The 238,314-nt window shown below is 36.6% G+C and overlaps 15 protein-coding genes, 2 long non-coding RNA genes and 1 other non-coding gene across 24 annotated transcripts; 6 read left to right on the top strand and 12 right to left on the bottom strand.

Annotated features, from left to right (window-relative positions):
- Nucleotides 1–5,749: 5,749 nt before the first annotated feature.
- On the bottom strand, nucleotides 5,750–24,635 carry LOC146139485 (uncharacterized). Its single transcript, XM_083391453.1, has 22 exons — nucleotides 24,402–24,635; nucleotides 23,874–23,981; nucleotides 22,068–22,184; nucleotides 21,640–21,705; nucleotides 21,208–21,410; nucleotides 20,841–20,972; nucleotides 19,782–19,937; nucleotides 19,573–19,644; nucleotides 18,723–18,957; nucleotides 16,669–16,853; nucleotides 15,666–15,737; nucleotides 14,952–15,152; nucleotides 14,447–14,518; nucleotides 13,845–14,042; nucleotides 12,850–12,921; nucleotides 10,637–10,834; nucleotides 9,240–9,311; nucleotides 8,610–8,804; nucleotides 8,273–8,344; nucleotides 7,569–7,760; nucleotides 7,119–7,190; nucleotides 5,750–6,493 (listed from the first exon to the last, which is right to left on the bottom strand). Exons 1-22 carry the CDS (start codon nucleotides 24,496–24,498, stop codon nucleotides 6,167–6,169), a joined length of 3,114 nt encoding a protein of 1,037 aa, XP_083247579.1. The 5' UTR covers nucleotides 24,499–24,635; the 3' UTR covers nucleotides 5,750–6,166.
- Nucleotides 24,636–30,624: 5,989 nt separating this feature from the next.
- Nucleotides 30,625–86,854, top strand: LOC146139483 (inactive tyrosine-protein kinase 7-like). 2 transcript variants are annotated; one of them, XM_083391465.1, is made up of 23 exons: nucleotides 30,625–30,767; nucleotides 31,258–31,413; nucleotides 31,723–31,859; nucleotides 38,155–38,257; nucleotides 40,115–40,308; nucleotides 66,469–66,622; nucleotides 71,552–71,697; nucleotides 72,397–72,525; nucleotides 72,617–72,760; nucleotides 74,685–74,830; nucleotides 75,867–75,990; nucleotides 77,004–77,135; nucleotides 77,755–77,987; nucleotides 78,867–79,065; nucleotides 79,644–79,797; nucleotides 80,494–80,558; nucleotides 81,203–81,346; nucleotides 81,867–81,969; nucleotides 82,103–82,262; nucleotides 82,839–82,907; nucleotides 83,489–83,640; nucleotides 85,004–85,182; nucleotides 86,126–86,854. In XM_083391465.1, exons 1-23 carry the CDS (start codon nucleotides 30,748–30,750, stop codon nucleotides 86,401–86,403), a joined length of 3,321 nt encoding a protein of 1,106 aa, XP_083247591.1. In that variant the 5' UTR covers nucleotides 30,625–30,747; the 3' UTR covers nucleotides 86,404–86,854. The 2 variants fall into 2 exon arrangements, with proteins under 2 accessions (XP_083247591.1, XP_083247590.1); XM_083391464.1 differs by having other exon boundaries at nucleotides 30,634–30,767; nucleotides 31,242–31,413.
- On the bottom strand, nucleotides 39,171–39,242 carry Trnaq-cug (transfer RNA glutamine (anticodon CUG)). Its single transcript has one exon. It is a non-coding gene; the product is annotated as a tRNA-Gln (tRNA).
- Nucleotides 86,855–90,409: 3,555 nt separating the features above from the next.
- Nucleotides 90,410–94,463, bottom strand: LOC146139482 (carbohydrate sulfotransferase 10-like). The gene is made up of 5 exons (XM_083392463.1): nucleotides 94,257–94,463; nucleotides 93,231–93,440; nucleotides 92,238–92,447; nucleotides 92,019–92,087; nucleotides 90,410–91,286 (listed from the first exon to the last, which is right to left on the bottom strand). The coding sequence occupies exons 1-5, from the start codon at nucleotides 94,386–94,388 to the stop codon at nucleotides 90,750–90,752; spliced, it is 1,158 nt and encodes a 385-aa protein (XP_083248589.1). The 5' UTR covers nucleotides 94,389–94,463; the 3' UTR covers nucleotides 90,410–90,749.
- Nucleotides 94,464–96,788: 2,325 nt separating this feature from the next.
- Nucleotides 96,789–105,104, bottom strand: LOC146139481 (uncharacterized). Its single transcript, XM_083392268.1, has 14 exons — nucleotides 104,968–105,104; nucleotides 104,564–104,743; nucleotides 103,816–103,975; nucleotides 103,277–103,398; nucleotides 102,169–102,333; nucleotides 101,028–101,216; nucleotides 100,016–100,125; nucleotides 99,696–99,803; nucleotides 99,467–99,637; nucleotides 98,864–98,974; nucleotides 98,600–98,802; nucleotides 98,453–98,520; nucleotides 98,312–98,341; nucleotides 96,789–97,761 (listed from the first exon to the last, which is right to left on the bottom strand). Exons 1-14 carry the CDS (start codon nucleotides 105,029–105,031, stop codon nucleotides 97,700–97,702), a joined length of 1,743 nt encoding a protein of 580 aa, XP_083248394.1. The 5' UTR covers nucleotides 105,032–105,104; the 3' UTR covers nucleotides 96,789–97,699.
- Nucleotides 105,105–105,937: 833 nt separating this feature from the next.
- Nucleotides 105,938–149,375, bottom strand: LOC146139476 (uncharacterized). Its single transcript, XM_083392462.1, has 15 exons — nucleotides 149,102–149,375; nucleotides 148,539–148,718; nucleotides 137,251–137,410; nucleotides 136,042–136,163; nucleotides 134,195–134,359; nucleotides 133,711–133,908; nucleotides 133,244–133,353; nucleotides 132,834–132,941; nucleotides 132,604–132,774; nucleotides 132,347–132,457; nucleotides 132,112–132,250; nucleotides 131,714–131,794; nucleotides 110,214–110,279; nucleotides 109,566–109,616; nucleotides 105,938–107,390 (listed from the first exon to the last, which is right to left on the bottom strand). The coding sequence occupies exons 1-15, from the start codon at nucleotides 149,160–149,162 to the stop codon at nucleotides 107,332–107,334; spliced, it is 1,782 nt and encodes a 593-aa protein (XP_083248588.1). The 5' UTR covers nucleotides 149,163–149,375; the 3' UTR covers nucleotides 105,938–107,331.
- On the bottom strand, nucleotides 111,144–114,267 carry LOC146139480 (uncharacterized). The gene is made up of 7 exons (XM_083391522.1): nucleotides 114,229–114,267; nucleotides 113,740–113,848; nucleotides 113,029–113,193; nucleotides 112,702–112,896; nucleotides 111,979–112,088; nucleotides 111,466–111,573; nucleotides 111,144–111,155 (listed from the first exon to the last, which is right to left on the bottom strand). The coding sequence occupies exons 1-7, from the start codon at nucleotides 114,265–114,267 to the stop codon at nucleotides 111,144–111,146; spliced, it is 738 nt and encodes a 245-aa protein (XP_083247648.1).
- LOC146139479 (uncharacterized) lies at nucleotides 121,879–126,998 on the top strand. Its single transcript, XM_083391521.1, has 5 exons — nucleotides 121,879–121,939; nucleotides 122,321–122,500; nucleotides 123,345–123,504; nucleotides 124,568–124,689; nucleotides 126,418–126,998. The coding sequence occupies exons 1-5, from the start codon at nucleotides 121,879–121,881 to the stop codon at nucleotides 126,516–126,518; spliced, it is 624 nt and encodes a 207-aa protein (XP_083247647.1). The 3' UTR covers nucleotides 126,519–126,998.
- Nucleotides 140,243–141,169, top strand: LOC146139478 (uncharacterized). Its single transcript, XR_014501346.1, has 2 exons — nucleotides 140,243–140,456; nucleotides 140,703–141,169. It is a non-coding gene; the product is annotated as an uncharacterized LOC146139478 (long non-coding RNA).
- Nucleotides 144,874–145,796, bottom strand: LOC146139477 (uncharacterized). Its single transcript, XR_014501347.1, has 2 exons — nucleotides 145,583–145,796; nucleotides 144,874–145,337 (listed from the first exon to the last, which is right to left on the bottom strand). It is a non-coding gene; the product is annotated as an uncharacterized LOC146139477 (long non-coding RNA).
- A 5,838-nt stretch (nucleotides 149,376–155,213) lies between the features above and the next one.
- Nucleotides 155,214–160,689, top strand: LOC146139475 (uncharacterized). The gene is made up of 9 exons (XM_083392461.1): nucleotides 155,214–155,379; nucleotides 156,085–156,244; nucleotides 157,387–157,508; nucleotides 158,012–158,176; nucleotides 158,325–158,519; nucleotides 159,125–159,234; nucleotides 159,643–159,750; nucleotides 159,810–159,980; nucleotides 160,564–160,689. Exons 1-9 carry the CDS (start codon nucleotides 155,214–155,216, stop codon nucleotides 160,687–160,689), a joined length of 1,323 nt encoding a protein of 440 aa, XP_083248587.1.
- On the top strand, nucleotides 160,642–166,894 carry LOC146139474 (receptor-type tyrosine-protein phosphatase alpha-like). Its single transcript, XM_083391961.1, has 21 exons — nucleotides 160,642–160,674; nucleotides 160,740–160,848; nucleotides 161,014–161,080; nucleotides 161,172–161,203; nucleotides 161,290–161,369; nucleotides 161,510–161,573; nucleotides 161,644–161,768; nucleotides 161,908–162,004; nucleotides 162,443–162,510; nucleotides 162,681–162,815; nucleotides 163,191–163,319; nucleotides 163,438–163,577; nucleotides 163,649–163,784; nucleotides 163,860–163,960; nucleotides 164,025–164,089; nucleotides 164,171–164,244; nucleotides 164,477–164,590; nucleotides 164,666–164,809; nucleotides 165,561–165,709; nucleotides 165,975–166,110; nucleotides 166,182–166,894. The coding sequence occupies exons 5-21, from the start codon at nucleotides 161,352–161,354 to the stop codon at nucleotides 166,254–166,256; spliced, it is 1,770 nt and encodes a 589-aa protein (XP_083248087.1). The 5' UTR covers nucleotides 160,642–160,674; nucleotides 160,740–160,848; nucleotides 161,014–161,080; nucleotides 161,172–161,203; nucleotides 161,290–161,351; the 3' UTR covers nucleotides 166,257–166,894.
- A 1,629-nt stretch (nucleotides 166,895–168,523) lies between these two features.
- LOC146139473 (cytochrome P450 4F4-like) lies at nucleotides 168,524–175,476 on the top strand. Its single transcript, XM_083392460.1, has 11 exons — nucleotides 168,524–168,697; nucleotides 169,232–169,376; nucleotides 170,550–170,682; nucleotides 171,168–171,326; nucleotides 171,758–171,917; nucleotides 172,042–172,161; nucleotides 172,845–172,932; nucleotides 173,214–173,316; nucleotides 173,820–174,030; nucleotides 174,454–174,536; nucleotides 175,302–175,476. The coding sequence occupies exons 1-11, from the start codon at nucleotides 168,611–168,613 to the stop codon at nucleotides 175,474–175,476; spliced, it is 1,464 nt and encodes a 487-aa protein (XP_083248586.1). The 5' UTR covers nucleotides 168,524–168,610.
- Nucleotides 175,477–178,304: 2,828 nt separating this feature from the next.
- Nucleotides 178,305–194,493, bottom strand: LOC146139472 (NFX1-type zinc finger-containing protein 1-like). Its single transcript, XM_083392459.1, has 21 exons — nucleotides 194,399–194,493; nucleotides 193,982–194,174; nucleotides 193,042–193,221; nucleotides 190,233–190,439; nucleotides 189,634–189,733; nucleotides 189,330–189,496; nucleotides 189,176–189,265; nucleotides 188,931–189,081; nucleotides 188,066–188,262; nucleotides 187,549–187,705; nucleotides 187,171–187,310; nucleotides 186,075–186,244; nucleotides 185,611–185,704; nucleotides 185,018–185,142; nucleotides 184,468–184,647; nucleotides 183,753–183,831; nucleotides 183,411–183,516; nucleotides 181,905–182,073; nucleotides 180,472–180,601; nucleotides 180,201–180,378; nucleotides 178,305–178,459 (listed from the first exon to the last, which is right to left on the bottom strand). The coding sequence occupies exons 1-21, from the start codon at nucleotides 194,491–194,493 to the stop codon at nucleotides 178,344–178,346; spliced, it is 3,024 nt and encodes a 1,007-aa protein (XP_083248585.1). The 3' UTR covers nucleotides 178,305–178,343.
- A 1,647-nt stretch (nucleotides 194,494–196,140) lies between these two features.
- On the bottom strand, nucleotides 196,141–201,749 carry LOC146139471 (NFX1-type zinc finger-containing protein 1-like). The gene is made up of 12 exons (XM_083392458.1): nucleotides 201,676–201,749; nucleotides 200,955–201,086; nucleotides 200,638–200,729; nucleotides 200,424–200,492; nucleotides 198,860–198,966; nucleotides 198,702–198,783; nucleotides 198,453–198,554; nucleotides 198,038–198,151; nucleotides 197,249–197,459; nucleotides 196,806–196,996; nucleotides 196,436–196,570; nucleotides 196,141–196,217 (listed from the first exon to the last, which is right to left on the bottom strand). Exons 2-12 carry the CDS (start codon nucleotides 201,038–201,040, stop codon nucleotides 196,141–196,143), a joined length of 1,266 nt encoding a protein of 421 aa, XP_083248584.1. The 5' UTR covers nucleotides 201,041–201,086; nucleotides 201,676–201,749.
- A 2,347-nt stretch (nucleotides 201,750–204,096) lies between these two features.
- LOC146139470 (uncharacterized) lies at nucleotides 204,097–209,105 on the bottom strand. 5 transcript variants are annotated; one of them, XM_083393115.1, is made up of 7 exons: nucleotides 208,990–209,105; nucleotides 208,704–208,760; nucleotides 208,361–208,498; nucleotides 207,830–207,945; nucleotides 207,478–207,648; nucleotides 204,946–205,116; nucleotides 204,097–204,534 (listed from the first exon to the last, which is right to left on the bottom strand). In XM_083393115.1, the coding sequence occupies exons 4-7, from the start codon at nucleotides 207,904–207,906 to the stop codon at nucleotides 204,099–204,101; spliced, it is 855 nt and encodes a 284-aa protein (XP_083249241.1). In that variant the 5' UTR covers nucleotides 207,907–207,945; nucleotides 208,361–208,498; nucleotides 208,704–208,760; nucleotides 208,990–209,105; the 3' UTR covers nucleotides 204,097–204,098. The 5 variants fall into 5 exon arrangements, with proteins under 5 accessions (XP_083249241.1, XP_083249240.1, XP_083249244.1 ...); XM_083393114.1 differs by having other exon boundaries at nucleotides 208,361–208,760; XM_083393118.1 differs by having other exon boundaries at nucleotides 207,478–207,550; nucleotides 208,361–208,760.
- A 1,871-nt stretch (nucleotides 209,106–210,976) lies between these two features.
- On the bottom strand, nucleotides 210,977–221,719 carry LOC146139469 (NFX1-type zinc finger-containing protein 1-like). 2 transcript variants are annotated; one of them, XM_083391383.1, is made up of 18 exons: nucleotides 221,543–221,719; nucleotides 220,981–221,080; nucleotides 220,677–220,843; nucleotides 220,523–220,612; nucleotides 220,281–220,431; nucleotides 219,428–219,624; nucleotides 219,101–219,257; nucleotides 218,734–218,873; nucleotides 218,373–218,542; nucleotides 217,962–218,058; nucleotides 216,716–216,840; nucleotides 215,957–216,136; nucleotides 215,692–215,758; nucleotides 215,316–215,421; nucleotides 214,761–214,929; nucleotides 214,264–214,393; nucleotides 213,223–213,400; nucleotides 210,978–212,036 (listed from the first exon to the last, which is right to left on the bottom strand). In XM_083391383.1, the coding sequence occupies exons 1-18, from the start codon at nucleotides 221,588–221,590 to the stop codon at nucleotides 211,921–211,923; spliced, it is 2,388 nt and encodes a 795-aa protein (XP_083247509.1). In that variant the 5' UTR covers nucleotides 221,591–221,719; the 3' UTR covers nucleotides 210,978–211,920. The 2 variants fall into 2 exon arrangements, with proteins under 2 accessions (XP_083247508.1, XP_083247509.1); XM_083391382.1 differs by lacking the exon at nucleotides 220,523–220,612 and having other exon boundaries at nucleotides 210,977–212,036; nucleotides 221,543–221,687.
- Nucleotides 221,611–235,987, bottom strand: LOC146139468 (NFX1-type zinc finger-containing protein 1-like). The gene is made up of 16 exons (XM_083392457.1): nucleotides 235,920–235,987; nucleotides 234,032–234,211; nucleotides 231,924–232,055; nucleotides 231,607–231,698; nucleotides 229,974–230,080; nucleotides 229,816–229,897; nucleotides 229,567–229,668; nucleotides 229,139–229,240; nucleotides 227,683–227,893; nucleotides 227,228–227,418; nucleotides 226,860–226,994; nucleotides 226,576–226,641; nucleotides 224,764–224,926; nucleotides 224,347–224,539; nucleotides 223,528–223,707; nucleotides 221,611–221,749 (listed from the first exon to the last, which is right to left on the bottom strand). The coding sequence occupies exons 1-16, from the start codon at nucleotides 235,985–235,987 to the stop codon at nucleotides 221,672–221,674; spliced, it is 2,082 nt and encodes a 693-aa protein (XP_083248583.1). The 3' UTR covers nucleotides 221,611–221,671.
- Between the last annotated feature and the right edge of the window lie 2,327 nt (nucleotides 235,988–238,314).

Below are 238,314 nucleotides of genomic sequence, written 5' to 3'. Positions count from 1 at the left end.
AAGCTTACGAAACTTAAAGCAAATTTAATTCAGCATAAGCAACCTGGAAAAAAATACCTTTGAATATTATAAGCAGGGCTGCCGAGTCGGTTAAAAATAATCCGAGTCCGACTCCGGCCAAAAAACTAAACCCGAGTCCGATTCCCGAGTCCCGAGTCCGACTCTGGTCAAATGTGTGATTTTGTCGAGTCCCGAGTCCGGCCCTGACTCTACAGCCTGTATTCCGCCAATTTACGTAACCAAAATAATGTGGATATCCAGCAATCCACTTAGTCGTATAACTCATTCACTCACAATACATGGTTGGAAAAAATTCCGCCATATAATATTCCACCTTTACAATTTCTATTTTGTGGCCATATCAGTTTTAAAATTCGGTACTGCGCATGCGCATGTCGGACTCTGGACTCGGGTAGTTTTACAAGGTCTTACTCGAGTCCCGAGTCCCGAGTCCGACTCCAGCAAAAACAAACCGACTTCTCGAGTCCCAAGTCCCGAGTCCGACTACGCAGCCCTGGTTATAAGCTAATGCTAATCTATATTCTTGCTTGTCTAAACACATGAATGACGTCATTTGTTATCGGTTCGGATCCCGTTACTTTTTGTCTAAAATATTAATTAACGGCATCAGGATAAAATTCCCAAGGGCTCTTTTTTCTTTTTTTTTCTGTCTATCACGACTTTTTTGTTTTGTTTATACCAACGCATCTCAGAGTAATCGAATTCCTGTAAAGTACGAGAAAATACAAGAAGAGGTTGAAAAGTACTTTGACACTTTTAAGGAGGTAAGAAACAAAATCTACCGAAATATACATTTTCAACTGTTTGGAACAAATTTAAAGCTAAATATACAAAGCAGATGGCTTTATGTGCAACAATTTATTTATTTTATAACCATAGCTAATGTTGGAAAATATTGATTTTTGGATTTACGTAATAATAAAATTGTTGTAGTTTTGTCGCTCTTTAGACATGTTGTTTTTGAAGGCCGTTCTACTCCAACGTATGTTCTACGTTTCACGAGACAAATTCATTTAATTATTGACAATAATCATGTAGGTTATCGACCAATCTGGTGACAGCGCCTCTCAAATGAAACAACACCACGAAACTGTAAAAGCCAAAGTCTTATCGGAATTTTCGGCTCACAACCCAAAGGCTGCAGTGATGGAGGACCTGAGCAAGGCGATGGACCAAAGATATGATTTTTTTACTCGCCAAAGATCAGTTAAACGGGTAAGCTTTTTTTATTTGAACAGGTAAGTTAACGAAGGGTTATTAGCGTGCGCTAACAGTGGTAGCTGCGCTATACCAACGTAATAAAGAAAAAGCATGTCTTCTCCTTAATATATTAAAAAAATACTTTCTAAAATAGGCAACATGATTTTAAGTAACCTATAGTAAATTCTACTAAGACTATGCAAATTGTTATTTTTAGGTTAAGTGTAAACAAATGTGCTACCCCTGATATGTTTGTGGGTGGCTCCTGGCGTCTTTAAACAGTCTATGGTGGACAGTGCTCGTATTAGGCATTAACTAGCGTATGCTGCCTAACATTTTGGGCGTACCTTTTGGAATGCAAAACCATTGGCAGACTCAGCCGGTTTCTGCTTGTCGATCACTGTTCCACTGACACATATATAAACAAGAAAATCCAAAGTTCGAATGATTTCATTCGAATTAGGAAACTGACGATGCCAGTATAGGTTATGTATATATTAGATTAAAAATGTTTGATCCTGGTTTTCACTGGGATTTTAAACTTTGAGTTTCGTTGTTTACTGCCTAAGATTATGTATTTTCATTAAACAATCGGATCAATCAATTTGAGCCTTGGTATAGTTGCAAAAAAATCGTGCACGCATGCTGTGGTCAAGCTTCCATCTAAACTATAAAGATTCTGTTTGTTAAACGAATTTACAACACACTCCCACTTACACACCACTCCGATATATAAAAATATACCATTTCTCAATTACAGATACAGTTAAAAGTACAATGTGACAAAATTATATCAGAAGTAACAGCAGGCGTGAAACGGGATTTCAAAAAGGTAAAGAAGCATATTGCGTACGTATATTAGTCGACAGTCGCTTAAAATAACGGCATTTATAGTTCATTTTTACCATAATTAGGACTATACATAGTATGGTTTACACGGCGCAGCATGTCATCGTATATGCATACTTTTGTGAAGCGCCTTTGTATAGTGTTAATTTTAGGCTGAATAGATTTTCGTGTAACAAATTGATGTTTACATAGTAATATAGCAATGATACTATTTTAATATTTACTTTGGCAAAAAGTTTAGTTAGCTTGAAAAGCATTGCCCGTTGGCCTTGTGATGCAACATTTGTTAAAAACGGTTTTCACACCAACTTTAAAAATATTGTAGAATGAATTTTTCAAAGTAGACATTTTCATGACAAAGTAAATAATTTTTAAAAATAGGTATGTTTTAAATACAATATGGAGGGACCAGACATTTACGACACATATATCTTAATAATTCCCGATTAAGCAAGTCAATGCGAGAAGAAACGGCACTTTTATTGTGCCGTAAAATTTCCTGACATTTTTACAGATTCTCAACAACACGTACATCGACGAGGTTGAATTCGTAGCGACAACGGAAAAGTGTCGTTTATCAGCCTTATCGGACTATGAGGAACGGTGTTTGGCGCAAAACATCCCCAAAGACGTTTTTTGCCAAAGAGCCGACGATCTAGCGAAGAATTTAAAGATTTTTTTCAAAAAACAGGAGAATTTAAATCAACAAAACAATTTTTGATTAGGATAAACGCAAAACACCTAACTCTGATTGTAAAGACATGACCTATACAATCGTATCTCCAAAAAAGTTTTTTTGTGTAAAAAAACATTAGAAAAGGCGAAGCGGTCATTTTTAATTTTTTCATTGCGCACCACCAGTGCTTTAAATCGTCGCCTCTTATGTAAAGTTTCTCTTTGGGTAATGCGTCTATTTAAGGGATGGCGATCCACTGACCGCGGGTCTTGAATTGACCCACCACAAATATTTAATGCCCACATGTCTTCCTAGAAATACAAAATGTTATCAATGATTTTCTTGGTTAGATAGCACTATACTGTTTAAATCAGGGCGGACTATATTGGGTTGTGCAAAAGTGTCTTAGGGGTAGTATCGGTTTAACCATAAGGCTACTAAGGCTATAGCCTTAGGCCCGAAAAATAAAACCGGCCCTCAATTTTTTTAAGGATAATTTTTTGTAGTGATACAGATCCAGTACAGTACAATATTTGCTTAAAAATGAATGATTGAGTCGAGTCAATATGTACTTTGTAAGTAGATAAATAAATCGTTTAAATTATGCAAAATTAGGCCCTTCTCTAGTTGACAGCCTTCTGCCTACTGTAACCTTAATCCGGCCCTGCTTAGGGGTGATGAGTAGGCCTATGTTAACTGCACTTCAAGAAATGCGTGCAGAAAAGCAGACAACTAAAAGCATTTGGTTTATCGCTGTAAAACGTAAAGGGTGGAGATCCTTTAAGGAAATTAAGAGCTCACAGACTAAAAATTCTGAAAACCCTGGTTTAACCAATAAACCATGCTGAAAAGCTTTCTGCTCAACTCCTCCAATCCCATAAAAAATACCGAAGAATTTGTTAACTATTTAGGTTCTTACTATTCGTGGGAATTCGGAAATCGTCCACAAACCTTGATTTGGCGTTATTTGCCAACACTGGCAATAACACTTAAAACGACGCAGCAGCAAAGTTTCGCATAAAATAAGCATATATATAGGCCTATATATATATGAGCCATTTGGGCATTTTGTAAGGATTAAGGTTGTGTTTGTGACCCGCGCGATAAAAAGGTTCGCCATCCCTGGTCTATTTCCTAACCTGATGACTTGTAAAACTTTTGGTTATATAAGATATCTAACTTGGCAATATAAATCTTATTTTATTAGAATATAGTTTTGAATAATGATTTATTACACGGAGGTCTAGGGAAGTGGTTCTAAAAGGAAGCCCTCTTGCGTACTTAGAGATGAATTGGTACATGAGGATAAAACCTACAAAAACAAGAATATCTAGAGCAGAATGATCTATAATAACGTAGTATTAAGACCACAACGCCTTAATATAGTCAAATACGGAACGCAGTAATATCCACCAAAGAATGGTTTCTAATCGTCTGAATAAGACCGTAACCCGTCAGAATACGTCATAAATTAATCGAAATAAGGCCTAAATGGCCAAAACTAGTTTGCTGTTTTGGGTTAGTGGTTGGCAACAGGCGGGGTGAAAAATTGGTTTAGGGTTGAAATTACTAGGGAAGTCAGTGATGTATTTAGGAGTGGGGTTCGGTTAAAGCTTGTATAAGCCTGATATTTAACCATTTAGGACTTGATGGGTCTTATTCCGGTGGGTTTGGAACTTAACATATAGACGTCATTGCGACTATTCGTATTAGTCCGTTTTTTTTCTTTGTTATATTGAAATGTTTTAATCCGACGTCGATGTGTTTTCTTATTTGGGCCTCATAACTGGAGTCGCAATAAAAAGCTTTTTTAACTGTTATGACAGTATTTAGGGTTTTAAAAAGAACTTAAAAAAAATATTATTCCTGCAATTTCTATTGCCTGCAATTTCTTTGCACCTCGAACACCGCACGAATATATTTTTTATTATTCTTTTTGTGACATCTAATAGATGCAAAAACTTCAAATATAATATACTGCGGGTAATATCTGCTTTTGCAATTAAATCCACATTTACGTCAAACTGTAAAGTATTTTGATTGTATCGTATGTGACATTACAATAAAAACAAAAGAACGACTTAACATGCAATAGTGCCTGAAATTTTAATCGACAGAATGACATCCATGCATTTACAGCAAAATTCGTTTGTGGCCTAAAATATATTTATGTACGGGAGTTTAAGTGAGGTGACAACATTAATTATTATTTATATCAGTGGTCATAACTTATTTGACATTCTAAATGTAGTTCTTGTGCTTTGAATAAGGATCATAAGAAAAGCAATTATGTCTAAGATACAATTAAAAATGCTTTAGAAGCTAATTTTTTAATTGTATTTCAAAGTTTGGTTTATAGAGTGAGTGCACAGCCAGGTGGAATATTTGTTTGGAGAGGGCTGTGATATATTTATAGATAACGGTAAAACTTATTGGCATAACGTGCTTTATAAAACAAAAAATAATTATAGCAATGTGCTTCTGTCGAGCAAATCAAATACGCAACTCGAAGTTGTGTCATCGTGGATTGTAATTTATTTTACAATTTACATTGGCAAAGATTACGAAAAATTGTTGTATTTAGGAGGTGGTTAATAGCAGACTTCCTTAAAGGTAATTTAATAAGAGGGGCAAGCGCCTGTCGGTGGCAATAATGCACTTAAAATATATACAAATATATACATGGACTATTCTCCTGAATCAAGAATTTTAATAAACTTAATTTAACAGCATTCTTTTGTATATAATTCCAAGCCGCCTAATTTTCCATTTTGCCATGGTATTTAAACGAATGGCGAAAATCACAACATCGCACAACAAAAAACATAATTTAGGTCAGGAATCGGGAACCTTTTCAGCTTAGGAAGCCATGAAAGCCCAATGTTTTTGGTTGTATTTCCATGTGAGCCATATTATATATTTTTCAGCATCTATAGTTTAGGTTGACAAAAATAATCATTTAAATTTAGCCCTAAAAAAAAAAACAAAAAAAAAAAGAAAAGCAGTACAGTAAGCGCTAAAAATGCACTGGCTAAGTTTGCTAAACTTTGATTACGGAGCGCCATGGTTCGAACAGGGTCTTATGTATACAAAAAGGCTTTCGTCAAATCAGCTAACAGTCACGAAACGTCAAACGAGCAAGATTACATCATGAAAATAGACATACATGGCTCGCAAGCCATAGGTTCCCGAACCCTGATTTAGGCCATGGTTTCTCCAAAATCACGTTAGTTACTTTTTATTTTATAATACAAACTCTATTGCGTGCCTTGCTGTTGTGGCTCATGGATACCTTCAGCAAAGGTTATACAGGCCTGTTTAGACCACTTCAAAAGTGAACCCCAAAAGAGGTTTATCAACCCAAAGCCCGGTATTTAAGTGTCTTGGCGCTCCAGAAATCAAGAAACCGTTTTCTAAGGTTTAGCCTTCGGGGCGGTCCCAGGTGGTTCCCCCGATGACGGAGAGCGACGCGAAGACTTGCGAGAACTCGGACTCCTCCAGTGGCGGCTTTCCTCCGGAGCCGAAAATGCTCTCCACCATCCGACGCAAGAAGTACTTGCGGTTTCTCCGGTTGTTCTCCAGCACGCCGGCGTAGAGGTCACGAAGGTCATCCAAGCACGTGTCCTGAAATTCGGCTAGGAGCTTTTTGTTCTCCAGAGCCCTCCGCACCACGCTGGCCAGCTCCTGCACGATGGCGTCGTGATGCTTGGCCAGGATTCGCTCCTTGACGAACTTGCCGCTGCACAGCTGCGCAAAAAGCACATGCCAAGCTTTAGTCTTTTTAAGCTTTTTAGTCTTTCTAGCTGAGCGAAAATGAGAAGGGAAAATCGATGCCTTGCTAGAGGGATCTCAGAAAAACTATGGTTTGAGGGGTATGCGTTCACTAACAAATACTTTCACCAGTAAGTCACATGGCCAAAGCTATTTAAGTGTTTACCAAAAAGTAAGGCCCAAAACGGTTCGTGAAATACCCACTATTTTTTATACTTTTAATAATTGTTTCTCAATTATGTAAATCCATACGTTATACGTATCCGGTAATAACGTTAAAAAAGCAACGTAAAATCACAAGCAAATGCCACCACTTTCCATCCTATTAGGAAAAGTTTGAATTTTATATAAAAAAATGTATGACTTACTTGCAATGTGTAAAATAAAATTAAAAAAGAGGGCGGCTCTATATTCTTATTGCAAAATAGCCTATATCTATATCAACGCCGGCACTAACATTTTTAAGTATTTTTAACTTTCTATTTTTTGAAAACTGTGATATTTGCCCTCATCGAAGTACATTTACATCGGTATTAACTGCAGTTACTATAACAAAATGGTAAAACTATTATTAACAAAACTATTATTTACACTAATTTACCTTTTCCATGTGATCCACATAATAGGACTTTAGCTTTTCGTTTTCCATATCCAAGTAATCCTTCAAACGTTTCTGTGAGAAAAAACATTTACTACAAAGCAATAATCAGAACAAAAACAACACGAGTAAAAATTTTACACTTGATTAGATAAAAAAAGAACCTTTTGATTTGTATAAGATACATTGTAGAACATATATAAATAATTTGTTATCTGAGATCTTATAGGCATTTTGGTGTCGCAGACAAATATCTCCAAAAGTTCAGCAATTTATTTCGGGTCTCCCAAGTCAAAGTTTGATGTCCACTGAACAAGTATTAAAAAATGTTTCAATGCGTCCGGTTTTCAAAAGAATGTGACTTTCGAAAACAAAATGCTAAACTGGGCACTTTTTTCATCCACAACCCAAGAAGCCAGAATTCGAAATAGAACACTTGCATTACCTCCTCACCTTGTTCTGTTCATTTTCCTCTCTGAAGAGCTGAAACTGTCCGTTAATTTCCTGCGTCAGCTGCTTGAGTATCTTGTCGTACTGGAAGATAGGTTCACGGTCTTCGATTAATCCGTAGCAGTTGAATGCCTTCTGCACGTTGGCGTCGTGTTCTCTCGCTAACTCGTCCTCTCCGATGTACTTGGTGGTGATCTGGGTCAGGATCGATTAGATTATTGCGCCATTTTGTGTCAGATCACAAGGTCGTTCATAAAAGATAGAGGTCAACTATTATAACTGTTCTCATATTGTTAATCTTTCGTCAATTAATTACAGCGGTAGAATCTGAATTATATTTTTGATTGTTTGCTTCTCTGTGGTTTCACTGGTCGTGATCTGCGTCAGGAACGATTCGATTTGAGCGTATTTTTGTTTCGGGCAACATAATCGCTTTAAAAATCTACGCTGAAGGTATATGTCTTATAACTGTGCCCTGTCACACTGTAACCATATTGCTAATGACGGTTGGCCTTTGGAATCAATGTTTAAAAATCTGCTAAAAAAATCACCAGAAAAAAATCAATAGATAGAAATCGCAGTTCATGGCCTATAACCGACCTTGTCGTACCAGGCTATGTAAAAACATTGTTCTTTTATTTCAAATACAGATTATGGCTGTAAAGACATTAAAACTTAAATATCCAAAGGGTAAGTGTTGTATATACCTTCTCCATCTCTTCGTCGTACAAGGCAAACGCCACTTGTTTTAGCTGATGAAATTCAACGATGTTTTCTCGCTGCAAACAAAAATGGCTGAATTTAGAACTACAATTTATTATTGGTGTTTAAATGTATGAAATATTTCGAGCCCAAACGTATATTTGATTACCATTAATTTAAGTTGTACAAGGAAAATCATAAATAAATATGTTTGTTTATCGACATAAAACTTTGTTGACTACCGTTATATATAATTCATGATTTGTTCATCGAATATTGGCCAAAAAAATTTCCTTTGTAAAAATATTAAAAAATGTCTACCCTACATTCAAACATTGGTACCTTGGTGTCTTCGTTTTCACACATGAAGGTGTTTAGGGTATCCTTTAGGCAGACTTCGATCTGTTCCTGATAATGCTCACAGAAGATTGGACCCTGCTCCTTAATCATACTCTCCATCAGGGCGTCTGTGGCTCTCTTGCACAGATTGTGGGCTTTCATAATTTCGTCTTGCTTCCGGCAGTTGTCGCCAAGGAGCTGCATGCAAAAATCAATCCCCGGTTAAAACAACCGATTAAGTCAGGGGTTCTTAACCTCTTTTGTATGTTTTACCCGTTTAACAAAGATAAATATCATATTTACCCCCAATTTATAAAGTGGTGCTCATTTATTAAAAAGACGAAAGTACAAATTACATCAGTTATATTCAGCGCGACGGCTTCCCTTGCTTTTTGGCAACGGATTGTTCAATGTCTGGTAAAGTAGTAGCACAACGAATATGAGATTCAGGGTCCGCTTTGCATACGTTAGTTGAATAAGTGAGGTGCATTTGTCCCAATTTTAGAAGGGCTGAATTAAGTCAAGCACAAAAACAGATTCCATGGCTTGTTTACAACAGTGTGTTAAAGGTTTTATTTTATTCGACGAACAATACAAAAGCAAAACCGGCTCATGTGGAGATTTCAAATATACCTTTAGCATTTCCTTTCTGTACAACGTTCTAGCTTCGAATACCGTTTCAGCAGTTCTCTTTGAGATCATTTCCTGCAAAAGCATATCACGCATGGCTTTTGAAAATTGTCCCCATTCGATAGACTATAGTTTTATTCGACAAGTCGTATGTTCTATTTTGTTGAATGTTCTGAAAGAGGCCAAGCTTAATAAATAATTAGTCGACTCTAAATGGCCCATAGGCTTGGGTAATATTTTAGTTTTTGAGCATTCTCGGCAAAACGTGGTCTTCTAGCAAAACTATCATGTTGCATTTGTCTAAAATTACAAAAAGTCTACAAATTAGCTACAATAGTACCTTTACTCGAGTTTTAAACTTTTAAGCATATTTTTTAACGTGTCAGAAAAACCTAACCGGTAAACTACGATTTTCTGAAAAGGACAAATTACACAGCACGGATAAATAAACCTAGTTTATTGGCAACATTTCGGGTGGCATTTTAACCTGGTCAGAAAGATATATGTTTAGCAAGTATGAATGCCAAAAACTCTGGTGGCGATTCTCAAAATTTACCCTTGGCTAAGTCAAGCAGTATGTGCAACCATACGGTACTTTGCCAAACGCTTAGCTATATCTGCCCTCGAGGTGCCAATATGTCGTTTGTTACTTTCGTTTTTGGCCAAAAGAAAGTGTTTGTTACATCGATTGGTAGTCCGAAATTACATCCGGTTGAACGATTAAATCATATTTCAGCCAACAAAATATGTATTCTCATGTAATTGAAACACGTGATATGAGCATCATGCGACAAGTTTAGAATATAAATGATAAAAAACAAATTTTTTTAAGCGTGTGTGATTGCATGGCATTTTTACGCGTCGACTATTTGCCAAATTTCTTCCTTTACGTGCATTTGGGTAGATATTTATATTTGTATTAGTGTTTAGAAACTTAGGGTGGAAATATTTGGCCTAATTTGAATAAAAGGATTAACCAAGTTTCAAAAGCATTCGTATTTGGTAAGATTGCATGTTAGAGGTGACTAACTAACATTGTCAGGCTAGAAAAACAACTACAGTATGCGGCGAGGTTCGAACTCACGACTGGCGACCTAGCGGGAACGGCTATCCTTCAACTAAATTACGAAGGCTAAATTAACCTTTCAATGTAGCATCGTTGTATGGGATCACTAATTATCGCAAAAGTCCCCATATTAATTTGGTATCGGATGGGCAACAATGCCACCCTAGCATCAGTCGAATACCAATACCACTATACTTGGGATCGGGTAACTCCGATCAAGTATTTTATCGGACATCCCTAACCACAGGTATAAGATGACTAAAGGCGTTTGGCAAGAAAGTAAAAAATAAAAAATTAAAGCTCGTTTACTTGCACACTCTGGTGTCCTTCTTACCTTGTTCAGCTTGTTGCGTTTGATGTACCTATCGTACTCTGTTGTGATGAGACGCTGCAGCTTGACAATGTACATTTGGAGGACGGCGTCTGGGTCGTGGCCACCCTCGGGAATCCCGAACTTGTTCCAGGCCACTGCACTGGCTTTCTGGTGGATCTTTTCCAACTTTAACGGCTCGACGTATTTTTTGTGACAGGCCTGTAACAAGTATGCCACATATCGGTGTCTGTATATATACGTATTACAAGGAGTCGGTAGCCTATACGGCCATTTTCTATACGGCCATTTTCTATACGGCCAATAAAAAATGTCCGTTCCGCAAACCGACATATTGAAATCACGCATTAAGCATTTAAACGTTACGGTCCTAATGCTTTAAAATCGATCTATGAAGCATAATAACTGGGGTTTGCAGGTAGATGTATAGAAGGACTATCAAAGCGCATACTGAATTAGTTAGCATATTTCGAATAATTTTAGAGTAGTTGAAAAATAAACATAAAACTATTCGAAACGTTATGGTTTTGAAAATGCATCAAGAATTATATTATTACGAATAATTTCAAAAATATACTACCTCTTTCTGTATGGGCGTCTAACAGTATATATATACATCATTTGTGTGTTATGACTATTTATAAGACTTTGCAGGGCAACTAGACTCATGCTCTTCAGTTATTGAGAAAATTTTTAAAATCAATGTGGTAAAACTAGACGAAATTATTAGTTAAAATTATTACGGCAACCGAGACCTAGCCTAGTTTTGTTTTGGTCAGTCACTAGGAAATGGGTATTGATCTCTGGTCCATACAGTTGGCTCGCAGACAAATATGCCCGATTGATGAAGGGCGCATTATATTGGTCTATTTTAGGGGTCGGCAACCCCTGGCACGCGTGCCAAAAGTAGCACGCAAGATGATTTTTCAGGGCACGCCAAATGATTAAACGCTCACGTTATATCACTTAAAAAAGCATATTACGAAAACTGATGAACATCTTGAAAGTGATAGGCCTAAATTGTTAAGGTTGAATAAAATATGGTGGCATATTTGCCATGACCCATATGAGTGGATTGCTGATTATCCATTCTAATTACGTAAATCGGTGAAATACTGGTTGTACAGTCTGAGTCGATCTCGGGACTCGATAAGATTGCACATTTTTACAGGAGTCGGTGTTGTTTTTAACCGAATCCATGGCATGCCAGTGCAAAACCAAACATAGAAACATGTTTGTCACGCGAGTTGTTGAAATTTTGACATTATTCATAAACTGGCACATTGCATACGAAAGGTTGCCGACCCCTGGTCTATCTACTATCGACTCGTGAGAAAACTATAACACGCAGGCCCAATTCACCCCGGTATAGATCTTTTAACCGCTCCAGCCAGGTATTTGGACAAACTTAAGGCATTGTGTTGTGTTTGTTTATCTTTTTGATGTGTTTGTTTTTGGCGACGAGCCTTCATGGAGAGCGGCAGATTTGAATGTCTGATCCATTTTATTGAGAGTGGAATACGAACTCTCACGGTTACATCTTTAGAGCCACGCAGATAAGTCGCATAATAATTAAACACGCTATTTCATTAATGCTGCTTTCACACACGCTGTGTTACTCTGATAGTGGGGATGCAGTAGGTTAACTTTGTTTTAGACACACGATATGACATGATTTGAAACACATCAAATGATTTGAAACTTTTACTTAGTGACACGCAGTGCAAACGTTTAGGCGTAAGAAATTTTTTTATGACATTACAAAAAAATGTTTGCATTATTTATGCCACGAAGTTCTTACGCTATACGTTACATTACTTTTTGGGAATATTCTGATTACCACGTTTATCTTCCATAATCATGGGCTATGACATTAGGCCAGCAGTTAAACATGTAACAACGTAATGCCCAAAAGTTAAGAGCCCACAGTATGTTGGATAGCTTTATTTTGTATAACCAGAAAAAAATCAGGTAGACTTCGTCTATTATGGTGATTATTGTAGTGTAATTAATTTTTAATCAGTTAAAATAACTGATAAATGTTCTATTAAACCTGGGCAACGCCGGGTATTTCGTCTAGCCCTCTTATCTAAAATAACACATTCAATGGAACCGCATACTGATCTGAAACAAATACCTATACCTGTTTGTTTTATATTTATACTTTAGTCAGTTTTACAAAAGTAATAACTGTAGCCTAATTTTTTTTATCTCACCCGTTCCATTTCTAGCACATAACGCTTCTTGGAATTACTAACGCGTGCCGACAAGTCGTTTTCGATCTTGCTCTGCATAAAAAACAAGTTGCCATTACACTAACGTCAAATTGTACTCAAGGAGCGATGCACAAGATTGTATACTGAGAAGTACAACAGAAACTGTTCTCAACAGTTAGTTTTCTAGTATTCACAAAAAATTATATATCTCTTATTTTTCAGCTGATTTATTCTTGCTATAGCGGAGAATTTTTACCGTTTTATGTGACCGTGTAATCATAATGATCTTATATCAAGAGGTACACCGTTTTGGTGGCTTTGTCGTTATTTACAGCAGTGCTTCCTACCAGTGGGTCGCGACCCATTTGTGGGTCGCGAAGTATTTCTAAATGTTAGAGTTTTTCATATTTATGCAACATGGTAACAAATACGTAACAATTAGAAGCGTTTTATCACATTAACTATTTCAGTACGTACGCCAGTAGTAAAGATGCATGCTTATGTAACTGTTAAACTATATATTTCCAATAGTTTCATTTTAAAGTAATGCTAAACAATTTTGTCATATCTCATTGTGGGTCGCAGAACAACACTTGCATTAACAGTGGGTCGTGAACTGAAAGATTTGGAAGCACTGTCTTATACGACAAGGTGGTGTGTAATTTTTCATGATCTGCGAAGCAACTAAGATATTTTCCACCGCAGAATATTTAACGGATTGGTACGACAGTTCTAATAGGCATACCGAGGTGACGCTATAGGCTTTAGTTTGATATTAATGGTATATTGTTTTTGTTGTTCTTAAATTAAAGTATATAGTTTTTTTTCATATATTTTATTAAAACGTCTGATATATCAAGTAGATAACTTCGTAAAACCTTAAGTTTACCTTAATCACAAAAATGACTGAAACGCAATTAACTTAATAAACGATTTCGGTGCTTTTGCGAAAGAGGTTCGCCACCGCTAGTGTAGGCCTCGAGAGTGAAATTCACCTTGTTCTGAAGGTTGAAATTGGCCATGCGCTGTAAGACTGTTTCGATCTTGTCCACAAGATATTCCTCATATTCTTTCGACGACTTGTCGTACTTCCGTAGCGGGTTGAACTTCTTGTATTGGTCCTTGGCTTGCGACTTCAGTTTGTCGCCGTAAGCTTGTAGTTCTGCCTCGGGAACGTACTTGTTGTTCAGGAACTGTGAAGATATAACAGTTACAGACAAACTGCAATGGGCAACTGGCCTTATACAAACGCTTGACTAGAATTAAGGAACCAACTTCGTCTCGATAAAATACCATGGCTTTATCCACGTTAAATTGCTACAGTCGAACACATTATAAAGTTGTCGCAACTGGAGTTTTAAAATAGCAAGATCGACTAACCCCCAAAGAATATTTTAAAAGTGATGGATAGTCTTTTAACTTATCGGATAGCGCAAGGTATTATCCTGTTCTACTTTTATCATTGAAGTTTTTCAGAAAAAATATATATTTTTTAAGGTTATATATAAAAAAAGGGTCATCCAAAGTCAATGTCCCGATCCCACTGATAAAATAGCATAGAATAGGTAGTTTTATAACTCAATATAGCATATCTCACCTTGAGAATATCGGTCTTAATTTCCTCGCACAGCTCAAATGCCATATCGCCGCATTCGTTGGTTAAGGTGGTCTAAAAAAAGCACTATAGCTTAAATTGTCTTAAATATAAAGGCAAATTATTTTTATAGTTTTTACTTTTGCATAAGAATACTTTTTAAGTCGAACAAATATACTCTTAGCAAACGTTACTTGTTTGTCTACAAAAATATGTCCACATGAAACATCAGTTCATTACCTATAGTATCATTGTCTCTATACAGATATTAATAGACATCCCTAATACCGTTCGGATATATTCCTGTTGGTTTGCGATACTGTAACTGTGGTTCTCCAACATTTTTAGTTCGTGATACAGTAAAAAATAAAAACTTTACGTAAAAAAACAAAACTTAACAGTCTTGGCACACAGTTGAGAAATTCTGCTGTATACCGTCGCTATAATAATTTGCCACAAAAAAGCGAGGACCTTTTCATCAAAAAGGCGCTATAAGTTGATAACCAACCCATTTATTGTTATTCTGCTTCTCGAACGTTTCGAATTTTTGATTGATCTGGTTCAGCAGTCCTTCCCTGTAGTGCTTGATTTGATCATCGCTGGCCATATGACGGGTGTTGTCAAAACGTTCCATAGCCATGTTCATCCGTTGACGGCTAACCTCCATTAATATCTCACGCTGAATGAAGCCGGCTTGTTCGTTGACAAACTGCACACAAGTAAGGTTTTTACATTCTATTGGGATAAAAATGAATCGAATTGCGAGCCAGTTCTATATGATGGCACTACACGGATATTCAGTACATGCAGTAACAAGTTGCTATCCAAATCCTATACTTGGCGAGAATGTATCTGACGATTCTATATTTTTCTCGCCAACATGGAACAAAAATAGTTTATTAAATAAATCAGCCAAACAATGATAGAAACTGTATATTTCGCCTTGAATCCTAGGACATAAGGCTATACGCTTTTAATCCAACTATTCCAAAAAAAGTATAATTTTAAATGGCAACAGCTATCACGAATTTAGGTGTTGTTTTGTCGTTTATATCGTTGAATAACTCTCTGCTGCAGAAATTTGTCCAATTACAATTATTTTCAACACGTGTTGTTGAATGGTTTTAAAAGCGTTTACAGCCGATTTGATTGCTTGGTTCTGTAAAAATAGCCATGCTAAATACGTAAAACTATAGTAAAATATGCATAATAGGAAAAATACCTCTATCATTCCGCTGTAATAATCATCCGAACACTTTTGCATGCACTTCCGTATGTGCGCGGTTGCAGTCATCTGTAAATAGATCATTAACAATGTTAAGGATCTAAACAATTTCATAACAGAAAGCCGTTTGACCCAATTAAGAGAGAATCAACCAAGAGGGAATTCGGGCCTGCTTTATTCACAACCACAAAACTTCGACACTGAAACATTTTTGTCTAATTCGATAAACCTATTTGGTACTCAGCCTGTGATATACCACTATGTTTACACGCGAGAGATTTCAGGTGGGTAACTAAGTCTTAAGCGCAAGTAACAGTTAGGTCTTGTAAAGTTTAGCAAGATAACGCAAGTATAATATGATACCTAATATATGGAGCCACACTCTAAAACAGTGTTTCTTAACCTTTTTAGCGCTTGTACCCTTTTAACTTTCATGAAATTTTTTCTTACCATCTGTCTACAATGGTCGACGGAAATAAATAAAATTGTCGCAAAAGGAATTAACATCAGTGTAGTTATACTTACGTGTTGAATGCATGCATTAAAAACAGTCTTGAAAGTTTAACAATATTTACAACACACAAACAATCGGTTAATTTACTAATGGCATCTTTGTTGTTGCTCTTCGTAATTTACGCATTCTTCACAAATGTGCCCAAATAGCGCATAACTGCACACTGCATCTCGTACCTCCTGCTTTGGTGCTTCTTACTACCAAGGGGCACACGTAACCCTGGTTACAAACCCCTGCTCTAAAACCTGCGGCTAGCGCTGTGTGTAAGTTGTGTGTAAGATGATTTCAGCAAAATGTTGTTTTCGAAACCAGGTTGTATACACAAACGGGAGGAGAAAGGCCGAGAATCACAGATCTATAGGTTGTCCGCGGTCCAATATAAAATATCGATCTTCGATAAAAGGAGTTAATTTTTTTGCGGATTGCTGTTTAAATGAAAAAAAAGCCCACTAAACGATGACGACTCGAAACTCTGACGTGGCTCACCTCGAGGGCAGTCTGGGGCTTCGGCATGTTTCCGTCTTTGAGCATTTCGCCGTAAGCAGTGACGTAGTTGACGAAATCACCTCCGAGTATTTCGTGGCCGTCGATTCGCTTGACGGCGATGTTGGCGGGCGTGAAAAGGTACTTTACCATCTCGTCGACGTTGTCAAGAAATTCAGTTCCAATGTCTAGATGGGGTCGTAGTTTAAATGACTGACTGGTTTTGCTTGAAAATTAAGTACACCTTAAAATCTTAGCAACATACAACATGAAATGCATGCATACAGTGTTATGCTGACTAGCAGTGTTGTAAACAAGCCATTTTCAAATGACTTTAATCCCTGTCAAGTCTTTTGCAAAAATAACAAGTCAAGTCCCAGTCCAAGTCATAGGTTGCTTAAATTAAGTCTCAGTCGAGTCATTTTGAGAACAAGTCATCTTCAAGTCATGTCACTGACACAAAAGTAAACTGTTAAACCATTTAAGTTGAACTCGGCCGATTATAAGCAACAGTTTACCTAAAAAATAACACAAACGCAATATACAGCAACAAAATAGATAAATGTGCAAAATTTGACTCAAGTGCACTTAAGTCAAGTCAATGACTTGAGTCATTACAACACTGCTGACTAGTTTTAAACCAGGGCTGCGGAGTCAGAGTAGGACTCGAGTAGGATTACCTACCTAAGTTCAATTTTACGTGCGCTTGCGCAGTGGCAGATTCGGAACTATTAGGGCGCAAATGGTAGACTGTGAAGGTTAGATAGCATATATGGTGGAATATCTTCCATCTATACAAGGTGGATGAGTTGTATGACACCCCCATGAGAAGATTGTTGTACACCCAACCTATTGAAGGTAGGTGGATGAATGAATTCCACTGATACTATGCACCAACGGATTATTACCAATACTCGTCCGATACTTAGGCTTGCCATACGTCCCGGTTTAGCCGGTACAGTCCCGGTTTTAAGTCCTTGTCCCGGTGTCCCGCCCAGTTAACCAATTTGTCCCGGATTTTTCAATTTGAGATTTACAAAATAAAACTCAAAAATGTAAAAACTCTTAAGTCAGCCAATTAGCAATTCTTTCTCAAAACTAAGTAATACATTTTACTTTTCATTTGTGGTTGGTATGGTTGTCAAGAAAATTTTCTTAATTTTAATTATTTTCACATAATTTAATTATTTTCAAAGAAATATTTTTTTGGGCGTGAGGTTGCTGGGGCTAGTTCCTTTTTTGTGTGTGTTGAGTAAAAACCTTCTACTTTAATTGTAGAAAGTATTTACCCGATTTATTTTATTCACAATACACACATTACTTTTGGTTACAATTTAAATTACTTAGACAAACCACCCTTAAAAACAGGGCCCTGAAAAATACCCCCGGACAAAATATTAAACAACCGCAACCCCGTTAAGTTCAGTATTTGCATTAAATTATTTTGTATTAGGTCTACATTAAGTTTATTTGCAGTTTTCAATATTCGTCCCGGATTTACGTTTCTGAAAAATGGCAAGCCTACCGATACTATATACTCGGGCGGTATTGCAGCCAATCCTATATCAAATTAACAATGGCGCTCTGCCATGGTTTGCGATCCAACGTAACTTCTGACTGTAGTAAGGACATACTGCAAATCCATATCGGATTGTGCGGCAGTAATTTTGCTCAAATTGACCGGTATGGCTATTGGAACACACATCTAGTTGGCTCCTTTTTCAATCTGCGGGATTAGATTATTACAGAATTAAATTGTATAAATTGAAAAGCATGTTAAGTGAACTTAAGTCACTGTTTTCAATAACTTGACTTGACTTAAGTCTTCTGGACAAAATGACTTGACTTGACTTGACCGCACGTTTTATTTTAAGAAGGACATGACTTAAAGTTGACTTGCTCTAATTATGACTTGACTTGGACTTAATTTGGGTAATCGATGACTTGGGAATGACTTGACTGGGAAGTCATTTCAAAATAACTCGTTATTAACACTGGAAATACCCGTGTTTTTCCACATAGAAATACTTTATTTACGACTTACAAAGCAGACTTACCATCGATTGAGCAAGGCCCAGCTTTTCTGCTTCGTGTTACAATTTTCAATTTGGGATAGGGAGTTAGCCAACAGCGGACTTTCGAAAAAGAGGCGTCCAGGTTTTTTCGGACACTTACAAGATCAGAAATATCAGTAGGGACATTGTTTTGAAACTGTAGGTATTGTTGACCTCCTTCATAACCATAACTAAAACCATCGGGATCTTGCCAGTCGCGAATTAGAAAAAGAAGTGTCTGTATGGAAATAAAAGTTCTGTAAAAAGTTATTTCAAAATGACTTAGACCTGGTCAAGTCATATTTAATAAATAAAAAGTGAGGTCACAGTCCACGTCTTTAGATACCAAAATCAAAGCCAATCCATTGCCATCGAAAGTCGATTCAAGTCAAGTCATTGACATAAAAAATATGTTAAACTACTAAACTGAGTAAATGTATTCCATTCTACGCAATATTGCGCATCGCATACGCCAAATACCAAACAAATGATAAGAAATTATTACTTTGTCTATATACTTGAATAAAAAACTCATATTTTACGAAAGAAGTTTTTAACTAAATCAATTAACATAAATGTAAGTCATGTTCCCAAATGACTTAAGTCAAAGTTAAGTTATCTTTCCAAAAGACTGTAAGTTCGAGTCAAGTAATTTTAAAACAAGTCTTAAGTCATTACAACACTGGAAAACAAACCATTAAACACGAAATCAATAATTTTTAAGAGTAAGGAAAGCTTTAGAAATGCATAAAAGTAGCTAATTTAAAAAATAAAATATATTTTTTAATTATTCGTTGCCGTTTGTAAAATAGGAAAGGTGTGTGTTTGTTTCAAATGATTAAAATCGAATTACCTGAAACGGTTTGGTATCTGGAGATAAAGATCCTGTTCTGTTTTGCATGTATCTTCCATATTGAGTGAAGAACTGAAATAATGGAATTAATTTCCTTGGGGGATTAAGAAAATAGCTATAGTGATATTTAAGATGCATGTATGTATTGATGTATAAACACATCAAGAAACAAAGTTTATGGTTACAAAATGTTTATTTTACATTAATACCTGTAATTCCTGTAGATGTATTTCCTCTATTTGTTGCGAAAGGTTGAAAATCTGAACTGAGCTTATGAGGGTGCTGAGTGCAAAAACTGCCACACACGCCATCCTGTCCATCTGATTATCGTAAGTTCCTTGTGTATCCATCAAAAATACAGCAACCTATAAAGTAAAATAATATTATAAACTTGACTTTAACAATCAAAGGAAAAATTTAAATAGACTTAACTTGAAGTCTATATTGCTTAGATCTGTTCTATGAATAATAAATTTGAACTCAAATTAGTATAACATTATTATTTTGTTATATTCAGCAAAAGTTTATGACTGTGTGATTCTGTAATAGTTTTTGTCAATATTTTAGAAGGTTAATCTAAACGTATCGGACATAAAATTTGGTGCACTAAACCAGTGTTGTAAACAAGTCATTTTGAAATGACATAAGTTCCAGTCAGGTCATTCGTAAAATAACTCAAGGCCAAGTCAAGTGTTTTTGAATAAATTACAAGTCAAATCCCAGTCCAAGTCATCGGTTGCCCAAGTCAATTCCCGGTCGAGTCACAGTTAGAGCAAGTCAACTTCAAGTCAGTCCTTTTTCAGAAAAATTTAACTTTAAAATATGAAAACTTTCAAACTCCTTCGATTATTATGAGCAATAACTCAAGTAAAAAATAACATAAACGCAACATAGCAAGCACATTGTTTTATGTGCAACGTTTAGGATAAATAACGCAATTTTATAAATAATCGCTTAATGGAAACAATTTATTTTAACCTCATTTGTCCAAAAAAACTCAATTCAAGTCATTTTGCCCAAAAGACTTAAGTCAAGTCATTTGAAAACAGTAACTTAAGTGCACTCAAGTCAAGTCATGGCTTAAGTCATTATAACACTGCCCTAAACCTGTATTTGCTGTATAATTTGGCTACTGGCAAACGTTTAAACTTATTTCGTTTAAAGAAATTTGAATACGTTTAAAGAATTTGAATACGTTTCGTTACAACAAAAGTATATACAGTATGTGATACTGATAAGCCTTTGTGAAATCAAAACAAATAGACAACCTCTCCTTGTTCTGTTTCCACAAAAAAAGGTTCATTCCAGATGAGAATGCCTTGTGTGTCCCTTTCGGCGCCACCTCGCCAACCAAATCCTCGGCTCAAAGTTTTTTGTTTATCATTTAGCCATTTTGGAGACTTGAAGAGAATAAAAAATAGGTTTTTCATATAGAAACACAAAAATAAATTCAAATAACCTGAACACTAGCAACTTTGTAACTAATTTAAAAAAAAATAAAACGAACTATGAATAGTTTTTAACTAATAGGATAAACGAATTTGATTACAAAATACTGTTAAAATCTTAAAGACATTCTGTTTCTCAGCCCACCAACTTTTATTTTAAAAAACAATATAAGCGCTGTACGCTTACCCTGCCAGACCACAAGTAGAGCAAAAACAAGTTGAGCATGAAGGATTTGCCTTTCCTGTAAGGCCCGGCAAGAGAGTAAATGGCAATTTTTTTGTCGACAACTCTTGGGTGTTCAAAAATTGTCGCCAAGGCTTCGTGGTCAATTTTGAATTTTTTTCCATTCCTATCTTGCCTCATAATTTGTATAATGTGCGGTTCAGGATCTAGAAACGTTGCAGTTTAATTTATTATAAAATGTGGAGAAAATAAATATATTTACTACTGTATAAAGTTTAATTATTCTTTAATTGTTTTAAATTAGCCTGTTGTGGAAACAAGTAGAAACAGGTAAATGCCCAGAGGAAAGTGGAACTAATAAGTCTAAAATTTTAAGGAATACGGTACTTTATCACCTTATGTTTATACATTTGACAAGCTAACTTGCAGACTTACTTGACGGTTTGCTTATTATCATTTGTGCAAAGGCTTTGGTGACTTGGGTAGCCTCCTTTAAAAAATCTAAACAAAAAGCAATATTAACAGTTTGTTTTCACATATTAGCACCTTGTTTACTTTTAAACGTAATATGCAAATTAGACTTCTTTTTACTCAAAAAACAACGCTCTGGGGTGTAGACATGTAAAGTGAAATGTGACGTGAAAAACAATCCTAAGTAGGCATATTAGGTTACATGACAAATAATATTTAACAAGTAGGCTATTGTTTATTATGGAAAGTTTCTAAAACAAATGGGTATCTCCCTTTAAAGAAACATGTTTCTTCACAGAAAAAATATCCTACATAGCAGAAATAATTAAAAAAGTAAGAATTATGATTTTTGCTTTGATTTTATTAGATTTTATCAAAGTTTGTTATAGTACGTGCGACATAATTGGTCCTTCGTCCAACCCCAGGCTTTTTTGGTACAGCTGGAGGAGATTTGACCGGGGGCAAAACTGGTCCATCTTTGTTCGAAGTAGAGGGCTTTTCCTCCTCAACTTGAAAATGCAACACATATTGTTTTATTTATGTCAAACAGCTATAAGAGCGTTGTTAAAGTTGAGTGACAGTCGAAAGTAATGTCTACAAAATACTGTTCATTAAAATTAAAGCAAAACATACAAATTGTACAAAAAAGTGTCAACACGAACTTGCCCAAACACTAGTCATTACTAAAGTTCCGCGAAACTTGCATTCGACATCACATTTAGGTTTCGCTAAACCGTAGATTGTAGGTAAATTCTGACAGCATTGTAGCGTACATATGTTTTAGGAGTGCACCCTAAATGTAGATAATTAAATTTACTGCTAGCTTTGCTGATCCTAACAGACGTTAACCAGGATCCGTTTTCATCCCGCACCCCAAAACAGTACGCAAGTGCTTCTGAAATACATAGGATCGCACATAGCAAGGAACGCTTGGATTAATTGCAAGCATCAATCGCAAAAATCGTTAAGATCAAACGCCCGGTTTGCATAAATCTCTAGGATCAAGCAGTTACAAAACACCTTTACCATCATTTCGAGTTCTAGAGAGGGACACATTTCGAGGTGAAGAGTTGTTTAACAAGTCATTTGCAAAATAAACTGAGTCTAAGTCAAGTCATTTCCAACAAATGCAAGTCAAGTCACAGTAATGGAATAAAAAATCTATATTGAGCTTGTGTTCCATTCGTAACATAACAAAACGAAAAAAATAACAAGTTAATCTTTCAGTATATTTCTTAGTTGGCCTAAATAGCCCAATTATACTAAAATCTAAAATCTATTTAAAGCACCTTAAATTATATAAATCAAGTGTTTGCGTAAATGACAAAAGTTTAATTTAAGTCGTCGTCTAAGGACTTCACTTAAGTCAAATCATTTTACCCTAAATACTTAAGTGAAGTCAAGGCATTTGAAAACAGTGTCTGAGGTCATTACATAACGAATTGATTTATCGGTTTAACTTTTTCACAGTTTTGCGAACAGGGTTCCGGTAATCGTTTGCAACAAATAGCATGTAAATTTTAATTCAAAAAAAGGCTGGCCTCATTTCAAATAATCGCCTTTGCAAGTTAGGTTAAGTCAAGTTAGTTAATAGCAAAAAAATTAATTTACAAGGATTGTATTCCCCAAAGTTTGTCCAATCCGTGTAAAGCGAAACATCTAACCAAAACCACCTGATCCAAAAAAAAACTGGTAAACGCAGCCTGGCAACCGTCACGCTTAGTCGCTTACGGAACCTTCTCTATCGTGCCTGTATTAGTTGTTTATTTCGTTTTTTGACTGTTGTATCGTCCCCGCTCCGTTCCGTTGCATTGTTATATTTTTTTTCTGTTTGTTATACCTTTGTTCGTTTTTTATTGGATTGGTATCATTGTATTGTATCTAGTTATCATTGTAATTATTTGTATTGTATGGCAGGTGTCATTCACAACTTGTGCCCCTTCTGTCGCTTGTGTTGCACCGTTGCCCTTTTGTTTTTTGCTGTTTGTTTGTACCTTGGCTCAAGGCCTTTGAAATGGAACCAGGTCATTGAAAAGCAGCCACTGAAATTCGTGATGGCTTAAAATCAAATACGGATATACATAACATCCTGCCTAAAAAGGCAAAAAGGATAAAACTAAAACTCAACTATTAACCAACTAATGTTAGAGGTCATGTGAACTTTCATAACTCTTACAACACTAAATGACCTTTCTTACCATTTAATGTCGGGTATATGTTCTCAATCGCCTTCTCTTTTGGTTTTCCACAGAGTTTCTGCCGTAGTTTTGCTTTGTCAACCTCGCTGACATCATCTTTATTGATTCCTAAAATTGGGAAACAAGTAGTGTCAGTACAACAAAGTGTACGGTAAAGATTGGACGTTCTTATTTAATGGAAACTAATAGAAAATAAAGATTGTGGGCTAAATAATTATATTCTATTTTTCATTGGGTCTAGAACAAATTCTTATTGACAACCATGTTTTTTAATCTGAGTTTGTTGCCTACAAGCGTTAACTACATTAGGTGTAGTTTAAAGCGTAAAACAACTAGCAGCAATTAGTGAGTATTGGAGTTTTACGCAGCTGATTGACTAATAAAACTAGAGAAACGGTTAATAAATTTAGAAAATTACTTTGAATTGGTTATTCTAATAATGCACAAAAGTAAACGTTAACCGACTTTAATTTCAGCTAGATTTTTTTGGCCAACAAATACCGTCAATTTGAAGAAGTTCAACGTTACCTAGCTCAATGATAGCCCTGTTAATGTGGACTCTGTTGAATCCATCGTCCTGAAATTCCTTGAGAGGATTATTATAGCTCCTCTGATTTTCAGACATATTCTGTAGTAGGTTACAACCAACAGTAGCGGTCTTCTATAGTTTTGAATTCTGTTACAAACGGTTCCGCTTTTCATAAAGACTGTTTGAGACTAACACAGGCGGGGCTTTACGCAACGCCCCAGTAACGCTTTATGTACTGTTCGACGCAAAGTTTAGGCTTGAGTGATTTCGACGGATAAAGGCGTACCTGACTGCTGCTCTGACTTCTATAGCTGTCACTGTCAGCAAACAACAGCGCTCAAATTCTTTAGCAGGGAAATACAAGAAGCGACAAACCAAGCAATGTTATTATACTGGGCATAATTTATATATTTCACTGTTTACATAGCTTTCGGGAACAAGTCTTGCAATCAACAGTGTAAAATATATTTCTGGTAACTTTAAAATATCTCAAATTTATTGATATTATTGCTTACATTCCGCTACGTTTCGCACAATTGCTTTTAGTAAAACGTAGAACGTGCGTCGTGTGATTTGACCTATACGCCGTTCTTACAAATTTAGATAGGAAGATTCTTGATATGGCAATTCGCATGTGTTAAATGGCGTTAATTTTCAATAACAGATTATGAATATGGCTCGGTAAATAGCCTAAAGCCCTAAACATTGAAATGTTAGGATCCCCGTCTCACGGGTGTAAACACGCTTTAAACTTTGTTTTGCCAAAATCAGGAAAGCTATATAGGCTATAAGGGCCTACATATCCGGTAGGCCTAGGCTATATAAATTGTTGTATTTCCGATGTATTCTTTTAATTTTCTAGCAAACCTTTTTAATCTCCACTTTTAGATTATAGCTCAATGGCGACTCAACCATCTATAAAATACTAATAATTCAAACTCCAACTAAATAATTTTTTTAATCAACTTGCTTAATAAAAAGAATATTGCTTTTCACCTAAAAGGTAATGCTTTCAACCTAAAAGTTGACAACGTGCCTTTGGGACCCCGATTTTATATCAGGAAATCTAACCGTACCCGAAACCTAACTTTATAAACCGGTTTTGGGCCAGTTTTTTTCCAACCTTAACCAAACCTGAACCGTTTTTTGTAGGATTTTAAGGAGCCGAACCGGAATTGAACCGAATATTTTGAATAAACCGGAAACACGCACAAAAGCGGTTTATTCCAGCATGACTTCTCAAATCGTGTTTTAGATTGGCAAGCTATGCCAGACTCGAAATTTTATGAAAAAAATTAATATTTTTTTTATTTTTTAGATGCTTTAATAATAGCTGCTATTTTTTATTTTTTTAGATAGCCTAATTTAATAATGAGCAGCTTGTTTGAAATGCGTCACGAAACTTAGATTTTATTACGAGTTACAATTTTATAATTATTCTCTACATTTAATGACCCACATTTTTAGGTTGAACGGAACTAATTGTATTCGAACCGGAACTTTATAAACCGGTTTTGAAAATGAATATATTTGAACCGGAACTTTTAAATTACTCCGAACCTAAACCGAAACTGAACCGGATTCCGAAAAAATCCTTGAACCCGAACCGAACCTCAACCGGAAAAGTCAAACGGTTCAATTCTCTTTTATATTGACTGTTTTACATAGCCTAGGCCTACAGGCAGGGTTACCATCTGCTCAGACCAAAAAAATAAGCACGCTGCCCCCCCAAAATAAGCACGCTACTAAAGACTAGGGGCAGATCCGGGATTCCGGGGGTGAAATCCAAGCTTTCATGAATAACGTTATAAAATAAGATAAAAACTTGAAAACAGCTATTTTTGTATGCGCAAAACGTAGCTTAATCCACCGAAGCCCCCAAAAATGCGTTTACTTGGTTGAAATTGGCAAGTTAACAACCTCTATTTAATGCAAGCTTTGTATTTTTTTTTACTTTTTTACGCCAGAACACACCTCTACGCCTTTCAAACCAGGAGTCGGCAACCTTTTTCTAGTCGCGGGCCAAACCAAACTCAGCAAGTTTTCGATGGGCCTTAATATATTTCCATTTTGATATAGCTACCAAGCGCACGTCGCCGCGAAATTTTTTGCATTTTTCTATTTAACATAGATGAAGACATGAGGCATGGCCGATTGGCCGTGTTCACTGTCCAGCTTGTGAAACAGGTCGCGGGCCGGATGAAATTTACTGGCGGACCGGATCCGGCCCGCGGGCCATAGGTTGCCGACCCCTGTTTTAAACCGTGTTGCATGGCAGCATGAAACGCCTGAAGCTGACCCTGCCTGGAAGTTAAGTTCAGTTCACTTGGCGGAGTTTGGCTTGTGATAAAACTATTTATTGAATGATTTACTGTAATGCTTTTAACAATTTTTTTTTGTAATATCATATCGTGTTTTCATAGCCTCTGGGCTGGTTTTACAGTCACAATAACAGCAATGATCGCAGCTCTTTTCCTTTCCACTTCGTTTGACATTAAAAATTCATTTTTATGTTTATCACAAAAAACCTGCTTATGCTGACTCATTCTCTCAGTAACATTTTGTCTGTACTGTCACTAAAATGTCCGTCCTCACGTCAAGCCGAAAGTTTGCTTTATTGCTAACGCAAGCTACCACAATTCTATAGGCTACAATGTACTTTTTTGATTTAGAACAGCGGTTACCAAACTTTTCTAAAAATTTTGCTTGGCGGACCCGTTGCAATTATTTTGAAATTTTGCGGCCGTATTTTTTTTTTGACCCATGTTTCTTGTAGTACACTAGTGCAATACTATTCATTCTAATGTAACAACTTTCTAACTAATGTGAACGATTTGCTGATAACAGGTAGTACAGCATATTAGATGCTGTATGACGTCACAAGAGACATCATAAAACACGCTATAGATCAGGGATGTCCAACCTGCGGCCCGCGGGCCGCATTGCGGCCCGCCTGATATTTACATGCGGCCACCACTAATTCTCACTTTCAGTAGCCTTTATTAAAAACAATTGTTTCGACTATCATCAAAACGTGAATATCGCGCAGTAGGCTATTTGATGTAGGCATAATCTTGTGTTTTTTATAATCGAGTCTAATGTCGCATTTCAACATCCATCGAGCACTTTATGCACCCATCATTGCTAAGCAAGATGTTTGTTTTTCTGAATGTGTGTTTTTCCGGACCGTTTTAAGGAAATGTGTCAGCCCAAACACGTGAAAACTTAAATTTTCGCATATTTGCGCATAAGTTCACTATCGAAGAACGGGTGTTTATAAGTTAGGTTGTTTTATGGCGTCACGATATGACGCAACTTATGACGTCACCCCTTTAATTTGAGAGATTTTGCGCCCCATCGAAATTTTTAAGTGGCAATGCGGCCCATTCTGCTAAAAGGTTGGACATCCCTGCTATAGATCGAATAATTATGCATAACTAAAGACAATCATGATGAAGATAATGTTTACAAAACGTTCGCTAAAGCCTATAATGTTGAGCAACTTAAAGACTAATTCTTCTCGCGGACCCTTTAAAAGTGCTTTACGGACCCCATTGGGTCTGCGGACCCGAGTTTGGGAACCGATGATTTAGAATAAACAATTACAACTTATTGTTATTATGTAATTTAATGCATTGCCGTTATAATCTGGGTTAGGAAACTTGGTAAATATAAATAAATGAAGTCTCTCACTTAAAATAATTGATAAAGAACACTTTTAGAAACTAAAATAAGACAAACTAAGCACACAACTCTAAAATAAGCACGTTTCTTAGAAATAAGCACATTTGTGTTTTTTAAGACACTGCACCCAAAAGTAAGCACAAGTCTTAGAAATAAGCACGATATGGTAACCCTGCCTATAGACCAATATGACTATAGGCTCAGGCTACCGTATTTTTATCGCTCATAAAGATGAAAACTTATTTGGCTGATTCACAATATACGTGCAGCCCATCTTGATGTTTTTCTTAGTTGTTTTGAAATGAAACATTTGGTGAGTAAAATAATGGTCTATTTCAACCCCCGGATCCACCCCTGGTCGTTGCCAAACTAAATGTAATAGTTCGTTTATAGCTGAGGCTAATGGTCGATAAACTATTTTTGTCGCGGCCCAAAATACTCTTTCCAGGGCCATTAAAGGCCCACTACTTAAAACCACTAGGAAAACAGTGGCGTATACAGGATATTTGTTTTTAAGGTGAAGTATTACACGACACCTTGATGACCAAAACACTGCCACGCCATTGGAGCATTTATCGTGCAATATTACTTGATATTGGCTAATTCTACGTCACTATACACGTGCAGTGGCGTAGCCAGCCGAAAATTTTGGGAGGGCCAAAAAGTTGGAATGTTTTATTTAGCTCTTAGCATTTTATCAACGGCCGTAACGAACACAAGTAACAATGCTAGCAAACCGTTTCGAGCAGCAACGGACTGAGCGTTAACGCAATACTCAAAAAACAGTCAATGAGCAAAAACTGTATGAAAGTAGTAAAAGTACATTAATGTATAGTAAATGTTATATTAACTACATCGTTTGTGACGTAACAATGCATGACAATTGAAGGTGTGGCATGCCTGTGATCAAATGTTGTGGTACTGCTCATAAATGCTACAAAACAAATTATTAAGAGTAAAATATTTATAAATTTTGGGGGGGACATGGCCCCTCAGGCACCCCCTGGCTACGCCTATGTACACGTGACCGTTGTCCACTGAAGCGTGACCTAAGCCGAATCGTGCGTTTTGATCGTTTTTTCAGGACCACATTTGGCACGTGGGTAGGCTGTGATGTCAAACGCAAAAAGTAAACATTGCGGTATCGTTTTTCAAAACATGTGACGACACGCAACGGCAATATTACAAAAAACATTATAGATTCGCGCAAAAAAGTTCGAGTATCCCAATTTTTGCTTAAAAACAAGTAGACAATAGAAATTACGCGTTAAGCGCGAAATTTTTTGGTAGTTTTAAATTTTTAATGATAAAGTTGGGAAAAAACAGAGTTTGTACAGCTGTAGGATTCGTCCACCCCAAACGAAACCATTAAAATCAATGAAAAAATTTCAATATTAAAATAGAGCTCACGCCCCCCCCCTAAGAATTGCTTGGCGCCCCCTGGTTAAGAACCGCTGTACTGAATTATGTATAACCCGCCAGCGGTGCTGCAGAGCAAAGTAAAAATGATTCAAAGAGTGATGTTTTTAATTTTTTGGGCAATAGGAAAATGTTCGCATTTGGTACAGCTTGTTAGTAGTGCGTGCGTCTGTTGTGTAGGATAGTCTGGTATTTTAGGCGTCAGTTCTTATTGTTACCTTCGCAAAGACATTAGAAAACAGGAAAATATACGAGAAGAGAAAAGGGCGCTGGTCTAGAATCCTACCACATTATTAAAGCAACGAACAATATTTGAGTTAGGGTGTCGGTTAGTGTTTGGGTGAGGTGGGGTCAAGTATTAATATATTTATTATTTAATAATAATACTTGACCGAACCTAACCCAAACGCTAACCCCGCACCATAACATAAATAATTTGCATTGTGGTAGGATTCTAGACCAGCGCCGAGAAAAGTTAAAACACTATTTTTTTAGTTCATTTGTGTCTATTTTATACTTTTGTATTGCAAGGGTGTGATTCAGGAATTAAGTTTCCATCTAAGCATTACCCAAAATCATAAAACCTACGACTTTGGGACCAAATCTTGAAGTTTAATTCCTCTGTTCTGTGCAAGCTAGTTCGCTGTGCTGTGCATTTATACTTTAAAGTTAACAAACTTTGACAACTTGTTTTGTGACTGTTAAAATAAAGGAGATAGCGCCAACATTTATCTTACTTACCATGGTGACGTCACTCGATTAATTTTTGAAAAGCTGTAAAAATGGTATAAATAGACTCAATTTTGTTGGTGTTTTTATTGTGAGTTTAAGAGTTTAATCTGTACTTTTTTGTTTGCTTATTCAGCTCTGATCTACAATCAAATTGTTAAGATGAGATTTCAAGTTTTAAGAAATAAATAAATATAGGAGACCAAATATCTAATAATACTTGACCCACCTGAACCCAAAAGCTAACTTGCACTTTAATCCAGAAAATGTTAGCAATATAGCACCGCCAGTAATTCTTTACATTTTAACCCTGAATATAAATGAAATTGGATATTATCATAACCATATAGTAACTCACTACAAGTGTTATAATAACTGTTTTGCAGCATTGTTTTTAAACTTTAATAATGTAAGTCAAGATAGTCTGGGATTGGTTAAGATATTTTCTGCCTTGATAATGAAACTTGTTTATTGTGGATTTACTCAGTATAGAATGCCAACAAGGTTTTATGCATGTTTCATTTTTATCAGTGGTAAGTTATATTAATTGTCTATATGTTGAGCTTGTTTCAGTTGGAAAGATAATTAATTTTCAAGTGTTGCCTAATTGTTTGGAGCTAAAATCTAAAATAAAATGCAGTAAAACCTTCCTAAAAGTATAAAGCAGTGGTTCTTAAGCATTACAATGCCCTTGTGTGCTGTTTTAAGTTTCCAAGGGAGTCGCGCAATGATTCCATTTTGAATCTAAACTCAGTTGTGTTGATAAAATGCTCTGGTATTATTTTTCTATAAAAAACACATTCAAGTTCATAGCTCCGAGAAGCTGCAAAATAGCTAAATTCATATCGCTGAGTGATTTGCAAGTTCAACAAACTTTTCCAAAGGCGTCCGCAAGAAAAAAGTTTTAGAACCACTGGAACAAAGTTTTCATTAAGTTTTGTGTGAAGTGTTTATTTTAATGAATATGGTACATTTGTGGAAAATTTCCGCCTTATATTTATTTTCAGTATTATTTCAATGGAGTTACGCCGGGATAAAATTCAATGAAAGGACTTCCAAGAGGGATGAGCTAGAAAATCGTCAAGTTGTCCTGGTTTGTCCGGTCCGTGAGCAAAACCTTCAAAACTACTCCATATCCTGGCTAGAGGATACTAAAAGAATAGTCAACACGTCTAGAAGGTGATTGTCTCTTCTTGCAGTTGCACTTAGTCCCTAAGAATAGCGGCAACCATTAGTGGCGAAACTGTAATTTACATTGCACATAGCTCTTGTAAATCTACACTTTCATTATTGTATGTTGCGGTTGCGAATAGCTGTTTTTTTATTTGGAAGGTTTCACTTGTGGAACTTAAATCAAGTATAACTTGTTAGGTCAAGTTTTTTAAATGGGTAAAATGACTAAAATACCATAATAGTGCTCTTCTAATCAACAGCCATATATATTATAAACTTCTTAGTTAGTGTGACATATCTCTATTTTTTTTACAGATTTCAACAAGATAACCAACTCAAAATTACAAGCCTCGACCGCAATCTGGATAGCGGTGCTTTTCAGTGTAAAGTAACAAACAAGTACAACAAGGAGGATGTTTATTACGGTCCAACGCAATTCATTAACATACAATGTGAGTTTTTATGTCAGTTGGCCTTAACGTGATTGATATATTTTCTTGGTAAGGTACATTTAGGATAATAGCCTATGGAAGATGATATTATGCATATTGTGCAAAATCTATTATATAGTTGGATACTAAATTATGGGCTAAGCAGTTTACTTCCTTATTTGTTGTTTACCCAGCTGAAAATATATTCACATTAATAAGCTGCTGGGTTATTCATCAATAGTTTTTTGAGTATACATTCATTAAGCAGTTTCAATTTTTAGTAAGCCTAATTGTCATTGACTGGATGGAAATTATATTTTTTTTAAATTGTTTCGTTTAAGCCTTGCATTCCTCTTATTTATACTTAGTAAAGTCAGCTTGAATTGCTAATTCAGGAAGGCAATTTAGGAAGTTGTTGAAACTTTATGTCTGCTCATAAGAGGTGCTAATGTGAAACGCTCAGACAGGACTTAATTTGTTTGTGGCTAATTTTGTATTATAATCTCTTAATTTTGGAACAAAATGTTGACTTTTCTTAAAAAAATTTCAGGTGGTTTTGTTTAATTTAATATTTTGCTTAATCTGTGTTTAGTCAAAAGAATAATATATATTTTTTTTGAGAAAGTTAAAATTTAAGTCTTCCAACTTATGTATTTGACATACTTTAATATTCATTGACCACTGTTTTTCAACTGATTATATGCTTTTAAGAAAGGGTATTGCAAATATAACCACGTCTAGATCAGTGGTCTAACTTGGGTGGAATTTTGTTTTCAAGAGTTTATCTGCCTATGGTCTTTGAAAAAACATTTGTTTTTTAAAACTTTTTTTTTTATAATAGTCTTTAAATTTATTTGATGCTAGCTTGAGGTATACAATTGTGCATTTGTAAACTGCCAGTAAAAACAATTAAAGAAATGTATGTTATATGTTTGCGAAATATATATAATTCATAAACGTTAAGTGATGCAATTTTTTGGTCTTCAAAAACCTAGCAAGTTTCTTTGAAAGTCTTTAAATGTCTTTGAATTTTTTGTAATAAAATTGGGTGTCAATCTGTGTTAGACGAATATGACTGGCATTGAAATATGTCATTCTCACTTAGAATATTGCACTCTCAGCAAGTCATTCAAACAAGCAGACTTAATAAGCGGCTTAAGCGAGAATCTGCAGTCTGATGCTACACTTTGAAATGGTTGCTTTAAACTTAAATTCTGTTTGATACATTTTTCCTACAGTAAATGCACATGCCAAGGCTATACAGGTGGCGTGTTTGTTGTGCCTGGTGTTTTATCGCCAAGTTGAGTTGTTGACAAAGAAAATAGCTTAGGTTATCTTGATACTGTTACAAAACCAAATCCTTTGGAAGTATTTTAAATGCTAAAGTTGAAATTGACATTTGTTTGGATGTAAACCACTTCTTATCTGTCCCAAAACAAGTAGATTAACATTTTTGGCAAATCTATTTTAGTTTTTTTAGAACTGATAGCTACCTGTTTATCCTTAGTGTTTGTTATTATGTAATTTCGTTACAAATATATAAGTAAACACAATTTAAGCACAATGAGTAAACACAATTTGAGCTAGGTAGTGTATTATTGTGAAGTATTTTAATATTATATGTATAAAATTGTTGTTTAATTTTTGGTTTTGCAAAGTAATTTACAGTGCAACTATTGCGCAATAATTATAACTAAATACAAACATTAAGCATGTCTCAATGCAAGTTTTGGAAATCCTTGCCATTTTTAGTGCCTATTGTAAAATTAATAGCTTGGTATTAGAAAAATATCCATGATAGGATGTTGCTGCATAAACAAACACGAGCTCTTGGGCATTATAAATCAGATAATGCAACACAAGTCCAAAGGAACCACAATTGATCCTAAATACCATTAGATCTTGATTTATCACATTTATCTTAAACGAACGCATGAAAGGGAAAAAGCACTTGCTTCAAGATGGCACTTGAGTCTTTAATTGGCAACGATTATCTGGCCATCCAAAGTGGCCATCTGGAAAGTGGCCGGCTCTCAATTTTAGGTTGTTCCATGGCCACTTTTTTCGCCATTACTTGGGATCCTGTAACTCAGTATTTTATTTCGACTGCGAAATCCGATATTTTTGGCAAAAAAACGTCTGATCGGATATATTACATCATCGCAAAGATCAAATCACCAAAACGAAAGAAATTTCAAAGTACAAATGTAATATGTTTAAGGTAACTATGCAAAACATTGCGCTAAGAAGCCTATTACCTTCAGTGTGTACTACTACTGTATATTTACCCTCCCATTATTAAAAACGTCGCTGAGGCTGGTGAAGCATTGCTAAACAGCCTAGGTAAACTTTGTCATCGTTCAGCACGGTTGTCACGCTAGTATCGGACGATAACCGCTTGACATACGATGTCCACTCACATCCAATAATATATCAGACACCTCTAATTATGACAATACTAAAAAATCGGCATACTGAATTGCAATTAGGCGCGATAACGTAATTGGAACAAAAACGGCCCTGAAGTGTTTAAAGAGGACAGAATAACTGGCCCAACCGCATGTCTACCCAGTTACGCTAGCCGCTGGACCTTCTGTCAACACCGCAAGCTGAGCAATTAGGCTTCATATCTCGAGTCTGTCTTGCGCCAAGGGACAGGTTTGTAAATACGCGTTGGTGGCCCGCTCTGGCCCAACGGTCGTCTTAGTCACTTCGGTTTTTGTTTAAACGGTAAAAAAGATACAAATGGCAGCAGCAACAGAATCATTCTCGCACGTTTAAGTTGGAATGCCGTTGGTTAATGGTTTTGATGTGATGTGTTTTACCATGAAATTGAAGTGTGAGGTAAACCCTGGTTTGCTTTCTAACGACTTGTCTTCTGACTTTGTCTTTCTGGGTCATTTTAATATAAATTACTATACTTCCCTATTTAAAGGGTTTATTTAGAATTCGTCTCGTTTCGGTGTTGGCTATGCCTTATATTGCTTGAAAAAAGTAGCTAAAATTCTATACCCTTTTTGGTAGCTTAATTTATTTTTGAAAATGACATGATAATGACTTAGCTCAAGAATTGACACAGACTTCATTTTGAAACAGACTTCACTGGTCAAAACCGTGTACGTAGGTTTATTATTATTTTTAGCGTAATTTATCTGTTCTTGTGTGACGGCTTTCTCTTTAAAGTAAGTTATAAACCCCTATGTTGCCACGTATTTTTTATTCATGACGCCCTGCGTTAATTTGCGTACAACCAATAGCGTTTTTCCGCTAGCGTGTTTATGAAAATCGAACTGCTGAGGGCACGGTCACACGCCCACTGCCGAAATGACAGTAATTACGGTTCCCATCGACATATCACGTAGGGATGTTTGACTTTAGGAAGCACGCTTGCCCGCTGCCCTTGTCTTTTATCGGCCAACCCACGGATCGGATGCTGGTGTCTTTTTGTTCTGGCCGTTTTAACAGCTGGGCGAAAATCAAAAGGTGTTGGCTGTGGATATGTCGTATTGGGAGTATTTTTGACGATTTGTATATTATGTGCTATAGAGTTTGGGCACGTGTGTTAATGGATAGGCTGTTTTATTTTTTTTTATACATGTGCGCCAGAAAGGAAAATCACGATTTTTAACCTCTGTATAGTTTCAAGAGAATTATTGAAATTCCGAATGGTTGGAATTCGATAAAAAATTTAAACGTTAAAAAAAGTTAAACGTTTGGTCCAGTTTGGTATGTACACTGGCATTCACTGTGTTTAAACTTGGGGAGAACACAATTCACCAAACTAATTTAACTTACACGGTTTGACACTGCTGCGCAACCTGTGTTATTAAACATATAAAATGGAAAATATAGGTGGCTTTCATAAATGTAGTCAATTGGTAATCACTACTAAACCATGAATCGTCGCGTGTGATATCGACATGTTTACAAAAAAAAATTCGAACGGTATTTGCAATTCTACTTAAAAGTTGTATTGCTCAGAACATTGGCCCGCCTTATCCGACTTTCGGGCTTATGTAAAGAAAAATTTAAGTCGGTAGACCCCAGCCTGTCATACACACAATGACAACGTCGTTCAGTATAATCCAATTGCTTGAGAATTTTAAGTCAGACTACGTCTGTGTCGCGTGGCCTTTATTTCAACAAAGCATTCCCGCTGCGTCGTTTGTTTTCGCGACCTTCTTTTGGGCCCAATCGCAATCCCCAGTCGCGACATATGGCGACTGGCGGCTGCGTTCGCCTGATTTATTTCGCCCTTTTGTTTATTATCAAATTCCCAGGCGTTAGCGTTTGCCACATACGGCCGTGATCAACATGAAATACTGTGAAAATTTAGACTGAATTTTAATAAAAGTTTAAACCGAAGCGCGATTTATTAAGCTCACCACAGTTTTTTATTAAATCTATGGTATTTGTATTTCCCCCATTTAACGTTAATGCAGTCTTACACATTTTGGCCTAACAGGCATCTGGGCTTCATAAAAAAAAATTGGTAAACCCTGTATTAGAGTACTATTTATGTAGGCAGCTTCAATTTCAGTAGCCAAATGTATTAGTATATCATTGGAACTCAACTGGTTACTGCTCAATTAAAACCTCACATCAATGCCGACTTCTCGCAGTTGTCAATATTTTCTTTTCTATATCGTCTGTTTTCTTTGTGCTAATGAAAAGTGACGCGTCACAAATCCAAATAAATAGTTTCGGGATAGTTTACGTGACCGCAGGTTAACGATCGCCCCTTTCTCTGTTATTTTTGGCTATTCGTTCGTATGTTGACAAAATGGCACGAAATCTGAACGATTGAAACGGGATTGAGGGTGTTTTAAAGCGGCCGTGAAATCTGTCTGTGTTTTCTCGTGTTTCTGACTTATCGCCGTTTGCTTTACTTTTCCAGAGTCTGTCAATTGAAAATTATTATAATCAAGACATCCCAGTTTAGGTCGTTTTTACCTGATAGCAAGTGAAATGTTAGTATTATTCAATTTGATAAATCCTGTTTATTCGGTCAACATTTTTCCACACTAACACCAAAAAAATCATCCAATATGTAGCGTTTTGCTTTCCGTGATAAAAGTAAGAAAAAAAATCCTCAATTTATTCAAATTTTGTAGATAAAACCCTGAGGTCTCCAAGTTAAGACATTTTGGCGTCATTGACTGCAATACTCCAAATTTTATTTGTCGCTTGAATGAGTCTGTTATTGGTAGGTTTTCGTAAAAATAGCTTTTTTTAAATTAGTGTCTTTTAGGTGTTTTTTGTATTTAAGTATAAAACAAATTTTAACCCAGTTTATTCTTTTCCTACGACAAATACCGTCTGTCCCAAAAAACGGTATCCTACGGCTGCCGGACATAGCCCTAGTCTCTTTCAATGCTGCTGCTGTTTTATCCCGACTAAGACCCTTGTCCTGTTTGGCGTCAAACACTCCAAATGACAGCACGTATCCGTCTCTTAGTTTGTACGACGCCGCTCGTATCTGCTCAGAATTCCGGCGACCGGCATGTCATTGCTTCGCCCGGTTATCTGTGTTTTGTATTCCGTCTGAATTCCATAAGAGTATGGATTCCGACCTTATTGCCTATTCGTCTGGTGCTCATGTTGCAAAGCTCTCGAGACGTAAATATCGTTTTGCCGGTATTTTACTATAATTGCACTTAATCATCTTACGCGACTACTGCTGTGAAAATCTATCGCCAGACGTGTTTTTTTATTCAACTTTTGAATGGAACTCCTTTAGAGCTAAAACGAAAAGTCCATTTTGGTTGTAATTAGAATGTGAAGGTGATAAAAAAGTATCAGAAATCTACATCAACGCAAGCTTACACGGCCTTTCCATGTTTCCATTTTCTATTTTGTTTAGATATTTTTTTAAAGTATTAATTAGTTACCCTCAATGCTAAGTAAGCATTTTCTGACAAGTTTACCTCTTAAGGTCGAAATTACTGCGTTGTATCGCAAACCATGGCTAAAATTCATAATTTAGTTTGGTTTGAAACAGCGCCGACAACCGATTGCATTCCAGTGCCTTCCCGCCAGAGATCTTTGGCGTGGCATGCTTGCCCAAAATCACGCCAGTGACGTCATTGGGCGTGGAATATCACCGACCCAGTGAAGTGAATGAATATCACCGACCCAGTGAAAAAAAAATTATCGTTTTTGGCGTGATTATTTGGCGGCCACAAATTATGAAAGGCAGTCACGGCCGACAACGCCCTAGTATCGGACCAGTACCAATACCTCCTCTTGGCTTTGTGTATCACCGGATATTCCTACAACTTCAAATTAAATAATTAGTTGTTTCTTTTTTGTGCAGGGGTCGGCGTGAACAACATCACGCTGAATTCACCCAACAGCGCACAGGCGATAGTTCCCGGCATTAAGGTCGACCTGCAGTGCGGCGTGCAAGGAAATCCCAAGTATGTACCCATTTACTGATATTTACATGTAAAGTAGTTAACCACAGTATGTTTCCCTAAACCAGTGGTTCCCAACCGGGGTGCCGCGGCGCCCTGTTGTGCCATTTCTTATGCTCAAGAGTTGCGATAGTTATTTGAGAATTTTTAAGAATCTGATTTTTGCTCAATCGGTAAGCTTCTTGATACAACTATTTGTGTACGATTAGAGACCATTATATTAAATGACATTTTCCTACAAGTTTTACATTTATTGTGTTGTTCCAGTTCCATTAATAGTGACATTTCAGTAAAATACTCGATAAGTTCCAGTCGGGGGTGCCGCAAATCTATTTATTATTTTTAAGGGGTGCCGTAAGCCATAAAAGGTTGAGAATCGCTGCCCTAAATGTTTGCTTTTTTAGTGTTTTGTGTTCGCTATTTTTGGAATTTTGCCCCGGCATGGTATATCTTTGGTTTATTGCCACCAAACATTCTTTGAGTAATTGTAAGGATTTGTTTGCTTCGATTGCTCCACTCAAAGAAAACTGCCTGACATACAACAGACAGAAATAGGTTTTAAAATCGATTTATATATTTATGAATGATAATGAGGCACGATTGTAAAGGGTCACTGTATAAGGAAAATGGATAAAACTTTCACTTTTTTTTAAATGACCAGGTATGGACGTAGAATAATTTTCTTAGCAGACCATATTCGGAGATGTGACCACTAGATCAGGTCTTTAATTCCATCACCTGTCAATCAACATAATTATTATTTGGCGGGTACCAGAGCAATGGTCGTTAACTTTGTAATACTTTTTTGTACTTTTACAGTTGGATTCTCGCTAAATTTAAAATCCACCGTTTATCTTGTTAAGAAACCCACATAAAATTTTACTTCCTAAATTAAAACTAAGTTTTTTGAAAAGTTAGGTCCCGCCGAGATTTGAACTCGGATCGCAGGATTCAGAGTCCTGAGTGCTAACCGTTACACCACGGGACCGGACGACTTAACCGGCCGATTAGGTTCGCCAGTATCGTTGTTGCTGCGCGGCGTCGCTTCACGCCGAGTGAAGTGGCCTTCGAGTGCTCTTGTTTGCGTTTCGTATGTACTTTTAATCGGAAGTTCCGACAACCTTTTCGTACAGACTTTGTCCTGTGTGGTCATTTGGTAATCTACTTAACTAACACGGCGAATAAAATCAAATAGGGTTCGATGCGTATGATTTCGACGTCATGTCTGCTTAAGGTTTTCCACATTTAAAGTATATTTTTAACAAACCATTCCCTATATCTTAGTCTGAGTTATGCGTAGCTAGCTAAATACACATTGCAAGCAGCTTTTCGCCTTAGGGCTTTAACCTAACAACCATTCTCCTTTTTGTAGTTGAAACCATTTGTTATTAGACCTCAGAACTATGTGTCCTTAGGCCTAGCCCGAACAATTCTGACAAACATTTGTCCGACTTTAGCCTCAATACTCTCGTTCCATTGCGTTTAGCCCCAACAACCATTTTTTCTTGTGGTTAGTTAGCCTAATTACCATTGGTCTTGGTGTAAGTATGAACAATGGACAACCGTTGCCTAAAAGTTTGCTTAGCCATCGGTCATAATGATTTTTCCTTAGTTCTTAAAACCATTGGTTAGTTCTTAAAACCATTCCTTAGTTCTTAAAACCATTCGTTTTAAATTGACTTATCTACAACACTGCCATTTGCCCATGGCCTGTAAAACCCCATTTGTCGTTTGTCTTGTCTAGACAAACTTGACAACCATCTTTCATTCTATTTGACCCTGCTACTTATTCCAACTTGTCATAAGCCCTCAGATCCCTGTAAATATACTTCTGATAGCAACCATTTTCCTTGTGTTTAGCCCTGGCAACTTCAGCTGGTGGCTGAACGGAACTTCACTAGCAAGGGACAAGCGCTACCGCTTCCGCCAAAGTCGCCTTGTGATCCGTAGCGCTGCGTTGCGAGTATACGACGGAACGTACAACTGCTGCGCTCAGTACAAGGGAAAGAACTACTGCTCGACCCCTGCTAACTTATACAAGCTGTCGGTGATAGGTAAGTGCAGCTTAAGCGTTTATTTTTTTTCAAGTGTGTAGATTGTTTTTTTCTTTGCATTTGTCGTGTTATGTTTGTGGAATTCCTAAACCATAGCTCGAATTCGGTTAAGAAAGCTCGTTTGTAGTAGTCCTGTAAAAGGTTTGGTTCTTAAATGAATTATAATAATTATTGTTAATTTTCCGCTTAATCTTCAAATAATTTTTGAGCCGGTAGATTTTGTTCTTTCTCGTAATACGTTCTATGTCTATGGAATTCTCAAGTCCGATTTTCTGGATATTGGTTTCAGTGGTCCCAGCTCCGGGTATAGTTTGGTTCCGGAGTTTTACTTTTTATTCAGTGTTTTGCATATCGACATAACGTTAGACGATTTAGGCGGCATCTTAGGTTTTTTTATTCTACGTGCAATTTTGCTCGCCTGTCGATTTTAACCATCAAGTTTTGAACGGGTTTCGTTTGGAGACAAATATGTTGTGTCGGTTGCCTTAATCCAATTAGGTTATTTGTTGTTCTGTTTTTGTAGCTGAATTGTTTTGAGTCTTAGACAGTAACTGTGTTGTAATCCATTTGTTTGTTTTATTAACTTTAGTTGTTCTTCTGATCGCAGTTTACTATTTAAAGGCGTGTGTGATTTACGTGCATCATGAAAACCCGCGTTTCAAAGTGTGAACATTTTTTTTTACTTCACCCTTATGATTAAAAAGGGTTCCATGCGACGAAATGCACTTAAATATAATAATACACTGCTGTTACACTTCAGACGTTGCTATTCAAGCCTCAGTGTTAACTTCAAAGAATAGAGGCGTTGTGTAGATTGTAGATAAAAGTCTCCCTAAGGCAAAAAATGAAAGTTAAATTACACGTTTCACCATTATCAGCCACTTGTTTACTAAGCAATATTTACCTTCGCTTGTTGGCCATCGTTGTTTCGTTACTCCAGTAGAATTTGGAGATGACGTTTGTGTACTGATGTGACGTTAAGGACCATGATTTGACCACTGACCAGTTTACATAGCCACCTATAAATCCTCTCAACTGTTTTACCGTTCCTTGTTCCTTAATGTCTTATGTTGTGCCATGTACATTCGAATTAACAGATTGGTGATGTGTTTATTGGCGAAATACAGTTTATTTATAATCAAAATAGTGTCTAATTAGAATAAACCCCAGAAAAATCTTCAAGAATAGTTATTTTCTTTAATTTGAGGTGGTTGTCTCTATTGATTCACAAATGCTTGGCGATATCTATAAAAACATGGCCTGCTAGTTTTGTATTCTTTCAATTAGATCTTTGCCAGTTTTGTGAGACTTTGTGTTTTGCCCGAAAAATGGCCATTCTTTACAAATTGAATCAAATTGTGATGTACACATCGCCAATGATAACGGCCATTGTTGTATCGTAAAACCGGGGCATCACAAACACCAATCAAGCACCTTTTAAAAAAGAAATCGATTTTACGACGGCGACGAATCTCGCCGCCCGATCGTGTTTGCACTGCCTGGGAAATATTTACCCGCACGTCAAATCAGACAGCGTTTTCGGTGCCGTTGAAGCAACTATTCGAAACACCTGTTGCTTGCTAGCAACGCGGGAGTTTGAATAACGTGCCAGAGCCTTACTGCAAAGCGGCGTTTGTTTACCTTTTCACTGTTGCTGTTACCAGCAACGCAGCTCGGCTCACTGGTCGTGATCGCCTACCTTTTCTGAGATTTGCATTCATTTGATGTAACAATATTATAGGATTTTTTATTCCCTTCTTAGTCGCTTTTTATAGCGCCCGATTCCGACCCTGGAAGTGGCTTTAATTTACAGCGGTAGGTCTTGAGCTTGTTTAGCATCTAAACCGAATTTAAAACGCCATTTTTAAGAGGGCCGCAAAAACCAAGCAGTTTACCAAAAAAGTTGTTTTGGCATCGCAAACTAAAGCTTAACCTTTTGTAGCAAGTCCTATTTATTGCTTCGCTTTGATGTGATAGAAGTAAGTTCCAGTCGAAATAAATCAGCGGTTGTCAATTGTAGTCCAAGGCTAAGTCAATGCTTAAATAACTAACAACAACTTAAGTTTGTAGTCTACTGTTTAAGTCAAGTCCAGTCATTTAATACACTAAAGCCAGGTCGTTCACCCACTGGAGGTATAGTTACGGCCTTTTAAATTTTTTAGGTTTTGGTTTAGTTAAACCTAAACTGTTTTTTCAAAATCGACATTCATGTCCAGCCACTAGCCGACTAGTGATTTAAAAATACAACAAATTGCCTGTTTATGGCAAATTTTCCTGACTTATTGTAATGATGTGAGTCATTATGGCCGACCTAGCAAACAAAAGAGAAAACAAAGAGAGCGACAAAAATGAAATAGAATTGGGCTACACAGTACACACGTCACACGTATTAGTGGGAGTTCTGGATACTCATAAGTCATAAGGTTCTGTTGGGAGATAAACCGCCGAATGTTATTATGTGTTTCCAAGAGGCGTGTTGAAAGTAGCATGACTTTGTTAACCAAATTTTCAGTTGTATATCAAAGCGCGTGATTTCTGTATCAAAATCAAATAGGTTTAAATTAATATTATTCAATACCAGCTTTATTTCATGTAGTTGACCTAAAAATGTCGATAAGTTTGCGCAAGTATGATGTAATAGACTGCCTTTCAGTCGATCTTAAATTAATCCATCAAAGACGTTACTGTATATTAAACTTTGGAGCATAATGGTTGGAGGTTGTAGTATGACCTAGTAAAAATATCAAAGCCCATACAGAAGTGGGTGGCATTTTAAACGTTTCGAATAATTCTTTATTTATTTATTTATTTTAAAATGCCTGCTATCTTTATCACAACCTATTTACTACGTACCATCCTTGTGATTAAAATACTCTAACGTCTGGGAAATATAGCATTTTTCTTCGAATTTGGTAATCCTATACATTGTTTACGAAAAGCCGGCAAAAAGCTGCGGAATTCCGCCAACGACATTTCGCGGTGAAAACCCAATTGACTTGTGCGTGCTTGAAATCCAATTGCTCGTGTGTTGATCCAATTTCGAGCGATTAGACACGACTTAGTAAGAAACTTTGGCCTGTTTGCTTCCCGGTCTGCTGCGCCGTTGATTCGCTTATCTGCAAGGAACCCCCGACATTTCCGCATCGTTTGTTTGTTCAATGCCGAGTGTATATTTACCTCCCCAACCACAGATAAGGCACTACCGGGTTATTGGCTTCGTAGTTCGGAGTTGACTGCACGCAATTTTTGGGAGAGAAGGTTTGAAACGTTTCGATCATGTTTAAGTAACGTTTTACTTGCTAAGATTTTTGGGAAACCAAGTTGTTTTCTATACAATTGTCTTTTTATGGAGTTGGTTAAAAACACATTGGACGTTCAACTTTAGGTAAAACTACGCATTTAAAGAAATCTTGTCATGCCCAATTTTTGTTAGATGTGTGTTACAAGCCTGATTACCATACGTTGCCCTAATACCCGTGGCTTGTGTGAAGCTGTTTTAAAGCTTAGTTTTAGTTGTATTGGGATTTGTAGTATGCTAGATTTGAGTTTGTCTGAGTGACCATAATAAAGGGTGACGAAGAAATGCAACTGTTCGAAGTTTTGCTGAACGGATGTCTTTTATCGTTGCGATAAGTTATCGTCGTTGCGATAAAGAATAATCACACTCCTAGCTGCGATTGTATTGTTTCTTGGGGCGAGTGAGTTTTTCGGTTTCCTGCGGGCGTGAAATCTACAGAACCTGAAACCCGAAAAGCGTGATAAAACACCTATTTCGACCCAGTCTTGGCGACTTTCGATTTGTTATTCCGCCATGCTTAATGTGCTTGTTCGAAAGTAAACTGAACAATTTAAAGAAATGTAATTGTTACTCGTTTCAAGAAGTCGGTTTTAATATTCAACCAGGGTAGATGTGTAAAAGTGCTTAGCCTCAAGTTATATCTTACCACAAAATGTATATGTATTTAAGCTACTTTGCTCACTCGGCAAGAGCCAGTATCACATCTGTATTTAAACAAACAGATACTAAGATTCGCCTCTTAGGCATTTGGTGCAGGATTTTAGCTTTAAAGCTTAACGCGAAGTTGGATCTTACCACGAAAATTGGCTTTTAAAACAATGTCCAGTTTGTCGTTACTCGCTTAATAAAAAACCCAGTGTCAAATTTGTATTCAACCAGGTATTTTGTTAGCCCATAGGCGGCAGAGTTTTGGCGTTAGGCGGACATTTTTAAATTAAGGTTGGACCTAACCACATAAATCGCGTACGATCAAGATACCCACTTTGTCAATGCTCCATATCCTGACCATTCAAACAACTTTATAAAAAGCAATGTTGCTTTTCTCATAACCCAGCAGTGTATTCTGCCATACGTATATAGCCCTAATAGAGCGGCAATATCAAACGAGCCCGCTTCATAATTGGGTTTGCACAGGCCTTTTGTTCAAGTGTACTGAGCCCAGCGTCGTAAATCCAATGCAAGCAGCTCTCCTGGCCTGGAGCCCACATTTCGTGTGAGGCATAACTTTTGAGTTTTCGGTCGAATTGGCTCGCGTTACACGTTTAAGATGAAAGCGCGGCTATATAGGTGCATTGGCTGCAAATAGCATATTGGCCAGGGATTTTCAAATTGAGGGTCGCACAACGAGTTGCAAGAGTTTTTAGTATGGCTACACCATATTCCCAAAAAGCGGCACACCTATAAATAAATTGTTCCTTTTTTGCTTTCGCTGTGCAAAAAAATGCAAAACAAAACCCGCTTCAGATAAAAAACACTTCAGTACAAAATTGTTAGTTTAAAATTCAACTCTTTCAGCTGAAAACGGCTTATTACAGAGAAGAATGGCGGCACAAACGTGGATAATTCAAATCGTTTTTCGGTTTTTCGAACGCTCATAACAATCGACTTTTGTCCCCATTTTTTTCTTCAAGTGTAACTCTCATATTATAATCCCATTGAAAAGGCCGCCCTAAGGCCTTTGAAACAACCCTTAGGCTAGAATATCGGTCACTTTGTGCGCCCAAGTAGCCCCCGCTTGCTTTTTTACTGTTGGGAAATTCGCAAAGTTCAGCAATCTTCTTACACAACGTGTCTTCAAAGAGTCTTTGAACTCGTTTCGAACTGGCTTCACCTTTACTATACAGCAGAAACCGCGATAGAAAGATTGACGTGCCACTAATTGCAACGGCCTTGCCTGGCAGCCTTTCGGGGTTTCCCCTTGTTTACAGACGCCAGATCAAAGGGTGCCAAGTATGAACTCTCTTCAAAGGCCGAAATTCTCTTCAAAGCACCGTTTTCCTCTTTTTACAAAGTCTATCGCATTTGCAATAGCGAGTTTTACAAATTGAATTTGCTTAGAAGGCTAATTTGTTAAAAACACACAGTGTTGCGGTGTAATTGTGTTGCTGCTCTTTTGTCTTTGAAGAATGTGTGCTTAAGCTTATTAGGGCTTTCTTTCCACCTATTAAGCGCGCTCTTTGCAAGTGACAGGTTAAACTTTAGGAAATCGTCGTTGTCAATTCGACTTTCTTAAAATCACAAAATACTGTCTTGTACTTTTTCAGGGTTGTGGGTACTGTCAAGGCGAGATAAACCACTTAAAATATCAACCTAAACTCAAATTGTGCCGCATTTAAGAGTGCTTTCGATTTCCATTCTGCATGTATGCAACGGCCGCCGATATAGAATCATTAAAAAGCCGTTAATGAAAAACGACCAATTCCTCGATTATATAAATAAAACTGTCAATTTCAAAGTTTTTAAATAAGTTAGCAGCACTTCCAGTCAGCTGCAGCGTTTTATATAGCTTTATAGTTTGTCGGCTGATAGGCGTTTTCCCGCTTGGAGCGTTTGATCAACCCTCAACGAAACCTCGTTGTTTGTTGTCGAGTCTTGCCTTGCGTATCAAGCAGTCGCCTTTGCCGAGCTCAGCTTTCAACAAACGATACTGCCTATGTCCGACTTCAAGGCCAAGGAGCCGCGCAAATAGTTACCTTCGATCAAACTCACATGGCAAACAAACCTGCCTTGACACGCGCGTTGCTAAAAATAAGTCCCGCCAACAAATACGGTTCCTCAGTCTAGGGATGTTCGATACCTTGCAATGTATTGCGATACCGATACCTGCGATCCAAACCTAAACCAATGACGTCATAACTATGCCCAAACAAACAAAATAGTTTTAAGTTAAAACGTTCAAGTTTAATTTGTCTCAGGTTATTATGTCAAAGTTTCCTGTAGTTTTAGGAAATTTAATCACCATCAGTTGTTAACCTATACTGTTTCGAGATATATCTTTTAAGAAATATACCTTTAAGAGAAGCTTCGGGTGACAAATATTTGCTAAAATACGTATATCAATTTATTATCGGACGAATATGTATCCTACCATTGGTATTGTTGGTCGTTTCCGGCTTGATTTTATCGAACATCTCTATTCTTCACCTTAGAGTTTCATCTTCATGTTATATTTCGCGAGTTCAAGGCCTCTTTTATCGGATATCCGTTATGACCAAATAAGGTTGAGCTTCCCGCGGTATGTTTGCGCCTCTATTGAAGAAGCTCTCTAAATTATTTATTGCCTGTAATTTACTTGCAAAGGGATGTCATTGCTGTTTTCAATATGTTTTGGGCAGCGAAAATTTCTGCAGGCATACGTATGTAGTAAAACACGGTTACAATGAGATCTAAAATCAGATGAGATCTAATGGCGGGCGTAAAGATTCTGGTTTAAGTCTTGTCTGTGTGGTCCGTTTTTTTAAGGGCCAATACTTCGTATTTTTCATATTGTAATACCGTCAGGTGCTTTTAGAGCAAAATGTTTGGTCGTTTTAGTTGGACGACGGACGTATTACGTAGTAGGAATATCACAGCCAATTTTGAACGTTCAAAATTAATGGAGATATTTAAAACGTTCGAAATGTTACCTAATTCTGTATGGGTTTGATAATCCTACTGCGTCGACTGCTTTTGCTTTGTCATGCCGTACATAGTAATACTTTACTACAATCGAGTGCCGCTATAGTCAAAAGCCCTATAGTATCTATAACTTAGTACAGGAAATGGCATCCGATCTGATGTTACTGGCCATACCAAACGCCCAACCCTTGTAACTCTAACCCAGCGTGGCTCTCGATTCTCGAAAATCATCGAAAATCGAAAAGTGACATCCCCTGCGAAGTAGAGCCGTTGATTAGGCACTAACGCAATAACGCACGTACGTTCGACGTCGTGTTTGCCGGATGCATCTTTCAGCTATAAACTGGAAACCGGGGTTAGGTCGCCGACAGCCCGATTCGCCTTCAAAGACAGAAAAGTTCACCCATTAACCCGGTCGCTGTCTCCGTCATTTTCCGCATGCGTAAGGCGCAAACAATTCGCCGTCGAATGAAATGCGTACACAGGGTCTGTTTTCTCGCACTTTTGTATTCCGTTTAAATAAGGTGTGAGTCACTTCCGCCCCTTAGAGCGCGCCTGACTTGGAGTTTGTTTTCCTATGCCAGGGCTACATAATAATGTTTGGCCTATGCCAGTGCTAATCAATTGGTGGACCTATATGGTGTTCAATACGGATCTAAAACAAATTAATATGAACTTGGACTTTGCGACATTTTCTAGGAACCGTCAAAAAAAATAAGAAATTTGTGTCTTTACAAAATGATGTTCGCTTTGTTTTACATTATTTACTCAGCAGAGATTGGAAGTTTTGTATGAACCTTTGTGCAAAGAATGGGGTAGCTGTTGGATATTAATTCTACTTTCACCATATGGTTAAAGCCGTTGATAAAAGTGCTGCCCTTTCTGTTTATTATTAAATGCCGTTTTCTTCGCAAAGCTAAATATATGCAGCTTGGACTGATTCCCAATTTCATTTGGCATTTTGTTCCAACTGATGTCGCGCGGCTTATTGTTATCAGTTGAAAAAATACAGTATCGAAAACAGTGTCCACGGCCATTGGTCATATCTTATCCGTGATTTTTAATGTTAACTACAGCCGATTTTGGCAAGTCTAAGTGTATGTACCAATGAGTGACTCCCAATTTCAGTGGAAAACTTTTAAGGGGTAATCCAATGGATGTCAACTTGTAGGAACTCCCATAGCTACAGTGGAAAACTCTACTGATAATGATAAATCCCGCTATGCATTGGTCGCTTTACGACCTTGGCCCCATTCGTCTTCCCAAAACCGCAGTCTTTGAAGCCAAGTTGTCCGCATCGAAGCGAGCCTTGAAAAGCTGTCACTGCCTCTCAACGATAAATGGAGCCGAATGGACGCAATTATAATTGAGGCATCGACCCCTGCTTTCAACCTGCCATAATGTTGGCCTGTAGCGCAACATTCCAACCGCATAATTTCCAGTTTGAAAGCTAACCCATCGGTTGCGAAATGATCTTCTGTTGATTCAACCCCTTTGGAAGGCGCGAAGCGCAATTAAACCGCCATGATTTTGATGCGCAGCAAACACGCTAAGCGAAAAGGGTGTCGCTAATCAATAAGATATATGCCGTCCCCTATAGCGTCCCAGCAACGCGTTTTGGTCATGGGACTTTTTTGTGCTTTAAATGCGAGGTGATATAAATTGTTAAGAACGGTGTGTGGCTAAATCGAACTTATACTTCTATTTTTACCAGGTTTATTTGATTTTGTTACCATCTGTTAGAACTTACAAGGATACGCTATGAAATAAGGTGTAATGCGAGTCCTGGTGTTGTTCAAAACACCTCTTCTTTCACGCATTTCCATACGATCAGTTAAGAGTTTGATGTCGAACGACATGGCGCTTTCTGGTTTGTAACACGGCTCTTTCTAAAGAAGGCGTGCCAATGTCACCTGTATAAGGTTTTAAGGTTGTTTTTGACGTTTAAGATTATTAAAAAAAGAAGTTTTTTTTTCGATTTGGATAACTGAGTGTACTTTACAGCGAAGTCCTCAAGCAAACCAATATAAAAACTACCAATTGCGCAGAATTTCTTTCGTCATATGCGTCGTCTGTCAAAATCTGTTTTTTGAAAACGTTAAAAGGTTGTTTGTCTTAAAAAAGGGTTAAATATCGTTTCTTCAAATTGGCGCATCCAACATTACGATATATAATATATAGCGATACAGACGTTCCTTTTGGCTTGTTTCCGCCACCCTGACACCCGAATGCCGTGCAACACAATCCCTTTATGGATCCCCCAGATTAGATGTAACAGGGACGGTGCTCAACATTCGGCTATTTGCGGCGCTCACCTACAGCCAAATATGTGACGTACAAGTTGTTCTGCCAACGCGAATATTTTGACATGGGTATAAGCGAGGCACTCGCTGACAAATTAAGTTGTGATTAGGAATATAATACTTTTCACTTTCTTAAGTATTTCTAAGGGTCTGTCGAGTGTTTTTTGATACTTTGTAATTGATTCCGACACTCAAAATTCTGGCCTTCAATTAGATAACAATACCCTTCTTATTAAAATAAAAAAAAACGTAAAAGAAGGCTTCCAAGGTTATGTGAATACATTAAAGCATCTTGATTCCTTTAAAAAAGGTAAAATAAGGTTTTCAAAGACTTTGTTAATCGCTTTAAATGGTTAATCGCTTTAAAACTTTGGTTCACCTAAAAGGGAACGAGTTACCTTCATTGGTGAGCTGTTTCCCGACCAAAATACGTTCCAAGGGTGAAAAACTGCGTCTAGCCCAATAAATGGCATTTACATGATTTCTCGTTGAGGTAAGACAACACTCACCACATACGCCGACACAAAATAACTGGGTTAACGGCTCGATTCGCTTTACACAGACCGGCGCATTCCACTTAGATTCCAACCAGTCTGCTTTCGATTTACACCATATACACACATACAAAACAGAACCCACTATTACACACCGGTTGCGCCCGTTTATGGAAAAGGCCTTTGTGACGTATCGAAAGTTCTGACGTCATACCCGTGACGGTTTGAAAGCGATACCCAGTCACCCTGGTGGCGTGTGACAAGCAATAGAGCCGTGGGATGGACGGGCACCTTTGGTCGGGGTGCGATCCTGCATGACCTTTGAGAATTTTGCCAACTGTTTTCCCACATATACAAAAAACATCGTGTTAGGAAGTTAGTGTCAGCCACGGATTGGATCGATTTTTTTATGAAGTTGGTAGAGGGCATTATTAATGCTCGCCCCTTAATTTTTATTGGGCCTGGTTGAGGTTGTCCAAACCCTTGGCAGTTCTAAGACTGTTTATAAAAACAGAAAATAATTTCTTAAAATCATTTCCTTTTTTTAAGAAATGATTTTATGTTTTATCTGTTTTTGTAAACAGTCTTAAGATTAACTGATACGAAAATAAGAATCGTTATTTTACATTTTATTTTCTGTAGGAGATTTCTTACTTCCTAAAGTGTTTCACCTTAACCCTTGGCAGGTCTATCTAAAATTCCAACTAAGGTTTGAAAACAACTTTATTAAAAAAACAGAATGTTGCAGTTAACCCTTAGTTGGTAAAGTTTTTTGATATGTTGCACCTTTGGTTTTGTTATATTTTATCTTATAATATAGGGAAAAAATCAACTGAAGACAGTAGTCCTTCGTAGAGGCAACAACGTTAATAATATTTTACCAAGAGTTTTATCTCTAAGTTATAAATAATGTTAAGCCAACCTAACCCTATCATAATACAAACGTCGCCCAGCGTTTTAAAGTCTTAAGATTCAAAATCTTGGCGTTTTTTATGTCCACATTTTCAAGGAAATGGTTTTGCGCTGATGTGTATTTATCGTTCTGCGCGGCTAATGTGTGTGTACAAATCGTTAAACGACTTTCCTTGATTCAAAGAGCAAACTGACTCACGTCGGTCTGACGCAATCACTGTGCTACAAGCGTTCGCCCTAACGAAAATTTATCGCCGCAAACGTCAAATTAGCCGCCTTTAAAGGTAGACGACGCCTTTTGTTGCGGGGTAACGTGTAATTGCCTGCAGAGATTTACGATTTACCTCACTTTTGCTATTTTTTTTTGAAGATTTACGGAATCTTGATAAATGCGATAAATTTTTATTTAATTTCGTAGGCTTGTACATCAGGAAACTTTGGAGCTAAAATAATGTAACAATATACTAATTTTGATAAACCAAATGTTTACTCGTGTGTCAAGTGTGTTCTGGTCACTTTAAAGCTACTGATTAACAGCACTCTAGTCAAACGGGGGTCGTAAGAGTGGGCTAACGAAATAAGTCGGTCCCAAGCCAAGTTCAAATTGCCTAACTTAATTTAGCTTAGCTTTTGTTTGAATTTGTCTAATTGTTCTGTAAACCCAGTGATTATTATCGCTAAGACCCGAAGGCATCGGTTTCACCCTTTGTATTGTGTTGGCATCTTTGTTTAGTCGAAAGAATGGCAAGATCACAGTTATACACATTTGTATTAACGTTATATCGTGACTCAGCAACCTTAATCATCGTAACTTGATGAATTTTATCAGAATCTCACCCTCATCAAATGTTACGTAAATTTGCCATGGAAAGTTCACGATAATATCATTTCGGTTATGGCTTAGTTTGGCGTACGTTTGGGCCCTGGTGTTACAAACTAACCCTTAACCCACTAATCTAAGCCTTCAAAGCCAGGCCTCATTTGAACCGACGCTCCTCGGCCGACCTTTTGCGTTTGTTTGAGCAAAGCTGCTTCGATTCACGGCCAATTTAGCAAACGCGCTCTTTTACGGGATGGATCACACCGCCGATGTTTCTTGTGGTCGATTTAACTCGGGCTATTTGCGCGCCAACAAAGTGCAGCGCCTGTTACTCTTCTGGAGTGATCGGGCGGCGTCTTCTGAAAGTCCATTTACCTGTTACTGGTCGCTTTAAGGGCAATAACTCTTGTAGATTGAGCACCAAATGGACTTTTTTACTAGAACTGATTTGCGTTCCCGATAGCGAAAAACCTACACCATTATAACCGTATGGGAATCCGACAATAATAATTATGTATAGCAATAGTTTCGACGGGCGATGAGTTTTCAAAATTAGGCTAAAAAATCGTGTTTTCCTGCATTGTCATTTTTAATGCGCTTATGTCAGTTTGGGTTTATCCCCATAGCTGCTTAGTGTTATTCAAAGACTTTCAATACTGTATTGTCAAAAAGAAAACATGGAATTGTACCGATACTACTTGTTCGACCTGCAATTAGACTGGCACCGAATTGCGATGCGACGGTTTAGTTTAGAATATTTATACACACAATTCAAATTTGTGGTTCGAAGTTTACAAACCTGACTTTGGCACACAGTTTCTCGCATTTTATTAAGGTTTCGCCGCTGCATGCACTTACTTTTGCACCTGATTGGCATATGTGTTAATCTGATTGAGTGACAGTTATTTTCTACTAACTGTTTAAAACTATTGTTAGGATAAACTAAAGGGTCTTTTCAATGGTTAAACACAGTTGTGCACATATGTGTGTATGAGTGTTATAGCGCCCTTTCGAAATACTTCCAATGTTCGTCTATTAAGCACTGATCATGCCTGTATCAGTTTCCGACGAAAGATCTTCAGGACCTACTAATTTGTTCACAAAAGCTCTGAATTTCCTGCTTTACATGCGTGGCTGCGCGTGGCGTGTAACAAACCCCTTATCAGGTCCAGATTTACAATCTTTCCGACTTGGGCACACGCCGTTCTTTTTCCGGTTGAAAGCGGCTTGATCCGGCCACGCGATCGTCAGATCCAAATCAAACACGATCACGCGCTTACAACAAGCCAAATTTGCCGCTTCGTTTCATGTAATGTAAGGCGCAAGCCAATTGCTGACTTGCTGAGGCTAGATGTCCGGCAACGTTGAACCGCTTTCCATGCATTTTGAACTTAATTTGACTGGGTAATATACCAGTGTCGTAGAAATTTTTGAAGTGTATTAAGAGTCTTGCAAATTATTCGTCCTGCTTTCTCATCATGAATTTTGCAACATAGGAAACCTAACTATGTGCGGCAATTGATTTAAGAGCGAACTTGGACTTTTACTTTCGTTATGTATAGTTTCTCTTATGGAGCGGGTATATTGTATAAAGGGGGTTGTTCATCGATTCCATTTTCGATTTTGTATTTTTTTCGTAAAGTGGTTCATCGAAAATTTTGCTCGGCTAACTTTCGAAAAGCATTCACAAAGAAGTATTACTTATGTTAGGCCACGAAGGAGGTTGTGTATATCGGATAACTAAGAATAGTTTAATTTAATTTTTTCGGGGTTTACAACTGTGGGAACCCCTCACCGCTAGATCAACACACAAAGCTTTTTACCCAGCCACTCTACAGTTGTTTACAGTCAAAGCAGACTTTAAGCCAGATTTAAAACAACTGCGGGGCTGCAGATTTACACCCAGATCCTTTAACCCTTCCGCTTACCCCTACACACGAGCCCAGCTGGTGTTTGCCCACCCGTAGGGGGTACATCAAAGCCCCACCCCCATGACCCCCGAAATCGGACCCCAAATTTGTCAACGTTTTCAACGCTCGTTTTCCACTTTGGCGCCTTCGCTTATGACGTCACACAGGGGTCGATTGTTACGCGATAAAGCGGCTCCGAGCAGCTGCGAATCGCCTCCGTGCGCGATATTGGCGCTGAAAATGCAATTACTGCAGTTTTTCGGTGGATGTGTGCAAGCAGGAGGAGGGGGGGGGTGGGGGAGAAGTCGTTTCGACTCGGTCCTTTTCGCAGATGTTTTAGAGTTTTTCGAGGGCTGCTCCCTTGCTTTGGCAACAGGCGCAATGACGACAGCCGCCGAGTATTTTCGCTGTTCGCTGAAATTTACTGCTCGGTAAATTTTTCGCGTACTCAGCAAAGCCTGTGTTTGAATAGAACATAATATTGCCTCTTCTTTAGCTTTGTTCTAACGTTTTTTTTCCGTGGCCCAACATTCGTATTTCCATTAAAGATGTATTACCGCCGGGCACCTGTTATAGGTCAATGCGTATTTATGTTTGCTTAACAAAGCTAAAACTACCCCGAGCAAACAAAGGCTCACCGACAGCGAACACGAAGATTTTAGTTGCTGTACGTTGTCAATATAGTATATGTTGGCAGTATGATTGGCTTTTAACAGCTGATTTTAGGGACGGTCGTTTTTACACTATAGTTTCTACCCCTACTTGCACCTAGAAGTTAGCATGCTATGGACTGAAAAGACTAAATGAGAAAATAGCCATTAAACGAGTGCTTTGTATGAAAATTCCGGTCGCAATATACTAGAAGATTGCACTAATAAGAAAATAGTTTAATTTCTAGTTTAAAACTTCGTCTCGCCCCTGCGCCATTATGCCAAGTTAATTTATGTACATAAACACTGACTAGTAGGCATGCCATCCCAAAGGAATACTAAAGTTCATTCTGCCCCTTATAATTTGAAATACTCTTTTGTCGATAAATCCTGTGGACAGTGACAGTATTTTGTTGTGCTCTAACGTTTGACAAAAACATCACGGTGGCATGGAGAAGTAAAAGCCCAGTGGTCGCTTTTGAGGCCTTGTTTATAAACTAACCAGGGCCGCAGCACTCTACCATAAAACTATAGTTAGTAGCAGTCAGCCCGAACACGCCGTAGCACAAGTTACGTAACCGAGGCCTTTCACTAGTACGGCGTCGACAATAGGTCAAAACGATATCAGTCGTCGGAGGCCGCTGCTTGCGCAAACATAGGCATTGTCGCGCGACCACGCTGCTGTTTGGAACAGAGCTAACGCGAGAGTAGCTTTAGATGGGAGTTGGCTGCTATGTTGTAGTGTACGCCGGGTCCAGTCGCGTTTTTTGTTTGCTTTGGCCGTGACTGATGGAAGACGTTGTTCAGCCCGATATGTGGCGATTCTGTGATTTGAAGACGCGCCCTTGTTTCGGAGCTAGTGCTGTGTCAACACTATTTGCTACGCGATTTTGTTTTATTCCCTGGCCGCATTCAAGCAGTCTCATGTGCCTTTTTGACACCGATGGTATTTTATTTCTAATTTGCCAAGCATTTCCTGAAAACAACAACCTTAGCTTTGACGTTGGCCGTAAATAAATTATAACTTATTACTTGCTTTTGCAGCACATTTTTGCGCTGAATTTAAGGGTTTCTCTGTATTGTTAAAATAAAGTCCTAATGTACCGAATCTTGTATGGTACTTTTTGGTGCCACTCTCGCCACCGTTATTACCCCCAAAATTGTAATTGACCGAACCAGGTTTACATAGTAGTTGCTTAAAAAAATAATTATATATACGTAAAACTCCCTGGATCGCGAGTAGAAAACATCTTTCTGTTTCTTTTAAAATACTGCTATAATCATCAATTAATTTACAAACAACACCAAGAAGTGCCAATAAATTGTATTCCAATGAATTAAAAAAAGTTTAACAATTTTAAAGAAAGGTAGGGCTTTTTGTTATTCCATGTTAAAATATAACACCTCATATCATTGTCAAAATTACCCTTATTTAACTGTCAAATTTATTGAAAATAATTACCCGTAGGCCGAAAACCACTTGAGTGGTTTGGCGATTAGTAAGCAGTTAGAACTAACTACAGAAAAGCAATGGTAGAACAACGCAGCCTCTTACTTTTCAATATCGGCACACCCGTTCCGAACGGGTCAAACAAAGGTCACGCACAATAGTTGTTATTGTCCAAATTCGAATCTCGTTTTCGTTGAGCCGAAACACGAAACAGGGCAGGAAAACAGCGTTTTTTGGGGGCGACCTAGCAGAGCTAAAAGGCTGCAAGACTGATTGCGATCTGCGAGTGTGAATTATCGTTGCGAGTCGGGCTCCAATCGACCAGATGCCATTCGCGATAAATTCAGGGAATTTTAAGTCCGCATTGCAAAAACTATACCACGCTTGTTTTTTCTGGCCTCCCCTACTGCTACTGTTGGTTTGCGTTGTATGTAGCTGCTTGTCTTTGGCAATGTTATTTTGCTTTAGCAGTGTTAAAAAAAAAGCTGAAAGTGAAAAAAAAAAACACAAATAAGACAGCAGCATTATTAAATTTAGCACGTTGAAGTGTCAAAATAAAATCATTTTTAATTTATTTTTTGTCGTTTAATTAAAATCTAGGATGCCAATAAACCTGAATTTTGTTTCTCCAGTGTGTCCGAAACCAAATGTAGCCCTTTTAATTGTTGAAAACAAACAATCCTTTTTCCTTTAAGTCTTTCTATTACGAAAAGCGATTGCACAAAAAGTAGCACTTTCCAATAACCGTCCGCAAAAAATAGAACATAACAACATTATAAAGGATAAATACAACCCCAAGCAGGATTTTTTTTAAGGTTTGGTTTGGGTGACCGCCAAGTAGTTTTAAGAGACCGCAAGTGTTTCATTTAAATACCAAAAAGTTGCAAGTCCAAAATTTGGGAAACCGCTGGAGAAATTTGGGGGACCGTTTCGGTCCCCTAAAACACCTTAAAAAAAACACTGACCCCAAGTGTCGTGTAACTGCGTTGCCCAAACGAAAAATACCCAACAAAGTAAGAAACAGGGCAACGCTTTAAGCCACACACATACTGTAAGATTTTATCCAGTCCAGCCCCTCTTACTCACGCCGTCTTTTGATGACGTCACCCTGCTTGTTCTGGAATCTTCTTTTAACGGGAACGGGGCCACCCGAGTGGGGATTATCCCCTGCAGATGTCCATTGAGGGCCACTCGGCCCGTAGACACCCCGGCGGCCCCCGGTTGTTCACGCCAGTCGAAAAACGCCGTTGTTTTGCCGAATTTTTTTACTTTAAGGGCCCCATGGCGCCCCGAATTGCTGAAAAGTATGGTGTTAAGCCTCTTGAACAAAAATGAGCTGTTAAGACGTGTGCGAAGTTATAAAACTTGCAATGCTTTTAACTCGTAAATTGTTTTCTTCATGTTACAAAGTCTTACCCATAAATTTGCGCGCATTTTGTTTATTTTCCCTTAATGAAAACTTACTATTGGGCCGGGCATAGCTGAATATTGCGGTATAACTATTGATATTAATTCGACAAAAACGTAAAATTCTGGAAAGTTGCGCGTTTATTTGTATACGTTCACCTATTCAGTCGCCTTTTCCGTTAATCTCATTTTCCACATTTTACGTGCTGTGGTGTAGGAAATCGGTTGTGTCGAAAGTATTTCCGTTGCTAGACGGTCGTCGATCAACGTCCCTTCATATATCACTCGCTTGTTACGCCACGCGCTGCTACTTTTATTAAATTAAACTGACGGATTCCTGTTTGAAACGTGGCGGAATTCTGACACGACCGCTACTCAAAATCGAGGCAGCTGCAAACGTATGTGTGAACTTTCAATTGTTCGCGCCAATGCTTAAATTGCGGTTTATAATCACAAGTGAAGATAGGTGTGTTTATTGTTTGGGAAACGGATTTCCTGGGAGCATCAAAGTCAGCCGCTCACTGATCGCAACATCAGCAGAATACATTTGAAGGAACACGATTAAGAGTCCAATAAATAATTGAAAAACACTGCCAAAATAACTTACAGTTTTTCCGTTCAATGAAAATCGAATAGTTGTTCCTAATAGACTATTTACAACACCAATCGTTACAGTTAAATAGGCTTTTGATTGTACATATAATTTTTTTTTACCCCCAAATCCTATGTGGAACAAATTTCCTTCACAAATTTAAAAATTCCCTGCAAAAGGGAGCCAAGTGGCATGTTTAAAACAGTATAAATTTGAACTTTGCAGCAATGTTTTTCCTTGCAACAACTTTTTATTTATTTACAATTTTTTTTTAATATGGAGTATAGTATTGTGAGCGTTTCGTCTATAGCCTTGGATAACGATTTACTCCCCGTACTGCAAAACACATATTCAAAAATATTTCGTTTTCCAGGTTTGATTTATCATTTTCTGTTCACTACGCACGTGTTATTTTGTTCCACAGCCGAGCAATCGCCCACACTACAGCCTATAGTAGCAATTGACCGCGTCTCAAGTGGTCTTCTTCCGTTTAGCCACACATGCAGTTTCTGTGTGGGATGCACTACAGCAAAGCTTAAGCAGGCGCAGGTGGTAGCCGCTCCAAATTGACCCAAATCCTTTGCAGCCACTTACGGAAAACTTATACACCAATCGAGAGTCACGAATCGGCCAGCGGGCTTTAAGCAGCCAAGTTTGAGTTGCATAAACGCGGATTTTTATAATACAGCTGCCCTTTTTTAAGCGCGCGTTTATACTTTGTCCACTCACATTGGAGTTGGTTATGAAAATGTCTCAAAATCGTAATCAAAAATGCATAGGTGACTGTTTTCGAAGAAGCCGTTTAAACTGACCTATATAGGGCTTTCATAAACGCCCAGCCAAAATGTTAGCATGTTTAAACGTATATGCTCTTTTTCAAACCACGTATTTTTCGGAAATTATTATCAGTTAAAAGAAAGGCGTAAAACCTATGGGCAGCTATGATGTTGACATTCTTCATATCGGATCGACACCGATATTACCCTAGTATCGGATGAGTTCCGACTACCGATACTATCACTTGACATCGGGTATCGGCTACGATCCGATATTATCGGACATTCCTTTATGCGGTTTTACAAATTATATTACACCTTTGGGTTTGTCCAAGTTTTCAGTGGTTGAGTGGGAAATCAATGGCACAGGACTGAGAAAAAAACGCCAGGCTACGTTTTAAGTATAGCCTTGCCCCAACTAGACGATCGTGGAATTGCTGGGAAAGCACTTGAAAAACTATTTCACGGCCAATTGGCAGTCCATGCCCCCGGCCCCTATCACTTGTCGACAACCCACGTCGCCTATTCACCGCTGAAAATCGGCTCCCCTCTTATTGGCGCTAACCTGTCTTTGTTGACCTTGTTTATTGACTGGCGTGCGATCATCGCATTGTACGAAAAAATTCGATTTTTACTTTTTGTCAATTTTTTAACAGGAAGTATTTTTACTTTTTCTCAATTTCTTGCAGGAAGTAAAGCGAATTAAAACGTCGTTTTGACGTTTGAAAGTTTTTTTCTTAATTTCTGCGTTAATTTTTTTTTTGTTGTAGGACAAACCCTGCAATATAAACTTTGTGTTGGCGAGTTTTCTTATTCTTTTTAATATGCCAAGAACCTGCTGAACGACTCATATAGCTTTTTAGCCGGGAAAACTCACGCTCGCAAAATATTCGCCCAAAAAAAAAGAAAAAAAAAAACTTGCAGCAAACAAAATCAACCGCATTTCCGTTTCCACAGCCGCTAACACGAATTTCGATCCATGTTATTAACAGCAAATTGACTCTGCCATAGAAAATGAGTTGGTGCATGTAAAACATGGTTGTTAACAGTTTTGACGTGCTCTAACCTAAGCCGGCGACCCATTGGTTGAGTTGAGAAACACCTTTTTTTCTTTAAGAACGAATGGATGTAAAAAGAATAAAATATAAAATAAAAGAACATATTTTTAAAGTGTTCGCCTAACACAACTTCAGCCTTTTACTTTGGTTGAGTTGAGAAACACATATTTTCTTTTAGAACGAATGTATATGAAAAAATAAAATTTAAAATAAAATAACACAAATTTTAACGTGTACGCCTAACACAAGTTTAGCCTTGTACTATTGTACACGACTCGGCAAAATGAGGTCATGTTAAGTACAGTTCCACTCTTTCCTACCGCCCTCACGTCTTACCAACCGCCCCTATGATTGACGTGTGTTGATAAACACCACCGTGACCTTTGTAACGGTGACGTAACTCTGTCGCAAGGCTCGTTTTTGCTCCCCAAGCGCCCCGTCACCTTTCTGAAATGCTTCCGTGAAATGAGTTGCTGTATAAGGTAGCCTTTTGTTACTGGTCTGGGCCACCTTGCGTTATGTAGACTTTGTTGGGTGTTACAACTATTTTTGTTGCTGCTTGTTACCTGCGACTCAAATTGTAAGTTGTACATTTTCCAAACCGAAATTTTGGAAAACAACTATTTAAGGAGTATTTTGCTACATTTTATTTTTGATTTATTCATGAACGATGTTAGAATTGTTAATGTATTTTTTTTTAGTTTGTTTTGTTAAGGATTTTTTGAGTTTATTTTGTTGATGCTTTTTCTTAAATTGTGTTTTTTTGATTGTCTATTCTTAACTTAATATTTATATAAAAGTCTTCCACATTTCGTTACTAAATGGGTTGTAATCGCAGTTACCAGTTTGACTCGGCCCATTGTCTAGAAATAAACTACGGTAAACAAACCAAAAAAGTAACAATTTCGTTGCCTGTATTCGCGCACAGCCTACTTGAGCAATGAGTCATTGACGTTTTTTTATCTGAGTCAAGTTTCCGAAAGAATCGAGAAACGATACTTGGTCCCTTGTTTAACGTCAAGTGTCTCGCCTGCGAAAAAGCCTTTGAGCTTGGTGGTGGTCTGCCTTGCTTAAATTTTCTGTTTTTAATTTGGATTCGGGTTTTTTTAAAGACAACCCTAGTGATTACTTAGTGATTGCACAATAAGGTATTAAAACCGTTTTCATTAGTAGAGCTGCTGGTTAAATACCATATACCTTTTTTGTCATAATGCCAGTAAAACGCCGTAAAGAACGAAAATATTGTGCAAATTAATTAACTAAGATAAAAAATACGATTTAAAAAGAGCAGCGTTTTTGATCAAGTTGATCCAGGATAGGTCTCTATTGAAAAACTTACCCATAGTAATTGCCCATAGCAACCAAGCTGTATCCACCTCTACGGTTGCAGGGATTGCTCCCACGAACCCGGTTTAAAGTGATACCCGTGGTAAAACCGCTGCCTGCTTTCTGCTCCTGCGACCCATTAAGTGTGTTTAGGTGGGTGGCGCCTATTTCAGGCGAATGGCAGCACAAATCTCACTCCAAGTGCTAGTTTTGTGTATTATTGCCGCTTCGCTGGGCAATGTTCTATAGACAAGGTTGCTTGGGTCTCTCGTGAAAATTTCCGATGTCTAACCATCTCACGCGATAAGGCCGAGGCCCGATTGCGTTTTGCCTTGTTCCGCTAAGGTTTTTCACTTCGGCTTGACTTATTTGAGACAGGTTGAAAAAATATGGCGAGGCATCGTATATGAAGCTTGTGAATCGGCAAAGAACGTTCATAGTTGTCAACGATACCTACCCTAAATCCAACCAGCAATTAACCTGGCGTGGCGTGTCAATTACTACGTTGTAATTTTACAATGAAGATACTCTTATCATATGGCGTGTGTTCTTTGCAGAGTACTGAGATAAAAAAAATGGTAGAAAATCCTCATTCGGATTGAGATGTGTGAATGCAGGGGGTTTCAATTATAGCTCGACAAACTTCCCTGAACGTTTTTGCTTCCTTACGGTCATTAAAAAACCTGAAAATCGAAAACAAACTTTTTGTTGTCATATTTTCCTTGCTATATTATATAGTGTTGTTTCCACCAAACATGCGTAATTTAGTATATAATGTGCACCTAAGAAACGACATATAGGTAAAATCAGTTGATTGTTTTAAAACTGGTGCGACTATCCCCCTCTATTTTTATCTAGGCAAGTTTCCGCTCATACGTTCGATTCCGTCCAAATTGCTCACGTGGTCGTCTGTTAACGAACTTTGGAAAGCACTCGTAATCTTGTTGACGTTTCATGTTTGTCAACTTTTTTGCGAGCCATTGATGCGGCATCACTGCCAACTTTTATTGCCGCTTAACGGCCACTGCCTATCGTTTTCTTAAAGCAAAATGTAGGCCGCTGGTTATGTGAATTTTAAACAGAAGACGTTTTTTGACTCACTTTAGGTTGATGTTCAATTCAAATTTGCACTCACCAGTCGGACAAGTCGTACGTTCTATATGAGCAATGTAATTTACTAAGGAATTTGGCTACTGCTGTTTTGGTAATTGTGCTGATCAAGTTCTATAACTTTAAATTTCAAATGAAAATTCAACTATTGAAAGACTGTGTTTAGGTGCCATTAACAAAACAACAGCCCAAAAGTGACCCAAAAACCTTTGCCAAATTGGAACTTTAACCAACATAAGTTTCCACAAAATGTGCTGTCTTTTTGTAACCTATAACGAACCTTACTGATGCAATTGACAAAACGTTAGCCCAAAAGTGCCCCTGAAAGCATTGCCAAGTAACTTTAACCAACGTAAACTGCCACGAAATAGGCTATGTTTTCTGTAACTTATTGAACGAATCTAACTGATGCAATTGGCAAAAATGTGCTGGATTCTCTGTATCTTATTGTAAACCTAACTCAAGTAAGTGGGCAAACAAAAGTTAGGCCAAAAGTGTTAGAAAATCACCGCAACTCCACCTAGACCTGAAGCCTACAACATCCTATTTAAAAAAAAAGGTTTTCCTTTTGGTGTTATTTTGTTATCATTGAAAAAAACTTATTGAGATGCGATTGACAAAACGTTATCCCAAAACTGCCCGAAACCATTGCGAAGTAACCTTAACCAACGTACATTTCTACGAAATGTGCTAGGTTTTCTTTAACTTATAATTGTAAGTTAAACACAACGGTCTGACAATTTTACGCCAGTTTTATATAATGGTAGTTTTGATGTGAGTCGTAGTCTTCTTCAAACATAGCCAAGTTACTTTGACCAACGTACATTTCTACGAAATGTGCCAGGTTTTCTGTAACTTGTAACGAACCTACCGGATGCATTATGGAAAAAAAATATGCCAAAAGTGCCCAAAATTCATCGGAACTCGATCTAGACCCGAAGTCCCTACATCTGTTTTAGGGTTAGTCGCGTGGTTAGCGCTCCAACTGCGGCGAAACCGAATATGTAACTCAAACCGGCGTCTGCGTCTGTGAGGTCCTCCATTACGCAGACGCCTAAACTGGCATTGATTAATCGAACATGCGATTTGAGACCGATTTGGCCACGCCGGCTTATGGACAGGTCGGTTAACGTTACCGCATTTTAAGGCATAGGCTTCGTTTTAACATTAGTTTGGCCATTTTTTCAGATCGGTTAACGTTACCTTATATAGGCTCAGACTGTAGTCTCCTGCCACCAACATTTTAGTTTGTGGCAATTTTACGCTTTAACATGACGAAACGTCATACAAGTTGTGCTTTTTGTGTGCAGTATATTTATAAAAATCGGTAAAATTGTAGTCGTAAAAATTGGCGACGGTGTTTAACCTCAAAAACGTTAACAGGAATAAAACAAAGTTTTCTTTCACTTTCACATGCAGACACATTTTTTTACATGAAAGACATACGTAGTACGGAACCCAGAAAAAAAAAACTTATATTGCTTTTATATACAAGCATCATCAGTATCTGAATTCAAATGACTCTAATTTCAAATGAATCTTAGTGTGCAACCTAGAATCGTTTGTTTTCACCATGAGAGTTCAGGCGGATTATTTTTTTTTTTAAACAAAATTCCGACATATTTTTTTATAAGTGCATTCAATTTTCGTATACTTTTCTTTAGTCAATGCGATGAACTTTTAGTCAAAACAGTTTAACATTTCCAGTCAAAAATGGCAAACTTGGCCGGGTAAAAAAAAAACTAGTTGCCACCACTATGTCTTGTTTCAGCGTTTGCCCTTACAAGTGCGTTAAGCGCCGTTCTAACGCGTGTGAGTTATGCGGTAATTTGAGGCGTCTGCTTGCCATTACGCGCAAGGGCAAGAGTATGGGGTAAGAAGAGCGGGGTCGTGTTATTTTAACACGGTATGCCCGGCACGAGAGACCCGTCACCTATAGACACAACGTACAGCTAACCGGGGATCAAGCGTTAAACGCAACAGCGATCTTCTGAGGGTTTTGCACAGTCGTAAAAGCTTGTTTCTGAGAAGGTTTGTTTTAAAACATTCAACAATTTTTATTAATGGTTTTAGAATTCGTTTTATTTGAATTCGCAGAAAATTTTGATAGTTCCGGGCATAAGCTTTTTTTATTTCTATAAAATTTGACTTTTTTGGTATTATAGTTATATTTGTCTATTGATTCGTATTTTGGTAAAAATGTTCTCTTTTTTGGATAAAAGGTTTCTATTGTGTTTTTTCGAGTAAAATGGTTAAAAAAATTTTTTGTGTGTAAAATTTGTCTTTATGTTGGGACGTTGGGTTAAAATTTTTTCGTTTTCTCGACACTTAGATCAGTGGTATTTAAACTGGTATATATCAAGTGCCTGTGTTCAAACAAAATTAAGGGTGATACTCTGATCACTTCACTTTACGAAAACGAACTCATTACGAACCAGTAGAAGAAGTAATATTTAATGTCCAAAATTTAGAGGTTAATTTACTATTTTGAAGGTAAAGACTAGACTACTGGTATAAGTAATATTGAATGCCCAAATGTTAGAGTTAAATCACCATTCTGACGCTAGAACCCACACTAAGCCATTGTGGCTAATTTTGATATAAGAAATTCCCATAACAGTCATATCACTCAACAAAATATGTCGCTTGCTAAAAATACCTAATCCACCCGACCCTTTTCTACACAGGTTGGCACATTATTCCCCCATTTATGTCACAAAAAACGCCTGACCTTCACTGGTCGCGACCCAAAAAGTCAAGGGCACGATTTGCATACATTGTCCTGAACTTGACTTTTGCTGTGGCACGTTTTACTACTTGGCCGTCGGCGCTACGTTTATTTGCATTGCGCTCCCAAATGTCGGTTGCATTTCGTTTGGCGCATTCGCGGTTTCCCTATCTCAAACCTGAAAATGTGCGCGGCTTTTGGCGTCCCTTTTAGGTTGTTTGGCTGTGTTGTCAACGTATGTGATTGATGAGAATTTTAGTTTTAAGCCTAAATTAATTGCAATGTTTACCTGTCCAGTTTTCTAAGTGTTTTCACCGGAAGCTTTGATGTATAATGACGCCCTAAAATAAAGGCCAAAACGCGTTAAGGGTCTTTGAATTTATTTTATGTCCACCTTAGGGTATGTGTTTAGAAAATGCCGCAGTAAAAAAAAGAAAATTTAACCATTTTTATTGTGTTGACCATGGCATTTATACTGTTTTATTTTTGTTGTGTATTACAAAGAATTTAGTGATTTAATTTGAGGTGTTAAAAACATAAATTTTTCTAAAAAGTATTTTAACGTCTTCGAATTTATTCTATGGGTGACAATAGACAACCCTGCGCATGTCACTACTACATAGCAAGAAGTTTTTGTCGTCTGAAATTGAACTGACATCTTTGTGCGTGTTTTTCTAAGCCCATGATTTACAATTTTGTTGTGCATTAGGATTGAGGATGAAATATGTTTAGTATTAAGAACTAAACAAATTGATATTCGGTAAGTTGTAAACTGAGTTTAATCGCTACATGTGCAACCAAAGTCGACTTTTTATCCAAAAGACAATTATATTCGTAGTCTACTCTACGCAATGTATCTATAGTTCTGTTTCAAAGTTCAACATAAGGCGGGAAACGGGAGTATTTAGAAGCCGCAAGTTCGAAAAAATGGCCAGTTTCAGTCGAACTGTCTCGTTTCTCTCAAATCGTGCAGCATATGAGCGGTCGCTTCTTGGGCGATAAATGTTTACGCAAAGTTCAGCCTTGTTTCTGGCCTCGCAAAAATGCCAGCTGACGTCAGACGGGGCCGATCGAATCTCGACTTGCGACCTGTTTGCACTCGTCATTACGTCAGAGCGGTCGAGGGCGCGCAAAATTATGTCGGATTCGGAGGTTACGAGGTCCTATTATACCCAAGATATGGGAGGGACATTTTTGACTCTGTTTGAAAAATGTTGTGATGAAAAGTTGATTTTTGTCTTTTATTTTAGTGTATTTGCCTTTATTAGTTGCCATTGGTTGATTATTTCTATTTCTCGATTACGCGTGCACTGTTTTACTCCTTTTGTTTTCAATTTTTCTCTGTTTAACCCTATTATTCAGTTTTTCTACTCTGTTTTGCACAGACTTGTTTTTTCCTATTTTTTGTCTTTTAAAGTTTTAATACTCTGTTGCCTGTGCACTATTTGCGCTGTTGCCTGTGCACTATTTTTACGCTAATTTTAATTTATTTTTTTACAGAAAAACTTTCCCTTTATTTTACTGACTTTACACCTTTCACCAACCAAACAACAAACAAAAAAGTTGCTACGATCCTACAATTTGTTCCCATTACCCAATTCCAATGCTTTACACCATTTTTCGCGACCAAACCTGAAAAAAAAACATAAAAATAACCCTACAGTTTATTCAGCACCGTTCATGCAACTCTTTTTTTGTTTTTCTTCAGACCTGACAACACCGCAGGTGCTTGTGGCGCCCAGGGACACCTTCGCGGCCGACGGCGCCACTGCCCAGCTGCACTGCCGCTTCACCGCCACCCCCGCCGCCCGGGTCGCCTGGTTCCGAGACGGGCGCAACCGGGAACTCACCAACGTCACAAGGTATGTGAAAACGGACTTCCACGATAATGAAGAGCAGGGTTAAGATTTTACACTTACCTATTAGTCGATGCGTAGTTTGTTGATGTGCGACAAATTTTGTTAAGCGGAGTTCAACTATTGCTTATATCTATTACGCTTCATTGTACACACATAGTTCTTAAACAAACAATTTATTTGACTCGAAACAAACTCAATAACATTTTTGGACTTTTCTGTATTTCTTCCAAATACCTGCGTTTGAACAGACATGGGTATGCCTAAATTCAATTTGGTAAGAATGCTATTTTTTCGAAAAGTAACATAAGATGGTTCTTATAACATTCCCAATGCATTAAAAATCGAATTACGGGAACCACTGCTGTGCAGTGTGTATAGTCGCCCAGCCATACTAGCCTTATTAGATCCCAGACGAAAACAACAAGTGCCAGCCTACCCCGACTCGGCCACTCGCGTAAGGTCAAGTGCTGTCGCTTACAACTGACGCACTTCACGAAACGCCCAATTTCACGTTTCCTTGTCTGACGCCCTCACCTGGACGGCTCTTCGTTGTCTATTTTGTATGGTCTGTTGTGCGTTTGGCTTCAATCTCACGCCAGTGAAGCTAAAGCAGTGTTTCTCAACCTTTTTTCGCGGCGACCCAAATATTAAGCGTAAGTATGACAACTAAGCTTTGGCGACCTAATTGTTTTTTCTTGTAAGCGAGCAAATTCTAGGCATTACCATAAAGAATTTCGAATTTCAATAACTATACACTATTTGTATTGCTTCCTTAATTTTCCTAATTGAGAAATATTGCTCAGAAACAATCTCAATTAGTATAAACATGTGAATTGCTGCAGTCAGCAGCGACCCAACCAAATCAAACAGCGACCCAATTTTGGGTCGCGACCCATTGGTCGAGAAGCACTGAACTAAAGGCTAAACCAGTTATACACAAGTTCATAGAACTACCCGCGACATACTTGGAAATTAAACAAAACTTCTCTCATTTTCTATGATACAAAGTTAAACCATATAATACAACGCAAGGAAGATAGGTAATGCCATATTTTTTCTGTTAAACAATGGATAGCTCTATAGGAATTTAGGTTACACAGAATTTCCGGAATACCTACAGTACAGTTGCAATACGAGTATAGGCTATTTTCTAAAATTACGAAAAACCCGCGCCACACTTGAAAATCTCTCGAGGCACTCAGTTTGAAAACCGCCGACTATTGTGGTTTCAATCAGACTTGTCGAATCGGGAAAGACCCGTTTAATCTTGAGCGGTAATTGGTAATTTCCGCATACGCTTCCCGCCTTTACCTTCACCAGTTGTAAGGCCGACGCGCCTCTGGGAATTTGATTATCACCTTTTGCGCGTCGCCGGGAAACGCCTTGGTGCCGCAATTATTCCGAATTCCTCAGTAATAAGTCGCTAAACAATATGTGTTGCGTTTTACACCCTTTTGGGTAAATTTGAGGTTAAACTGGCGATGGCTTTCATATAACAAAAGCAACTAACGCCCATTGTGTTGTTAAACCAGTATTTTCGGTCGGTGTTACATCAAACATCAGTTAAATTAATAAATTTCTCGTGGAAGACCGATATTTCCCGAATTCCTCAGTAGAAAGTCGCTAAGCAATGTGTAAGGCGATGCTATTCTCAAACCTGGTTAAATTTAAGGTTAAACTTTTCCTAATACTTGGTATCGGTCAATAAAGCGGATTATTTACGTGGCTGCCCTAAAAAAGTCAAAGCACTGATTTTGAAGACAAGGGGGTGACCGCCACGATTTACTTTAATGTACACATTATATTTTCTGCTGTTTTGAGCGGACTTTTAAATAAATACGTGGCTTCATAACTAGGGACGTCCGATGTATCGGATCGGAGCCGATACCCAATGCCCGACGTCCGATACTAGAATGGTATCGGTGCCGATCCGATAGCAAATAAATTTGTTGTTTAGCCGTGGTTTGCTATCTAGTTTTACGTTTTAGCTTTAGGATAAAATGTAGTGTATTAATAATTACGTTTCATTTTTTTTTTCAATATTGCCTAATTGACCAATGTAAAGACGTACTTTGGCATCGGGACACACTTTTTGCTCAAACTATCGGTTATTAGTATCGAAAACTAAGTACCGGACATCCAGAGTCGATAAACAACCTACCACTAAAATGCCCTTTGCCGATTCAAAGTCAACCCCCGCAAAAATACCCCATTACCCCGCGGCTTGGTGCCATTGGCCCCAGCACACTGCCCAGCATTCCAGACGCGCAAATACGCGACGCCCCAATTACAAGGCGACGGGCGGAAAAACACGAAAATCAAACCGCGCTAATCCAACAAAGCATTGTCGTTTTTTCCGGCCCCAAGCGTTCCTTCCAATTTCTGGGGCCGGGTAATTGGCCCACGCCCTTTCAGTCTATCACTTATGGCACTGGTGATAATGGTATTGATTCACGCTCGACCTACCAGGACCACAACATGCGGTGACCGTTATAGTTGGAATGCGTATAGCAGCTCCGTTTTAAAGCCCGTGGCCATTGACTGGTTTTTGGTTTTGATTTTTTCGTGCGAATGACGCGGCACCAAAGAGACAAACCTAGTTTCAGACCAGTTGTCCCGCATACCTAGTTTTGGTTTGACCATGAAAGGCTAGGAATGTCTGATACTTGATATGTGATCCAACACCGATACCCGATATTTTTGACAAAAAGTATCGCTTTTCGATACAATACCAAATGACGTCATTACTATGCCAAACCAGCAAAATAAGAAACTCAAACGTTTAAAGATAGTTTTTTCAGGCTATTAAGACGAAAAGTTTCTTTAACGTTTATAAGTCGAGTTACCTCCAGTTGTTCACCTGCTGTTATTTAGCAGCACCGATGCCACCCTCGTATCGGACGAGTACCGATACTTCCACTTGGCATCGGGTATCGGCGCCCTTCCGATGTTATCAGACACTCCTAATGTCCATTCATTAAAACAAAGTAATTTTAATGGATCGGAACTGTTTTGCATAAACCGAAAGACGTTGACAGAGTTGTAGCACACTCGAGGTCGCGTGATTTTGATTGCAGCAAGCTGTTAATGCAAAAAAGAGAGGGTAAGAAATAAAATAAACCCATTTCTTTTGGCGCTATACCCCAACTACCCCCCTTCTTGTATGATTTGTTTTGCTAAAATACCAAACTGTGGCTTATTCGAGTTTGACTATACACTTAAAAAACTTCAGTTTTTTTAAAAAAAGGTAAAAACAATATTACACGTTTGTTTATCTGGAATATGTTGACTATATAAGACAGACGGAAACTGCTGTCAAAGGCTTCTGATTAAATTAATGAAAACCCCATCACACTTCAAAAACTTGATATACAAAGTTCATTTGAGTGTTGTTTTCCGACCTCAGAAAAGCCTTCTTGGCCGATCAAAAATCATTTAGGTCACACCCCACGTTTTGTGATGCCGTTAGTTTCGCCTTAGCCAGGGTTTCTTAGTCAGGGGTGCTAGACGTGTTATAAGGGTGTGCAGAGATGCTGAAACAGACACAGAAAATGTGTACTGAAACTAACCCACATTTTGGTATTGTGTTACTGGCGTTATCGGTTACTTGCATAAAAATAAAATTACAATGTAATAAGAATAACAAAGTCGTAGGTATCATTTTGAACGTTTCGAATAACTCTTTATTATTTTTCAACATAAAGAGGTATAGGGAACGTTCAAAATGCTACCTACTTCTGTATGGGCTTTTATATTCTCATTAGGTCTTACTACAACCTCAAGCCATTATGCTCCAAAAATTACAATGGTTTCGTTACTTAAGCAATTCTAGAAAAGGGTGTGATGATTGATTGCTGATTTAAATGGGTGCAGCCAAAAAAAAGGTTAACAACCACTGACCTTAGTTGTTGCAAAACGAGCCTAATGTGTCGCGTCAATCGCTTATTTTGTCGTGCGCGGTCAAAGTTTCGAGCGGTTTCTTTGTGACGCCTTGTTGTTGTTTTCGTGTTTTGAGGCCTCGGTCTGATTCCCCTGACACACAACAACGCCCTGCAGAAACAACTTTTCGATTATGGGCGTGGATCGTCTGCTATATGGATTGCGTTTAACGTGACATTTTTTTTAATTTTCTTTTATTGGAGTTCTGTTACAGCGGCAACCGGTTGAAGTGTTTTTTAAGCATTTTACACGTAGTAAAAAAACGTAAAGTACCAGACTACCCGGGCCTCGACAAAGTATTGCCAGTGGGTGAATTATATAACACCCTATCACTCTTAATGCTAAAAATCCACCTTAATTTAGTTGCGTAAATGGGCGGAATACAATCTGTAGAGTCGCAGCCGGACTCGGGACTCGACGAAATCGCAAATTTTGTCGCAGCCGGACTCGGGTTATTATTGACCGACTCCGCAGCCCTGGGCAGCTGTTTCACTACTTGCAACTGTCAAGCTGATCTACGTGCGCCAAAAAAGATAAAACCAACACTGCACTCTTGAATCTTGTTCAAAGGCATATAGTCTTTGAAACAGACTTGACCAACTAGATTTATTTTAGCTTTTTAAGTTATAGATTAGAATTACTGAATTCTTAACTAGAATTTAAACAAGAATTACATTTAATTCAGATAAGTTTAAATCGCAAATTATTCTCATAATAATCTGAATGGCTAAAATGTCGCCCCCTGAATCCAACCTTGTCTGTAAGCCAATTCACATATATCTAAATTTTGCATTTAGCTTAGCGCAGCTCCTGTTTTTTAGACGTTAGAACTAAAAACACTCCATAATGGTCACAAAATTAAAACCTTAAAACAAAACTGCATATAGCAACATAACCCCAAGACTCGAAAGAACGCGCCACAAATCGGCCGGATTTCGACGCCCAAAATCCCGCCGATCATTCTAACGCTCCCGATCTCTTTTCCACTCGCAGGGGCGGCGCTTGCAGGCGATGTGTCTTTCCCAACGGGACACTCTCGCTGACCAATTTCCGCGAGCGCAACGCTGGAGTGTACGTTTGCAAGGCAATGCAACTCGACAAGCCGCGCGCCTCTGTATCGGCCACCCTCGCCATTGCAAGTAAGTAAATGTATAATATTTTCAGACCCGATTTGATAACCGAGGCCAAGTGGCAGTATCGCTTATCTTCCGATATTTCTTAAGAAAACTTGTTTTAAACCCTAGTTATGGTAACACCTCCGCGGTTGCGTTAGGGCGCCCCTGTTTTGGCCCCGGACTTCTGGGGTTATTGGTGGGTAATGAATGGGGTTAGAAAAATGGGTTAGGGTTGAAATTCTCTGGGAAGTGAGAGATGTTGTTAGTGGTGGGGTTTGGGGTTAGCTAAAATGTTAGAACTGATTCTGGCCATTTAGGTGTTATTCCGACGGTTTAGGTCTAGAGCCGTTTTTTTTATTACGATTATTCGGTTTTAGTGCTGTTTTGGTCTTATTCCGAAGTGTGGTTTATTCCGACGTTGATGTTGTTCTTATTTTGGTCTAATGGCTGGCGTCTCTTTACACTCTAAAAAAAACTGGAATTTTAGCCTATAAGAAAACTATCGAACACGACGGTTTTAACCCTGAAAAGTAACTCGGAAACCACAATCGAACTATAAATGCCTAACACCAAAGCAAAATATTTGTCAAGTATCGCACCATGACGAACGCAACCTTAGTATCAGGCGACTACCGATACTACCACTTGACATCGGATATCGGCTCCGGCTTATAAATATTTTTGTACATCGCTAATGGACACCTTGTTTTTTCGTCTTAACAGCGATCGACAAATTCAGCCCTTCCAGTAAAGTGGAGGACTTTACCACCGACGAGAATTTGGAGCACGTTTGTGAGTCGTCTGGAACGCCGGAACCCATTACCACCTGGATGAAAGATGGAAAAAACTTGGGTAAGTTTGAATATTTTCAATCAAAGGCCCATCCTAACTGAATCACCTATTCCTAACTAAATCACCTATAAATTAAACTCTTGTTTGTCAGGTACACGGGGCGGCAAGCACGTAAGCGTGATCGGCAAGATGCTAGTGATCGATCAGCCCCGGAGGTCGGACGCGGGCAACTACACCTGCCTTGCAACGAACGAGGCCGGACAGGTGTCACTCACTCTCATACTGCGCTATTCCGGTGAGTCGACGCTAAACGCGTCTGTTGAATATCTTTTAAGAGCTTATCAAACTTAAAATACTGCTACGGCTTATCAATAGCTGTTACAACTTGGTCAAAGGAAGAAATTGCTGGAAAAAAATTTACAAACAAAAAGAATAAATTGCCGATAAAAAGTCTACAAATAAAATGAAGGAATTGCTGGACAAAAATTCTACAAAGAAAATGCAGGAATTGCTGGTCAAAAATTCTCCAAAAAATCGCAGAAATTACTGGACAAAAATTCTACAAACAAAATAAAGGAAATACTGTTAAAAAATTCTAAACACAAAATGTAGAAAGTCATTAAAAAAATCCCGTGTCTACATATGTTGCATAATACATGAAATCATTTCAGCCTTTTATTAGTGGTAAATGGTTATAAACGACAGATATTCAATCAAAAAATCTTTCCGCATGGAAAGCCAAAAAAACGCAAAATTATCCATCAAACAATAATTTAAAGTTACCCAAATTTTCGTATAACCTTAGTGACATTAGAAACACGGTGAACTGTTGATCATGCAGACAACTTTTTTTTCACTAATCGAACGGACGTTCGCAAAAAAAGCTAGTAACATTAGAAACACGCCAACCAAGCACCAAATTGCTACAAATACACGACCTATATAATAGTATACCTTTGCTACTTTCCGGCCAAGTGTTTAATCCCCAACACTCTGTTTTCCCTTGTTTGTATTGCACCTGTTTGCTTTTGTAGTTAGCTCTTATCGCGCCTTTTTGTTGACCTGACGCAAACTGAAAGTTTCCTTTTTAAACTTCAGAGTTCAGAGTCCGTGGTAGCATTTTGCTGATCTCCTAGTGTTATATGTTCGCTCTTACGGCTGGTGTTTACTCTATACCTGTTTTTTTCTAAAATTTTAGCTCTAAATGTTTACCATCACATTAAATAAATGTGCAGCTGTAATTGAATATGTGAAAAACAACTGGGAAATTAGGTTGCGAACTGTTTTGAAAAATGTTTCAACCTAATGTTTGACATCATGTTTTACAGTGATTTTTTCGACGTTTATAAAACAAAAATCGACTTTTTATTCTAAATTTTTGCTACTGTTTCATAGCAGCCAACCTATGTAGGTAATTTAGAAAACAATACTCCTTTATACTGCGTCGTGTAGTAATTAGAAAATTATCTGTGTTTGTAAATCTAAGCTAAAACTTCGGAAATATGTTTCAGTTTAAATGTGGTATCGGGACTCGAGTAAGACCACGTAAAACTACCCCAGTCCGACTTGCACATGCGCAGTACCAAATTTTTAAGCTGATATGAATTCTAACTGGAAATTGTGCAGGTGGAATAGCATATGGTGGAATATTTTCCAACCATTTGTTGTAAGGAAATGAAATATACAACACCCCTATAAGTGGATTGCTGAATGTCCACGTTATTTTAGTTACGTAAACTGGCGGCATGCAGGCTGTAGAGTCGGGGCTGGACTCAGGATTTGGCAAAATGGCACATTGGACCGGATTCGGACTCGGGTTGTTATTTGTAACCGACTCCGCATCCCTGGTGGCATCTTTACATAAAATATCGAAAATAAAAAATATCGGTATCGAAAAAAAATTGGCAAGGGTCGGACATCCCTAGTGGATGGTATACATTTCTCGAATGTAAACTGTCATGTTGACATTTTTTCCTCCAGGATTCGCGGCACCAACTACATGAGCCCGCACGGAATCCCGATTGACTAAAATACCTATATTCGTTTAGTATCGGATCGGCATCGATACCACTCTAGTATCGGACGAGTAGTCAGGTATCGACTCCGATCCGATAATATCGGACATCCCAGCACGTGACTATTCTAAATTGCAATGATCAATAGTAACGACCTCCCCACACAGATATAGTTAACCAGTTGTTTTTTTGTCATTCTCACAGAAAAAGCGTCCGTTAGGTCTCTCACATCGCGAACGATCGACGAAGGCTCGAACCTAACGTGGGCGTGTCCAGTCACCGGCGTGCCACACCCCTTGGTCACGTGGTTCAGGGACGGCGAGGAGCTGTTGAACTCGTCCAGAACGCTGGTACAATTTTTTTTTATTAAACTGTGCTATGTTTAGATAAAATAAGGCTGCTATGTGACGCGGCGTATCTACAGAAAATTACCTTAAGGCTTAAGTCATCGCAGACTCACCGAATCTGTCGATCAGTGATGCAAGCCACGCAGGCTAGAAATACAACTAGGTATATAGCCTATAGTGAGGTTCGAACTCCGGCTGTACCGGGACCGTATCTACCGAAGATTCTAAAGCTGTAATTCAGACGTAAATGCTTCGTTAGTTTTTGGCAAAAGGTGCCATACGAGGCATATTAGCGGTCCTATTAACTCACAGCTACTTTCTGTCTCTGGTTTTATTTCGCATTTAGCACTGTTGCTGTACAATACTGGATTTTAACTTAAAAAGTATTAGTTTACAATGGATATTTTAACACTCGATTGTAAAGAAATGGAAATTGAATACCGTGCACTAGAATAGTTTTATTTTAACAATGTTATAAAGTTAAAAATACCATTTATGCTGCTGGGGCAGTTCTAAATATTTCTATTAACGAAATGCTATAAGTGATCAAGTGATCTGTGCGGATCTGTAAACGATCTTTAATTGTATTCCACATTTCAAATCGATGATCGAGTCTTGAACAGTTCATAATAGCAATTATTTTATTTTCACGGGTTTTTAAAGTGAACTTTCTGTGATCAATTACCTCATGTTTTGTTTATTTGTTTATCAATTTTTACCAATGTGAACATTTTGTTATCAATTTGCGACAAGTTAAATTATATAGAAGATGTGCGATCACCAAAAGCAGGCTTCCGGCAATTTTTAAAACTTAAGCTGTTAATTATAATTCAACTTAATTATCTTGAAAAATAAGTATTTTTCTTGTATTCCACGTCTTAATACAAAAGCTGTTGTACAACCGTTTATAGTAGCAATTACTTTGGTAGCATAAACTTTTAAATGTTAGCAAGGCAGATTTCCGGCAATGTTTTAACGGGATACCTTAACTTTTAACTAATGTCAAATCAAGTGCCAATATATTGCTGTTTCTTCACAGGTGATAGGCGACTGGCTGACTGTGTTTGGTGTAAATCGAAACGACGAGGGATCGTACAATTGCGAGGCTGACAACTGGGTCGGTTCACCCGACAGATCAAACTCCGTCAAGCTCAAAGTGAAAGGTAAAACGGGGTTAGGCGTGTTTCATCAGGTGTTCGCTGTGTTTGTAAAGAGTTTAATATACTACTGAAAGTTCAATATCCTGCTTAATATACCGAATAGTTCAATATACTTCTTAATATAGCGAAGAGTTTAAACTACTGCTTAATACACCGAATACCGAATAGTTTAATATACTGCTTAATATAGTGAAGAGTTCAATATACTACTAATAGTTCACTATACTGCTTATTATATCGAAGAGTTCAATATACTGCTTAACATACTAAAGAGTTTAATATACGGCCTAATATACGGAAAAGTTAAAAATACTGCTTAATACACCGAAAAGTCTAATATAGTGCTTGATATACCGAAAGCCCTCGAAAGGCTAACTGAAACTAGTTTGCCTTTGCCTTTCAAGATAAGTGACTAGAACGAAAGTCAAGGAGTTTATCGCGCTGACTTATAGGTTGTTTTAAATACCATTTGACCGGAAAGTCGAAGTTTTACCCTCCTAGAACGCTACTTTTTGTGCTGGTATTCACTAACGAGTTTACGTTTAACTTTTTACCTTCAGGTGGTTATAAGAAATATTCCCTAATTTTTGATAGATATGTTATAGTGTTCTTTATATATTTTTTCCTTTATCTACTGTATCCTCACCTATCTGTTTCGTAGAGTTTGGATCAGAAGAAAGTAAATGTTTACGAAATAATATAAGTTTGACAGTCCCCTTCAATATAAAGTAGCCTGTACTAACAAAATGTGGCAAGCATTGGCGTATGGTTGTTTCTCGACTCGTTCCTCCTTGAGCCCGTGTAGCTCAGTTAATAGAGCGACGGTTCCAGTATGGCCAAGTAGTGAGTTCGAACCTCACTGCAGGTTAGTTGTTTTTTTAGCCTGCCCTGCTTGCATTGATTGACAGATTCGGTGGGTCTGCTATGGCTTTTCGGTGTAAGATCGACAGTTGTGCTGTTTTTCGGCCCTTTTCGGATAGGCTCAAATAACAAAGCGTTTGTTGCACTTTGCGCAGAGTACCTTAAGATCCAACCTCCTCTGCAAGACCGTTGCCTGGAGGAAGGTGAAGTGGGTCACGTGGATTGCAAAGTGGCTGGAGCCAGCAAGCCAACCATAGAATGGAGGGTGGTCAACTCCACAGATCAAGGTTAGTTCTCGTCGCAACTGATAACAAGTCTTATTGAGTAGTTCTTAACCCACCCTTATCCTAGGTCATTTTGTCCCTCGCAAAATCCTGGATATTAATGGTTAACCCTTACCGTTTTAAAATATCTGTTTTTTGTTTTGTTTTTTTTGAACGTTTCAATTGTGTTGAAAATAAATAAAGAGGTAATCAAAACCTTCACAAAGTGCTATGTGTATACTTCTGTATGGGCTGTGATATTCTTACTTCTTCTTTGCTTAACCTTCAACCATTATGCTACAAAATTTCGGTTCTTGTTTCGCCACTTTATGGTTGTAAAACCAACCCAGAATAAATAAATTTGATACAAATCAAATAGCACTCCTAGCTGAAATGGTATTTATTTGTTTATTTTGCCAAATTTGCTCGACTTGGCTTTTTAATTTTACTAGCCTGATTCCTGAAATCTTCTTCCGGAGGTTTTGCCCACATTTTGTTATAGTCCAAAAACAAACCACCTTTATTCCACAGTTGCGGCCCTCCGTCTATATTGTTTTAAATGTTAGTGGTGTTTGTGCTTGAGTTGGATTTTTAGTTTTATTTGCCGGAAATAACTCCAAAACTAAGCTTTTTCCATTTCCAGTTGCGACGAGGCCCTCCAGCGGCGTCGGTCGTACGATGGTTTTGCCGCGCGTGGGCGCCCGTGATGCGCGCAGCTACATGTGTCAGGCGACCGACGGCAAACTGCACGTGAACGGCACGATGCGAGTGCGGGTTGTTCGGCGCCCGAGGATCGCCATTAACCCACAGGACTGCAACGTCTACGTCGGCGACCCGGTCCGCATGGATTGCTCTCTCGAAAGTGGCGATTTAAAGGTTAACTTAATTACCAAAAGTCCAACTAAAGTCCCAAAGTTGTCCAGTATTGCAAGTTAACTCCATGATTGGTCAGGTTATTAGACCCACTGCCCATAATGATTCCAAGTCAAAATCACTCGACCTATTCCAGATAAAGTCCTAGTCATAGCTATAGACTAGCAAATATCTAGTGAAGTCCCAATGAAGTCTAGTAATGTGAGCCAATTTAATTTTCATGTCTTAATTTGAAGGTCAACTTGTTTTTTGGCTTTATGACCATCTTCCTGTTGTTGACAATTCATTCCGGTACCCGATATTTTGCACACGGAGTGGCGCGGTCTGACCAGACACCAATTGTCGTCATTACTGTGCTTTAGGGTTTTCTTGGGAAGATATATGGCTATTATTAACATTTTGATCAACCCTTTGTGTACGATTAGAGTAAAATTAAGCATTGTGTATAGTTGATGTACGGTCTTTCATACAATTATTAATCACTTAAATTATAGTATAGGCCTAGGGGTTCCGCAACATATCTCGTTTCTGGGGTTGCCGTAAGAAATAGAAGGTTAAGAACCACTGGCGTTTAAGCTTCTCTTGCTAATACGACCTCAATTTCGGTGGCACATTTCGTAGTCTCTCGAGGCACACTTTGAGTATCTTATGTCGGTAAATTTTTTTTAGGAAAACTTGAAAGATTCGGTTTTCATTCTAATCCAAATATAAAAAAGAAAGCTCAAAGAAATCTAAGTTTACTTCAATGTTGCTTCGATCTTTCATTTACCAAACGGGCGATTTTAAACGACAAGCCGAGTCTGCGGCACCTATACCATGCTTCACGCATATTTGCTTATCGCATACACGTCGCCTATAGCAACGTCTTGTCGTTGTGCGCAGGCGCAGTGGAAGCGTGGCAACCAGATCTTCCGGAGCGCAACCTCCTCCACTTCCTCTCACGTCTTCGTCCACGACAACGGTAGCCTGGTGATCCGGAGTGCCAAGAAGACGGACTCGGGGAGCTACACTTGCTCCTACGCGCACCAGGGATGCCGGGATATCGTGGCCAACGCAAGCGCAGTGATCACGGTCGATGAAGGTAGGGATGTGTGCCTAAAGGGGAAGAGCTGACTTTCTTTTCAAAAAAAGTGCAAAAAAAATATTTTGTTTTAATTTTGATAATTTTTAACGTTATTAAATATGCATTTTGTTTAGTGTGAGTTCTGGCGTTAGTTCTTCTTCTCGACTAAAATCTGTAGTATTTCCCGTCATGAAACTGTAATGTTGAGTCGTCTGTTTGCGGGCGACCCAAACTTTCCTTTTTAAATTAAAGTGCAAAAAATACTCTTTTTGCCCCTTGTAAAGTTTCAATTTTGACAAATTTTAACGTTAAGTAAAACCACCCCAAAAAATTATTGCCCTTCGAAATTAACTTTAAAATTTGAAAAAAGTCAAATGTCCTTCTAAATTTACCCTAAAATTACCAGAAATATGTTTCCCCCTCTAAGTTTATCATGAAATTACAGAAAAGTGAGTTTCCCTTCTCAATTTATCTTATACAGTTTGGTTTTAAAATCAAAATCGTTTTCCTTTTCAAAACAGTGTAAACCAGGTGCCTTAAACTTAAACACATAAGCTATGCCGCCACAAAGCCCTAATGTTATATTTTCTTTTTAGAGCGAGCGCCCCCCAGCGGACCGGATTTCGACGACGACGACGATGACGTCACACCCGGAAGCAACACGACGCAGTTGATCCAGACGATTGCGCTCTCAGTGAGCGGGGGAATCGCATACGTCCTTATCACGGTCGCACTCATCGTATATTTCAGGTGCTTTTTCAACTTTATGCATACTTTTTTCAGATTTTGTATTAAGAGTACCACCGTGAGCTATTTGGCTCGCTCAAAACACGGCACTTTAAACATTTTAAATCGAAATAAAGTCTGAAGTTCGTATAATCTGAAAAAAAAATCATAGAAATAACATCCGATAAAATCGACATTTATCTGTTTTCAGACATTTCGGAATCAAGTGTGTAAAAATGAAGTCATTATTGCCCATACTTTTGAACACAGAAAAACAATATGCCGCTTTTATCCAACTCCTCAGTTATTAAGATAATGATCGTTTTATTCTTCTTTTATCTTGACACGATTTTTAATCTTTAATTTGGCATGTCCGCGCTAAATTCTGGAAAAAAATGACACTGTATTTAAGCAAAAATCGCTAATTGATTGTTTTAAAAACGCCGTTTTATATCCTAAGGAGAATAATTGCCACGTACTTATTTTTCGTTTTTTCAGTGAGCTTTTTTTGTTTTGAAAGTTATTCTTTTAATTTTGAAAGTTATCGATACATGTTTCGTCCGACAATCCAATACCTAACGATACATAAAAGGTATGTTACCGTTGTATTTTTCTGCTGTCACTAGGTTTGAAATCCCAAAATGTGCCAAAGCGTATAAAATTGTAAAGCATTGCCTGGTCGTCGTGATGTTGCTTCTAACGATGTTTTTGTGTGCTTAGGGGTCGACATCGCAAAAAGCGAGACAACAAGTCAAACGGCGAGGAGGGTGAACGAATGCTTAACGGTGAGTGGATACTTTGCTTTAACGTTATTCAATCCAGTTACCTTAGGTTCTGAATTTTGGAAAAATACGAAAAAATTGCGTTTGATTGTCAACCACGGCTAAAATGGTCACATAATTTGTTTAAGATGTGTATAACAGTGTTGTAATGACTTAAAATTGGACTAAAGTCATTGAGTCAAATGACTTGACTTGAAATTAAGTGTTTTTATTTAACATTTCGTTATAAAACTGAGTTATTTTTGTGTTTTCAATTTTTTCACGTTAAACGATTAGATTGCGAACATGTTGTTACTTCGTTTATTTTTTGCCTTATTGTTCTAAATCAGACGAGTTTTCGAATTTTAAAGTTTATTATTTTATCTTGATATCAGTGATTTGACTTGGAGATGACTCTAATAATGGCTTGACCTGGGTAGCTGATGACTTTTACTGGGACTTTCGACTTCACTTGTTATTTTTTAAAAGACTTAACTAGGACTAAAGTTATTTCACAAATGACTTAACTGAGACTTAATCTATTTCTATAACCATGGTATTCACACTGTTTTGCTTTCAAACTATATTCAAAACATCTCGAATGATCCTATTTTAGGTTGCTTTAAATCCCTAAAGCCGAAAAAATGTTACTTTTCGGCACATTTTAGGCTCGTTTCGGGGGAACAACCATAACGGAGACGAACTTGTGAACGTGGACAACGGAATCCCGATGACTGTCCTGAGAACATTGGATCCGGATATCGCCAACCTACAGTATCCTGCTGAAAAAATCAAGGCCATCACCGTTATAGGTAAAAAAATGCGATTTTCTGCCTAGTCCTCATATATTTGGTATATGACGGTTAATGTGTTATTAAGCCAACGATTGAAACTATTTTAAGTCCCAGACAAGTCATTCGAGTTAGATTAGAACTATAGTCAGAGCACACAAGCTATTGGCGAACTAGATAATAATTAGAATTAACCGCATTTTGCTCTATAATTGATTGAATTAGAAAACTCGAATTATGTAGGCCGATACACCATGCAAAAACCTGTGATGTAGTTTTATAATCAATTGCAAAGCCAAAAAGGTCGAGGAGATCGACATCATCTTGATTGGGACGTTTCGATATGAGCTTGTATAATTAACGTTGATACAAGCTCGTATCAAAACGTCTTAATCAATATGATGTGGTTCTACTCGACCTTTAGGCATTGCAATTCATTATGTTATTCATCAAGCTAGAATTATTTAGTTGTACAGGTCTGGAATATGGTACTTCGTGCAATCAAATTGAATCGCAACTGAATTTCTTCCTCCTCTTGTAGGCAAGGGCGACTTCGGCGAAGTCTTCCTCTCCAAGGCTCCCGGGCTCTTTCCGGATCTGGAAGAGGACATCCTCGTCATGGTGAAGTCCCTAGACCAACACAGGTAATTCCCCGGCGTCTCGGCCTTGTTTTATCGTTTTTAAAAGTTTCAAGCTGTCAATATAAAGCGTCTCGTTTTGTACTCGCAGTCTACTCTTGTATTGGCTTTAATGTTCCAACTCGCTTTGTACTCGTAGTGACAACGAGGCTGTGAATGACGCGTATAGAAGCGAGTTCAACCGTGAGATCAGCATCTTGCACAAAGCAAACCACGACAATATCGTCAAACTACTCGCCGTTTGTTGCCGCGACTCGTGCTCCAAACCCGACTACCTCGTCACCGAGTACCTAGAATGGGTGAGTAATTCGGCAGCCGGAAATTCGTTTTTATGTTTGACTCCACCGAGATGATGAGAAACTCCTTTTGCATTCCGTTAATTGTTAATCTTTGTCCCTTGCCGGTTGTTTGACAGTTTTGTAAACAAGTCATTTTGAAATGACTTAAGTCCAAGTCAAATCAATTTGAATAAATAACAAGTCAAGTTCCTGTCAAGTCATAATTAGTGCAAGTCAATTTCAATTCAAGTCCCAGTCAATTCATAATTAGTGCAATACAATTTTAAGTCGAGTCCTTGTTAAGTGCACTTAATTTAGGTCATTGACTGAAGTCATTACAACACTACTGTTTTATGCTGGAAACCCATGTTATCTTATATTTTTTCCAATTCTAAATGCACAATTTACTTGTAGTTGTAGACGTTTGACTAGTCTTATATTTCGATTCGTTCTACGTATACTGTTTGTGTTTTAGATGAACGAAAACGAAATTTAAGCGAATCTGACATATTTTTTTTTCTTCGTTTTAAACGATTTTTAAGCTAATCAACCCCTTACCGCAATCAGTCGCATATTTATATAGCATCTTTCGTGCAGGGAATCTTGAAGCTGTGCTTACAAGCGTCCAAGAAAGGCTCGATACCAAAGTTCACCAAACAAAATAAGGTAATTTTATGGCTATTTGTTAACAACAATTTTCTTTTCTACTTATGCCGAACTACAAAAATTAGGAGACTTTTAAGACGGGTCTTTTCCAAGTCATTATCGGGAAATCCCATTCTTTGTCCACATTGGTTATCATGTTTAGAGCTACTCCTTAAATGTAAGTGGAACTTTTTGGAACTTTTGATAACACAAACTATGTTTTTATATGCAAGAGTTGTAGTATTTGTTTAAAATATATAAATCAATTCAAGCCATTTGTCTAAAAGACAAGTCAAGGCATTTCATCCTGCTAAAGGCCCTTAAAAAGAAATCGGTTTAAGTATAAACCTGTTTTAGGTAAAATGTTGTGTAGGCCTTAATATGACCATTTAGCTATTATTCCGTCGGGTTTAGGACTTATTCAGATTTAGACGGTATTACAACTATTAGGTATCACACTCCTGTTTTGGTCTTATTCCGAACTCTGTTTTATTCCAAAAATGGTGTTGTTCCTTTTTCGGTCTTATGGCTGGAGCCGCGTGAAACAGCGATAGTTTATCGCTGTGATTTTATCAGCTTGAAAACTCTTTTTCTTTGTGCAGATGAACATGTGCTACCAGATAGCTTGCGGATTGGAGCACCTCGCAAAAACAGGTCTCGTTCATCGTGATCTAGCCACTAGAAACTGTGTGGTCAGCTCACAGCTTCTCATCAAGATCTCCATGCTAGGACTGGACGTTGAGGGATTTGAAAAGTGAGTACACACGAGTGTCTTTACCTATTTGTATTGCGTATCTGTGACTTGAAATGCCGGTTTGATCTTTAGAGAAGGGCGTTTGGCTTTTTTTATCAAGTTTTTCTCTTTTTTTGCCCCGTAGCCGGTTTTACTTGTTCGGAATTTGAAAAGTAAGTGAACACAGGGGTATATTAAAGTCTTTGTATTTTGTGTGTGTAAATTGAATAGCCGTTTTTTTTTCTTTAGAATAGGGCGTTAAGCTTTTATTTTTCTAAACAATTTTTTCTGTTTTTTTGCCTCCTGGTGAGGCTTTTTTATACAACTTTTTCTGCTTTTTGCCCCGACCGGTTTTATTTTGGGGGGATTCGAGAAGTAATTGAATACCGGGCTGTTGTTGTTTTTACTTTTTTTTTTTTACTTTTTAGCAATGTACCGATAAGCAGAAGAGCTCCTTTTGATACTTTAGCCAGCTTTTTTGTCGTTTTTTTTTATCAAGCTAGGTTTATCTGCCTTCTTTCTGTTGTTTACAGACTAAATAAGCACATACTGAAGTTGAATTATACTGATTAACGCCTTTTTTGGCCCCTTTTCGTGGCACAAAAAGTTCTGTGGTTGAATTTTTTTTATAAAACAAAGAAAAATATGAAATAGGTTTAGAACAAAAAAACAGCAGAACATATTTCAAATCAAATTAATGTATTTAACCGTGCATTAGTGAGATACTGCTGCTGAACAATAAATTTACATTTTATTTACAATCCTTCTCTGTTCCTCCCCAAGAAATTATTTCTGTAAAATTAAGTTTAATGGCTCAAACTAAACTAAATTCTTCAATAAATCTTTTTTTTTTAAATTGGTCTGTGGCCCACCTCAAAAGTTTTCCATGGCCCACTGGTTAAGGACCGCTGCCTTAGTTTTATTTCTATCGTGGTAGTTCAAAGTCCCGTTTAAGCGTTAAAATTATATTAGCGACCCAAAATAAACGCCGATATGTCATTTAATACATGCAATGCATGTAATTTAAAATGCATTACATGTAATGTATATAACGTATGTAATGTACATAATGCATGTAACGTATGTTATGTATTTTTTGTTATGTTTTGTAAAGTCTGTAATGTATATAATGTATGCAATTTGAATTAAGCATCTTAGTTTTATAGTTTTCTATAACTGAATCTTAACCAGGAGACAGCTGACTCGATGAACCTTACGGTCTTTCGCTTCTCCTGGGAATGTGAAACATTACAAAACATTTTGATTTCGTCGATTTTCTTTTTTTTATGTTTTAAATAAAATCATATAATATCATATTCTCGAAACCAACAAGGTAACCTATTCTTGAGCGATAACCAATCTAAAACCTTCGGTTTCGCTACAGCGAGTACGTGGAGCACGACGGTCGCCTGCTGCCCGTCCGTTGGATGGCGCCAGAGTCGGTTTCGGGCTACCAATTCAGCACAAGAAGTGACGTATGGTCGTTCGGCGTAACCTGCTGGGAGATCTTCAACCTGGGACGATTTCCACACGACGATCTAACAGACGAGCTCGTATTGCAAGGTAAGCAGTTGTTTCAGACTATTTAGTGTTATTTTTAATGTTACATTAGTACACTGAAAGCCATCCGAATCTGTCGATCAATGATGCAAGCAGGGCAGACAAGAAGAACAATTAGCCTGCAGTGAGATTCGAACTCACGACCTTCGGTCATACCGGGACCGTCGCTCTGCCAATTGAGCTACACAGGCTTGAGGGAGCGAGTCGAGAAACAACCATATTTAGTTCTTAATGTTATACTATCAACTTCAGTTTAATTGATTTACGCAAATTGAACTTGGACACATTGTCTTGACTGGAATTATTTGTAAAAGTAAGTGACTTGTGTATTGGAAAAATATCTTATTATTTTCTAATTTAAACTCATATACGTAAATTGACCTAACTTATCAAACTTCTTGTGGTAAATCTCGACTTTACTTGTTGGAAGAAATAAAGCGCTTTGGACAAGTGTTTTTTGTATGCTCGTTTTGCAAGAGGTAGTGTGTTTTTTATTAGTGGCTGTTTAATACGAAAAGGTGACAATAAATTGTATTCACGCATTGTAATGATTGGAATTTCTGTCGTAAGGAATCTTGACTGGACTGCTTTCGAAAAACTGCTGCCTTGAAGTGTATCTGAAAGGTAGTTGCTCAATAGTAGAGTCTTTTTGGTGGGATCGTTAACAAACTGAGCCATGTGTTTGGACATTTTACAATTAAATTTTCGATTTAATTAAACTCACATTAGCAGAAAGGAGGGTTTATGTATAAAACTCTTATTCAGGGCATTGAGGTAGAATGAGGACTGGACTGATTTAGATAAACGACTTGTCTTGAACTTTAAATTTTCAAGTTTATTTATTTCCGGGTAGAAGATTTTCGGATAGAACAGGGGCCACCGCTGTGACTCAAATACAAAAAACAGTTCTCGGAAAGCAAAACCTTAATCCGCGACTCGATCTCAGGCGCGCTCAACGGCGAGACCCCGTCGCTTCCGCCACTGGAGGGATCCAAGCGCATAACGTCACTGATCAACAAATGCTGCGGCCGGTCGATCTCCTCGCGGCCAGACATCAAGCAAATCGCCAAGAAACTGCATTCGATCACCGGCGAATGGGAGGCGGCGGCCGGCGCCACGCCCACCGGCGCCGGGGATTCACCCGACGCCGAACCGAACGGCGGCGCCCTGATCCGCACCCAGGCTGACGTCATAATCGGCGACGGCGGGTCGAGCGAGAGGTGAAAGTGTTTGATTTCTTGTTGCTGCTTTTACGCTGATCGACGTTTACGGGTCACGGGGTCAAAGGTTATGGATCAGAGGCTAGGAGCGTCCGATAATATCGTATCCGATCCGATACCCGATACCAAATGGTAGAGTATCGGTACTCGTCCGATACTAGGGTGCTATCGGTGCCGATCCGGTAGCAAATTAATACAGGAATTACAGCAATGATTTGCAATCAAACGCATAAATTACTACCGTTAAAATGCTAGGTTAGCAACTCCATTTAACTCAACTGCTTATCGGTAACGCAAAATGTTGAAATTTTTAATTTGAATTTAGCTCGTTTTAGCATGTTTTGTTTTCACTATATTTTGCGAAAAAATTATGCTCGTCTTAAAAAAAATAATAAATCGGTTAGAGCACATCTTTATTAACAAATTTGTTATGAATTTGTTGTTTTTATGATTTTTATCATAAAAAATTTTTTATCCTTTGTTTAATAATTTTATTTTACGTTTTTATTGTAATATTATTAAGCCGTAAATCATTCATGATGTAATAAGGGAACGGCAAGGCAAAAAACAACAGCAAATAAGATCGGGTCCGCGGGAATAAATTATTTCGTTCAGTTCAGTTGTGCCCCACATCGTCTTACTTTTCACCTCCTGCGCGTTTTTCGGCGAAATGTTACCTCCCGAGCGACAAGTGGTGATTTTTGTTTTGTCGCCAAACTAGAACGAATCAATCTGATTGCCTGGACTTTCAAAGCTTCCCTGAAAAGTGTAAATCATTTTTAGCCACTGCGCTCTTGTGTGCTATTACCGGACAACAAGATTTGCAAACTGAAAACTAAATCCCCGGCAGCATTGTAACTTCGAAAGCTCAGGGTCCGAGTTGTTTTTTCCTTTTTTGTTTTATCTTTTTTTTACTATCTCCCCGCTTTTTCTCGCGCGTTGTTCGTTTGTTTTTTATTTTGCTTACCAAATTTATCGCGTCTTTCCGGCGTTCGCTTATCGTAAGCGAATTCGCAAGAAAAACCTTAACTATTTGGAAAACAAAGTCACCTTCTACGAAAAGCGAAACACTTTTGTTGATGTTACAATTGGAACGGTTACGTAGTAGACTTTAACCCACATCGCATTAGTCGGAATAACTTCGTTTTCGACTTATTGAAAAACACCATCACAATTAAACTGTATTTTTGGCGTTGGTGTGGAAATCGTATTCCCCCATTTCGGTGCTTTTTGATCTTTAACTGCGTCCCTTTCACTACTTTTTATAACGCGTTTTTTATTTTGTCAATGTTTTTTGCTGTATGACAAATCGAACGGCGATATTTGCTACAGTTCAACTCCTTTTCGTCAATCACTTTTGGCTTTTTATTTTGTTTAACGTGTTTTTTTACGTTTCTTTCAATCAAATCGTGATCGAAAGTTTTCCTGTTTCCAATCAGGCTTCCTGTCTGGACAATTTTGCAAAAATCCAATTTTTTTGTAATTTAGCTGATCGATTTTCTAAAGGCTGTTAACCTCATAAAATTAGGGTAAAATGTGTTCTTATAGTGACTTTAAGGCAATATAGCTGCTTATTTGTAAAGCTAAGCTAACAAAGGCAGTCCAGCCTTTTCCAGCGAACCTACCTCGTAACTTTGCAGTGCTCCCATAATGCTGCTGACTTGTGTGGACAGCGCAGAACTGAATTGTGGCCTCATGAGACAAATCCTTATGGTAGAAGAAAGTTCACCAGCATAAACTTTCTTTAGAATAACAGGGTTGTCACAAAGTCATTCAATCTGTACAAGTTTTTGAATGTCTTTAAATTAATTTATATATTGAATAGTCCTTTATTTTATTTTATGTTCAGTTTAAGTTGTGTGTTTAAAGTCCCATTACGAAAAAAATTCAAAAACTGTTTTCATTTTTGTTGATCATGGCATTTATACTTTTTTGTTTTAGTAATTATATTAAAAAACGTCTGGCAACCAATTTCAGGTCTTCATAAACCTACAAATTTTCTTTGAAAATTATTTTAGTTTTTTTATAACATTTTGTGGCAACTCTAAATAATTACAGATAGGGCTTTTTACTTTTAGCGTATATATTTCCAACAAACGGCTTAACAACAAGCTTTAAACATATTTGGTCAGTATAAAAAAAGAAAGTATGCTAATTTTTAACTAGGATTCACTTATCAAGCACTGTTCATTTAAGTAAATACCTACAAAAATTTAAAAAATAGTTGTTAAAAGTTCCTGGGCATTGAACCGTACCTCGCAATCTTCAAATGTCGGTCACTGGTTCGAAAAGGGCTATATAAGGTTTACCTGCAATATATTGAAACGTTTCTGTAAAAACGGTTAAAAGTGTTTCAAACAAAACTTGAAATTGCTGTTAATTTACTAAAATAACCAATTAAAGCAAGCAATTATTGAACAATTTTTCCACACGATTCCGCTAATCTGCGCATATTTTTAAAGCTGCGTCATTTTTTCCTTCTTATTTCTTACCACCCTGTTGTGTTTTTATTTACCTATTTGATGTCGGAAATAAAACAAGTCGCAATGTCGCATTTTCGTGTTGCTGTAATTTAAAGGTTCATAACTATATACAGGCCATTATTAGAGTGACCCACAAAAGGCTATACTATCCTGTAATTTTGACAGGGAGGGCATTTTTTGCGAGGTATCTCGTTCATCTTTGTGAATGTTTTAAAACGATGTCGGGTGAGAGAGATATCGCTTTTCAGAAAGCAGGAAGATCTTAAAACAGCATAGTTTCCAACCTTTTCACTAAAGGGTTTCACACAAATTAGAACAACTCACAGCATATTTGTGTTTTTTTTATTTTTTACGTTCTATTGACAATTTAACCTAAATAGGACAAAATTACTTCCTTCTTTAGTCTAAATCGTAAAGTAACGTTAATATTTTCCCTGTAAAATTATAATAGTTTGTCCCTTTTAATTAAATTGGAAAGAATTAAATTTTGATATTACTTTAACGCCAGTGTTTTGCAGGTTGCATCAAAATTAATCACATTTAAATGTTGTCTTAAAGTTGAAATAAAACTATAATTGTATTTAGGCGTGGGTTCCTTGTTTAAGTAAAGATTGTCTTTACTATGCAAAATTTGATCGATCTGCCCTTTTTAAGCTATTTAACTTTTTCTTAATGTTAAATTTAATTATTAGGCCACAAAAAGGCAGCGGGCTTACGATTGACTAATTAAGAAGAAATTTAAATATTTGTAGCAATAATGGGGCGTGTCGTTTGAAAAAAAAATTCGTCTATGCGGAAACATCTTTTGTCCAATTTAGCTTAAATCCAAGGGTAATTGTTCGATTTAAGGAAATGACAACGTTTCCCTATTCGTTAGTTTAACTAAATTAAGACGAATAAAGTTTTATTTGCCATAAGGATGAGCATAAATAAACAAACAAATGATGTCAAACACAAAACAAAATTACATCCTCATTGTAGCCGACACAGCAATTGAATTTTAAAATACCTTCAATAAAATAAATTAATAAGCAAAATTACGTCACAGCAAATTTGGCTTTGTAGTAGATCGGATAGCCGTTGTTTGTATACGCAAAAGTAAAGTACGAACGATAACACTTTGGCATACGAACACAAAATAATAAAAATATAGGCTATTATCGATTTAGACGAATCTCATTTAACAAGATGAACAACTGGAAGTAAGAGTTTAACTTAGGTATTAATAGGAAGCATTTCTATGCTCTGTGCGTCCGTCCGTTCCTTGAAAGAGTAAAGATTTGAACAAATAAATGGAGCAAAGATTGATATGACCTCAGTATTGTTTCAGTTTAGTAAGTTCAAGAAATAACTAACGTCGCGTTCTGATTGCATGTAGCAACCAGAATAAACGCGATGTTTTATCCGTATTCTTTTATAGTCACTTTCCAACGTCTTTTGAAATATTTATTTAGCGTTACATGAAAAAATGCACTTTTCGGCCTCGGTATTCCTATACTAGTTTTGATTTTTATTAAAACTCAGGTATTTTAGTCGTATAAAAAATTTGGCTTGGCACAACAGATCTTTTTACTTTCTTGGTAAATTAAAGAAAAAACCTTATATATGTTTTTTTACGGTTAGTCGCAATTTGTAACGTGTTCTATATTTTCGAATGCTATAGTATAGCTCTAATAATAATGTAAGACAGGCCTAAACCTGAAAACTGTAAGTCTGGCTTACGTTTGTCGCGTTTGCTGATTCAAGTTAGCGCGGACGACTGAACTTAACAGCAATATTCCATAAAAAAGCGAAGCTGCGACCGAGGCTGATTGTGCAACGCAGGCCACCCTTTCCAATCCGGTGATCCTAATACCGATACCGGAGTCTATGACGGATGAAACTTGCGAAGCCAACTAGGCATCTCGTAACCGAATCGCTCAAAGTCTATCTGGTAGATTTTGTACAGACGATAGGCTGAAGCAATCGACACTGATAAGAAAGTTTTCCGAACTTTGACGTGGTCTGAGTGATCAGTCACATTTGGGAAAAAGACCTGAGCATCTTTTTCGCTGAGATTGAGTCTCTGACGTATGTAGGCAACGTCGTAGACCAATGTTTCAAGTTTCGCCACGATATCGTGAGCGTAACGGCACGGATCGCAAACTTGCTCGTAAAGTGCCCAATGGTAGTCATAGTACTCCGGCTTGGTGTCGAGCAGAAAGTTGATAAAGTCTTCGAAAGTGGCGGTGGTGTCGTTTTTCAAAACACCGGCATTAGGCCTATTTAGGCGTTTCGAGCGATATTGCTGATTTATTTTTTCTGAAATCTGTCGGTAGAAATTCGTAAAGCCTTCGCCATTTGGGTCCAATTTACCAAAGTAGGCGGACACTAGTCGGCCGAACGGGTTCCTGACCATAATAATCTAAAAACAAATATTTTACCTGAGAAAGGCAAACTGAACACCTTATTGCAGACTTGGACAACTAGATGTATTTTAGCTTTTCAAAACTAGATTATAATAAGCATTATAGTTTTTCCATATTAGATTAGAATTAGAATTGCTGAATTCCTAAAAAATCAAATTTTAAGTAAAATTTTAACTATAGATTACATTTTATTTTTTACAATCAATTTAATTTAAATAGCAATTTATTCTAATAATAACGTGAATAGTTAATATTTGTGTGCTATTTTTTATGCTTTTTGACTATAATAATTACAAACAAGTCGTTCCAAACAAAAACATTAATTGAATTTTTTGTTTTTACTGAGAGACTTAAAATGCCGTTGGACAAAGTAGCATTTCTGGGAAAATCCGAATTAGATTAGAACTAGAATTATCTAGTTGTACACGTCTGCCTAATTGTTTTCGTCACTGATAAAGGTAGGTTATATTGTTTAACCTAAATTGTTATTTTTTAACCAAACCGTCAAGTATTTAATATTTAGCCGGGTGCATCGAATAGGCTATTTCCTAGTTAAGTTGATCTAATCCAGCGGTTCTCAACCAGTGGGCCATGGCTCACTGATGGGCCATAAGAACATTTGAGGTGGGCCACAGACCAATTTAAAAAGCTAGATTTAGTTTCATTGCAGTCACTATATTTAATTTTAGGGAATAATGACTCAATTGTTCAGTATCTCACTAATGCACGGTTGAATAAATAATCTGTTTTGAAATATGTTCTGCTGTGTTTTGTTCTAAACCTAATTTACAGTTTTTCTTTCATAAAAATTTATTGGGCCACAGAATTTACGGTACGAAAAAATGAGATAACATGAAAACGCTAAAACATTATAGCAAACATGCAGCAAAAAGTTGAAATTTTTTAGACATAGTCGAAAGGTTCTAAAACTAAACCATTTTTCTTACCTTTATTGATTGCAACCATGCTTTCATTGCGTCATGAGGATTCATAACTTGAAATCGCCTTGAGTCAACTAAATCAAAAACTTTTGGTCCGCTGATGTTCCTGTATTCTTCTTGGCTGTAGTAACCGCTTTTGTTGTAGTAACCTGCTGCGACAACAACAGCTTTTAGCCAAGCGGAACTTCCACACTTCTGTATGTCGCAAATCGCGGCCTGTAAAATAAGCAAAACATGCTTTTATCACCTTAAAACGGTGTTTCTCCATTTTTAGTTCAATGTTGATGTAGGTTTTTTACCTGTTTTTGCAAAACCGAAGCATTATTTCCTTTAAAACTGCGCAAATGTTCCTTTTGTAAGAAAGAATCTTTAAGGATTGAGAAAGCGGATTACTAAACGAATAGACCTACCAAACGTTGTTATTTAGTACACACAAATACTTTTTTCCTCAATTTTGTCGTGTTAAAGTAATTTAATAATGTAATTGACTATTCAAAATGTTTATGTTATTACTTTGCACCTTGGGTTACCTTTACAGTATACGGTACATATAGAGTGCACGAAAAAAGGTCGAGGAGCATTGTACTATACAATATTTCAGTTTTCACAATGTTTTGATTAAAATTTTTATTTTGAACTGACTGAAGTACCAGTAAATATGTTTGCTAAATAACTTAAGTCCAAGTCAGGCCAGTTATAAAAATAGCAAGTCAAATCACTAGTGTCAGTCACGTCTTTCACACCCCAAAATAACTTAATACTAACTTAATACGGCTAGCGCGTTGAGCGTTGTGTTTTCATGAGTAAAACAAAAACTAAATAAATAGCAATTTATTATTGTGTACATTTCATAGTTGAATTAAATAAATAAATTTGATAAACATGAGTTTATTGAAAGCACTTAAAATGTTCTTGGGTGCAACTAAGTCAATTCATTGACTTTAATTGTTGCAACACTAGTAAAAAGTCAAAGGACTCCTAGAGTTTAATAAAACTTACCTTGTAAGGTTCAAAGTATATTGACCCTTGGTTGATTTTTGACGTCTTGTGTTTATCGAATAATTTTGACTTTCGGCATGTGTTCTCTAAGTTGATAATTCTTTGCTTGTGTAAATCATCCATGACATTGATAAAATTGTTATTTGTTGAATCATGTTGATTGGTCGTAACAGTGTCATATTTAATTCCTGAAGAAAACCTTGATCCAAACTGAAAAAAAAATTTACGCATTTTGAAGACTAAAACTCATGATATGAAATGTTTATCCCCCATTGCAAGGCTTTTATATAAATCAGGGGTGTTCGAGGTATTGCCCCCCCCCCCCCCAAAAAAAAAATATGTTGCCCGGGCCAGGCTTTAGTTTTAGACCCAGGACACATAGTTTACTCTAATCGTTAGTTGTATGGCTCATTTTAATTTTTCTGCTTTTGTAAGTTCAAGTAAAGTAAAATTTAGGCAGCATTTTCAACGTTTTAACCAAAATATGTGATCAATAAATTGTAATATCTAGGCCTACTGTAATCACATTTGTCGCCTAAAAATTGTATTAGGCTAAGTCGGAAAAAATGACCTACCGATTGCCTGTACATACATAGTATTTCACAGGCCATGCCCCTAAAATATATATTATATTTTATACCCCTGATATAAACTGTTCAATGTGCGAAGAATTGTACTGCAAAAATAAATGTTAAACGTAATTACAATGGTAGGCCTAATAGTGTAACTTGAATAAAAAAGTCACGCATAAAATTTTGCCTTCATACATTGATAAAACAAGCTCCTACAATTTAGCAAACTGCAGACACAACTATAAATATAGCACAACTGTATGCGGGGTAACATGTGATTTTCCCATCCCTTTAAATACTCTCGTATGAAAATCTAAATTAGTAAATTATAAAAGAAAATTAAATTCGAATAATTATGTGTTTTTGATTAGGTTAGGGCTGTGTAAATTAAATTAATGCGTAGCTCTTCAACCAAGCTATTGGACAATGTCTCGTACACATTTCTTTACACTACCTTTTGGGCGTAGAATTCGGTGAAAAACGACATGATAAAGATAGAGGAAAACAGTACAGCAGTGACTCCGACACAAAAGGCAATATACAGCCGCCGTTTAGCAATAGACAAAAAAGTAGTCATCTTGATCATCGTTCATTAAACTTGTACACTTTAAATTTCAAGTAAACAACATTTCTTCTAAAATTTTACAATAAGTATTCTTTATCATAAATAGGTAATGCATGCTACAAACAAACATAATACACTTGTAATATACTGTAGAATCTGTTCCAATAATTATGTTCAACACTGACAGAGTTTTTTTTACGTCTGGTTGTCAGTACTCAGTGGTGCCCCGAGGCTGTATTGCACCTTTGGTTTGTTTACGAAAATAAAAAAACGCATGAAGTTACCAGGCGCGGATCTAATAACTTTTTTCTTCGGATATGACATCACATTGTGACGTCGTAACGTGACGTCACAAACATTGACCGAGAGCACCGGTGCGTGACGTAAGCGCAAAGTGGGATTTCGGGAAAACAATCACACAAGCGCCGAAACTTCAAGCGGTTTATTTCTATTCTGGCGAACAAATCAGAATTACAAAAATAAGAAATAGAGTGGAGCCAGAGAAGGCTTTCTGATGAACCCCTGCTGGTAGTTATAAACCTTGCTGTCCGAGTATTCCATTTTGCAAATTTACATTTAAAATTTAATAAGGTAATCAGATAACACTATAAAAAAGCAAATTGTATGGTATCAATAAAATACAATGCAATACAATACACATTGTCTTTTCATCGTAACACCTGATTACTCTATTTAGAAAAACAATAAAACGGCCATTTACAAGGTTAATTGCTTTAAAAGTAAGTAATGTTGCAGGTTTAGCCGCGGGTTGGTTTGTGACAAACGTTGAGCTGTTCAACATAAAACAACCAACAAAACAAAGAGTAACTGCTGCATAGTGTTTTACTTGGTCAAAAGACATCGGCCATCGAATAGCACCTTCAGGGCAATTGAATCAAAACATTTCGACTCGGTGCAATTGTTAGCAAACAATAGGCAATAATTACGGTCGAGATAATAGAGTAAGAATCTTTAATCGGTCTACCACTCGCTCGTTTAACCACTCTCTCGTTTTTTTAAGTCTAACTATTGCCTCACTATATGGCTTATTCTGTCTTACGTTGTACCCCAAGTAAGGTATTGCAGGCTAAAAAAATGTAAACTAGTAAAAGTATTTCATTTGGGACACCGCCTACATCGATACGGTACAGAAAAAGACAAGACACGCTATGAGTGTGAGTTTTTCCTTAAACTTCTTTAAGGTAGGCTTTCCTATGGGACAAGTTTGGAAATGGACAAAGTTTTTCGTCCGATTTAGCATAAATCGGAGTGTAATTTTGTTCAATTCAAATTAAATTGGACCACTTTTAGTTTGTACTACTGTACATATTAGCCTAAAGTTTTAGGTGGATGCATAAAAATATTTGCTTAATTTTTAATCTTAAATAAAATATAATTACAGTATTGTAGTGAAGCTAGTTACGAACAAACCTAAAACAAGCAATATATTGGTTACAGACAATATGGGAAAGTTAACCGTGAAAAATGTCCCTTATGTTGCTCTAGTCTAGTCAAAATTGTATGCCTTCTGTATTAAAACAAAATTTTTGCCTTATTAAGTAGTTTTGTTAACTTTTTAACCAATTCGAATAAACAGCATCTTTATAAAGCAACTGTGAATACTTTTTAACCAGCATCGTACTGAAAACGCATTTTTAAACCTCTTATCGGTGTTTTTTAACAAGAATGTCACCCAGCGTTATTTGAAAAATGTATTTAAGCACAGCGTAGATATTATGAACACTAGGCTATCATCCAAGCTTGCTTTTTGCTCAAAAATTAGGCATTTCAGAAAATATTTTTCTTAAGCTACACAAAGAAACACCTGTATTTGGTGAAACAGCTTCAGGATTTCAAAGAAATTTATTTACGATGTCACAAGCAACTACAGTGGGGTTGATATATTTTAAAACACGAAATTTACTGCGGTTGCATTGCTTTAGGCTGGAACAAACAACATTACGTTGTAAAACATTACCTCTAAAACTATTCTTGCAACTGCAATCACACTAGCGCGCTTTCGCCCAAGGCGCAGTTTACAGTCGAATTTTCACGATTAAACGGTGCTGTTGAAATTTGTATCTGGCTGCCAATGTAGTTGAGGAATATCAAATCGATCTTCAAATTCCCTTTTTTGAGAAAAAAAAACAGAAAATAGCAACTTAATACGCAGAATGTATCACAATGATCAATATAATTTGTTAGATTTAGGCATGGGCATGTTAAATCAATACCGTACTTTATTTTAACTCTGGCATTAATTGCAGCAACGCAAAGCTATATATGCTTTAACATAGAGATAAATCTGCATAACACATTTTCCTTCGAGCTTACAGAATTTCTGAATGTTTTTTCATTAAAGGTTTACACAATCCAGGTTGCAGTTATACGACTGAACAACACCATTTGTCGGGACTTCATTTACAGCGAGTAGGCCTAACAAAAAGTTTCAGGAAAAGCACGTTAACCATAACACAATAGTGTATGCAACGAATAATATAACATTAAAACCTGCGAGAAGCTATAGCAAAAAGTGATGCACAGCGTTAAATTATTAGTAAAAGATCGGTATGTCCAAAGAGAATATAGTTCAAAAGGGTAGAATGCGGCAAAACAAAAACACAATACACAACTGAGATTACACTTCCACAGGAAGTGATGGATAGCTGGAAAGCTTTCGTTGTGTGCCACCACGACAAGACAAAGTAATTCAATTTGAATTTTTTTTAAAATTAATTTCATCACAAAAGTGTTGCACACATTACATCGCCAGTCACTTTATTATAATCCAGAGGTATCGAACAACGAAAAAACGGTTGAATACTTTGTCAAATAGCATGTGCTACTTTCATGCTAACCATACGAATTTGTTTTTACGGAAATTTGTTGCATACATGGATAAGCAGGTTTTTTTAAGGTTTGGTTTTGGTGACCGCTAAGTAGTTTTAAGAGACCGCAAGTGTTTCATTTAAATACCAAAAAATAGCCATATTAGTTGCAAGTCCAAATTTTGGGAAACCGCTGGAGAAATTTGGGGGACCGTTTCGGTCCCTTAAAACACCTTAAAAAAACACTGTGTATAAGTGATGTCTTTATCAGAGTTAACTACAATTTTCTTTTAACTGAAACGCGATATGAAACAGTATTGCGACAGGTTGTTGAGTCAACGCACACATTTTTTTATAATTTCAATAAAATTACTAAGGCATTATATTTTATAAAGTCGTCATTTCGCTGTTTACAAACGTTTCGGCAATACCTGACATGCATCATCAGTGTAGAAATACAAGTGCATTACACTGATGATACCTGTATTTACTTCGAGTCAAATATCACACGAACCCGCCAGCCCTCGTAGATCTCTCCGCCTTTACTTGGTCGTAGATATGGATTTCTAAATGAATAACGCATCAGCTGTTTACTAAGGAGTGTTGGTATGACACTTCTTTCGATGACGACACATTTGCTTCATGCCTTGATGAAGAATTAGAAGGTTTGTTTGTCCTGATATGGTAACATAAATACTGGGCAAGCCAATCGATACTAAAAGGTAGAACTGTTTGCTCAGTTTGCTTATTTTATGTGAGGCTCAAGTTTACGTCAAGGTAAATAACCAAAAATATTTTACAACTAAAATCAAAGATGTTTATTCCAGCGTATATGATGAAACCTAACAGCTCTCCAAAAACAATTTGCACTTCGAGAAAACGGATACGTTTAGAAACGTGGAATTCGATGGTATCGAAAGGTATTGCAGGTGCCTTATTAAACTCAATATTAACTCATGCCTGGACTCCATACCATATTGACTTACCAGAAACGATATACCTATAAGATATTTTGCTAAGTTACTGACTTCATTAAAAGCGGCCAACGGATAAGCAGACTGACATCGTCTCTAAATCGATTATGGGCCAATAGGGTTTAATAGGAATTGTGATTACCTTCGTATTGTTGTGGAGGCGTTGGTCCGGCTGAAAGAACAAACAAAAACATATAAAAATAGTTAGAAACAAAACCTTATATAAATGAATTACGTTTAGTTATAAGTTTTCTCTAGTTGTCACACAGCTACTATGACTTACATGTATGGTGCATTTCTAGGTTGTTTTCTGGGACCGATAAATTTGTGTTTTGCTCCCGAATACTGAACCTGTGTTTGAAAATTCCTTGTTTTACCAGGTTATACTCTATCTAGAGTCTAGATTGACATCATATATACTGTTACCCACCGTATTTTAAGTGCGACCAAGACACCAAGCAATAACACTAACAGCGAAGTGGAGATAATGCCAAAAGCCAGTCCTACGTCTGACCAAACGACCATCCCAATCGAACTAACGCCTGTGGCCGTGGTGGTTGTAACGACAGGCGTAAAACAAAATCCGTTAACTTTTATTGTTTGACTTCCGCCCTCGCAAGAGAACGCCTGGATCTGTTAAAAGTGGACCCATGTCAATGTGTTATTGTGTCGCGTTTTAAGTTCAAGATCTTACTGTAAGGCTTATGTTTTCTTCACTTGGGTGTTCTGTAATATTGACTCTGAAGCTATCGGCGGTGGCAGAATATTGTTGAAAGGTCACATGTTTCGCACTTTCCGCTGTAACCTTTACACAAGTAGTAAAACTGAAATTTAGGTTGCTTTGTGTCGGAGTTTTATCCAAAAACTAAATCGTAAATTGATAGTTGTGGATAAGTGGATCTAGGATTTTAGTTTTTGGTGGGCCATGCCATTTTTTAGACATAAAACTACGAAATAAGGCTACGTTATAAAGAAACTAATCTTATAAACATTTTATATCCTTAAGCGAACTCGTGCGCAAATATTCAATAAAACTCAGACTACGCGCAGCGAGAAAACAAAATGATTTTGTTTGGTTTAAATCATATACTTTAAAATATAAAAGTAAGCGTAACTTGACGCTTTAAGCACATAAAAAAATAACAAATTTTTTGATATAGCAATTATAAAATTAGTTTATTGGCATTTGCCTGGTTTTCTACAGTATCCGCCCCTGCTGAAAAATACCATGACATTAAATTAAGCGTATGCGACTAAACTATTCGATTTATTAAAAGTTGCACTTGTTGTCGCATACCTCATATGCGACGATATTGTGGTCGGTTGATGATTTATTTAAAGCCACAACACATGACTGCGGTGACTTGACGTAGGCGTTAGTGACTGGATCAGGTTTCCCATATCCTGTTGTGAATTTGTTTCTTGAAACAACGTTATACGAGCCACAACCAGTAATTGAAGCGTTGATCTAACGAAATAAATAATACTTAAAAGAAAATCAAAACACGTGAGTGAAGTGTAATCACCTGTATGTCATACACTGTGCGTTTCGTCAATCCGACAAGAGTAAAACTCGAAACAGCACCAGAAAAAGTTTTAACCAGCACGTTGTGCCCGGCCTTCCACACTGAAATCTAAATAAAGCTCTTCGAAACTGATGTTGTAGTTTTACTATTTCAAACGTTATTTAAACATTTCGGCAAGCGCACTTAAAGCTGTGTTGTGAACACAGACAAACTTTTTTAAACGATAAAAAAAAAACAATATTGAACAATTGCCCAAATTATACGAACTATATATTAATAATAATGTTATATTAATAATAATGACGAAAACGGCTCTTTACTTTCATTTGATAACTGCATCCTGTTTTCTTGGCTAGTGTGTAAATGTCGTTGGTCCAATTGATATGCATGATTGTAGAATTACAATTCTCTCTGGTGAGCCATGTTGTCACTAAAGAAGTTGTTACATCTTACCAAAAGCTTTTAAAGTCATATGCGCTTAATTTGTTGTACTCCACAATGCGATCTGGCGGGGAATCAATTAACACAGCGGTTCTCAACCAGTGGGCCATGGCTCACTGGTGGGCCATAAGAACATTTGAGGTGGGCCACAGACCAATTTAAAAAGCTAGATTTAGTTTCGTTTTGTGTCACTATATATATATATATATATATATATATATATATATATTATATATATATATATATATATACTTTACAGGAATAATGGCGTGGGGAGGAAATAAAAACGAAGATAAATTTATTATCCAGCCGCAAGTATCTCACTATATCTGTTTTGAAATAGGTTCTGCTGTGTTTTGTTGTAAACCTATTTAACAGATTTTTGTTTCATAAAACTATTGGGCCACAGAATTGTTTTGCAACGTAAATGGGCCACGAAAGAAAAAAGGTTGAGAACCACGGAATTAACAGCAAGAAACATGAAGTTCCATTTATTGCGACCCCAGTGTAATTGTAAAACTTTCAGTGCTTGTGTTTTTAGTAATTGGTTTTAGGCAAATGGATTCAATTAAATAGTATACTGGAACAGATTATAGCTTCGGTTGCTCTAATCACAATAAAAAGAGCTTAGTAGGACGTTCACAACCCACATTAAATAGCTTCGCAGCCCACTTGTTGAGAAGTGCTAGTTTCCAACGACTCAATGTATGTGTTGTTGTATTGTTTTTCAAAACAGTTTTTGTTGTCAAAAGGGTCGTGGTTTATTGTGTTTTTCGTTAATGTTGATATTTCTTTCATCGCGTTCTGCACAATGTGTTTATAAAGCACGCACTTATTTGAGTTAAACTATACAAACTATAATTAAACTGTAGTCCCATATGGCTTACATACGTTTCACTTCACACGAATAGTAGGCAAGTTGTCCATAGCAGTTTCGGTCTTCCAGATCTTTTATTCCATACGTTAATGCTTTCTGTTTGCATTGTGAAGGTGTGGTGGTGAAATTGGCGATTGTCCCATTGCTCCAAATCCACTTCTTTGAAGTTGGGTTAAAACGCGCTCCAACGAATAATGTTCTTACTATTGTAGCAATAATATTTTTCTCATATAAAATATACAAGGAGTTTTCTTGTGACTAAGTCTACCTAGGTACACTCATGGGTGCCCAACGGAGGGGCAAGGGGGGCAATTTAAAGTGTAATATTTATTACTTATAAAGGTTATGTAGTAACAGCGTTTTTTTTAAGGTTTGGTTTGGGTGACCGCTAAGTACTTTTAAGAGACCGCAAGTGTTTCATTTAAATACCAAAAAATAGCCAAGTCCAAATTTTGGGAAACCGTTGGAGAAATTTGGGGGACCGTTTCGGTCCCCAAAACACCTTAAAAAAACACTGTGTAGTAATATTGATTTGTATATCAATTTCATTTAATATATAATCGTATGTCAATATTAATATCATATGTACTGAATTTAAATTATGTATATATGCATATCTCGCCCCTCCCTGGAAAATTTTCTGCGGGCGTCTCTGGATTCGCTATGCCCGGATGTGTATGTAGTTTGATAATAATAAATAGCTAAGCTGAAAAGGTCGCGTAAATTGACATCACTCTAATTAAGACGTTTCATCTTGAGTTGACGTGACTGAGAAGCAAATCAACTCATCACTTATAAAACGTGGTACGCATTTCTTCTTACTTTAAGTTTCTATCTACTCACACTTCTTGGCTTTGCAATTCATTTATGAAGATAATTCTACGGTAGTAGATGGTCCATATAAGCTCTTCCTGAGGCATTTGTAAACAAATGACAGAGTTCTATTGCTTTATTGACTACGATGTTTATATTACAATGACGGCTTTTAACCTGCTTCTACGAGGGCCTGTTTGTAAAGTTCAAATCCGTTATACAATACCACTAAACCACCCTGCCATGTTTTGTTTTGTGCTTAGTTTGTTTAAAACCTTTTAGTTTACTGATTACTACTAGTTATTTGGCTTTATTTCTATTAACAAAACTAAGAACACACACCTGGCAAATAAAAAGTTTTCTTCAAAAAAACAAATCCATCGTAAAAACTTTCCACATCAGTCAACATGCTTCCATATGGATTAAAATTTCTCCAGACGTTGTAGATGGGCTGGTATCCTGCAGCTGGTGAGTTACTTGCGTATAAATGGAAATCGTTATACCAACCTACAGAAATATTAAATTCGTCTGATTAACTAAATTTGTTAATATTTTAATATGGACGTCATTGTTGGCTAGAATAGAAAAGGAGTGCACCCAAGACTTTGTTTTACAGAAAACAAAAAAACTGCTTTGAATTTTAATTTTAACAAAACATTTTTCACAAAACCTTTACCTAAATACGTTATGTTAAGTTTGGTTGTGTACAAAGAACAATAAAGTAGGATTTTCAAAACATTATTTTACATTATTTTTTTAACACAAAATTTGTAGTGAGCTTAGTGCGTTCAGTGTCATTCACCAACATGAGGCTGACCTGAATTGAATATAACTTCTGCGCACCAGGTACAGTTATACAACTGGCATGATGAACGTAATTCACGATTTCCACCACCCCCAATAATGTCACCTCCATCTGGCGTTATGGACAATAATTCCTTTCTCCTAAACTCTCTCGTTACGTAATAGACGCGAAGATTGAAATTGTGTGGGCACGACGTGTTCATTCTCACTCTGATCGCGATTTCTCTGGTGGTCAACTTCCTTCCCTTTTTTCGGTTAATTTGTGCTCCTTTCTTCCGAGAAGAAAAACAAGCGAAGAAGTTTGGAGGAAATTGGGATCAAGACGCGAATTTGTTTGTCGGCGCCTTCTTTTACTTGATACTGGTGTTTTGAACGGCTCGAAAGGGGCCAGAAGCGCCATTGTGAGTCGAGTAAGATGTAGCTTGTTTTTTAAATGAAACATACATATGAACAATGTGTATTCTCTGGTCAAGCCCTTATGGAGTCATTCTAGCCAACGATAATGGCAACCATTTATATGTACAGAATATGCCTTTGGAGAGGCTTACCGAAACCAAACAGCCTAATCAGGATTGTAGTGCAAGCAAGGTCAGGCTAAATAAACAACTAGCCTGCGGTAAGGTTCGAATTAAGATGATAGACTCACGTTCATTAGTTGGGCAACCGTTGGTGATTGGGCCGTCTCTTGCCGGCTCTCCTGGTGTCACTGCCTTCCATCTTTCGCGATTATGTTGGCAGAAGTAAACTGCTACTCTTCCAGGATAATTACTGCCACCAAATATTGCCGTTGCTTTAGCGTTAGGTTTAATACCAAACAGAAAAAAACACATAATCACTTGCGATAACAGTGGCTTATATGCTAATACAAAACAAAGTTATGATAAATGGGATTTGTTCCATGTATATTATAACTTTTCACGTATCACGGTAAATCCACTGTGTGTTTTCGCTAGTGTTACACTTGTTGGTAAATAACTTCGTTTTCTGAAAAGATATTTTTTATTTTTTTTTAATTACGATGATGGCTTTTAACTCAATAATATATAGTCCATTATATAAATGCAAGGATTATTATACCTGCTTTAAGTAGAAACAATCAATTCAAGCATGTTCGTCGTCCGATTATACTTTATCTATTTTAAACAGGCGTCTATTTAAGTTAGCTGAACTTTGTTGAGCTCTCACGTTTTGTACATGTCCAAATACCAGAGTTGTCCAAGTTGTTTGGCACTCGTCCAATTGCCAGTTATTGCTGAATCCTTCGAGAACTTGTAAACTATTCTCTGTTGGGGAGGTGTGCTCTTATCAGGAAGATAGTCGTAGAAGATGTAAACTCTTTGTAGATCTACGTACAACTATATTTTAAAGATTATATGAGTGAAGTAACTCTTTAGAAAGATTAATAGCATTGATTGGAAATGTAAAAAAACAGATAGAGTATTATTTTGGTATAAATTAACGGCATATAATGTGGATTAACTCAAATTTGATGAATTTTGTCAACACAAAGAGATTTGCTTTAAGCGAAAAAAGGGCACAACCATACTTTTTTGAAAGTGATATGGTTCCACTAGTGAATTGGCCATAAATACGATTAGAAACTGTCATTCCGTTAAAATAAAATATACACAAGAACCAATTCGCATTATTAATATGTAGTTAATTTTCAAATACACACAATATTGGGTGGGTGGGATTCCTTTCTAAAGAAAGCTGTAACAAACATTGTTTTGCAAGTTGGAAAGAATGGGGACAGTTTGTCTTACTACTTTTACAAGTGTAATTTATTCAATAACATATTCCGAAATCAATTCCTAAAGGGTTAGTTTTAATCGAAAAAGCTATGAACCTCGGGCTGGACTAATATCCTTTGCGGGTCGGACCTAGCCCACGGGCCGCATTTTGCCCAGGTCTGATGTTTTGCGAGTCTTACCCGACTGATTGTATTTCCGCAACATCTCCTCATACAACTTGTCCGTCACATTTTGATCTTTGACAACAGCAAGTTGTCCGCCCAACGACTTACATTCATTATTTGCCGTGTTGGCATCCACGAGTGTATTGGATAAGGTGTAAATCGTGGTCCCAACTTTGAACAGTGTAGTGTTGCATGCTGTAAAGTTTAACATTTAGACGTATTGTTACTGAAATAAATAAATAAAATAACTCTTTGTTTAAAATAGAACATAAGACCGAAATGGCATTTCTTGAATTTGCAAAACAAGCTATTTTTCATTACGTCTGATTATGATAATATATTGTATTAAAATATATTTAAATATTACGTATTATACATATAATTTAAATTATGTGTCTCGGCTGTTGTTAGCAACCAACCTGTGGTGTCTTGGAAGGCAGAAAACCAAATCACTGCCACCAGCAGTTGTAGAACCAAATGCATGATTTTGTATTACTGCATGAGCAGCTTGACAACTATAACTTTTGGTCTGCTCCCTTACAATTTAAAATGCGCTAAGGGGTAAAGGTCATGACAATTATTTCAGAGATGACATCACAAAGTTACATCATAGCCTGACCTCAAAACGTCACAAAGTTAAATATAAACGTGACGTCATTAAAAGTAACGTCACGAACACTACACATTCGTTTATTTTGTTTAGGCCGGAGGTGTTACTTTCAATACAAAAGCTAAATTATAAAGATGTAATCGAATTGCGCATATTGTGTTTACCAAATTTTCATTTTCAAAGGGTGCAATGCGACGCATATTATCATAGTTTTGTTATATTTTTCGTACCGAAATGCATAACAAACCTAGAAATACGTCACAAAGTTACGTCATAATAAAATAAAAACCTGAAGTTATTGTTCGATCCTGCTCGAAAATATGCAACTAAAAACTGACAATAAAACCCTACATTTATTTAAGGAGTTTACGACAAAGAAATTAAAAACAAAATAATAAAAAAAATAGAGCAACTTGAGACTTATAAATGCAAAAATAGTAACTGCTCGCTTTGCTCGCTAGGTGCGCCACCAGGTGTTTAAAGGTCTCCAGGGAGCCGTGAGGTAAAAAAACGCAAAAAAAACTTTTTATCATAACACATTTGGACCGACATCAGACTCACACTAACCGCAAAATAAACCTCAAGTACTGAAGTTTAACACTCCATCGTTTTCAAGTTAACTAAAGGCAACCACTGCACACAGCTTGTACGACTGTACGTATTTGCTGCTTCCCGGTTCTGCCTACTCACATAGCGTTGTTTCCAACAGTGGATAAATAAACCACGCTTTATGTTGTTCAACGGAGTGGTGTAATATTGTGGAACAAAAGGTGTTTTACCAAGCACGACAAAATGCGTTTATTTGATTTCAGTTGGAAAAGTTTTGCCATAGAACAAATATTGGCGCACGAGCAAAATAAAAAGATAGCTGTAGGCCGTATAGCTAAATAACCGTAACAAAATCATGCAAAAAGTTTACTCGAAGCGCAAAAAAACATTCATTATGTTTTGAAATGTCGTTTAAAAAAATCGCTTACGAAATAGGGAATGCTATATTTATTCCTCTGTCAAAACATTCGACCAGTTGCTCTTGTTAATTTATAACATGAAAAGATTATTATGCGTTAACATTACAAACATTTTACAAAATTTAACAATTTTACGGTCTCAATTGTTTATGTTGAGTATATAACACAATTCAGTGGTTGACCGATTGTACTATAAGGGAACACCTTACAGTCGTTACAACATGTTTCGTATATCGCCAACGTTAAAACAGCAGATGCTTTATATGTGTTGGTGGGGGGGTGCCGATAAAGGATGTTGGGGGGGGGAGGATGTTCCGATAAAGGATATTTCGGATAACAAAGCTAGCCGTTTCGACACTGCGAAGTACTTTATTTCTAAGGTAAAAACATCGAATAGATCAAATGAATGATTGCAATGCAAAACATTTTCATTGTCTTTTAATGCCAAAATTATATTTTTACGTTATGAGGCCTATTTATTTTCAATTTTTATGTAAAATTTTCAATATACTTTTTTTCAGAGTAAACAAATCTACGCCAGAGCGCAAAGCATGGCTGTAATGAATAAATTAGTTGGATATCGAAGATTGTATTTAGACTGAGCAGCCTGCCTAAAACACCTTACTGGGTCTAAAGTAACAGTACTGTGCATTTTTTAGAATACGTGGAACAAGGCTTAGAAAAACAACCGTTTTTTAAAACAAATTAAATAGAAATCGTGTGCTAGCGTACCGATTATGCTATAGCTCAGGGGCGGGCAACTTACGGCGGGATTTTGAGCGGCCCGCCGACAGTTTCCGGCCTTAATTGATATTGTGGCGGCCCGCTAAGTACTTCATTTTCCCATATCTGGCCCGCAAACCGGAAAAGTTGCCCGCCCCTGCACTATAGCTCGACAAAAAAGCTTATTATAGAGTTCATTGATCGGAGCGAATTTTATAAAACAAAGCTTCACTGGAATCAATTATTCAGAATTTTGTCAAAGTCTGCCGAGCTAATGCGATTTGTTAAGAAAAGTTTAGCTCTTCTTAATATCCAACACATTAAAAAAAAAACTGTTTGTTCCACGAAAGCTATACAAGTTAATAACTTTTTTCTGAAGAAGAACAGCAGACGGTTTACAATTTATGTAGTCGGAATTGTTTTTTGGTGATTACGGTAATTTTTTTGTCATCTATCCGTTCTTCAAGTCCAAGTGGTGTGCTCTATGTGTTTTCGTACACATTTGTCGTCTTGGGCGCCACATTCTCGTAGTGGTGGGGACCTAAACAGTTCATTGTGTTAGTGCTATTTGCCAGCAGTGCAGTCAGAAATCGCCATGGCATAGATCAGGGTTTCTCAACCGTGGCCCTCGGCCCCCTAGGGGCCACGGAGCGGTCTTTGGGGAGCCACGGGCATAGCTCTCTAGCTAGATATTCCAAAAACCAAAGTGTCACTATTTGCAAAATTTACCAGTTAATTTTGTGTTTTTTTATTATGACTGTAAACCTTTCTTGTAACGTTTTGTCACCCATTTTTCTGACATGTGCTTTGACTCGTCAGTAGGGATGTTTATAGTAAAATATTGAACCATTTTTATTCATTTTATCGCGGAAAGTTACTCCTAATTGGTCGTTTGCGAGTGGCAAGTTTGGTTTAAGGCCTGTCGCAGAGGCAAAACAATTACTTTTCTGCTTCATATGTAGCCATGCAGTGCGGCGTCAGTGTTTTTCAGGCGGCCAATTATTACTTGCCGATACCCTTGCGTAATCATTAAGTGTCCGACAAAGGCAGTTAGGCGAGCAACAAGTGTGCAATGTCAGGTGCAACGGATTTAGCAATTAAGGGCGTTCAGTTGCAAAAGAAACATTCCATCGTAAAACGCCTTAAGGGTTATTCAAATATTCAAGGCCATTTTTTAGGCCAACATTCAGCGGTTCATGCACAGCTTATTTGTCAAGTAGGCTAATAGTAACCCATTAGTAAAACGAAAATCGAGAAATCATCTCGACGATTGTAGTTACATCGATGGGCCTAGTACAAAACAGAGCCTAACATAAAAAATACCTTGGCGGCGTCGAAGAACAAGATTTGTAATGACTGTATAAGCTAATTTAAATTGAAATGACTTAATTATACAATTTTTAAAATTAAGCGCTTTTGTTCTTTTATTAATGGCTGTATTTATTATTAGTGAAGAAGTGAAACAAGTAAAATACGTTAAACACAATGCTTGGTATTTTCATAAGTGGGTCGAGAGCCTTTCAAAGGGGGCCACGAAGCATAAAAGGTTGAGAACCACTGGCATAGACCAAAGCAAAACATTTTTATACAAAATCCACGTTACAATGGGGTCACTTTTATATTAACAGGTTCTTGTCACAACACTATACTTTACGTCGTAACAATTAAGTCACAAAATTTAGAAACACCTGTACTTTGTCCCACGTTTATAAGTGCTATGGTGGCAGAACTATTTGTTAACATTTTATAAATTATAAACCAGTTAAGGCAAGTGTTGCTCGTTTAAAGCAGGTGGGCATTAAGTCTGCAAGCCTCAGAAAGCAACACGTTTTATAAATAACTATATATATATATATATATATATATATATTAGACGTTAACTAACATTAAAAATGTATTTCAGATCGCGGTTATAATATGTATATAAGGCAATTGAAAGGCCATTTAAATTTACTGCATATTTCAGTTAAAACGTGAAATATGAAGATTGAATTTCTACTAGGATAGAAAACCTGGTGCGCTAATACGTATCGACTAGGGCAGGCTATCATGCTATACCAGGGGTTCTCAAACTGGGGTCCATGGACCCCTTGTGGGTCCGTGAACTAGTTTTAGGGGGTCCACAAAGGTCTAATTGAAATATTAGTGTTTATTTAAGAAGTAATCAATTTATTAAAGAAATCAATTTAGTTAAAAATAAAACGGTTTTGCACTGAATGTATTTAGACTCCATTTCACTTTTACGATTTTGGACCAAAATCAGCAAATTTATGAAGTCTATTTGCACTGTGACGTTAATTTATGACGTCTTTTTTTAATTTTTGTTTTTGCCTACAGTGGTCCACGCGAGATGAAAGTCAATTTTAGGGGTCCGCGGTAAAAAAGTTTAAGAACCCCTGTGCTATACTAATTATCCTGGTTACAGAAAATGGTTTGAAATCCCAAAAAGGCTTGTCAATGTTTTTTATTCAACTTTTGAAATTAAGGTTGAACGACGGTTAAGCCGTTTGTTTACTTCGGTTGGATGAGTTGCTGTTGGTTTGGAGTTTAAACGTATTCATTGAAATGAAATTACGAGTTTCGCCAGTAGGATTTTTGTTGAAAAGGCAAAGTATATTCAGTTGAACAGTGTGTTGATTGAGTGTGTCAAATAATATGAAATGAAATTATAATGTAAGTTTGTTGTAGCCTTGATGGAAATTTATCTATGCATTACCTTGTGGAAGCATATAAGGTCCGTCGTCTTGTTTCTGGAAAGTTTGAATTGCTAAAAAACATAAGGCTGACCTTAAACGAAGTTACAGCGAATCCGGTGGTGGTACAAAGCTTAACCCCAAAATTACTTTTTTGCATTTCTTACATAAATTTAACTTTATCTATGTTACGCAATTTCTTTTACACTCAACACTAAAATTTTCACAACCTGGTTGTACAACTTTAGCTAACAGGACGTTTGTTAAAATAATTGCTTTATAACAGTGTTTCTTAACCTTATTTGGCGACTACCCAAATAGTAATAACAGCAAAGTTTTGGCAACCTAATTTTCTTCACCGAACTAATTTTAAGCTTAACGCAAACAAAGCTCAAATAAGAGATTATTAATAATAACTTCAAATTTATTCATTATGAGCGATGTCGCAATTGTTGCAATTTCAGAGAAATCTTGCTCAGAACGAATGTCAATAAATCTAACCAGGTGAAATACTCCAGTCAGCTACCGACCCAAACCGATTGGCGATTTAAATGTTAAGAAAACACTGCTTTATGATCTAGTTGTTTTACGTCATATATTAACGGCTGCTAAAAAAAGCATAGAGGAATTAAGCATAACGTAAGATATTTTAACCAAGCTGAAATCATTACCAATGCCAGACGTTGGTTGATTGTTTTCTGGTCTTTGTTGGTCGGTATTTCGTTCATGAATCCAAGCATGAAATTTAATCAAAAACATTTTTGCAGCTCACGAAATGTTCACGTGTTTAATTACTGTTACCCACCGTATTTTCTGTCCGACTAAAACACTAACCAATAGGATTAAAATCGAAGTGGAGATGATGCCAAAGATTAATCCAAGATCTAAAATCAAACCGTTACGTTGAAAACTAAGTAAGACAACACTGGTTCTAAGATTTTAGGTGCAGATGTTTATAGTTTATAAGAATCTGACCCACCGAGCAGTGGTAACCGATTATAATGTAACCGAACTAACTTATTTTTGTGAATGCAATTTAATCAGCTCATAACGTTATAAGTTCGGTCGTTGTGTAATTGTAATTTTCTTTTATTTCATTTAGTGAAATTTCATAATTCGTCTTAATGTACATTTAGGAAAAGGTGTAATATAGACGCTATTGTAATGTTTCCCCCAAACCCTGATTTCTTAAGTTTACTACCGGTGTTATTGCTGAGCTTGCCAATTGCACTTTCAGTCGAACTAACGCCAGTGGCCGTGGTGGTTGTATTGACAGGCGTAAAACAAAAACCGCTGACTTTCATTATGTGACTGCCGCCCTCGCAAGAGAATGCCTTGATCTGTTAAGCATGTCAAATGTGAACATTTGATATTTTATTATATTTTTTAACATTAATATAATCATTTTAATCATTTGTTTTATTCAATATGCTTACCGTAAAGCTTATGTTTTCTCCACTTGGATAATTATTGATATCGACGCGGAATCTATCAGCATTGGCCAAAAAATTGTGAACGCTCTCGTGTTTCGCACTGTTTGCTGTAATCTATTAATAAAACAGTAAAGTTTGCCGTTGGTTCTATAGCATATCAGTTTTTGTTCATCTAATATTCTAAAAGGGACATCAAAATTATTTGGGGTCCAATGATTACACCAATGAACGAAAACTATGCCATGTAAGAAAACGCATACCTCATATGCGACGATATAGTTGTCGGTTGATGATTTATTAAAAGCCACAACACAGGGCATTGGTGACTTGACGTAGGCGTCATTGACTGGATCAGGTTTCCCATATCCTGTTGTCATTTTGCTATTTAAAACAACGTTATACGAGCTACAACCAGTGATTGAAGCGTTGATCTAACGAAATAAATAACAATTAAAACAAAATCAAAACTCCTGAGTTGAGCTGCAATCACCTGTATATCATACAAGGTACGTTTCTTTAATCCGACAACCGTGAAACTTGAAACTGTTTGATTAAAAGTTTTTACAAGAATTCTCTGACCATTTTGCGAAACCGTAACCTAAAAAACAAATCATGTCACAGTGTGATGTGCTATGCTTGAGGTTTTGCTTTACGCTGTACGTCATTTACATTTTCTAAACTCTAGCAAATAGCTAATAATGTGTGTTAGCAAATACAGTGAGAGGACTATGCAGAAACTATAACAAAGAAAAAGTTAATATGACAGTGTAAGATACAACGTCACAATGATAAATTCTTTGGAGTCATTACACTTATGGACAGTTTACTTTTATTTACACCTAATACACTATAATATTTTCGCCCGGTATAGTTTTTTTATCAAAAGGGTGCTTTACAATTCGAATTACAAGCTTCAAAACGAAGTGAAACTAAATGAAAATTAAAAAGCAACTATTATGCACGCATAATATTTTAAAATACGACAATTTGTCATAGGCCTTACTTTTAACTGATAAATGGATCCTGTTTTCTTGGCTAGTGGAGAAATGTCGTTTGACCAGGTGACGTTAATCACAGTGGAATTACAGTCCTTCAGTATAATCCGTGTAGAAACTAAACAAAAGTCAGAAAAAACGCAGGTAGTTACCATTTAAGCCAAGTTTGCAAATACAGAGTGTATAAAAAAATTGGCGCTAACAGTTCCAAATTGACCCCCCTATTTGTTAAACGGATCTTTTTCACTGATGAATATGCCATCGCGGTGTGGCAAATAACAAGTTAGCAAAAATAAAAATCTATCAAGCATCACCTGAAATATGATAATATTTTACTTTTTATTTCTTCGAATTTAAAAAATGTAACATTACAGCTCTCAGGTAAATTTAATCCAGTGATTCTTAACGTTTTATCGCTTATGACACCCCTTAAAAAATAAAAAAAACTATGATTTTCAGCACCCTGAGTGAAATTTTCGTTGAGTATTTTAGTAATATACTCTGAATGAAACTTTAACAGCACAAATCAACTTATTAAATAAATACACCATGCCTTCTAAATGCGATGTAACAACAAACCCAAATATCTGAGGTCATTTGTGGATTGCTTATCTCAATTTTCGCGAATGCCTAATGTTCGGGGTCCATTGGAACACGAGGAGATGCACAAAATTACACCCCTGTATGCAAACGTATTGCAATTTTTCTAAAGGCATATAGCCTATACTTACGTGTTGGTCTTATTTCACACGAATAGTAGGCGAGTTGCCCCGAGCAATTTCTATCTTCTAGATCTTTCATTCCATACGAGAATGCTTTCTGTTTGCACTTGAAAGGGTTATTGGAAAAGTTGGCATTTTGACCATCGCTCCAAAGCCACTGTTTGGAATTGGTGTTGTATCGCGCTCCCACAAATACGCTCCTCACTATTTTAAACGTTAACGTATTAAATGTAAAGGGTTCTGGATGCAGAAAAAAATATTTTGATTGAATTTTCTGGCCCTTTCCAAATCCCTATATTATAGGCCAGAATAAAGTGCATGAATTGAAATGCGTACCTGGAACGTTGAAATTGCCCCTTGAAGTATTAAACCCATCGAAAAAGCGATTTACATCAGTCAATCTGCTTGAAATTGGATGGAAGTTTCTAACGAAATTGTAAATCGTTTGGCTATCAGCAACTTGTGATTTCCATGCAAACAAACCAAAGTCGTTAGACCATGCTGAAAAAATATAAAATTTTGCGATGAAATTTGTTCTTAACTTTGAAAGTCGTTGTTTCTAATCAGTTAATCATATAACCATAGTTGGCCGTAACGCATTAGGTACGATTGTGGGGAAAACTGTTTTCCAGTTGCAAGACTAAACGAAACATACGATCCATCAGTAAACAACGTCACGGTTGTAAATCTAAGCAACACCTGATAAGCAGGTTCCGAAAAGGCTTTTAAGAAAGCTTATGCAATTAAATGGTTACATTTAATTAAAATGGTTACATTTAATTAAAATGGTTACATTTTAATTAGAGATATTTGCTTTTTTAGACGTTCAGATTCTAAATACAAAATTACTAATGGAAATGTATTTTTTTGCGTTAAAGTAATGACATCAAATTCAATATAAATCGTATCTAAAGATCGATATAGGACCATAAAATAAATTATTTGACTATAATTTCCTTGTGGAGTATGTCGTAGGCGTACACTAAAGACAATTTGTGCACGCGGAAAATCACGCACAATTATAGAGTAATATACGCAAACACTTACATTCGGAGGTTGGGCAACCGTTGTTTATTATTCCGCTTTGTGATTTTTCTCCTTGTGTCACAACCCTCCATCTTTCGCTATGATATTGGCAAAAGTAAACTGCTATCCTCTGTGCATTATCACTGAAAATTAGTTATATATCGTAGTGTTGATTATGGTGTTTTGTAATAGGAGTTAATCAGCAAAAGATACCGTTTTTTGACGAAAATGTTTAACATATATACAAAAGTGCAATTATGCACGTTTATTGGGAAATATATTTAATGTAGCAGGGCAGCTCTGCTGTGCGCATGTCTGTATATGAGCAATGAACTATAGTAGACTTAAACGCAATTACCTCAGATGCGTATAGCTTAGGATTGTTGGATCTAAAACATTTTCTCTCGCCTTATAGCCTATTAGCCATGATTCCGTTAGGAACTACAGCCCGTCGTTTATCAACTGAATGTAACATTATAAACCAATGTATCATCGTGTTACTATACTTACCATTACGACCGCTTCAACTTGTGACAGAAAATATGACATTCTTGTACGCTGTTTTAAATATGATATTCTGGTACACTGTTTTATATAGGCCTAAGACATTCTCGTACGCTGTTTGCCAATAGATGAGTGACACTCCCACCCAGGTTTTTTTAAGGTTTGGTTTGGGTGACCGCTAAGTAGTTTTAAGAGACCGCAAGTGTTTCATTTAAATACCAAAAAGTTGCAAGTCCGTTTAGGTCTCCCAAAACACCTTAAAAAACCACTGCTCCCACCAACTGCAGTTTTACACCATGTTTAATATTCAGGTTGTTTCATGGTGTAATTTTATTGCGAGAAGGCTACCACCTTATTTTCCGCCAAAGAGTACCACGCAATCCGATACCAAATAAGGTCATTACTAAGCTCAAACAAGCAAAACACATAAAATAGAAACGTCAGCTATTTTTCCAGATTATAAGACATTTGATTTAGCGCTACGAAATTTAGTTGACTAACGTTAATATTGCTGTTTTTTGAAAAATAGTCTTCAAGTTATAGCAATCGCTGGCTTGGATCACGAATCATCATGACTGGAATTCCTATATTATTTGGTATCGGGTCGGCACCGATATGAAACTATCGAGCGAGTACCGATACCACCCCTTGGTAGCGGCTATCGGCTCCGATACGATAATATCGGACATATTTCATTATGTTGACCATTTGTTGGGTGTTTAAAAAACAGCTACGTGATCAGTTAAATGATAGATGAAGTATTTTTAATAAACTCTCACGTTTTGTATAGGTCCAAGTACCAGATTTGATGAAGTTCTTTCGCACTCTTCCAATTGCCAGTTATCGCTGAATCCTTCGAGAATTTGTAAACTATTCTCGATTGGGGAGGTGTGCTCTTATCAGGAAGATAATCGTACAAGATGTAAACTCTTTGTAGATCTTGGCAAAATCAAGCGTGTACTATTTATTGTTTTAATAAAACATCTAAAACCGCATGAAAAAGTTTTTTATTTAAAAAAGACATACTCATTTAAAACATCAGTTTTATTAGTTATTAACTTCGACAACTATGGTTTTAAAACGAAATATTAATAATGTAACGTTTTTGCACACTTTGGACTACAGATAGACTTTATAAATAACAATTTAGCGTTGTAACGAGTGGAAGATATTATTGCATACAACATTGTACCAGTAGTAGGTCTATAAGACTCTATATCAGTGATTCTCAACCGCGGCTCTCAACTGTATATTTTGCGGCTCTCACTAACGGAGTGAAAAATTAGTTAGCAGTAGCAGAATTGCAACAAAGGAAGTAAAATAAATTAAAAGTGAACAAATTTGATCAGCAAGGATCCCGAGTACGAAGTACTAATGTTACCGGGCTACTTCCGTCCGGCTCTTTAAAATAATTTTGTGACTTGTGACGTCATAATATATTTAGTCTTGATCGACAAGCTATGGCAATAAGAAATAGCTGTTTCAACAGTGTTAATTAGTTAGCCTAGGCTAGCGTAATGTATTTTTGTTGTTTTCTTGTTGCTTTCTTAATGTTTTTCAATTATATGCCTACTGTTGTTTTTATGCGGCTCCTTGCAAACTTTATAGGTTTGAAATGCGGCTTTGGCTCTAAAAAAGGTTGAGAATCACTGATCTATATGCTACAAATACTTACCGCCAAAAAGAGAAAGGTTATGCGTTTCGCTTCAATTCCGTTGCCGGATCTTACCTGTATTATTGTACTTCCGCAAAATCTCCTGGTAAAACTTATCTTTGACAGCTTGATCTTTGACAACAGCAAGTTGCCCGCCCAACAACTTGCACTCATTACTTGCCGTGTTCGCATCCACGAGCGTATCAGATAATGTGTAAATGGTATTTCCCACTGCGAACATCGTAGGACTGCAAGCTTTAAAGTCATACAAGTGTGGTAAGAAAAACACCTTTTAAAAAGTTGGACATATGTGAAGCTAAGTGGCTAAAGGTAGTCAACGCAACCATTAACATCCAAAAAATGATTCTACCGCGAATAAGATAAACCGCTATCTTATCGCTACCCATTCGAGCCGCATTTTACCGTCTAGCATCTCGCACTGCTCATATGTATTTTGTTTTTCCCTTCCTCCACTTATTTGCGTCGCCTACTCATTTATCCCAGTCGTGTTGCCTGTGAGGCTGTCGAGTTTTTCATTGCGTTTTTAGTCTATTATCGTGTTTTAATATTTTATTGTTTACTTTTATTGGTTTGTTGATGGCTGCGCTCTGATTTCATTTATTTATTTGTACTTTTACAGGAACTGATGATGGCACTTGGCGAAATATATTTTCCTTTAAACAAAACGTCTGATCCTGTTTTTACTCATGTTTATAACTATGAGTTTTACTTGTTAATGTGGTAAGAAGTTTGGTAAACTTTTACTTTAGGCGCCTTATAGACCTTAGTAAAATGCTGTAACTAACTATACTTTTTTCAAACAATTTTATATCTATGTTTATATAATGATTGTCATTAGTTGCTACTAACCTGTAGCTTGGCAAAAGCCACATAAAAATATTAACGCCTCCAGAAGAATCGTAAATTGCATTTTGTTCCAATACTAAATATAGGCATCTAATTACTCAAACCCTATCTTTCACTACAACGTACTTTGGTTTATTAACCATTTGTCTAAACTTCTTGAACATACAAATGGCCTTATTAAAACTTTGTGAAACATTCACTGTTGAGCTTATACGACTTGCGAACAAAGAGCAAACGTTTTAGCTTCGCTTATAGAAGTACCAGATTCGTTGTCATTATACTTTCCATTCCTAAGCCAAACCAAATATTTTCAGATTTGTTCCGCATTGAAATATCACAAACAGCAGTTCTGGTTACGTTCGATACATGTTAGTATGCCTAAGTCCCAACAAATACCGACAAACAAAAGAAAAACAATTGTTAACAAACTTCCTCCTAAACATAAGAAATAGTTGGTAGCCGTTAAGTTTGAAAGCCCTATGACGCTTTTAAGGCATTAGAAGGAAATAGGAAGTCGCATTAATCACACAAATGCCAATACAGAATCGCACACCAGGAAGTTTTTTTATACCCGACGTTTAGCAACCTTTTTCGCATGCGTCATTCTAATAGAAAGTTCTCACTGTTCAGCGATAGGCCTAGGTTAAAATTAGCCATGAAACTGTGAAAAGAATTGTGGTTGACAGTGTGCACCAAAATTTCCTCTTAGATTTTGTCAAACAGCTACAAAGCACCTCACTTAACCGTTTAAAACTACTGGCTTATCAGACTGAACCGTGGTCGTTGTAATCGTTATACGGGTTTGATGTTATGCCCCCCTAATATTTAGGGATTTTGTGAAGCCGTACACCAGCCAGGCTTCTGTTTTCCCAAATCTTACACTATTGTCATGAATATAAACTCTGTACTTCTGAACACAAATCAAATGGTTTACTTTAAAAATAAATTTCCAACAGTACAATCTTCTGCTTGTTCATTATCTGTCAATTACCGCCAATTTCAAGCAGGTGCCCTTTTTTAGGGTTGAATGTATATTCAGTAAAGACAGAGCGGCAAAGAAGAAGATATGAGTTATATATGTGAATGTAGCTCAATAGTGAATTGTTCGTGTTCTCTAAATACCTGTAAATTTTATACCCACCGCTTCTAACTAATACTTTGCTATCATTACATCGAAATCCAACTTAAACAAAACAAAGTGATTTATTCTGCTCACTTATCGTATTAATCGGGCGAGATCGAAAAATGCAAAAGTCCACGGTCGTAGTTGTAACCCTGGGTTGTTGTTTACGCGCAATATTTACCTCTTATAACCGAGTGTTGCTCATCCAGCAGTTTATTATAATGAATCGACGTTTCGACGTCCTATACAAGAATCCAGGATAACAACGTATCATGCAAGACAGATTCCTTACAAAGCAACAAATTGCAACAAACCACAAATTTAAACAGCAATAACGAATCGTGCGATTACAAACTAGCACCAACGTAGTGATAAAACAAGCTCAGTGGTGTAAAAGTGCCCGATAACTTATTGGCATTACAACATTTACCTCTTATGTTCTTAAATTATTTTAGAGCTTGGTATGGAAAGCATGCCCGTGTGTTGGCTGCCTATTTGTTGAGCAAAACCTCTTGTTGCACAGTTCTTATCTCAATATTAGCCAACAATAAACCCAAGAGTTTTTAAACCGTGGCAAGAACCTAATTGTAGGGAACAAAAGTAAAAGTCACTAAATATGATTGATGCCTAATTAGGGCTCCTAATGTATGGAAAAATATTTTTCATCTTGCGAACCATAATAAACAAGTATAAATAAAGGTAAGTTGTCGAATGAAAGAAATCGTGAAATAAAAGTCAAGGGAAGGGTAATTTGTTCAAAGACAAAATACGAACAGAAAATACAAACTTAGGTTTTTGTATTCAGGCTCCAGTATTAATATATCCTTTGTACGCACTTTGAGAATGTATTGTTTTATTCTCGCTCCGAACCTAAGTCACGGATCGCTTGAAATAGACAAGGAATCAGTCGAATTGTGTTAGTTTCGCATCTTTAACTTGCTTTAGTTATTAAATCATTCTTGGATTTTGTAGTTTCATTTCTAGTTTTTTACTGAAATATTTACCCGTCTTAACATAGACGGGTAAAAAATTGAAAGTATGTATATTTTTTCAATAAGAAACGCATCACGATTTTGCGTGTCATCTTTGCGCAGTATATATGACAATCGCGGTCTGTAAATAACTGCGGCCTCTTGTGAGTCACAATAATTAAAAAGACATACTGCATTAAATTGAAATGCAATGTTGTAAACAAGTCCTTAAGTCCAATTCAAGTCATTTTGAATTTATAACAGGTCCCAGTCAAGTCATAGTTAAAGCAAGTAAATTCCAAGTCAACTCCTTGTTATAAAAATTACACGTTAAGCAATCAAAATTAGTAAGCACGTCCTATTATGAGAAATGCATCAACTAAAACAATACCAAAAACGCTATACACAGCAAGCAAATTGTTTTCTGTGTCAAAAATTTGAATAAAGGTTCCAATTTCGTAAAAAAAAATTCTTATCGAAAACACTTCACTTCAAACCAAGTCATTTGTCTAAATAAATCAAGACTTTTGTCTAAAAGACTTAAGTCAAGTCAGGTCATTTGGAAACAATGATTTAAGTGCACTTAAGTCCATTTATTCATTAAGTCCAATCAGTGACCTAAGACATTGGAAGGGAAGTTAATTTTAAAAGCTAACCCCATTGACATACACGTGCGTTGTACAAAAGAGCCGCGTTAAAGCCGAACTCACAAAATGCCATTGTGGCCAGCTACACAATTCGAATCGTGATATTCGAAACACCAGAGTTTGATGAGGACAAAGGGGCCGAAAAACTTTCCCACTAAAGCACAATGTACTTTTTATAGACGAACTTACACAAGGCAAAATGATTATTTTCATTATACCTTTAAATTTACTATGCAAAAGTACACCTAACGAACAATTTCGAAGAACGATTGCCAAAAATAGTTTTATAGAATTCTGAATTTTGATGTTTGCAAAAAGCCCAAGCAAAAGTAATCATCCGCGTTTGGAGTCAATCAGCTTTTAACAAACGAAAATTTGAGTGTCGCTGATTCAAATGTTAAATATTAGCGTTTTATAGATTGACGTATATGGTATAGATTGTGAGTTTGTGGTTACTACAGACTGGAGAGCATTGACGTGAGGTTTGCCAATTTGTTTTTTCTTTTTTGGAGAGGAAATGTCCTCGTGGTCCCCTAATGCCAACCCTAAATATCACTAAGGTGTATCTCTTGAGAGTATAATAATACCCATTCAGGGGCCAACTTTCAGGATGTTTGCCACTAAAACTAACTGATAATGTATGGCTATGGCCATGTTGTGTGTGTATAGCGACGTCAAAGGCATTTTTTAGCCCGCAAATAAACTGGTGTAATAGATATTAGACTATCTGCTTGCGATCTCTATGCGATTACGGCGAGTACGGTTTTAAATTTGTAGTTTGCCACAACGCCAATAATACGCCATTGTATATATTTTCGCAGAATCACGATTTTCGCTCTTGATTAGTTCCGCTATTTCAGTTCAGGAAAGCGCGCACGGCCTACTATTAAATTCTCCCCTCTTATCATTCAATATACTTTTAGGATGGAAAGGGATAAATTTTGACTGCCGTTTGTAAAACTCTAAAAACGCACTCAATTGATAAAAAAATAAAAATAAACTATCGATACGGTCATGAGTAGCGCAGTTGTTTCCATGCTCACCACCTACAGAAGCGACGTTTAAAATGCATGTGTATTTAAGGCGCAAACTATACTCGAGCAGTAATGCTGTACCTTATGCTTAAAAGCAATAAAAAAAGGCTTGCTTCAATTTTATCTTATTTAAAAAAAACATTTTGGGAAGACCGTGAATACGTAAACTTAATGCTAATACGGTCGCGGCGAATCGGTTGTTTTTACCTTCTTAATTCAACGCCGTGTTTCTTGCGACATTAACGATCCGCGTGAAACAGTTCAACTTAATCAACATGCATTTTATGTCGCAATTATAGCAATACTTTTTAAACACAAGGTGCCGAAAAACGTCCAGAAGCAGCAGAATAACACTCGCCCCGATAGCATCACCTGAAAGCACCGTAAAGATAGAGAAAAATGTGACATGTATACTCTCAACTTACGCTAGTCTATATGGGCAATAAAATACGGCGCACCCAGACGTGTTATTTAACAAAGTCAAATTTTAAATTAAACAGCCTATATTTATTGCCTACCTGCGGAGTATATTCTTTCGTTAATGGCATTACCAACGGATCAGTAGGATTACCAATTTCAGAGCTATCTGTTAAGCATAAAGTATCATAGACATGGGCTGTTATAAGAGTACCATTTGAACTAATATCTGGAAATTGAGTTGTATCTGGCGATGTAGTGACAAGGAGGATACAGAATCCCTTAACATCTGTAGATTAACTTGCATCCTCGCAATTATGCGCTTGGGTCTAAAGTTGAACATATAGAACCACCAAAATTATATTAGGAATGATGATGCCTACAGGTAGCACTTGAAGTTTCTCGTTGTGAATGATCTCTAACATCGATTGCAAAACCATCGGCATAAGTATGTCTCAGAAAAGTGTAAATATAAATTGTGAAATAGTCCGAACAGCTATGGCGTAACTCATTAGCCTAATGTTCCACAGGGTTGCTTGTTTTAGACGCTCCACTATCACTATGAAGTGACTTTGACGTCATCTCTAAAAATTTCATGCGTTTGGTGTTTTTTTTTTGCGGGCGAACATGGTCACATTTTCCTTTTTAAAACACTCGAGATAGCAAGCCTGACAATGACGAGTATAGATACTATTGTTCCAAAAAGTTGTCTGGCAGATTGAAACGCCTACAAGGTAACCTCAGCTATTTCCGTATCACATGGTGGCCCTTTAAGATTACAATATTAATCATACAGTGACGTCAGCGTGAAAGGTAAAATGTAGAGTTGAGCTTCTTACTCTACTGATTGTACATATTATGGCTTCACTGCAACTGATAACTGCTGCCGTGGTATACTACTGAAGCCATTTACCAGTTCGACGTTTATCTGTTTTAAGGAAAAATGAAATTTGTTATTGGCTTTGTGGCAGTGCTTTGTTTATCATCATTTTGCGAAGTTACAGGTTAGTAAAAATAGAATAAGATGTATTATTGAAATAAAGAGGTCTTAAGCGATACCCTTACAACACATTGTATTTTCGATACAATCAAAGAGTATATGCTAGATTAGGAATTGGATATTTTGTTACAGAAAATGTTTCTAAACAAAAAAAAAGTTATTTGTTAAATATGCCATTTTTTATTCTTATTTAGTCGATTTTTTTTCTGACATTTTTTTAAGAGACTATAGACTGGCAAATGAGCGTGCACTGTGCAGCCAATATTAAATAAAAGGGTTAATCGATTATTCCCTATAATTTAAACAGATGGTACTGATCATGTTGACAATTAATTTACCAACCACCAAATTACACCTATGCCCTAAATGTGAAATATCTATACAGCATGCAACACTACATTGTTCAATATTGGGACCACGATTTACACCTTATCCAATACACTCGTGGACGCGAACACGGCTGATAATGAATGTAAGTCGTTGGGCGGGCAGCTTGCTGTTGTCAAAGATGAAGCTGTCATTAACAGGTTCTACCAGGAGATATTACACAAACACAATCAACCAGGTAAGATTCACTAGCAAATTCTCTGTGACAAATGGTGATATCTGATGAGTGGTGACCCAACACTATACTGTTGCAGTGCAAAATCCTGTAGAGCAGCGATTGCTAAACTAGGCTATAACAAGGCCACAAGAAATAGAATAGTGTCGTAAAGAAAACTCTGTAAGTATTTGATTAACTCGAACTTTCCTAACCAGAAATCAAATGTTATTCCTAAATGTTGCAAAAGTTGTTTTTATTTCAACAGCTATACGAACAATAAGAAGTAAGGTACCTCGTTTGGTAGTATTAAATTTCTGGTTTTAACTATATATGTCGTACAAAACGTCCAACTTGACGAAAAATAACCGCCGTAGAGCAGTTTAGTGACAAAACTAATTTTGTCAGCCGGCGATAAACTGCCCTAATTAAGATAAAATAGTTTGAATGTTGACTGATTAAATTATACAGAACGACAATTTGATAAAACTTCTTACATTTTTTGGTTAAAGTTTTTTTTAGTTTTTACCGTTTAAGAAAATCATAGATCAATTCGATTACCAATACGCCTATCTGAATACATATTTTGTTATTTATTAAATGAAGAACTAATAAATGTTTGAAACGCTAGAAAATTAAAAATTAGGAAAATTATTCTGGCAATTTTCATACAGCGGACCATCCAATGGCTTTTATTATTTTGCTACCAACCATCCAGTCTTTCCTTAATTTAGTTCATGCCTATCGAAACCTAAAAATGGTTTAAAAAATTGCATATTTATACTTGAAAACTGCAGAACAAGTTATCCTGCTGATATATGACCTGATCATACAGAAATCTAACAATTAAAATATTTTTTCCTTTAAGATCTACAAAGAGTTTACATCTTCTACGACCATCTTCCTGATATAAGCACACCTCCCCAACAGAGAATAGTTTACAAATTCTCGACCGATTCAGCGATAACTGGCAATTGGAAGAGTGCGAAAAAACTTGGGCAACTTTGGTATTTGGACATGTACAAAACGTAAGTTTAACCTAATTTAAACGAGGCTGCGGAGTCGGTTAAAGATAATCATAGCTCGACTTCGGCCAAATGTGTGGTTACATAAAGTCCAAGTCCGGCTACGACTCTATCAGCATACTCATAGTGTAATTTTACCCATACAACCATAATGTATGGTTGTAAAATATTCCATCATATGCTTTTACACTTTTATCATTTACAGTTTTCTGCCTTATCTGTTTCGAAATTTGGTATGGCGCATGCACATGTCGGACTCGGGTCTCGGGCAGTCTTACTCGGGTCCAGATTCCGTTGTCGACTGTGCGGCCAGTAAACACGCAATGAACACGCTAATACCAGAATTACATAATTCAAAACGCCGAAATTCCTAACGCAAGCATATACTAGAAAATTTGCGTTAGCAAGCATTATATATCGACGTGAGAAAAAAACAGCATCAGCTTCGAATAAACAACGTAGGTTGTGTGTGCATATTTTTAAAACCATAACTTTACATTACATTTTATCTGTGTTATTGTTTAGTAAGACGTAAAGGGCTAACAGCATTAGAAATGTCGGTTATCTGCGCGCCGAATATGCCGAATATCAGTGTTGTAAACAAGTCATTTTGAAATGACTTAAGTCTAAGTCAAGTCATATGTAAAATAACTTAAGTCCAAGTCAAGTCTTTTTGAATAAATAACAAGTCGAGTCCCAGTCAAGTCATAGTTAATGCTAGTCAATACCAAGTCAAGTCTTCGTCATAAAAGTTACACGCTAAGCTATTAAAATTGGGTGAACTACCCATTACTAAAAATACCAAAAAGGCAAATAGATAGAGTAAGTTGCTTTATGTGCAAAAATTAATATAACTAACCTAATTTTACGAAAAAAATGCTTAAATAAAACACTTAATTTCAAAAAGTCATTTATCCAAAAGATTTTAGATAATTCAAGTCTTTTTGAAAAACAGTGACTTAAGTCATTACAAAACTGCCAACTATCCACACTTATTGTGTTTTCGCAATATGTTCTGTAACCAAACCTTTCTGAAATTCTACTTCTGTTTGTAACTCAATTGCAGAAAAGGGACTCAGAGAGAAGCCGTTTACTTTTGCCAATATAAACATCAAAGGTGTAGAGTGGTGACGCCAGGAGAGTCATCGGACAAAGGACAAATTACAAACAGTTGTCCAATTACCGAAGGTAAGTATAGCAGCAAAAACAATCTTGGAGTTTTAAAAGCTTGTAATATAGCGCCGATGTTCACTTGCAATTATCCTCTACATAACAAACAAACTGCTTCCAAACGATAAAACGAGATAAATCGTTCAAGTTTATAATAGAAAACTCATGTTCAAGTTGACGATTTGTCTCACCATGGCCCGTATAGTCGCTCACGATCAGTCATTCATTTTTCCAATTAAATGGCTTTTAATCACTGTAACGTTAAATTATACCTCACGGCACTATTAACGCTCTAAAAAAATATAATTTCTGTACACTAATTAATCGATATGGTATTTAACTATAATTAATATGGTTTTACTGTTATTAAATCAAAATAAGAAACAAACCACAAAGACTCAAATAAAACGTGACTCTACAAATTTATGGCGGGTAATGTGACAGCCATTGAATCACCATTAACACGAAAATATTTCGGGAACGCCAAATGTACTGCTAGTGATACAACAGTTGTGATACGAAAATCGGTCGCATATAATGCCTGGTTTCTTTACCTGCCTTTCACAGGAATAAAATCGTTCACGCCCTTGTAAAAGAACAACTGCTAACAACGCAGTTTTGTAGCTATTGTGTTTTTATTTGTAGTACTCAGGTCATCGATTTTGTTCTATGAAAATTCAAATTCTTAAAAATGAAAGTTGAACAATCTGTATAAGGTGTGGTCTATTTTGTGATTGACACAAAACGAAGAATGTTTATTAAAATAAAATTGTAATGCGTATTGTTAAAAATTGTACAAACCAAACTCCCTACGGCGGGGTCGACAACCTTTTTTGCACTTCGGACCGGTTATAAATCTGAAATTTTGTCGCGGACCGGCCTTTAAAATAAACAACTGTTCAGTAAAGGAAATTTATTACAATTTTTTTCAATGCAAACTTTAAGCTTGTTTTGCCGCAACATGATGCTCGTATCTAGGAATTATTAAAGTTAATGAAACCCGCATGCGGCCTTTTTTCGGACCGTCAAGCAATTAAACTCTAGACGCGGCTCATTTTCATCATTTTGGCTTTTTTCCATCATTTTGTATATTTGCTAAAGCTAATTAAACTACATATGTATTTCGTAACCTTTTCTGCTTAAATTTCAAAATAATAAATCCTTTCATTATGTGACATTGTTTATAAACATTGTTTGCATGAATTTATTGTAGCCTATTTCACTTGAACATCAAAAAACATGATATTTTAGCCCATTTTTCGATATATTGTACGTCACGAGGAGATTTTGTAATAAAAATATACATTTTTGGATGTTGTGAACGTGCTATGCAACTCATATGGCCACAGCACACTGGTTATTTTGAACCTCACGCGAGCTTGATACTAATGTTATTTTTCATCATACCAATCAACCATGGAGTATATTTAAACGAAAGTTAATATATTCGGAATATAAAAATACAGTTAATTGTTATTGACTTTTGTCCGGCTTTTTACGTACAGTTCGGGTTTAAATCAAAATTTAATCTGGCAACCCTGCTACGGACCGGTAACGAACTCCTCGCGGACCGGCATCCGTCCGCGGACCGGCAGTTGCCGACCACTGCCCAACGGTATATCTATTTTTTCGCCTATTTGCAATAAAATTGCCATGAAGAAGATTACCCGAATAGGTGGTCGAAACGTTGGTACTTAAAATTTTGCCGGAAGAACAATTGGAAAAACAATTTTCTTGTTTTTGCAGGATGGTTAAACGACTTTTACCTATATTCACGGAAATTTCCGGCTGCGGGATACGAATCAATTTATAACTTCATCAGAAACATTTATCCAATATCTAGCTAGTTGACTGATGTGGATAACTTATTTCTTGGATTTGATACCTTTAAGAAAACATTCTATTTGCCAGGTTTTCTATTATTTATTTAAGTTTTATTACTACAGACTAATAAATTCAGTCTTCAACAGAACTTTTGTAGCTGACAGAAAAGTAACAGTTCAGTAATATTTAAGCCGCCGATATTAATGCATTTTAGAGAAACCGGTTTTGTCTTCATTAAGTATTTTGACGTATTTTAGTTACAGATTTATTCGTCTATTTACATGTTATTACCTGGACACTAGTTTAGGTAACGATAATTGTGATTATTGCAGTAAATTATTTGCTTAACACATTATTCTATTTAAGCAGTAACACAATTTCTGATGTTTTTGAATTTCATCCCTATTTATTGACCCAGAAATGCCTAACAAATGAGTAAGTTATTTGATAAGAATATATGCTTGTGGTAATAGTGAGAAGTGTATTTGTGGGAGCTCGTTACAACTCAGTCACCAAGCAGTGGAATTGGAGCGATGGAACGAGCGCAAACTTTATCACAACACCTACAACATGCAAACAGAAAGCATTATCGTATGGAATGAAAGACATGGAAGTTAGAAACTGTTCGGGGCAACTCGCCTACTATTCCTGTGAAGTGAGGCCAAAGCGTAAGTTTATGCTATCGCTGTTCGTAACTAAATTCACTACTATGTACATACGGGCCGGGCGGATCCAGGGTGGGGGCACGCGGCCATGTTCCCCTTAATCTCCATTTTTACTATTCGAATTGATAACATCTTTGTAATGTAGCTTTTGTATTGAAACTAATACCTCTCCAACCTAATCCTAAACCAAAACAAACGAAATGTTTGATGCTCTTAATGTTATTTCTTTATAACATTTATTTAAATGTGACGTTATGACGTCATCGTTAGACGTAGTGTTTTGACGTAATTTCTAAAAACAATTAAGCTCTACGGCACTTGACAGCTTTCATTCTTATACTAAAATTGTACTATAGTAACAACTTGGATCGCAATGGAGAATTGTAACTCTACAATGATCCATCTAAACTGGTCGAACGACATTTACAAATTAGCCGAGAACGCGGGATATGGTTATCACATCAAGGTAATACGTTGTAAAAATGTCTATATTTTATTGCAAAAAGGCAATGGCTAAATAACAAAAAAGATACATAAATCACCTATGCAATTCTTCCAGAGAAGAATATTTAAGTAACATATGGTTAATTGGTTATATGTCTCAAGTATAGTGTTTTCAAAGGTGTTTTAAGAAACTGAAGTTGGTCTCTTAAAAGCAAATAATAGAAAAATCGAGACAGGTTATTTAAACTCAAAGTCTCTATTGCACCCATTGAGCACTTGGATATACCGAAAAAAATTGACATACACGTTTTATTCTTCAGATAAACGTTTTGACCACAACATTAACGACCACAACATAATGGTTAAAATATTTACCGGAACAGTTTCAAGTTTCACGGTTGTCGGGTTGAAGAAACGTACCGTGTATGATATACAGGTGATTGCAGCTCAACTCACGTGTTTTGATTTTGTTTTAACTGTTATTTATTTCGTTAGATCAACGCTTCAATCACTGGTTGTAGCTCGTATAACGTTGTTTTAAATAGCAAAGTGACAACAGGATATGGGAAACCTGATCCAGTCAATGACGCCTACGTCAAGTCACCGCAGCCCTGTGTTGTGGCTTTTAATAAATCATCAACCAACAGCAATATCGTCGCATATGAGGTATTCGTTTTCTTACATGGCATAGTTTTCGTTCATTGGTGTAATCATTGGACCCCAAATAATTTTGATGTCCCTTTTAGAATATTAGATGAACAAAAACTGATATGCTATAGAACCAACGGCAAACTTTACTGTTTTATTAATAGATTACAGCAAACAGTGCGAAACACGAGAGCGTTCACAATTTTTTGGCCAATGCTGATAGATTCCGCGTCGATATCAATAATTATCCAAGTGGAGAAAACATAAGCTTTACGGTAAGCATATTGAATAAAACAAATGATTAAAATGATTATATTAATGTTAAAAAATATAATAAAATATCAAATGTTCACATTTGACATGCTTAACAGATCAAGGCATTCTCTTGCGAGGGCGGCAGTCACATAATGAAAGTCAGCGGTTTTTGTTTTACGCCTGTCAATACAACCACCACGGCCACTGGCGTTAGTTCGACTGAAAGTGCAATTGGCAAGCTCAGCAATAACACCGGTAGTAAACTTAAGAAATCAGGGTTTGGGGGAAACATTACAATAGCGTCTATATTACACCTTTTCCTAAATGTACATTAAGACGAATTATGAAATTTCACTAAATGAAATAAAAGAAAATTACAATTACACAACGACCGAACTTATAACGTTATGAGCTGATTAAATTGCATTCACAAAAATAAGTTAGTTCGGTTACATTATAATCGGTTACCACTGCTCGGTGGGTCAGATTCTTATAAACTATAAACATCTGCACCTAAAATCTTAGAACCAGTGTTGTCTTACTTAGTTTTCAACGTAACGGTTTGATTTTAGATCTTGGATTAATCTTTGGCATCATCTCCACTTCGATTTTAATCCTATTGGTTAGTGTTTTAGTCGGACAGAAAATACGGTGGGTAACAGTAATTAAACACGTGAACATTTCGTGAGCTGCAAAAATGTTTTTGATTAAATTTCATGCTTGGATTCATGAACGAAATACCGACCAACAAAGACCAGAAAACAATCAACCAACGTCTGGCATTGGTAATGATTTCAGCTTGGTTAAAATATCTTACGTTATGCTTAATTCCTCTATGCTTTTTTTAGCAGCCGTTAATATATGACGTAAAACAACTAGATCATAAAGCAGTGTTTTCTTAACATTTAAATCGCCAATCGGTTTGGGTCGGTAGCTGACTGGAGTATTTCACCTGGTTAGATTTATTGACATTCGTTCTGAGCAAGATTTCTCTGAAATTGCAACAATTGCGACATCGCTCATAATGAATAAATTTGAAGTTATTATTAATAATCTCTTATTTGAGCTTTGTTTGCGTTAAGCTTAAAATTAGTTCGGTGAAGAAAATTAGGTTGCCAAAACTTTGCTGTTATTACTATTTGGGTAGTCGCCAAATAAGGTTAAGAAACACTGTTATAAAGCAATTAATTTAACAAACGTCCTTTTAGCTAAGGTTGTACAACCAGGTTGTAAAAATTTTAGTGTTGAGTGTAAAAGAAATTGCGTAACATAGATAAAGTTAAATTTATGTAAGAAATGCAAAAAAATAATTCTGGGGTTAAGCTTTGTACCACCACCGGATTCGCTGTAACTTCGTTTAAGGTCAGCCTTATGTTTTTTAGCAATTCAAACTTTCCAGAAACAAGACGACGGATCTTACATGCTTCCCCAAGGTAATGCATAGATAAATTTCTACAAGGCTACAACAAACTTACATTATAATTTCATTTCATCTTATTTGACACAATCAATCAACACACTGTTCAACTGAATATACTTTGCCTTTTCAACAAAAATCCTACTGGCGAAACTCGTAATTTCATTTCAATGAATACGTTTAAACTCCAAACCAACAGCAACTCATCCAACCGAAGTAAACAAACGGCTTAACCGTCGTTCAACCTTGATTTCAAAAGTTGAATAAAAAACATTGACAAGCCTTTTTGGGATTTCAAACCATTTTCTGTAACCAGGATAATTAGTACAGCACAGGGGTTCTTAAACTTTTTTACCGCGGACCCCTAAAATTTACTTTCATCTCGCGTGGACCACTGTAGGCAAAAACAAAAATTAAAAAAATGACGTCATAAATTGACGTCACAGTACAAATAGACTTCATAAATTTGCTGATTTTGGTCCAAAATCGTAAAAGTGAAATGGAGTCCAAATACATTCAGTGCAAAACCGTTTTATTTTAACTAAATTGATTTCTTTAATAAATTGATTACTTCTTAAATAAACACTAATATTTCAATTAGACCTTTGTGGACCCCCTAAAACTAGTTCACGAACCCACAAGGGGTCCATGGACCCCAGTTTAAGAACCCCTGGTATAGCATGATAGCCTGCCCTAGTCGATACCTATTAGCGCACCAGGTTTTCTATCCTAGTAGAAATTCAATCTTGATATTTCACGTTTTAACTGAAATATGCAGTAAATTTAAATGGCCTTTCAATTGCCTTATATACATATTATAACAGCGATCTGAAATACATTTTTAATGCTAGTTAACGTCTAATATATATATATATATATAGTTATTTATAAAACGTGTTGCTTTCTGAGGCTTGCAGACTTTATGCCCACCTGCTTTAAACGAGCAACACTTGCCTTAACTGGTTTATAATTTATAAAATGTTGACAAATAGTTCTGCCACCATAGCACTTATAAACGTGGGACAAAGTACAGGTGTTTCTAAATTTTGTGACTTAATTGTTACGACGTAAAGTATAGTGTTGTGACAAGAACCTGTTAATATAAAAGTGACCCCATTGTAACGTGGATTTTGTATAAAAATGTTTTGCTTTGGTCTATGCCAGTGGTTCTCAACCTTTTATGCTTCGTGGCCCCCTTTGAAAGGCTCTCGACCCTCTTATGAAAATACCAAGAATTGTGTTTAACATATTTTACTTGTTTCACTTCTTCACTAATAACAAATACAGCCATTAATAAAAGAACAAAAGCGCTTAATTTTAAAAATTGTATAATTAAGTCATTTCAATTTAAATTAGCTTATACAGTCATTACAAATCTTGTTCTTCGACGCCGCCAAGGTATTTTTTATGTTAGGCTCTGTTTTGTACTAGGCCGATCGATGTTACTACAATCGTCGAGATGATTTCTCGATTTTCGTTTTACTAATGGGTTACTATTAGCCTACTTGACAAATAAGCTGTGCATGAACCGCTGAATGTTGGCCTAAAAAATGGCCTTGAATATTTGAACAACCCTTAAGACGTTTTACGATGGAATGTTTCTTTTGCAACTGAACGCCCTTAATTGCTAAAACCGTTGCACCTGACATTGTACACTTGTTGCTCGCCTAACTGCCTTTGTCGGACACTCATGTAATATTTAGCCGCCTAAAAAACGCTGACGCCGCACTGCATGGCTATACATATGAAGCAGAAAAGTAATTGTTTTGCCTCTGAATTACTGTTACCCACCGTATTTTCAGTCCGACTAAAACACTAACCATTAGGATTAAAATCGAAGTGGAGATGATGCCAAAGATTAATCCAAGATCTAAAATCAAACCGTTACGTTGAAAACTAAGTAAGACAACACTGGTTCTAAGATTTTAGGTGCAGGTGTTTATAGTTTATAAGAATCTGACCCACCGAGCATTGGTAACCGATTATAATGTAACCGAACTAACTTATTTTTGTGAATGCAATTTAATCAGCTCATAACGTTATAAGTTCGGTCGTTGTGTAATTGTAATTTTCTTTTATTTCATTTAGTGAAATGTCATAATTCGTCTTAATGTACATTTAGGAAAAGGTGTAATATAGACGCTATTGTAATGTTTCCCCCAAACCCTGATTTCTTAAGTTTACTACCGGTGTTATTGCTGAGCTTGCCAATTGCACTTTCAGTCGAACTAACGCCAGTGGCCGTGGTGGTTGTATTGACAGGCGTAAAACAAAAACCGCTGACTTTCATTGTGTAACTGCCGCCCTCGCAAGAGAATGCCTTGATCTGTTAAACATGTCAAATTCGAATATTTGATATTTTATTATATTTTTTAACATTAATATAATCATTTTAATCATTTGTTTTATTCAATATACTTACCGTAAGGCTTATGTTTTCTCCACTTGGATAATTATTGATATCGACGCGGAATCTATCAGCATTGGCCAAAAAATTGTGAACGCTCTCATGTTTCGCACTGTTTGCTGCAATCTGTTAATAAAACAGTAAAGTTTGCCGTTGGTTCTATAGCATATCAGTTTTTGTTCATCTAATATTCTAAAAGGGACATCAAAATTATTTGGGGTCCAATGATTACACCAATGAACGAAAACTATGCTATGTAAGAAAACGAATACCTCATATGCGACGATATTGCTGTCGGTTGATGATTTATTTAAAGCCACAACACAGGGCATTGGTGACTTGACGTAGGCGTTAGTGACTGGATCAGGTTTCCCATATCCTGTTGTCACTTTGCTATTTAAAACAACGTTATACGAGCTACAACCAGTGATTGAAGCGTTGATCTAACGAAATAAATAACAATTAAAAAAAAATCACAACTCCTGAGTTGAGCTGCAATCACCTGTATATCATACACGGTACGTTTCTTTAACCCGACAACCGTGAAACTTGAAACTGTTCCGGTAAATATTTTAACCATTATGTTGTTGTCGTTTTTCAAAACTTTTATCTGGAGAATAAAACGTGTATGTCAATTTTTTTCGGTATATCCAAGTGCTCAATGGGTGCAATAGAGACTTTGATTTTAAATAACCTGTTTCGATTTTTTTATTATATTTACTTTTAAGAGACCAACTTCAGTTCCTCAAAACACATTTAAAAACACTACCTGAGACACATAACCAATTAACCATATGTTACTTAAATGTTTTGCTCTGGAAGAATTGCATAGGTGATTTATGTATCTTTTTCGCTATTTAGCCATTGCCTTTTGCCATTTAATAAAATATAGACATTTTTACAACATCTTACCTTGATGTGATAACCATATCCTGTGTTATTGGCTAGTTTGTGAATGTCGTTCGACCAGTTTATATGGATCATTGTAGAGGTACAATTCTCCATTGCGATCCAAGTTGTTACTATAGTACAATTTTAGTATAAGAATGAAAGCTGTCAAGTGCCATAGAGCTTAATTGTTTTCATAAATTACGTCAAAACGCTACGTCTAATGGTGACGTCATAACGTTACATCTAAATAAACGTTATAAAGAAATAACATTAAGAGCATCAAACATTTTCGTTTGTTTTGGTTTAGGTTTAGGTTGGAGAGGTATTAGTTTCAATACAATAGCTACATCACAAAAATGTTATCAATTCGAATGGAAAAAATGGAGATTAAGGGGAACATGGCCGCGTGCCCCCAACCTGGATCCGCCCGGCCTGTGTGTACTTCATTGTAGTGAATTTAGTTACGAACAGCGATAGTATACACCTACGCTTTGGCCTCACTTCACAGGAATAGTAGGCGAGTTGCCCCGAACAGTTTCTATCTTCCAAGTCTTTCAATTTATACGAGAATGCTTTCTGTTTGCATGTTGTAGGTGTTGTGGTAAAGTTTGCGCTGGTTCCATCGCTCCAATTCCACTGCTTGGTGGTTGAATTGTAACGAGCTCCCACAAATACACTTCTCACTACTACCACAAGCATATATTCTTATCAAATAACTTACTCATTTGTTAGGCATTTCTGGGTCAATAAATAGGGATGAAATTCAAAAACATCAGAAATTGTGTTACTGCTTAAATAGAATAATATGTTAAGCAAATAATTTACTGCAATAGTCACAATTATCGTTACCTAAACTAGTGTCCAGGCAATAACATGTAAATAGACGAATAAATCTGTAACTAAAATACGTCAAAATACGTTAAAGAAATTTATGAGTGTGTAGTAATAAAACTTAAATAAATAATACAAAACCTGGCAAATAGAATGCTTTCTTTAAGGTAACAAATCCCAAAAATGAATTATCCACATCAGTCAACAAGCTAGATCGTGGATATAACTTTCTGAGGAAGTTATAAATTGGTTCGTATCCCGCAGCCGGTAATTTCCGTGCATATAGGTGAAAGTCGTTGTACCATTCTGCAGAAATAAGAAAATTGTTTTAAAAAAATGTTCTTCCGGCAATATGATAAATACCAACGTTTCGACCACTTATTGGAGCAATCTTCACCATGGCAATTTAATTGCAAATTGGCGAAAAAATATATATACCAGGGAAACAATTTGTTTGAATGGATGGTCGAAACGTTGGCATTTGAATGAAACTTTACCGGGAAAATAGTTTGACAATTTAATCAATACCTGACGGCAACAGGACAACGTATTCAAAACTGTTGCTTAAATTTTAGTCGTGTTTTTTATGTGTGATCACTTTGTTAAACATATTTGGTGACTTATAAATCGCTCTTCTGGTGTAAACGAAGTATAAACCGACGTTTCGGCAGCAGATACCAGCTGACCTCATCAGGGTTAATAATTAAAACGAGAGTGCGTTAGCCTGCTGCCGAAACGTCGGTTTATACTTCGTTTACACCAGAAGAGCGATTTATATTTATTGATATGTTGCCTGGTGGAGCTAACTCTATATTTGGTGACTTGTTGGTTTATTGAATAACACGCACTAGCGCACCAATCTTCATGCTTAAGTCAATTTTTTAGTGCTATAACTCTTAACTATCACAAATCGGTTGCAAAGTGTTTGGTTTGCACAATTTTAACAAGGCGCATTACACTGATATTCTGTGGCGTTTTATTTTAGTAACCATTCTTTGTTTTGTGTCAATAAAGTGTGAAATTTCGTAAAACAAAATATGACATGGACGCCAGGTCAACGACATTAGGCCATTATAAAGATCACAATTACTACAAATATCCTTTATTAGGCTTTGTCCTTTTACAAGGGCGTAAACGGTTTTATTCCTGTAAAATGCAGTAAAACAAAACCAGCATTATATGCGACCGATTTTCATTTATCAACCACTTTTTATTAGCAGCATATTTGCCGATCAAGCTATACTTCCTTGTTAATGGTGGTTTAATGGCTGTAAAATCACCCGCTATAAACTGGTAGAGCAAGACTTCCGGTAAACTTTCATTTAACCGAGTAACGTTTTATTTTAGTTTGGGCGGTTTGTTTCTTATTTAAAATAAAAACATTCTTATACCATAAATTATCTAGATTTTAGAGCAGGGGTAGGCAAATGTATTTAATCGAAGAGCCATTTGCAGAAAATTTAAGTACCACAGAGCCTCAAAATTATTCCAATACAAAAACGGTAGGCCTAAATAATATAAGTTCAGCAATAATAACAGAATTGGAATATAACAAAACGGTAATACCAAAACAACACGCACATTATTTATCAATATCGGTCTTTGTTTGATTTGCTAATCTCAGAAACCTTAGCAATGAAATTACGTTGACTTGCAACTCACTCTTCTATTTCTATTTCTTTGTCAAATTTGGCCTAAATAAAGAAATTAAAAAGAGAGAAACGTTCATAAACGGTACTCTTAGTGGCCTTAACTGCTCGCGTGCCGCAGTTTGCCCACTCTTGTTCTAGAGTATAAAAAAACACATGACAAGTTTTCGCAAATGACTGTAGGCGACTAAACTGGTCACAGTGAGACAAGTAGTCAAATTTCTCGGGAGTTTTCTATTATAAACTTAAACGATTATCTTACTTTCTCATTTACCAGAGGTTTGTTTGATATGTAGAGAATAATTACAAGTGGACATAGACGCCATATTTAAAGCTAACCTTCGGCAATCGGGCAACTGTTTGTAATTTGTCCTTTTTCCGATGATTCTCCAGGCGTCACCACTCTCCACCTTTGATGTTTATGTTGGCAAAAGTAAACGGCTTCTCTCTGAGTGCCTTGTCTGCGATTGAGTTACGAACAATGCATTATGGTTGGGCAATCTATGGTTACGTGTTGAAGCATTTGATTTTAGAAAGGTTCACACAGAATATGCATAATATAGTATCTGTGTACAAGTTTGCCTAAGTTACAGGTTGCGAAAACACAATAAGTGTGGATATTTGGCAGTATTGTAATGACTTATGTCAATAACTAAGGTAGCCGTTTTTAAAAAAATTGACTTAAATTAAGTGTTTTCGTAAATTTAGATTATTTATTTTAATTTTTGCACATAAAATAATTTTCTTGCCCTCTTGCCTCTTATGTATTTTTAGTTAAAATATTGTTCATAATCGAATTTACCCAATTTTAATAGCTTATAACGTGTAATTCTTATGACGAGGACCTGCCTTGGAATTGACTTGCTTTAATTATGACTTGGAACTTGAGTTGTTATTCATTCAAACAGACTTGACTTGGACTTACGTTATTTTACATATGACCTGACTTAGACTTAGATTATTTTACAAATGACTTGACTGGGACTTAAGTCATTTCAAAATGACATCTTTACAAGACTGATGTTTGGTATATTTGCCGCGCAACAGATAACCGACATTTCTAATGCTTTTAGCTCTTCGCGTCTTACTAAACAAAAAATAAATAAAATGTAATGTAAAGACGTAAAGTGGAGCTGTTTTTTCTCACGTTGATATCCATGGCTTGCTAACGCAAATTTTCTAGTGAATGTTGCGTAAAGAATTTTGGCGTTTTGAATTATATAATTCTGGCATTAGCGTGTTCATGGCCTGTTTACTGGTCGCAAAATGGACAGCGGAATCTGGATTCGAGTATTGCTCCGATTACGAAACAAATAAGGTTAATGATAAAATTACAATAGCAAATGGTGGAATATTTTACAACCATATTATGGTTGGATGAGTGATACACACCAAATATATGCACATTAATAGATTTCTTATAACGTGTTTACAATACAGGCTGTAGAATCGGATCCAGACTTTACGTAATCACACTTTTGGCCGTAGTCGAGCTATGGTTATTTTTAAAAGACTCCGCAGCTCTCGTTTAAATTAGGTTAAACTTACGTTTTGTACAGGTCTAAATACCAAAGTTGCCCAAGTTCCTTTGTACTCTTCCAATTGCCAGTTATCGCTGGATCCTTCGAGAATTTGTAAACTATTCTCTGTTGGGGAGGTGTGCTCCGATCAGGAAGATGATCGTAGAAGATGTAAACTCTTTGTAGATCTTAATGAAAAAAATATCTTAATTGGTATAGGTTTCTCTATGACCAGGCCCTATATCAGCAGGATTACTTGTTTTGCAGTTTTCAGGTCTAAATATGTCATTTTTGATCCAGTTTTAGGTTTCGATAGGCATGAACAAAATCACCCGATTCGATTTGTTTTCAACGCTTGTAGCGTTCGTATTAGGATAATTCGGGGCTTTGAAGCGTCTGTGTTAGAACATGTGTTAGAAATTAGACGCTTTAAGCGGACCGTATAAGAACAGGAAACAGGCGAACTGCGAATGCGCAGAGTAATCATGCATAACGAAACGTTGCCAAGCGATGCAATACTAATTAATAATAATACTTGAACCACCCTTACCCCAGCCTGGAAAGTATAACAGAACACGCGGGTGCACTGCCGAAAAAAATCGCGTGACTAGGTGCAACAAAGTTAAAAAAGGGCGCTGGTCTAGAATCCTACCACATTTTAAATCAACGAACAACATTAGGGTTAGGGGCGGCGAGAGTTAGTGTTTGGATGTGGGCCAGGTTGGAAAGTTTGGCCGTAGCACCTTCAGCCGCGGTCACAGCCGCGCATTTTATAGAAAATGTATTCAGCCGCGCAAATCTGACTCGAGCAAACGCGCAAAACTTCAGCCGCGCAAACTTCTGTATGAAACTAAATGACCTAAAAATGAGTAATACTGCTAAAATATAAATATGGACTTTAACAACCTTTACTATTTACGAGAAGTATATTAACATAATAGAAACGTTAGTATGGCTCCTGTAAAACTGACGTCACATTTATTCACTCATCACTCGTGTACGACTATAGTATATTAACGACCGAAAAAGTGTCACCTTAAATCAGACCTGCACAACTAAAATGGTACAAGGGACACAACAAGCACAAAAAAAATTGGCGGGCCGCATACTGAAGTTGCACAACATTTTTTAACGCTAGTTTATAAGACCTATATAATATAATGCATCCTATAAAATCCCCTGCGAAACTCTGAAAACGCACAGTTCTGCGTTTTGGTCACGCATCAGTGGACAACGGTCACGTGAATAGTGACGTCAAATTAGGCAATAACGAGTAATATTGCATATTAAATGCTAAACTGTCAAACTTTTTAAATATTTAGCTGCGCCCGCATACCAAACAAAAATTGCTCAGTGCTTCAAGTATTCTATGAACGCTGTAAACCTGTAAGTTTATTATAATGTCGCAACTTACAACGTTCGGTAGCCTGGTGGTTTATTTTCAGCCGCGCATTTTTTCAGCTGCAAAACATCTCCCCCGCGCAATATCCAAAGTTTCCAATCTGGGGTGTGGGTGGGTCAAGTATTTTTATATTTATTTTTAACCCTAACCAAAATAATGTGCGTTGTGGTAGGAATTTAGACCAGCACGAAAAAAGTGCATCTCTGGTCTGCTTTCAAATTTTCAGACTTCCACGTTATGATTTTCTCAGGCACTCTGTATTGCATACATTGCACTGTAAACATAATAGGGTGCACGAACGTTTTACATGTTTAGGGTGCAGTTTAGATTTTTTTCTCGGTGCACTTGCCATACTTTCCACAGTGGCCCCCACCCAAACAGTCCAGCGCCAATACTTTTATTATTGCTACAGCTAATAATGCTGTTTCTGGCTATTGACTTTCATTCCGAAGTTTTATTAGTTAAAAGACAATGTTATTTACAATGCTAGAAAATATTAGTTGTAGATAATTTACTTCATTATAATAAACTTAGTTAGCAAATAGAGGAATCAGGTGGCACTGTATAAAGACAAATTGTATTTGATTCTCGACAAGCTTTCGCACAACTGTGCTTCATCAGATCTAATTGATTCTCGACAAGCCTTCGCACAACCGTGCTTTATCAGGTCAAAATGATATACAATTTGTCTTTATACAGTGCCACCTGATTCCTCTATTTAGAATTAGACAAATACGGCCATATACAAAGATTAGTTAGCAAAATATATGCCAAGGAATATTAAATTAGATAAGAAGACCTTTGTTTTGCAACTTATTTTCTAAAATTTGGTCACCATTATAATGTAAAGTAAGTCCTAGGTAGTATACATGTTTCAAATATTATAAATTGAAGCCAATATTTTGGTGTTAAATTTAACTTTAACAATTGGCTAATTTTATGGTGCATATTGCATCTAGTTTGCATTCTGTGGCAGATGCATACCAAATATTTTTAAAGCAATTTGTGTGCACACCTCAATAAATAAATTGCACACTTCAGAAAAGGTTGGGTTGCAGTAGGATTTCAAACTTCAGTTATGTCGAAATATGTCTGCACATCTGGAAATTTGGTGATGTACGTCAGATATTTGTCCATGGTACATTCTTTGAACCATATTTTAGTGTAAATTTTAAATTTGTGGCATATAAATCTTAAGGTCCGAAAATATGTTACTTCCTTCTGTTCATGGTGGTCTGAAGGCATACAACCAAACTAATAAAAAATCATGAATATTATTAGTTGAAAAAGTGTTGTAGTGATCTCAAGTTGATAAAAAATAGGCTCTGCTGCATAAGGTTGCGAAGTTGTAGGAAATAGTGCCCGATAAATTTTAATTTCATGTGTCACTACCTTAATTGACCTTAGTTTTTAACATTTTTGCATTCTTAATTTTTCCATTAAGGTCATATACAAGTCATGATTTTTAATAAAATTTTGAACTTAAGTTGTTTATTATCTATAAGCTGCTTTAAGTTTAATATTACAGAATGTAATTAAATATTATCATGCCTGGCCAAATTAATTTATATTTTTGTTTTTCATTATTAAAAATGTTTTTATTTCCTGAAATAGCATTTTATATAATTCCTAGATGTAATATTTCAGTCAACCCCCAAAATTAAGGACTTTGTAAGGTGAAAGTGCAAGTAAAAAGATGTCTCTGAAAGTGTTAAGTAACCTTTAAATTATTGGAAAAGCTCTCTGCATCAAGTCTACACGCATTTGACAAAGAAACAGCTTCAGTTTCCATCCCCACTAACAAACCTTTGTGCACGGAAGTTAGAGAAAAGGTAATTTCCATTTTGTGTGTTGTACATTCCAAAACATCAATGTTTACCAGCACTTCCCAACCTGTGGCCGATGGTTTCCAGGTACCAAACTCGAAAATGTTTTTATAATAATCTTTTATAACAGCGTGGCTAATTTAGTCCACAGTTATTGAAATATGTAACCAATATACAAGGCCTATTTAATAAAAACATGCAAAGTAGTTCAGGAGAAATATATGTATATCTAACATATTTAGTATTGTCTAGTGTCGACAAGGGAGTCCAATCATCTAACAAGGAGAAACAACTATCGATGAACTCTTGGCACCTATGTGCAAAAAATCATACAGTGATGAAGAAAAGGACAAACAATTAAATGTGTAATTATTCTATACCGGTGGTTACTGTATATTTACCCCCCATCATTTCACACAATCGTTCGTGTTTGGCGCTTAAAACTCCACATGGTAAAATAAACAGATTTGGAAAATCATAAATGGCCCATTGATTTGAGTTATAGTTCCTAACAGGCTGTTTAAAATACCCGGAACGCGATAGTTTATTGAACGATTTTATGGACTACGTATGGTACATTTATTACGCACCACATTGTGCAATTTTGGAAAAACATATAAATAGTTTCCTGCTTTAGTACATTCTGATTATGTTTTTGAGCCTTGTTTTTAGCTATTAGTGCTTTAAATGTGAGTTTAATAAAAATAAAAAACAACGGTTATGTGTTTCAGTGTTGGTTGACTCCAAAAACTAAGTCCACTTACAAACAGTATTTTTGTTAGCTGATTTTTACGCATTTTGCGTTGCGTCCTTATTAAAAAAAGAGGCCGAACAGTGTATTAAAATAAATAATTTTATTAATTACTACATTAAAATTATGTCCGTGTTGGGTCGTTCCTTGTTCTACAATTGACGATTAAAAATCAAGCAATATATCCACCGCACAACGCAGTAAATCAAAACGTGAATTGAGCACACATTTTTGTAGTGGTTTATCGTGATATTTATTGATTCGACCTATATTTGCCCCTATGACTTCGTTGTATCTGGTAGGACTCCAATGGTCCAGCCACAAGATCGAAATATATATTTCGGAAAAAAACAAAAATCGGACTAGGACCTAATACTCGTAATAATAACGTATAAACGCAATATGTCCTATACGTATCAACGGAATATGTCCGGAATAAGACTTAACTTGCATGAAAGAACCAAGCCTATACAAAATTTCATCTAACCCCGCCTGTAGGTACATCACAAACCCTTCTAATAATTTCAACTCTGAAAACAATTTTCTAACCCTAAACAGGGCCTAAAATCGATGCTAAAACAGCGGATCCTTAACGGCGCTGTTCCATCTAGGGTGCCCAAGCGTCGATACCAAAACAGCCGATGGCCCTGATCGTCCCATACCCTCTCCTTCCAGTTTCAGACGTTATTTTGGCCTTCAAACGCCCTGTTTCGATGAATTTAGGACTTTCCGGCGGGTATGTGTCTTATTCAGGCGGTTTAGATCTTATTCTGTCGTGGGTATTTGGCTTTATTATGTCGTTGGTTTTGCTTTGTAGTTATTATTGTATGTTCCAATCTGATTCCTGTAAAACTGTCTTAAATAGTGCCAAGGTGTAATGACTGTTAGCGATGGATACAATCGTGTTTATACTCTTAATAGCTTACGTTACAACATGTTGGTCACCTCGGACAAACTTCCGACGTCAACCTGGTTATAAAATGGCCATATTTCTGAAAAAAATCCATCTTTTAAGGTTTTAATACTGTTAGCACTGCTGTATTGAGGCATTGTTTTAACTAAGTGTGACGAAACGAAACGAAACAATTATGGTTTGTTCAATGAGAACATATTTTTGACTTGCGTCTAAAAATATTGTTGTTCACAAGATTTGTCAAAAGGTAAAAAGCTTAGTATTAATGCACATTTCAACATACTAAACCATGCCTGTTAAATATTTTCATCCTGGCAGCTGCACAGCCGACAATTGTCTGCGAGAGCCTGTGGCTGTTTTAATTCTCATGTACACGTCTTGAGTATACCAGTACCCAAAGTGTACTCTTTCAACGCGCAATCAAATTACTGCCAAACGAAAAGAGTTAAACGAACAGTTGTTTTACGAAACATCTCAGTTTATACGTCTTTTACAAATGTGTAATTTTTAATTTTCCAACTTGAAAAATGCTTCTGTACTAAGCGCGCTTCATAAGCATTTGTAACGCACTACTATGTGCGAAAAGTCAGCTTTGCGACCTTCAACGCGCAATCAAATTACTGCCAAACGAAAAGAGTTGAACGAACAGTTGTTTTACGAAACATCTCATTTGATATGTCTCCCACAAATGTGTAAGTTTTGATATTCCAACTTGAAAAATTCTCCTGTACTAAGCGCGCATCATAAGCATTTATAATGCACTACTATGTGCGAAAAGTCAGCTTTGTGACCTTCAACGCGCAATCAAATTTCTTCCAAACGAAAAGAGTTGAACGAACAGTTGTTTTACGAAACATCTCAGTTTAGACGTCTTTTACAATTGTGTAATTTTTAATTTTCCAACTTGAAAAATGCTTCTGTACTAAGCGCGCTTCATAAGCATTTATAACGCACAACCCTGTGCGAAAAGTCAGCCTAGCAAACTTTAACGCGAAGTCAAATTACTGTCAAACGAAAAGAGTTGAACGAACAGTTGTTTTACGAAACATCTCAGTTTAGACGTCTTTTACAAATGTGTAATTTTTAATTTTCCAACTTGAAAAATGCTTCTGTACTAAGCGCGCTTCATAAGCATTTATAAGGCACGACCCTTTGCGAAAAGTCAGCTTTGCGAACTTTAACGCGCAGTCAAATTACTGCCAAACGAAAAGAGTTGAACGAACTGTTGTTTTACCAAACATCTCAGTTTATATTTCTCCCACAAATGTGTTAGTTTTAATTTTCCAACTTGAAAAACTTTTCTGTACTTAGCTCGGATCAAAGGCATTTAAAAGGTTCAACCGTGGGAAAGTTAGCTTTGCAACAGTCAGCGCAAAATTAAAATTACGGACAAGGTACGAAATGTAAACAAACAGTTTTCGCACAAGAATCATTGTGTTTATATTTTCTACAATTGTAAAAGTTACTCATTTTTAACCGAAGTACACTTTGGGTACTGGTATAATCAAGACGTGTTTATGAGAATTAAAACAGCCACAGGCTCTCGCAGACAATTGTCGGCTGTGCAGCTGCCAGGATAAAAATCGTTAATAGGCATGGTTTAGTATGTTGAAATGTGCATTAATACTAAGCTTTTTAACTTTTGACAAATATTGTGAGGAACTTTTAGACGCAAGGCAAAAATATGTTCTCATTGAACAAACCATAATTGTTTAGTTTCGTTTCGTCACACGTAGTTAAAACAATGCCTCAAAACAGCAGTGCTAACAGTATTAAAACCTAAAGAGATGGATTTTTTCAGAAATATGGCCATTTTATAACCAGGTTGACGTCGGAAGTTTGTCCGAGGTGACCAACATGTTGTAACGTAAGCTATTAAAAGTATAAACACGATTGTATCCATCGCTAGCAGTCATTACACCTTGGCACCATTTAAGAAAGATTTATAGGAATCAGATGGGAACATACAATAATTACTATAAATCAAAAATACATTAAGCACAAAAATCTATAATACCATAGTTAGAAGACCAACGACATAATAAAGCCAAATACGCAGTAGGCCTAATTCCCACGACAGAATAAGATCTAAATCGCCTGAATAAGACACATACCCGCCGGAAAGTCCTAAATTCATTAAAACAGGGCGTTTGATGGCCAAAATAACGTCTGAAACTGTAGGGAGAGGGTATGGGACGATCAGGGGCCGTCGGCTGTTTTGGGATCGACGCTTGGGCACCCTAGATGGAACAGCGCTGTTAAGGCTCCGCTGTTTTGGCATCGATTTTAGGCTAAGTCTTATTCCGACGTATTTAGGACATATTCCGTTTATACGTTATTACGATTATTAAGTCCTAGTGCGATTTTTGTTTTATTCCGAAATATATATTTCGATCTTGTGGCTGGACCTTTGGAGTCCTACCAGATACAACGAAATCATAGGGGCAAATATAGGTCGAATCAATAAATATCACGATAAACCACTACAAAAATGTGTGCTCAATTCACGTTTTGATTTACTGCGTTGTGCGGTGGATATATTGCTTGATTTTTAATCGTCAATTGTAGAACAAGGAACGACCCAACACGGACATAATTTTAATGTAGTAATTAATAAAATTATTTATTTTAATACACTGTTCGGCCTCTTTTTTGATACTAAGGGCGAAACGCAAAATGCGTAAAATTCAGCTAACAAAAATACTGTTATTTGTAAGTGGACTTAGTATTTGGAGTCAACCAACACTGGAACACATAACCGTTGTTTTTTGTTTTATTAAACTCACATTCAAAGCACTAATAGCTAAAAACAAGGCACAAAAACATAATCAGAATGTACTAAAGCAGGAAACTATTTATATGTTTTTCCAAAATTTCACAATGTGGTGCGTAATAAATGTAGCATACGTAGTCCATAAAATCGTTCAATAAACTATCGCATTCCGGGTATTTTAAACGGCCTGTTAGGAACTATAACTCAAATCAATGGGCCATTTATGATTTTCCAAATCTGTTTATTTTACCATGTGGAGTTTTAAGCGCCAAACACGAACGATTGTGTGAAATGATGGGGGGTAAATATACAGTAACCACCGGTATAGAATAATTACACATTTAATTGTTTGTCCTTTTCTTCATCACTGTATGATTTTTTGCACATAGGCGCCACGAGTTCATCGCTAGTTGTTTCTCCTTGTTAGATGATTGGACTCCCTTGTCGACACTAGACAATACTAAATATGTTAGATATACATATATTTCTCCTGAACTACTTGCATGTTTTTATTAAATAGGCCTTGTATATTGGTTACATATTTCAATAACTGTGGACTAAATTAGCCACGCTGTTATAAAAGATTATTATGAAAACATTTTCGAGTTTGGTACCTGGAAACCATCGGCCACAGGTTGGGAAGTGTTGGTAAACATTAATGTTTTGGAATGTACAACACACAGAATGGAAATTACCTTTTCTCTAACTTCCATGCACAAAGGTTTGTTAGTTGGGATGGAAACTGAAGCTGTTTCTTTGTCAAATGGGTGTAGACTTGATGCAGAGAGCTTTTCCAATGATTTAAAGGTTACATAACACTTTCAGAGACATCTTTTTACTTGCACTTTCACCTTACAAAGTCCTTAATTTTGGGGGTTGACTGAAATATTACATCTAGGAATTATATAAAATGCTATTTCAGGAAATAAAAACATTTTTAATAATGAAAAACAAAATATAAATTAATTTGGCCAGGCATGATAATATTTAATTACATTCTGTAATATTAAACTTAAAGCAGCTTATAGATAATAAACAACTTAAGTTCAAAATTTTATTAAAAATCATGACTTGTATATGACCTTAATGGAAAAAGTTAAGAATGCAAAAATGTTAAAAAGTAAGGTCAATTAAGGTAGTGAAACATGAAATTTAAATTTATTGGGCACTATTCGCTATAACTTCGCAACCTTATGCAGCAGCTATTTTTTGTCAACTTGAGATCACTACAACACTTTTACAGCTAATAATATTCATGAGTTTTTATTAGTTTGGTTGTATGCCTTCAGACCACCATGAACAGAAGGAAGTAACATATTTTCGGACCTTAAGATTTTTATGCCACAAATTTGAAATTTACACTAAAATGTGATTCAAAGAATGTGCGATGCACAGATATCTGACGTACATCACCAACTTTCCAGATGTGCAGACATATTTTGGCATAACTGAAGTTTGAAATCCTACTGCAACACAACCTTTTCTGAAGTGTGCAATTTAGTTATTGAGGTGTACAGACAAATTGCTTTAAAAATATTTGGTATGCATCTGCCACAGAATGCAAACTAGATGCAATATGCACCATAACAATAGCCAATTGTTACAGTTAAATTTAACACCAAAATATTGGCTTCAATTTATAATATTTAAAACATGTATACTACCTAGGACTTACTTTACATTATAATGGTGACCAAATTTTAGAAAATGAGTTGCAAAACAAAGGTCTTCTTATCTAATTTAATATTCCTTGGCATATATTTTGCTAACTAATCTTTGTATATGGCCGTATTTGTCTAATTCTAAATAGAGGAATCAGGTGGCACTGTATAAAGACAAATTGTATATCATTTTGACCTGATAAAGCACGGTTGTGCGAAAGCTTGTCGAGAATCAATTTGACCTGATGAAGCACGGTTGTGCAAAAGCTTGTCGAGAATCAAATACAATTTGTCTTTATACAGTGCCACCTGATTCCTCTATTTGCTAACTAAGTTTATTATAATGAAGTAAATTATCTACAACTAATATTTTCTAGCATTGTAAATAACATTGTCTTTTAACTACTAAAACTTCGGAATGAAAGTCAATAGCCAGAAACAGCATTATTAGCTTTAGCAACAATAAAAGTATTGGCGCTGGACTGTTTGGGTGGGGGCCACTGTGGAAAGTATGGCAAGTGCACCGAGAAAAAAATCTAAACTGCACCCTAAACATGTAAAACGTTTGTGCACCCTATTATGTTTACAGTGCAATGTATGCAATACAGAGTGCCTGAGAAAATCATAACATGGAAGTCTGAAAATTTGAAAGCAGACCAGAGATGCACTTTTTTCGTGCTGGTCTAAATTCCTACCACAACGCATATTATTTTGGTTAGGGTTAAAAATAAACATAAGAATACTTGACCCACCCACACCCAAACACTAACTCTCGCCATCCCTAACCCTAATATTGTGCGTTGATTTAAAATGTGGTAGGATTCTAGACCAGCGCCCTTTTTTAACTTTGTTGCACCTAGTCACGCGATTTTTTTCGGCAGTGCACCCGCGTGTTCTGTTATACTTTCCAGGCTGGGGTAAGGGTGGTTCAAGTATTATTATTAATTAGTATTGCTTAACTTATACACAAACCCGCACCCTAAACCAAATAATGTTCGCTAATAAGGTAGGCTTTAGCAACAATAAAAGCTTTTAACCTTCTATTTACTGGGTAAAATTACAAACATCGCATTAACTTGGTACAGCTATAAACTTTTCTGCATTTCTAATATCCAAAACTGTACAAGACAAAAAATCTATAGTCTGCATCGCTTGGCAACGTTTCGTTATGCATGATTAGTCTGCGTATTCGCTGTTCGCCTGTTTCCTGTTCTTATACGGTCCGCTTAAAGCGTCTAATTTCTAACACATGTTCTAACACAGACGCTTCAAAGCCCCGAATTATCCTAATACGAACGCTACAAGCGTTGAAAACAAATCGAATCGGGTGACAAAATTAAGTAAAATATGTTTTCTCTACAGGATGGTTGGTAGCAAAATAATGAAAGCCATTGGATGGTCGGCGGTCAGAAAAATGCCAAAATAATTTCCCTAAATTTTAATTTTCTAGCCATTTAAACATTTGTAAGTTCATTGTTGAAGAACACCAAAATGTGTATTTACATTGGCCTATTGTTCACTCCAGTAGCTATAACCGCTATTGTTTACCGTTCTGTAAACTAGGTGTCACCAAATTTTCGATCCGGATACAACATTTTTCGTAGAGCTTTATTGACTTATTTTCGTTAAACGGTAAAAACTAAAAAAAAACGGTCAAGTTAGACGTTGTAGGACATATAGTTAAAACTATAAATTAAATATTGCCACACGAGATACCTTACTTCGTATTAATCATATAGGTGCTGTAATTAGAACAACTATTAAAACATATAGGAGTAACATTTGATTGCTGGTTGGGAAGTTACGTGATTAAATAATTTATAGTTTTCTTTATGATACCATTCTTCTTCTTGTGGCCCTGTTATAGCCTAACTTAGGTATTTGGTTAGCAGTCGCTGCACTAAGATTTTACGCCGCAACAGCATGAGTAATGAGTCATTATCAGGTATGAGTCATCATTTTTCAGGGAAAATGTGCTAGTGAATCTTACCTGGCTGATTGTATTTGTGTAATATCTCCTGGTAGAACTTGTTCATCACAGCTGCATCTTTGACAACAGCAAGTTGTCCGCCCAACGACTTACATTCATTATTTGCCGTGTTCGCGTCCACGAGTGTATTGGATAAGGTGTAAATCGTGGTCCCAACATTGAACAATGTAGTGTTGCATGCTGTATAGATATTTCACATTTAGGGCATAGGTGTAATTTGGTGGTTGGTAAATTAATTGTCAACATGATCAGTACCATCTGTTTAAATTATAGGGAATAATCGATTAACCCTTTTATTTAATATTGGCTGCACAGTGCACGCTCATTTGGCAGTCTATAGTCTCTTAAAAAAATGTCAGAAAAAAAATCGACTAAATAAGAATAAAAAATGGCATATTTAACAAATAACTTTTTTTTTGTTTAGAAACATTTTCTGTAACAAAATATACAATTCCTAATCTAGCATAATTACTCTTTGATTGTATCGAAAATACAATGCGTTGTAAGGGTATCGCTTAAGACCTCTTTATTTCAATAATACATCTTATTCTATGTTTACTAACCTGTAACTTCGCAAAATGATGATAAACAAAGCACTGCCACAAAGCCAATAACAAATTTCATTTTTCCTTAAAACAGATAAACGTCGAACTGGTAAATGGCTTCAGTAGTATACCACGGCAGCACTTATCAGTTGCAGTCAAGCAATAATATGTACAATCAGTAGAGTAAGAAGCTCAACTCTACATTTTACCTTTGACGCTGATGTCACTGTATGATTAATATTGTTATCATAAAGGGCCACCATGTGATACGGAGGTAGCTGAGGTTACCTTGTAGGCGTTTCAATCTGCCAGACAACTTTTTGGAACAATAGTATCTATACTCGTCATTGTCAGGCTTGCTATCTCGAATGTTTTAAAAAGGAAAATGTGACCATGTCCGCCCGCAAAAAAAAACACCAAACGCATGAAATTTTTAGAGATGACGTCAAAGTCACTTCATAGTGATAGTGGAGCGTCTAAAACAAGCAACCCTGTGGAACATTAGGCTAATGAGTTACGCCATAGCTGTTCGGACTATTTCACAATTTATATTTACACTTTTCTGAGACATACTTATGCCGATGGTTTTGCAATCGATGTTAGAGATCATCCACGACGAAAAACTTCAAGTGTTACCTGTTGCATCATCATTCCTAATATAATTTTATTGGTTCTATATGTTCAACTTTAGACCCAAGCGCATAATTGCAAGGATGCAAGTTAAACTCTACAGATGTTTGTAGAGGAACGATGCATGTCTGTTTGTGCTTGGAATTATAACATGTTCGCCTGGTAAAGTGTTAAATATTTCACCTCGATACTCATTTCCTTTCCTGGCCGTTCTGGCAAATCCAGTCAGCATTTCGACTCAATTAATCCCCATCGCAGTCGCTCTTGTGCTCTTGTGCAGTATGCTCTTTAAACAACATGAAAGTTTGTTTTAGTTTCGAATTAGTGGAGTCAGATAGCACGGTGGTCATGTCTCACCTGTTGAAATATACATGTTAAGGGATTCTGTTTCCTCCTTGTCACTACAACGCCAGATACAACTCAATTTCCAGATATTAGCTCAAATGGTACTCTTGTAACAACCCATGTCTATGATACTTTATGCTTAACAGATAGCTCTGAAATTGGTAATCCTACTGAAACCGTTTATAATGCCATTAACAAAAGAATATACTCCGCAGGTAGGCAATAAATATAGGCTGTTTAATTTAAAATTTGACTTTGTTAAATAACACGTCTGGGTGCGCCGTATTTTATTGCCCATATAGACTAGCGTAAGTTGAGAGTATACATGTCACATTTTTCTCTATTTTTACGGTGCTTTCAGGTGATCCTACCGGGGCGAGTGTTATTCTGCTGCTTCTGGACGTTTTTCGGCACCTTGTGTTTAAAAAGTATTGCTATAATTGCGACATAAAATGCATGTTGATTAAGTTGAACTGTTTCACGCGGATCGTTAATGTCGCAAGAAACACGGCGTTGAAATAAGAAGGTAAAAACAACCGATTCGCCGCGACCGTATTTGCGGTAAGTTTACGTATTCACGGTCTCCCCAAAATGTTTTTTTAAATAAGATAAATTGAAGCAAGCCTTTTTTTATTGCTTTTAAGCATAAGGTATAGCATTACTGCTCGAGTATAGTTTGCGCCTTAAATACACATGCATTTTAAACGTCGCTTGTGTAGGTGGTGAGCATGGAAACAACTGCGCTACTCATGACCGTATCGATAGTTTATTTTGTTTTTTTATCAATTGAGTGCGTTTTTAGTGTTTTCCAAACGAAAGTCAAAATTTATCCCTTTCAATCCTAAACGTATATCGAATGTTAAGAGGGGAGAATTTAATAGTAAGCCGTGCGCGCTTTCCTGAACTGAAATAGCGGAACTAATCAAGAGCGAAAATCGTGATTCTGCGAAAATATATACAATGGCGTATTATTGGCGTTGTGGCAAACTACAAATTTAAAACCTTACTCGCCGTAATCGCATAGAGATCGCAAGCAGATAGTCTAATATCTATTACACCAGTTCATGTGTGGGCTAAAAAATGCAAACAACACATCATTTGACGTCGCTATACACACACAACGTGGCCATAGCCATACATTATCAGTTAGTTTTAGCGGTAAACATCCTGAAAGTTGGCCCCTGAATGGGTATTATTATACTTTCAAGAGATACACCTTAGTGATATTTAGGGTTGGCATTAGGGGGCCACGAGGACATGTTCTCTCCAAAAAAGAAAAAACAAATTGGCAAACCTCACGTCAATGCTCTCCAGTCTGTAGTAACCACAAACTCACAATCTATACCATATACGTCAATCTATAAAACGCTAATATTTAACATTTGAATCAGCGACACTCAAATTTTCGATTGTTAAAAGCTGACTGACTCCAAACGCGGATGATTACTTTTGCTTGGGCTTTTTACAAACATCAAAATTCAGAATTTTATAAAATTATTTTTGGCAATCGTTCTTGGAAATTGTTCGTTTGGTGTACTTTTGCATAGTAAATTTAAAGGTATAATGAAATTAATCATTTTGCCTTGTGTAGTTTCGTCTATAGAAAGTACATTGTGCTTTAGTGGGAAAGTTTTTCGGCCCGTTTGTTCTCATCAAACTCTGGTGTTTCGAATATCACGATTCGAATTGTGTAGCTGTCCACAATGGCATTTTGTGAGTTCGGCTTTAACGCGGCTCTTTTGTACAACGCACGTGTATGTCAATGGGGTTAGCTTTTAAAATTAACTTCCCTTCCAATGTCTTAGGTCACTGAATGGACTTAATGAATAAATGGACTTAAGTGCACTTAAATCATTGTTTCCAAATGACCTGACTTGACAAGTCTTTTAGACAAATGACTTGGTTTGAAGTGAAGTGTTTTCAATAAGATTTTTTTTTATAAAATTGGAACCTTTATTCAAATTTTTGACACAGAAAACAATTTGCTTGCTGTTTATAGCATTTTTGGTATTTTTTAGTTGATGCATTTCTCATAATAGGACGTGCTTACTAATTTTGATTGCTTAACGTGTATTTTTTATAACAAGGAGTTGACTTGGAATTTACTTGCTTTAACTATGACTTGACTGGGACTTGACTTGTTATAGATTCAAAATGACTTGAATTGGACTTAAGTCCTTTGAATTGGACTTAAGGACTTGTTTACAACACTGCATTTCAATTTAATGCAGTATGTCTTTTTAATTATTGTGACTCACAAGAGGCCGCAGTTATTTACGGACCACGATTGTCATATATACTGCGCAAAGATGACACGCAAAATCGTGAAGCGTTCCTTATTGAAAAAAATATATATTGTTTCAATTTTTTACCCGTCTATTGAGACGGGTATATATTTCCATGAAAAACTAGAAATGAAACTACAAAATCCAAGAATGATTTAATAAAGAAAATGCAAAAATGCATGTGAGTCTTACTCATGAGCAAGTTAAAGACGCGAAACTAACATAATTCGACTGATTCCTTGTCTATTTCAAACGATCCGTGACTTAGGTTCGGAGCGAGAATAAAACAATACATTCCCAAAGTGCGTACAAAGGATATATTAATACTGGAGCCTGAATACAAAAACCTAAGTTTGTATTTTCTGTTCGTATTTTGTCTTTGAACAAATTACCCTTTCCTTGACTTTATTTCACGATTTCTTTTATTCGAAGACTTACCTTTATTTATACTTGATTATTATGGTTCGCAAGATGAAAAGTAGTTTTCCATACATTATAGGATCCCTAGTTAGGCATCAATCATATTTAGTGACTTTTACTTTTGTTCCTATAATTAGGTTCTTTCCACGGTTTCGAAACTTTTGGTTTAGTGTTGGCTAATAATAGATAAGAACTGTGCAACAAGAGGTTTTGCTCAACAAATAGGCAGCCAACACACGGGCATGCTTTCCATACCAAGCTCTAAAATAATTTAAGAACATAAGAGGTAAATGTTGTAATGCCGATAAGTTATCGGGCACTTTTACACCACTGAGCTTGTTTTATCACTACGTTGGTGCTAGTTTGCAATCGCACGATTCGTTATTGCTGTTTAAATTTGTGGTTTGTTGCAATTTGTCGCTTTGTAAGGAATCTGTCTTGCATGATACGTTGTTATCCTGGATTCTTGTATAGGACGTCGAAACGTCGATTCATTATAATAAACTGCTGGATAAGCAACACTCGGTTATAAGAGGTAAATATTGCGCGTAAACAACAACCCAGGGTTACAACTACGACCGTGGACTTTTGCATTTTTCGATCTCGCCCGATTAATACGACAAGTGAGCAGAATAAATAACTTTGTTTTGTTTAAGTTGGATTTCGATGTAATGATAGCAAAGTATTAGTTAGAAGCGGTGTGTATAAAATTTACAGGTATTTAGAGAACACAAACAATTCACTATTGAGCTACATTCGCATATATAAATCATATCTTCTTCTTTGCCGCTCTGTCTTTACTGAATATACATTTAACCTTAAAAAAGTGCACCTGTTTGAAATTGGCGGTAATTGACAGATAATGAACAAGCAGAAGATTGTACTGTTGGAAATTTATTTTTAAAGTAAACCATTTGATTTGTGTTCAGAAGTACAGAGTTTATATTCATGACAATAGTGTAAGATTTGGGAAAACAGAAGCCTGGCTGATGTACGGCTTCACAAAATCCCTAAATATTAGGGGGGCATAACATCAAACCCGTATAACGATTACAACGACCACGGTTCAGTCTGATAAGCCAGTAGTTTTAAACGGTTAAGTGAGGTGCTTTGTAGCTGTTTGACAAAATCTAAGAGGAAATCTTGGGGCACACTGTCAACCACAATTCTTTTCACAGTTTCATGGCTAATTTTAACCTAGGCCTATCGCTGAACAGTGAGAACTTTCTATTAGAATGACGCATGCGAAAAAGGTTGCTAAACGTCAGGTATAAAAAACTTCCTGGTGTGCGATTCTGTAATGGAATTTGTATGATTAATGCGACTTCCTATTTCCCTCTAATGCATTAAAAGCGTCATAGGGCTTTCAAACTTAACGGCTACCAACTATTTCTTATGTTTAAGAGGAAGTTTGTTAACAATTGTTTTTCTTTGTCGGTATTTGATGGAACTTAGGCATACTAACATGTATCGAACGTAACCAGAACTGCTGTTTGTGATATTTCAATGCGGAACAAATCTGAAAATATTTGGTTTGGCTTAGGAATGGAAAGTGGTACTTCTATAAGCGAAGCTAAAACGTTTGCTCTTTGTTCGCAAGTCGTATAAGCTCAACAGTGAATGTTTCACAAAGTTTTAATAAGGCCATTTGTATGTTCAAGAAGTTTAGACAAATGGTTAATAAACCAAAGTACGTTGTAGTGAAAGATAGGGTTTGAGTAATTAGATGCCTATATTTAGTATTGGAACAAAATGCAATTTACGATTCTTCTGGAGGCGTTAATATGTTTATGTGGCTTTTGCCAAGCTACAGGTTAGTAGCAACTAATGACAATCATTATATAAACATAGATATAAAATTGTTTGAAAAAAGTATAGTTAGTTACAGCTTTTTACTAAGGTCTATAAGGCGCCTAAAGTAACAGTTTACCAAACTTCTTACCACATTAAAAAGTAAAACTCATAGTTATAAACATGAGTAAAAACAGGATCAGACGTTTTGTTTAAAGGAAAATATATTTCGCCAAGTGGCATCATCAGTTCCTGTAAGAGTACAAATAAATAAATCAAATGAATAAAATCAGAGCGCAGGCATCAACCAACCAATAAAAGTAAACAATAAAATATTAAAACATGATAATAGACTGAAAAACGCAATGAAAAGCACTACAGCCTCGCAGGCAACACGACTGGGATAAATGAGTAGGCGGCGCAAATAAGTGGAGGAAGGGAAAAAAATACATATGAGCAGTACGAGATGCTAAACGGTAAAATGCGGCTCGAATGGGTAGCGATAAGATAGCGGTTTTTCTTATTCGCGGTAGAATCATTTTTTGGATGTTAATGGTTGCGTTGACTACCTTTAGCCACTTAGCTTCACATATGTCCAACTTTTTAAAAGGTGTTTTTTCTTACCACACTTGTATGACTTTACAGCTTGCAGTCCTACGATGTTCGCAGTGGGAAATACCATTTACACTTTATCTGATACGATCGTGGATGCGAACACGGCAAGTAATGAGTGCAAGTTGTTGGGCGGGCAACTTGCTGTTGTCAAAGATCAAGCTGTCAAAGATAAGTTTTACCAGGAGATTTTGCGGAAGTACAATAATACAGGTAAGATCCGGCAACGGAATTGAAGCGAAACGCATAACCTTTCTCTTTTTGGCGGTAAGTATTTGTAGCACATAGATCAGTGATTCTCAACCTTTTTTAGAGCCTAAGCCGCATTTCAAACCTATAAAGTTTGCAAGGAGCCGCATAAAAACAACAGTAGGCATATAATTGTTTCTTATTGCCATAGCTTGTCGATCAAGACTAAATATATTATGACGTCACAAACCACAAAATTATTTTAAAGAGCCGGACGGAAGTACCCGGGAACATTAGTACTTCGTACTCGGGATCCTTGCTGATCAAATTCATTCACTTTTAATTTCTTTTACTTCCTTTGTTGCAATTCTGCTACTGCTAACTAATTTTTCACTCCGTTAGTGAGAGCCGAAAAATGTACAGTTGAGAGCCGCGGTTGAGAATCACTGATATAGAGTCTTATAGACCTACTACTGGTACAATGTTGTATGCAATAATATCTTCCACTCGTTACAACGCTAAATGGTTATTTATAAAGTCTATCTGTAGTCCAAAGTGTGCAAAAACGTTACATTATTAATATTTCGTTTTAAAACCATAGTTGTCGAAGTTAATAACCAATAAAACTGATATTTTAAATGAGTATGTCTTTTTTAAATAAAAAACTTTTTCATGCGGTTTTAGATGTTTTATTAAAATAAAAAATAGTACATGCTTGATTTTGCCAAGATCTACAAAGAGTTTACATCTTCTACGATTATCTTCCTGATAAGAGCACACCTCCCCAACAGAGAATAGTTTACAAATTCTCGAAGGATTCAGCGATAACTGGCAATTGGAAGAGTGCGAAAGAACTTCATCAAATCTGGTACTTGGACCTGTACAAAACGTGAGAGTTTATTAAAAATACTTCATCTATCATTTAACTGGTCACGTAGCTGTTTTTTAAACACCCAACAAATGGTCAACATAATCGAATATGTCCGATATTATCGTATCGGGGCCGATAGCCGCTACCAAGGGGTGGTATCGGTACTCGCTCGATAGTTTCATATCGGTGCCGACCCGATACCAAATAATATAGGAGTTCCAGTCATAATGATTTGCGATCCAAGCCAGCGATTTCTATAACTTGAAGACTATATTTTTCAAAAACCAGCAATATTAACGTTAGTCAACTAAATTTCGTAGCGCTAAATCAAATGTCTTATAATCTGGAAAAATAGATGACGTTTCTATTTTATGTGTTTTGCTTGTTTGAGCTTAGTCATGACCTTATTTGGTATCGGATTGCATCGTGGTAATCTTTGGCGGAAAAATAAGGTGGTAGCCTTCTCGCAATAAAATTACATCAGGAAACAACCTGGATATTAAACATGGTGTAAAACTGTAGTTGGTGGGAGCAGTGTTTTTTTAAGGTGTTTTGGGGGACCTAAACGAACTTGCAACTTTTTGGTATTTAAATGAAACACTTGCGCTCTCTTAAAACTACTTAGCGGTCACCCAAACCAAACCTTAAGAAAACCTGGGTGGGAGTGTCACTCATCTATTGGCAAACAGCGTACGAGAATGTCTTAGGCCTATACAAAACAGTGTACGAGAATACAATATTTAAAACAGCGTACGAGAATGTCATATTTTCTGTCACAAGTTGAAGCGGTCGTAATGTTAAGTATAGTAACACGATGATACATTGGTTTATAATGTTACATTCAGTTGATAAACGACGGGCTGTAGTTCTTAACGGAATCATGGCTAATAGGCTATAAGGCGAGAGAAAATGTTTTAGATCCAACAATCCTAAGCTATACGCATCTGAGGTGCGTTTAAATCTACTATAGTTCATTGCTCATATACAGACATGCGCACAGCAGAGCTGCCCTGCTACATTAAATATCTTTCCCAATAAACGTGCATAATTGCACTTTTGTATATATGTCAAACATTTTCGTCAAAAAACGGTATCTTTTGCTGATTAACTCCTATTACAAAACACCATAATCAACACTACGATATATAACTAATTTTCAGTGATAATGCACAGAGGATAGCAGTTTACTTTTGCCAATATCATAGCGAAAGATGGAGGGTTGTGACACAAGGAGAAAAATCACAAAGCGGAATAATAAAGAACGGTTGCCCAACTTCCGAATGTAAGTGTTTGCGTATATTACTCTATAATTGTGCGTGATTTTCCATGTGCACAAATTGTCTTTAGTGTAGGCCTACGACAACTCCACAGGAAATTATAGTCAAATAATTTATTTTATGGTCCTATATCGATCTTTAGTTACGATTTATATTGAATTTGATGTCACCACTTTAACGCAAAAAAAATATATTTCCATTAGTAATTTTGTATTTAGAATCTGAACGTCTAAAAAGCAAATATCTCTAATTAAAATGTAACCATTTTATTTGCATAAGCTTTCTTAAAAGCCTTTTCGGAACCTGCTTATCAGATGTTGCTGAGATTTACAACCGTGACGTAATTTACTGATTAATCGTATGTTTCGTTTAGTGCAACTGGAAACAGTTTTCCCCAGAATCGTACCTAATGCGTCACGGCCAACTATGGTTATATGATTAAATGATTAGAAACCTCGACTTTTAAAGTTAAGAACAAATTTCATCGCAAAATTTTATATTTTTTCAGCATGGTCTAACGACTTTGGTTTGTTTGCATGGAAATCACAAGCTGCTGATAACCAAACGATTTACAATTTCTTTAGAAGCTTCCATCCACATTCAAGCAGATTGACTGATGTAAATCGCTTTTTCGATGGGTTTAATACATCAAGTGGCAATTTTAACGTTCCAGGTACGCATTTCAATTCATGCACTTTATTCTCGCCTATAATATAGGGATTTGGAAAAGGATTTTCCCAGAAATTCAGTCAACCGTCCAGTGAACTATTTTTTTCTGCATCCAGAACCCTTTACATTTAATACGTTAACGTTTAAAATAGTGAGGAGCGTATTTGTGGGAGCGCGATACAACACCAATTCCAAACAGTGGCTTTGGAGCGATGGTCAAAATGCTAACTTTGCCAATAACCCTTTCAAATGCAAACAGAAAGCATTCTCGTATGGAATGAAAGATCTAGAAGATAGAAATTGCTCGGGGCAACTCGCCTACTATTCGTGTGAAATAAGACCAACACGTAAGTATAGGCTATATACCTTATAAAATTGCAATACGTTTACATACAGTGGTGTAATTTTGTGCATCTCCTCGTGTTCCAATGGACCCCGAACATTAGGCATTCGCGAAAATTGAGATAAGCAATCCACAAATGACCTCAGATATTTAGGTTTGTTGTTATATCGCATTTAGAAGGCATGGTGTGTTTATTTAATAAGTTGATTTGTGCTGTTAAAGTTTCATTCAGAGTATATTACTAAAATACTCAAAGAAAATTTCAGTGGGGATGCTGAAAATCATAGTTTTTATTTTTTAAGGGGTGTCATAAGCGATAAAAGGTTAAGAATCACTGGATTAAATTTATCTGAGAGCTGTAATGTTACATTTTTTAAATTCGAAGAAATAAAAAGTAAAATGTTATCATATTTCAGGTGATGCTTGATAGATTTTTATATTTGCTAACTTGTTATTTGCCACACCGCGATGGCATTTTCATCAGTGAAAAAGATCCGTTTAACAAATAGGGGTCAATTTGGAACTGTTAGCGCCAATTTTTTATACACTCTGTATTTACAAACTTGGCTCAAATGTTAACTACCTGCGCTTTTTCTGACTTTTGTTTAGTGTCTACACGGATTATACTGAAGGACTGTAATTCCACTGTGATTAACGTCACCTGGTCAAACGACATTTCTACACTAGCCAAGAAAACAGGATCTATTTATCAGTTAAAAGTAAGGCCCATGACAAATTTTCGTATTTTAAAATATTATGCGTGCATAGTTGCTTTTTATTTTCATTTAGTTTCACTTCGTTTTGAAGCTTGTAATTCGAATTGTAAAGCACCCTTTTGATAAAAAACTATACAGGGCGAAAATATTATAGTGTATTATAGAGGTGTAAATAAAAGTAAATCACTGTCCATAAGTGTAATGACTCCAAAGAATTTATCATTGTGACGTTGTATCTTACACTGTCATATTAACTTTTTCTTTGTTATAGTTTCTGCATAGTCCTCTCACTGTATTTGCTAACACACATTATTATAGCTATTTGCTAGAGTTTAGAAAATTTAAATGACGTACAGCGTAAAGCAAAACCTCAAGCATAGCACATCACACTGTGACATGATTTGTTTTTAGGTTTCGGTTTCGCAAAATGGTCAGAGCATTCTAGTAAAAACTTTTAATCAAACAGTTTCGAGTTTGACGGTTGGCGGATTGAAGAAACGTACCGTATATGAAATACAGGTGATTTCGCTTTAACTCGCCAGGTGGGATTTTCTTTTAAGCGTTACTTGTTTTGTCAGATCAACGCTTCTTTAACCGGCTGCGGCTCCTTTTCCTTTACTTCAAGCAACAAAGTCACAACAGGATACGGGAAACCTGATCCAGTCACTAACGCCTACGTCAAGTCACAGCAGCCCTGTGTTGTGGCTTTTAATAAATCATCGACAAACAAGAACATCACTTCATACGCGGTAATCTAATGTGATAGCCAAAAGTGCGTTTTATGATGTGCGTTTTCAAGTTATGACGCTCCACCAGTGTTGCAATGACTTAATTCATTTACTCACTCGACTTAAGTGCACTTAAGTCGATGTTTTCAAATGACTTGACATACCTTGACTTAGCCTAAGTCTTTTCGAAATATGAATTGATTTGGACTTTCATTGTGCCAAATAACTTCGGGTTTAAATTAAGAGTTTTCTTTAAATTTGTTTTAATAAAATTGCATTATTCATCCCAATTTGCGTACGTGAAGCAATCACTTTGTTATATGAGATTTTGTTATTTGATTAGTTGATATATCTCTTATTTTCGGACCTGTTTACCAATTTTAATAGTGTAAAGTTTTATTTTAATACCAATGACTTGACTTGAAATTAACTTGCTCTCAAAATGACTTGACTTGGGCAACTGATGACTTGAACTAAGTTTTGAAAAGACTTGAATTTGACTTAATAAGTTCTACAAATGATGAGACTAATACGTAAGGAATTTCAAAATGACGTGTTTACTGAACTGCGATCCACTATGATAATTACTATTCTTTAAATACAGATTACAGCAGCAAGTGGAAAAGTTGTGGACGTACACAAGGAATTTTCCTTTGCGGATAGCTATATGATCGATGTTTCAAATCATTCAACTGGAAAAAACATAAGCCTAACAGTTAGTTCTTATTAGGGTCAACCGTTATTAAGGCACTATTTTGTATGCTGCATTTGTCCTTTTAGATCCAGGCGTTTTCTTGCGAGGGCGGAAGTCAACAAACGCAAGTCGCTGGATTTTGTTTCAAGCCTCTTCCTTTAAAAAGTACTGACACTTCGACTGGTAGAATCGTTGGTACGTTACCCTTCACTCAAACACCGTATTTCATATTAAATACTGAAAAATAGTATCCCGTGTAGTAAAACAAACGATCTAACAAAAACATCATTGCTTGTTTCCGGTTGCAAATTTGCCTCGTGACTTTTAAAGAAATAATACAAGTCCATGTGTCATTTACAGGTGGATTAGTTGGAGCGTTGTTAAGCCTTTTACTTTTGATTGTTCTTGGAATCGTACTACGCAAAAGGTAGGCCTATATTTATGGAATATATATATAACTCAAACACACATGTGCTAGCCTCTTTTAACCTGCCTTTTCTCTATAACCATTTATATAGACTTCAGGAAGGAAAAAAGGAAAACAATGACAGTAAGCGTTGTGATTTTCTTACAAGTGAAACTTAAAATGTAATTTTCGAAACTTTATAATGTAATTTTGTTTTTCGTTTTAAACAGACATTATTGAGGTAAATGGCAATTCCAGCCAGACAGAAGCAGGAAGCAATAATCTTCAGGCAATGAATACGAAATCCAAGGTATAACTAGTGGATTGTTCGCACATACACGAGCTTGAATATAGCTTAAAAAAAAACTTTGAGTAGATAGTTTTGCATTTGCTCATATATACAACCGTAATGCATTCATTTTCCGTGCGCTTTTGTCTTTATAATAATAGATTGCTATAAACCAGGAGGAAAAAGTGTATGTAAATGTCAGGAATGTCACTTCAACAAGCAAAGGTGCGATTTAAATAGCTTAATTGAAAGCAAATACACTGCAAATGTAACTTGTGTATATCTTCTCGAAAAGGTGTTCTCGGTGGGAATCAAGTACTGTATGAAAACCTAAATGTTTTGAAGAATCCAAAGACACTCAAGAGTATATTCGAAAATAAATCAGCAGCCAATGGATCAATATTTCGTAAGGAATTCCAGGTAGCTTAAAGCATTTAAACCTCAAATGTACATTTTTGATATTACACTGCAATATCTATATTTTCGACTGACGTATACGTAGCATTACAGACCATTAACTTATTTATAGCGGTTATTTATTGTGTTTTAAACATCGCAGGAAATAGTTCGAATTGATAAAAGCACACCAAAGAGTTGCAAACAAGCTGCGTCGGACCATAATGCACCAAGAAACAGATACAAAAACATCATCACATGTAAGGAAGACATCAAAGTCGTTTAAGTGTGTAGTTTACAATATCTTGGTCCAGTGCTCTTCAACCGGTGTGCACAGTGCACCCTAGGGTAACCAAAATATGCATGGGGTGCACTAGTACGAAAAGGCATACAAGGGTGCATCACAAACTTTTAATGAAATATTAATATTTAACACCGAATGCGGTTTTATGGCATGCAATAGTACTCGCAAGCAGCTTGCAGCCATAATCGAACCCTCACCGACAGTGTGTAAAAAACGGCCGCTCCGTCGGTTTAATTAACATGATAATTGTTAAGCATAATGATTATTTAGATTACTTTTTACCTCAGTTTAACTTTTAAGTGTATAAGGTGCATGAGTTTTTCACAAAAACTTTAAGGGTTCACTAAACCAAAAAGGTTGAAGAGCACTGCCTTAGTCCATATTGCTCTTTCAGATGATCATTCCCGAGTTATTTTGTCTGGAAAAGACAAAGACGACTACATCAATGCATCATACATGCCGGTAAGAAATCCTTCTGTATAGCGACAGTGACGTGCTTGTAAATTTAGGGACAACGAGGTTTGTACAAAACATAAGAACCGGAGCTCCAGTTGAGCCATTGATTAAAGTCAAAACATGGCTGTGGCAAATTATATTGTTCTTGTTATGTGTGCGTTTTTTTAATTTTCCAGGGGTACAGCAACGAAAAAAAGTTCATTGCCACCCAAGGCCCAAAACCAAACACATTTGGCGACTTTTGGTTAATGGTTTGGCAGCAACAAGCTTCGGTGATTGTCATGCTGACTAAACTAAAGGAGAATGGAAAGGTAGGATTGAGTAATTGCACCAAATGTCGATCAGGGTAACCACCTATTGAACTTGCCTGGCCTTTTTTAATAATTGTTGTGTATCGACTGTTGCCATTTACAAAGCTATACTTAAACCGCCTACGTAACAATTACGGATTTTCAACTCCAATTTTATTTTTGTTTGTTCTCGCAACGCAAAACACCACAAGGAAAAACTGCTTTGCATGACTATAAAAGCATACCGATAAGCGAAGGGAAAATATATGTAGCATTGCATCAATAGATTTCCAAGCTTCTCTATGCATTCAAGTATACATTTTATACGAGCAGCAATTGAATAAAAGTTTGTCTTCCTTCAGAATTATGTTCAGTTAATTTACGTTTATTATGCAGGTAAAGTGCGACCAATACTGGCCCGATTTGGGAAAAGAAGAAGCCTACGGAATGGTACTTGTTAGTTTGAAGCAAGAAACTGACGTTGGAGGAATAATTCTGAGAACATTTGACTTAAAAATGGAACAGGTGCCGGTTTTGATGTTAGATGTTCTATGTTTGTTTTCAGTTTTCAATTGAACTACAACAGCGGGCTTTGCTAAAATAACATATTTTTTACAATTAAATTGGTTCCCGGAATTTCTAGAGTTGCTTAAGTGTGGTTCACTTCCAATACACCACCTGGCCTGACCACGGGATACCAGTGACAACAACAAAAATGGTTTATCTGAGAAAAATGGTAAAGGAAGTTGAAGACCAGTCAAAGCCACTAGTTATTCATTGCAGGTGCTTTGACCAAGTTTGCACCGCCCTGTAGGTCGTTTATTAAGTCAAACGTAATGTGCTGTGTTTTACAGTGCTGGAGTTGGACGCACAGGAACCTATATCGCAATAGATACTCTAATAGACCAACTGAATGCTAAAGAGAACATCGACGTTTCTGCTGTAGTGTCCAGGATGAGAGAAAACCGAACTGACATGGTTCAGAATGTGGTAGGTTATTAGTTTGGTGTTCGGTATAAACAGTCTAAAAAGCATAACGTAACAGAATCGCGCTCGTTTCCGTAGGACCAGTTCATGTTCATTCAGAGGATACTTACTGAGCATGAATTGTTTGCCGACTTCGATCGGGCACCCGCCGACATTCAAGCAATGAATGAAGATGAGTTGTACGTTTCTAGCCTTATTAATAATTACTGGTCGTGTAACTTTAAAACATATGTTTCTGCGTAGACAAGAAACTGAATCTGAAGAATTCAATCTTCTCTCAGAAGCTCTAGTTGTCGACCAAAAAAAATGTAAGCCAATACCTCGACGATTCGTACGCGACCTTTCAAATTGTATGTTTAGCTAAACAAAAAGTTGTTTGGTAATTTTAGGCGATATTCTTCGAGTTTCAACCTGGTCGGATAAAGACCAAGCTGCCAAAAAGATCGATGCTTCATTCATACAGGTAAAGAGTTGCTTACCCTTGTCATGCTTGCATAATAACCCTGATTGTAGGCAGCTGATTTAACTTAAGACCATCGATCTGAATGCAGTAGGTATTTTATAATGCTACAGGAATGTGTGTGTGTCGCTATCTTGTGTAAGTTCGACTTCAAGAAACGTTAAATCATGCAACATTTCAAATCAATCTAATGTTAAGACTAGTTAAACAAATTATATAAAAACCCTTATTGTAGGACTTTGGCTGCTCAACGGATTTTATAGCGTCTCGGCAGCCAACCCGTGATGGGGTACAGCAGTTTTGGAAAGTTGCAGTCGAGCAACAAGTCGACGTAATCGTAGGTCTGCAGGTAATTGCCAGAATCAACCTGTCTGTTGTAACAACTGAAAGCATACTTTTAATTTTTCTGGATCAAACAATTTAGGAAAATCTTCAAGACGGGTTAGCTCGAATGATGCAAAACGCTTCTGTTCAACTTGGAAGCATCACTATCCAAGCGACATCACGCATCGATAACGAGGACATGTCGCACAAGATTCTGCGAGTAGAGGTCAAAGGGGCAATCAAGGTCATATGTTGTTTTCGTAGTTTATGAAGTTTTTTTTGTTACACCCCCTTTATCGACGTTTTATTTTTTCACGTTTGAATTTGGTGATTGCGGGCCCTGTGCAGGCCTGCGGAGTCGGACTCGGGACTCAATGAGTTGGTTTGTTTTGCTGGAGTCGAACTCGGGAATCGAGTAAGATCACGTAAAACTACCCGAGTGCCAAGTCCGACATGCACACGCGCAGTACCAAATTTCAAAGCTGATATGACGGCTAACTGGAAATTGCAATGGCGGAATAGCACATGGTGGAATATTTTCCAACTATGTGTTTTGAGTGGATGAATTATACGACACGCCTAGAAATTGGTTGCTAAATATTCCCAATATTTCAGTTACGTAAATTGGCAGAATACCGGCTGTAGAGTCTGGGCCGGAATCGGGACTTGTGACCACGAAATCACACATTTGACCGGGGTCGGACTCGGGGTATTTTTAACCGACTCCGCAGCCCTGGCCCTGTGCATATCATATCGTTGCATAAAGGAACGTTTTTTTAAACACTTTTTAAGAGGAGTATTATTTTTTTGTTGTTGAATATCGAGCGTCGGTTGTTTATAGTTGCTAAAATTCCGCGTTTTAATTTAATTTATTAATGTTCCTACTAAGGTAACTGCGCTTTACCAAAGTTTCATACCATGAGCCATTTGATCCAACGGTCATATAATTTTAGTAACACAAAAACGTTCACCTTAACCGCGGTGAACTTTTGCAGATGGAAAGAGCGATCAACTACGTTCTTGTAAAGAACTGGAAAAGCTCTGAAGCGCCACCAAGCGCTAGAACTGTGATAAAAGCAATCCAGATTTTGGAAGATCTGCAGCAAAACAAACGTGAAAAAGGAAGAGTGTTAGTGTGTTGCAGGTAAAACATTCACTCACTTAAATTGCCTAGAAGTAATTCAACAGCTCTGAACGCTTCTAAATCGTCTATCTCCCTAATTTTTTTTATTTTCTTAGTCAATTCATGTACTATATGTGTCAGGTAAAATGTCCGGCCACTAATCTACTTATTTGAATTTTAAATATATACATCTCCGGCGAGCATAAGTTTGGTCAAATTTGTTTGCAAACCACCGGAAATCTGTTCACTCTTTGCTAATACGATTTTTTAATCGAAATAAATACAGCGATGGATGCCAAAGAACTGGAGCATTCATCGCCCTGGTGAACATCCTGGAACGTCTGAAAGCTCAGAACAAAGTGGATGTCTTCAGGACCGTGAAGGATCTGCGGGAAATGAGACCTAACATGGTTGGCGATATGGTATGTGTAAAATATTATATTTACTTCATCCTGTCCTAGCTCATCAGCATGACTCTAACAAATACATTTAGAACTCCTATATGTTCATCTATTCTGTGATACTGGAGTACCTGTCAACGTTTGACACATACGCCAACTACAAGTGACAACAGAAAAGTGAGGGTTGGGCACGTTGAGTATTTACACCGATTGGCGTAACTGTTTTTTAACCACCTAACCACTGCCACAAGTTTTTGCAAGTGTTTTAATGTCGCATCGTGCGTTTTATTTCTTTGACCTTTTTTATTTTTCCCTTTTTTAATTTTGCCAAAAGCTCTTCGAAAAGCTTCCACTGTAGTTTTCACGTAAATTCATTTAGGCGTTAGACGCCCCCTATGAGCCATGATCTTCTGGCATTTGTTATGTATTTTTGAGCCGTTCAACTACTAGTATATGGTCAACTGGTCGTCTGTGACTTGATATCCTGCTAAACCCGTGCATGGCTAACAATTTGAAGGTATACTTGTTTATAATAGAAATGCGTAGAGATTATTTTCTGTCTTTTAAATGTTAACTTTTAAAACCCATAATACTGTACACTAATAAGGTAGGATATGGTAAAAGTTTCATTATTTGAAGTTGTATGATCAACATTATGTACATTTTAAATTCATCATTCTACATGTTTTTTGTGTTATGATGCAAATATTAAGAAAATCACAGAATTTACTCTTTGTGTAATACAGAGAACTAGATGTCGAGTAGGTATAGTCCGTCCCGATTTGTTAATTTGATAATACTCAAAAACGATATGAAATATGGAAATAACCTTTTCTTCCGATTTGCAGAGCCAAAAAAAACATTCATATATAACTAACCAAGATTTGTATTCCAAGCTCTCTTTAAGCAAATTTCAATGGCGCATACAATGAATAAAACAACTCTCTATGCAGCAAGCAAAATATATTTTGATTTTGAAAACCAAAAGGGCTAAAAACGGACAGTTAAACAGAGCGTTCTTTCTAATAATAATTGGGCCATAATGAGGCTGTGCGACTGCATATTTTTGGTAAGTTTTTATAGCAACTTTAATAGGTAAACCATTGTTATTCAGGGAGTTTTTCTAAGTGATTTCCACAGCGCAAAATTTATCCAGAGAAAAAAACGTTAAACAAATCAGATACTCTACGAGACCGTTTCTATTGTTCATCGAAATATTGCATGGGCATAGAACTTTTTCAAAAAATGCGTTTGGTCCAATTGAGACCTTCAGATTTTTACATAAGGGTACTCGCCAGTTGTACGAGTGAGTGTCGATCAGCACTCGCTCCGGAAATATGTTAACTTTTATTTTGTTTAATAAATAACCCAAATCTACTAAAATGTGTACTTGAAGAGAAGTTAATTCACAACGCATTTCATTTAAGTCATGCTACAACATTGATTATTGTCTCAAGTGTGTTGGTAAACACATTATCTTTGCTTTTTGTTGTGGATCTACAATCTTTTACTTTTCACTCACACTTGATATCGAGAATACACCGTTTAAAAAAATAACACAAATAAATGACTTATCACTCTGGGCTATCCCAAACAGGTTGCTTGTCAGGGATTAGCACTGTACAACGTAAAGATTTATTTTAGATGCGTCATTCGTTAATTTGATGTTTGAGTGAATTGATTCTATGTATATATACTTTTAATCGAGACAAACCCGAGATTAGACTTGTCGACATGTCCACTATTCAGGTGGTTTTTATTTTTTTAGCAACATCAAACAAACATTTGGACATCTACAAGTTTGATTGCACTATCATCATTTTGAATGAACCATAACGGATTTTCAAAACATGGGTTTCGTTTCAAATTTCATAGCCCACGTTAAGATAGATTAAAAAAATACAAGCCAAACTTGAATAGAAAAAAAGAAGTCAGTTCGGCTCCTTAAACCATACGCAATAATTCATCTGTAAATATTAAATATTTGCTTTCATGTGTTGCCGAGCTCGTCGAAGTTCTGTTAATGATTTGCATTTTCTTTACCTTAAGGATTGCAGGAATTGCTGCACTACTAGTGTCCAAAAGGAAGCAATATGAAGAAAGCAAAAGTCTAGTATAAAACTTATATTGTTATATTATTCTGTAAACAATATTTTATGAATTTTTAAACAATTAGAATTAGTTCAGCATGCAGATATTTAGTTATTTTAACTAAAAAGCTTTTGAAAACAGCAATAATAATCGTAGATTGGTTCAAATAATACAATCATGTAAATACACGATCGTTAAATTATATAAAATGTTTCACGATTTCAAAGCACGATTCAATCAAAAAAAGGCTACAGACAATGCTTTGAAAACCATATTTTGTTGCAATTAGTAATATTTACAAGGCTGTAATAGTACCAAAATGGCAGTTTTGAGTCAGCTGACAACTGCTGGATTTGTTAGCCCCATTTTGGTGTTTGACATCGCTGCGTTGCTTGCAATCGTTTACATTACATGGACGCTGGTGGTGCCGATGATAAAAAGATACAAAATGACAAAAGAGCTGGACAACATTTCCGGAGCATCGCCGAGGCATTGGTTTTTCGGTCACATGAGAAAGGTGAACCTTTTAATACCACGTGTATAGTGATTTTATAGACTTACCGAAGGGGCCACATAAATAGGCTTGCAAAACCTATAGGCAAATGACTTCCGTATACTATTTTTCTGTATGAATTTTTTTCTCTTTTGCTTTGCACACAAGAATCTGAATGTTGCCCAGGTATTTTTTTTTTAGCTTTTGAACTCATTGATCCCAGGGTATTGGGTTAAAAAAATACATATTTGTTGTAACCGTATAGATCATTGACAAAGTCTAAGTAGCTTGTACTTCTACTGGTTCATATTTAGTAGGTTGGATTGCTTAATATTGTTGGGTTTAAAATCAGTTATTTCATTGCTGAGGTTAACAAAACAAAAATTATTTCATCATTTGGGTAAAATTGAAACAAATAAATAGTTAAAATGAAACTTGCGTAGGTAGGCCTAATGTTATGACTTTTTTTTTAGCAATAACAGATCTGAAACAATATATTTTCAGATAGAACAATACTATTATGAATCGGTAAACAATTTTATCTGATTTTCATTTTAGTACCCGCCAACAGGAGAAGGGTTAATGGGAACTACAGAACGGCTCAAAACGCATCCAGCTATGTTCAATTCATGGGTGACGATAAACAGCAGTATGCTTCAACTCCACCATTCAGATACAGCCATATCCCTGTTAGCCAGTGGAGGTAACTATATTGAGCACAACTCAGCTAATATTAAGATCAAACCAGTTTAACTAATGTTAAGTGGGCCGTATAAATTATAATAATCTATGGACAACTACCACAATGAGCCTACTGTAGGCAGAGGGCAGGCGTATCCAGAAATCCAAAAAAAGGGCTCCCGAATTTGTAACTTAGGGAATTCCCCCACTTTCCGTCTGCCGTTAATAATAATAGTTTAGTGGCGTAATAAAATAGTGACGTGTATGAAGTCGTAAAAGAGTGATGATAATGACGTCATAAAAATAAAAAACTTAATCAGAAAAAGGCAATTGCCGTCCCGCGAAAGCGAACCTTTAGATAGAGGCAAAGCAAACACGTGCGCCGTCGACACTCCTGAAAGGCGCCAGCTGAAAATCGCTTAGTTTGCAATAGTTAGTTTAAGTTGGAAACCAAACCAAGATCGTGAAACATGTGTGATTGTGTGATTTTTACGTACCTGCTTACGCTACAATCTAACCAAAATGATACCTCCTTTTGTATGGGCTTTGATATTCTTATCACGTCTCACTACAACCTCCAACCCTTATGCTCCAAAATGTGTGATTGATTTTGGTAGATTTATAGTTTTACTATTAGGACAACGCTAAATTTCAAGCAGGCCTTTCGCCACCTGCAATACAAACACAAATATATTTTTCCGGGTGTTACTATGTCACGATTATCGCAACATCTGCGCAAACAAACCTGTGAGGCAATTCTTCTAAAATACAAGCTGCGGTTGAGAGAAAATAGATTGTGTCAATTGCACACTAACCAAGTGGTCTTAAAATATGCTTATAGAGAATCATTTTGCGGTAACTAGGTACTCTAAATCGTCGCAGTTATACCACCTTTCAATAACGCTATATTAAAAAAATGCTGTTTTTACACCAACACCGGATATAAGAGCATACAGCGAACAGCCAGGAACATTAACAGCGCTAACTGCGCCTAACTGAAGGTTTTTAATGAGAAAAAAGGGAGACTGCACGTTGCCGCTTTGGCCAGGGAGTGGGGATCTTATCCAAAATGATCCAAAAAAGAGGGGTCCGAACCCCTAACCTGGATACGCCCCTTAATGTGGATTTAAAAACTTGTCGAAGAACCGAACATTGTTTTAAATAATAAAAAAACAGTACTTGTATATTTGAACAGCTCCAAAGAATAGTTTTGTCTACAACTTTATGCGTCCTTGGATTGGCGATGGTTTGTTGACGAGCAAGGGAAAGAAATGGCAGCGAAATCGTCATTTGCTCACACCAGCTTTTCATTTCAACATTCTTAAAGGGTATTTTTTGGTGTTGTGTTTATTTGATATTAGGCTACTTTTAATTTTGCCCGCAATATTTAAGGCAGGCGTTCCTAAACTGGGGTCCGTGAACTGGTTTAAGGGGTCCATGGAGGCCTAAAGGAATTGTTAGTTTGTATAAAAGTAATCATTTTTGTCAAAGAAAGGAGTTTAATAAAAAATAAATCGGTTTTTCACTGAATAGTTTTATAATCCATCTAACGTTTACAGTTTTGGGCCGAAATCAGCAGATTTTTAAAGTCTATTTGTATTTTGACGTCAATCAATGACGTCATGAAAATTTCTTGTCTATCGTAATCCACGCGAAGAAAAAAACAATATGAAGCCCTGATTTAAGGTGTAGATCATTTTTAAAAAAATTATGCAAGAAAAGCAAATATGGCTTAAAAGTAAAATCAAATTATAAACAAAAAGCATTAAATTTAACTCTAAGTGTATTAATACGGCTGTTTTATGATGTTCAGTTACGCTGAGATTTTTAACAAGAACAGCAAGGTGATGTTAGATAAATGGTCAGATTTAAATGGAGTCCGGATTGAAGTTTCCGGAGATGTAAGTCTGATGACACTGGACACAATGTTGCAGTGTGCAATGTCCATGAACACCAATTGCCAGCACCTTAGGTAAGTTATACACAGGTTCATATTCCAAAACCCTAGATTTTTTTGATTAATTTTAAATTCCACTACCAATATTCCACCTAATATAATTTTTTCGAACAAAAGTAATATTTGTTAGAAAAATCCTTGAAAATAAAACGAACAATCTTTGTTTTAAGCAAAAAAACAATAACAAATACATCACCTTAAGTGAGCACATTTTTATGCCGTGTAACCCCAACAACAGCTGTTATTTCTTTTGGCATGCAACAAAACTTGACCTAACTTATCTTATTTTTGTGTAACCCAAATAACAGCTGCTACTCCTTTTGGCATGCGACAAAATTTGACCTAACTTATCTTATTTTTCAGGGGAGCGCATCCTTATGTAAAAGCAGTTCAGGACTTAGGTTACCTTTCGGTGAACATTTGGCCTAACTTATTTGATTTTTCAGAGGAGCGCATCCTTATATAAAAGCAGTTCAGGACCTTAGTGACCTTGTGATAAAACGCCTCTCGACTGCTTACCTTATTCCTGATTTCATTTTCTGGAGAACAAAGCACGGGAAAGCGTTTAAGCGAGCTGCAGACATTGTGCATTACCACGCTGAGAAGGTGAAAAATGAATTTAAAAACCACAAGTTTAAAACAGGGGGACCAGTGTAAACCACACAATTACATTTGTTCATAAAAAAAAAAAATTCTACAAATAAAATGCTCAATGAAGTTTATCTATCAGGTGATTGCTGAAAGACGTGAATATTTAAGTGGACTGAGCCAAGTCACTAATGAAAAATTGGGAATGTCAAAAGGAAACAAAAAATTACTTGATTTTCTGGACATTCTATTACAAACACAGGTAAACTTGTAGCATTCGCATGTAAAACTAAATTTAGTGGAGTCATTTGCGTCATTAGTGGTCACTTAGGTGTGAACAACTCCCAAAGCGAGCGATCTTTGTGTTACGTTATTAATTGTACTTTATTCGGCTTCATACGAGCGGCCCTAATCGCCACGTTACGTTTTCGTATGTGATGATATAAACACAACGCACAATATCAGCTAAGTGAAGTTACTCTGTCCACAAAGTTGTATAATGTTCAAAAAGTTGTGTAAGGACGGGTTTTTTAGCCCCCGTTCGTATGGAGTCAGACATATACAAGGAATGTGGTCCACGCCTATAAAGGAAACCGCCTTACTTGCCCGTACAGTAACTCCATTAGCCTTTGTTGTCTCCAAACCTCTATGCACACAATCGTAAAAAAATAGATTGTAAAGGGCAACATTAATGAAGAACTTACAATTGATATCTGAACGGTTTTGTTGTTGCGACTTATGGATAAATGAGAAAATGTAACTAAGAATAAATAGGAAATAGCTGTATAAGTGCATATTACTATCAGTTGAATGCTGTAAGGAACTAGTCTGTGTTGTTCCAGTAAAGTTTATTTTAGGTTTATAAAACAAATATTTTTTTTATTCATTGCAAAGTATGACCTGCACCTGTCTATCATAAGTTTCAAAACACACTTTTTCTTTCAGGACGAAGACGGCAAAGGTTTAAGTGATAGCGAGATAAGAGACGAAGTCGACACGTTTCTCTTCGAGGGACATGATACTACTGCAAGCGGTAAACTTAAGAACCCCTTTCCAAAAACAATAAACCTTTTAAATTTGCACCAACCTTAGTGCTTAGCACAACATTTTTGTTGGTCAATATAATATAACTTTAGCAACTTTCACTTACCTCTCTATACAGAATTGCTACAATATTGTTCAACTGTTTTAGTTTTTAACAAAATTATTTGTTAGTTTTTATGTGGTGAATTGTTATAGTATATCTCATTTTTTTCTCTCCCAATACTTGAGGAGGTTTTCCCTATAGAATTTATGGTTTAATATTTTTTGGAGGTATCTCTTGGGCTTTCTACCATCTGGCCAAGTATCCCCAGCTTCAGGAAAAGTGCAGAGAAGAAATAAGAACTATTATTGGGGATAAGGAAACTATCGAAATGTAGGTTTTCGAAAAATGTAAAATAAACTGTTTGTACTATTGTCTAGCTCGGGTGCTATCAGTGTTGTAAACAAGTCATTTTTAAATGACCTAAATCTTGTCAGGTCCCAGTCAAGTCATTATTAGAGCAAGTCATCTTTAAATCAAATCACTAATATTTGAATAAAAAGATCAACTTTAAAACTGGCAAACTCGAACGATTAAGAGCAAAAGTCAACTCAAAAATAAGATTAAACAACATGTGGCAACCTGATCGTTTCACTTGCAACAATTGAGATAAATAAGTTAATTTTATAACCAAATGTTAACACTTAATTTCAAAACAATTTATTTAACTCAATAACTTAAGTCCAAGTCAAGTCGTTTGTTCAAAAACACTTAAGTCAAGTCAAGTTATTTTACCAAAGCGACTTAAGTCAAGTTAAGCCATTTGAAAACTGTGACTTAAGTGCACTTTTAGTCAAGTCATTGACTTAACACTGGATACCTTGCTTCCCTTGCAGAAATCAACCGCTTCCGGAGCTTACAAAGTTTATCAAAGAAAGTATGAGACTCTGTCCGCCTGTAGTCACCATCGGCAGGGAATTGGAGGAACCATTGACTCTGAGAAGCAGGTTTAACAAAGCTTATGAGTCGATTGTTGCCAAAGGAAACGCTGTATCCGTGCACATTTTCAGTCTTCACAGAAATGAATTGGAGTGGGAAAATCCTACGGTAAATTGTCCTGTGATGTCGCCTCTAGCGACCATGGATTGCCTTAAATTGCGAATGATTAGTTTTAAATTGTCTTATTGTTAGCGCTCGTTTTAAAAAAGAGGGAAGTGAAAATAATGTTCTATTGTATTGTACATTATAAATACATAAATAATTTAAATTTTATAATTATCATGTAGATTTTACAGCTACATTTAACAAAAACTACTATAAATACATTCTTAATAGGAAGGTATAATGTTGCACAGAAACGAATATAAATCAAATCAGGTATGTAACATTTAAACGTCATGTTTAACAAATTCGCAAACAAGCGAATACCGCTGTATGCAAGTAGCCCGCACATACAAATTCCAGCCATTCTCTGTCATATCAAAAGGAAATGTTAGCCTTTCTTATTCTTCAGAATAAGCTTTTATTTAGGTCTTTGATCCAGAAAGATTCACCAAAGACAACATCGCCAAAAGACCCCCTCACGCTTATTTGCCATTTTCAGCTGGTTCAAGGTACCATCTAGCAAGACATTATATTTTTTGTTTAACGCATTAGCTGTAAAAACAAAAATAACACCGAGTTTCCGACTGGCTTTTGTCAAAGTGGTAAATGACTTATTTGTTATGCATACTATTTTTTTGAACAAAAAAATACCTTATTTAGAATACCTGAAACTATTTTCACCTTTAGAATTGTGCTCGTGTATTTTACAACCGGGGATGCGGAGTCGGTTCAAAATTACCCGAGTCCAACTTCCGAGTACCGAGTCGGACTAAATGTGAGACTCGAGTCCGGCTACAACTATACGTATACAGCCTGTATTTCATCAATTTATGTAACTAGATTAAGGTTGATTTTCAGCCATCCAATTATAGGGGTGTCATAACTCATTCAACCACAAGACATGCTTGGAGAATAATATGTACCATATGCTATTCCGCTTTGGCAATTTACAGTTGGCAGCAGGGATGAGTTTTAACATTTGGTACTGTGCATGCGCACGCCGGACTCGGGACTCTGATAGTTTTACGTGGTCTTACTCGAGTCCTGAGTTCGACTCCAGCAAAACAAACCGACTCCGTAGAGTCCCGAGTCCGACTTCGACTCCGCAGCCCTGGTTACAGCTTCCATACATGGTTAATGTAGAATCTAATTAATTATGACGAACAGTTCTAAATCCTGGCCAAATCAATTGGCCTATAAGGGATTTCCAAGCAATCGTTAGCCCGTGGTAATACTTGCTCGCCATTCCCAGAGCTGAAAAGTCGCTTTTGCAGGAACTGCATTGGACAAAACTTCGCCATGAACGAGATGAGAATATGCTTGGCGCAAACGCTGAGAAGATACGAGCTGTATCTGGACGAGGAGACGCCTACTCCCGTGCTTCAACCAAGAGTGGTTTTGCAGAGTAGGGACGGGATTTACGTCAAGATGAGAAAGCTAGGATTGTAAGAAGCACGGGAAGACATAAACAACTGTTTGCTTGCTTGAATTTACCATAACAGTTTTGACAATGAGCCCCTATGTAAATGTGAGCAGCTAATTATGATGCTTATCTCTGCAATTTCTCGCGGATACCCAGTCACATAGGGTTTTAAGCCATTATTGGCACCTGCTCCCTAGTTGGAGGTAGGTTGTCTGTGATGGACTTTAAAAAAATTATGGTGAGTTTTTTTCCTAAAAGATAACAAAAAAAAAATATATATATAATGTTTCAAAACAAACTTCAAGTTCGAAAATAAAACATTATAATTAAAAATGTTAAAAAAAGTTAAAATCAGACGTTAATGATATGTAAATTTATTCAAAATACTAAAATTAATTTTCCAAAGCGTATAAATTTTTAATGCAAGGCACATTAGATAACGTTACCTAATCAGCCATTTCTTTTTCCTCTTGTTGCTTTTTTCATATGTGTTGACGAACAGCTTTTTACAATATGTCAATGTAAAATTAAGCAGAAAATTACCTGGTGATTTGATGATCTATTAGTCCGAGATTTAGTCTGACTTACAACAGAGATCGGGCTGTCGTAAACGTACAGGACCTTATTTCTTACTTTGTATTACTATAAATAATAAGCGGAATGTTATAAACTGAATGGAAATGTTAGTTTCTCTGTTCGTTTGGTTTGGACTATCTGGCAGTCAGTCATCTGCCCTTTCGTCTGAAGTCATAATATACGCCAGTTGTTCCAAACATTTTCTCTCGACTCCTTTGAAAAAGGTTATTGATTTTTTTTCCTAGTTTTTAGTTTATTTGTTTATAAAAAAACACACAAGAAATAACAAGCAAAACGCAAACTGTTTTAATTTATTGTACGTAGACCATTCAACTTTCAAAACAAAAAACTGTGGATTTTTTCACTAGTTGCGAAAGTTCTAAAATAATCTTAATTGACCTCTAAGCTTAATGGGTTTCATGATTTTTCTGGCCAATATCTTGTTGCATATAGCACGCCGAAGTACATTAAAATTGAGTAATGTGATTGTTAAAACATAATAATATAGTTTTGTAAAAGTGAGACCAGCTACACACCTCGGCGAACGATAGCATCTGGATGCACTAGTTTGGATGCGAAACGGACGCATAGCGAGACGTCTTAGAAAAAATAAAACGACGCACAGTTTAAGGACCTATGATATGCAGCACTTCGCCACGTACTAACTGTACCGAGGCTGATTCTTTGTTAAAAGTAATGCCACCGCTAACAGAAGGACCAGCAACATTCATGTTGTGCGAATGGCGCTTGCTTTTCCTAAAGGCCTCTTGAACAATGTAAAACTTGTTGACATAAGCGCGCAAAACGTTAATCATTAATTTGTCGCACATCGCCGTGGAAACTGAGTAACGTAACTCCTCAAATCAGGAATGGGCAACCTACGGACGGTTGGCCAAATCCTACCCGACACCGTTTCACAAAATGGGTAAGAGGCCCTTTTTCCTATTTTTTAACTATTTCAAATATAGGTAGGCCTAAATGCGAAAAATTTTCAGCTTAAAGGCGTAATGCTTACCCTCTAGAAGTCTAGAATGAAATTTTTAACATTGAAAGATTCGGCAGCTAATTGTATCTGAACGCATAATTGCCAGTTAAAATTTATTACGGCCCGCAGAGACCTTCTGAGGTTGGTTTTGGCCCGTGACTATAAATAAAAACCCGACGTCTTAAAATGGTAGCAATGCAAACTTAATTCAAACAAGTGTATCAGGAAGTAAAACACCTATATTTAAAATTCCTATAGGTTTGCAACACTAGCTATAGACAAAGATATTATTTATCCTGCTTTTAGAGAATACTAGACAAATTTTCTCATTGATATAGGCATATTAAGGTTGATTTTGTACCTAAATTTTACGTTATTTTGTGCAAGCAGATAGGTCCAAATTTATTGACTGTGTTGCCAAGAAGACTTCTAAACACTATAGATGTCTAGGCGATATTTCATGTGTCGCCAACGTGTCGCAACTCTTTCTATATTGGTAGTTTGGAAACTGAAACTAGAATATTTTGTATTTTTGGTTACATTTGGGCGCATTTGGCTTATACTGTTTTCAATATACTTAATTATTTTAGAATTTAGAGGTTAATTATGGTTAAGTTCGACAACAGGCACTCCAGGCTTTGGAATACAGGCTGGAGAGTAGGAGCCAAGGACTGGACGGAATCAGAGTTGGACTTGAGGTTTGTAATATGGTCAAATGCGTTATAAAGCTATTAATCGGTTTCAATACACAAATAAGCGCTACTAGCTTTTTATATACAGCTTTAAAAGGGTACAACAGACATACTGTACAGTCTACACTATACAATTTATTTTTATACGTCGCGGGTATGAACAAGATATATTTCAACACAACACGTTATAAATACGTTTCCTATCAAATACGCCGCGGGTATAAATAAGATGCATTTCAAAACAAAACGTTATAAATATGTTTCCCACCAAAATGGCACAAACCCCATTTCGATTTTAATCCGACTATACAAGAAAGATATATCGTACGAGTGTTTGGTGTCTTCACACTGAAGAACACTTCTATGGCGTACAAAAGCTGGAGATTAAAATAATTTCCCAAAGGCTATTTTGATTAGGATATCTTTAAGTTAGTACCGTGAATTTGGCCCATGGTGTTTAACTGCCACAAAATCGCAATACGCCAATATTTTATGATCCCATTTGAAATCGTTTGCTTTGGGAAGTTTTTAAAGAGTATTTATTTTTGTAAAACAACTCGTAAAAGCAGTTAACGCTACATAAAAAAATAAATTTTGATTGAGCAAGCAAAATCGTCTCATTAAAACATATTTTCATTCTCTACAGAAACGCCTCTGGTGGAATATAAGTGTTGGCTGGGTCATACGCTGGTCTTGTTCCTCCATCCATTACTGTAGCCATCGCATTGCTATCTTCCAATCTGTGAGACTGACCACCTGTGGAGACGACCAAAAACAACAACACTTTTATAAAACGATAGCAATGCATTTAACACGGGATTGTTTAAGCATTTTAAGGGGTTAGAGCAGGGCTATTCAACTATTTTTAGCAAAGGTCCAGTTACAAAAGTACTTAGGTCCGTTAAAACTCTCTTGAAAAAACTACAGTCATACAAAATGTAATACAGTATTATTTACTTATGTCCTTCGCTTCAACTGAGGATTCTGTAATGTTCGTTACTAGAAAGGGGCTTTAATGAACAGCAGAAATTGTTTGCCAAGAAAAAGCTTATCAAATCGCATTGCCAAATAAATACTGAGAAAAAAAGGCCCAGATTCAACGCCTGAAAAGGTCCCTGGGTTAGAGGTGAATTATTGCCCTGGGTTAGAGGTGAATTATTGTTCTTTAGCCACATGTTTGTCATTGAGTTTTATTTGTATGTGGGGTAAAGGATTACTGAAATACTACAAAAGTAACAAATTTTAAGCCCTAATGTAAACCCGTTAAGCAAGACCCTAACACGAATATAAATTTCAACAAGCGTCATTTAAAGGCCACAAAAATATCGGCATGGTCAACAACGAACATCCAAACCGGTTCAAGGTTAAAATACTTCGAGGTTCATTACGATCTTATATATTCCATTCGAACAGCAAGGTTTTATTTTTATTCAAATTCAAACACAAATATAATATTAAACAATGACGGAATAATTTCGAATATTATCAGAAGAGCAATTATTTTTTGACCGAAAAAATGATAAATTTTGACCTAATAGTTAAAATTTTGACAATTTTTAACCTAAAAATATATGTTTTTGATTAAATTTTGACCTATACATTGATTTAAACACCACATTGTCGTTTGAATTACTACATTAGTGTCTCTCTGTCGTCAACCACACGTTTATGATGTTTTACTGATTACCGTTCGAACACAAATCAATTATTTATCGGGTTTATGCAAAACCAATGAAAATGCTTAGTTGATATTTTTGATATTTTAGAAAGACAAACCACTATAAAAATGCCAAAGAAAAACAGGAAGCTGGTTATTTTAGAAAAATGTCATGTAAACAGCTGAAATACAACGTAATTGCAGAAAATACAAAAAGACCGAGCATATTAACAAAATATCAAATGAGTTAACTGCAAATCACAAGCGAAAAAAGACAGAAAATACGGTTCATCATTTTTGTCCAAACGAAGTTCCGACTGAACCTATAGTTACGTAACTAACTTTCCAGTTGCAATGAAAACGCGAACTTATAGATTCGATTTCAAAATGTTGAATTGCACAATTGTAATACCAAATTATATTTTCATTTGCTTTATTTAACTTTGTCTTGTTTTTGTTAATTCACTTCACCTCACTTGGTATGTTTTGTTTTCTACTTTTGCGTTTTTCACGCATGACCACTAATTATTTTCCACCTTTATTTTATTGCTAAAGGACAATTTCTAATGTTCAGCAGTTGCTGAAACTAAAGAACCCGGGCAGTCTGGTTTTGGAGCGTGGTGTGGTATACTGTATTGGTTTTAAATGAGTATGCGGGCTAGCGTACGCGCTAGCCGTTGAGCTACAGTTCGAGCTTAGTGTTGGCCTTCGCGCCGCACGGCCATACTGGATAATAAATAATGGGCCATACTGGATAATAAATAATGTTTAACTTAAGTGCGGCATCCGGTCAGTGACAGGCCGTCAAGCAGTAACTAAGAAATGTCACAACACACTTACCTATAGCCTCCCCGCATTCAGGGCAGTTGCTCGTTTGCATGGCGCCTCCACACTCAGTGATGCAATACACGTGCCCGTTCTTGCACTTGTACCAGTGGCCCTTCTGACCGAAATCCATCGCCTTTATGATCGATTGGCGCTCTACCTCAGTGATTCCAAGGCCAGGCAGATTGGGAACCTGGCAAAATATATTTGACTAAAAACAACAAACTTTGGAGCAACCAGAAATATGTAGGTTTTATGCAATAGAAACTGAATAATCTATTTTCACCTTCATTTTAATTTGCTTTTGCAATTCTACAACTTCACATTGTCTTTCAGCAGTAAAGGGGAAGCATTTGTCGAAGATGAGATTACGCATTTTTCCGAGCATTGGTGCGATTTCTTCCCGGCATTCAGAACTGGGAACGAAAGTTGTGTTTATTTATTCGTTGGTATTACGAGGCAAAACTGCTACTGGATATATGGTAATATGAAATAAAATGATATTAGCGTGGGCAGTAAAATGCCCGAAGATCATTAAAGGGACAATTAAGCACTTGTTTAGAGCATTTTTGATGGCTCAACGACCTTTGGAATGTTACCCAGCAGTTGTTTTTCGAGGAAATGAAAAAAAGAACTCTTTACAATGCTTATTTAATATTTTGGGCACACGGAAAAGACAAACAACCATTCAAAAATGACTTATAAGAAAAACAGGTGGCTGTGACTATTTTAAAATATTGAATAAACAGATTAGTTGATACATAAGCTAAACATTAAAAAATGTTGAACTAAACAACAATTTTCAAATCAATACAGTTTTTGTTTATAACCATACATATTTTCTTCGTTAAGGATAGCCATAAAATTATATCCGACAAGCTTTAGTCTTTGCAATATTCCGACGTTATATAAAAAGTTGCCCTGGGATAAACTATGAACTCTTTATAGCAACAAAGCTAACACATACGCAGAAGAACAACCTCAACCATACGGTTGAAGGTTTTTTTGTACCTGATTGACTTGAAATTATTTTGACAACCGTTGGCCAAACGTGTGAAGTTTTACTACAAAATTTTGACTTTTTAAAGAAATATAAAATAATATTCGCTCTCTAGCTATGAGAAGTATTAAATAATCAATAATCATATTGCTTGAAACAAATAATTACTCTTCGAAAATGCAAAACCCAATTACTTGTTTGGAATTTGTCATGTTATTAATGAATGAAACATATGTACACACATATATGTGTGCTTACAACTGAGATCTAGCCCTTGTGAAGCTGCTTTTTGACCAACGATAACGGCTTACGTATTATTAGTACCGATACACCGAAAAGCCATTGCAGACTCACCGAATCTGTCGATCAATGATGCAAGCAGAGCAGACTAGAAAAATAACTACCCTGCAGTGAGGTTCGAACTCACGACCTCCGGCCAAGCCGGGACCGTCGCTCTACCAACTGAGCTATGTGGCTCAGAAGGGAACGAGTCGAGAAACAACCATACGCCAATGCTTGCTCAATCTGTTAGTAAAAGCAACTTCATAATGAAGGGGATCGCCAGTATCCTATCATTATACAATGAAACATATGTACACACATATATGTGTGCTTACAACTGAGATCTAAGCTGCTTTTTGACCAAAGATAACGGTTATTGATGAAACATGTTTTTTTGAAACTTCTTTAACGTTTTTCGATTAAAGGAATACTTTTACCTTACACATTTTACAGATATTTCTGTTTGTCCATAAACCAAAGCCATTTCGATTCTTTGCGATTCTTGATTGAAATCTTGTATTTCTTGTGGTGTGAATTTCTTGCGATCTTTGTTAACCCAGCGAATCAATTTTTTTAAATTCCCAATCAAGCAATTTTCTTCCTCTTCTGAAATATGTCATTAGTTTTACAAAACTGTTTTTCAAAAATCCATGGTATTTTATTTACAAATTACGGTTTTGCTATACTATAGCTATATTTAATTATTATAATGGACTTATCAACAAACTGAAACATTAGACTAAATATTACAGTGCGGTCAAAAAATAAAATAAAATTGTATTCCCAGTTCTAAAGATATTTTCACTGTTTGGGGGAATTTTGGGCCACTGATTCCACAAAAAATCTTCTAGTTGCAGTTTTTAAGGTATCGATATTTTTCAAATTTTGGCAGAGAGAATATTCAACACTCAGCTTTTGGTGAACCGTGCACCGTCAGACAATAAACAAGGTGATGGGAGTGTCATTGTAGGTTTATCGTTCTGATAAGCCACATTTTTTTGCATTGCTTAACAAAATGAAGGAAAATCTATTAATGAATTTGTACTGAGGAAGGTGTATCTTGCGTAATTTTAAGTAAACTTGGTAACCAGGACAAGCTATGGGCACCTTATACTATCTTCAAAGCATGTGTAGAAATCCTGAGAAAGGGGGCCAAAAGTACCTTTAAAATCTTCGGTATGTTATACAAAAGAGAACCAAAAAGCAATATCAAGGTCTGCTCTTCTGTTTGGTAGACCTAAAATGGGGTCAATCGCCACAAAAAAAGTATATATAATTGGAAATACCTATGGATTTAGAATCTGCTCAGCAACATTCCAGAAAGTCTTCCAAAAGAAAAATGAGAAACATCGACTAATCTTTTTACATTATATTTCATTGGTTAAAGAGAATACCAATATCAAAATTTGCATATTTTCAGCATTTTTTAGAAGTAAAACTGTAAAAAAAATTCACAATCAGAGCCAATTAATAAGAAACACGAAGGTTATTTTCGGATTTAGCGGAATCAAAATACCCCAAAACGCCAAACGTTTCTTGTCACCAAAAATTATAGTGTTGATTCTATACGGACACTGGAAAACCATTGTCAGATCATTTGAAACCAGGTCTATGTATCAAGGAGTTTACAAACATGTTAACAAGTAACTTGCGGTGAGAATATAGGTCATTATTCCCGACGTCCTTCTACTAAATATGCAACGCAGGCTCCGCGGCCAAGTTTAGAACCAACCCTAGAACCTTTGCCTGCTGAACATTTTCTAACGTATAGCTTTATTTGAAGGTTGTGAAGGTTGTCCATTACTTTGTCAAGCTACTTAAAGACATATATGTGTCACAAAGACACAGTTGATAATATAACATAATGTAACCACTAGATAATTGTCAAATTATCACAAATGTTTAATGTTTTATTTTAATTAAGTCGGTTTTGAACGCAATACCTGTTATCAGTAATAGCACTTCAACTTTCATCATTTTTTCGAACCATTTTTCCATGACGATAAGTTGTTTAAAATATTCGACATTCATTCTTGTCATCGATGCATCCTGAATAACAACATGTTAGAATTGTACGTTATGCAAAGTGTCTTTTGTTGCACATCCGAATGGTTTCGTTTAGCGATGTTATGTTTTTGTACTATACATTGCACTTGAAATCTGTCTACAAAATAGTCTTTTCTCCAAAAACAAACACAAGTAGAGTTAAAAAATAAAACTAAAAAGCAAAATTTTTATAAGGAAAACACGGCTAAGCGTTTTCAATTGTATTTATATATGCTTACGATGTCAAAACGTTCCAATAAATCTGGTTTCAGGATTTCATTTGGTTCATAAAGTTTCAGTTTTACTTTTTCCATCAATCTGCATATAATATTTTTTTAGTATCCAAAGTCAATATAATCGAGATCGTTAGCAAAATCACATTTTATTAATTAAGGCTTTTAACAAACATACACATTTTGTGTGTTCACTGTTCTAAAATCGAAGCTTATACCTGATATGAGTTCCGTTTAGGAATTTTTTTGCAGAACAAATTTAATCAAACTAACGGAGACACAACAAGTTGTCTGTATGAACGGAAACATGATAAAAAAGTAATAAAGGTTAATTTTCTTGCGCAAAACAATTGACTTCTTATTTCGTCGTAAACAATCGGAAATGAACACAAATTATGCTATTTCTGGTAACGGTTTAAAAGCTTCCCGATTTTAAGCCCTAATAAATATTGTAAACCCTAGCAATTAATGGTGCATTTTCTGTATATTCAAGGCATTTATAACAGATCTGAAAACGGTGTTTAACTACAAAAACTGAATAAAAACGAAAATTGGAAGTAAAACAAAATCATAGTCGTTAAACAATAAAAATAAACTTCACCATCTCTTTTTGAAACCATAATAGAAAATTTGGAATAACGTTTAAAAGCGTTGTCGGCCATTTCGATTACTTTGTTTGTTTCTGTTTTTGAAAATCTGTGAACTGGTATTTGCAACTTACTCCAGCTGCTGATTAACGATGTTTCCGTATCTTCTCGACCGCCTTATTACGGTTTTGCATTTAGGACATTCCTTGAACTGAATGCTGGTTGTTTGTCCCCCGTCATCGCTGCTCTGACTCATCCAAGTGTCCAGACTCTGATAAGTGAACACGTGCTTGCAATCTATGAGCTGCACGAACCTGCAAAACAGTCGGGTGCGATTATTGTTAACCATAGACATAATGGTAATTGTCCTAACGGTGCCAGATGCCAGGCTAAGTATTATATATTGTACGTATATTAGACAAACACTTAGGCAATCCATGATTCAGTTTTGCCCTGTTTGTTAAATGTGAAATGTTAACTTGCTATTTGTTTTCATTTTTGCGTTAGCTTTTCAAAGTATTGCTTGATATTTAATGGCTTAACACTTATATAATTTAACATATAATTTGGGGCAACTACTGTACGCTTTGCATATTCAGACTATAATGCCTTCTGTCCAGTTTATTAGATTTTACCTCAATAGTGGTTACAAGACAATTGAACTTCAATTTGAAAATCACTCACTTTGCATCTTCTTCGTCCTCGTCGCCAAAAAAGATTGACGTCACTTCTTCTACGTCACACTGACGACATAAAGTAGGACACGGTTCGCCGCACAGACCAATGCATGGATGGCCACACTTTCTTTTCTAGATATTCCAAATACAAATTGTTTAACTTGATTTATTCAAAATAAACATTGTAATTAGGGATGTTCGATATTATCAAATCTGATCGCTGGAAAAAAGAGAAGATCAGATCATAAGGTTATACTTTTGGGCGTTGGCTAGACCAATCGGGTATATAGCTATTGCATCAAAATGCAAGTAACCAACATGTCTATAGTTGCAATACTTAGCTGATTCAGAAAGTTTTTGTCGCTCGATCCGCAGTTTTTATAAAATAGTGCGCGTTCCAAACCATAGAATGTGTATTATTAACTTTACTTGTGTTCGAGTCTAATGCACATAATGTTTTTCGTGTTTTGGGTAATGTTAAAGACACATATGTATAGTATAGGATTATGTTGAACGCCGAGTCTGTTTTACATTCATACTTTTTTGCTTTGAAGTCACACATTTTTACATTTATTAACACTTAATGTTCTTCAATTCTACCTTTTTACACGGTTTGTTGCAAGGAGGGCGATCGCACGGTTCGCTGCACAATCTCGAACAGGAAAAGTGCTTGCATTTCCAGTTGCATTGCTCCCTGCCAAAAGACACAAGTCAAAAGAAGCTGTAAGACCATTTTTTATTTAATTTTTACCTTTATTTTCTTTTTTCTATCGTTTTTAGTTGATTGCCCTTGAAAGAAATTAAAACATAGGATCTATAAGTGAAGGAAAGCGACCCCTACCAAAGCCGAAACCCCTAAGTCAGATCAAATCGACTGGACACAGTCTAATCCACTCTTTAGATCTTTTATAGCTGCAGTAAGGTATTTCATCGTTTAGGACGTTACGTTATGGCGTGATTTTATAACGTCATGTCTAAGAGAGTTCATATCACTTGAAAACGATGAACAAAGCTAGATTCCGAACAGGCAAGTTCTAAAGTACTTCTAAATGAAATAAACTTACTGGCAAGGTGTGCATGGCTCCCTGCATAGTTTAGTGCACTTGCTGTGTTCGCAAAATATCGAACACTTTTCATCACAAGGCGGACAGTTCGATGGACAGGGGTCCTTACAAGGATGACCGCAGAAATTCACACGAGTGCATTTGAAGTTACATGTTACGTGAAGAAGACCCTGCGATCAAAGAAAAATACATTTAATGCGTGGTGTTCATAAAACCGCTTTAAGTAAACATAACCTTAAAACATTGCCCGCTGCTAACCGCACGTCTTAAAAAAATGTATGTTTTTCTGTAAGCTTTTACAAATGTATAGGACAATGTATAGCAGTGGTTGATCGGACGGATATATAGAAGACCAACAATCTGGTATAGAATTTTCGAAAAGTCAATAGTTTCGACTATAGTGGCCAAAATAAGAAATCAAAACAGGTAGCAGGGCATGCGTTTGAAATTCGCCACAGAACTGATTGGGTTAATTGCCAAATTGCACACCTGGAACCACACTATCAAATAATAAAGTTCAGTAAACCCTGCGGTTGCAACAAAGTTCGTAATATCATGAACAAAAATTACTCGGTTTTCCTTTAAAAGCGGCACCCCTAATAAACGCCGCATTGTTTGATGATAAAGGTTTTGCCGAATGGCCTCTTGGTGCCACAGCTTATCGTAGTGCGCCGTCTAGCTTTATCGTTATTACATAGTCTTCTTATTTCACTACCACACAGTATATAAGCGCCTAATTTACTGCCTTTAAATTAATTACTTTTTAGGGTGTCACCTGGAATCTGCTGAAGACACAAATACTTTGCACCAGAAGCACGTTTATTTATTGATATGTTGCCCGACAGAGCAATCTATTTTTAAACACATCTTAATAAATTCATATGAACTATAAAATTCAAAGATTAACTAAGAAGCATTGGATTTTGGTTTAGGACCTCTTTTCCCAGGATGACAAAGACCTTTCTTTTCCCAGGATGACTTTGTCTTTAATCGCTTAACACAAACAAAACGTAAAAACATCTGCGAGAAAACTTCTGTATCATACAGGCATTGTGTATTGGTTCATATCCTGGTATCTACGATATTGTCTATTTACCTGAAAGCATTCATTGCAGTTCCCGGGACAGCGGTGGCCACAGTTTAAAATTGCTTCGCATGGATGTTGGCAAGATTTTTTCGTCAACCTTTTCGATTTGTAGCAGTACTCCTCAACCTGATGACCGCATTCCAGTAGCACTGCAACATTGAAATGCCAAACGTTTCATATTGTTTTAAACTTCTGTAAGCATCGCACCTTTACAGTTCAATTTATACATCTATGCTTACAATGGTGACGGTCAAACATTTAAAAATTTAAAAATCAAAGTTTGTCATACTTTAAACAAACAAACCAACCAAATTGTTAATTTAGTATACTCAATATCAGGTCCTAAATTAATTTCAAATAATCATGTAAAAAACACAACAACATAACCTTGTACTCGTTCATCGCATATTGGATTACTTCGGCCACACTTCTTTAGGAAAAGGTGGCCACAATCCAACTTTCCCGTACACAAAACTTGACAACGATGTTTTTCGGGAGGTCTGTAGCAAGGAATATCTTGACTGTGTAGACAGTCTGGCATCGTCTGTTGGCAGCAAACAATAAAACGACTCTGTTTATATATTCAGGTTGAGGGGTCAGCGAGAATTAAGTGTAGTGCAATGGAGTTGCTTCGCACTTGAATTCCAAAAAAACATGTTCAGCAATCTTTCTCATTCCGAAATATACAAGTTGGTGGTAAGGATTATTTAAACGATCGTGCTGAAATTGCAAAGCAAATCGCCTAATATTTTTTGTCACTTGTCGCTAGGAATGGTGCCACCCCACTTTCCTAAATAAAATCAATGTTGTGTTTCTATATGCAGAACAAACTGATGATGTTCGTCGGAAGCGAAACGATTGTTTTATAGAAAAAGATTGTTACTATATGGACGTTTGTTTCTACCTTTTCCACGATTTCCTGACACGGGCCGCAGTTTTGAAAGCACAGGTTGCGACACTGATGACCCCTTTCCTGGCACTTCCTCGTGCATGGCTTCTGGCAACTGGCAGTCAAGTGCCACTCGTCATCCTCGTGGCAATGGCGAGGACAGGCGTGACCGCATGGCAGCCTGGCGTCGCACGATTCATCGCAACAGCAACCTGATGGTTTAAATGTTTGACAACTGTTATTGGAAGTTTAATTTTTCAATGACGTATCTTGTTTCTAGGTTTTCACATTAGTAAATCGGTGCACGTTTCAATAATAGCCACGTATGGGCGCAAGTGAGTGCGATACGGTCTAATAGCCACTTCCTTTTCTAAATAGTTTATTTTTATTAACATTAAAGTGTACTTAAGTACGTTACATTTAAAGGTGCTCTATTAGTAGTATTATTACATCAATTTATGAAGAGGCTATTCACTGGAACGCGGACACCGATGTAGTTCAAATCAACATGCAATCACTAACGGGTGTTGCTTGTTTGTTTTGTTTTTTGTCATAGATTTTCACCGTTTTGCTGTATCATTTGGATCAATAATTTTGTTTTGCATTTGATGGTATTAAACACCATTTTGTATTTCGCATTTAGGGAATCCCGGGAAAAACGAGTTTTTACACCAGGTCGCTGGCCTTTACGTTTGTTTTATATCTTTTAACGTTTTTTGCTAAATAATGCAATAAAGTTGGTAGAAATGTAATTTAGGTAATCCACTGCACATACTTAAGTGAAAGAAATACCAAATCGCAGTCTGAATAAAACACTGAAGAGCTAAATAAAATGGTATTAAAATGTTTTAAATTCAATTCCACACTTTTCCAAGTCTACCTTCGGGTAGTTTGTTAAAATCATTTCCTGTGGTAACAGTAATCGTCACGTCGTGCTTTTTACAGTAAACTGGAAACGAAGTTCCGCTCAGTCCATCCTTTTCAAGGTTTTCGACGATTTGGGACCAAAGATTGCTTTTAGATTTCAACAGCTGCAAAACACCGATTATAGTTTAATTTAAATACAAAGCCATAATATTTTCAAAGAGAGATAGCTTTTTTTTATCAAAAATGAAAATACAAAACCGTTAAGTTTCCGATGCAGTAGAGTGCTTTCTTTGCTCTGGACAGGGCAACGCATATTCGATTCTCGACGTTCAAGAACCCGATCTTGCCCTGTTTTATAAGTCACACACTGTGATCACCTGCAAGTAAACTGATTTGCAAAAGTTTGCCTTACCTCATCGTTACTACGGACAAGTGAGAGAAGAATAATGTCGTTTTCCTCTCCCTGGTAGTTGTCAACCGGAGTCACCAAAATATCTTTTGTGTCACAGTTTACTTCATGCTGTTGATTTGTTTTGGTTGGTTTTGTTTGCAATAGTCGCCGTAATACGAACATTTGCTCTATGAAACACATGCCAGGTAAAATGGCATGTACATGCCCAACTCAATAATTTCTAATGAAATACACACAGCACACTAATTATCCTAACACTCAAAAATATTGGTTGACTGATGAAAACTTTAATGAAGAAAATTACCTTTGTACGTAACGAGCACCGTGATCTGCTGAGGTTTGTATCCTTGAATCAGCAGATACCTGCAAAGTCCTTTCAAGAATTCTGCCTCGTACGAGTTCGCCTGATAAAACATATAGTAAAAACATTTTTGAAACATGAAAACATCATTAATATTTTGTTTACATGGATTACATACAAGATGCCAAATTAAAATAGCGATAGCAGTTCCGCAATGGCTTAAGTCAATCACTTAAGGCACTTTATTCTTATACCCTATTGATTATAAAATAACGTGTTTACAACACTGAGCCATAGTATTTTGTAATAAATAATTATTAGGCGTCAAGCTGCCTAATCGCTAATTGGAGCTTATAGTTTAAAAGTTTTATCAGGTTCTACAAATAATGATAACCAACGTTATAAATAAAATTACACTTAACTTATCAATACATAATTGCTTAGCATTAGGCCTTTCTGTAATATTGTGTTGTAATATTTGATTGGTTGGATATTGATTTACAGGCACGAGATATTAATTGACCTTCACGATCAAAATATAATGAAATAAATCAACCCTAAATACTCAGCAACCCTAATTCATAAAAGTTATAGTATATAACCTTGCTTGCATCATCGGAAATAGCTTCTTCCTTATGATTATGAGACATGAAGAAAATGTTGCTTTTCACTCCTCTTATATTAACTGGTTGTTGCACAGCGGGATGGTCGCGAAGGTTTTTGTAGGTGTTTAATCGTAGCAGGTCGGCGATTCTGCTTTGCATTCGATGCTGGACATCCAACTTAACGTAGGGACATCCGTTCCGAATCTACAAGTTTCAGAACAAAAATATCCTGATTTTAGCGCGGATAGTATTTTAAATGATTTTAAGGTTCTGTTGTAATAAATTGTGGCTGTTGGTAATTACTTTCTCTGGTTTGTCGTAGAATGGTTTAGTAAGTAGCAGATTTACATGCAGTGGTAAAAAGATACAAAAACACTTTTTACGTGTCACTGATTAGTATTTCAACATGATGCGATCGTGGTGGGCTACTTTCAGGTAGGGATGTCCGACACCTTTTTATATAGGGATAACGATACTTGTTGTTTTAGTAAAATGTTACGGTAATTTAGGCCAGTTTTCGTTAGTTGGGAATTCATACAGTTACATTTAATTGTAATTTTACTGTTTTTGTGAGTCCTACATTTAAAGGCGGATAGCGCTGCGTAGGATCGCAAACCATGTCTTAAATGTTTAGGTCAGCGATGTTGAAACAAACGTTATTGGAACAATTATAATGGGTTCACAATGCAAATTCCCATAAGAGACCATCCCCATCCAAGTAATCGGACAGCTACTGTCATTTGGTATCGGGAATCGCCTTTGTTCCGAAACTATCGAAAAAGTACAATTGACATGCGTCAAACATTGTGAAATGAAATAGCAAAACGCGGTGGAATACATCTTTTATCAAAATTAAATTTACCCATCCTTTGCCAAATCAACCTTTTTGTCTATTTCGATTTACCATGCCTGTGTATTCAGATAAATTTAGTTTTCTCAAATCAGATTTTTGATTTTTTAAATTAGATTAGCACTTTTATTACCGAATAACGAATTACCGAATTCTCGAAGGGAACACATAATAAGAACTAAAAGGCAACAATACCTAAAGCAGAAAAATCTATAAAACCATAGTATTAAGACCCACGACGTACTAAAGCCAAATATGCAGTAATATCCAGTACAGAACTAGATGAAAATCGTCTGAATGAGACCTAAATCTGCCGGAATAAATCCTAAATTCTTCGGAATATGGCCTAAATGCCAAAAATAAGGTTTGAAACTGTAGTTAGAGGGTATAGAACAGTGGTTCTTAACCTTTCTTCAGTCGCGCCCCCATTTGGTAATTTTCCTATGCTTCGCGCCCCACTGCAAAATGCAATTTGGCATTTTTTAATTAAATTTCACTGAGAACAAGTTGAACATATTGGAGTGTTTTGTTGGTCGCGCGAAGCGCGAAGACAATTGAGTTTTATTTGGTTGATTTGACTACGGTAATTTAGGAGACTTTTTCGCATTGGGCACACAACAAATTGCTCGTGCTCGACACATTGAGTTTTATCGAGCCGATTTTGACACACGTGTTGTGAGGACATATGCTCCACAGTTGTAACGCAAATAAAATTGTCAAACGCAAAAATGAAACATTGCGTTATCGTGTTTCAAAAGATGTGACGACAAAAAATACAACAGCAATGTTGCAAATCCATAACAGATTTGCGCAAAAAAGTTCGAGTTCCCCTGCTGCTAGGCTGTTATCTTTATCAAACATGGATAAAAAAATAGTTCAAAAGGGGAATACATTTTATCGTTTATCTATAAGTTAGCAAAAGTGTAATTAAATAGGACCGGTATACGTGATATGAAAACATGCAATGGCACTCAAAAAAGGGTTTGTGTTAAAAAAGTTAACAATAGTATTAAACGAAAAATTGGCTCAAAGTGCGAAAATTTTTTGCAGCTTCAATGTTACAGTTGGCAAAAAAACAGAGTTTGTACAGCTGTAGGAGTGGTGCCCAACTCAAAGAAAACCAATAAATTACTGAAAAAAAACTAAATAATGAAGTAGAACTCGCGCCTCCCTAAGAATTGCTTGGCGCACTCCTAGGGGGGCGCGCCCCCCCCCCCCCGGTTAAGAACCGCTGGTATAGAACGATCAGGGTCCATTGGTCTGCTTTGGTGTCGACGTGTGAACTCCCTAGTTTGATCGGTGCCGTTAGGGCGCCTTCGTTTTTTCATCAGAGTTTTAACCCTGTTTGGGGTTATTGGTGGGTAATGGGTGTGGTTAAAAAAGGATTAGGGCTGAAATTATTAGGTGAGTTAACGATGTGCTTAGAGGTGGGATTGAGGTTGGATAAAGTATTGTTTAGGCCTAATTCTGGCCTAATAGGTTCAGGACTTATTCCGAATTAAACGGTACTACGACTATTAGGTATAAGTCCTATTATATGGTTTTATCCGAAGTGTGTTTTATTCTGACGTAGATGTTGTACTTATCTCGGTTTTATGGCTGTAGTCCTTCTCGAAGGCCTGACTAGAATTACGTTTAATCAAATTAGTTATAGTCAAAGTTTATTCCCATAGAAATGTGAATGTCAAATATTCCTGTGTCAAATTTTATTTGTTTTAGGAATATCTTACAGGTCGTTCTGACCAAAGTGTATTAATTCAAACTTCTTGTTTCGACTGAGAAACTAAAAATGCCGTTGAACAAAGTAGAATATTCACTGAAACCCAACTTTGATTAGAACCAGAGTTAGAGCGCATAAAAAATACACAAGTTATATTAGAAATTATATTTAGCCTCACTTGCTCTAATTAATTACATTAGAAAAGTAGAATTATTTAGTTGTCCAAGTCTACCCACCAGTCGTTCGAAGAGCGACATATCGAGGTTGAACTTTTTGGCCAGCTGGTAAACGGCCGGAGATGGCTTGAGCTGCTGATGGTCGCCGATTAAAATCAAGTGTTCGAGCGAGAGGGGCATTGACGTCACAATGTGGGCTTCGAGAACCTCCGCCGCTTCTTCGACGATCATTGTTTTGATCTTGCAAATATAAAGGAGCGTATTTTTTTAATTTTATTTAAATGGTTCCTATATTTTGAACAGGTCATGTTTTTTTCAATATTTAGGAACGGGAAATAAAAAGCTATATTAGATAATCAAACTTACCATAAAATTAACAATAAACAAATATTGGGGGTGTTTTTTTTTTTTCAGTTTACCTTAAAAATTTAATAAAAAAACTATGTTTTTCCGGCTTGTCTTTCCATTTTGTGGCACATTAAAAATTTCGCATGACAATTAATGTGTTTTGAAGGCAGAACTAAAAAACTTGCCACTATATCAAATGACATTTATACTACATGTTCTAAGTTTATTTTGTTGTTCCGGTTCCATTTATAGTAACATTTCAGTAAAATACTCAACGAAAAGTCCAGTCGGGGTGCCCAAAATCTATTTATTATTTTCGAGGGATGCCGTAAGCCATAAAAGGTTGAGAATCACTGTACTAAACCAACGTAATATGCTGTGATCAATTGCAGCAATCAGTCTAGTAACTGTGTGAGTTGTGAGAAAAGAGTCTATTTCTCGCCTTTACCAAATGAGTTATCAAGCAAAAACTGTGAAGAAAATGACGGTCATAATTGCACTTTTGGCCACTAGACTTTTGCTAAAGCATAAGATTTTCAATACTAAATGCTGTAGTCGGACGATATATGCATTTTTGATACAGAAAACAAATTCTTGATCATAACCACTATCAAGATTTTCTAAATTAAAAGGTTGCTGTTCAACCACTAACCGGAAGACGTTGAAGTAAATTTCGGTGTTTTGCTGCTCCCGTTGTAGTCATTCCAATCACGGATGCAGATCGAAGAATCATTAGGTTGGAATCTGCTTTGACAGACTGAAACTTTGCGTCGCATTTTTCCTTTCGGCGTTTTTCGTTTTGCATGTTTTCCATTAGAGTTACTCTGCTGAATTTCTTCCAATATCTAGCACAGAGAAGACAGGAATATAAAGGCGCATTAGCGCCTAAATGGCAAGTGCCTTACAAAACACTAAAGATGGATTTTATCAAAACATATTTTATTCTTATGGTGGCGCTTCGGGATTGATTTCCATTTGCGACAACAGCGTGAAACAATTTTTTTATTTCAGTAAAAGCGCAGTTTACTATTGTTAGCCCAGTCATGACTTACTATCAAATGTGAACCACCTGTAAAGTTCCAGCCGTTGTCGTTCAGAGGTTTCATACACATCAACAATTTGTTCCACTTCCACTTTTTTCATAGGTGTGCTACTCATAACCATACTCAGAAGTTTGCGTCTTTTCCGCGATAAAATGTCGATTTCTTTGCGTGTTGGATTCTTAACCTTCTCTAAGTTCGATAAGAATGGAAAACGTTTTCATTACGGCAATATTTGACTATTTTTATGGTAATTTATAAGGTTCCATGTTACGATTGATGTATATTTCTCTTTTATGCTGTCCTATGATTTACATCGAAATGAACTATTTGTACACCGAAAAGCCATCGCAGATTCGCCTAATCTGTCGATCTATGATGCAAGCAGAGCAAGCCAGAAAAACAACTGGCCTGCAGTGAGGTTCGAACTCACTCTCTGAGCCTGCATAGCTCAGTTGGTAGAGCGACGGTCCCGGCTTGACCGGAGGTCGTGAGTTCGAACCTCACTACAGTCCGTTGTTTTTCTGGCTTGCTCTGCTTGCATCATAGATCGACAGATTCGGCGAGTCTGCGATGGCTTTTCGGTGTACTATTGATACGGAAGCCGTAATCGTTGGTCATAAAGCAGCTTCCGAGGGGCTAGATCACAGATGTAATTAAACACATATGTTTGTGTGTCTTTCATTGAATTATTTGCAGTTATAATCCATAGATGAGCTATATTCTAGTTTTAGGGTACTACGTTTTAATAGTTTTGCTCGGTATTTGGGATTTTTTATTTGTATTTGATTTATTTTAAGACCGATTTGGGCATGTTTAGTCAGAACAAACTAGTACAGATGGTGGATATCTAAATGATGCTAAGAAATCGGGCACCAGTCATGCCCAAACAATATATTTTGCCAACTTTTATATTTGCAAAGTTCTCGCGCTTGGCGCGACACTTTAATGATTCCGTATTTTAGATATTACGTTTTGTTAGATAACGCATTTGTGAATACACTGTTGAAAAATTGGGTACTCACTTTGGGTAATGCATAAGTTTACCCCCCAAAACGAAAAAAGACTTTAGGTGCCTTAAAAAACAACCCAAGTAGAATTGGGTAGCGGATTTACCCCAAAAAAATTCGATTGTTGCTTAGGTAAAAAAACGTTTCCCCTGAGATTTATGCTCAAGACACGCGAACTAGGTATAGTTACCATGTACCCAAATAATATCTGTATAGAATGTTGGGTAAGGAATGTTGACATAACCTGGGTTTGGGTATTTTCGATTTAACCCGAAACAGACATATGTAAAACCTAAAAATTAGAAATATGTTTAGCACTGGGAATCGAAAAACATATTAAAATTTATGGTATGACTTTATGATGTGATTGTATAATGTCCGTTTTTAATAGTATTAACTCAAATGGATTAGGATAACCATTACACGCAGTTTATATTTTAACGATACACATTTTAACATTATTGAAAGTATTTTAGCCCTAGTTAATTTACGATAATCGATATAAACGTTATCCCTTCCTCGAAATATGTTTTTACAAATTTGCATACAACAAAAAGCTAGCTCCAGGGACTCATTATTCTTGTCGTTTGCGCTAATCTATAGTGTTTTCGCAATATGGTTATGGAATTGTCTTCAGTATTTTCATGTTGCCTCACGTTCATTTGTAATAAACACCTAATTGCAAGGCACACAACAACAAATGCATAAAAAGTTTAAATGAAATACAATTGCAACATTTAAAACCAAAAAACAAAACAGATTCACTGTTTACCTGATAAAATCTCCCGCTCTCGTGGTGTATATTTTATGCCGAGCCAGTCCAAAAACTCATGTTCGACTAAAAAGAGGAAAGTTTTGAAAAGCAACAAGTCTATACATTTAGTGATTACAACGCAAGGCCGTTTTCGTTCAAGATTCAGTCATCCTACCAGTTAACAAAAAAATAGTTCATAATTAAGAAATTAAAATTTTAAATTTTTTTTATCAGTTATATGGTACATCCCTGTTTGCATTTTGTTAGGAAAAACATCATATGAAGAAGACTGCGAGTTTCACCTGGGACACCATAGTACAAACTTCGGTCGTGAAATTGTTCCAACAGGTGCGTTGGTATGATGTTGGTACTGAGCTCTTTCGGGTTGGCTAACTCTTCAATCGTCTCATTCAAAGCACTTTTTGCAACCTTCATATCTTCAAAGAAATGGAATGCATTGCAATTAAATTTAATGCATTATTAATGAACTAAAACACTGCTTCTTAAGGGACAAAGGCCTATTTCACTATCCTTAAATTTTTTTCAAGATATTACCGAAATGTTTAATCCCGAAATTCAGCTTTGTCCTAACGTAGGTTTATACTTCAATGAACAAAACAGCCTCAATAAAATACCCTCTTATTATGAAGCAGCATCTAGTAAAACATTTACCTCTAAATGCGTGATTGACGGCCGGTATTTTCCTCTTTCTGCTAATATTTTCAAGCGAATATTTTTCCAGGGTTGGGTTCGACGATCGCCCTCCAACGCGTATGATTCCACTTTTTTTGAATTTGCTTATTCCTTCCAGGAACTGGTCAAGCGCATGGTTTGTGTAACACACAACAAGTATGGGGCTTTTTCTGTGAAAGCATCTGCCCTTAACCGCTTATAACATAACAACATCGGTACAAACAAGGGTTGGTGGTTTTACGGTTTCACCCGAGTAAATATAATTTTGGATACCCAAAGAATCATGCTAAACAAAACAAGTATGCTCTTTAGTTACGCGAAAACTATATTATAATCCAATAACGACCTACTAGATTCTCGAAGACGTTAGCAAAACTGTCAACGAAATTTTAACTGCAAAAAACTAAAGTATAGAAACGCACCTGTTTTTAAGCAGCGCCTTCATGATGAGAAGGCCCACATGGGTTTTGCCGGTCCCGGGTGGGCCTTGAATTATCGCCAGCTCTTTTGTCAAAGCGTGTTTTAAAGCTGAATGTTGCATCTCGCTGAGATGAAGGTCGGAAGCCGAGGGCCAACTTTGTTCTACTAATATATCGACTTTCGTCCATTTATCACCCGCTTCAGAAGACAAGTCTAGGCATATGTCAGATCGAACATGGAATTAATATTTATCGGCCCTCCCAAAAAGAGAAGGGCAGAAAAAAACTAACAAGGCCCCTTCTCATCTGGTATCTGCAGTTTTTCATCAGAAAGACTAAGATGAACCAAAACATGTTAATACATTCGTTTCTAGTTTAGGTAAATTATTTGAGATCTATTGATTTGGTGACTTAACTAGTGGACATTTTTATGGACGTTACAAGCTACTGTACAACCTGCGCACTGTAAATGCTTTATTATACCCTTGTTAATATGATATCCAGCATGATATAGGTCATTCTGAAATCGCAAAGCATCAAGTTACCTAAGAAAGAACAGCCTCACTTTTTTCTGAGACGGTAAACCTTGTAATAGGACAGATTGTTTTGGGAACCCCTGAATTATACCCTTTTCTAAGCTACAGGTATATACTGTTTTATCTAAGCTACAGGTATACTGTCTTTACGATTTATATCTTAAAACATATAATATATCGAATTTAAGTCATAGCCATAAGTTTATCTACGCTTCTAAAACTACAAAACTCGGACTGTTTTTGTGACTGAAATTACCTTTAGGAATCAATGGAGACAAATTATATTCAAAATCTCTAGGCAGATACATCGGGGCTCGAACTTCATACTTTGCATGGATTATGTATCTTTCGAGTGGAATTGACCGTGTTTCTAAAGAAAGAAATACCAATTATTACTTCAATAACTGCATGAGATGAGCAAGCATGATTACTATTGGTATTAATACTTGTGGTGGGTTGCAATTACGGTGCTTTCAAACCTGACACTTGAGGGTGTACACGTTGTGGGAATAGGTAGCGTTTAAATTAATGGGTTAACTGCTTATAATATTGCACTCGTAATAAGAATTATTTTCACGAAACACGGCCCTAGTAGCGTGCATGATCCACATTATTCTTTTCTACCTTGGTTCAGATAACGCATTTTTGCAGGAAACAGTCTCTATACCCACCTTGCAACGCTTTCAACACGGGTCTGTATGCCTCAAAAAGAGTCGTGTACTCAAGCATGTTGGAGAAAACCCTCATTCGTCTCACATCAGTGTTTGACGAATCTGCAAAATAATTCGATTGCAATGCCAACGTTCTAGCGTATTCTTGATCACCTTTGATTCCGTATAATTCAATGTGAGAAACACCCCTTACAGTTTTAGACACGGTCTTGCTGTGCGCATCGTTAAGTTCAGTTATTTCTAACAAACCTTGCAAAAAATCGACCAAGACTCTTCCGTCCTGCAAGAAGTTTGTATTTCGACTCGACACGGTCCCAAATATCACACTATCCTTTGAAACAAGAACAAATGTCAGTACCTTTAATTATATTACCTTTACCTAAAGGTCGTTTGTATTGTTGTATAACCTTAAAGTTGTCGTTTGAAAAGCAAAGGATATTTCCTTGGCCCAATCTCTTCGTGTTTTCCCAATCAACGTTACGTAGCGGTTGAAATTTAACCCACATTTCTGTTTCTGAAATAAAAAAGAATGATCTTCAATATTTTTGACATATTACCGAACGCATAATAAATTTTTTTTTAACGAAAGTGCGCAAGAAAAACATTAAAAAATATTTTTTTTTTACTAAAATTTGCTCTCCGGTCGTCTCGAGGAGCCCATATGATCATGATTTTGCGAAAACTATTAAATATGATACCGTAGGTACTCCAATTTTACTTAACCAAAGTTTCGACAAAGTGCCCAAATTAGTTTTATTCGAGCTACGTACGAACAAAAAAATGCCCAAATTAGTTTTATTCGAGCTACGTACGAACAAAAAAATGCCCAAATTTGTTTTATTTGAGCTACGTACGGACAAAAAACTGCCCAAATTGTTTTTATTTTATTTACGTAAGACCAAAAATGTGCCCTAATTATAGTTTTATCCGAGATACGTACAACCAACAAAGTGCCCAAATTACTTTTTCGAGCCAACATAAGGAGAAAAAACTGCCAAAAATTAGTTTTATCCGAGCTACGTATGACCAACAATGTGCCCAAATTTTTTTTATTTGAGCCACGTACGACCAAAAAGGGGCCAAATTAATTTTATTTGAGAAACGTACGACAAAAAGTGCCCAAATTCGTTTTATTTCAGCTATACATACGACCAAACTGTGCCCAAATTAGTTTTATTCGAGCTACATGTAAACAAAAAAGTGCTTATATTAGTTTCATCCAAGCTATTACGTGTGGACAAAAATTTCCCAAAATATCTTGTCCAGGATACGTAAAAAAAGCAATGTTGGGTGTTGTGGTCTACATGGATCGACTAAATGACCAGCCTGAATTATGTCGATATAAACAGAATAAACGCAAGGGCGAAATATCATTTAAATCAATGTTATTTAAGTATAACAAAATTCCGTAACTCGTTTAAAACTAAAAATTGCTTAGTGCTAAAATCGCTGCAGTACGCGCTATAATTTCCTTGACCATTGGGCGGTTATACCGCGCTACACTTCACTAAGTCCGCCACACAAACTACCAAACGAAATAGCGTCTTAAGCGAGCGCAATATTCCAATTGGAGAGATTTATTTTTATGTCTGCATGGGAGAAGTTTATTTAAGATTATTGCGGCGTCCTCGTGCTCTTCCGCGCTTATTTATTCGTCTCTTTCTTGCAACGAAAACACAATGGACATAGAATTTAAGTTTTGTAAGTTTTATAGAATTTACAAGTTAGGTGAATTCCCATAAGTCAATGGAAAAAACAAGATGCTCTGTTGATTACGCGGTTTGTCGCGCCGCTTCGCGTGAAAATACGCGGATATTAACAGCCTAATAAAGTAAAGACCAAAAAAAGTTGTTCCGCGGAGCACATTTGGGCATGTAGTGATTTTCAACTCTTTCGATAAAAAAATTGGGAACCTGCGCACATGAAATTAGACGGAACACTGCTAAAGACAATAGAGCTAAACAAAAAAACCTTTAATTTTGTGCGAGGATTCCAAGGTAACCCTTCCATAGCTTCGTGTTGTGTATGATCTTTTGTTCTCTGAAACAACACAAAGGCTGGAATAACACAACATTAGGAAAAAAACTGTTTACCAAAACAGGCCAACAGTCATCCTGTTATCGCAAGTTTACATATCGTGTTCAGTGGTTTTCATCTCTATAGATCATTAGTCACAAGCATTTACCTTTTGAACTTTTGCTCCACAATCCGTCGCGCAAAGGTTTAATAAAGTCTTCTCTTAACAGCCGAAAATGCAGGTCTAAGTATTCGTCACAGCTGTAATTCAAAATTAAAATTTTCCTTTACCATATGTTGAAACAGGACTTCTATGTCTTGCAGTGATGCCTTTGCTGGCAAAGACAACGTAATGGATCGCTAACGAAGCCTGAAATGCTTCAACATCAGTTTAGTATCGTTTTGTCACCTCTACTATCGTAGGGTTAGATGAGTTTCGATCTTTCGGTCTTATCGTTTTAAAGAGCATTAGTAGTGGCCGATTACCTTCCGTAGTCTTTTCCGAAATCATTTCTTCTCAGTTGAAGATCGTCCCGTCCACGGAGATCCCTCATTTGTGGAAATATCGACATTTCCCGAAAATCAACGGGGACTGGTGCCAAAGCTTCTGGCTGTGCGCTATACAAAATAAAATACCAAGCTCAGCCAGCTCAGGAAATATCTAAGCGAGTGGTTTCCAGCCTGGTTGCGACAAATTTGTATTTATTTGCTGACAGGGAAAAGTTAACTGGAATGTTTTTATATATAAACGTTGGTGTTCGTCTATCGATGGTGTTTACATTTTTCTCCTATGAATCAATTGTGCAGGTAAGTCTACCATTAGTTTTGTCTATAATTGTAATTTTGTACCTAATGGCCGCAAAAGTGTAGTTAAATACTGTGGTGATGTCTAATATTAGCGCTGGTTGTTTTACGACCCCCCAATCCCATTTTTATACAGATTAAAGGGTGTCTTACAATTTGGCATTTTTAAAAAGTTCCGCTTGTTAAGTCATGAACGTTTTGGAAACAAAAAGTCGAAAATGGCGCAAATGCTTACACCGTTCGTTTAATAACTTTTGCAGAATCCAGGCAAAAATCCCATTTTTTCGCTATTTTTTTAACAATCCGCCGGACATGTTAACGATTTATTAACTTGAATGTGAATGCAATTGGTTCTTGTTTCTGTTTATAAACCTAAATTATGGGGTCACAAAAGGTTTTCAACCTTCTTTGTTTTTCTTCAATTAGAACTCTTCTCAGCGATCTTAGCAGCTGAATGTCGGATTCTCCCCGTTTTTCAATTCGGCTTCTCCGTGAACTTTTGGTCGGTGAACGGTAATACCTGTCACTTAAGCTCCTGGAAGGCAATGTTACCACCTTCGTGTCACGCTTTCGAACCGGGGAATTGTATCTCCTCCTCTTCGTTTCTTCCCAACTTACAGGAGACCAGCACTTACTCCTTCTTTGGTATTTTGTCGGCCGGCATAATTGCTGGTCGGTTTCGTGCACCCTTCTTTTTCTAGAAGGACGTTTAGTTGTTGGATGTTGTGCGCCATATTCATGCAACATCTCTTTAGGCGCACTTCGGGCCTTCTCGAATATGGTGCCTGTCTGTATCCTGTGCATAAACACCAAACATCATCGCAAAGCACTTCCATTAAAACTATATTTAAAGCAAACAAACAGGCAATAAGGCCAGGGGCGGATCCACCATTGTTGTTTGAGAAGGAGATGAAACTTTTCAGGGAGGACGCAACATAGAAATAAAACACCTAAGCTTAGAACCATCATTTAAGCAGTCAAATAAACATGTGTACGTTGCATGAAATACCGGTATTTATTCTACATCTGATTAAAAATTGATCTTTTGCGGGTCTCGCTATGCCTGAATTGAAAACCCTGTATATTGTATTTTATCGCATTTTGAATTTTAATTAAGTTCGCACATTCCATGGTTAGTTGGTTCGAAATAGGGGTCATACTTTTTGTAACGTCGCAACTTTTTATTGTAAAAAATATTTCCACAAACCTGGTTTCTACAATTGGAGGGGTCGGTTGAAGGGACTTTGAGCAGCATGGCCTTTCGTCCAACGGCGCCTCGTTATTTGAATGAGTAGCGTACTTTACTTCACTTTTTTCAAACGAAGGTTTTTTCTTGAATTTAATGGTCGGCCAAGTATCGTCGGGTTGGCGTGTGATGCTTTTCGTTAAAATAGGTATTGATTACTATAAATTTAATTTTTTTTTTTTTTTAGCAGCAAATCAAAGTTATTGATTAGGATTAATAGAAAAGTTGTTAGAGGTTCAACAACTGCTTAAAAAGTTGGTTCTTGGGGTCTCATTATGCCTCAATTAAAAACCCCGTGTAGTATATTTTCTATTTTGAATTTTAATTAAGTTCGCGCATATGTATACGATGTTTCCCGTACGGCGTTTTAAGGCCGCCCGACATGTACATATATTCGGAATAAATGAACTTTTTCTTTTACAAGGACTGATCTACCGTCTTTGCAATATGGCAATTTTACCGCAAGTAACTCATCGGTAACTTAAAGCCTCAAAAAGCAAAAAAAAACTTTTTTTTGTGCGCAATTTTTACGTATTTTAACCTTAAATTTTGGGTCAACGCGCCCAGCAACTTGATAAGTGCCAGTATGTCATACCATGTGCATTTTTTTATCTGTGCTCAATGCGTCACGTCCACCACTAAATGGTAATTAAAATTGGCTTTAAAAAAAGATATAGGCGCAAGTTTGTAGCGCTTCGTCGAATTCGACTTAAAGTTTCTTCAAATTCGACTTAAATTGCACATTTTGGCACAACATCCAACGTAATAAAAACTTCGTTAGCTTATTTGTTTTATAGCGTCAAAGTATGACGTCATATTACGTGTATTTGAACCTATTTGACCCGGCCCGTCTCAACATTTTAGGTTTGTCATGCGGCCCGCGGTTAAAAATAATTGTAAACCCATGGTTTAAGGTATAAGTTTGCTCAGGATTCATCCAAGTCCAAGTCTAGTCATATTGGACAAAATTAAAAAATATTTAACCGATTAAGTTATTAAATTAAAAAGCTAAATTAGGTTAATTTGAAGGGTTTCATTACAACAAATTCTATCACGTTGTTGAAGCGTTTAAAAGCTATTGCCTGTGTTGTACAATAAACAATTTAGGGTTAGCCGATGTCAGAGCCTATTTCTCTGGAAATATGCTGTAATGTCCATGTTTTTATTTTATATAGTCAAGTTCCGCTTGTTAAGTCATAAACCTTTTGGAAACAAAAAGTCGAAAAAGGCGCAAATGCTTACACCGTACGTTTAATGGCTTTTGCAGAATCCAGGCGAAAATCCCATTTTTTTGCTATCTTTTTAACAATCCGCCGGACATGTTAACGATTTATTAACTTGAATGTGAATGCAATTGGTTCTTGTTTCTGTTTATAAACCAAAATTATGGGGTCACAAAAGGTTTTCAACCTAAAAGCGGATTTACAGAACAAAAATAATGAGAACAAATAATAAAGCGAAATCAAAAATAACTCGTGAAAGGCATTATAATGTGTTGTTAATATGCCTATCCTGGTTTGTCTTGATCAACAACTTCGCAGGAATCTCTCTTTCACTGTTCGCCTCTTGTTTAAACAGATTTATATTGTTAGTTTATCCACAACGTACCTTTGTGGTTGGTACCTCTTTTGTTTTTCTTCAATTAGAAATCTCCCCAGCGATCTTAGCAGCTGAATGTCGGATTTTCCCCGTTTTTCAATTCGGCTTCTCCGTGAACTTCTGGTCGGTGAACGGTAATGCCTATCACTTAAGCTCCTGGAAGGCAATGTTGCCACCTTCGTGTCACGCTTTCGAACCGGGGAATTGTATCTCCTCCTCTTCGTTTCTTCCCAACTTACAGGAGACCCGCACTTACTCCTTCTTTGGTATTTTGTCGGCCGGCATAATTGCTGGTCGGTTTCGTGCACCCTTCTTTTGCTAGAAGGGCGTTTAGTTGTTGGATGGTGTGCGCCATATTCATGCAACATCTCTTTAGGCGCACTTCGAGCCTTCTCGTATATGGTGCCTGTCTGTATCCTGTGCATAAACACCAAACATCATCGCTAAGCACTTCCATTAAAACTATATTTAAAGCAAACAAAAAGGCAATAAGGCCAGGGACGGATCCACCATTATTGTTTGAGAAGGAGATGAAACTTTTCAGGGAGGACGCAACATAGTAATAAAACACCTAAGCTTAGAACCATCATTTAAGCAGTCAAATAAACATGTGTACGTTGCATGAAATACCGGTATTTATTCTACAACTGATTAAAAATTGATCTTTTGCGGGTCTCGCTATGCCTGAATTGAAAACCCTGTATATTGTATTTTATCGCATTTTGAATTTTAATTAAGTTCGCACATTCCATGGTTAGTTGGTTCTGAATAGGGGTCATACTTTTTGTAACGTCGCAACTTTTTATTGTAAAAAATATTTCCACTAACCTGGTTACTACAATTGGAGGGGTCGGTTGAAGGGACTTTGAGCAGCATGGCCTTTCGTCCAACGGCGCCTCGTTATTTGAATGAGTAGCGTACATTTCTTCACTTTTTTCAAACCAAGGTTTTTTCTTGAATTTAATGGTCGGCCAAGTATCGTCGGGTTGGCGTGTGATGCTTTTCGTTAAAATAGGTATTGATTACTATAAATTTAATATTTTTTTTTTTTTTTTTAACAGCAAATCAAAGTTATTGATTGGGATTAATAGAAAAGTTGTTAGAGGTTCAACAACTGCTTAAAAAGTTGGTTCTTGGGGTCTCATTATGCCTCAATTAAAAACCCCGTGTAGTATATTTTCTATTTTGAATTTTAATTAAGTTCGCGCATATGTATACGATGTTTCCCGTACGGCGTTTTAAGGCCGCCCGACATGTACATATATTCGGAATAAATGAACTTTTTCTTTTACAAGGACTGATCTACCGTCTTTGCAATATGGCAATTTTACCGCAAGTAACTCATCGGTAACTTAAAGCCTCAAAAAGCAAAAAAAAACTTTTTTTTGTGCGCAATTTTTACGTATTTTAACCTTAAATTTTGGGTCAACGCGCCCAGCAACTTGATAAGTGCCAGTATGTCATACCATGTGCATTTTTTTATCTGTGCTCAATGCGTCACGTCCCCCTCTAAATTTAAAAAGAAGTTTGTAGCGCTTCGTCGAATTCGACTTAAAGTTTCTTCAAATTCGACTTAAATTGCACATTTTGGCACAACATCCAACGTAATAAAAACTTCGTTAGCTTATTTGTTTTATAGCGTCAAAGTATGACGTCATATTACGTGTATTTGAGAACCTATTTGACCCGGCCCGTCTCAACATTTTAGGTTTGTCATGCGGCCCGCGGTTAAAAATAATTGTAAACCCATGGTTTAAGGTATAAGTTTGCTCAGGATTCATCCAAGTCCAAGTCTAGTCATATTGGACAAAATTAAAAAATATTTAACCGATTAAGTTATTAAATTAAAAAGCTAAATTAGGTTAATTTGAAGGGTTTCATTACAACAAATTCTATCACGTTGTTGAAGCGTTTAAAAGCTATTGCCTGTGTTGTACAATAAGTAGATCGATTTAAGCTGAACCGTAAATCTTATCGGTAACACAAACCAACGAGATCGACGCTCGACTTAGTTTAAAATAAATACAACTTTAACGTAATGCTGACCTAAAGCATCAATTAAGCGTCGCATGCGGATTTCTAGCCGCTGGTTGGCCACCGCTAGACTAAAGCCTAAAAGAAAGCAAAAACACACAGTGTTACTGTGTTACATTTTCTGGAAAATGCTACTTCCCAAGTTTCACAGTGTTTTAAACCAGGGCTATGGATGCGGTTAAAAATAATTGCAGTTGGAGTCCCGAGTCCACTAACTAAAGTGTAGGTGTATATTTAACAGTCCACTCATAGAGGTGTATAATTCATGCACCTGCAATACATGTAAAATATTCCATCATATATGCTATTCCACTTTTACAATTTACAGATTGATGTATATTCTTACTCGAGTCCCGTGTCCTATTCGAGCGAAAGAAACCGACTCTGTCCCGAGTCAAAAATATTGTATAATTACCAACTGCATTACAAGGGCTATTTTACAACCAATGGGATTTAAATTAAATCGCCTAAACGTATTAATTGCGAAATAAAAGGAATCCTAACTTATGTTCCTAAACAGGGTTGCAACATTCCAATTCAATCTCAAACATTCAAAGCTACAGTCATCCTGTGTGCTGGACACTAACTTAATAGTTAATACACAACTAAAATTATGCGCACCGCAGCGCTTATCACAAGCACCAGTCATTCATGTTGGCGTGAGTATAGGAACCTCCAGCGCGTTGGCGCACCACGTACGTCAACAGTTCACGTCATACCTGACTAAGTATTTTTTTTTTAAACATGTAATTCAACCTGTTGGTTCCGTGTCTGATTAACAAACAAAAGGTTGAAAGAACATTTGCATAGTGTAAGCTCTGATATAACAATGTCAACCAATATAAACGCAATATCGCGCTAAACAGTTAACCAAACGCAAATCCGCGGTATGTTTTTATGCAATCAGCTGTTTAATGGCGTCAGTTTTATCCTTACAAATGTCACATTAATTATTAGGTACATAACAATAACTTTTTTGGCATACATCTGTTGAACCTGTGCACTTTTTTCCCTAATTAAAGTTACATAGGGCAAGCAGTAATATTACTATTGAGTAAAACACAGGTAGAATAATAATTTTATTTGATACAAAACAGAATGTTGTTTGCCAGAATCTTGATAATATCCTACAGAAACAGAATGCCATATAAAAAAATACTTCTACCAAATATAAACAAACTCATCCTTCTGTTTTATTTGGGTCGTATTTAACACCGGAACCGAAAACCCTGATTACTCCGTTTTATTTTTATGATTTCCTCTGTTCGAGATTTAGCTCATATGATGACCGCTTTAATTTTCAAGGTTCAAACCCAATTTACTTACCTGCGATTTACCACTAGAGGATCCGATTGGGGGATATTTGAACAGCATGGGCTTTCGTTCCTCCACGCTTCATCTTTTGAAGGAGTAACATAAATTTCCTTGATTTTTTCTATTTCAAGTGGATCCCCGATCTCAATGGTCGGACATGTACCATCGGGTTGGATCGTGAGACTTTTATTTTCAAACCAGTACGAATTAATAAATAATATAAATAATTCAAAAAATTATCGTTTGGTTAAAGGTAATCTCGTTCTGTAATACAATTTATTGCCCGCTCCACTGGTTGGCATAAAAACACGTCAAATAACAGTCCATAGCAGCGATGTATGAAACAAATGTAAAGTAAGCTTACCCCAAAGCAGTTGAGCATTGAGGATCGATTTCAATTTGATCACCCTCATACGTTTCGTGACCTAGTTCGTTTCCCATATCACCAGGTCATCAATGGACATGTGGAAAGAAGTGTTTCTGCAGTTTAAAGTATGCCTAATAAATTTAAGTTTGCACTTTTTTTATAACAGCTATATTGCCGTACCATGTGTAGCAACGAAGTATATATAAGTAAATCAAGTTGAAAGTCAGAATTATCGCACCACAGTGTAGTAAATAGGTGGACTTAAGTATTATTAAGTGAATGACGTATACAATACAAATCCGAAGTTTTCACAAACGTTTGCCGTCTCGATGCCCTTAATTTTATAATGATTTTTTACTTTGTATTAAAGTTTTTGTTTATCTACTTGTGATGGTTATTAAAGGTATGATGTTAATTCAGTATTCAGATTAGTAAATAACAGCTCGTTCTTCATTAATATGAACTGCCTGTGTACGCCTTTATAACAACTCGTCAAATACTTGCTTTGCTTAAATTTAACGTACTGACCGGTGTTACATTTAAAATTACTTGGCGCTGTGTTGGGTAAAAACAAGCATTAGTACCCAAATTAAAGTCAGATAATTTTTTTTTTATTAAGGAAAATCAGTGCAAAACGCGCTTCTGGATACTTTGAAAGAACGGATACTGTAGACAAAAAAATACTGCAGATTAACAAACATAAACGATTTCTGACTCGAAATTAGATTTATTTCAAAACCAGGCTAACAACACCGACAATCAACAAAAGCATTTTACACGACACTACGTCTGTATGGTATCTTGTGACAATCCACACGTAGACTACATCAAGTAACCAAGAAGGCGCTCTGACTTTACGTGAAAGACCGACCTTTAAACGCATGACAATTAGTTTTTCAGGTTAAATGACCAAGTGTTCAGGATAAATCTGTATAAAATAAAAACAATTGTAGAATAATTAACTCTGAATAACCACGATGTTGGCTATAAATCAATTCGTAAATTGTAACACGCATTTACATATTCAGACCGTATTTCTACTGATCGACTAATTTGTACAGATTGACTTGGTCCATTAGTTTAGTTTAAACATCTGGTTTGCCCACATTAAACCTTCAGCTCAATGGTTTTGTTTTTCAGAATAAAAAAACAATTACCTGATATATTGACAATTGTCCACTACTTTGCACTACAGTAGAGTTTTCGTCGTACCTTTCCTGTAGCTATATATTCTGTCTGCGAATGAACGCAGAAAAGCAACCCAACAAACCGGCCAGACCAGACGAAACCTAAGTCTTGCTATTGTCAATTGATACCTACACATTTCCAAAGCGGGGCAGCCGCGGAAAACAATACTTGGCTATTGATATAGCGTTAAGGCTATTTTTCTAACAACTCTTCGTAACATCACTCGAATTGAATTTACAGTTGACAGCTACTATAATTTGAAAAGAATCTGTAAGGGAATGGCGTCACAGCATGACTTTATTGAGACTGTTTTCCTTACTGTTTTGTCTCTAGCAGATCCAGGAAAGTGGCGTAGCCAGCCGAAAATTTTTTTTTGGTGGGCAAAAAGTTTGAACTTTTTTGTTTAGCTTTTGTCATTGTATTAACCGCCGTAACAAACTCAATAACAATGTTAGCAAACCGTTTCAAGCATCAACTGATTGAGTGTTAACACAATACTTAAATACTCAAAAATCATTCAAAGAGAAAAAACTGACTTAAAGTAGTAAAACTACATTAATGTGTAGCAAACGTAATATTAACTACATCATTTATGACGTAACAGTGACATGGCAATTTAAGGTGTGGCATGCCTGTGATCGACTGTTGTGCTACTGCTCATTAATGCTAAAAAACAAATTATTAGGAGTAAAGTATTTATAAATTTTGTCATGGCCCCTCAACCCTGGCTACGCCTATGATCCAGGATTGTTTTTTGAGTAAGATGGAATAACTAAGTCGCTATAGATTGCGTCATAAAAACGGTCAAACATAACCCCTGCTGTCCCTCTAAATAAAATCGCAGTACAATTAAAATAAATAGTATAGGTACGTTAAAATAACATAAGCCAAATGTACCTGTTCTAGAGGTTACCACAGAGTAAAAAACATCTGAACTTTTTTGTAAGACTATACCAACATAGGATTCCTGACTCATTGGCATCAATAAAAAATCGCACAGTTCTCGGCGTATTGGTCAGAAAACTTTTTTTCTTAACCGTTTTTAAGCTGCGCCCACATTTTTAGGCTGCGCTCCCCTTGACGCAATTTACCAAAACTCGTACCACCTTCTCCAAACAATATGTTTGGTACTAACAAAGTCCATGTGCTTGCAATATTTCACTATTTCCTTATTTTTTCGTTAAAACTACAAACTGCCGTTCGCCTACATTCCCAGTCATCGATGAAGTTTAAACTGTTACGTCGAATTTTTAAACGGTTTTTCGACTAACTCAGCTAGCAGGAGTCCAATAATACATCAATTGCTTCAAACTTTGCAGCAAAGTGGAAAAGGAGGGTGATTATACATAATGCTCGAAACCAATGAAACATCATATATAAAGTAGAATGATTAATCTACAATGCCATAGTTGTAAGACAATCAAACTAATCAAACCAAATGCGCAGTAATATCACCGACAGAATAAGATCTAATGAAAAAAACTAAACCTGTCGAAAGCAATCCGAAGTTCATCGAAATAAGTCCTAAATGGACAAAATAACGCCTAAAACTGAAGCAAAAGGAAAATTGACGATCGGGGCCACAGGTCTTGCACTGGATGTTTTGGTGTCGAAGTTTCGGCGCTCTAGTTTCAAGGGCGGATATGGCGCCGTTGAAGCCCGCTGTTTAGACATTGGGTTATTTGCCCCTGTTAGAGGGTAGTGATGGGTAATATGTAGGGTTAGAAAATATATTAGTGTTGGAATTAGTAGGGTAGTTTGTGATAAACTTAGGTTGGGCCGACTGGTAAGGATTTCTCATTTAGACGTTATTACGACTAAGTGGTATTCGTTCTGTTTTGATCTTATTCCGAACTGTGTTAAATTTCCACCTTGATGTTATTCTAATTTCGGTCTTATGGCTAGAGCCCCTTTGGCTGTCTTAAGATAGTTTAGGAAGACCGTAAAACCGATAAAATAATGCAAAACGTCAAACTTTTGGCGAAACATCAACTTTTTTCCGCTTTACATAACTAAAAAGAAAAAAATACACAAACAGGCGAGAGCGATTGCCGCTTTGAAAAAAGTATATGATAAATATTTATAAAATTCATTCAAATTTGAAGCTTACTTAATATTCATTTTACATATCATCAACAAAATCAGTTGTCGCTTTTGATTAAAACAGTACTGCTTTGACTCTCACAAAACAAGTTTGAATAAAAGCAATGAGAGTATATTTGATCATTTCAAAAACGCACACATGAAATACGTCGTAGAGTATAATGTTATAGTTTTACCATTATATAGGTCAATCCAATGGTAAAAGTAAGCCGGAATGGTCGGACTTTGGAACGACGTTTTGGTAAAATAACGCGATGCATTTAGTATGATATCGACTTTAGAGTTTGGGAAAGCCGATACCATGTTTTCGCAAACCTTGTGGTCACCTCTATAACTATACGGGTTTTCAACGTTTTTATCTAAAATTGTGCGTACGAAATTTGCGAAACTTGTTGGTAGTAAAATTATCTATGCACTAACATGAGTATAGGTCATATAGTTTATTCTATAACATCTCGTCAGGTTCGACGTGGGTACGAAAGTCACAAAGGCACACCAGACGCTATAAAGACGTTTCCTGCAATGCAACCGCGATGGTCTTATCTTTATCGGACAACAGAATAGCGCTTTTAGATATCTATTGGGTAATGTCGTGCGAATTTTGCCCAGCGTTTTGTATCGCGACAAATGCTGCGAAATCAAAACACACTCTATTGTGCAATCACTGGTAAACCAAACTTTGCAGCAGCAAGAGATTTTGCCGCCCAAGTAAACCTAATTTATACTACATGAAAGAACGAAAATAAGATTACGTAAGCAAAACTACATTAGGTCTTATAAAAATGTTTTGTTATTCTCTACAGGAAAGCCTCTGGTGGAATATAAGTGTCGGTTGGGTCATACGCTGGTCTGGTTCCTCCATCCATTACTGTAGCCATCTCATTGCTCTCTTCTAGTCTGTGAGACTGGCCACCTGGTGAAGCAGCGAAAACAAAACACTATAAGAATAATAGAACGATAGCGATGCATAAAATTTATATAACCAGGCGAGGATACAGAATTTTATTTTTAAGGAGTTGGGAGATTTGGATTGACATAAATTACGTCATAACGTGACGTCACAAATTTACGTCAAAACGTGACATCATAAACAAGTAATCTAAAGAATACCACGCAGTTTGTTTATTTCGTTAAAGTTTAAGTTAACTTATCGAAAGCATACTGGAAACCTAATTTAGATTTGCGCGGACCTCTATTTTTTATTTTGCATTTACGAAGTTACAATAGGTATAAAATACAGTTTGGGGCTGGGCTTAGCCACGTGCCACCTGGATCCACCTCAGATTATACGGATAGTTTAGTGTGAACAATTATGTTTTTAGCCGTGATGATGGATGTTGTCAAACGAATATAAAACCCAATCCAAGTTAAAGAGAACAACTTCAACTTTCCTTTATAATATGGTGTGCAATGTGTATAGCTTTTTTCAATCGTCAAATCCAAAAATAGTCACTAATTACCTAATAATTTCATTGTTTTAATCAGATAGGGGTAGCCATTTGAAGCATATTATAATTATAATTTTACTTCTGCCGTTGTGGATTGCACCAGTACGACATTTTACGAAACAATTAGGAGAGTTTGTCAATTACCGAGTTATGTCGAAGCATTTGCTTATAAACGGTAAAACACAAAACTAATGTTTTATTTAGTTTTAAGGGGTAATTTTGACAGTGATATAAGGTTATTCACAAGTTTTATTTGTAATTTGAAAGCAAATTTTTACATTATATTTATTATTTTATCTTTAGTTAAATGTAATGGCCTTACGCTGTTATGATAGGCAGACTATTGAAATCCAAAATGTTTTTATCAAGAGAGAACCGATAGAAAAAACTTGACGAACTACTTTTATATACCTTAAAACAAAACCACCTGCCATTGAAAAACTTAATTGTGCGTGGTAACTACCAACAATACAATTTAAAAAAACATATTTTTCGGCCATTTATTAATTTCTTGATTGGTATGCTGCTTATGTACAGAAAACGGACAAATTCCACAGTCGTGAAATACAGCGCCTTGCGAAACTTATAACTACGATTTTAAGTCGGGCAAAAAATCGAAAATTGGTTTCTAAATGTTTAATGCGCACTTACCGATAGCCTCCCCGCATTCCGGGCAGTTGCTCTTTTGCATGGCGCCTCCACACTCAGTGATACAATACACGTGCCCGTTCTTGCAGTTGTACCAGTGGCCCTTCTGACCAAAGTTCATTGCCTTTACAATCGACCTACGCTCAACATCAGTGATTCCCAGGCCAGGCAGGTTTGGATTCTAGCAAAAGGTATACGGTTAAAAACAAAACAAACAGAATAAAATGCTAATCAGCGCAATCTCGGCTGGTTCGCGTAAGAATTGGTCATATAAATTTAGTTTTGGGTAATTGCTTATTTACATATATAAACATCCCAACAGTCGTCTCTAAAATATCCATTGCATTGGGTTTGTGCGAAACCTTGTGTCATCGAAGTTGGCAGCGTTTTAATACATTAAATTTTAAAACGATTTAAGTTCCTCACAGGTCGTTTGTAACATAACCAATTCAACTCATTTACAATAAATAACAAGCCATGTCCCTGTCTAAATTGTCATTAACCCCAGTCAATTCATGATTAGAGCAAAGTTAACTCCAATGAGTCAGCATTTAGTTTTACGTGTTCAAAATAGTCAATACAAGTAGAGGCATTCCACCAAAAGTCTTGTCTAGTCTTTGAGCGAATGAAGTCATTACAAAACTGGAAACAGGCAATACTGAGATATCAAGAGGATGCAGTTTGGGATCTGCCTATTTCCGTCCCCTTGCTGCAAGTTAAGCCTTTCAAAGCTTCTGAATAACTTTTCCAAGCATTGTTCATTTGTTTGCTGCAAAATCACGAGTTCAAAAATTTTTTTTCACTTTTTCCATATATTGGCGCCCGGCGTTCCTTCAGTACAATGCATTCCATACCATAGTTTCGCACATACACCAACATGTTAAGTTATAATATAGTTTCAACTAATCAAACGCCCTTCAAGTTTAATACAAAATGGTGCGTTCCATTTTGTTGGTCCGAACTTGTCAGTTTCAGCGTGAAAGAAGTAGTTTTTCTCAGTACAGTATATACATCTATAAAAATACATATAATCACAGTCATTACTTTTTTTCTAATTTGCTTTTGTAGTTCGACAACTTCACATTGCTTCTCATCCGTGAAGGGGACGCTGCTATCGACGATAAGGCTATGCATTCTCTCAAGCATTAGTTCGATTTCTTCTTTATTTTCATGACTAAAATAAAAAAAAATAAAAACAGATTTTAAGGGATTGTTTATCACTGTGTAATATGCTAGGTTTGGTTGTTAGATTAATCAACCGTGTTACTCGATATGAGATTAAACGGATTATGGTGATGTTCGTGTGAGCGTAATGATCTTAAATGTCATAATGAGTGCTAAAATGTAAGAAGTTAAGCCTATATAAACTATAGAATGTACGCTAATTTTCCATAACATTGCTGTTTAAAAAAAAATGTAGAAACCGATATTGTTTTTTTACCATTTTACCGAATATATTAGCAAGAAAAAAATACATGTAATTCAGGCTATATAGATGCATGCGCTGGCGGCTCTGCTTTTTGTTTCAGATTAAGTTATACCTGACACCAGCAACAGACATTTTCGTTTGCCGGTAAACCAAGGCGAGCTCGATTCTTTGTGATTCTTGATTAAAATCTTCTATTTCTTGTGGCGTAAATTTTTTGCGATCTTTGCAGAACCAGCGAGATAAATTTCTTAGGTTCGAAAGCAAGCATATCATTCCCAAATCTGGAACATGTTAATAGCTGCATAAAACGTGACTTGCTTTTTTGACAAATTGAACTGTGTTTAATAGTAAATACAAAGTAAATTACACTTCATTCTAAAACAACATGGGCGTTATTCGAGGTTAACTGAAATCAATACAAGTAAGTCAAGTTCCTGTGGTGAGAGTTGAACCTACGACCAGTGAATTATCTGACAGTTAAGGAATGCAAAAAACCAAGCTTAACACTGTTTTCTACTGCACCTTTTGATCGTAAGTACAAAGTGATTTAGAAAAAACATGTACGATTCATTTAGGATAATATATAACAACCACAAAGATTTGAAATTATTTGAGGATTGTTCTATGTTTTATTTCCATCCAATAAATTGCATATAAGGTGGGATACCTGCTAGAGATAATATCGCTTCATCTTGTTTAAATTTCAAGAACCAATTTATCATGATTTTGGAGTTTTTTAAATGTTCGACTTCCTTTCTTGTGCGCGAAACATTCTAGAATTCAAAATTAACTTTTTTCAAAATTATGCAAAATACATATAATTTTATGACTAAAAGCGACCAAAAAATGTTTTCAGTCATGTCTATCTCTTTTTAAGTCATAGCGGTTAAATCATATATAAACATTGTTTAAATTAACAAATATATAGTTGCAAAAATAGGTAATGTAAACAAAAAATCCCAAATTAGAATAACAAATTTTAAAATCATTGCGGTTTCTATTTTTTTCTTTTATTTTTTTAAACATTAATAACGTGGACTCACATTTTCATGATGACGTTGCGGCAATTCATTTGATTCATAAAGTTTGAGTTTAACCTTTTCCATCAACCTGCATAACAAAGAAAACTAGACGGGGGTGCGGTTGTTGTATATTTTAAAGCTTCCGTATTCCAGTTAATATTAGGAGTTGTTCCACACGAGTTTGCGTTGCATTTTTCGATAAATCGAAGTATTTTTTAGATTAAAAAAATACAGATATTGTTAACTAATCGTCAAAGCAATTGGGTAAAAAATATAAAAAACTTACTCCAGCTGCTGATTAACAATGTTTCCGTATCGTCTCGACCGCCTTATTACGGTTTTGCATTTAGGACATTCCTTGAACTGAATGCTGGTGGTTTGTCCCCCGTCGTCGCTGCTCTGATTCATCCAAGTGTCCAAACTCTGATAAGTGAACACGTGCTTGCAATCCATGAGCTGCACGAACCTGCAAAACGACCGGGTTCGAAAATTATTTGGCAAGTAATGTGGTGTACGTTATTATCATGGTTGCGCCACAGCATAAAAAAATTCACTTAACCAACGTTAATTGCCAAACGACCGACAGAACGCAATTACCGGTATTGTGAATTGATTTGACGTTGGTGTGAACTATTTATGCCTATCAGCGCTGTTATAATTTCGGAAAAAATCATCCTTTGTACAATTGTTCTCAATCCGCACTACTACTAAGTTATGAAGGCCAGTTCATAATTGTTTATTGCGTCTGCCCTTGTATGGTAGAACATCGTGGACTTTTCCCTAGCATCTGGTGACATATGTATAGCACCTTGAGTCTTATGTTTAATGTGATTACCTCCTGCGGAGGTTAATATTCAAACGAATGTTACAAAAATTTAACACAACGTTAATTGTCGAGTGACTATTTTTCAGCCTGGAACACATTCAGTTGTTAACATTCGGTTCATGAAATTAAAGATTTCATTTAAAAAAGTAAGATTCACCAAAATGAATGGTGACCACATGATAAATTTATGCATAGGTCAAACATCAAAATGTCTTTTACCTTGCATCTTCTTCGTCCTCATCGCCAAAAAAGATTGACGTCACTTCTTCTACGTCACACTGACGACATAAAGTAGGACACGGTTCACCGCGCAGACCAATGCATGGATGGCCACACTTCCTTTTCTAGATATTGCAAAACAGGTAGTTGTGTTTTTGTATAAACATCTTTTACATTTAAGAACTGTATTTGGTTTTTCAAAACCCTCTTTACACGGGTTTAGGAATGTGCAGTTTTTTCCTATAAACACCGAAGTTTTTTACTGACCCGGATATGGAAGATTTTGTTTTTCAAATGCCCTTATAAATTTACCTCTTAAAGCAAATATAATCTTAATCCCTCTTGTAAAATTTAAGCGAAATCATGTGTAAAAATGCAAAACCGAACCTAATCCCTCAAAGGGTGAAAAGTGTGTTTATTTGATTTAAGTTGTGTGACTTGACCTGCACAGCAAGTTAGTAATAACCTTTGCCCTTCCTAGTCTCAAATGCTTAGATGCCCGATTGCCCGTCAATTTGTGACAGGTTGCATAATTTTCAAGAAGTTCTGCGGCACACTTGTGAATCTTTTGGTTCTTAAGCTTTTGTCCCCGTGGACCTTTTTTGGTGCTTTTAAATAGTCGCGGACCCCTTACATTATTCTCGTCTAATATCGGAGCAAAGTAACTGGAAATACCAGATTACTTTATTACAATTTTATTTTAACGTGATTTCTGCTGCTGCATATTCGAATTAAGTCTTGAAATTCGTGTTTGGTGTTTTAGATAATTCTAGACGGATTTCATCTTTGGGGACGATATCATAACCTAAAATCAATGAGGTCTACATGTGATCTGTTATAATGCTGTCTTCCATTTTGAAATCTATTTGTTTTACATGACAATGGAAGTGTTAAGTCACACTCAATGCGATTTACAACATGTTACAATGTGATTTTGTCACTTATCAAAATTGTGATTAGGCAATGGCATGTTTTTTAAAAACGACCGTGGAACCCCGGCTGAGAAACACTGTTTTAAGGCACACTAATAGCGTAGCCTACCGCGGCACATAGTTTGCGGGTAACTGCGGTTTATGAAGCTTAATGATCTGAGTGGGTATGTGTAAGCAAAAGTAGGGCTGCTCTAAAGAAGTTGGCCCAAAGTTCTGCGACATATTTAATCCAAGGAAGCGGTTCGTGCAAACCGGTGCAATCTGATTAAATCCCGCCATATATGATAGCCTACTATAAATACTTTCAAGTTTACCCTTTTTCTACATGGTTTGTTGCAAGGAGGGCGATTGCATGGTTCACTGCACAATTTCGAACAGGAAAAGTGCCTGCATTTCCAGGTACACTGTTCCCTGAAAAAGGTACAAAGTAATATTAAACAGCAAAAAGTTTTCGAAATTGTTGCGCTTGAAAATAATAATTTTTGAAACATTACAATCCATGAGCGAAAGAAGAATTCCAAACACTCTAACCGTCATGACATAAATATGGAACACAGCTCAATGCTTGTTTAGATACTTTGTTGTAGTTGCATAAAAATAGATACGCAGGAAGTCGTTTTTTAGCGTAATAGTTTACCGCAATTACGTCACCTAAAATCAATCAACGATGCCAAAGCACAAACTGCAAGCGGCTAAGCCTACTAAGCCTAAATAAATAAACGTACTGGCAAGGTGTGCATGGTTCCCTGCATAGTTTAGTGCACTTGCTGTGTTCGCAAAATATCGAGCACTTTTCATCACAAGGCGGACAGTTCGATGGACAGGGATCCTTACAAGGATGACCGCAGAAATTCACACGAGTGCATTTAAAGCCACACGCTACATGAAGAAGGCCCTGTAAACAAAAGTTAAACTGACACAAACTAAAATACAAATAAAAAAACTGAAAAGCATTGCCTTTTATTTAAAATGTTTTTTACGGCTTGGAAATGTTGTTATTCCGTCAAAGCAGACGAAACGTCTGCCTAATATATATTTACCGGCACCGTTTCTTATTCACATCTTAGAGGCTATTTGTATTTCTACCTGAAAGCATTCGCTGCAGTTTCCTGCACATTGGTGGCCACAGTTCAAAATTGCTTTGCATGGATGTTTGCATGATTCTTTCGTCAACTTTTTTGCTTTGTAACAGAACTCCTCAGCACCATGACCGCATTCCAGTAACACTGCAGCAGAAGAAATTGGTCAGGATCTTCGAATTTCAATTGGTCAGGAGCTTCGAATTTAAAGATTTACAACTTTTCTTAACCGAATTCTTAGATTGTTAAGGGCCGCATATTGTACCATTTTCAAACAAAAGTTGGCATACTTTCCAACAAAATATTACTGCAGTTCACTTTTTTCAGGTTTTGAATCACCTTGCTCATTGTATCAATACGCCAAATTTGCCAACCTGATATTCTTCCTTCGCATTTGGGGTTACTCCAGCCGCACTTTTTTTGAAAGGGGTGACCACAATCCAACTCTCCCGTACACAAAACTTGACAGCGATGTTTGTCGGTAGGTTTGTTGCAAGGAAGATCTTGTATGTGATTGCAACCTGGCATCACCTATCGACAGCAAATACATGAGATGTTTAGCTTCATGAACGTCGTCACTTAGTAGGCAGTTATGGGAGTCACTTTTATTGATTATATTTATACTGAATATATTAACAGTAAAATTACTACGTAAGAAATTATTGTTTTTATAGAAATTTTTTTTCGAAAGACTTATTTACTTTTTTCACGATTTCCTGACATGGGCCGCACTTTTGAAAGCACAGGTTGCGACATTGATGACCCCTTTCCTGGCACTTCCTCGTGCATGGCTTCTGGCAACTGGCAGTCAAGTGCCACTCGTCATCCTCGTGGCAATGGCGAGGACAGGCGTGACCGCATGGCAGCCTGGCGTCGCACGATTCATCGCAACAGCAACCTGATGGTTTAAATGTTTGACAACTGTTATTGGAAGTTTAATTTTTCAATGACGTATCTTGTTTCTAGGTTTTCACATTAGTAAATCGGTGCACGTTTCAATAATAGCCACGTATGGGCGCAAGTGAGTGCGATACGGTCTAATAGCCACTTCCTTTTCTAATATTAACATTAAAGTGTACTTAAGTACGTTACATTTAAAGGTGCTCTATTAGTAGTATTATTACATCAATTTATGAAGAGGCTATTCACTGAAACGCGGACACCGATGTAGTTCAAATCAACATGCAATCACTAACGGGTGTTGCTTGTTTGTTTTGTTTTTTGTCATAGATTTTCACCGTTTTGCTGTATCATTTGGATCAATAATTTTGTTTTGCATTTGATGGTATTAAACACCATTTTGTATTTTGCATTTAGGGAATCCCGGGAAAAACGAGTTTTTACACCAGGTCGCTGGCCTTTACGTTTGTTTTATATCTTTTAACGTTTTTTGCTAAATAATGCAATAAAGTTGGTAGAAATGTAAGTTAGGTAATCCACTGCTCATACTTAAGTGAAAGAAATACCGAATCGCAGTCTGAATAAAACACTGAAGAGCTAAATAAAATGGTATTAAAATGTTTTAAATTCAATTCCACACTTTTCCAAGTCTACCTTCGGGTAGTTTGTTAAAATCATTTCCTGTGGTAACAGTAATCGTCACGTCGTGCTTTTTACAGTAAACTGGAAACGAAGTTCCGCTCAGTCCATCCTTTTCAAGGTTTTCGACGATTTGGGACCAAAGATTGCTTTTAGATTTCAACAGCTGCAAAACACCGATTATAGTTTAATTTAAATACAAAGCCATAATATTTTCAAAGAGAGATTTTTTTTTATCAAAAATGAAAATACAAAACCGTTAAGTTTCCGATGCAGTAGAGTGCTTTCTTTGCTCTGGACAGGGCAACGCATATTCGATTCTCGACGTTCAAGAACCCGATCTTGCCCTGTTTTATAAGTCACACACTGTGATCACCTGCAAGTAAACTGATTTGCAAAAGTTTGCCTTACCTCATCGTTACTACGGACAAGTGAGAGAAGAATAATGTCGTTTTCCTCTCCCTGGTAGTTGTCAACCGGAGTCACCAAAATATCTTTTGTGTCACAGTTTACTTCATGCTGTTGATTTGTTTTGGTTGGTTTTGTTTGCAATAGTCGCCGTAATACGAACATTCGCTCTATGAAACACATGCCAGGTAAAATGGCATGTACATGCCCAACTCAATAATTTCTAATGAAATACACACAGCACACTAATTATCCTAACACTCAAAAATATTGGTTGACTGATGAAAACTTTAATGAAGAAAATTACCTTTGTACGTAACGAGCACCGTGATCTGCTGAGGTTTGTATCCTTGAATCAGCAGATACCTGCAAAGTCCTTTCAAGAATTCTGCCTCGTACGAGTTCGCCTGATAAAACATATAGTAAAAACATTTTTGAAACATGAAAACATCATTAATATTTTGTTTACATGGATTACATACAAGATGCCAAATTAAAATAGCGATAGCAGTTCCGCAATGGCTTAAGTCAATCACTTAAGGCACTTTATTCTTATACCCTATTGATTATAAAATAACGTGTTTACAACACTGAGCCATAGTATTTTGTAATAAATAATTATTAGGCGTCAAGCTGCGTAATCGCTAATTGGAGCTTATAGTTTAAACGTTTTATCAGGTTCTACAAATAATGATAACCAACGTTATAAATAAAATTACACTTAACTTATCAATACATAATTGCTTAGCATTAGGCCTTTCTGTAATATTGTGATGTAATATTTGATTGGATGGATATTAATTTACAGGCACGAGATATTAATTGACCTTCACGATCAAAATATAATGAAAAAAGTCATAATATACAACCTTGCTTGCATCATCGGAAATAGCCTCTTCCTTATGATTATGAGACATGAAGAAAATGTTGCTTTTCACTCCTCTAATATTAACTGGTTGTTGCACAGAGGGATGGTCGCGAAGGTTTTTGTAGGTGTTTTATCGTAGCAGGTCGGCGATTCTGCTTTGCATTCGATGCTGGACATCCAACTTAACGTAGGGATATTTGTTCCGAATCTACAACAAGTTTCAGAAGAAAGAAATCCTGATTTTAGCGCGTATAGTATTTTAAATGATTTTAAGGTTTTGCGTTAACAAATCGTGTCTGTTTATAATTACTTTCTCTGGTTTGTCGTAGAATGGTTTAGTAAATAGCAGATACATGCAGTGGTAAAAAGATACAAAAAAACTTTTTACGTGTCACTGATTAGTATTTCAACATGATGCAATCGTGGTGGGCTACTTTCAGGTAGGGATGTCCGACACCTTTTTATATAGGGATAACGATACTTGTTGTTTTAGTAAAATGTTACGGTAATTTAGGCTAGTGTTTTTTTTTTTTTTTAGTTGGGAATTCATACAGTTACATTTAATTGTAATTTTACTGTTTTTGTGAGTCCTACATTTAAAGGCGGATAGCGCTGCGTAGGATCGCACACCATGTCTTAAATGTTTAGGTCAGCGATGTTGAAACAAACGTTATTGGAACAATTATAATGGGTTCACAATGCAAATTCCCATAAGAGACCATCCCCATCCAAGTAATCGGACAGCTACTGTCATTTGGTATTGGGAATCGCCTTTGTTCCGAAACTATCGAAAAAGCTTAGTACAATTGACACGCGTCAAACATTGTGAAATGAAATAGCAAAACGCGGTGGAATACATCTTTTATCAAAATTAAATTTACCCTTTTGCCAAATCAACCTTTTTGTCTATTTCGATTTACCATGCCTGTGTATTCAGATAAATTTAGTTTTCTCAAATCAGATTTTTGATTTTTTAAATTAGATTAGCACTTTTATTACCGAATAACGAATTACCGAATTCTTGAAGGGAACACATAATAAGATCTAAAAGGCAACAATAGCTAAAGCAGAAAAATCTATAAAACCGTAGTATTAAGACCAACGACGTACTAAAGCCAAACATGCAGTAATATCCAGTACAGAACTAGATGAAAATCGTCTGAATGAGACCTAAATCTGCCGGAATACTTCCTAAATTCTTCGGTATATGGCCTAAATGCAAAAAATAAGGCCTGAAACTGTAGTTACAGGGTATAGAACGACCAGGGGCCATTGGTCTGCTTTGGTGTCGACGTGTGAACTCCCTAGTTTGATAGGTGCCGTTAGGGCGCCTTCGTTTTTTCATCAGATTTTTAACCCTGTTTGGGGTTATTGGTGGGTAATGGGTGTGGTTAAAAAAGGATTAGGGCTGAAATTATTAGATGAGTTAATGATGTACTTAGAGGTTGGATTTGGGGTTAGATAAAATATTGTTTAGGCCTGATTCTGGCCTTTAGGTGTAATTCCGACGGGTTCAGGACTTATTTCGATTTAGACGGTACTACGACTATTAGGTATAACTCCTATTTTATGGTTTTATTCCGAACTGTGTTTTATTCTGACGTAGATGTTGTACTTATCTCGGTTTTATGGTTGTAGTCCTTCCCGAAGGCCTGACTAGAATTACGTTTAATCAATTTAGTTATAGTCAAAGTTTATTCCCATAGAAATGTGAATGTCAAATATTCCTGTGTCAAATTTTATTGTTTTAGGAATATCTTAAAGGTCGTTCCGACCAAAGTGTATTAATTCAAATTTCTTGTTTCGACTGAGAGACTGAAAATGCCGTTGGACAAAGTAGAATATTCACTGAAACCCAACTTTGATTAGAACCAGAGTTAAAGCACATAAACAATTCACACGTTATATTAGAAATTTTATTTAGCCTCACTTGCTCTAATTCATTACATTAGAAGTAGAATTATTTAGTTTTCCAAGTCTACCCACCAGTCGTTCGAAGAGCGACATATCAAGGTTAAACTTTTTGGCCAGCTGGTAAACGGCCGGAGATGGCTTGAGCTGCTCATGGTCGCCGATCAAGATCAAGTGTTCGAGCGAGGAAGGCATTGACGTCACAATGTGGGCTTCGAGAACCTCCGCCGCTTCTTCGACGATCATTGTTTTGATCTTGCAAATATGAAGGAGCGTATTATTTTAATTTTATTTAAGTGGTTCCAATATTTTGAACAGGTCATGTTTTTTTCAATATTTAGGAACGCGAAATGAAAAGCTATATTTGATAATCAAACTTTCCATATAATTAACAATAAACACATATTGGGGGTGTTTTTTTTAGTTTACCTTAAAAATTTAATACAAAACCTAAGTTTTTCCGGCTTGTCTTTCCACTTTGTGGCACATTAAAAATTTCGCATGACAATTAATGAGTTTTGAAGGCAGAACTAAAAAACTTGCCACTATATCAAATTTTTGAGGGATGCCGTAAGCCGTAAAAGGTTGAGAATCACTGTACTAAACCAACGTAATATGCTGTGATCAATTGCAGCAATCAGTCTAGTAACTGTGTAAGGTATGAGAAAAGAGTCGATTTCTCGCCTTTACCAAATGAGTTATCAAGCAAAAACTTGGAAGAAAACGACGGTCATAATTGCACTTGTGGCCACTAGACTCTTACTAAAGCATCAGATTGTCAATAGTAAATGCTGAAGTCGGACGACATATGCATTTTTGATACAGAAAACAAATTCTTGATCATAACCACTATCAAGATTTTCTAAATTAAAAGGTTGCTGTTCAACTACTAACCGGAAGACGTTGAAGTAAATTTCGGTGTTTTGCTGCTACCGTTGTAGTCATTCCAATCACGGATGCAGATCGAAGAATCATTAGGTTAGCATCAGCTTTGACAGACTGAAACTTTGCGTCGCATATTTCCTTTCGGCGTTTTTCGTTTTGCATGTTTTCCATTAGTGTTACTCTGCTGAATTTCTTCCAATATCTAGCACAGAGAAGACAGGAATCTAATAGCGCACAAGCGCCTTAATGGCAAGTGCTTTACAAAACAATAAAGATGGATTTTATCAAAACATATTTTATTCTTATGGTGGCGCTTCGGGATTGATTTTCATTTGCGACAACAGCGTGAAACAATTTTTTTATTTTAGTAAAAGCGCAGTTTACCATTGTTAGCCCAGTCATGACTTACTATCAAATGTGAACCACCTGTAAAGTTCCAGCCGTTGTCGTTGAGAGGTTTCATACACATCAACAATTCGATCCGCTTCCACTTTTTTCATAGGTGTGCTACTCATAACCATGTTCATCAGTCTGTGTCTTTTATTCGATAAAATGTCGATTTCTTTGCGTGTTGGATTCTTAACCTTCTCTAAGTTCGATAAGAATGGAAAACGTTTTCATTACGGCAATATTTGACTATTTTTATGGTAATTTAAAAGGTTCCATGCTACGATTGATGTATATTTCTCTTTTATGCTGTCCTATGATTTACATCGAAATTAATTATTTGTACACCGAAAAGCCATCGCAGACTCGCCTAATCTGTCGATCTATGATGCAAGCAGAGCAAGCCAGAAAAACAACTGGCCTGCAGTGAGGTTCGAACTCACGGTCATGCCTGGACCGTCGCTCTACCAACTTAGCTATGCAAGCTTAGAGAGGAGCGAGTCGAGAAACAACCATACGCCAATGTAGAGCGACGGTCCCGGCTTGACCGGAGGTCGTGAGTTCGAACCTCACTGCAGGCCAGTTGTTTTTCTGGCTTGCTCTGCTTGCATCATAGATCGACAGATTAGGTGAGTCTGCGATGGATTTTCGGTGTACTATTGATACGGAAGTCGTAATCGTTGGTCATAAAACAGCTTCCGAGGGGCTAGATCACAGATGTTATTAAACACATATGTTTGTTTGTCTTTCATTAAATTATTTGCAGTTATAATTCATAGTTGAGCTATATTCTAGTTTTAGGGTACTACGTTTTAATAGTTTTGCTCGGTATTTCGGATTTTTTATTTGTATTTGATTTATTTTACGACCGATTTGGGCATGTTTAGTCACAACAAACTAGTACAGATGGTGGATATCTAAATGATGCTAAGACATCGGGCACCAGTCATTCCCAAACAATATATTTTGCCAACTTTAATATTTGCAAAATTTTCTATACTTGGCGCGACACTTTAATGATTCCGTAGTTTAGATATTATGTTTTGTTAGATAACGCATTTGTGAATACACTGTTGAAAAACTGGGTACTCACTTTGGGTAGTGCATAAGTTTACCCCCCAAAACGAAAAAATACTTTAGGTACCTTCAAAAACAACCAAGTAGAATTGGGTAGCGGGTTTACCCCAAAAAAATTCGATTGTTTCTTAGATAAAAAAACGCTTCCCCTGAGATTTATGCTCAAGACACGCGAACTGGGTATATAGTTACCATGTACCCAAATAATATCTGTATAGAATGTTGGGTAAGGAATGTTGACATAACTTGGGTTTGGGTATTTTCGATTTAACCCGAAACAGACTTATGTGAAACCTAAAAATTAGAAATATGTTTAGCACTGGGAATCGAAAAACATATTAAAATTTATGGTACGACTTTATGATGTGATTGTATAATGTCCGTTTTTAATAGTATTAACTCAAATGGATTAGGATAACCATTACACGCAGTTTATATTTTAACGATACACATTTTAACATTATTGAAAGTATTTTATCCTTAGTTAATTTACGAAAATCGATATAAACGTTATTCCTTCCTCGAAATATGTTTTTACAGATTTTCATACAACAAAAAGCTAGCTCCAGGGACTCATTATTCTTGTCGTTTGCGCTAATCTATAGTGTTTTCGCAATATGGTTATGGGATTGTCGACAGTATTTTCATGTTGCCTCACGTTTATTTGTAATAAACACCTAATTTCAAGGCACACAACAACAAATGCAAAAAAAGTTTAAATAAAATACAATTGCAACATTTAAAACCAAAAAACAAAACAGATTTACTGTTTACCTGATAAAATCTCCCGCTCTCGTGGTGTAAATTTCATGCCGAGCCATTCCAAAAACTCATGTTCGACTAAAAAAGAGGAAAGTTGTGGAAAGCAACAAGGCTATACATTTAGTGATTACAAAGCATGACCGTTTTCGTTCAAGATTCAGTCATCTTACCAGTTAAAAAAAAAAATTCATAATTAAAAAAAAAAAAATAAAAAAAATTTATCAGGTATATGGTACATCCCTGTTTGCATTTTGTTAGGAAAAACATCATATGCAGAAGGAGACTGCGAGTTTCACCTGGGACACCATCGTACAAACTTCGGTTGTGAAATTGTTCCAACAGGTGCGTTGGTATGATGTTGGTACTGAGCTCTTTCGGGTTGGCTAACTCTTCAATCGTCTCATTCAAAGCACTTTTTGCAACCTTCATATCTTCAAGAAATGGAACGCATTGCAATTAACTTCAATGCATTATTGATGAACTAAAACACTGCTTCTTAAGAAACAAAGGCCTATTTTACTATCCTTAAGTTTTTTTCAAGATATTACCGAAATGTTTAATCCCAAAATTCAGCTTTGTCCTAACGAGGTTTATACTTCAATGAACAAAAGAGCCTCAATAAAATACCCTCTTATTATGAAGCAGCATCTAGTAAAACATTTACCTCTAAATGCGTGATTGACGGCCGGTATTTTCCTCTCTCTGCTAATTTTTTTAAGTGAATATTTGTCCATGGTTGGGTTCGACGATCGCCCTCCAACGCGTATGATTCCACTTTTTTTGAATTTGCTTATTCCTTCCAGGAACTGGTCAAGTGCATGGTTTGTGTAACACACAACAAGTATGGGGCTTTTTCTGTGAATTTCAAAAGCATTTGCCCTTCATCGCTTATAACATAACAACATCGGTACAAACAATGGTTGGTGGTTTTATGGTTTCTCCCGAGTAAATATAATTTTGGACACCCAAAGAATCATGGTGAACAAAACAAGTATGCTCTTTAGTTACGCGAAAACTATATTATAATCCAATAACGACCTACTAGATTCTCGAAGAATCGACGTTAGCAAAACTGTCAACGAAATTTTAACTGCAAAAAAATAAAGTACAGAAACGCACCTGTTTTTAAGCAGCGCCTTCATGATGAGAAGGCCCACGTGGGTTTTGCCGGTCCCGGGTGGGCCTTGAATTATCGCCAGCTCTTTTGTCAAAGCGTGTTTTAAAGCTGAATGTTGCATCTCGCTGAGGTGAAGGTCGGAAGCCGAGGGCCAACTTTGTTCGACTAATATATCGACTTTCGTCCATTTATCACCCGCTTCAGAAGTCAAGTCTAGATATATGTCAGATCGAACATGGAATTAATATTTATCGTCCCTCCCAAAAGACAAGGGCAGAACAAAAACTAACAAGGCCCCTTCTCATCTGGTATCTACAGTTTTCCATCAGAACGACTAAGATGAACCAAAACATGTTATTACATTCGTTTCGAGTTTAGGTAAATTATTTGAGCTCTATTGATTTGGTGACTTGACTAGTGGACAATTTTATGGACGTTAGAAGCTACTGTACAACCTGCGCACTGTAAATGCTTTATTATACCCTTGTTAATATGACATCCAGCATGATATAGATCATTCTGAAATCGCAAAGCATCAAGTTACCTAAGAAAGAACAGCCTCACTTTTTTCTGAGACGGTAAACCTTGTAATAGGACAGATTGTTTTGGGAACCCCTGAATTATACCCTTTTCTAAGTAACAGGTATATAGTACACCGAAAAGCCATCGCAGACTCGCCGAATCTGTCGATCTATGATGCAAGCAGAGCAAGCCAGAAAAACAACTGGCCTCCAGTGAGGTTCGAACTCACGACCTCCGGTCAAGCCGGGACCGTCGCTCTACCAACTGAGCTATGCAGGCTCAGAGAGGAGCGAGTCGAGAAACAACCATGCGCCAATACTTGCACATTTTGTTAGTACATACGGAAGCCGTAATCGTTGGTCGTAAAGCAACTTTCGAGGGGCTAGATCACAGATGTTATTAAACACATATGTTTGTGTGTGTCTTTCATTGATTGATACGGACTGATGATCCCCCAGTGTGAAGTTGCTTGTACTAACAAAATGTGCAAGTATTGGCGCATGGTTGTTTCTCGACTCGCTCCTCTCTGAGCCTGCATAGCTCAGTTGGTAGAGCGACGGTCCCGGCTTGACCGGAGGTCGTGAGTTCGAACCTCACTGCAGGCCAGTTGTTTTTCTGGCTTGCTCTGCTTGCATCATAGATCGACAGATTCGGCGAGTCTGCGATGGCTTTTCGGTGTACTATTGATACGGAAGCCGTAATCGTTGGTCATAAAGCAACTTCCGAGGGGCTAGATCACAGATGTTATTAAACACATATGTTTGTGTGTGTCTTTCATTTCATTACAGGTATATACTGTTTTATCTAAGCTACAGGTATACTGTCTTTACGATTTATATCTTAAAACATATAATATATCGAATTTAAATCATAGCCATAAGTTTATCTACGCTTCTAAAACTACAAAACTCGGACTGTTTTTGTGACTGAAATTACCTTTAGGAATCAATGGAGACAAATTATATTCAAAACCTCTAGGCAGATAGAACGGGGCTCGAACTTCATACTTTGTATGGATTATGTTCGAGTGGAATTGATCTTTCGAGTGGAATTGACCGTGTTTCTAAAGAAAGAAATACCAATTATTACTTGAATAACTGCATGAGATGAGCAAGCAAGATTACTATTGGTATTAAAACTTGTGGTGGGTTGCAATTACGGTGCTTTCAAACCTGACACTTGAGGGTGTACACGTTGTGGGAATAGGTCGCGTTTAAATTAATGGGTTAACTGCTTATAATATTTTATTCATACTAAAAATTATTTTCATGAAACACGGCCCTAGTAGCGTGCATGATCCACATTATTCTTTTTTACCTTGGTTCAGATAACGCATTTTTGCAGGAAACAGTCTCTATACCCACCTTGCAACGCTTTCAACACGGGTCTGTATGCCTCAAAAAGAGTCGTGTACTCAAGCATGTTGGAGAAAACCCTCATTCGTCTCACATCGGTGTTTGACGAATCTGCAAAATAATTCGATTGCAATGCCAACGTTCTAGCGTATTCTTGATCACCTTTGATTCCGTATAATTAAATGTGAGAAACACCCCTTACAGTTTTATACACGGTCTTGCTGTGCGCATCGTTAAGTTCAGTTATTTCTAACAAACCTTGCGAAAAGTCGACCAAGACTCTTCCGTCCTGCAAGAAGTTTGTATTTCGACTCGACACGGTCCCAAATATCACACTATCCTTTGAAACAAGAACAAATGTCAGTACCTTTAATTATATTACCTTTACCTAAAGGTCGTTTGTATTGTTGTATAACCTTAAAGTTGTCGTTTGAAAAGCAAAGGATATTTCCTTGGCCCAATCTCTTCGTGTTTTCCCAATCAACGTTGCGTAGCGGTTGAAATTTAACCCACATTTCTGTTTCTGAAAAAAAAAGAATAATCTTCAATATTTTTGACATATTAACGAACGCATAATAAATTTTTTTTTAACGAAAGTGCGCAAGAAAAAAATTAAAAAAGTTTTTTTTTTACTAAAATTTGCTGTCCAGTCGCCTCGAGAAGCCCACATGATCATGATTTTGCGAAAACTATGAAATATGATACCGTAAGTACCCCAGTTTTACTTAACCAAAGTTTCGACAAAGTCCCCAAATTAGTTTTATCCGAGCTACGTACAGACAAAAAAGTGCCCAAATTGTTTTTATTTTGTTTATACATAAGACCAAAAATGCGCCCTAATTAGTTTTATCCGAGATACGTACAACCAACAAAGTGCCCAAATTACTTTTTTGAGCCAACTTAAGGACAAAAAACTGCCAAAAATTAGTTTTATCCAAGCTACGAACGGATAAAAAAGTCACCAGATTAGTTTTATATGAGCTGTGCCTAAAATAGTTTTATCCGAGCTACGTATGACCAAAAAGTGCCCAAATTAGTTTTATTCGAGCTACATATAAACAAAAAAGTGCCTAAATTAGTTTCATCCAAGCTACGTGTGTACAAAGATTTCCCAAAATATCTTGTCCAGGATACGTAAAAAAAGCAATGTTGGGTGTTGTGGTCTGCATGGATCGACTAAATTACCAGCCTGAATTTTTGTCGATATAAACAGAATAAACGCAAGGGCGAAATATCATTTAAATCAATGTTATTTAAGTATAACAAAAATCCGTAACTCGTTTAAAAGTAAAAGTTGCTTAGTGCTAAAATCGCTGCAGTACGCGCAATAATTGCCTTGACCATTGGACGGTTAAACTGCGCTACACTTGACTAAGTCCGCCACAGAAACTACCAAGCGAAATAGCGTCATAAGCGAGCGCAATATTCCAATTGGAGAGATTTATTTTTATGTCTGCATGGGAGAAGTTTATTTAAGATTATTGCGGCGTCCTCGTGCTCTTCCGCGCTTATTTATTCGTCTCTTTCTTGCAACGAAAACACAATGGACATAGAATTTAAGTTTTGTAAGTTTTATAGAATTTACAAGTTAGGTGAATTCCCATAAGTCAATGGAAAAAAACAAGATGCTCTGTTGATTACGCGGTTTGTCGCGCCGCTTCGCGTGAAAATACGCGGATATTACCAGCCTAAAAAGTACAGACGAAAAAAAGTTGTTCCGCGGAGCACATTTGGGCATGTAGTGATTTTCAGCTCTTTCGAAAAAAAATTGGGAACCTGCGCACATGAAATTAGACGGAACACTGCTAAAGACAATAGAGCTAAACAAAAAAAACCTTTAATTCTGTGCGAGGATTCCAAGGTAACCCTTCCATAGCTTCGTGTTGTGTATGATCTTTTGTTCTCTGAAACAACACAAAGGCTGGAATAACACAACATTAGGAAAAAAACTGTTCACCAAAACAGGCCAACAGTCATCCTGTTATCGCAAGTTTACATATCGTGTTCAGTGGTTTTCATCTCTATAGATCATTAGTCACAAGCATTTACCTTTTGAACTTTTGCTCCACAATCCGTCGCGCAAAGGTTTAATAAAGTCTTCTCTTAACAGCCGAAAATGCAGGTCTAAGTATTCGTCACAGCTGTAATTCAAAATTAAAATTTTCCTTTACCATATGTTGAAACAGGACTTCTATGTCTTGCAGCGATGCCTTTGCTGGCAAAGACAACGTAATGGATCGCTAACGAAGCCTGAAATGCTTCAACATCAGTTTAGTATCGTTTTGTCACCTCTACTATCGTAGGGTTAGATGAGTTTCGATCTTTCGGTCTTATCGTTTTAAAGAGCATTAGTAGTGGCCGATTACCTTCCGTAGTCTTTTCCGAAATCATTTCTTCTCAGTTGAAGATCGTCCCGTCCACGGAGATCCCTCATTTGTGGAAATATCGACATTTCCCGAAAATCAACGGGGACTGCTGCCAAAGCTTCTGGCTGTGCGCTATACAAAATAAAATACCAAGCTTAGCCAGCTCAGGAAATATCTAAGCGAGTGGTTTCCAGCCTGGTTGCGACAAATTTGTATTTATTTGCTGACAGGGAAAATTTAACTGGAATGTTTTTATATATAAACGTTGGTGTTCGTCTATCGATGGTGTTTACATTTTTCTCCTATGAATCAATTGTGCAGGTAAGTCTACCATTAGTTTTGTCTATAATTGTAATTTTGTACCTAATGGCCGCAAAAGTGCAGTTAAATACTGTGGTGATGTCTAATATTAGCGCTGGTTGTTTTACGACCCCCCAATCCCATTTTTATACAGATTAAAGGGTGTCTTACAATTTGGCATTTTTAAAAAGTTCCGCTTGTTAAGTCATGAACGTTTTGGAAACAAAAAGTCGAAAATGGCGCAAATGCTTACACCGTACGTTTAATAACTTTTGCAGAATCCAGGCAAAAACCCATTTTTTCGCTATTTTTTTAACAATCCGCCGGACATGTTAACGATTTATTAACTTGAATGTGAATGCAATTGGTTCTTGTTTCTGTTTATAAACCTAAATTATGGGGTCACAAAAGGTTTTCAACCTTCTTTGTTTTTCTTCAATTAGAACTCTTCTCAGCGATCTTAGCAGCTGAATGTCGGATTCTCCCCGTTTTTCAATTCGGCTTCTCCGTGAACTTCTGGTCGGTGAACGGTAATACCTGTCACTTAAGCTCCTGGAAGGCAATGTTACCACCTTCGTGTCACGCTTTCGAACCGGGGAATTGTATCTCCTCCTCTTCGTTTCTTCCCAACTTACAGGAGACCAGCACTTACTCCTTCTTTGGTATTTTGTCGGCCGGCATAATTGCTGGTTGGTTTCGTGCACCCTTCTTTTTCTAGAAGGACGTTTAGTTGTTGGATGTTGTGCGCCATATTCATGCAACATCTCTTTAGGCGCACTTCGGGCCTTCTCGAATATGGTGCCTGTCTGTATCCTGTGCATAAACACCAAACATCATCGCAAAGCACTTCCATTAAAACTATATTTAAAGCAAACAAACAGGCAATAAGGCCAGGGGCGGATCCACCATTGTTGTTTGAGAAGGAGATGAAACTTTTCAGGGAGGACGCAACATAGTAATAAAACACCTAAGCTTAGAACCATCATTTAAGAAGTCAAATAAACATGTGTACGTTGCATGAAATACCGGTATTTATTCTACATCTGATTAAAAATTGATCTTTTGCGGGTCTCGCTATGCCTGAATTGAAAACCCTGTATATTGTATTTTATCGCATTTTGAATTTTAATTAAGTTCGCACATTCCATGGTTAGTTGGTTCGAAATAGGGGTCATACTTTTTGTAACGTCGCAACTTTTTATTGTAAAAAATATTTCCACAAACCTGGTTTCTACAATTGGAGGGGTCGGTTGAAGGGACTTTGAGCAGCATGGCCTTTCGTCCAACGGCGCCTCGTTATTTGAATGAGTAGCGTACTTTACTTCACTTTTTTCAAACGAAGGTTTTTTCTTGAATTTAATGGTCGGCCAAGTATCGTCGGGTTGGCGTGTGATGCTTTTCGTTAAAATAGGTATTGATTACTATAAATTTAATTTTTTTTTTTTTTTCAACAGCAAATCAAAGTTATTGATTGGGATTAATAGAAAAGTTGTTAGAGGTTCAACAACTGCTTAAAAAGTTGGTTCTTGGGGTCTCATTATGTGGGTCTCATTATGCCTCAATTGAAAACCTCGTGTATTATATTTTCTATTTTGAACTTTAATTAAGTTCGCGCATGTAATGGTTAGTCGGTTCGAAATAGTGCGCAAATTTTTTGTAACGTCGCAACTTTGTTGTTTCAGTAAATATTTCCATCGGGTTTATTATCTTGAGATAAAAACATTCGTCTGCTGCTTGAAATAACAGCCTTTTTAGTCTAATTGGCAACATTTGTAATGCTTCCACTAAACAAAAAGGTTTCCACTAACCTGGTTTCTACCAGTTGGGGTGTCGTTTGAAGGGACTTTGAGCAACATGGCCTTTCGTCCAAACGCGCCTCGTCATTTGAATGAGTAGCGTACATTTCTTTCGTTACTTTAAATGTAAGGTTTTCCTCATGCTTAATGGTCGCCAAGGTATCGTCGGGTTGGCTTGTGATGCTTTTGTCGCTAAAAAGCGTATTGACAACAATAATGTTAACAGCAAATCAAAGTTAATGATTAATGTTCATAAAAAAGTTGTTAGAGTTGATGAGCAATATAATCTTAAGCTCCCCACTGGTCGGTAAAAAGCGTAGAATTACTACATATGTCAGCTTGTTTTCTCTATAGGTCTTTACATCACAACTGTCTAACAGGGCCTACCTCAAACTAGTTGAACAGTTAGTTGGTTCGATTCCAGTTTACACCTCTTTATCTGTTTCATGGCCTAATTCGTTTTCCATATCATAAGATTATCATGTGATATGTGTAAAGAAGTGTTTCTGTGGATAAACTTAAAAAAATAACGATTGTTTCACATCTAATAACATTGAATTTATGGAAAATGCTTAAAAAAAGAAAAAGCTTAAAAAATCTTTACTACGGCTAAAACGAGTCCAATATAAATACAGGTATACAAACCTTTAATCTAAACTTTTGGCAACTCTACTTATTTTCGATAAACGTTTTTTTTGCTTTTTGAGGCTTTAAGTTACCAATGAGTTACTTGCGGTAAAATTGCCATATTGCAAAGACGGTAGATCAGTCCTTGTAAAAGAAAAAGTTTATTTATTCCGAATATATGTACATGTCGGGCGGCCTAAAAACGCCGTACGGGAAACATCGTATACATAATGTACATTTTGAACAGAAAATATATATATATATAGTTAAATTTATTTTGTCGTTTTTTGTGTAATTTGGCCCTGTGATTTAGCTACTTCAAGTTGTACAGATGAGGAATCAATACCAATTAAGAAAATCGAAAATAAGTAGAGTTGCCAAAAGTTTAGATTAAAGGTTTGTATACCGGTATTTATATTGGAGTCGTTTTAGCCGTAGTAAAGATTTTTTAAGCTTTTTCTTTTTTTTAAGCATTTTCCATAACTTCAATGTTATTATGTGAAACAATCGTTAATTTTTAAAGTTTATCCACAGAAACACTTCTTTACACATATCACATGATAATTTTATGATATGGAAAACGAATTAGGCCATGAAACAGATAAAGAGGTTGAAACTGGAATCGAATCAACTGACTGTTCTACTAGTTTAAGGTAAGCCCTGTTAGACAGTTGTGATGTAAAGGACCTATAGAGAAAACAAGCTGACTTATGTAGTAATTCTACGCTTTTTACCGACCAGTGGGGACCTTAGGATTATATTGCTCATCAACTCTAACAACTTTTTTATGAACATTAATCATTAACTTTGATTTGCTGTTAACATTATTGTTGTCAATACGCTTTTTAGCGACAAAAGCATCACAAGCCAACCCGACGATACCTGGCCGACCATTAAGCATGAGGAAAACCTTACATTTAAAGAAACGAAAGAAATGTACGCTACTCATTCAAATGACGAGGCGCGTTTGGACGAAAGGCCATGTTGCTCAAAGTCCCTTCAACCGACACCCCAACTGGTAGAAACCAGGTTAGTGGAAACTTTTTTCGTTTAGTGGAAGCATTAAAAATGTTGCCAATTAGACTAAAAAGGATGTTATTTCAAGCAGCAGACGAATGTTTTTATCTCAAGATAATAAACCCGATGGAAATATACCTTAGACAAAACAGCGGTATCAAGTATCTTAGTATCAAGTATCGAAATGTATGGCCTACTAGAAAAGAAAAGAATGAATTTACGGCGGTATTACTGAGAATTAGTATTGTCGCATTACCTTCTGTAGACTTTTCCGACGTAATCTCGCTTCAATTGAAGATCGTCGCATCCGAAAATATCTCTCATTTGTGGAAAAATTTATTTCCCAAAAATTTGCAGGGGGTGGCGGTTGAGCCCTAAGATGCGTCCTGCAAAAATCTTATTTAAATGAATTATGATTTGGAATTTGCCACAAATTAAATTCTGGTTTCAGTTGGGTTTACAAAAAGGATTACACCGTTTTTTAAATCTTCAGACGTATAGAATGCTTTTACCTTTGTTCTCGCAGAATGATCTCCAAGGATTTTAGATCCTTTTTTTTCGGCGCAATCACGACTATTCTTCTGTCTTCATGTTGATTTCTCGCCCTTCTCGCTATAGGAGGGAAATATCTATGATGTGTGTTTTCCTGAGCGCATTTTGCCTCCTTCTTGTCACGGTTTTGTACCGGTGAATTATAACGCTTATCCCCTTTTTGGTATTTCCTCTTCTGGCATGTTTGGTTGTCGGTTTTGTCAGTCTTTGTTTTGCGTGACGAACGATCACGTATACTACGGTTTGAGCTTTTTAGAGCAGAAATATCTTTAGGTTCGGATCTGTGTGATTTTGCTTCCTGGCTTATCCTACATATAAATACCATATAGAATGAAATATTTCTACAAAATATAAACAAGCTTTAATCCTTCTGTTTTATGTGGGTCTGATTATACACCGGAACCGAAAACCCCAATTATTCCGTTTTATTTTCATTATATCCTATACATTTAATAGTTAGTATTTTCGTGATTAAGCTCATATGATGACCGCTTTAATTTTTAAGTTTCAAGAACAATTTACTAACCTGTTTTTTACCACTGGAAGATCCGATTGAAGGGTCTTTGAACAGCATGGGCTTTCGTCCCTCCACGCTTCATCTTTTGATGGAGTAGCATAAATTTCCTCACTTTCTTTAAACGACAGGTTTTCCCCGATATTAATGGTCGGCCAGGTAGCATCAGATTGTCGCGTGAGACTTTTATTTTCAAACAAGTACAAATTAATAAACAATGTAAATAATTCAAAAAATATTGCTTGATCCAAGGTAAATTTCATTCAAAATACAATATATCCGCTCTACTGACCGGCATAAAATACGTTAAATCACAGTCTACATCAGCATATGTATGAAACAAATGAAAAGTTAGCTTACCCCAAAGTAGTTGAGTATTGAGGATCGATTTCAATTTCAACCTCCACATGTGTTTCATGATCTAAATCGTTTTCCATGTCACCAGGTCATCAATAAATACGATATGTCCAAAGGTGTGTTTCTGTAATTTTAAGTAAATGTTTTAAAACTTTTGACAAACTTATTAAATTTAAGTTTGCACTTTTTTATAAGAGCCATTTGTCGTGCAATGTGGAACAATGCAGTTGATATAAATAAAATCCAGTTAAAAGTCAGTTAACGCACCACAGTGTAGTAAATATGTTAATTTAAAACGTACTAAAAGAATCACGTATAGTGGAATACAAACCTAGAAATACGAGTTCGTCGCAAATTTTGTTTTTCGATGCCCTTAATTGTATGACGATTTTTTATTTTGTTTTAATGTCTTTTTATATAGTATTTACTGTATTCACGATGCTTGGCACTATTATGAGTAATTCACTTTTTTTTTAGATATATTTTTATGAGGTTAATTCAGCATTCAGATAAGTATTAGTCTACTTTCATAGGAGCTGTGGCCTTTATAGCAAACTTGTCAATCGCCTTTGTAGCAACTCGTCAAATACTTGCTTTGTTTTAGTTTAACATGCTTATCGGTGTTATATTAAAACATGCTTGCCGCTGTGTTATGCTAAAAACAAGCAATAGCAAATTAAAGTCAGAGAGTTTTATAACTATATTTAGGAAACTCAAGGCAAAACTTGCTTCTGAATATTTATACGGCTGACCAACAAACATGAACGACTGCTGGCTAGAAATTAGATTTCTTTTAAAACCTGACAGTCTACAAAAGCATTTTACCCGATTGACACTACGTCTGTATGGTATCTCGTGACAATCCACACGAAGACTACATCGAGTAACAAAGAAGGCGCTCTGACGTTACGTAAAAGACCGACCTTTAAACGTCATGACAATCAGCTTTTTTAGCTTAAACGACAAAGTGTTCCTGGAAAAATCTACATAAAGTGAAAAATTTGTAGTTTATTTAACTCTGAATAACCACGATGTTGGCTATAAATCAATTCGTAAATTGTAACACGCTGCATATTCACACCTTACTATTTTTACAAATCGATTAATTTGTGCAGATCGACTTGGTCCAAATTGAATGACAATTCAACATTAGTTTTTACATTTAGGTCACCCACGTTAGCCCTTCGTTTCTCCGAAAAACATAAAAACTAAACCGATACATTGACGA

This window comes from Ascidiella aspersa, chromosome 6 (genome assembly GCF_963924565.1).
Source record: "Ascidiella aspersa chromosome 6, kaAscAspe10.2, whole genome shotgun sequence".
Classification (NCBI taxonomy): Eukaryota; Metazoa; Chordata; class Ascidiacea; order Phlebobranchia; family Ascidiidae; genus Ascidiella; species Ascidiella aspersa.
The sequence above is the reverse complement of the archived record's forward strand: the minus strand, read 5'-3'. Positions and strand labels throughout refer to the sequence as shown.

Excerpts from the sequence above, each read along its gene's own strand:
- LOC146139485 (XM_083391453.1), bottom strand. The coding sequence starts at position 24,498 with ATGTCTGAAAATCAGAGGAGCTATAATAATCCTCTCAAGGAATTTCAG. Across the intron at positions 18,958-19,572 it reads CAGATACCAAACCGTTTCAG|ACACTTCTTTTTCTAATTCG; the intron begins GTAATTCGATTT and ends ATTTCCATACAG. Across the intron at positions 12,922-13,844 it reads ATTTCAACCTTCAGAACAAG|AGCAAGATCGAAAACGACTT; the intron begins GTGAATTTCACT and ends TTTTTTATGCAG.
- LOC146139483 (XM_083391464.1), top strand. The coding sequence starts at position 30,692 with ATGAAACTTGTTTATTGTGGATTTACTCAGTATAGAATGCCAACAAGG. Across the intron at positions 79,066-79,643 it reads AGTGATCACGGTCGATGAAG|AGCGAGCGCCCCCCAGCGGA; the intron begins GTAGGGATGTGT and ends TTTTCTTTTTAG. Across the intron at positions 85,183-86,125 it reads AGACGAGCTCGTATTGCAAG|GCGCGCTCAACGGCGAGACC; the intron begins GTAAGCAGTTGT and ends ACTCGATCTCAG.
- LOC146139482 (XM_083392463.1), bottom strand. The coding sequence starts at position 94,388 with ATGATCAAGATGACTACTTTTTTGTCTATTGCTAAACGGCGGCTGTAT. Across the intron at positions 93,441-94,256 it reads CCGAATTCTACGCCCAAAAG|TTTGGATCAAGGTTTTCTTC; the intron begins GTAGTGTAAAGA and ends TTTTTTTTTCAG. Across the intron at positions 92,088-92,237 it reads CATGGTTGCAATCAATAAAG|AAAAACTGTAAATTAGGTTT; the intron begins GTAAGAAAAATG and ends TTTTTATGAAAG.
- LOC146139481 (XM_083392268.1), bottom strand. The coding sequence starts at position 105,031 with ATGCATTTGGTTCTACAACTGCTGGTGGCAGTGATTTGGTTTTCTGCC. Across the intron at positions 104,744-104,967 it reads TGCCTTCCAAGACACCACAG|CATGCAACACTACACTGTTC; the intron begins GTTGGTTGCTAA and ends TAAACTTTACAG. Across the intron at positions 98,342-98,452 it reads CCTAGAAATGCACCATACAT|CCGGACCAACGCCTCCACAA; the intron begins GTAAGTCATAGT and ends TTGTTCTTTCAG.
- LOC146139480 (XM_083391522.1), bottom strand. The coding sequence starts at position 114,267 with ATGTCATATTTTCTGTCACAAGTTGAAGCGGTCGTAATG. Across the intron at positions 113,849-114,228 it reads AAGTTGAAGCGGTCGTAATG|AGGATAGCAGTTTACTTTTG; the intron begins GTAAGTATAGTA and ends GATAATGCACAG. Across the intron at positions 111,574-111,978 it reads GATCCATTTATCAGTTAAAA|GTTACGGTTTCGCAAAATGG; the intron begins GTAAGGCCTATG and ends TTTGTTTTTTAG.
- LOC146139479 (XM_083391521.1), top strand. The coding sequence starts at position 121,879 with ATGAAATTTGTTATTGGCTTTGTGGCAGTGCTTTGTTTATCATCATTT. Across the intron at positions 121,940-122,320 it reads ATCATTTTGCGAAGTTACAG|CATGCAACACTACATTGTTC; the intron begins GTTAGTAAAAAT and ends ATATCTATACAG. Across the intron at positions 123,505-124,567 it reads TATTTGGACATGTACAAAAC|AAAAGGGACTCAGAGAGAAG; the intron begins GTAAGTTTAACC and ends ACTCAATTGCAG.
- LOC146139476 (XM_083392462.1), bottom strand. The coding sequence starts at position 149,162 with ATGAAATTTGTTATTGGCTTTGTGGCAGTGCTTTGTTTATCATCATTT. Across the intron at positions 131,795-132,111 it reads CAAGCTCAGCAATAACACCG|ATCTTGGATTAATCTTTGGC; the intron begins GTAGTAAACTTA and ends GTTTGATTTTAG. Across the intron at positions 107,391-109,565 it reads ACCTTATATGCTTCCACAAG|GTCCCCACCACTACGAGAAT; the intron begins GTAATGCATAGA and ends TGAACTGTTTAG.
- LOC146139475 (XM_083392461.1), top strand. The coding sequence starts at position 155,214 with ATGTTCGCAGTGGGAAATACCATTTACACTTTATCTGATACGATCGTG. Across the intron at positions 156,245-157,386 it reads TACTTGGACCTGTACAAAAC|TGATAATGCACAGAGGATAG; the intron begins GTGAGAGTTTAT and ends ACTAATTTTCAG. Across the intron at positions 159,981-160,563 it reads AGAACATCACTTCATACGCG|ATTACAGCAGCAAGTGGAAA; the intron begins GTAATCTAATGT and ends CTTTAAATACAG.
- LOC146139474 (XM_083391961.1), top strand. Across the intron at positions 161,574-161,643 it reads TGTCACTTCAACAAGCAAAG|GTGTTCTCGGTGGGAATCAA; the intron begins GTGCGATTTAAA and ends CTTCTCGAAAAG. Across the intron at positions 165,710-165,974 it reads AGAGTGTTAGTGTGTTGCAG|CGATGGATGCCAAAGAACTG; the intron begins GTAAAACATTCA and ends AAATAAATACAG.
- LOC146139473 (XM_083392460.1), top strand. The coding sequence starts at position 168,611 with ATGATAAAAAGATACAAAATGACAAAAGAGCTGGACAACATTTCCGGA. Across the intron at positions 171,918-172,041 it reads TGCATTACCACGCTGAGAAG|GTGATTGCTGAAAGACGTGA; the intron begins GTGAAAAATGAA and ends TTTATCTATCAG. Across the intron at positions 172,933-173,213 it reads ACATGATACTACTGCAAGCG|GTATCTCTTGGGCTTTCTAC; the intron begins GTAAACTTAAGA and ends TATTTTTTGGAG.
- LOC146139472 (XM_083392459.1), bottom strand. The coding sequence starts at position 194,493 with ATGGTTATGAGTAGCACACCTATGAAAAAAGTGGAAGTGGAACAAATT. Across the intron at positions 185,705-186,074 it reads GAGCCATGCACACCTTGCCA|GGAGCAATGCAACTGGAAAT; the intron begins GTAAGTTTATTT and ends GTCTTTTGGCAG. Across the intron at positions 180,602-181,904 it reads ATATCTGTAAAATGTGTAAG|TTCTGAATGCCGGGAAGAAA; the intron begins GTAAAAGTATTC and ends TTTCGTTCCCAG.
- LOC146139471 (XM_083392458.1), bottom strand. The coding sequence starts at position 201,040 with ATGTCGATATTTCCACAAATGAGGGATCTCCGTGGACGGGACGATCTT. Across the intron at positions 200,730-200,954 it reads TTCGGAAAAGACTACGGAAG|CTGTGACGAATACTTAGACC; the intron begins GTAATCGGCCAC and ends TTTGAATTACAG. Across the intron at positions 196,571-196,805 it reads CGTCAATCACGCATTTAGAG|ATATGAAGGTTGCAAAAAGT; the intron begins GTAAATGTTTTA and ends ATTTCTTTGAAG.
- LOC146139470 (XM_083393114.1), bottom strand. The coding sequence starts at position 207,906 with ATGGGAAACGAACTAGGTCACGAAACGTATGAGGGTGATCAAATTGAA. Across the intron at positions 207,649-207,829 it reads CAATGCTCAACTGCTTTGGG|TCTCACGATCCAACCCGATG; the intron begins GTAAGCTTACTT and ends TGAAAATAAAAG. Across the intron at positions 204,535-204,945 it reads CCTCCAATTGTAGTAACCAG|GATACAGACAGGCACCATAT; the intron begins GTTAGTGGAAAT and ends GTTTATGCACAG.
- LOC146139469 (XM_083391383.1), bottom strand. The coding sequence starts at position 221,590 with ATGTCTCATAATCATAAGGAAGAGGCTATTTCCGATGATGCAAGCAAG. Across the intron at positions 220,613-220,676 it reads TTGTCCGTAGTAACGATGAG|GGCAAGATCGGGTTCTTGAA; the intron begins GTAAGGCAAACT and ends CTTATAAAACAG. Across the intron at positions 212,037-213,222 it reads GGAATGCGGGGAGGCTATCG|GTGGCCAGTCTCACAGACTA; the intron begins GTAAGTGCGCAT and ends CTGCTTCACCAG.
- LOC146139468 (XM_083392457.1), bottom strand. The coding sequence starts at position 235,987 with ATGAGAGATATTTTCGGATGCGACGATCTTCAATTGAAGCGAGATTAC. Across the intron at positions 232,056-234,031 it reads CCCCAACTGGTAGAAACCAG|CGCACAGCCAGAAGCTTTGG; the intron begins GTTAGTGGAAAC and ends TATTTTGTATAG. Across the intron at positions 224,927-226,575 it reads AGAGCGGGAGATTTTATCAG|AGAAGGTTAAGAATCCAACA; the intron begins GTAAACAGTAAA and ends TATCGAACTTAG.